Source organism: Saccopteryx leptura, chromosome 1, assembly GCF_036850995.1.
Source record: "Saccopteryx leptura isolate mSacLep1 chromosome 1, mSacLep1_pri_phased_curated, whole genome shotgun sequence".
Classification (NCBI taxonomy): domain Eukaryota; kingdom Metazoa; phylum Chordata; class Mammalia; order Chiroptera; family Emballonuridae; genus Saccopteryx; species Saccopteryx leptura.
The window spans coordinates 109030577-109318934 of record NC_089503.1 but is presented as its reverse complement, the minus strand read 5'-3'; the positions used below and the strand labels follow the sequence as shown (position 1 = coordinate 109318934).

Sequence of the window (288358 nt, the reverse complement as noted above, 5' to 3'; positions counted from 1 at the left end):
TTCCTAATCCAATGACTAGTATCCTTATAAAAAGAGTTGATTAGAACACAAACATAAAGGAAAGACCATGTGAAGACCCAGGGAGAAGACTGGCCAGGTACAAGCCAAGGAGAGACATCTGAGAAGACACCAATGCCCATGAAACCTAGCCTCCAGGACTGGAGAAACATGTTTCTTTCTTTCAGCCACCCAGTCCTTACGGCAGCCCTAAGCTAAATCAGGGAGAAGGACAGCTAAGTCACAGGGAAAAAAAAAATAAAACTCTCCAAGAACCATTTTAATTATTCTAAGACAAAAAGAGTGAATTGGAACTCAGAAAATGGTTTTCTTTCCATCATTATTTTTTTAGCTAAAATTGTTGACAAAACTGATTTTGCTACACAGATGCTGCCCACTGTCTAAATGTACACAAGATAGCAAAGGACTTGATCACAATTATCTTCGTGCTTTTCATTGTTTTGTCCATGGGATTAAATCATTCTGTGTAATAAACACAGCATGAATGTTTTGAGTACATTTTAAAATTAGAAGAAAATAGTAGAAACAAAATGTCCTGGGGCAGAGCACTGCAAAAAGTATCAAAGAAATATCTGAACAGGCCATTTCTGAGCAGGCCTTTACAGTACCATGCCCCAAATACTGTCCGAGTGATTGTAGCTGGCAGGGTCAGGAGAGCGCTGCTCTCATCTGAATCTACCCTGCATCTAGGGCCACGCAGTTTATTAATTCATGAGGTCAGGGGAATACTGCAAAGAACAACTTTCCCAGCAGCTGCCATGGCTCAAAATTTTTTCACTCACCGTGATTTGGGCTTAGCTTTTATCCGTGATCTTCTGAATTAGGAGTTTAAAAACTGGGGTGATGAGAGGCAGGATTGTAAAAGTTGGCAGCAGAATGACTCTTCTCTTTGAAGAACCAAAGCCTCAAAAATCTGTGTCTACTTTCTCATTATTCACATACCCCCCAAATCACCTCACTAACAAGGGAAAAAGAAGGGTAGAGGAAGAAGGTATCTCCCACACAGCTGGTTATATATTGATAAATAAATCCACTTTTTCTCACATGCCAGAATGTGACCACAGGGGATCTTCCTAGTAAAACATTAACCAACTCTGTCCTTAGTGAAACAAGGCAATGAATAACAAGGGAGGACTTCAGCTCTAATCTAAAGCCATAAAACGAAGTGCATGAGGCATGATAATTCACCAGAAAGGAGATTACCGACCCTTCCTGGACTGGCAGCTCTTTAAATTAAGATGACTCCGAAGAGAAAAGGTGAGGTTTTCACAGGTCAGGCAACAGGCTGTCTCATTAACATTCAAGTTGAATATTAGTCCACTGAGTTTCTAAGAAAAACAAAACAAATATAAATAAAGAATAGAATTCTCAGAGTAGTGCGGTGGATATTACAAAATCAGACAGGTTTATGTATTAGGCAGACTTCTCCAACACTTCAATTGTCCAAATATGGAAAATCAACATTTTGAGTCTTTGTCCCCACTTCTATAAATGGAAGAATATCCCCCTCCCAGAGAAATGCTGAAGGTAAAATAACATGTGAAAAGTTTAGTAGAATGCCTTGCACACAGAAGATACACTATGTATTACATTCTTATTTCTTCTCCTCTGCCTTGACCAAGAATCTATTTATACTATTGTCTGCTAGGAAGAATATGTAAGCCAGACACACTTTTAAGTTTGTCAAAGTGTTCTCCAAACCCTCATAGCAGACTAGTCTGACCTGCCAACGATTTTTTAATACACTTTCTCCTTTCTACTTCACTTTCGTCATTGTTTCTGTCGTTCTTGTTTGCTTTTGTAGTTTTCTGGAGTAGAATCTGGTCTGTTCTCATGGCTGGGTAAGAAAGTATGGAAGAAAAAAGAAATATTAATGGCAATATTTGAAAAATTGATGTTAATTTTATAAGAAATATGTCTAAGAGTCAAATGAACATCAAGATGAAATATAAACTAGATGAAAGTTATTTGTAGTTTTTCTATTTTCCTTCTATTTCAAATAGAAGCAGCTCTCCTGAAAAATTCTAAGGAGTTTTATGTGGAAGCTTCCATCCCCCGGTACTGGGCCTTATAGGCTGTAGATATGCAGAAATTATTTCAAATGAAACCTAAATGAAGATCAGCGGGCATAAAGTTAATTAAAAGCATAGATGTACTCCTGGATTTTAGGGGACCTGTATTTTGAACTAGACAAAGCATCCAGCATAAGTTCAAAGAACAAATAATGACATGTTGAAAAATACCATTTCCAAAATGAAAAAATGTCTCGGTAAAAAAAAATAAATATTAGCCAGAATGTAAATCCCACCTAGCTTTAGGAATTGTAGGAGGTAAATCTTACCACTGGATTAGGAATAAGGGAGGAGAGACTGTGCAAGTAGGAAGAATACAGTAAAGGAACTGGAAGGCAGGAAAGTCCGGATGAGAGCAGCCTGTTGCAGAAGGCAAAATGCATGGAGAGAAAGTGTCAAAACCTTAGTTAAGCAGGAACAGATCTTCACGATGACTTGGAACTGGAACCAGCAACAATGTAAGCAGGCGAATTTTGAAGCCCGCCGCAGCATGAGTCGCTATTCTAAATGAAGAAAATATTACTGAGAATGAGAAGGGAGCACATTAATCTCAGGAAGTGGCTATGGTTGTACCAGGGTTACTAATATGAAGATCAAAAAGAACCCCTGGCATGTCATATCTTCAGGCAACAGGGAGACAAAATTGTGACCCCATTAGAAAAGCAGGCTGGTACCCAAGGACGCCTTAGCCTTAGTTTTACATGAAGTTGACTTCTAGGGATACCCACATAGTTAGCAGGGCCTAGTACTAAATGAAAATGTGTAGTCCTGGCTAGAAGCAGTGAAGTCAATCTTTGCGTTCCACAGTGCGTGGCTGCAGCCCATAGTAGATTTGTATACCCAATGTCCTTGCTGGAGAGAGCTTTGTAACTGGATGGGGAACGGAAAAGTCTCTGTCTTACTCAGGCTGCTGTAACAAATTACCATAGACTAAGTGGCTTAAACAACAAACATTTATTTCTCGCAGTTCTGGAGGCTGGAAGGCTGGGTGTCCGCCTGGCCAAGTTCTTGATGAAGTTTACTAATTTACAAGGGCTACTTTCTTGCCACACCCTCAAATGGTACAAAAAGAGCTCAATAGTTCTCTGGTTTCTTCTATCTAGGTACTAATCCCATTGATAAGGGCTCTAACCTCATGTGCTAATTACTTCTCTAAGGCCCCACCTCCAAATACTACCTCATTAGAGTTTCAACACATGAATTTTAAGACACACAAGCATTCAGTCCATTGCAGGCACCCTGCCAAGTTGCCTGAAGAATGCATCATAGCATAACCAGACTACGGTGAAGAGGATCACAGCTTTGTCCCACCCTGAGCCACCGTAAGTCGTTGCCTAACCCTTATCCTCTTTGTGCTGATGCCCAAGTCCCTCCAGAAGTAGAGGACAGGGGCAGAATACAAACATCTCCCAGCAAAGCAACCCTGAGAGTGGCAGCCATGGTGAGGCGGGGATGGAGAGCCCAAGCAGAGTCCAGAGCACCCAACAGCAAACACCAGGAGGCAGATAACTGCTTCCAGAGAGGTGGGGAGATGCCTTCCCCCAGAAGAGAGGGCTCCCACCTGACTGAGCCAAGACTCTGAGGCCCCAAGGCTCATGTGCTGGTATTGCATTGGGCTTCACTTACAAAATACAAATTCAAAGACAAAATGATTACAAATGTCAAGACTGCAACCATAGAGCATTTAACCCCAAGCAAGGGATGCTCCCAAACAGGAGCCCTGTGCAATCGCATGGGTCCCACACCATGAAGCCTGCCCACCCACACTCTTATGGTTTTCCCTGATGCAGGAGCTAAATGCCTGACCATAATCCATTTGTTTCTAAGTTCTCTAAACCACAGTAATTGTTTCCATCTTTAGCCCTGCTTCCCTCATTCATTACCTCTTCTTACCATTTGCCTTGATTCTTTTCAATTGTTTAAGCAAAAATCTGAAATACCTATAAAATTTTAACAAGAATTTAAAAATCAGTCTATGTGCTTTCTTTGAAGTTATGTCAAAGAACATGAAACTTTTTTTTTCAAAACTATGTAGTTTTATCATTATTATAAAATCATATACTTACATAGTAAAACATATAACAAGAAATACAGAAAAATAGAAAAGAAAAAGATCTTTCAAACTTTTTATCCCTATAATCACTTCCAAGGATAGTATTAGTTCTTCCTGGTTTCACTGGTGGTTACTGCTGTAGCTTTTAATACAACACTCATACCTTTAATTTAATTTGTTAACAAAAATAAGGGCCCCAACTCCCTTAAACGTTCCTCCAGTCACATTGCACTGTGACCTGTGACCCTGTATTGTATGTCAACACATCCCCTTTCTCTTTTATTGTGATGTCCTTCTGGGCAATTTTTTCATATAGGGTGCTATGTATTCTGAGTTTCTAGATGTTAAAATGTCAATGTCGAATAATATTGTATAGACAGTTTGAATTATTTTTGAGAGTTTCAAGTTGACTGTCATCTTTGCTATAATTTTTAAGTCATTGCAGCATTGCTTCCAAATATCCTGAGTTGCCAGGAATACTGCTCTTTTCTATTGTAAATGAATTATTTTCATGTCCCAGAAAGTTTTAAGAATTATTCTCTTCTCTTAGAATTTTGAAATTGAAACAAGATATTTCTATACTTTCTTTTCTCTTTTTTACTAACTCCTGTTAGTATTGAGTTTATTTCTCCACAAGGTCTCCTGAGACCTGAACTTTCTACCATTTGGAGAAATTTTAACTTTTATAATTATTTCCTCTTCTTATAGAACTTATATTAAGACTGGTTTGAATTATTTTTATATTTTTCATCTCTAAATATTACTCTATATTCTGGGAGATACTGTCAACTTTATCTTCTATGTAGCTAATATGGCTTTCAGCCAGGATATCTCTATTTTTCATCCAGTGCACTAAATTTTGAACTTTGACACTCAACATTGTTTAATTCCCAAAAGTGTTTTCCATTCTATTTTCCCTTTTTTTCTTTTTGAAAGTAGTATCTTCTGAAATCTCTTTGAGGTGAACAATTCACATTTTTTTAAAAACTCTGTATTCAGTCTTACATCTGTTTCCGCTGAGATCGTTTGTTACATTTTCATCTTTGTACTTCTCTTCGTGCCATTTGTTTTCCTTCAAACCCTGGTTGGTGCTGTTGATATCTGCACATGTATAAATGAAGTTCTCACTAATTAAGCTAAATAATTGGCAGGACTGTCCTCTGCATTTATGTTAGTTCTTTCCACCCCCACCCCCAATAACTTCTTTAAGTCTTGGTCGCATGTTCTGTGGAAGAGGTAGGTATGTCCAACAGCAGGCTTGCTGGTGGGAAATAAGGGCAAATAACAAGCAACCAGATGAAGAATTTCCAACACTGTGTTAACAACAGTCAAAATTTAACAAGTTTTAACATACTGGCTTCGTAGATGTAAGAGTGTTAGAGACTCTGTGTGTGTGTGTGTGTGTAGGTAGGTAGTTATGTGTTTATGTTTGTCAGATGAGGAAGTTCCAAATTACCTGGAGCTTGGCCAGGGTTCTCTCTCAGGTCCTCACACTAGGACTTCATGCCAGAAAAACTGGGAGGTGCCATATCATTAGAAAAAGCATCATTGTCATGAATGGGAGCTTCCTTGAATGTGTAGAAGAAACAATTGTTTCCATTGCAGTTGCTAATAGATTTCCCTGATAATTGCCTTTAGGCAGGCTGATTTGTACACACCACTCTTTTTATTGGGTATCTCTATTCTTAGAGCTTTCCCAAGCTCTTGGAGAAGATTAAGATTAAGCTTCTCCTTGGTCCCTTTGGCTATGTTCTCTCATTTTTCATTTTTCTGTCACTCAGATCCCACCTGCTTTCTATCTTTATGGAATACCTCAAAATGAGGTGGTGTTTTCCAATGCAGTTTCTGATTGCATTCCTTTAAAGATATAATTTCTATCATTTCAATGAGATCTTTGGCAGGAAGGAAGATAGACGGACATCTCAAGTTATAAACATCTTCAATCTTTTGATTAATTTTAACATTGATTGACATAATACCTGACCTTAAATTTGTGCCCATTTGACATTTGTCTATTGTAATTGCTCCAAAATCCCTATAAAAATCTTCTCCATTTCAGTCAGGAAATAGAATTCAGTTATGTTTGTGATTGAAATATTAGATTTATCAACATGTTCAAAAAAACATTAAGTAAAGACAAAGTCAAAGAACAATTGAGGTCTTTCATTTTTGGAAACAAAGATAAAATGTGGCCAATAAAACACAGTGACATAAGTTAAACTGACATGAGGGAGAAAATATACTATATCTTTCCTAAGGGTAAAAAACATTTGAATTAAGTAGTTATTATAAGAGATAGAAGACACTTGATTGACTCTAGATCTAGAGAAAGCTAAACAGAGAAGGTGGATTAAGAATAAATTATGAAAATATGGTGATTAGAACTCTGTATATTATCTCATTATCTCATATAATGTGAGGGTACATTAAGATCTGATTACTGTTCAAAATGCCAGACACTGGGAGAAAGCAGCTACAATTAACTGTAGCCTTATTAATTAACAGCTTACATTTTCAAGGTGCCTCATTACTATAATTACAACAGAACAGGAAAAAATTTTTCTCACATCTTACAGTGAATCAGCATTAGAAAGAGAGATCTGAATTCTCAGTTCTGTATTTAGTTTGTTGAACATTTGATTTCATTTACTTTAACATATTTTATAAAAAGAAAAAAAACAACAAATTTCTACTTTAGCCGAGGAGACTCTAATAATTTTGAACATAGTTCATATAATACAATTTAGCATTATAGTTTCTAATGAGTGAACTAATACAATATATGTGAAATAACATAAATTAATAGCTAACAGGTTAAAAATCGGCAAGATTTTTAAGAATCTAGTCAAATGCTGTACTATTCACTGAGGTACTGTAAATCAATGAAATGACAAATATCAACCTAAAGTTGATACCTTCTATTACACCATCATGGAAATTGAGTCAGTCATGTATCTGTGGATTCAGAAAATTGGTATCTTTTTGGGGGGTGGTTGTTTTATTTTAATTTAGAGCCTGTCATAGGTTTTTGAAAAGAAACATTCCTTAACAATAAGTACGGAGTCTGGACAGCATGTGATTTCCAACGAGAAATCATGACGGGTAGAGAATAAACAAAACAGTACTTTTGAGTACCTTCTACTCAAGAGAGTTTGATCTCATTATTTTATTTAAATTGCTAAACTATACTTTCATCTTTCTTTGGTTACATTCCCAGAAAATACTGATGTATTTAAGCAAATAAATAATTTGTGTCTGCTGTTGCAGAGGAGTGAGGAAATAACAAAGTTAGTCATTTCTCCAGGTCAACTTGTGCTGTATAAAAATGGGATAAACAGATGATGCCCTGAACAAAGTTGGAAGCTGGGCAATAGAAGAAGAAAAAAGTCTTCTCTTTGATATATCTGAACATCATAAAAGAGGGAGAAAATGACTAAAAATTAGCTCACTATACTTTTTCAGTACTATGTTTCATGAAGAAGAAATGAATTCTTCAATAGTGAAAATGATGATCCTTCCCATACCTGAAACATAGAAGTCCCTATGAGATTCAAGACATGCAGAAAACCCATTCTAATTTAACACTAAAATGTTCTTTGCCTCATCCACATTCATACATTTTTAATATTGTATTGAAATCTGAGAAAGGACACTTAAATTAAATTTGCCAATTTTTGAAGGTGGCTATGCTTCTATTGGTCTATACTCCATCATGATAGAGTAATTTAATTTTTTGTATCTTTTGAGCTTGTTCAGTGATATGTATATAATTAAAATGGTTGTACTTGTTTTTTTGGTAGCTGCTTATTTCCTTTAACATGATAAAATAGAAATTATGTTTCTAAAAATGGAGGTCAAGTTATTTTAAAGGTCTGGTCAGCAATCAGAATTATTTTCTTTGTTCTACGTAACAATTACTATAATTTATTTTACATAAACTTGCAAGTGCTGAAAGGAGAGGGGAAAATTTGATAATAGCAGGTAGTTTAAGTAATCCCTATATATCCACCAGTAAGAATGGTCCTAGATGATGTATCAGAATTTAACCTTTTTTGTTTAACACATGAGGAAAGCTGAGGGCCAGAGAATTAAGCAATGCAGCGTAATGTCCTGCAGCTATTTTATTTAGTTGTAGAACTCAAGCCTCTGAATACTGGTTGTATAGGCTTTCCACAATACCATATTGCATCCCCTTGACTTAACAAGATTAAAATATATTAAACAAGGTGGAAAAAGAAATGAAAGTAACTAAGAGCTTCTAAGGAAGAGGTAGATTAGCATTGAAGAAGATTTTTTCCCCATTATATTTCTTATGAAATCATGTTGTAGGTTTTTAGGGTGGGTAGTTATGTTTCTATCTATAAAGGATCATAATCAGATTGCTAGATGTGTGTGTGTGAGGCATAAAATGGTTAAAGTCCTGAGGTCAGATTCCCTCATTTTTGTTCACAGAATGGCTCCTCATATTCTCCTTCTTGTGGTGTAACCCACTTTCCAAATAGATGTTACTGCCATAAATAGATCAATGAAGACATCGTAATAAATCATTACCAGGTTTTCAAGAAATAAATCCCAAAAAAGACCATAGACAAGACATAGTTATTAAAGAACTAGACAGAAGAGCAGCAAGTAAAAGGCAAGCCCTTCTCTGCAGACGTAAAAGTAGCATTGCCACTGGCAGAGCTAGTAGTTGAGAAGTGACAACGCCTCTTTAAGATAAAGTGAGATTCTGATGGAAACATGTGATATTATCAGAATCCAAGTCAGTCGTTCGGTTACAGTCAGAAATAGAGAGCTTACTAGGATGAGAAAAACAAATTAAGGACTAGAAGGAGAAAACTGAAGTTAGTAAAAAAATGAGAAGGGAGACACCAGTCACGAAGAGACAAGAAAATAGAGAGACAAAGGAAAATAATATACTTCCTTGGAGAAGTCACAAGAGTAAATAATTTAGAAGTGAAAATAAAAGATATATACAGAAACATTCCAGATCAGAACAAAATTTAAAAACCTAAAGTTTTACCTAGGCAGATTTAAAAAACAGAGTCAACAACAAGAAATATCCCAATAAAAAGTAAAATTTCAAGGACAACTGAGTAGTCTAAGAAATAACCTAGAAGGAAACAAAGTAATGTCAGCATCAGCCTTCTCCTCTACAAAAATAAATACCACAGTGAAATTATAGAGGGTTGGGACAGAAGTAGGTTTATAGTTGTTCCAATGGAAAATAATACAATAATTATAAGTAATAATACAAGATAAACTGTTCTGCATACTCACAGTTGTAAACCTATCATGCTCCACCCTATATATACAGAACCTTTCATTTCAAAACAAATATTGCACTGATCGACTTTATGATAGTTAAACTACCCTTTATATCAAAAGGCAACTGGAAGATATTCTAAAATCTAACTGGTTTTGAATATTTATCACCCTATTATTTTCCTGCAAAAATCATATTTTAGTATAAGCATGTCCCAAACAATATCCAGGACATACTTATACTTCAATAAAATTCATTGTTTATCTGAGATTCAAATTTGACATGGTATTCTGTGTTTAATCTAGCCACCCTGATTATGCATAATCTAATTGGACTTGGTAAAAAGGAACCAAATTGGTTACACTAAAAAAATATTTAATTAGCTATGTATTTAGACTATTATATAGAAACTACCATGTTGAAGGTACCATGGTGATACCAAGTAGTGACTTCCTCTTAAATAATTCTAAGACATCTAGATACCCTCTCTGGTTCTATCCTGTTTGGAAAGTGTGCATTTCAAGTTCTTTCAACATGTCCAGGGATTGAATGAAACCCATGGGAGCATCTTATTCTGTATTATAGTCAGCTATCTGGAGGCATGTTTGCAATTTGTTTTACCTAATGGGGTTTTTCAGGGTAGGTCATTGCCTTATTTCAAACAAAATTTCTGAAAGAACCTACTTCTTTATCTAACGCATAAGTCACCTTTATTCTCACAGTCCAAAGTAGAGCCTATAACCTCTTCTTTTCAAAATCAAATATTCCTGAAGTGTAAATGTCTAGCTTACAATTGAAATGCATCTGCATCACCTGGTTATAATTTGTTTTATTATTCTCAACTCCTTCCCCAAGAGACAGAAGTTTCTGGCCTCTTTCTCTTGTTTTCTGATAATCCACTCTCCCGAAGCTGAGCTTCCTTTGTTTCCAGCATGCACTGCAACGCATCCTCCCTGCTGTTAAAACAGGTGCCAAGCCACAGAAATAAATAAATAAAATGCCAACCAACAAGTACAACAAAGCTCACTATATGGTCTGTATCATAACAAAACAGCATCAACCATAATGAAAGCAGTGAGTGTACACTAAGCTAAGAAAGTAACCCAAAATATTCCAAGAATCCAATTTAATTAATGTAAAATTAGCTTTTACATTCACATCTTGTTGTACCATTGGGGAAATAAAGTTCTAATATGACTTGCTATTTGTATCATCTGTTCCAAGACTGTATTCAAATTATAACTGTGGTTTTTACATTTATAACTATAATATAACAAGATTTTATTTTTTTAATTTAACAAGATTTTAAAAACTCAAGAAAATCAAATACTTTTCATAATATTATACACTGTTAATTGATGAGATAATGATGACCCAGAAACTCTAAAATTTTGAAGTTTAATTCATTCAGTACATACTGATCACCTAGGACCGAGATCTTTGGAGATATCAAATACATGGCAATGCAACATGATCTTCCTTTGAATTACAATCTAATTATCAAAAGAATGTATTGTGATATGAATAAAAATGTCAAAACATTAAGTATTTTCAATGACAATGCAACATTTTCTTTATTTTTTAACTCCAGCTCTTAATATCTCCTATATATGTGCTTAAAAAAAGTGTGATATAAGAAAAATTAATTAAGAATGGAATTAAGAATTCAGCAATGCAGTTGCTCCCTGCCATGCTTTGCAAGAGGAGATGAGCTCTTGCTAACCCCGCATATGCTTTTCTCTCCGCCCCTTTTGCATAACCAGGTTTGCTCAAGCCATAATTACTGCAGTTTGCTCCAGTAGCGGTTCTGTCTGTGTCTATCATTTTCACATCTCTCACCTTTTCACAGCTGATGGGTTTGTTTTCAAATGCCTACATTCTCAATTTTATTCTGTTAGTTTCAATTAACTCCTGCAGGTGACAATATTGGATCTCATGACCTAGTTGTTTCTCCATCTCCTTAGTGACTACCAAATGGAAGAAATACACATAATCATAAAATAAAGATTAAAGAAGCTATTTCAGGGGAAGATAAATTAAGGAATAATCTACCAAACAGGGCAAGGAAAATGCATCAGCATGCAGACAATGCAACGATCCTTTATTAGAACTCCTTGCCTGACCAGACGGTGGCACAGTAGATAGAGTGTCAGACCAGGAAGCAGATGACCCAGGTTCAAATCCCCGAAGTCGCCAGCTTGAGAACGGGCTTACTAGTTTGAGCCCATAGTCGCTGGCTTGAGCCCATGGCCGCTGGCTTGAGCAAGTGGTCACTAGCTCTGCTGTAGCTTCCCCCAACCACACCCCCATTCAAGGCAAAGTGAGAAAGCAATCAATGAACAACTAAGGTGCCACAGTGAAGAACTGATGTTTCTCATCCCTCTCCCTTCCTGCCTGTCTCTCTCACTAAAAAGAAAAAAGAACCCTCTTAACCTTTTCAGTGACTCACTTGCCCTCCATGTACCCATGAGACCCCCAATATTTTTATGCTTAAGAAGCTGCTTTGAGTATCTTAAAATTGCATGATTCTTTTGCTTCTATCATATTGTCTTTCAGTCTGTGCTATGCACTCGGTAGTCTATAGAAAATTTTTAAATTGAAAAGCCTTCAAAAGAAAAAAGGCTATTGTGGACTGAGTAAATTAATTCTTTGATTCTGGAAAAGTTTTAATTTTGAGGACAAATGGAAATGTGAATATCATGTTGCATGATGTGATAGGGGACATTTGTCTATGCCCTTCAAAAATATATGTCTCACAAAGCAAAGAAGAAAGAAGTGTTTGATAGGTCATTTTTATTGCACTATCTTACTGTGTTTGACTTTCACATAGCTTAGTCCTGATGTAAATATTCATAACCAGAAACCCACCTGTCAAAGTTAATACCCCAAATCAATTAAACTATGAGTAAAACTAAAGCTGAACCTTACTGTGAAGCAGAAAAATGTAATAATTAAGTGCAATAAAACTTCTTATTTAGCTATAAAGTTGCAGAATGTTAAAATGCTCTAGTTGTTTAATTAATGTAAATAATCAAATATAACTTAGGCCCAAGCTCCCTCCTTTCACCGAACAGTATGATATTTATCTAAACTACAGTATGACTGTCTCAATTCCTCATTTCAAAATGCTGCCAAAGTTGGACTTAGATAGCCAGTTTTCATAGTGAAAAGATTTCTAACGTCCGTTGACCATATTTCAAAGCCAAAAAAATAAATTAAAAAGAAAATCTCCTTTAAGAAAATGACTTCTTTTCTAAATGTAATATCAATCAAATAATTACAGAATCATTTAATTTACAGATATATTGATGATTTGCCAACCTAAAGAGATCCACATTTTTGGTATGAGCAAACAGCAAACTAAACCAAATAATTTGTATATTTAAAAAATTATTTTTATGCCTGACCAGGCAGTGCGCAGTGGATAGATAGAGCATCAAACTGCGATGTGGAGGACCCAGGTTCAAGACCCCAAGGTTTCCAGCTTGAGCGAGGGCTCATCTGGTTTGAGCAAGGCTCACCAGCTTGAGCCCAATGTCCCTGGCTTGAGCAAGGGGTCACTCAGTCTGCTGTAGCCCTTGATCAAGGCATATATGAGAAAGCAATCAATGAACAACTAAGGAACTGCAACTAAGAATTGATGTTTTGTGCCTGACCAGGTAGTGGTGCAGTGGATAGAGCATCGGACTGGGATGTGGAAGGACCCAGGTTCGAGACCCCGAGGTCGCCAGCTTGAGCGAGGGCTCATCTGGCTTGAGCAAAGAGCTCACCAGCTTGGACCCAAGGTCGCTGGCTCCAGCAGGGGGTTACTCGGTCTGCTGAAGGCCCATGGTCAAGGCACATGTGAGAAAGCAATCAATGAACAACTAAGAAGTCACAACGCGCAACGAGAAACTGATGATTGATGCTTCTCATCTCTCTCCGTTCCTGTCTGTCTGTCCCTGTCTACCTCTGCCTCTGTAAAAAAAAAAAAAAAAAAGAATTGATGTTTCTTATCTCTCTCCCTTCCTGTCTGTCTGTCCCTATTTATCCCTTTCTCTGATTCTCTCTGTTTCTGCCACAAAAAAAAATAAAATAAAATAAAATTATTTTTATTAGAAAACTTTGAGGTTATAGACAGAGTTAAGTTCTGGTGTCCAAGCTGACATAAAACATTATGTTATGAGGATCTTTATACTATCAGTAAGTGCAAAATTTTTTACACTGGTCTCATATATATTGTCATAAAACCCAAGTGGTTTCAAAAGAAGCAAATTCAGAACTCTCCACCAATGAATTCTTTGTTTTGTAAATTTGGTCTTTCATTATTTGAAAAAGGCTGGGGCACTGCAAAGTTCACAAGAAGGAGCAAATGGTATTTGAAACCCTGGGCTTCTTTGAAAGTCTCCCCAGGAATGGGGCTGATAGGCGCCTGCCAGTACCAGCCAGAGATACCAACCTACTGTGATGTTAATAAGATAAAGGATGCTAGTACAAAAAGCCACAGTAATTACAGGGGGAGGTAAATACTTCTTTGTTTCATGAACTGTCTCTCCATGCAGCCTGTACTTTAAGGCAAGAGCTTTGTTCTACTAAATGCACGTGTTAATTAAACATGTCTATAGAATTTTGCCCTTCACTGATAGGTCAGAGAAGAGCCATGATAGGATGTCAATTGCAAAAGACATTAAAAGCTGCCTGACCTCTAAACCTCCTGATTCTTTTGTTCTGACTTTCAAGAAAGTTGTTTTGTCACCAATTTTTCAAATACCCATCACAAATGTCAACCTCAATTGGTCACCAGAAACAGCATGTAGATTAAAGGGGTAATAGACTAACTGGACCATTTTATGTATACCTGGAAGTAAAATAAGAAATATGGAACTAGAATACAACCATAGAGTTTCTATAAAATTTGTTGAGCTCTTCACCTGATTCTCTTCTGCAGGAAATTTATGTCAGAAGAGAGATGGAGACAACCCTGGCAATCAGCCAAGTGTAAAATTCTCTCTATTTAGTCTTTATAAACTGTCACAATAATTATGATTCCTTAGCTTCATTTGGTTTCCTGAATATAGGACTGAAAAGGAGAGAACTGAATTCTGATTTGCTGAATCCAAGTATGTCTGAAATTCTAAAATGAAGTTCTTGCGCAGAAGCTTGGCATGAGTATATTTCCCTCAGTGTATCTATGAAGTGAGAAGCATGGGGCTTGTCAGGAAGTAGGGAATTTTAGCCAAAGGAGCAAGCCTATGTTTAGATCCCTAGTTGGTTTAGCTAATTGGCGTGGAGTGAAGTAAATTAAAGGCCCTAATGCAGACAGTTCAAAGCCCGACCAGATGGGAGCACATAGGTTATGATCTGATGCTTCATAACAGGGGCTGTGCCTTAGACACACATTCTGGAAAGAAGTTAGATGAAATAAGCACGTGTCCCTGACTTTAAGAAGAATCACTCCTAGGGCACTGTTTCAGCCTCTGCCTATATGATTTACTTAACATCTGACTGCTTTACAGAGCTTTAAAAAATAAGATTTCTTTTTCCTTCAATGATAGAGAAAGGTTGAGCTACAGAGATGTAATCTGTTACAGATAATAAATGAAAAGAAGTGCTAAATATGCCACAGTCTTTGCCACAACTCTTCGGGGATGTGCTCTGTGATTTATAATTACTTCACAGAGTGAGGCCTGAGGTGAAAGACGATGAGGGGTATACCCATTTGGGGAGAAGAGGTCAAAGGGAACACCACTCTGAAGGCAAATTTCTTATTTCACTCTTATTGCAAGGAAAGCACAGTCAGGCTGTTGCAGATGTAGAGGAGATTTCTTAGAACAGAAAAAATACCACTCACAAAAATTAGGGGATATCTCAAAATGAACATGAAGTGATAAATTTTTTTTCACTAATTACCCCTAATTTTTGTGAGCAGTATATTAGCATCGGAATATTGGAATATTAGCATTGGAAAAGAAAGCAATGGTCACCTAATCCAATCCCTCCCCATAAGCAGAAAATGACCCTAAAACATCCAGGATTTTATAACACCTAGCACCTTCAGTGAGGTAGAGCTCTCTGCCACGGTCAGGCCCAAGCCAGTTTCAGACAGCTATGACTGTAAGCAAGGTCTGCTTTCTACAGAACCACCACCTGCCTCCCTGTGACAACTTCTCTCCATTGGTTGATTCCCAAGAACTTCATCCAAATTGCTGATGGAAACACCGAACAAGGCAAGGTCAGTGGCCTCTCTCCAAGTATGCAATGATCACTAAGTCATCACCCAAAGCTCACCTAATGCTAAGAAAGCAGCTCTCTAGGCTGGAGGCAATAACCCAATCCAGCTCAATAGTGGGACTTAATAATTCTGAGCAATTTCACGTCAGCTGTGAGTTATTATCACTTTCTGTTTTAAGTGCCAGCAGACCGACCATCTTTTCTAGAGTTTGGCTGGGGATGAAAGAAGAGTGCCAAAACTGATTCAACAAAGTTGAGGTTAACCCTAGGCCTACCATATAAAGTTATGGTTATGCCATGACTTGAACATTTGAGAGGAAAACTCATTTGACACTCAGCATTTCCACGTGGGATAAAATCCCTCAGGAGACCTTTGAGACTTTTAGTGATATCTTAGAACATCTTAAATAATAACAACAAATAAGTAAAAATTGTGCTGGAAAATCAATGTTTTAAGGTCCGTTTAAGATCTATTTCCACAGAATATACATAGCGACCACTTTTTTCTTCAAGCACTTTTCTTAACTTCAGCGTCTCTACTTTCGCTTTTCTCCAAACTTCTCTGATTTCACTGTTAGTCCCTTTCACTAGTTTGTCTTCTTTAACCATCCATTAGTATTGGGGGTTCCTCATTTCCTCTACATCCTTTCCTTCAGTAATGGCTTCAGCAAGTACCAAAAAGCCAATGACTCCGCATTCTTATACTTCCAGCCTTGACTACCCCCTGGCGCCCTGGACTCCTGAGACTGAAGTCTCCTGCTCTCTCACCTGTGCCATGATGATCACACCGGTGATCACGCTGGTCTGTTTCCGAGAGACCCTTCCCTCCCACCTTTCCCACTGACATAATTTACTCACCCTTCTAAGGGCAGCATAAGTGTCCATTCACATATATTAGCTAATTAGCTAATACTTGTCTCACTGCACTATATCTGCCATAGGGATGCTTTCCTCATTCCTATACCATAAGCTCCCTGAGGGCAAGAACTGCATTATAGCCATCATTATGTCTAGGACTTATCACAATAAATGAATTCTACCAGGGCAAATAAAATATCACTTGAATGAAGTGAATTATGAAATGAGTTTCTCATGAAGTGGTTGAGGTGTTGGTGTTTACCACCCAATCACTGACTATATTAAGCTAGTGCTCCTTCCATAGGAGTATTTGGTGTGCATGCCTACCAAGCATGCACTGTTTCCCCTGTCAACGGCCTGTGCTTAATGCTCCCAGGTCCCCTGAGGCATGGTAATCGATGAATGCACTGCACCAAAGCTAAAGGCCCAGCAAGTGTGCACAGGTAATGGCATTTACAGCTAGACGGTCTCCTCTTTCTTAGAATAACCCGAGTGCCCCATTCTCACAGCACAACAGAATATTTGTCCAAGTTCACATGACATTTTAGTGAAATATTTTACAAGCTATGAAGTGCAGCCACCTCTAAATAAACAAATTGTTGCATAGCATCTCAAACAAATGTAGCATAGCATCTCAAAGTAAAACTGAGAGAGAACTGTATCTTTCTAATGCAAAGTAACATCAAGACTCTCACGCCCTGCAGTTCTTCTTGTGTTTTCTAAATCCCCAAGATTAGATGCTCCAAGTGTTTGTGCTCCACACGTTAGTGACAAGTGTTGCAGTGAGCACCGTGACAACACACAGAGGACGCCAGGGCCTGAAGGGGCCACAAAGAAATGTGCAACGAGAGGTTACAGGGACAAGTGGTTAAGGGCAGACACTAAAATGATGAATGGAGCCGATTTTCTGGTAAAAAGAATGAAAAGAGAGATTTGTATTAAGAAGAATAGCATTACAATGAAGGAAAGCCATAGGATATCATGAAGAGCGTATCCCTCCTGGGTGTATCACATGTAATAACAGAAAATACACTGGGATAAAAGACCCAAGGGGTCAGGAACTAAACGAGTCTGCCTCAGCTATGTGCAGGGCACGGACTGGGTGCTCTTCCACTTTTTAAAATGAAACTATTTATTTTGAGATTAGCAGTTTTCTCCCTAATAAACTTTGTTATGGACTGAATGTTGAACCCTAACCACCAACGTGATGGCATGTGAAGGTGGGGGCTTTGGGAGGTGTGTATGTTTAGATGAGGTCATGAGGGTTGACCCCCAGGAAGGAGCTTCACCCTGAGAGAGGAAGAGGCCAGCACTCACTCTCTCCCCCACACAGGGACACAGAGAAAAGCTGACCATCTGCAAAGCAAGGAAAGGATTCTCACCAGGACCTTGACCGTGCTGGTACGCCAATCTTGGATCTCCCAGCCTATAGATCAGGGGTCAGGAACCTATGGCTTGCAAGACAGATGTGGCTCTTTTGATGACTGCATCTGGCTCGCAGACAAATCTTTAATAAAAAAAATAACATTAAAAATATAAAACATTCTCATATATTACAATCCATTCATTTCCTACCGCTCATGTTCATGGTTGCAGGTGGCTGGAGCCAATCACAGCTGTCCTCTGGGACACCAAATTTTTATTGGATAATGTGTAACATACCCAGGTCGTTGTGAAGTCAGGAAGTAAACTTCCCTCCTTTTAATCAAGTAGTCAGCTAGCTAATTGCAGAAACCCTTTTGACAAAGAAGATGGCTAAAAGGAAAAAAAATGAAGAGTATCGTACTTTTCAGCAGGAATGGACAGAGGAATTCGCCTTTGTGGAGAGAGCAGCTTCTGCAGTGTGTCTAATATGCAATGATAAAATTGCATCGACGAAACAGTCAAATATAAAGCAGCACTTCGACACACACCATACTACATTTGCATCAAAATATCCAGCGGGATACAGCAGTAAGAAAGCATGTCAAGAGCTACTGTGCAGAGTGCAAGCTAGTCAGCAGCAACTCCGTGTTCGGACCCAACAAGGTGACTGGAATTCGGCTAGCTTTGCTGGTCCTATAGCAATTGTGAGAAACGGAAAGCCATTCACAGTGGGGGTATGCCAAAACATTCATGCTTGATGTTGCCAATGAACTTTTTGATGACTTTTCGGATAAAGACAAGATAATCACACAAATAAAAGACACACCTCTGTCAGCAAGAACTGTTCACGATCGTACCATCATGATGGCAAATCAAATTGAGGCAACACAAGTGAAGGACATAAATGCAGCACCATTCTTTTCTCTCACTTTGGATGAGTCAACAGACGTAAGCCATTTATCCCAGTTCAGTGTGAATTCAAGGTATGCTGTCAGTGACACACTACGTGAGGAAAGTCCTGCTGTTTTGCCTATGAAAGAGACAACAAGAGGGGAGGATTTATTCAAGTCTTTCACTGAGTTCGCTAAAGAAAAAAATCTACCAATGGATAAACTTATTCTGGTGTGTACTGATGGTGCTCCGTGCATGGTGGGGGAAAACAGAGCATTCGTAGTGCTTCTTCATGAACATAAAAAGAGACCCATCCTAAGTTTTCACTGCATCCTACATCAGGAGGCGCTTTGTGCTCAGATGTGTGGCGAGCAGCTTGGTGAGGTGATGTCGCTGGTCATTCGGGTGGTCAACTTTATTGTTGCCCAAGCTTTAAATGATCGTCAGTTTAAAACACTGCTGGATGAAGTTGGGAATAATGATCCTGGTCTGCTTCTGCACAGCAATGTGCGTTGGTTGTCAAGAGGGAAGGTGCTCAGCCGTTTCGCAGCTTGTCTGAACAAAATCCGGACTTTTCTTGAAATGAAAAACGTCGAGCATCCTGAGTTAGCTAACACTGAGTGGCTCCTGAAGTTCTATTATCTCGTGGACATGACTAAACATCTGAACCAGCTCAATGTAAAAATACAAGGCGTTGGAAATACAGTCTTATCCCTTCAACAAGCAGTGTTTGCATTTGAAAACAAGCTGGAACTCTTCATCTCAGACCTTGAAACAGGTCGTTTACTACACTTTGAAAAACTGGGAGAGTTTAAAGATGCATGCACAGCAAGTGACCCTGCTCAACATCTTGATCTCCAGCAGCTAGCGGGCTTCACATCTAATCTCCTGCAGTCATTCAAGTGCACTTTGGAAAATTTTGTGAGTGCACTCGTCTTTTTAAGTTCATCACCCATCCACACGAGTGTGCAGTGGACAGCACTGACCTGAGTTACATCCCCGGTGTTTCCGTCAGAGATTTTGAGCTACAAAGCCGCTGACCTGAAGGCCTCAGACATGTGGGTGAATAAGTTCAAGTCACTGAATGAAGATTTGGAAAGACTTGCACAACAGCAAGCAGAATTGGCGAGCAAACACAAGTGGAGAGAAATGAAAAAACTTCAACCCGTGGTCCAGCTGACTGTCAAAACTTGGAACATGCTTCCCATCACATACCACACACTGCAGTGTGTGGGTATTACTGTACTGACAATGTTTGGCTCTATGTATGCATGTGAGCAGTCTTTCTCACATCTAAAGAACATTAAGACCAACCTACGATCACATTTAACAGATGGAAATTCAGCGCCTGCATGAAGCTTAACCTCACCACGTATCAACCAGACTACAAAGCCATCAGCAAAACCATGCAGCACCAGAAGTCGCATTAATGGTAAGAAGTACTTTATTCATCATTGGTTAGCAACAGCATAACAACGTTATTAAAAAGAATTCAGAGACTTATTGTACTTTCAAAGTGTTGGTCTTACATAAAATACACACATTTACTTGTATTTAGTGTTAAACATAATGAATGACTCTCACAGAATTACATTTTAAAATATGTGGCATTCATGGCTCTCTCAGCCAAAAAGGTTCCCAACCCCTACTGTAGATCATAAGAAATAAATGTCTGTTGTTTAGGCAGCCTAATCTGATATTTTGTTAAGCAATACAAGTTGACCAAAATAAACTTTATGTTTCCCCCATTTTAAATAACATTCTGCTATATGAAAGAAGCCAAATTAGTGTTTCTCAGCACCTCCCTCTTCCAAGTCAGAAGTTCTTGAAAATGATATCCAAATAACATCATTTCTTGTCTTTTCTTTAAATTATGCATATTTGGATAAGATGGAAAGTAAACCGTAACATGGCAGAGGATAAATCAGTTTATAAATGAGTATAAAATACATTCATTAAGAAAACAAGTCTAGCCCTGGCCGGTTGGCTCAGTGGTAGAGCGTCGACCTGGCATGCAGGAGTTCCGGGTTCGATTCCTGGCCAGGGCACACAGGAGAAGCGCCCATCTGCTTCTCCACCCCACCCCCTCTCCTTTCTCCCTGTCTCTCTCTTCCCCTCCCGCAGCCAAGGCTCCATTGGAGCAAAGTTGGCCCGGGTGCTGAGGATGGCTCTGTGGCCTCTACCTCAGGTGCTAGAATGGCTCTGGCTGCAACAGAGGGACGCCCAAGATGGGCAGAGCATCGCCCCCTGGTGGGCATGCCAGGTGGATCCCCGTCGGGCGCATGTGGGAGTCTGTCTGACTGCCTCCCCGTTTCCAACTTCAGAAAAATACAAAAAAATAATAATAAGAAGAAGAAAATAAGTCTATCATATAGGACCAGCAATATTAGACTGGGCAGTAAAAAGAATATGTACCTTTGCATAATTAAAGCAAATATTTTTTTCATCTTTCTGTCTCCCTTTGGCACTTAAGTCCACAGGAAATGTTCTTTAAAGTCTATGAACACTGATGTGGAGGACATGATGTTGAGAACAATTCAAAGGGGTTCTATTTTCTAACATATAAATAAATGTCTTGAGAATTAATACACAAAACAATAGGTAAAAATGAGCAATGTAATAAAAACAAACTTGAATATGCCATTATATAGCCTTGGGTTTCTGATAATTATGCCCTTTCTCCAAACCTCTTCAGGGCTCAGGTATAATTAAAACAGTCCTTACTGGCAACAACTAAGGTTTTCATCATAGACATGTGAAATTATAGCAACATATATGAGAATAAAATGTGAATATATATATATATATATATATATATTTTTTTTTTTTTTTTTTTTTTTGTATTTTTCTGAAGCTGGAAACAGGGAGAGACAGTCAGACTCCCGCATGCGCTGGACCAGGATCCACCCAGCACGCCCACTAGGGGCTACGCTCTGCCCACCAGGGGGCGATGCTCTGCCCCTCCAGGGCCTCGCTCTGCCGCGATCAGAGCCACTCTAGCGCCTGGGGCAGAGGCCAAGAAGCCATCCCCAGCGCCTGGGCCATCTTTGTTCCAATGGAGCCTTGGCTGCGGGAGGGGAAGAGAGAGACAGAGAGGAAGGGGGGGTGGAGAAGCAAATGGGCGCTTCTCCTATGTGCCCTGGCTGGGAATCGAACCCGGGTCCCCCCTCATGCCAGGCCGATGCTCTACCGCTGAGCCAACCGGCCAGGGCCTTGAATATATATTTTTTAATTTCACATGATGTTTCATAAGATAGCCTTTTAACTATTATAATTTAATTTTTGAATTAAATTTTACATGCAATACTATTTTGTATTTGTTTCAGGTATAGAAGACACCTTTTTAAAGATATATATATGTGTGTGTGTGTGTGTGTGTGTGTGTGTGTGTGTATATCTTAAGGTTATATAAATATTATACAAGTCCATAAAAATAGACCTTTCAGTTGTATGTTCCATATGACATTAGCAACTGTCTCAAATATTTTAGCAATGGATATTTTTTAACTTTATTTTTCCAGCTCTTAGTGATCAGATGGAATGCAATCCACACTGGGCCTCTCCTACTTGGACCACAGCCCCCTGGGCACCCTGCTCAGCCTCGGGCACGAGGTGACAAACCTGTTCCAGTATATTCTCTTCCACCCCATGCATACCTTTCCCACTTCTAAACTAGAGAGGTATTAATGCCAAGACCAAACTGAGCACTGTCACCTGCTTATAATCTATATGTATCACTGCTTTCTGCTATACAGACTGACCCTGGTCTCCCTTCAAGGTGACACCTTTCCTAATAGGCTTGTCACCGTTGAAGGCACACGAGTCTCTACTCCTCACATCTTTCCCATACATGTTGACACCATTTCATGGACAGCATGAATCCCTTATGGACTGGCAAAAAGCATCAAAGAATAATATTACCATGGCTGCAAGTACAGTGAGGAAATGTAGAAGCTAAATCTCCAGCCCATTGTCATTTCCTTTTATAACAACTTGCAATTGTCCAAATTAGTATAACTCCTGACTGCCTTGAAAGAAGCAGATATGAGTTTAGTGGGAGTTGTGGCTCATTGACTTTAGTGAGAGCATACGACTCGATTCCTCTGAGTTTTATACGGTGATGAGCTAAGTTAGGTTAGAGCAAACCTTGGAGCATAATTTGATTGGTTTTCCCTCCATCAGTGATGGATGCTTGATAATCACTTTCTGCCTATTATATCAATAAATCAACTGCAATTCAATTTTAATCTGTAAATAAAGTTAAATCAGGGCTATGAGGATATTACACGGCTGCATTAGCTACTTATAGGTGTCATTACTGTCTGTGGTTACTGGGCCAAATGCAGTCATTTGAGTTTTTAAGTTCTAGATTTAAAGAAGCTGAGACAAATTTGCTCAATGTCCTTACAAGAAACACCATACACCCAGAGAAATTTGTACCTGCCTGAAATTGCAAACATAAATTATATAATATCAGAAATAAGGATTTCTAGCTTCAAGCACCAAGTGATATTATCTTCAGAGTGTCAATAGGGATTGCAGGGAACACAATACAGAATAAAGTGCAATACTTCTCACAGAGAAGGGGGGGAAAGGGCCAACATTCCCATCTCAACCTGAGAAATTAAAGCGAGAAATGAATCCAGTCCATCAACCTGCCATGCCGCCCAGTGCTCACAGCTGGACCCCTCCCACAGGCAGCATCACAGCACTCAGCACATCATGGGTGCTCAAAACATATGAGAGAACACTACCAACCAGCCGGCACTCACGGCAAGGTACTGGGGCTCCAGATCTCTGACATTATGGGACGTGCCTCCATGAACGTAAAGCACGGGAAGCTGGGGGGAGGCAAGTGTCAGCCCAGGAGACTAAAGAGAGGCTGGCCAACCTCGGTGAGAACGGTGAGGGAGGAGCAGAAACAATGGAGACCACTGTCATTAGCTCTGTCAACAGATGGATTCCTCAGCCTTCTGCGACCAAAACCAACTAAAAAATACCAGAGCATAATTTTACAGCAGTTATCTTAGACTCGCCGCACTTGTGTGTCAAGTTATTGAGAAGTAAACATTCCAGAATGGTATTTTCCATTTAAGCTGGGTCATAGAAAGTCACGCACACACATTCTGAATAGGACTATATACATGTTTCTTTCTTTTTTTTTTTTAAATCACATGAATAAGGGAAACACAAAGAAATCACCCATAACACCTGTTTAAAAAGCTAGACTTAGCACATTTATGCTCCAAATTCAACTTGAACACCATTTCATAGAGGCTTCAAGATAATAACGAGAGCTTACACTAAAAATTGATTTAGACAGACATAGGACTTTTAAGATAAATGTAATTCTCCTACACCCTGTTTAACTTTTGTGTTGTCAAACCACTTCCCTTTGAATTAATTATTTAAACTAAATCAGCAAGCCTTAATTTTTGTTTGTTTTTGTCTTTGCTTCCATGGTTATATTATGGGGAAAAGTTGAGGAAAATCAAGTTCACCATCAGGATACCCAGCACCAATGTCAACACCCTGAAAGCCTAATTCTACTGTTACAGCAGCAAAGCAAACAAGACTGACTTGTGTGGAGTCCAGGAGAGCTAAGGGAAACCTAGAGCAGACCGAAGGGGATTCACACGCACAGGGTGTGCACCTGCCTTTCTGGATTACAGTTCACGTCGGTCCATGAGGAAACCCTTGGTGTTCCTACTGGAGACAAGTGCTTTTTAATTTCAGGGTAAAAAAAAATTGTGGGAAGAAATTTATAATCCAATTACACATATGGAGTATGAAGTATGTATGCATATAAAGATATATGGAGATACACATACATTTGTGTGTGTATGTGTGTGTGTGAGAGAGAGAGAGAGAAAGAGAGAGAGCACACAAGCATCTCAGATATAATGATTAAACAAATTATAGTTTGAGTGGCACACTCCACAGCACTTCAAATAGTATTAGAAATAGTTACATCCAGCTTACTCCACAGAAATCCCTGGAGCTGATGCCAGTAAGTTCACATTCGGACTCAGTTATAAGCATGACCCCCTTTCAAAATTTATTCACAATAGCTGAAACCCCAAAACAGCATTTTAAAAATCAAATTAAAAACAGGAGGATAAGAAGGGTTCTGAAGCTGTACCTCCCAAATTATCAAGGTCACTATTAGGTTATGATTTGGTACTGTTTTAGTATCAAGTATATTTAATTTCACAGACTGGGATACAGTGTGAAGACCCAAAGCTTTACTGAGCCAACAGTAGGGCACATCAAACTCCTAAGACTTCCATCCATCAGTGACAGAAGATAAAGCACAGACAGAGCCCCTCCCCTGGTGCACTCACTCCAACAACATCCCACAAATGCGCATCGTTGGATTTCTATGCGTCAGACTCTGCCCAGCACTATCAACACCTCCACCACTCGTCTGCATCTTAGTCAGCAGACCAGCCTGTCCCTTACAGCCTCACCTCGCCACAGTGATGCCAAGTCTCGGGGAAAAAAGCACCGTTCTTTAAAATAAGATGAAACCCTTTTTCACATACGGCAATTTTCAATTAGCTAGCATTTTAACTTTGCCAGAAAACTCCATAGTTTTAACTAATTTTGGAAAACCAGTATTTAACAAATTCATTCCTATTTTGCTTATCTGGCATTCCTTACGCTCATGAGCAACCACAGCTTATATTCAAAGTCTTCCATTCTCCTTCCTGGGAAAAATGCCATATAAAAAGAATCAATATACAATCTCCTTTTGGAGAAAAGAATATGATAATGCCCTCTGTTTCATGACACTAGCCACCAATCTTTGTCAAGTGTGGAACATTAACGAAAGTGGAAATGTCATATTCCATCTACATGAAGAACAAACTAAGAAAGGGTTCTAATTCCTCTTTACCATTAGACAAGGGGTCTCTACCCTGATGTAAGAAAGTTAATGAGTGAGAAATATTGAAATCTTTCCATTGGAGATATTTCTGTTAGAGACTTTGATGTTTTAGCACCACTAGAAATAATGATTGCCAGCTTAAAGCTTTGCTGCTATGTATCACACTCTTATTAATATTTCCTTAAAATAATAAGGGAAGTAATTTCTAAACTGAGCAATAGCACAAAAGCTTAAATTTATCAGAGTTGTGGGATTTAAGTGTTGGGAGGAGGGTAAAAGGCCTCTTGTCCACTCCGATAACCTTGACAAGTTGTGGTTTAGCTTGTCTGGGTTAGAAACATACTTCCCAGGAAAGTTGATTATATCACTGGACAACTTGAATCTTTAGAAGTCCTTTCCTTTAATCGAAATGTTAACAGTAGTTACTTACCCCTAGGGAGGTGAGGTGAGAGGGAACTTCTACTTCCATATTAATTGAATTTTCAGAATGACAATATATTAGTTTGTAATTCCAAATAAGTGATTTAAAATCTGACTTCCATTGCTTTCTACTTATTTATCCTTGTTTTTAACTAATAAGAGCTCCAAGAAGCATAGATAAAAACTTCTCCATTTGGTTGCATGAAGGTAGATCAGCTCTCCTCAGTCATTGCTTCTTTATAAAGTCTAGCCTGGGTTCTCCCACCAGACAGTTTTCTGGGTACCACTGGGAGACAGTTGTCTGAGGGTCTCCATTTCTGCACATTTTATGAGCACGGGCACTTACTGGCACTCCTCCAGACAATTTTTCAACAATGCTAGGAAAATGAAGAGCCTTAGAAAATGAAAACAATGTGTCACTTTGGAACACAAAGCAGGCATCTGCACTACCCAGTATGTAAAGGACTTAGTTCCATTAAATTTAGAGTTCTCCTCCAGCAGAGCAACCTACTGTAAGTGCAGCTGTCATACGGTCCTGCAGCAAACAGGACTTGGGGAAGGCACCAGAAAATCCAATATGCTGGAAACTAATGTAGCTTTTAGTAAGAAAGTCTAGGTATGGCCCAGGAGTCTCCTGCCTTCTGCCAGCATCCATGAAACTGTCAGGCTAAGAGATAAGGTTGAAAAGATGGTAAACTCTCATTCCTTTCTCACTTTCTGCAGGTATTGTACACAGTCGAGTTGAAAATACATTCTGGGTCTCTAGGAGATGATATTCCAAAAGTGTCAAACTTGTAAACTTTTGAATGAGATGTAATTGGAGAAGCTTCAAGCTGTATTTTAGCACTAAAAATAAACAAAGTATAAAGAAGGAGCAGAGTTGTATGGTCAGAAAGTCTACTCAGCAAAAAGTAAGACAGACGTGTCAATGTATCAAAGGAAGAGGGAGTGTCCTATGATTGTGAAAGGGGCAGCTTTAAAAAAATTATACAAGCCCTGGCCGGTTGGCTCAGCGATAGAGCGTTGGCCTGGCGTGCGGGGGACCCGGGTTCGATTCCCGGCCAGGGCACATTTGCTTCTCCACCCCCCCCCCCTTCCTCTCTGTCTCTCTCTTCCCCTCCCGCAGCCAAGGCTCCATTGGAGCAAAGATGGCCTGGGCGCTGGGGATGGCTCCTTGGCCTCTGCCCAGGCGCTAGAGTGGCTCTGGTAGCGGCAGAGCATCGCCCCCTGGTGGGCAGAGCATCGCCCCTGGAGGGCGTGCCGGGTGGATCCCGGTCGGGCGCATGTGGGAGTCTGTCTGTCTCTCCCCGTTTCCAGCTTCAGAAAAATACAAAAAAAAAAAAAAAATTATACAAGACAAACCCGAAGGGCTTTAGACATGTCAATGATATTTTTATCCCCATAACTCTAAAGCTCCTAAACGTCATGACTTTTTTTGCAGGGTTACAGGACGTTCATGAATCGTATTGGAAAAGCTCTTTCTGACCTGCCTTCCGGCTCCACAATCTGGTCACCACACAGGGAACCCTCTGATCTTTCCGATTTTCTCACCTAGCTCCCTCTAGAGGTCATTCTCTACGGTCAGTGTGGTGCGTTGAGGACAAGGCAACAGCTGACGCCAATGACTTAGAAGACTTCAATTTCAATCACGCATTACCACTGCTGAGTCATTTCCCTTCTTCAGCCAGCACTTGGGGAGCTCAAATTTTTAAACGAATATACAGACATAAATTAATCACATTAAAATAGTGCTAATTATTTCATTAACTCCAAGCCAATCCAATCTAAAGTGTCACTTGTTCAGTGCTCAACTGCTCAATTTTTTCTTTATTTAAACCATTGATTAAAACTATGCTATGAATTACATATGCAGAGAAATAAATAGGAAGTTTCTAACTTTTTAGAAATTCTGGTGTATTATGAAGGAGGGGTGTGTGTGTGTGTGTGTGTGTGTGTGTGTGTGTGTGTGTGTGTGTGTTTCTGGTCAACTTTCTTTTTTTTTTTTTTTCCTGCAGCATATACTGCAGTTCATGGCCATGTGACTAAAGCGAGGCCACAACACATTTTCATCCCACTGGTCCCATGGCAGACTAATGAATGAAAAAGCTCTTTGCTCTCTTTTTCTTCCCTTTGCCCTGAACATCTTGACTGGCAGGCTGGTAGATAATCCTGTTCGGAGTTAATGTGTAGTAACAGGATTGAGGAAACTGACTTTAGAGGCTTTCATCTGGGTCAGGACATATCGATGCCATATTTAAAGATGTTCTTTCTATTCACCTCTGTGAAGATAAGTGTCTGAACATTGAGCTTAAAAGCAAAATGGAGAGAGGCACTCGGAGATGGGTGATGAATTGTCAAGCTAGGGGAAGGAGCTTTTGCCAAAGAGGCATATTCGCTATGTAAAGAGGTGCCGTGTAAAAAAGAAATGGAAAAATAATTAACACGCTTTTCCTTCTCTGGGCTGCGTCGGCTAGAAACCAAATTCTCAGCGGGTATAGAGAAAGCTTAGCTATTTTAACTGATGAAGAAGAGCCCTCTTGAGCAAGAAGGGTGATAGAATTCATCTTCTTGTGCCCAGTAAAATGGGCCAAAGGTCTGGCTGGGCAATTCATTTGGCAATTCATCCGCCACCATCCCGTGAAAAAGCATTTATAATCATAAAATGTTACTTCAATTTTTTTTATCAACACTTAACCTAATAGTTTCTCCTATCTCAAGAAGTGAAGCATTCGAATCTCAAAAGAGACTCTAATGCATGTTTGTTGGTTTCCGTTCAAAGCCTAGCTCAGCGTCTTCTCATTAGAACCATCTCAACCAGTATATGTTCATATGATTTGCTAATGACATTTGAGAGTTTTTAATGATGCCTTAATGGTGACATTTAAGTATTTAAACAGGATAATTTAGAGGTGAGAGATCCTTCACTTAGAATCCTAAAAGCCACCCATTCTCTCATCTAGCATGTCCAAGGAGCCTGAGGAGACAGAAATAGGGTGGCGTGGGGATTGTGAAAGTGAAAGTGGAGGGCAATCAACATCAACACCCTCTAGCTTCCTTGAGGTCTGTATTCCCCATGATACCGGCAATAGATTGTCCTGTTCTTCTGGATCGAGATGAAATGTCGTTTGTTAATATATAATAAGTACATTAACAGTAATTGTTAAGATACTTCTCCATTCAGTCATCTGACCTACTGCACAGTCAGGGTATGTATGAACTTCTGGAGTTCTCTGAATAAATCTATATTATCATTTTGCAGTTCTCTCAATACCAATATTTACTCTTAACTTTAGTGACTTTTTTTGCATTTTAACAGTGCTAATAAGTATCAAAATGCAACATGGTAATGTTCTGTCAATGACATGAGATAACATACCATCGTCACCTTTTTCCACAGGATATAAATAGATTGTACCACAAGCTTCATGAAAGAAGGTGATATAAATGCTTATTCCCTCTTAAGAACCAAACACCTAGAATTGTACTTGACTCGTATAAGATACAATAAATATATACATGAATAAATAAATGGATGAATGAGTTAAACCTAGATGACTGTATATGTGAATTTTATACCCTGAATTAGTCAATTTTACTGAACAGACCCTTGCTATACCTAAATTGTCTTGGGAGTGTTTCTGTATAAGGCATTTCCTTCCTGGAATTTTTCAAAAATTTGAGATCTCTGATTCTGACGACTTCAAATATCTTTAATGATTTCTTTAAAGAGCAATAAAACATCAGGCTACTAAAAAGGAGATAACTGTACCATCCCTGATCGTGAATGGACTTAGCAAGCAGTTAGGGAGCCTTCATATCAATCTTCCACAGCTAGATTTATAACGCACCCACTTTATGAATCGCTTTGCCTCTGATCCTAAAGCCCCTAGGCACAATTTTGCAGGGAGTTCCTATGACACACATACATTAAACTGAGAAGCAGGAAATATGATTCTCCTAGAGGCTGGTATTCACCTACTTTGATTATTCTGCATAGTAAGTCAGGTTAGGCTGGCAGGTCATTATCTGATGGATGTTACCAACTATAGAAGAAAAACAGGACAAATGGGACCTACATTGAATTGTCCTTACATCCAAGCCATGAGAAATATTGATTAAACTAAAGGCAAAAGTTAAGGTGAGTGTCTTCAGCATTATTCTAACCTAAAAACTGAATATTCACTTGTGCCTTGTTAGGGTATTTAAGGAATCAATTTTTTTATGAAGAAAATAACACAGTAAAATGACTTTTCATTTTGCCCTTGAGACTGCAGATTGATTTGCTGAGATCCTTAGGTCTTCCTAAATAGGTAACAATTTTTAAAAGACATAGATATATTGTCCAAATGTGACCTTAAGTGAATTACCTGTCACAGTTCATCTCCTAATAGTACACAAATCAAATATCTTTACCGTGTTCGTACAATTTTTAAAACACTGCTTTGATATAGTATACTGCTTGATATGCATATTCAGCAAACCCATCACCACTCCCTCCAAAACACTTTACAGTTAAATGTAATTTTAAATGAAACCAAAGGGTCATAGAGGTTTATTGTTGGTAGATACTATGTAATTATTTCACCAGTCATCCCTTCCTCCACATCTGTCATTATATAAGTCTCTGATGGTTTCTGCTTTAATTTACCCATATATAGGGAGCTTACTCCATTACTAAGCAGTGGGACATGTGAAAAAGCACTTCTTATAAAAATAACTTCCACTTATACTGCACTTTATGTCGTTTACAAAGTGTTTACATAAACAATATCTAAAGATCTTCATTGCTCCTTTTAAAGCTAATAGACCTCCTTTGTGAAAATGTACCATAGCTGACTCAACGTGTCCTTGACTGATGGGTATTGGAGCTATTTTAGTCTTTTTCTATTACAAATAGTGTTGTAATAAGTAGTTCTGTGCATGTGAAAAATAAAGCATTTACATGTGTCATCCCATTCTATCCTTATGACACTAATGTCGAATAAAAATTTTAATCCCACTTCCCAGATAAAAAAAAATTGAAGCTCAAAAATATGTAAATATAAAACAATAGACTAGTCTAACTTTCAAATTTCAAGCTATGTAATAAAATAGTTTATAGATCTGATTAATATATACCTTTGGGATCTGCCTTCTTTTTCTCCAAAATGTACCCCTGGCTTGAGGCAAATGTTTTTTATTTTGATCTTTATGAGGCTCCAGGATTAGCACACTGTTCCACTTGCAGAGGTCAGGGAATATAATTGCTACCGCTGCGACAAGCACGGTGCCAAAGAGCTGTTTCCTCATAGACCAATATGTATTCGGCATAAAATTCATAAAGACATATGAATGACTCCGCATGTCTTTACAACCAAGGGTGCTACATGCAAGACAGTAAACTAAGGTAAAAAAGAAAATGTCCTTTTGGGAGGCTCTTCCTAATAACGTTTAAAGTGAAAGGTAATAAAGTATACCTCAAGTGCAATCACCATCTTAAAGTAAACTTCAAAAACTAGATTCCATGTTACCGTCTTTTCTGTCGTAAGTACTCTTGAATGTGTAAGTACCGTTCGGCCACTCAGCCAGGAGCTATGTATATGGAGTCCAGTCACAAGCTTACTGATTTTCCATCTTAGGATACAAAAGATCACTTCTTCAATTAGAGTACAATGACACTAATGAATGCACTCTGCTTGTTCCTCTTCTTACAGGACTTTTCTTATCTGGCAACTCCGGTGATGTGATGAGAAGGTGATTTGCAAGTCTGATTTGGAGGTTTTTGATCACAGAGACTAGGGAGTATAAAGTTTCTGCTTACTGTCCTAAAGACATTACAGAAAATTAGCTCTGGTAATGTATTGAAATTATTCAAATAGAAATAGACTCTTAACTTTGTGATCCTTCCTTCTTAATGTGCACAGGGACTGTCACATAAATAAAAACTTGTATGGTTATTCTCTGGAGACTTTTGGTTAGTCACTGGATCTCCTCAAGCTTTGCATTATTCAGCTATCTGGTCAGTGGGCAGAACTAGATAGAGAGGTATTTTCTGAGTTTCCAATATTCTTTTCTTCCTCTTGATGAATTTGAGTCAACAGTTCTAAACAAGTTTTAATAATCAAGTGCAAGATTTTCATGCAAAGCAATAATATGCTAATTTATTTTCTGTGTACATCCATGTGGTATCCATCATATTATCTTGATTTTAAAACACTGAACATCTTGGAAGTAAAATAAACATTCACATCATTAAAAGAGGTGTTATTTCTGGTCCACATATATTAGCAGATAAAAAATCCTGCTTCAGTGCTATATTAGGCAAGCTATAGCACTAAAGTATTATTCATGGGACTAGACAAAATGATAAAAGCAATCTACTGATAATATTATGGGTAAGTAAATGTGGAAACAGTCAGGAAAATATTTCTTTGCTTTATGGTGCAAAACAAGAATATATGCAGCTTATTGGTCCCTGAAAGACAGATGCATATAATGTAGACTGTTCTACCATAGAGCACATTCTATTAGGCCAGTGGTAAGGCTGAACCTCATCAGTTTTTGGAGGAGCCACCTAAACTCCCTTTCCATCTGGTTGATGGAGAGCACTGCCAGATGGAGGTTGGCCAGGTGCAGTGAAGGAGAATAAGATGTCAGAAAGGCAAAAGGTAATTTGTTTCCTCCTCTAGGGTAACCTGGATATATTCTTTTTTTCCCCAAAAAACTGTTAAGTTTCAAGGAAATATGTCTATGCCAACCTTTGAATTATTAACAGATTTAACACCCATGTGCCACCTAATATGAATGCATTTGGAGATTGGTAAAGATCAATTTTCTGTTCCTAATTTTTAATTGCATCTAATGACCAGAAATGACCTAGAAGGCCTTCAGCCTCAGGACGAAAAACATTAAGCAGATCTGGGGAATGAGATACTTCCACTTGCATGAATATTTTTTATTTCAGACTCTGTCCCTGAAGCTGCCAACATGACAATGCTCTTCAATAATAAAAAGGATGTGTTCCAGGCTTTTGCAGAGATGACACCTGCTTGACTGACAGCCTATTCCTGCACACCAGTTCCTCGGCTCCAGCTACACAGCAATCTGACAGCCACTTAGATGACATAAGCTCTTTAAACCATTAAAGAGTTAATATACATTAATTTTTTTTTATCTCTCCATAATACCTGAGGTGGCAAAATTGCTGTCCAAAATAAATAACACTAATTGCAGGTTAATTAGCTGATTATTGTGTCTTTCTATGCCACGTGCTCTTTACTTACACAGACAGAAGACTCTCCCACTGTATCTTGTTTTAAATCGCTTTCTGTACTTCCTTTGTTTGGTTCAAGAGCTAACTGCTCATGAGTTCCCAACACAGAAATCAAAACATGTGTCCTTCCTTCCTGTTATTGGTGATGTTTAAAAGATCTACTTTTATTATTGACATGCAAAGAAATTGATTGAAAGTGGATGAGCCATTTTTCACTCTCCAACCAACCTCCCAGATGGGTAGAGCTGGGAATTATTTCTAATTATTAAGTAAAAAACATGTTACTTTCGGTTGGCATGACAATGACGTAAGAACTCTCCTTAACTCTTTCTGAAGTAGCTGGAAAGTGAAAGCCTCTCAGCTCCAGACACAGAGTCCATCTTTTACACTCCCATTAACACTAACGGGGGCCATGTGGGCAAATCCATGGACAGAAGAATGGGCTTCATTCAGAATCCAATTAATAACCAGTATTTTACTGCTTTCCAAAGCAAAAATAAAAATGTAAAATAATGCCACTCACTCGGGTTGCATGTTTGGAGAGCAGTCTGGGCAGTAGGTCAAGACGTCATCTATTCATTCCCTCGGAAGTTTTCACAGGATCAGTGGTAACTCTACAGAAAGAGTCAGCGTTGACTGTAATATTGTCATCAATATTCCTTTATCTCCATTCATCTCCAAAAGTTCTGAAACTTCTTAAAAGAAAAGAACAAGGCCTGACCTGTGGTGGCACAGTGGATAAAGTGTCGACCTGGAAATGCTGAGGTCGCCGGTTCAAAACCCTGGGCTTGCCTGGTCAAGGCACATATGGGAGTTGATGCTTCCTGCTCCTCCCCCCTTCTCTCTCTCTGTTTTTCTCTCTCTCCCTCTCTCTCTCCTTTCTAAAATGAAGAAATAAAATTTAAAAAAATTAAAAAGTTAAAAAAAAAAAGATCTCTTAAAAAAAAAAAAGAAAAAAAGAAAAGAAAAAAACAATACATTTGCTGGTTTGTACCAAAAGAAAATATCTTCTATATCGATTGTATAGGATGGATCTTCAAACTAACTCTGAATGATTAAATGGAATGTGGTGGATCGGGAGCAAGGGGAAAAGTGGGAGGAACAAAAGATAAGGGAGGAGGAAGTAAAGTGAGGAGGAGGCTACCGGATATATTTCCAAAGAAGCCAACAGAATGTGGTCACTCCTGATAGTGATGCCTCTGTGTTTTTCTTTTTTTTTTTTCTTTTTTTTTTTTTTTTTTCTTTTTTTTGCATCTTTCTGAAGCTGGAAACGGGGAGAGACAGTCAGACAGACTCCCGCATGTGCCCGACCGGGATCCACCCGGCACGCCCACCAGGGGCGATGCTCTGCCCACCAGGGGGCGATTCTCTGCCCCTCCCCGGGCGTCGCTCTGCCGCGACCAAAGCCACTCCAGCGCCCGGGGCAGAGGCCAAGGAGCCATCCCCAGCGCCGGGGCCATCCTTGCTCCAATGGAGCCTTGGCTGCGGGAGGGGAAGAGAGAGACAGAGAGGAAGGGGGGGGGGGGTGGAGAAGCAAATGGGCGCCTCTCCCATGTGCCCCGGCCGGGAATAGAACCCGGGTCCCCCACACGCCAGGCCGACGCTCCACCGCTGAGCCCACTGGCCAGGGCCTGTGTTTTTCTAATATACAGGGGGTCCTCGATTTATGGCACAGTTCTGTTCCTACGACAGTGATGTAACCCAAATTTTGGTATAACTAGCAACACACCCTAGCCTAAGTCACTTACCTATCCCGACACAGTTGTAAAATCATAATCTAGAACATAAAAACACAACTAAACCACAGAAAAAGTAAAAGGACATAAATATACTGTACTGTGTAGTAACAGAAAATATGACCAAAAAAAAGAGTGTAAAAAATATTCCTTACCTTTATTGCTGTGGTTGGCTTGCATACTGGAAGGGGCATTGCAAGGTGCGAGAGAGTGACCTATTGACACGAGGAAGCTGCAGAGGCAGGAGGATTTGCAGAAGGTGCTGGAGATACTGGGTCAGGAGAATCAGGATTGTCTAAGGAGCATGCAGGAGACTCTGGAAATGATTCTATTTGTACTACAGGTGTATCATCTCGAGAAGCAGCTGATGTAGAGGGTACAGGATCTGTTGCAGGCCTATCTTCTTAAAGAATTTTTCCAGGCTAGTCTGGAACTTTTCCATGTACTCTATAAGTACAACACAAACAGCATAAACCAAAACACTCATGTCTCAATTTTTAAAAGTTTTTATGGGAGTGAGCATCGTAAACTCAAAACATCGTATGGCGAGACTGTCATAACCCAAAGACTGCCTATATCTACAAAGTTTCTCTCTCAATAAATCCAATGATCACAGACATTTTTATTTTCCTAAAAACATATTTGATTTCCTTTTTAATTCCTGAAAAAATAAATATATATATATATAGTAAGAAACAAGGGGGGAAAAACCAGACAACTAAGAAACAGAAGACTCTCTGAAACCTCTTTGATAGATAACTATAGAAAAAATTGGGATAGAAAATTAACATTAACAAGTATTTTGGAAACAGAACCTGGGAAACTTAATACATTTAGAAACTAACTAACATAATTTGCATCCATTCATCCTGAGTCACTGTATAAAAAAAAAGATAGAAATAAAACCAAAAGAATACGCTGTTAATCCTATTATATTAGTTTTTTATTGCTGGGGACAATTTACCATAAACCCAGTGGCTTAAAACACACCTTATCTCATAGATTCTGTATGTCAGATGTCTGGGCATGAATCAGCTGATTCCTCTACTCAGGGTCTCACAGGACTGCAGTCAAGGTGTTCGCCAGGCACATTCCCATCTAGAACTCAGGGTCTTTTCCCAGCTCACATGGTTATGACAGAATTCAGTTCCTTTTAGTTATAGAACTGAGGCCTTCAGCTTTTAGACATCATCTCCATTTTCCTGCCATGTGACCCTTTTCAATCTGTTTAGGCTACTATTTTAAAAAAAAACAAAACAAAAAACTATAAACTGGGTGGCTTAAAAACAACATAAATGTTATTTCTCACAGTTTTAGAGGCTGGGAAGTCGGGATAAGGTATCAGCAGATCTCAGGGCTGGTGAGAGCCTGCTTCCTGGTTCACAGATGGCCACCATCTTGTCCCTATGTCCTCACATGGTAGAAGGGGCAAGGGATCTCTCTAGGGTCTCTTTTATCAAAGCATAATGCCATCTAATCCCCTACCAAAGGCCCTACACCCTAATATGATCACCTTGGGAATTAGAATTTCAACATATGGATTTGGGGAGGACATAGATTATAGCAGACCCTTTCTATTGGCAGTTCCTTGTTTCTTCAAGGTCACCAAAAGAGTCTCTCTAGTGTATGCTAACAAGACAGAGCTATCTGTGTATGTGGATGGACAGGGAGGGGGAAGAGAGAGAGAGAACAGAACCTATTTATAAGAATAATATCCCATCATCTTTGCCATACTCTGTTGGTTAGAAGCAATTCACCAGTCCTGCCCACATTCAAGGGAAGGGGATTATATAATGCATGTCCACCAAGGTCTATCTGAGCTACCCTAATGTCTATCTGCCACACCTGTGAAAAGAATTTTTATAAGGTTGTTTATCAGAGGTCAGTCCTACATGTCCCATGAGTCTTTTCTTGGTCAGCAATCTCTTATTTAAAAGCCAAATCAGTCCCACAACAATACTTATTTCTGGTTCTGATCACTTCAGAAACAAGATGAGAAATATTCTAGTGTTCAATGAAATGTAGCTGTTCATCAATGTATAACATTACCAAACAATGGCGTGAACCTAGGTGATGACTATGTTTCCAAATCACGGTTGCTTGATGATATTCTGAGATGTCCTCAAAATGCCTCTCTAATGTTTCCTTTCTCTGATAGAAATGCTTTATTATCTGAAGGAAGAAGCTGTAAGCATGCAATAAAATGGCCTTATGAGAAAGTTAATGTCTCTATCCAGGGCCAGGATGATAAAGGCTAGACCCAGTGGTGTGCTTGGACAGTTATTAAGGAAGGTGCATGGTTCTGTTAAACTGCTGACACAGACTTCCTTAATATATGCTGCTCTCAAGAAAAACAGCAAAATCTCTCTTATCCATTGAAACTAACCATTGATAAATTGTTCAAAAATAAAACTGGCCCTGGTCAAATAACTCAGTTGATCAGAACATTGCCCCACTATGCCAAGATTGTGGTTTTGATCCCCAGTCAAGGCACATACAAGAATCAACCAACCAATGAATTATAAATAAGTGGAACAACAAATTGATATTTCTTTCTTTCTCTCCCTCTCTCTCCCACTTCCTTTCACTCTAATATCAATATATAAAATAAATTAATTAAAAAAATAAAATTGGTAAAAGCAAAGCTTTTTATAAAGATGAATGTTTTCCATATACATTTTCTTTAATCTAACAATGAAAAAAAATGTACATATTTGCTATTATTTTGATTAAGTCTAAGACCATTTTTAGCATGTATAATAATACTACTGATTGGATTTTCCTAATGACTCTTATCAATAAATTCATCCATAATGAATCATAAAATCTATGACTTCTAGTTTTCTTTAAAGTGGAATAAGAACATAAAAACACTAACAAAGTACAGATTTCAAAGTAAATCTAGATTTCACTATTTATTTGATATACATCTTTTTCACATCTCTTTGGATAGTAATTTTGATCAATTCTCATTTACTGAGTCTTTCAAAAGCATTTGACATGGTTTCAAAGAAATCATCTCCCCTCATTTTATATTCATATTTTTACTAGTACAATGTAATTGATTTTCAAAACCACCATAACCAGTTCAAATTACTTTAACAGGTTTAGGATCAAAGCCCAACTTATTCTTAATAAGGGTTTTATGTGAGCAGGTAGACTAGAGACTAGTGTACTAGCTATAGCACACAGAGTGCTGTGGGGAAAAGTAGCATGTTTTAAAAAGGAATGAAAAGCCCTGACCAGGTAGCTCAGTTACTTAGAGCATTGTCTTGATATACCAAGGTTGTAGGGTCTGATTGTCAGTCAGGGCACATAGAAGAAACAACCAAGGAATGCATAAATAGGAGAAACAACAAATTGATGTCTCTCTCTCTCTCTCTCTCTCTCTCTCTCTCTCTCTCTTTCTCTCTCCCTTCCTCTCTCCAGAATCAATAAATTAAAAAAAAATTTTAAAGTAATGTTCACACATAAGTGGGATATAAAACTGAGACTCATGGACATAGATAAAAGTGAAGTGATTACCAGGGGAGGGAGGTTGTGGGGGACGGGTGGGGGGAAGGGAGTAAAGACGGACAAATATATATACAATGACGAAAAATGATTTAACTTTGGGTGAGGGGTATACCACATAATCAACAGTTCAAATTTTATAGAAACATTTGCCTAAAGCCTATGTACTCTTATCAATCAATGTCACCCTGTTAAATTTAATTTTTTAAATAAAATTTAAAAAAAGAAGTAATGAAGAGTGTCAGTTAATACAGTAGAATAGCTAAGAGGTCATTTAAAATATCTTCTGCTATTGATTGTCAAAGACATAATTAATATGCACACATTCAACAAATATTGTTGAACCCCTACTATGTGTGAAGCTATAGAGGCACTAGTTACCCCCAAAGAGAAGGGGAAAAAATGTAATTGTTGCCTTTGAAGATTCCAATACCACTATTTTGTGAGATATTATTGCACTTACATAATGTTTATAGTAAAAAAAAAAAAAAAAAAAGTAGCCATTTTCTTTAACCCTAAAAAACCTTTTGATATTAGCCTGAATTTTGGCAGGTGCTGAAGAATGGTGAGAAGTTCACTGAAGTCCTAAGGTTATTGTGTGATGACTTATGACTCATCAGTCCTTAGTAAAAGGACCCTGTAAAATTCATTTTTTGACCCCAACAAATATAAGGCTGAATTGTAAAATAAGTTCCATTTAATCCAATCTATTTTATGTAGTTATGCTCAAGGATGCATGAAGGGGCCTGTGTCACATGAAAAAAATCACTCTAAAGAGTAGCAGAGATGAAAATTTCCCCTAAAAAAACCACAAGGGTATATTCAACTCTCCCTCTTTGCACCCAATATACAGTATGTCTATAAAGTCATGGTGCACTTTTAACCGGTCACAGGAAAGCAACAAAAGATGATAGAAATGTGAAATCTGCACCAAATAAAAGGAAAACTCTCCCAGTTTCATACTATTCAGTGCAGTTCAATGTGGGCTCACACACAGATTTTTTAGGGCTCCTTAGGTAGCTATCCCGTATAGCTTCTACAGACTCATCACTGACTGATAGCCTACCAGAACGGGGTTTCTCCACCAAACTGTCAGTTTCCTTCAACTGCTTATCCCACAGAGTAATGTTATTCCTATGTGGTGGCGCTTTGTTATAAATTCGCCAATATTCACGTTGCACTTTGGCTAAAACTTTCGAATTTAGCAAGCCACAGAACACACTGAACTTTCCTCTGTACCATCCACATCTCGACTGGCATGGCCGTGGGCTGCTCTGCTGTATACACGGTGTTGCATCATCATCTGCGCATGCGCACATGCTGCCACATCATCCTACAGAAACTGGGTTTTCCTTTTATTTGGTGCAGATTTCACATTTCTATCGTGTTTTGTTGCTTTCCTGTGACCGGTCAAAAGTGTACCATGACTTTACGGACACACTGTATAATCAGTCCTTAAATTACGTACCTCAAAACCATCCATTTCTGCCCCCAACTTTCCATGTTGCTGCTTTAATATATTCCTCCTATTCTCCTGAAAAATTCTCTATCATTTTGCCACACATCAATTTTCTTCCTCCAGCTTCCAAGGTTCACAAATCTGCTTATATAATTCTTATTTTTAGAGCCCACTATGATCACCACACTCCAAACAATAGTTCTGAAGCTCTATTGTGTTGTTTGTAAAACAACACAAATCATCCAGATTTACCATATTTCACCAGCATCATCTATGATTATTTCTACTTAGATAGCCTAAGTTCAGTGTCAGAAATTGATCGCCATTCCTTCTCCAAGTATACAAACATTATTAAGTTTGTATCATTGCAATTCTGTTCTGCATTTCTAAAGCACACCCTTTCCTTAGAATCCTGGCAAACTTTTAGCCATCTTCAATATCAACTCTTAAACCCTTATCGAAATATTCCATGAAGAGTTTGATCACAACTATATTTTGGGCAGCTTTTATTGCACAAATTTTGTTGTACAGTATAAGTATTTACTGAATGCTAGTTGCTAGGTTCATTTCTACTGAGACAACAGTAAACAAAACCACAGTATGTGGTGTATGGTTTTGGGTTTTTTTTTTACATATTGTTTCTATTATGTTATGAACTCCTTTAGTGCAGACACCATATTTTATTCATTTTCAAGTCACTCCCAACTATCTAATGCAATGTACACATACTAGGCACTGTATATAAGTTTACTGAATAAATGGCTAAACATCAATGCCATTAAATATAACAACAGTGTAGTTTTAGAAATTTTATTAGAAAGTTTCCCATACACTGTCCACAGGTTCTTAGGAAATAAATGGGGGCAACATTCTATGATGAATAGTCTTCTCACTATCTTAAACTTTTTGTTGTAACACAAATTGTTATGCTTATAGAATTAAAATATTATGTCATTACTAATTTTAAAAATCTAAATGGGTAAATATGTTTTCATACTGTTCCCACAATGTGCTGAAGAGTAGATGCTATAGTAACCAATCTACCACTTGGTATTACATACATGTGGTAAATAATCAGTACATGAGGTAGATTTTCAATGAATTGGCTACTTCTTTTTCAGCCAATGATCTCATGAGTCACATTTACCATTTCTAAATCTCCTGTTCTGTTTGGGGTAGAGGTAGACTACTGAAACGTTTTATTTTCAAATTTTAACTCAGGAGCACAATTACTTTCTTTACTTTTATGTCATATACCACTTCTACAATATTTACTATACTGATGGTATAATTGACATGTAGTCAGAACTCCTCTGTTCATTTTCCCTTTTAGTCAATTGAAGTGTACATCAAAGCTTTTGGAGATAATTAAAGAGCATAACTTTGTTTACTCAATTTCTTGAAAATCTCATTTACCTTTGATTGTCATCTGGCAAACCTTTAACAATAGGTGTTAATTTAATTGTGTGTCTTAATACCTTGCTGTGACTGTGGCCAGCAGTTTTAAGGCAGTCCTTTATCTTTCAAAAGAGTAGAAATGAGAAGTGGTCAAGATCCAATATACCTAAGTTAATCCATTATAAAAATGAATTTTCTGTTACTTCTGAATATTTTGGCAGAAAACTGCAGTGCAACACTGTGAGCACTATGTTTTATTGACTTGGAAACATACAGTTCCCAAGACCAACTCTGCTAAAAATGTGTAATTCTTCAGGATTCATTGCCTAAATAACAATTTGTTATGTGTTTGGATATTCAGTTAAATCCCTGGAGATGTTGGCACATGTCGATCATAAGAGCTTGCTATGACTATTAATTTTTCAGCACTATTTTCAAATAATTGAATCAGTGTCATATGAACACTTAAAGCTGCATTATAAGATCTACAGTTGGCCCTGGTCAGTTGAGTGTCGGCTCAGCATGTGGATGTCCCAGGATCAATTCCCAGTCAGGGCACACAGAAGAAGCGCCCATCAGCTTCTCCAGCCCACCCCACTTGCTTCTCTCTCTCTCTCTCTCTCTCTTTCTCTCTCTCTTCCCCTCCTGCAACCATGGCTCAATTGGAGCCCGTTGGTCCCGGGCACTGAGGATAGCTCCATGGCCTCTGCCTCAAGTGCTAAAAAGAGCTCGGTTGCAACCAAACAATGCCCAAGATAGGCAGAGCATCACCCCCTAGTGGGCTTGCCAGGTGGATCCCTGTCAGGGCACATGCAAGAGTTTGTCTCTGCATCCCCTCTTCTCACTGAATTAAAAAAAAAACAACCTAGGGGTTTTTTGTGGGCACTGTAAGTAATTTGGGAACCCAAAAATTATAGCATAACAATTATTTGGCAACAAGAGGCAGGGTGATGTTTCTAAAAACTAATTTTGCCTGACCAGGCAGTGGCGCAGTGGATAGAGCAATGGACTGGGACATGAAGGACCCAGCTTCGAGACCTCGAGGTCACCAGCTTGAGTGCGGGCTCATCTGGTTTGAGCAAGGCCCACCAGCTTCAGCCCAAGGTCACTGGCTCGAGCAAGGAGTCACTCGGTCTGCTGTAGCCCCCCCCCCCCATCAAGGCACATATGTGAAATTAATCAATGAACAACTAAGGAGCCACAACAAAGAATGGATGTTTCTCATCTCTCTCCCTATCTATCCCTATCTGTCCCTCTCCCTGACTCTCTGTCTCTGCTACTAAAATAAAATAAAATAAAAACTAATTTTATCCTGATATGAATAGTATAATTACTATCTGGATCGTAGAGATCCAGAATTGAAATATATAAAATTATCCTTATGGAAAATCAAGAACTAATGAGTTGATAATACCAATTAGAAAAAACAGTAGAGAAATAAGCCCTGGATTATCCCAGCAGGACAATGCACAGATGGTGAAGGAACACGGGAGAGACTATATAGAAAGAAAGGATGGAGAGAAGTTAACAGTTCCCACAAAGTCTGATTGTTTAGTTATATCCAACATCTATCCTGATCAGCCACTTGGTGGACATGCAAAGATCTGCAGTACAATTTTTTTAATGACTAAATGAAGAGCAGCACAAATCAAAGAAAAAGTTGCTATAGATCTTGAAGAAGAATACTGGCACAAGAAAACAAACTGCACAGAGAACTCCATTAAAGAGAAAACCAAGAAATCTACACCAAGACACATCATAATTAAAATACCAAAGCTAAGTAATAAAGAGAAAATATTAAAAGCTGCTAGAGAAAAAAAGACTATCACCTACAAAGGAGCCCCCATAAGGATGACTTCTGACTTCTCAACAGAAACACTTGAGGCCAGAAGGGAATGGCAAGAAATATTCAGAGTAATGCAGAACAAGAGCCTACAACCAAGACTACTTTTTCCAGCAAGGCTATCATTTAAAATTGAAGGAGAAATAAAAAGCTTTCCAGACCAAAAAAAACTGAAGGAATTCACTAAAACCAAACCAATGCTGCAAGAAATGCTAAGGGGCCTATTGTAAACAGATCAAAGGAGAAAAAGAATATAGCAAAAGAGGAATACAATTTTAAAGAATTAAATGGCAATAAACAACTACATATCAATAATAACCTTAAATGTAAATGGATTAAATGATTCAATCAAAAGACATAGGGTAGCTGTGTAGATAAGAAAACAGGACTCATACATATGCTGTCTACAAGAGACACACCTTAAAACGAAAGATGGACATAGACTGAAGATAAAAGGATGGAAAAAAATATTTCACGCGAATGGAAATGAAAAAAAAGCTGGGGTAGCAATACTTATATCAGACAAAATGGACTTTAAAACAAAGTCTATAGTAAGATATAAAGAAGGTCACTACATAATGATAAAAGGAGCAATCCAACAGGAAGATATATCCGTTATAAATATCTGCACACCTAATATAGGAGCACCTAAATATATAAAGCAGACTTTGGTGGATTTAAAGGGCAAAATCAACAGCAATACTATAATAGTAGGAAATTTCAATACCCCACTAACATCACTAGATAGATCCTCAAGAAAGAAAATTAACAAAGAAACAACAGACTTAAATGACACACTAGATCAACTCAATTTAATAGATATCTTTAGAACCTTTCACCTTAAAGCAGCAGAATATACATTCTTTTCGAGTGCTCATGGTACATTCTCTAGGATAGACCACATGTTAGGGCACAAAAGTGGTCTCAACAAGTTTAAGAAGATTGAAATCATATCGAGCACTTTCTCAGATCACAATGGCATTAAACTAGAAATCAACCACAACAGGAAAACTGAAAAATACTCAAACACTTGGAAACTAAATAGCATGTTATTAAATAACAAATGGGTTAACAATGAGATCAAAGAAGAAATAAAAAAAAATTTAGAAATGAACAATAATGAGCATATATCAACTCAAAATTTATGGGACACAGCAAAAGCAGTCCTGAGAGGGAAGTTCATAGTATTACAGGCATACCTAAGAAGCTAGACAAAGCTCAAATAAACAACTTGATCCTGCATCTAAAAGAACTATAAAAAGAACAGCAAGTAAAGCCCAGAGGTAGTAGAAGGAAGAAAATAATAAAGATCAGAGCAGAAAAAAATGACATAGAGGTTAAAGAAACAATACAGAGGATCAATGAAACAAGAGCTGGTTCTTTGAAAAAGTAAACAAGATCGATGAACCTTTAACTAGACTCACCAAGAAAAAGAGAGAGAGGACTCAAATAAATATAAAAAATTAGAAATGAGAGTGGAGAAATAACAACTGACACAACAGAAATACAAAATATTGTAAGAAAATACTATGAAGAACTGTATGCCAAAAAAATAGACAACCTAGATGAAATGGACAAATTCCTTGAAACATATAATCTTCCAAAAATTAATCTGGAAGAATCAGAAAACCTAAACAGACCAATTACAACAAATGAGATTGAAACAGCTATCAAAAACCTCCCCCCCCAAAAAAAGCCCTGGGTCTGATGGCTTCACAAGTGAATTCTCCCAAATATTCAAAGAAGAACTAACCCTATCCTTCTCAAGCTATCTCAAAAAATTCAAGAGGAAGGAAGACTTCCAAGCTCCTTTTATGAGGTGAGCATCATTCTGATTCCGAAACCAGGCAAAGACAACACAAAGAAAGAAAATTATAGGCCAATATCCATGATGAATTTAGATGCAAAAATCCTCAACAAAATATTAGCAAACCGGATCCAGCAATATATGAAAAAATCATACACCATGATCAAGTAGGATTTATTCTTGGGAGGCAAGGCTGGTACAATATTCATAAATCAATCAGTGTGATTCCTCACATAAACAAAAGGAAGGAGAAAAAACACATGATAATTTCAATAGAAGCAGAAAGTGCATTTGATAAAATCTAGCACCCATTCATGATCAAAACTCTCAGCAAAGTGGGAATAAAGGAAACATACCTCAACATGATAAAGGCCATCTATGACAAACCCATAGCCAGTATCATACTCAATAGGCAAAAATTAAAAGCAATCCCCTTAAAATCAGGAGCAAAGCAGGGGTGCTCCCTTTCACCACTCTTATTCAACATAGTTCTGGAAGTCCTAGCCACAGCAATAAGGCAAGAAAAAGAAATAAAAGGCATCCAAATTGGAAAAGAAGAAGTAAAACTATCATTATTTGCAGATGATATTGTATATAGTAAACCCTAAAGTCTCAGTCAAAAAACTACTGGACCTGATAAATGAATTCAGCAAGGTGACAGGATAAAGAATTAATACTCAAAAATCAGAGGCATTTTTATACACTAACAATGAATTGTCAGAAAGAGAAACTAAGGAAGCAATCACATTGCAACCAAAAAAATAAATTACCTAGGAATAAATTTAACCAGGAAGATTAAAGACTTGTACTCGGAAAATTATTAAACATTGATAAAAGAAATCAGGGAAGATACAAACAAGTGGAAGATATACCATGCTCATGGTTAGGAAGAATAAACATCATTAAAATGTCTATATTACCTAAAGCAATTTATAAATTCAATGCAATACTGATTAAAATACCAATGACATACTTCAAAGATATAGAACACATATTCCAAAACTTTATACAGAACCAAAAGAGAACATGAATAGCCTCAGCAATCTTGAAAAGGAAGAATAAAGTGGGACGTATCACACTTCCGGATATCAAGTTATACTACAAGGCCATTGTCCTCGAAACAGCCTGATATTGGCATAAGAACAGGTATCATATAGATCAATGGAACAGAACAGAGAACCCAGAAATAAACCCACACCTTTATGGACAATTGATATTTGACAAAGGAGGTAAGAGCATACAATGGAGTAAAGACAGCCTCTTCAACAAATGGTTTTGGGAAAATTAGACAGCTACCTGCAAAAAAAAATGTAACTAGACCACCAACTTACACCATTCACAAAAATAAACTCAAAGTGGATAAAAGACTTAAATGTAAGCTGTAAAACCATAAGCATCTTAGAAGAAAACATAGGCAGTAAGCTCTCTGACATCTCTCACAGCAACATATTTGCCGATTTATCTCCATGGGCAAGTGAAATAAAAGACAGGATAAACAAATAGGACTATATCAAACTAAAAAGCTTTTACACAGCTAAAGATAATAAGAACAGAATAAAAAGACAAACTACACAATGGAAGAACATATTTGACAAAATGTCTGATAAGGGGTTAATAACCAAAATTTATAAAGAACTTGTAAAACTCAATACCAGGAAGACAAACAATCCAATCCAAAAATGGGCAAAAGAAATCAATACACACTTTTCCGAAGAGGACATAAAGATGGCCAACAGGCATACGAAAAAATGCTCATCACTAATCATTAGAGAAATGCAAATTAAAACCACAATGAGATATCACCTCACACCAGTCAGAATGGGGCTCATCAACAAAACAACACAGAATTAGTGCTGGCGAGGATGTGGAGAAAAGGGAACCCTCCTGCACTGCTGGTGGGAATGCAGACTGGTGCAGCCATTGTGGAAAACAGTATGGAGATTCCTCAAAAATTTGAAAATTAAACTGCCTTTTGACCCAGCTATACCACTTTTAGGAATATTCCCCAAGAACACCATAGCACTGTTTGAAAAGAAGAAATGCACCCCCATGTTTATGGCAGCATTTTTCAGAATAGCAAAGATCTGGAAACAGCCCAAGTGTCCATCAGTGGATGAGTGGATTAAAAAGCTTTGGTGCATATATACTATGGAATATTACTCAGCCATAAGAAATTATGACATCGGACCATTTACAACAACATGGATGGACCTTGATAACATTATACTGAGCGAAATAAGTAAATCAGAAAAAACTAAGAACTATATGATTCCATATATAGGTGGGACATAAAAATGAGACTCAGAGACATGGACAAGAGTGTGGGGGTTATGGGGTGGGGGAGAGGAGAGGAAGGGGTTGGGGGAGGGGAGAGGCATAAAGAAAACCAGTTAGAAGGTGATGGAAGACAATTGGATTTTGAGTGATGGGAATACAGCATAATCAAATGTCAAAATAACTAGAGATGTTTTCTCTGAACATATGTACCCTGATTTATCAATGTCACCCCATTAAAATTAATTTTAAAAAAACTGCTTTAAAATATTTTTACATTATTTGCCCTGCCCTAGTTTAGAATTCTTATATATCAAACTAGTGACTGGTTTCCAGAAGGGATGAACTAAGAAATTATCTAAATTGTACCACATCTATGATTTCTCTTCAAAACCTTTTTTTTAATCAGAGATATCTATACCTGACCCCTCAATCTGAAGAAGCAAAAACCACTGAGGCTGAGAAGCTACTACACATAATGAAGATATTAAAGGAGAGAATAGAGCTAAATCAAATCTCATGAATTCTCATCATCCAAGTTTGCAGCCAGTCTAGGAGTGGAAACTTTGAATAGTAAAACTATAATATTTTATTGTGTTCAAATTTATTTTAAAACTTGATCTAGGTTACTAATATGTTTGTTGTGTAAAGTTTGGGGATAATGCACGAATAACATTTCCTATATAATACCACTATCTGAAGCATTGTTGACCACCTCGTATCCGTCAGTTGCATTGCTTATATAATGCTATGCTTCCAAAGTACTTAAAAATGTGTTCATATTGGTTATTAAGTACACCAGGCATTAGTTAGGCCTTCTTTGGTTGCAACTAACTGAAAGTTCATTTGAATGAATTGAAGTAAAGAATTACTGGAAGGTGGCCTGAGATAGCTTTCTAAACCAAAGGACAAGCCCAGGCAGCTGTCACTTCCTGGTACAATAACAACAGAACAGCCCCACCCCTGGTATGGTTCCCTGTGATCCTGGGAAGGAACATTAAAACTGATGTGAAATGGGAAGCCACCAGAATGAGCCCATTATATTCCTCTTGACATCTTTGTCCCACTATTCCCTGATGACATTTTCCTTTGTTACCGCAAATTTTGGAAGGGCAGAAACTAAAAATATATATAAATTTAGGAGAAAGAGAAAGAACACTTCCTCCTTTGACCTTTCCTACCGCACCACACATTGTACAAAGGTAAATATTAGAAGAAATTTGGTCAGATTTAACACAAAAACTGAGGAAATGGAAATCAGTTTAATGAGACAATTAAATATGCTATTTATGCTCCCCAAATATATTGTTTTTCCATAGTTTCAGTCCCCCTCAGTATTTTCTCTCTGTGTGTTTTAGTTAACGTCTTTTTTCAAACAATACATATACTTACAACTATATAACAAGATACATGTTACATACATTTGTGTTTGGCATCTTTTCACTGTTACCTGATTATTCTCCCTAACTTCTGCTGCATTTGGCAGCCTTGCACTATTCTCAGATGTTCAGATAAAACGTACCTTCTGTCTTTCTTATAATATATTTGATTAATCCCACAAGCTTCTGGTTAGTTGGGTCTAGGGACAAATTTTAATTTGCCAGTTTATGGTACTACAGAATAATCCCTTGAGGATAAATGTTAAGGCTTTTAGGTTTTGGTCCCTCCCTTTTTCTTCCCCCTGTTCCTGTTTAACATGGCACCAAGATGTGTCCATGGGGGTGGGAGGGGTTAGAGGGCGGGGCGGTAACTAGACCTTCACTGGTCCCTGTGGGAAAATGACTAGTCAGGTCTACATACAGGACTGGAGGCCACCAAGGTGGCAGGTCCCACATGGAGAGGAACACAAGTGACAACCGCCACTGTTAGTCTGTGGCTCTGGCTGCTTGCCCCGGGCATTTTAAGCCCTACCCCAGGTCTTGCTGGGCCTCAGGCTCCTCTATCTCTCTGTCCCCAGCCAGAACACCAACCTCTTGCCCTCCGAAGACTCAGACAGCTGTGGTGAGAATGCCATTGGCCTTCCCAACCCCCAACAGTCTCAGCTTCCTCTACACTTTTGCAAGTAGTTTAAGTACCCCAATACATGAATGAAACTCAGCTCTGTGAGTCCTTATGTCTGGGGTTTTCCCCTACAATCCTCAGGAGTAACAAATTCTGAGGCAGCAGGGAGAGGAGCCTCTGCAGCCTCTTTGCTGTCATTGGTTCTTTCTACACAACAGGAGAAACTCTGTGATACAAACACACTACTTGAAGAATATGTTTTGGATAAATAGATTCTTTTAAAATTATCCTCATTACAGTCATCATTTTTCTAGTCCCCGGTGCATGTCCGAAGTTCCAGCCACCTTAAATCATATCTCTCTGCTTATTACTGCTCCTGCTTGGGACACACCTGTCCCATTCCCCCACCTCAGCAATTCTTCCTTGTCCTCTGAGAAACCTGGGAAGGTGCCCTGCCATGTAACTTTCCTCATCTTATCTAGGCGGGAATAGCCACTCCCATCCAACACCCTGTGCTTTGCTCTCACCGTGCTGGGACAGCTGTTTCTATCAGTGCTGAGCAATAGAAAAAGAACAGAAGCCACGAATCCAAGATGCATGTGCAATTTTACATTTCTCTTAGCCACATTTTAAAACATTTTTAATAGGTGAACTTAATTTGAACAATAGTTAATTTAACACAATCTATCAAAAATATCATCACTTCAACATGGAATCAGTACGAAGATTATCAGTGAAGTCCGGGGGAGGCTTCAACTCTTAAATCCAGTGTGTATTTAGAATTAGAGTACATCTCAATTCAGACGAGCCACGTTTCAAATACTAAGGAGCACACGTGACTAGCGCTTCCATACTGGACGACTGGTCTACAGGTCGTCGAGTCTGTGTAAGCTTGCCTCGCACCCCTGGGCACTCGGGACATGTTTATAGAATGAAGTATTAAGAGAAGTTCCTTTTAGCAAACAGTATAAATCTCAGTGAGTATTAAAGTCTTCTGCGAGTTCTAGTTTCAGGAAAAAAAGCTGATTCACTGTTAATTAAGTCATTCAAGGAAAAAAAATGAGAGAAAAACAGCAAAGAATAAAATGTGTCTAACACAGCATCTTTGCCACTCAAGATTTTAAAAAGTTTTAAAAAGCATTCAAAGCACTGAGAGGGTGAGTCTGCTCAAAAGAGATAGGAGGGGTATTGTTTTTCTTCATCTATCTGTTCTGACTTGGAAGAGGAAGAAGATTTAGTGATGTGGCTGGCAAAAAAAAAAAAAAAGTGGCAAATTAGAAATCTTGCTGGAAGTAACAGAAGACAGTTCTCCAGAAAGGTGTTAGCACATGTGCGGGCGAAGAGCCTCATTACAGACCCGCTCCCGGAGGGAACAGCCCGGAGCTAGCACAGGAGCCTTTGAACACACGCCATTTTTCAGGAGATGCATCAGGGTTTCTCAGATTGAAAGTGGTTTGGAGCTACCTTCTGCCCACGTCACGTGAGCATATCTCTTTGAGTCTCCGGATTCGGGAGTGAAAGGGATTCTGACTCGGAAATAGATGTGTTTAGTTAAAACCAAGCATGAATGGAACAGAAGGCAGATGTGAGAGTAGGCAAAGAGGCTCATTTGTGTCTTGTTTTTATTTTATTGTTCTTGCTTTAAATTTTTAATGTCTATAACATTTTCCTTGAAGTATTTTAAAGTCCTCATTCTATCCAATCAAGTCATACCTTTGTATATGAAAAGCAAAAATTAGCAGCATAGAGTGGTTTTATCTGGATGATTCTGAGGCTTTTATTTGAAATTCTTGACATAAATAGGAAAAGAGCCAAGGACTGGTAAATACCCTACCACCTGCAGCTCTGATTCTTTATAGCAGTTTGAGGGACGCCTTAACACATTCAACCCATTTCAATTCTGAGTAGCATCACAGAGTTTTCCCTAGCAAATACCCTGTGAGTTTCTGTTAAAGTTTATGATTTGCTTTGTTCACCAAATCCTAACATTCGTTCATTTTAACAGAGGAGAAAAACAAGCCATTGTTCGGGTATTATATATTCATAGATAGTTTGATTTAAGCATCTTTATTTTCAAAATCCAGCAAGACCCTTATCTGTTTAAGTATCTAACTTTTAGTTATTGAGAAAAAATGGGAACTGAAATAGCATAGTAATTGAAATCTACAACCTAAAATATCACTCTAGCAAAATGTTTACTATCATTACTAAGAGAAAGAAAAAAACAACCCTGATTTAAATTCCACCATGGGCTTCTGATGGACTCCATTCCCCTTATTATCATTGTCTCCATTAGCACAGATGATTGAGAAGTATGTGTAGCTCACCACTAAATGATGAAATCGCATTCTTTTCCTCCCACCCAGCGCACACTGCTGCTCATCCTTGTAAATAGTAAATGGCTATTTACAAAAATGATTTACATGCTCATGCACAAAGCTCCATGCTCTATATTATGGTGACATTCTTTTTTAAATGGTTTTTAAAACTGGTGATATGGAAACTGGAAGGATAAGAATCCTTCTGAATTAGAAGGTTAATGGTTTAAGGAGATACTCACTCAAAAATATGTCACAGAGTTTTATCCCGGGAAGCAGAGTTGCATCTGGAATGCAAGGTAATAGGGATGCAGGGCCAAGGGGCAATGTTCATGTTCAAATAGAGTCCAAGGCAGAACAGGTCAGGGAAGGAAGCAATTAGAAAGGGCTCATCTTGCTCTTTTATTATGTGTAATTTTCCCTAAAAACTAGCCACTTGTAAGTGGTCCTGCCACTCTGCACTAGACATTAGACGTGAGCTGGGAATGAGAGTTTGTTTAGATGGTTAGGGAGAATCCCAAATGGGCAAGGTGAAAAGCAACCTTTGAGGAGGCGAGTGCCCCACCAGAGTATAGCAGATCACTGGTGGCTGATAGCGACTTGCTCCTGAGTGTGTCTTTTGGGTTTTTTTGTTTGCTTGTTTTTGTTTTTAGATGAGAGGAGGGAAGACAGAAAGACAGACTCACATATGCTCCCCAACCAGGATCCACCCAGCAGCCCCATCTGGGGCCAATGCTCAAGTACCAAGCTATTTTCAGCTCCTGAGGCCAACGCTTGGACCAAGCAAGCTATCCTCAGCATCCAGGGATGTGCTCTAACAAGCTATTGGCTGCAGGAGAGGGATAGGGTGAAGGGGGAGAGGGAAGGGTGAAGGGGGAGAGGGAAGGGTGAAGAAGCAGGTAGTTGCTTCTCCTGTATGCCCTGACTGGGAATTGAACCCAGGACATCCATACACCAGGCAGAGGCTCTATCATCTGAGCCACTGACCAGGGCCAAGTGTGTTCCAAAAAATAAGTAACAGATGGAGAGTTGGTCACTTAAGTTCAGGGATTTGGAGTAACAGATAGATGCAGGGTATTACTACAAAACACAGGGCTGAAGCAGAAGAAATGACCAAAGGAAAGTTTCTAAGACACCAACAAACAAAAGGTCTTATGTAGAAATAGTATAAGTAATTATTTTTCTGGCTTAAATGGTAGTTTGGGTTTAGCTATAATGAAAATTGCTCTAATTTCTTTCAATCATTTATCCACATTCTCTCTCTCTCTCTTTCTCTCTCTCTCTCTCTCTGATAAATATCTTATAAATATCTACTTGAGCTATACCATTGTCATTCCTGCCTTTTGCCTGAAAAGTTAGGTTGGGATGGTGAAACAAGGTGAGGCATTGGAGTTAAATGACCTAGAATCTCATCCCATCTTTGCTGCTCCCTGCTCTGCTGAGACTCAGGGCCTCCGTGTCATCCAGTGTAAAGTGGGGCTACTAATAATATCACAGGATTGCGGGTGGAATTAAATGAAGCCATGCTTATAAGCTCTCTGGCCTACAGGAGAGGACCCAGGAACTTTTTCTTCCCTCCCTTTATCCAGCTCATCTCTTTGGTGACTCGGTCCCTGTTCTGAGTGGGTATTTTCTACCATTTCAGCATCTTTCCACGACTTTCCCTCCCATATTTAAAACAATCCCCCAGATTGTACTCATCCCAGGCCATAAGGCTTTGCTCAGTTAAGTAGATCAGAACCAGAACCACAGACATCCCTAACCCAGCCAAACTGACCAGAACTCTGGACCGACCGCTCCACCTTTGAATCAAAGGTGGTGGCTCTTTCCTCTGACTCCTCCCAGCCCAACTGGGCCATTAAACACGAGAACCTGGGGAGAAGGCACTAAACACAGCCATCAGAGTCTGGGTACTGGCCAAGGCTTTTGATTCTCCCTCCCTCCATCTGCTGCTGGTTGCTGCCAGGAAACACCTAGGGGAAGTAGTTTCTGTAGGATTTAATCAGGAAAGTGCACCTTTCTTCTCGTAGAATATAATTTTTTTCTGGGGTGGGGGAGGGTACATAATTTAGTATTGTTAACCCTTTTAGGAAGATCTCTCTGCTGTAAGAGTTCTTGTCCAGAATTACATAGTTCTTGGTAGAATTTTCTACAAATTAGTTCATTGAGTTTTTTTTAAAATGCCTGTGTAGGTTTTAAGAGTCACAATTTCCCATTCAGATGTTGTGCTAGTTCTAACCTGTCAGGTTATAAATATCCAAGTGAGCTCTTCTCTATTTTTAAATGAAATTTTTTCAGTTGTCCTAAAAAAAAATATACTCAAGGTACAAAGCCAGCAAATCTAGTAAGTTCTTTCAGTTGCAGTTTTCAGATGTCATTTCTTTGTAGCTTACACATTCTTTGTGAATCTGAAATAATCATAAATCCACATAAATGCTTTAACTAATAGAAGAAAATTAGTTACATTCATTGACGTATTTATTTAGTACCATATGAAGCAACTTTTTAATAAATACTAATTGCCTTCAGAAGTGTGCTAAGGGCAATGGCAGAGGTATAGCTGAAAGTCACTAACACACAAATTCTAATGCTTTCACTCCATGACATCAGTCCTCAGACCTGCAGCATCAATCACCTGGGAACCTGTCAGAAATGCAAATTCTGAGGACCCAGCTCAGACCCACTGAATCAGAAAAGCTCTAGGGGTGGGCAGAGCAATCTTCTAACAAAGGCAACTGGGTGATTCTGATGCACACTAGAATTTCAGGACCACTGCTCTAAGACTTATTAAAAAGCATTTTGCTTTCATTCTTAATAGCTGTATATCTAGATGATAAACACACCGGCACATTCATCTGAATTGAACTACCTAACAGCTTACATGTTTCTAGGGCTGCCAGGCAGACTAACATAGCATGAAGCCCACTGCGCAAGGACAGCTCTTTCACGTATCTAAATCCTGCCCATTTTTCTGCGTACTTCCAAGGAGGTGTCCTTACCCCTAGTGGACTCTGTGGAGTCACCTGTCCCCTGCATTCTCTTAGCACTCCTGTATTAACCCCATCTTGGAAATCACTGCACTTTCTGGTAACTTGTCTGTGAGGGCACAGGCTGTAAAGTGTTCCTCAATGGATCTCCAGCATCTACTACAATGCTTAACAAGCTTTAAGTGATGAATGTGTATTTAATGAACAAATCAAGTCATATACTATATATAAGCAAGCAGAGGTACTCATGAGATTTATAATTCAGGTAGAGAATAAATTCTATAAACTGTTCTCAGAAACTCTAGGATATGAAAAAATAAAGACTCAATTTGAGAAAGAATTTTAATCTGTGATTACTTTATCAGTTAGCTGTATTGTTATATTTTTTATTTGTGTGAAATATGATATTTGGTCCTAAAGAATTCAGTTTTCATTGTGGATCTTAAATAATAATTTAAACCAGGACATAGTTTGCTTTTATCAACATCAAAAAGGTAATGAAAGCAGTAGGTATGTGATATGTTTAAAAAACAAAACCAAAAAAAACAGTGGGCTTGGGCTCAGATCCCAAAACGCAGCTATCTTTGGGAAAGTGAACTAGCCTCAACTATTCTATCTGCAAAATGGAATTTAGTAATATCTGCCCAATTCACAACAAGAGATTAGTGAAAAAACAAAGTAAATGGTGAACACAAAATTGCTTTACAAATTTGAAAGCACCATACAAGCATGAGACATCATTGTTACCATTTGGAAAATAGTCTAGCTGGACAAAATGAAGTTTAATTCATTTAATCAGTGAAAGTGGAGAGTCAAGATTCCATGAGGAAACAGACATAGTCCTTCTTCTGCAAGATTACCTCTAGTAAAATGTACCTTTGGACTATCTCTGAGGAAGATCCAGTACTTTCCATGACTAACATAACTGATCTGCCACAAAAAAAGACATGTTTCCAAACTTCTAGGCATTAGTGTTGCCTAAACTGTTCTAGTAGTCTTTGATTAGTAACCATAAACTTCTGATGAATTCTTAATGAAAATTCCAAACTAAACTAAATGTGTTTTTATTATACTCTAATTTGTTTTAAATCAAATAGTATAGTAAAATTACGAATCTGAAAGTTATATAGAAACTAGAAAATCATCTGGAATTAAGCCAGAGTTTAATTATATTTTAGGTCAAGAGTGACTGGAATCTCTTCTCTCTTTCACTATCTAAATTCTGACCTTATTTCAAGTTCAGCTTAGCCTCATTTTTGGCATAATGCTTCCCCCAACTCCGCCATCCCATAATGACATTTTCCTTTCACTAAGCACTTCAATATGTTGTGGCTGAGACTATTAATGTTCTCCAGATATCAACATTCATCCCTGTGTTTCCAAATTTTCCTCAAAGCTAAAGTCAACGGACTCTGAGAAGTGATAGGCAAGATCTTCTGCTTCTTTCATTTTTGATAACCTACTTGTAAGCCGCAGATGGAGTTTCCTCAAAATAGAGAAGTAGACTGGGTCCTGGAAACCTGCTCGGAGGAGACCTGTCCCAGAAAATGGCCCAACATGTGCTGGTCCATGTGAGTTGGAATACACATTACCATGCAAAGTTACTACATTCAGGGATTATTTATTTATTATCTCAACATAGCCCCACCTATCCTTTCTAACAGGAGTGTATAATAGGCACAGCACAGATTTGCAGTTAGTTATTCTGCAATGTACTCAATTTCAAAACTTTAACAGAAATGGATTGCTCAATGTTTGTCTTCAAGGATCTATAAGCTAAGAAAGGAGACAGATTTACAAATAAATGGGTTGATCATGCAGTGTTATATGTGACCTTGGATGTATGCCTATGCTAATAAAATGAGTACTTATGAGAGAACATTAAATTCTATATATAATGGAGAAGGGGGGAGACCCTAGAAAAGCATATCAAAGGAAGTAATACTAAGTAAATGTTCATTCAATTCAATGATAAAATATGTAGCTCACTTGCTTTATGCCCAAAACTGAGCTAATTGTTAAATGGAAGGAAGGAAGGAAGGAAGGAAGGAAGGAAGGAAGGAAGGAAGGAAGGAAGGAAGGAAGGAAAAGGTCGGGGGAGGGAGGGAGGGAGGGAAGAAACAAGCATGCATGCAAGCAAGCATTCCAAGAACAGGAAGCAATATACACAAAAACCAGGAGATCAGAAACAAGTGGGTTCATTCAAAGTCTATATACCATTTAATACTGACAGTGTAAAATACAATGTTAATAGCAAATGACTATGGAGAAGTGACCAGTTCAAAAAGTATTTTAGGAATCCCAATAAGGAATTTTGATTTTAAGCTGTTGATGATGGAAAGAAGCAAGACACAGGCCCTGGCTGGTTGGCTCAGTGGTAGATGTTCCAGGTTTATTCCCAGTCAGGGCACACAGGAGAAGCAACCATCTGCTTCTCCATCCCTCCTCATTCTCTCTCTCTCTCTCTTCTCCTCCTGCAGCCAAGACTCAAACGACTTGAGTAAGTTGGCATCTGGTGCTGAGGATGACTCCATGGCCTTCAGTGCTAAAGATGGCTACAGTTGCAACAGAGCAACAGCCCCAAATAGGCAGAGTATCACCCCCTAGTGGTGGATACTCTGTGGGCATGCAGGAGTCTGTCTCTATGACTCCCCTACCTCACTAAAAATCAAACAAAAACAAGAAGCAAGACACAAATCAAGTTTATGTCTTGAAAAGATCCTAGTCTTGTTGTTTTTGTTTAGGAGGTAATCATGAAACAGGAGACCCAACAGTGAGAGGTGAGGGAGTAAAGGTGGGATTGGTGTGGTGGTAAATATTTAGCATCTGGGTCTCCATAGGGAGGAAACTCTCATCTGCGGCCATTTTTTAGCTCTAAAATGTCACTGAGCAGTAAATAGGGAAGAGACACTCCCAGTCATACGAGTCAGCTTCTGTGCACACTGACATTGAGAGAGCACCATTGCATCATCTGCAAGTGATGGACACACATCAAGCGCGTAATAAATGACCATGTGCTGCATAAATGAAGAAACAAATGAAGAAAAGGAGAAAGGGAAAAATTTAGAATACAGAAATATTTATAAGTAGAATCAGAAGTATATGATAACAGATGACTGGATAAAGAAGATGTGGCACATATACACTATGGAATACTACTCAGCCATAAGAAATGATGACATCGGATCATTTACAGCAAAATGGTGGGATCTTGATAACATTATACGAAGTGAAATAAGTAAATCAGAAAAAAACAGGAACTGCATTATTTCATACGTAGGTAGGACATAAAAGTGAGACTAAGAGACATTGATAAGAGTGTGGTGGTTGTGGGGGGAGGGGGGAGAGGGAGAGGGAAAGAGGGAGGGGGAGGGGCACAAAGAAAACTAGATAGAAGGTGACAGAGGACAATCTGACTTTGGGTGATGGGTTTGCAACATAATTGAATGACAAGATAACCTGGACATGTTATCTTTGAATATATGTATCCTGATTTATTGGTGTCACCCCATTAAAAAATAAAATTATTAAAAAATAATAATAATAATAACGTTAAAAATAAAAAAATTAAAAAAAGAAGTATATGATAACTAACGGTCATACCACCCTGAACGCGCCCGATCTCTTCTGATCTCAGAAGCTAAGCAGGGCCGGGCCTGGTTAGTACTTGGATGGGAGAAGTATATGATAACTAGAACACAAAAACTACTAGGATAATAATAATAGGAAAGATATTTAACCTCACTAAGCCTCAGTCTCCTTATCTATAAAATGGGTAAAATAATATTTTCCTTCAACACAGTACATGAAACATTCCCACTGAGGGAACAGCATTTACAAAAAGTATTATAAATAAAATAGCTTAACTCTTTAAGATAACTATGAGTAATTTGGTGTTGTTAGAATGTCAGATATGAAGAATGACAGGGCATAGAAGAGGCTAAATGGAAGTGAGAGTCCAGATCTTTGAAGGATTTTAGGTCACGTGCTGGAACTTAGGGACTTGTTGGGAACCGAATAAATAAACGGTATTTTTGCGCAACAAGTATATATCGGGGTCCTGAATGGGAAAAGGTATGGAATTGAAATAAATGATAGACAGGGACTTAAAGATATACATATATACAGATGGGTTCAGGAGGATGCCACGGCAAACAATCTCTACTGTTCCTGAGTCGTAACATACCTGCTCCCAGAAACACATCCACTTTTATTCATAGAAAAAATGTTGTCCATCAGCAATTCAATTAAGTTTCCAAGGCAACTCAAAGACAGCCCCCACCGTACCATCCAAATCTACTTTACACTAATAAGAAACTAGCTTCCAGCCTCCTCCGGAGAAGATGGGTGAGACAAATGAGAATCGGGTGTAGCTCTTTGTTAACTAGGCAAATGAGGTGGGGTTTGGACTCAGCACCAGATTGCAAAACTACCGTTTATTTATTCGGTCCCCAACAGGGACTCTAGACTGTAGGTAATAGGGGACCCTTAATAAACAGCAAAGTGCTGGATAACAATCAAATGTGCATGCTTGGATCACTCTGGGTCCCATGTGAAGGGTAAGATATAGTAGAACACTCTGGTAAAAATAATACTGCAGTATTTCCATCAGTTAGACTAACAGACTTGTAGAGGGTTTTGAGAAGAGGGGAAAGGTCAGAAAAAAATCAGCAAATAGGATCAATGGGACTTGGTGATCTGTTAAATATAGAGAAGAACTAGAGGCCGTAAATAATGAAGGCCATTTTGCATGCTTTTCCTTTGGAGATTAAGAAGATGCAGACACCACCCAACAAGAATGGTAGTGAAAGAAGAAGAGGTTGGGTACAGATATCCAAAAGCTTATTTTGAATTGTTTTAATTTAATGTTCTCATAGGTATTTGAGTAACAACTCCAGAAAGTCTAGAATTCTGAGAAGAGGTTAAGGTTGACGTCCCTTTCATTAACAAGTGTAACCTGCAAACACTTCTATTTGGGTGACCTTCCTTCAACCATTCTATTAAAATATATAAATTGATATTCAAGAACTACTGGAAATATACTTTGGTCATCCTAAAATTCCAAGATGCTAAGAAGAAATAATAAACATCACAAATAAGCATATATTTTCTACCATGAAAAAAAAATGTTATCTAAATACTCAGAGCCAAGTTACAAAAATGAAATTGGATGAAAAGTCATAACATGTCTCGTCATTCTTATATTTTCCAATTGTAATCCTACCTTTAGAGAAGTCTAAGGGAGCCTTCCTGCATTTTCCTTCTTCAATAAGACTAGGAACAGTTATAGAGATAATAGTTTCCTAGGTAGCTGTTCAAAACCAGAAAGTGGGGCAGTAGAGATCCAAGAGGGATATTTTTTAAGTATGCTTATTATAGCCCACCAGGGATGTTATTGGAATGGCAGCAAAAAGTCTTTAGAAAGCAGAGAAACGTTCATTGCTTATTTTATAAATCTCCCCCAAAGTTCCTGAAGGCTAATTCTATTCTCACCCAGAGTTCAAAGTCTGATCACCGAACAGTGTGGTTTGAAATAGAAAAGCAGGATGGAACGATTTTTTTCCTTTGAAGTCCAGAGAAAGGAGGATCATTTCAGGGGCTTGAAGCACACACACCACTCTTTCTTTCTACCACCACTGCTATCAAAGAGTGAGGTTGAATGGAACTTAACCTTACAGGAAAATTATCTTGCTGCTTTCATATCTAGATTTGCTTCCTCTCAAATTTTTATTCTTTCCCACTATGTAAGGCCCATTTTCATTGCCCTAAAATGCATCTAAGTCATAAAAATAAGTGGAAAACATCTTTCCACATATCTGAAGAAGCTGAAATATATCATAGTTTGTCTTCAAAAAAGAGATAAATATGTGTATTTCAAACCCAAGAGATCTTGAAAGTTACAAGTTATAGGTAATGTCATAAAAGACCACAGTAATAGTATCACCCCGCCATTAGCCTTTTCCCCAGCACACAATGCATTGGGCTGTGTGTGTCTGATCCCTGTATTGTGCCAGATTTTTAACAGATCTTCCTGTTTCCCCCCTTGCACTCTGCAGATCATATTTTTTAAAGGCAGCCAGGAATGTTTTAATTGCACACCTTCATAATTAATGTTTTAAAATAGACTATCAAACAATTCAGGACTCTCTAGAAACTGTGCGACCATGGTAATGTTTCAAAAAAGTAACCTACGATGTATTTCATTATCAGTCCTGGTGGTTTCATGTAAGTTGTTTGATAGCTATCTGATTTCGTAGTTTCTGATTTTGTCGTTTCTATCTGATTTCGTAGTTTCTTAGATCCATGATATCACGAAGCCAAGTGCCTTGTACGTAATTGACACTGGGTCTGGTTTTTGAAAAGTATTGATATCACCACTCTAAACATGAGGATGCATTCTTAACTGGTCATTCTGCACCATCAAGTAGTCTTTGCCTGTTATTTCAAAGGAGGGAAAAAAAGGAACATAAGAAAAGTTACTTCTGGCATTGGCATTTACAGCTCCCAGACCAGAAAATCAAGACGGCATTAACTGAGTTGATAGCTGAACAAGGAGAAAGGTGAAGGTAGAACTGTGAGATCAAGTGGACATTAGCACAAAACTTTAAAGGGAGAAAGCAACTCCTGAGCATTACACAAGTGAGTTGTAAGTCTCTTGTGAGCCATGTCTCTGGAAACCCCACTGATCTCAGCATGATTGACATTTATGAGAATGACCTTAAGGTAGGTGTGAGGCTGGCAGTTTTTTGTTGCTTGCTGATTCCATGACTTAAAGGAAAGTAGTGCGAGGTGTCAGTTGCTGCACTGCTGATCTGCAGGCCAGCATGAACAGAGCAGTGAGCCTAAATTCCTACCTGTCTTTGACAGACGACTAAAGTAGTCAGCTTCCCTCGAAATGCTGGTGCTTTCGGGTATAACTGTAACTTACTCAGTTGCTGTCCTCCACATTCCTCCCCAGATCTGCCCCTTTTCTTATCATGACTAGTGCCAGAATGTTAGCATCAGATCTGCTTAATGTCACTCTCCTGTAAATGGACCACAGTAAACATATCGGGCAGTCTACAAGAAACACTGGAGATGAACAAGTTAGACTTACTATCTGTCAGCGAGAGCAGGGACCATCTGGACAGGCAGCTAATGATCACTGGAGCAGCATGCACTGCTAGGCTTAAATGTAATCTCTGGGCCTCAGTTAACAACTGCAGAGGAACTGAGCGTGGATTTGAGCAATGTAGCAAATGATCCCCTGAGGTCCTAAAAAAATGAGATGAGATTGTGTGTCACCTAGAAGTCACTAAAATATCCACACACCGTCACTCTCAACCAACTTCAGACTAGTTTGTAGGGCAGACACAGAAAAGGACTGAGGTAACTGCTGTGAAAATTTAAATATTCCTCTCCTTTCCCAATCTCCACCAAAGAGAGAGAGAGAGAGAATGAAAGAGAGAGAGAGAGTTTTCACCTCAGATCCATGGAATCTGCCCCTGACCACAGAGAATCTGTGACTCTTACAGGACACCTGTAAAGTTGGTTGGCATAAAGAACCTCTACTTATTTCTTAGGCTCAGCTTTTGGATCAACTCTAGGAAGAAGAGTACAGGAAGAATTAGAAGCTTTGATTCAAACAGAGGGGAAAGATTGAGATTCACTGTAAATATTCCTACAGGTTAAAATGTAAGTGGCCCCTAATCACAAGAACCTCATTTCTAAAAAGTATATTTTATATTTCTAAAAATTAATGCTACCATGGTCTATACTAGCAGGTGATTTTATTTATTATGTTGAAGTTGTGTTAGTTTTTTTAGATGAGGAACTTAAAAAGTAGAGAAAATGAGAATAAAGTCAGTAGCCACGGCCACCATCACAGCTGCCTGGCCCCTGCAGGTTTGCATTTGATTCGGACAGACGGTAATGAAACAACGGAGTTAAGAACGGGTGGGCCATTAGCTTTAATCCTAGCTTGCACCCAGCGGGTGAGAAATACACACAGTGGGAAAACACTTCCCTTTCCATTCAGGGCTCCCAAAGCCACTGACTTATCCGAGTTTCCTAGAATCAAAGGTTTCTAGCTCACCAGCCTTATTCACCTCTGTTCCCCATCTCCTTCTCTATGCACAAATTCTGCACTAACTGGCTTCTCCTTCAGCATTCCGCCATGTTGGCTGCTTCTCCTCTCCTCCACGTGGCCTTTCTCTGCTCTCTCCTCTCTAATGCTAATCTCAGAAACCGAGAGAGAGCAAGCTTCCAGTCTGCCCATTTTATAGTGTAGAAATCAAAACCTTTAATCCAATATACAAACAAGGAAGTCTCTGATACAAAGTCACTTAGGGTGGGAAAGGCTTAGTCTTAAAACTAAGCCTTAGGGTATAACAACCCTGCCTGCTTACAGCCTGTCCCCCACACCCAATGCAAACTATAAGCGAGCAAACCTATATATCATATTTACAAACTTAGTTGACCAACAATGTGGCAATATATATATATATATTTTTAAATAGAGTTCAGGTCCTAGCCAGGTAGCTTAGTTGGTTGGAGCATCTTCCTGAAATGCCAAAGTCGCAGGTTTGGTCCCCAGCCAGAGCACATACAAGAATCAACCAACGATGGCATGAATAGATGGGACAACTAGTAGATGTCTCTCTCCCTTCCTCTTTCTTTCTAAAAAGCAATCAAAAAGAAAAAGAAAAAAAAAGAAGAGATAATCTTGCTACGTGCAATAACGACCCTTTGTGGGTTTACTATTTTGGTGGGGGGGTTTTGTTTTGTTTTAAAATTTTTTAGTTATCAGAATATTTAAACAACAACAAAAGTGCAATTTTATATGCATGGTCAAAAACCCATGATTTCAAAATTAGGCAAGTATTCTTGGGCTTGAGATTAGAACGCAAACTCTTAGGTATAGATTTAACAGACAGCTGCCTCTGAGCCTTTCCAAGAACATTTATTCAAACCGAACAACTACATCTCACTTACAAACAACAAGGATGAAAAACACACTGCTTGCCTGCTGCCACTGCCCCATGGCACTTCCATGACAAACTTTATTAACCAAGTCCTCTATTCCAACGAGCTCACACAGAGCTTCACAATCCTTTTAACACAGTCACTTTTGACCATTGTCTTGGGGATGGGTTAAACCTACTTGATATCTTATATAGGATTTTTGTCAAAGGTTTTCTTAGTCGCAGGGAAAATATTTTAGGTGAGAGGAAAGAAGGAGAAAAGGAAGGGAGAGAAGGGGGAGGTTGGAGGAATTATTAATATTTAGCGTCTCTTATGTATAGAATATATACTTTGTATAAATTGAGAAAGATTTTTTGCTTGACCAAATTTTAATCAGGCTCCTAAACCTTCTCCTAAGTCCATCTACACTTCCCTATAAAATTCATTTTTAGCAAGAATCCCACTAAGTCAGTTTAACCAGAACTCCCCGCCCCAGTATCTGATCTGGTTCTTCATCCCCAACCTTACTCCTGGTGATGTCTGATGACCCTGGCATGTCATCAGTAAGAATCTTGTCAGATTGGCTTATCCTAAGTATCTCCCTCACCCCCGATGTTTTTTCTTAGTAATATTCCATCTAATGACTCCCACTCTGCTCTTTGGCTGAAAGTTCTCACTTGTCCATACTGTGTTCAGAATTATCTCACTCCCTTACTCCAAAATTCCATTGCAGTGGTCCCTATACTTATTGAGAGAATCTCCCCAGTTGAACAGAGACTCCCTTACCATGCTTTAAACATTACTGAACAATGTTTCCTTTAACAATGTTATGTTATATAACTGTCACAAACTTTTAATTCTCAATTGACCAACAGGTCAAAGGCCAAGAACCAAGAATAACTCAAAGTTGTGTTTTCCCATCCCCCTTCCCTATCAATGCATACACCCACGCCACCCTCCACAAAGGGATTATAGGATTACAGTCTAAATTGGCTTTATTATTATATAAGGAGTGGAAGACACATTTTAAAATTTAAGTTGTAAAAGCATGCCAGTCCTTTAGCTATTATCTCAGATATCAAAAATCTGGCACAAAAGAAAAATTGAAGGCTTTAGAGAAGGAGTATGTACCTCTTATTCAACAAAGATGAAACACCACCACTGTGGTGCCTGTGGGGGTTTGGCTATCCTCAGTCCGTGCACCCAGTGAAGAGCTAAAGGCTGTAAGGTAGTAAGAAAATAATCCAACCAATGTGTCTACCTTGCCAGTCTTCCACCTTTTTCTGAGAACTACCACTCACAGACCGTCAGGTTTGTATCGAGGCACCACTCTCTATTTCCGAACCCAGCTTCAATGATGAATATGCCGCTGCCTAAAACTGCTCCAAAATAGGAAAGCCCAGCTCTAGGACCAGACTAACAGCTGAGAATAGTTTCTTAGGATACAAAAGAAACTGAGCTTGCCTTCATTTCTTACATGAATCAGTATCCTTTTCTTTTAAATTTCCTACACTTGTGCCATTTAAAAGGCGTGATGTTTCACAGTGTTGGTGCCTTTAATAAAAAGTTAATGTAAAGCTAATTGTTTCTTACAGGTAAGAAATGGAACCTTACATAGGAAAGGCAGTTTAATTGTTAGCTCAGCATCTAAACCTAGATTTTCCCATTTCCAAAAACCATGCATTTTGACTTACACAATGGTGGCCACTAGATTCCTATGAACTTAGAGCTAAATGCTGTTAATTCAAAGATTTGAAGATTGGACTTCTCTCCTCCAATTATGCTTCTTCTATCTACTCCTGACTAAGTTCAACCAAGAGTTATCATTTTAATGTTCTTGCCCACTGAAACTTCAGGCATAGCCTTAGAATCATAACCCTCTTTTGGTTCCTCAAATGCTAACCATTTGTAGCACTTCATAATTTAATATGGATATCTACATACCTCATGCCTTGAAAGTGAGGAATGCTATCCATTTCTTACTGATCAAGAAGGAATTAAATATCTAGCCCAGATTACCGATAAGAAAAACTCAGACCTGAACCTAAATTTGTTATGACAATTCCAAACTTTCTTCTATTAAATTATGCTATAAGGTAAAATCTGATATATTCCAGAAGAGAGAAGGCAGTAAAGGGTAATGGGAGTTGAAAGGGCAAGATCAGAAATGTTACTAATGTGGTGGCATTTGAACTGTCTTAAAGGACAGAAAGAATTTTAACATGCGTGGAAAGGAATGTCAAGTGAAAATGAGAAGAAACAAAAAGGCTAACCAGAGAATAATGTATTTGAGAAGAGACCGACAATAACATTGGCTGGGAAATTAGTAAAAAATACAGTAGTTTGGGGCCAGATTATATAGGAACACCTAATGAGTGCCTAGAAAGTTCGATATTTTTGTTTGGGTAAAAGATTTTGAAAGGACAGTATAATGAACTCATTTGTGTTTGGGGACAATGCAAAGCATTTTCTGGAGAAAGCAGAAAGAATGACATTTCAGTGGTGTTAATTGGGTAAGAAATTAAAGCCTGGAATGAACCAGAGTCCTATGGAAATGGAGATACTGGAAAGGGTGAAAGATGGTGAAGAAGCAGGGATTATGAGTGAGTTTAAGGCTCTTAGTTTGAGCATCAGAATGAAAGGCAATGTAATTAGCCGAAGTAGGAAATTTAGGTAATTAGGGAAAAAATGAATCAATTTGGCTTTGAACTCATTGGATTAGGGGCTTTCGTCCCAATTGATTATTGGAAATAAGGACATGGAACCTGCCGGACCAAATAAGAAGAGATCAATTCTGGGGTTATCACTTAGGTTTATTGCTATGTACAGGCAACAAGGAGTAATATATTTGGCTCTAAAAAAATGGTACATAGAAGGGGAGCTTTGAGAAATCTTGTTGAAAACTTTATTTAAATGTGAAGGGCTGTTTGTTGTCTTAAAGAGCTTGTATTTTTCTTACAAGGAGCTATTGGACACAGTACTTGGTTGTGACAGTTGGAGGACAAGCAAACACTAAGTGGGAGGAAGGTGGGTTTGGGAGTATTCTGTAAGTGTGCATATAGTACAAGTGCCACACGGCTGGCCTCCTGCTCAGCCTGTGTGTTCTCCTCAGTTATAACAACAACACACAGTCATGTGGCACGTTTTCATCATCCTTGGAAAGAAGTTTATTTCCAAAATTAGGTTTCTCATCTGAAAGGTTTTTGAGTCCTACAAGATAAATTAGGAAGCTGAGTCTCAAAACAAAATCTGACGTAACCCACTTTGTTTTTGCTTTTTTCAAAAGGGTGGTTTTTCGGAGTGTGTCATATTTTCAAACTGTGAGGGTAAAAATAATTTCTGACTTTTAGAGTAGGAGCACAAATGGTAGGGCATTTTATTTCCCATGTTACCTAGCTCCAAACTATTTATGAATAAATTAAAGACAGGTCAAAGTTTTGTTTATGTCAAAATTACGCAGTAAAGGATGGCTCTGACACAGGTTGTGTTGATACTGCAAACTTTCCAATTGCTAGATTGCATTTTTTTTTTCATCTAGTTGAAGCAAATGCTAAGTGGAATGTGACAGGATGCTATGCCTTCTAAGATGAGCCTGTGCCCGTTGGAGAAGAGTCTACTCTTCCGGCTAAGACAGCACTTCACCAGCTGAGGCTGGCACCAACAAGGAAAAGCTGTGCCCTACCTGGAAATGAGGAGTATGTTTCTCTTTAGACTTCCAGAGAACAGAAAAAGACTGCAGCGACCTGCCCTCCAATTATATTATAAATGCACATTTTCAGCTGCACAAATCAGGACTCCTCTCAATCTTGGCAACAAGACGTGCTCCTAATTGCTGTTGACATCTCCTGGTGTCCCGGATTCTCTCCTCTCTCATTTCTCCTCTTCATATTCTTACATCCTCCCCCTATTTCAGAAGGTAACCCAGCCCCATCTCATCTGGGAAGGACTGCTCTGTTTCAGCCTCTCCAGGCAGCCAGCTCTCTCCTCTTGCTTTTTGAACTTTTCATTGTTCATCAGGTCCAAGACCACAGGTGTTTGTGCTTTAAGCTTGTAGCCTTTCCAAAGCATTTACATCTTGCCTCCCAGTAAGGTCTGAAATTGCTGGAGGGAAGTAATACCACCCTATCTTATTTGCATACAATATCAACAGCCCAGTGAGAATTAAGTGCTGAATTTCTTAATCTGTTTCCTGAGACTGCATCAATTTGTAAAGAAGGTTTTAAATTTGGCACCCCCGTGTAAAACAAGTCTCTTCCCTCTTGGGCCATAAATCATATAACCACTTTCCAAAACAAATATTTTCTAAAATCGGAAAGGAAAGAGGAACAAATCAACCCTCAATGGGTAGGAGGAGGGAGGACCACGTACAAAAACAAAGCATTTAATGGGATCTACATTTTAAACTTTGCAACCTGCAATATTTTAAAAAAGATATTCCAGCCCTGGCCGGTTGGCTCAGCGGTAGAGCGTCGGCCTAGCGTGCGGAGGACCCGGGTTCGATTCCCGGCCAGGGCACATAGGAGAAGCGCCCATTTGCTTCTCCACCCCTCCGCAGCACCTTCCTCTCTGTCTCTCTCTTCCCCTCCGGCAGCCAAGGCTCCATTGGAGCAAAGATGGCCCGGGCGCTGGGGATGGCTCTGTGGCCTCTGCCCCAGGCGCTAGAATGGCTCTGGTCGCAACATGGCGACGCCCAGGATGGGCAGAGCATCGCCCCCTGGTGGGCAGAGCGTAGCCCCATGGTGGGCGTGCCGGGTGGATCCCGGTCGGGCGCATGCAGGAGTCTGTCTGACTGACTGTCTCTCCCTGTTTCCAGCTTCAGAAAAATGCAAAATAAATAAATAAATAAATAAAAAATAATAAAAAAATTTAAAAAAAAGATATTCCTCTGAGCTTAATAAAAACTGAAACCAACCACAAGTAATGGGTACAATAAACCCCCAGGAACTGTAGGCTGATTCTTCAAAGAGCACTGAGCATGTGTGACAACAGGGGGTGGGGTTTGTGGGTCCCACCAACGAGTGGCCAATTTTCCAGGTTTACTATTGAAAGTCCTAGAAAATTCTAGGACTGTCTTTTTTAAAAGTCCTTTGCATCTTGTCCCTGGCCAAGTCTAAAAAATGTTTGATTATGAAATGGAGTTTAATTCTCCCTTGTACAACTCGAGCTTGCAAGCCACTTGAGTAAAGAGGGCAGGGAAGCTTCTTTTGGTCCTGTCCTCTCTTCCAATTAGTTTGTAACAGGAGACTTTTGTTTCTCTTGTTGTGTTTTGGCCCCTGGCCTGGCCGGAGGCCATGCAGGTGAACCAGTCCTGGGGAAAAACGGGACACTTTTTGTGCCTAATTGGAAGTGAGCCCACACACTCACTCCTTGTCCAAGCTCTGGTGGCATGGTGTAGCATAGGCCGCCTGTTACTTCCCTGTGGTGTTCCTTAAATTTCATAGAAAGTAAAAAGAAAATATAATATCACCGAAACAAACCACAAAGCAATGATAACCTTTAGAAGACCAGTCTAAAAATCAATAGCATTTCTAAGAACTCACTATTATCGCAAAAGGAAAAAAATAAATAAAATGATGAATAATCTAAAACAAATTTATATTTTACTAAAACATGTGTCCTAGTAACAAAGGAAGTGAAGCTGGTTATTACTTTTGCAAGTGCTCATTGTAAAATTCAAATTTGTTTGCATTCTTTGATAACCAAAAAAGGAAACTGTAATAGTATCTTATTGTCACTGTCAAAAATTATCACAAATACAGTGACTTAAAACAACACCTATGTGTTCTTATACAGTTCTGGAGATCAGAAGTCTAAAATTAAAAAAAAAAAAAAATCAAGGCATTGGCAGGGCGGCGTTCCTTCTGGAAGCTTTAGGGGAGAATTGGTCCCCAGACTCTTCCAGCTTCTAGAGGCCGCTGGCGATCGCTGGCCTATGGTCTCTTATTCTTCCTCAAAAGTGCATCACTCCAAACTCTGACTCCATCTTTACATCTTTTCCTCTCTGACTCTACAATACTCCTCTTATGAGAACCATGGTGATTCACCCAGGTGGTACAATATATTCTCCTGCTGTCAAGAGTCTTAAATTAGCCCTGGCCGGTTGGCTCAGCGGTAGAGCGGCGGCGTGCAGGGACCCAGGTTCGATTCCCAGCCAGGGCACATAGGAGAAGCGCCCATTTGCTTCTCCACCCCCGCCCCCTCCTTCCTCTCTGTCTCTCTCTTCCCCTCCCGCAGCCGAGGCTCCATTGGAGCAAAGATGGCCCCCGGCGCTGGGGATGGCTCCTTGGCCTCTGCCCCAGGCGCTAGAGTGGCTCTGGTCGTGGCAGAGCGACGCCCGGAGAGGCAGAGCATTGCCCCTGGTGGGCGTGCCGGGTGGATCCCGGCCAGGCGCATGCAGAGTCTGTCTGACTGTCTCTCCCCGTTTCCAGCTTCAGAAAAATACAAAAAAAAAAAAAAAAGAGTCTTAAATTACATCTGCAAAGTCTCTATGCAAAAGAACAATCACAGGCTGCAGGGATTAGGACACGGCTGTCTTTGAGGGTGACTTTTCAGGCTACCACTGCAGCCAAGGTCAATCTGTGCTCAAGCACATGTACAGAGAATCCACATGATTTACAAACCCACAGGTTTGGGTAAATGATCCAAATTTTGGATTAACATTCTAGATCTCTAAGAAAGACATTTAAATGGCACTTGAAATTACAAGGTAATGTGCAGCTGAACAGCAGATTTCTATACTCCTTTTCCTAAAAAACATTTCAAAAAACTGTGGGGGTTTTTTTCTTCTTCTCATTCATTAGTTAGGTACAGAGAAACACATTGTGAAATATAAGGAAAAATGGTCATCTAAGCTGATAAACTAATGGTTTGTATGTGGAAATAGTCTCTTCAGTGTGACCTAAACCAAAAATAAATAAATAAATAAATGAAAGAAAGAAAAAGAACAGAAAACTTTTTAAAAGGCTTTGATGAAATGTTTCAAACTACAAAGTGAAACCCATTTTATTTTACAGAGTTGAATTCTTATATCTTTATGTCCTGGGTATTTCTTTCTCTGAGCACACTGTTGTAGTGGAGATATAAACTCAGGAAACATTAAGCAAATTCCAGGAGATTAGCAAAGGTGATTTAGATATATTATGTTGATTTAGATATCAATGTGCTCTGAGAGATTACCTGCACTGATCACAGCAGCCTAGAACACTGGGTATTAATCAGCAAATGTTTGCAGCTCTTGGGGGAAAAGAGGTAGTAGATAGAAACTAAGAATTACAAAGAGAACAAAAGGAGCATTAGTCAGGTAGGTAGAAATAAGTAAACATCATAAATTAGGTTAATAGCAGTATTCTCCATCTTCTTTTCCTCCCACCTTAAAAAAAAACCCTTAAATTGAAGCTTAATACACTCTGTGTATACTCCCATATACTCATTTCATACCTCCTCTATTCATTATGAACTAAAATTAGTCTCTACAGTTTTTAAATAAAGTCAGAGAAATCCTGTTTAAATTTGGAAGTCAGCGGATAGATAATAAAAATAAAATGGGAATAGGCGAATACGGGAAGGCCAGGGTTGTAGGCTCTGCTCTTCTGTAAACAGCTTCAGTGACTTCAAACCTTTTGTGTCAATGTGCTTCAACAGCTTGATCTGTTAAAATATTTAATTAGTCAAAAATCATGTTACTGAGTAAATCAGAAATTGAATAGGCATTTTTCTCAAGTCATAGGAAATAATTTCTCCAATTAATGTCAATTATACCAACTATACCACTAAAAGAGTTGGATTAAGAAAATATACTTTATTGAGTCATAGAAAATAAAAAGCAATGCCAATATAAACATGTTATAAATATGTTATCTAATAATAGAGGCTGGCAAACTACAGCCACTGGGCCAAATAAGGCCCACCACCCATATTTGTAAATAAAATGTTATTGGAACACAGCCATGTCTAATTATTTATATATTGACTATAGCTAGTTTCAGGTTATAGTGACAGAGTTGAGTAGCTGTGACAGAAATCATACGGCCTTTAATGTCAGTCCATAAACAGAAAAAGTTTCCTGACCCTACCTATAACATAAAATGACACAGGACCGGTAATAAATTCTATAGCACTCATTAAAATCAAGTAAAATTTTATAAAACGCAGTCTAACTCATCAATTCTTTTTCACATGTTATAGAAGAGGTGATTTCTCAAATAATTTGCAATATTTTTCTTGGTGGTGGTGTTGTTTTCTTTTCTGGGAGAGTACCTAATTTGCTGTTTTATTGTCTTTCAGTTGAGTAAGGATAGGCAACATTATGCTGTAATAATAAACAATCCCCAAATCTTAATGACTTATAACAACAAAGGCTCATTTCTCATACTGACTGGGACAACTGGGGGCTCCATGTGCCCTCTCTCTCTAGGAACAGAGGCTCTTTCATACAGAGAAGTGCCCATCAGTGTGACAGAGGGGAAGAAAATACAGTAAGTGGCACACTGCCTTTAAAACTTCTTCCCAGGCCTGGCCTGTGGTGGTGCAATGGATAAAGCATTGATCTGGAATGCTGAGGTTGGCAGTTCAAAACCACAGGCTTGCCTCCTCAGGGCACAGATGAGAAGGAACAGCTATGGGTTAATGTTCCCTGCGTCTCCCCCTGCCTTTCTCTCTTTCTCACTCTCTAAAATCAATAAATCATAAAATCTTTTTTAAAAATTTTAAAAACGTCCACCCAGAAATAATACATCCCCACAAATCACATTTTAGTCTTCATGGCAAGTCACATGAGCATGTCTAATTTTAAGGGGAGTAACGGCAGTGTAATTCTACCACAGTCCCAGAAGGAGGAAAGCTAGACTCTCTGAGATAAGCTCTTTGACAGTCACTGTAACTGCCAAAAGCTCTCCGAGAGATGGAGCTAACCGCCTCTTGCCTGTGGAGACACTGCACGGAACACCACACTGTATGTAATTCCACCGTGGTTTACTGCAGTCTACAATCCCTGGCTCTACATTCATAGAGTATTGGTAAAAGTGCTATACTATTTTTGCAAATCCTATGACAAAGATTTCTTGGAGTGCGAGAAAATATTTCTTTAACTAAAATGTTACTTTTAGTTTTCTAAACTATTGGGCATTTCCGAATTCCATTTATTTATATTCAAAATAATTATTTGGTCCTTTCCAGTATCTAAAAATAGCAGTTGAAGTTTAGCAGTGAGTTCTCTTAATGTCCATAGAAATTCACTCATCACATTGAGTAAAATGTACTTTTTTAAAAAAGCATTTTCCACTACAGTATTAGGAAGAGTATTTAAATCATGGTCTACTTTAGTTTCTAAAATTACTTTCCTATATATTTTTAAAAAGTAAACAATCAAAATAGAACTCAAAAACAATATGCTACATTTTTCCACTTAAAAATTTATCAAAAGGGAATGAACTTCATTTTACTTAACATTATTGCATTTACACATTAGCTACTAAACATAATTTCTCTTTATTGAAACAATCAGATGTAATCACAAAATTTGTGCCAATACTTCCTCTCAGAAGTCACATCATTAAATTATATTGACCTACAAAACTCCCAATGCAACATATAAAAAAAGAAGATATCACAATTATAAGCCATTTTTAATTGCAAATAAAAGAGATTTTTTGTTTAAGTTAGACAGATGAGACTCGCAGAATCCACAGCAAATCCCTAACATTTAATGAATACTCTTAAACTCTTGGTACAATTAATGTTTAGCATGCAGGCATGGAACTAGTCTATACCATCAGTACACAGTATTTTTTTTTACAATGATGGCTTAAGAAAATAAAGGTATCTATAAAATATATACCACTTATTTGGTCAGATATAAACTGACTCTACTAAATGCAAGATTATTTTCAGTCTGGGTGTCTTCACTATTGATAAAATAGAGTGTGGATGGGTCTCTCTAGCTCGAGGGACCATATGCATAAGAAAGTGCTTGCAGTGAAGATGACATATGTCATACCAGGTGCCAAATACCATTCTAGATCTGGAAGTGACAATTTTCTCATATATACTGGCACTTGAAGCTCTCTTGCTTTGGATTTAAATCTTCTCCATAAGAGCTCAAGTGACATTATGTGTGTGTCTGAAAAGCTTGGTAGGAGGTTTTCTAGCAATTAACTATATTACATTTTATATTTTCCATCTGATATCCTTTAATTAATATGCCTCGTGAACTATTTTTGTTGTACCTTTCAAATGTCACACGTGAGCTTGACTCTTCTACTCGAGAGTCTTCGGGTTTCTAAGGAGCAAACAATCATACCCTTGTACTCACAAAACAGATAGGAATTTTGCTCCTATATGTGTGAAACTAAGTTTCTCTTGAAAATAGAAATAAATCTACTATAGTATGTACCTTACCATTCTAATCAAATCACAGAAATCAATATGCTGAATGGCCAATTGCCATATTTACTAATGCACCTTCAAAAATATTTGTCTTTGAAAAGCAACTATTTATAAAACAGTAATTTATATAAGATGAGATGACTCTGACATTTTGAGGATTTCTGCAAAGTTTTAGTTAACTGATTTTTATTTCAGAATTACATATGGAAACATTTTGGTTTGCGCTGATGTCTTTCTAATTCTATTCTATGTCATTTCTGCTTTCCAAAAGTTTTAAGATTCTTTTTTTATTATTATTATTTTTTTTTTTTTTTTACAGAGACGGAGAGAGAGTCAGAGAGAGGGATAGACAGGGACAGACAGACAGGAACGGAGAGATGAGAAGCATCAATCATTAGTTTTTCGTTGCACATTGCGACACCTTAGTTGTTCATTGAATGCCCTCTCATATGTGCCTTGACCGCGGGCCTTCAGCAGACTGAGTAACTCCTTGCTGGAGCCAGCGACCTTGGGTCCAAGCTGGTGAGCTTTCGCTCAAACCAGATGAGCCCACGCTCAAGCTGGCGACCTCGGGGTCTCGAACCTGGGTCCTCGGCATCCCAGTCCGATGCTCTATCCACTGTGCCACCGCCTGGTCAGGCAAGTTTTAGGACTCTTTTACCAATTTTTCAAGTAGTATTATCACCATTAGTGTGTGATCTCTAGCAATTAGTACCCAATTTAACAAATAACATGGTTGTTCCTGTCTGTGCCTCTTTCAAATTTACCTATCTTTTACTATTTTAAAGTTTTAGTATTTTAAGATTTAATCAAATTTATGCTCTTTTATTGCTTTTTCTCAATGGTATTTACTGTCTTGTCACTGTTACCACAAGTGGTAAGATACTTTTCATGCACTCTCTTTTCATTACTTTAAAGGATTTGCAGGTTTGGTGCTGAATATCTTCTCAAACCATTACCAAGTCAACATACTCCACTTGTTAGAAAAAAATTTTTGTATGTCAATTGATTATTTCATCCATTTCTTATTTCTATCACCTGTGTTTAAAATTACTTACTTTCTATTTTTTAAATTCTAGATATGTTTAATATTCCCGTGTCAATCCCTTAAATTAGCACATCAGTTTTAATTTGTATTTCTGGCAATAAATTTCTAAATTCCAATGTGATTATGTTTACCCAGAGTACATAGCACGCACTGTCTCCCCTAATCTGTTCCATTTGGAGATTTTCCACTGGTGTGAATTACATGCACACACTTCCCAAATTGCCCGTGGACTTACTATCAAAGTAAAACCCATCTAAATTACTTACCATCAAAGACAAGAAGCATATATGTGCTCTTATTACCTAGGCTAAAGATAGACCCACAGAACATTTCTAATAAACACTAGTTGACTGGTTAACACCTATATATCCTGATCAACTACCATCAGTAAAAGCTCACAAACTCCTCAAGCACTAATATTTGAATAATGAGCAAGAGACTAGAGGCTCCCGAGCAACAAATGATTGTTTTGGGGCTGCCTCCTTGCTAGGATAGGCAGCTGAAGCTCAGCCACTACTCCCTGCTCAGATCAGAACTAGGATGGAGGGGTGGGAAGGCAAGCACTGGGAGCTCAGACACCACCATGCCACCCCAAAGGAGAGTGAACTGGCAGCTCCATGTAGGAAGAATCTGCAGCAGATTGTCCTGAATTTAAATAAACTGGCTTCATGAAGAGTGAGAACAGCACGTGCTCACACATGGGCATGCCAGCACAACAGGCTGCAGAGCTTAAGGTGAGAACTAAGGTCTGATGATGAGCGGCCCCACTCCTACCTTTTTCCCTTAGTCACGGTGGGCAGACCACTTTGCTTTCACATACCTTGTCAGGTCACTGTGTATAATTCACATGATAACACAAGCCAACTGTGCAAGCCAACGCAAAGCCTCCAGGCAGGAAGACTGGCTCTGACTGGATCTTCATTTTTTTTCTCTGTTTTTTATTTATTGCTTTTTTGTCTTACCCATTATTTTTACTTATGATAATTAGAATACTCAAAGATTTTTCTATCTCTCTGGAGAATTATGGTGATTGTTGTTTCCTAATAGAGAGGACTCCTGCTGATATATACCAGCAAGAAACAAGAGACTGGGAATGTGGACTGTATGGCGTATCCCTTCCTGCAAAGGAAGTTGTACACTAGAAGCATGTTCATCTTTCCTCCTGTGATAAATTCAGTTTTTGGTGAGCACTGGCATTAGCCTGCAGGCCCTCCTGACTCCTAAGCAGTGGAATAACCCAGCTGGGCTCAGCTGACGGTAGCTCAGATGAAGATTGTAATTTATCGCATTTCCCCATGTATAAGACGCTCTCATGTATAACACGCACCTTAATTTTGGGGCGCAAAATTTGAAAAAAGAATGTATTACATAAAGTTATTGAACTCAAGTTTTATTTATCATAAAATTCATACAACTCTTCATCACTGTCAAAACTCCCATCCATTAGTGTGGCCTCATCTGTGTCTGATGACAAATCACTGTCTTCAGCAATAAACACAAAAACAAGCACAAAAAATATGGGAAATACAAGTAAAAAAATCTACAACCACTGTATAAGACACACCCAGTTTTTAGATGCAAAATTTTTCGGAAAAAGGTGCGTCTTATACATGGGGATACACAGTACTTGGAGTAGGCAATACCACTTACCATTTTTCCGGCTTCAAATGTTACATAGTTTATTAAAAGTGGAGGCCACCGGTCTTGTTCAATTAGAATATTGATCCAAAAAACCGATCCTCTCTTTTAATGTTGGCCCTTGCCCTGTTTGCTCCAATGGAACGAATGTGGCTCAGGTTGAAATTATTGGTGGACAATATGATAGAAGTAGAAAATTCCTGGTTATTTAGCTGCAAAAAATGGGGGAGCACCCTGCAGGACAGAAGTTGCCAGCTCTCCAGACTACCACAAGGGTCAAACATTTGATTTGAAACTATCTCAAACCAAATATAAATTTAGGTGAAGGCGGTGGTGGTCTGTGCAGCCTGGCTCCATCTCCTCTTCTCAAGTTCATGGGAGTGAAGAAGAGCCACAGAATGTCAACTGGGATCCTTCCCCAGCCTGAAGCAGCTCAGTTTTCAGGAAGAAGCAACATTCAACCTGCCCAGGTGTGAAGGCCAGTTAGGAAGATGGAAGCCATCCCATGAAACAGGAGCTGCCATGACTCATACATGAATGCTGTTTGGTTATATAAATGTCAGCTCACTGGGTTGCACAACTGAAATAAATATAATATTGTACATCATCTGTAATTGAAAAATAAATATATATATTTTTTAAATGAAGTATTACATGAGCTAGATTTTATGTTTACTGAATTGTTAAAATTATGAGATGAAGTTTTGCAGAAAACACTTCCTTTGTGCTATACGAAGAAATGAGCCGAAAGCAGAGGTGGGATCAAGTGCAGTTCAATTCCAAGTGCAATTATCAGAAATGGGTGGTTGTGATTCAAATCTCCTTAGGAGGAAGAGCCCATCCTATGGAAAGTTGGAATGGTGACCTTAAACATTAAACCTCTGATTGCTCTAAGAGGCTCACAATGCATGTATCGGAAAGACCCCATGGAAAAGCCTTTCATCCTCGAGGGGTGTGAAGAACAATCACTTCCGAGTTTCAAGTGGAAGGTCAATTAGAGGGAACACTGGGAGAGTGGCATAGCAGAAATTACCTACTGCAGGAGCAGAGCAAATTTACAGTTAAAGCAGCCAATGAATCACAACGACTTCACACCACTGGCTACTTCTTTTCTAACTAGGTAGTTTAACCTCTTTTAATTGTCCTGGTCAGGACTTCACTATTGACACTCCTACAGGGTACTGAAATGAAATGGAAACTGGCAAATTTGCCTTCCAGCCCCCTGGCACTAAGTGGCAAGAAAGTTCAACTTTGCAGGAGTTGTTACGCAACGAATGACAAACTAGGGACACAGGAGAAACCAGGCCTGTTTACACAAAGAGACAGGTATAGAAATGCTCATTGAAACACTGTCTATAATAATTCAAGGCTAGAAATTGTCTATCAGTTGGCTAAATATTATACATAATATGAGTATTAAATAGAACAGGATGCAAGAGTTAAAATACATAAATTTGAGTCACCTGTTTTAAAATCTTAATATTGAGCCAAGAAAGGAGTTATGGAATGGTACTTCTTAAAATGCCAGTGTAGTAAAATGTGGTTTTATTGATGGATACATGCACTTAAGAATGATAAAATCCTGCCCTGGGCTGTTGACACAGTAGATAGGCATCATCCTGGAGCATCGAGATTGCCAGTGGATCCCAGGGTCTCTGGCTGCATCCCAACAGCACAGGCGTGGTCCTGGGGTCACCATCTCTTCTCTGAGGTCAACTGTTTGAGAACCAGTCAGGGCACTTAGGAGAAGCAATCAATGTGTGCACAACTAAGTGGAACGATGAGTTGATGCTTCTTTCTCTCTTTTTCCCCCTTCCTCTCTTTCTCTCTCTCTCCCTTTCTCTTTTCCAAATCAATGGGAAAAAAATAAAATGTATTAAAAATGAATGATGAAATCCATGCATGAGGACAATAATAAATTTAAGATAGTGCTTATCCTGGAGGAAGCCAGGAGGTGAAAGGGAAGAGAGAAAAGGGGGTACAGAGGTGACTTTGTTTCTGCAGTGTTTTATTCCTTCAAAAATAACTAGAGCAGGTTTGGAAAAATGTCAAGATTTGACTGAACTTGCTGGTGAGCAGGTATATACAACTACTTTCTATTCTGTTCTGCATGTTTGAAATACAGTGTTAAAAACACCAGAAAACAGTCCTGTGTTGGGGGAGTGGGGAGATTGCAGTGAAAGAATTCAACATATTTTAAAAATGGAGCAAGAATCCAAGTAAAGTTACTGGTGATTGTCGAAAGACACCTTAGTGATAATATAAAATAATACTGAATGTTTTCTGCCACAGATGGATGAATAATGTGTTGTCCCCTTTATTTTTAGACACTTGAACTAACTAAACAAAACAGGTCATATGGTTTCTGTTTGTTTGCTTATTGGACTGACAGAGTCTTCGGGTTTAGTTTGTATATTTTGCTCTAATAAACAAATTCCATGACACTGCAGAAACAAGAGACTTCTCAATAACTTAATTTCATACTGAGTGTATTTGAAAAATTAAAAAAGCTTTCCTGAAAATGGTCAAACTGTTTTCACTGCATTCAGCACAGCTTATAAAATGCTCATGTGGCAAAGGCCAGAGGGACTGGGATGGAATGAAACAGGGTTTGCTTACTCCTTTACCAAGATACACTGTTGAGACTCGTTCACAGAAGAGGATATTTAGTCAGACTTTCTGGCAACAAAAAGCTACTCTGTTTTAGCATTTATTTACTAGTGGTCCTCAATACTGACTATACATGCAAATCATTGATGGAGCTTTTAAGATATTCTGATGCCAGGGCACTGCCCCTAACCAATTAAAGGAGTCTCTCTAGGGGTGGGGACTAGGCATCTGCAAATTTTAAAAGCTCCCTAGATGATTCTAATATGCAGTCAGGGATGAAAACCACTGATTTAGACATTGCTGTCCCAATTAATATTTAAACAGTCACAGCCCTTTGGCTTCACTAATCCAGCTGCATTACCACCGGCATATAAAAGATTATTTTTTAAATACCATATGAAAAGGGAGATCAATGGGCTCTTGAGGTACAAGTTACTCTGTAATCCTTCCAACTCTCTGTCCATCCTGGTAGTCCTCCTGTGTTTTAATTCATCGCCTGTGCTTTTGTAGGACTGAAAGTGTTAATTAATCCTCTTTCACAGACTCCAGTGCAAACCTTGATATCGAATAATCCACTGAGTTGTGTGTTTAAGATCTCTGCTTCATTAAGTCACCAGATATTCCTGGCAGCAGAGGAGTGGCAAGATGTCAGCCTGAGCTTTGCTGAGCCAAAAGAATTAGCTTTTACCGTATTTCCAAAGATGAATGTGCTCTTAGAGCATGTCCATTAGCCCCAATATTCTAATGAATGTATGGCATGACAGACACAATAATTGGCATAGTTCAGAGTGTAAGAGAATCAATTTGATGAATCAGAATAAGGTCAAGTGAACGAAGATATAGTTTGCACATATTTCTAACCATAGCAACAAGAAAGATTAAATAGTAAAAAACAAGATTAGGCAGACTTTGATAATCCATCACCATGGGGCTCCCTCATCTCATTAACACTAATCAATAGGAAGGTAACTTCACTAGAGAAGGTGGCACTCAAATTCCCTAGAAGTCACTGCGTATCCTAGCAATGTCTTTTTCTCTTTCCAAGCCTGGGTATCTCATCTATCTTAGCTAATCTCTGGAATTTCTGGCCTTGTTTCCTCATTATTACCCAATGAGATAGCACACTTAGGCTAGTCTAGGATTTTATTTCCCCATAGGTTTCCCATCAACATTTTTCTCTTAAGACATCAGCCCTGACCTTAAATGTATCAGGGCTCTCTCTGTCTGCTCTGGAAGCATTTATAGCACTCAGGTATATTTCTTCTGATTGAAATATGTTTTGCTTCTACTCCTCAGTGAAACAATAAAAGCAGATTGCAGAGCAAGCCTTTTATTCCCACTAAAAGGACCTGCTGTGAACTACAATAGAGAAATACAAAAGTAAATTGCTTCAAACTAACATGAGACCTGCTCACTCATGCTGGGTCACACTAAAAGAGACTTTCTTCTGTCCCGGCAATAACATAGGGGCGTCTCATTCTTAACCAAGCTTGACATGTGTCTGTGACAAGATGTTAGTAATGCTTGGCTTCATCTTCTCAGCAATCTCTTGTTTAGTTTAACTCAGTGACTTTGGATAGTGAAGGAGGAGTTGATCCTAAACCTGAGATAGACAAAGGAATCTAAATAGGAACCTGAAACCATTTCTACCTCTTCTGGGTTCTGACCTCACCATAATGAAGAAAAACAAATTCAACCAGAATGTGATATCTTTCCTCGATACAATCACTGATTTGTAGGTTAAAAAAATAGAATGGATTATAATAAGCCGTTTGGAATTTTTGAACAGTGTTTTTGATATTTGGTAACTATTGTATATCCTATTTTTAATAAATTCAAAACAGATTTGGCTTGAAAACATTGGAGACAGAAAACTGATGTATATGCTACTGACAGACAAGCATGATGGGCAAACTACTGGGTTATAATATGCAGGGAATATTATGACATAGACTCTATCTAACCTTAGGTATTCACATTTTTATTTTTCAATTCATGTTTTATATGACTACTATGTATATGTTCTCAACATTATAAGACACACAGAAGAATTATATGACCACATCAAGGAGCTTAACTTCTTGTTGGGAAGTTCAAACAAGTTATGAACCATCAGTGGGCAAAGTACACGAGGCTATGTCTGAGGGAATTATTAAGTGTGGACTCTAACACATTCTCTTCTATATTTCAGCAGTTTTCTACTTAATGGAGTTCAGTGACAATTTGACTTTGCCTTTATTTGGGGCCTGGTCCTCATACCCTTGGGGAAATTTTCTGTAAATTATTCTTCATTTTATGTCAGAGGAACTCAATCCAATATTCTCTGGTGGCCTCACAGATTTTTTACTTCATTCACAGCAAGAAATGTATTTTACATCATGATGCCATACATATAATTGTCATAAAACTGATAGATAATTTTGATGAAACTGTTATAAATTTTATAACGTATGATGGCTTCCAATACTTACTAGTTGATTCAATTCTATGGTATTTCCTTTTTTTAAAAAACTGCTGATTATGACCTACTGAATTGATTTTATGACCCATTAATGGTTATCCTGCTATTGTTTGAATAACACTTGAGTCTAGCTCTTCACTTTGAATAGATCATGGATTTAAAGAGCACAGTATCCTTAAATAAACTACAACTGGTTTTCCAACAGGGCTTTAAAAATATGAGTTGGCTTGATAAGCACCTGTTTGCACAGGTCACAGATATTTGCTTGAATCAGCTCTTAGACTACATACACCATATACGTTCAGCTTGAGGGCTCAGAAGTTTTTTTGCCCAACCTCATCACTTTCTGGACTCCATTTCTAACTTCCAATATTGAAACTAAAGTTTCATCAGACAAAATATATTTTGATATCTGGCTTCCAACACAGACCCAGTTGTTCTTACTTATGGTCGACTTAAAAAATAAAATGTGCCCTAGGTATGAACAGTCTCTGCTGGCTTCCTTGTTAGGTGCCACAGACTGAAAGGCAGACTTCTTCAATATACTTCTCTGAGGTAGGAAGATCTTTAAAACATTTGGCCTTAGGATACTAAAATTTTATGTATTTGATTGAAACTAAAATTAGAGAGATAGAACGAAAAGATAAAATAATTTGTTTTGATACCTAAGACTGAATACATACTCAAGTTAAATGTGTAAAATTCATTATAAAAAGGACATCAATTTACTTTCAATTCAAGGGCAGTAGGAATTCATTATTACAAAAATAGAAGTACATTATATTCTGTGTTCTTACAGGAAAGATACATCTTATCATTATTTACATAGGGGACACAATTAACCAATTGAATTAGTGATAGATCCAGATTTGTTATAATTTACTTATAGTCTTTCATCCTAGGTGGAAAATGTGAAGAAGGTTAGTATTCATTCACTACACTGAACACTCACGACATAGCAAACGCTATCCTAGGCTCTGAGGACGAACAAGTCAAGCATGGTCTTCAGGCATAAAGATATGTATTTTATTGAGTGAAGATGGCCAGAACACAACAGAATAAATAAAGGAGATGAGTGTTAAACAGTGTGAGTGTTTGTAGAGAATTCAAAGAGGAGACATGATGGTATTATGTGGCTACTCAATGGATTGGTTGGGAAGAGTCTCTCTACAAATGGAACAAGGTGACCAATAGCTGGGTAATGGTAGGGGGCACTATGTAATGATCAAAGGACAGCGCATTGCCCAGCAAGGAACAGGGCTGCTGGAGGGAAAGAAAACTGGTGATCCTGGGGTATGCTGGGAAAGAAGGGGAACAGTGTAAGATGAGATCAAAGAGGAGACAGGGACCAAATCATGTTTGGATTTTATTTTAAATGTTATGAATAGCCTTTGTGTGTATCAAGCAAATCTGACTCATGCTTTTAAAAGACTACTCTGATTGTGGATAGTTAACCTCAAAGAAAGAAGAGTAGCAGCAGAGTGACCAATGAGAAAGCTACTTTGGTAGCTTAGAGAGACAGCATTAGCTTAGACTAGGGTGACAGTGACAATAGCTTTATTACTTGGTGATAATGGATGATGTGGCTGGTCCCAGGGTGAAGGTAAGATGATGCTATACAAAACATGATGTGTGCAGCATGTCTTTGTTTAAATGCATCAAAAATAAAGCAGAAAATGCATTCAGAGATGGAGGAGATTTTTTCTCTTGCTCCTGGGTACATTTTCACAATGTGAACTATTGAAATTCAGGCATTGTCTCCACACTGAAAGCCTCAAAAACCACCATTGCTTGGGATCCTTGTTAAAATAGAACATCATATATGATATACCAGAATATAAATCTTTCATGAAAGAGACTTGATTCCATAAAGAACTCACTCATTACAATAGAATATAGATTAAAATGCTATAATGAATCTGGAAGAAGAGAAAAATAGTAAATAATAATAATAACCAAGAAAAGTTTTTAGAAAGCCAAAAAATATAAAGAGGGAGGAGATAGCAAGAAATCAAAAAATGTATTCAAATTCTCTGGTCAAACTTCTTGCAGCAAACCAGTATACAGCAAATCAATCTATGATTTCTACATTTTGGGATGCTACTGTATCTAAAAGGCCCCAGAGATAAACTGGCCTTCAAAAATATTTGAGGAACTGAATTGAATTGGACTGAATTTTACATAAAAGAAACCTTTGCCTTTATCCTCACTAAGAGCTTTGTTGGCTATTTCAATTTGAAGCATTAAAATAATAATCTAATTTCAAAAGTGCCTTGGAATATGTATCTGCCATCCACTTTACTCTGGATTTATGCTCTGGAAATTTCTGTTTGTGAACTTCTCTTGTCAGTCAATATGTTGAGACATACTTTCTTGTTATAAATTAAAACACATTCAGAATTTGCAATTGGAGGGTTTAAAGTAACCTTAGGTAACTTTAGAAACCGTTGTTTAAATTACTTTTAAGTTTCATGACTGAGTTAAATAAATCATTCCAATTCCCTCCTCTTCTAGACTCATAATTTTATAGTCTGAAACTGCTCTTCCTCAAAGCATATGCTTCAGATTGCCCTTACTGTGGATGACTGCCTTTTACCTTCATAGTAACAGGAATTAATTTTAATCAGAATTTTTCTTCTACAGGTTTCCATAACATCAACATTGTAGCAATGTAGTTTATTCCAAAAAAGGAACGTAGTTAAAGCTCCTCAGGCCATGATGCACATAATTCCTTTAAAATAGGCTTTTATAAAAGGCAAAATATTCTTTTTTCCAGAACTCTCACTTGATCAAATTTTATAAATACTTTCAGGTCTAACACTACTGATATAACCACACATTTCTTTACAACTTCAGCCCAATTCATTGCTCTTGGCTTGCTTCTAAAACTAATATCAAAACTGTTGAAGAAAGGCTTCCTGTAATGACCAGAGCAATGTCTGGTTCTTCTCAGTTCTGCTGTGATTATCTCAATTAATATCTCAGGAATTGGCCTTGGCCGGTTGGCTCAGTGGTAGAGTGTCAACCAAGGTATGGAAGTCCTGGGTTCAATTCCTGGTCAGAGTACACAGGAGAAGCATCCATCTGCTTCTCCACCCCTGCCCCTCTACCTTCTCTTTCTTTATCTTTCTTCCCCTCTCACAGCTATAGCTTAGTTGGATCAAGTTGGCCCCAATTGCTGAGGATGGCTCCATGGCCTCACCTCAGGTGCTAAAATAGTTTGGTTGCCAAGCAACAGAGCAGCAGCCCCAGATGGTCAGAGCATTGCCCAGTAGGGGGCTTGCAGGGTGGACCCAGTTGGGGTGCATGCAGGAGTCTGTCTCTCTGCCTCCCTGCCTCTCACTTAATATATTATATATTATATTTATTTTTATTTTTTTTTAAATCTCAGAAGTTAAATCTACTAGTAGCAGCTCTCTATACATATAATTACACTTAGGAAAAATTTTTCCCACCTTTTCTTTATGATTGGACCTTCAAAAGGTAAAATTAGTTAAGACAAGGATGATTTTATATGTTGAATTTAAATTAAAGGAGATTAGAGACCTAAGTTATCGAATTAAGTGCTTAATTGTTCATTTTCAACTGAGGATATGACAGAAGAAGGAAAGGAAGAAGGCTAACTCCTGTAAGTAAAACACAGTTTTTAATAGCCTGAAAGAATAGTTTCAAAAGTAAATCCAAAATTCATAATTATCTCTACATCTTGCCAAGAACAGAGAATTTCAAACAAAGATTTTGGAAAAGGGGTTTTCTAGCTGTCCCCTGGCCATTCTCTCCCATTTCATGGTAAACAGAACATTATCATCTTTGCATAGTTGACCAATGGCTGGCAAAATAAGTAAATAAATAAAACTGAATAAAGTAAAAATGATAAATACACTTTAAACATTTGGGCTGCTATTGTTTTCAAAGCTATAATGCATTATAGACATTTAGTCTTTTTTTTTTTTAAACTAAATAAGAGTCTTTGCTTCTGCTCTCTTGGGAAAGTTAATTCATTCATATCAGGAAGAAATAACAACTGACTCCTTCCTTCCCTATACATGGTGAAGGAAGAGAGACTGCTAAGGCCAGAGCAGACAGGCTTCTTGTCACAGGGCAGGGGCAAGTTTTCCATAAGCAGGCTCAGCTTGGAAGGACCCAGAATGTTCCACTTATTAAAGTGGAAGAGATTTGGGGTGTGATGAGGTGTTTCCAGGGCCCAGGAGGAAGAATAGAGATTGGGTGATAGAAATATCTTAGAGACTGGAGACTTACTCAAGACTTTTAAAGAATATGTGAATTGTATGATAATTAATTATATGAACTTGTTAATAGGGGCTATGTGTGGAGGAATCAAGGAAAACGAACCTTGTCACATTCAGGACAAGGTTCTGAGACATACAGTGGGACAACACACTCAGAACAGTAAAATGACTCATGAAATTGATTGCTGCAGTTGAACAGTGGGAGCCAGAGATGGCTAAGGAAACATCAGCTATTCCTCAGAATCTCCAGAGACTTGAAAGGAATTCTAGAACCCAAGGTTAATAAAGCCTGTTTTACCTGAGTCTCTATATTAGGAAGGGGGAGAGGAAGGGAGATCACACTAAAATTAGGATTATATTTGTCTCTAAGATCTTTCAACAATGTTAGTCCCTTTAATAAAATATGGCATTTTTGGCGCAACCATCTCACTAATCCCCCATATAGCATCTGTCCAGAAGTTGACTAACCTGGTCTTTTCTAATTAGTTCCACTTAATTAGGATTATTTAGACAGATATTATAATCGTGATTTTTAAATTGTTTCTCATACCTATTTCCACAAATTCACTAGTTCTATAAAAAATAATCTGTTACTTCCATGTGGGTTTTCTCACTTTTCAGTAAACGCTGCATTGAGTTTTACAAGTAAGTTAAATACAAAGTTGATCTTAACATTCAGCCTGTTATTGCAATAACAAGAGTTGAAATGACAAAAAATAAATTAAGAAATCCTACTGCAGGATGATTCTGGTTTTCTGAGCCTGGGTAGTAATCTGTACATACATATAAAGGAAACACACCATGTTTTTCATTTGTTTGTTCAATATTACATAGAACTATATACAAGGTTAGGGGAGCAATAACTTCATATAATTCAGTGTGCATGGATGTAGTTTTATGTTCTCCTATAATAGAGAAGTTGGCAAACTGCAGTCCTTTGGATCAAAAAAAAAAGTTTATTGAAATATAGCCAACTCATTCATTAATTTGCCATACAACCGCAGAGATGAGTAGTTACAACACAAACCACATGGCCCATAGAGGCTACAATATTTGCCACTTTGCCCTTTACAGGAAAAGTGTGCCCAAATCCGCTGTAGTGCTATTAATGTAATTAAACAAGGAGGCAGGCCATTACCCTGAGGAGGCTGTAATGCCCTTGTGGTCCCTGTAAGCAAACCAAAATCTACCCCTGTAAATGCTTCAAAAAGCTAAGGACAACCCACCACAAATACCAGCCAGGTTTTATGCTATCCTCAATCAAATTATTTCCTTTCCTTGATTCTTCACTTTTTCTATGGAAGATTTTTTTTTTTTGACAGAAACAGAGAGAGAGACAGAAAGAGGGTCAGATAAGGACAGACAGACAGAAAGGTAGAGAGATGAGAAGCATCAATTCTTCGTTGTGGCACCTTAGTTGTTCATTGACAGCTTTCTCATATGTGCCTTGACCCGGGTGGTAGGGGCTACAGCCACCTCTGACTGACCTCTTGTTGAAGCCAGTGACCTTGGGGTTTCGAACCTGGGTCCTCTGCGTCCTAGTCCGATACTCTATCCACTGCGCCACCAACTAGTCAGGTTCAATGGAAGATTTAACCCTGGCTCCTAGCCAGACTGATGGTGCCCAGTTCATATGGATAAATTCTTAAATAAACTCTTAGCATTTTTATGTGCCTCAGTTTATCTTTTCACAGTTACTAGCAGTTATTGTCACATTCCATGCAGCTGCTTGAAACCACTTAATAAAGTATCTTAATTATATCAAGTTTTATTAAGGTTAAGGCAATGTGGAATTTTTCCTTCTGCCCCTCCTGATACATCCTCCTCAATCTTCACACAACTCTGAGCCCTAGGAGCCAACCTGTGTGGCTGGATATAACAGCCGCAGGCTCCTTCGCCCCAGGCTTCCTGTTGGATCTCGGAGTCATCAATGGGAAATCAAAAGGTGGGAGGTGGCATGTGCTTTAATGTATTTCCTCCCCCAGGTGCCTTCACTTCTGGCAGCTGTTGAGTTGGCTATTCCTCTTTGTGCTTCTGTCTGGCAATCCTCCCTAAAGTTACAGCCATTTCTTCTGGGTTATGGTCACTACTCCCTCAGACTTCACATAAGATCTGGCAGCTCTCACTGCATGGGGGAGCTTTATCTTTCCTTGTCACATTCCACCCTTATATGTAAATATGACCTCTATTAAAGTCTAGTCTCATTGGTAACCACATTGGAGCAGGATTTTTCCTACAAGGACCCTGACTGCTTCGTAAAGTAAACCTCTAAAGCATGTACCCAAGTAGATGTAGGTTTCAATGCTATCATTTCAATTACTGTGTGACTTCCAACAACTGTTTTACTTCTCTAAGCCTTCTCTGAAAAATAAGAATAATACCAACTACAAAGTGGTGCTAACAGAATTCAACAGAATGTTGATAAAGTGCTTAATACAATGTGTGGCCCTCAGGAAGTCTTCAATAAATAGCAACTGGTATTGTTTTTTAGTTTTAAGCATCAATCATACTCTCATAGTAAGAAACAAATGCGTCAAGAATTAAGCAAAGAATGCATAGGAACTTTAGTATTATTTTAATAACTTTATGGCCAATTCTACCAACATTCTTTTTCTCCAAGTCCTTTGTTTCAACTTAGAATACTGTGTCGCTCGCATTAAAGAATTAATTCTCAAACTGGGGCAATTTTGCCTCTCCTCCTCTGGCAATTTTTATTACAATAAACTGGGGACAGGGGAGATGTGCTAGGGGTACCTAGTGGGTAAAGGTCAGGGAAGCTGCCAACCATAATATAATGCACAGGACAATTCTCTAAAACAAAGCAATTTCCAGTCTGACATGTCAGTAATGCCAAGGCTGAGAAACCAGGCGTTAGAAGATAATTTGGGGCTAACTTTTAAGGAGGCTCAGGAAAGTGGGGAGTCCAGCCACATTTATGTTCCACACACCCTCTGATTTAGAATAGATACTGATGTGTGGCTGAAGGGGATGAAGAAATGTGTTTTCCTAACATTTGAATACTCACAAGAAAATTTTTTCATAAATAGGCAAATCACTAAAAAATGCCAGTGAAAAAATTTAAGCAAATAAATGTCTTCTAAGTTACACCAGCCACTAAACACAAAAGTAAACAAGTGGGACCAACACGCATTTCAATAGTGTAAAAATGGAGGAGAGCAAGTAAGGACATTGTTTATCATCGCAAGCGTTAATCATAGCCCACGTGGCTTCAATGATTCATTTGATCTCCTTCAGCCTTCCCCGCCCACTCCCAGCAGCCTCTCCCCGTAAGTCCTAGAACACAATGGTGCATTTCTGCTGAGCTCCGTTCCTTCCCAAATGGCCCCACTATTTCACCACTACAAGTGAAGAGGCCTTTTATCAGTCAATCAAAACAGCAGTGCTTTTTATTGTTTGGGCTGTGTGTGTGTGTGTGTGTGTGTGTGTGTGTGTGTGTGTGTGTGGTTTGTTTTCTTTTGGTTTGGTTTGGTTTGGTTCGGTTGGGTTTGCAGGGAGAGTAGGGGATAGTCCTGTGTCTACTTTCTGTGTCACGTTTATCAGTGTTGAGTCCTAAAACAGCATCTGAGAGACTCCCGAGCCATTCAAGTTTTATTCAAAGTCGTCCGTCCTCACATGCCCACCCAGGCTCCTCACACACACACACTCCGCAGGACTCAGAACACACAGGAAGGAGCCCACTGAGGTCTCGACTGGGAAACAAATCAGCCGCAAACAGCAAGACTGAATGCAGAACTCAAAATCCTTTCTTCCTTCTGAAGATAAAGTCTTTGTTATTGCTTCAAGCTTGACTGCCTCCCTTCTTTCATCGGAAGGCATTTTCCCCGGGAAGTTCCTCTATCCTTCACGCAGCGAGTGGGCAGTGCCCAACAGGGCTACGGAAATGCCCACTCACGTCTACACCCAAGATGTTCAGCTCAAGCCAGACCCAAGCTCTAACAGCATTTATAGCCCTTGCATCAGACAGGTAATTAAAACCATTAGCTCCAACCCTTTCTGACTTGAAAAGATTGGGTATTAGACCAACTCTTTGCTCAGCAATCTCCTTATTAACTCCAGTACTTTTCAGAAAATCACTACCCAAATATTTAATTCTATAAAATTAATACTAAACTAGAAATCTCTCCAGTGATCCTACCCAATGGAAATTATAGAATATACTCAGAGAAACAACTATTAAGATGATTTTGCAGGTAAATGACTTTGTGGAAGTTGATACTTATTATGCAACTTTAGGGAAAAAATACAATAAAAACCTATTATGAGATACCTTCCTATATTACTAATCCAATTATACTGTGGGACAAAATTGTATTTCTGTGTTAAAATGAAATATACTTTATTTCTCCTTCTATAATCTAGAAAGTATATCGAGTTATTTTCCTTGGTGAAACTGACTAAATGGTGATGGATCACAGTTGACTACCTTAAAATTAATTTCTGATATATTGCATTATTTTTAAATATGTGAAATAAGAGCAAAAACCTATTTTTGTATTGAAAAACTCCTATTTTCTATTACTGTGTTAATGTGCAGAGCAAAAGCAGTTCATGTATTATAATTACATCTTTTTCTCTCTCGATTCAGCAGAGGATATGCTAAATTTTAGAAGCTCAAACAGAAAAACCTTTGAATGGGTTTAGAACTGCAAAGATAAAATGCAGAAGTGAATATACAAAGAAGTAATACTCAGGGTCGTTCTTGGGCTTTGTCTCCTGGGAGTCACTTCCGATGGCACCAGAAAGATTTGTATAAAACAGTGCATTCGGATAACAGCGGGGTGACTGCCTATGATGATGGAATCTTGGAGACAGGGCACTGCCAGAGTTCAAAGGATGTGGAAAAAGCACCCCACAATGGCTTACACTCTAAGAAAGAAGACTCTGCTATATATAAATGTGGGCTGAAGAGACAAGTGGCATCTTAGCAATTTCATGAAACTGGAAAACATTTAGTAAACTGAGCCCATGTTCTTCTCAGGGTCAGCTAATGTGACTTCCAAACCCTTCTGCTCAGTTAAACCTGCATGAATAAGTTATATTTTGTGTAAATGTACTTCACAGCATGATTAGAGTTCTTTCAAGGAGATACTTTATTGAATAGGTTTTTCAACTTCACATGTTCACATTCCTGAAAGACTAATGGATCCTTCATTAAAGAGATCACCGCTCTTCAGGTGTCATGCTTGAAGTCACACAATGAATTGGTCATTAAGGAAATTCAGCCACGCAGAAAGGACAGGAGAACAACTGGTCGACTCTTCTAATGACTCAAACAATGTTAGCAGGGCTGCTTTCACTTACAGGCTGGTTTATAGTTGCAGAACAAGCATTAATTTTTCAGACATAACAACTGGGTGAAAGAATCAACCACTGCAGGAGCAAGTGCCCAGCTTTTGGAAAAAACAGTTTGTATGCTGCTGTTTTTCATCCAAACATATCTATCCACACATTACTGCTGTCCTTATTTCTTTTGGCCATAAAATGTTATGCATTGTGGATATAAGTCAATGTAATCATACTTAGGTAATTAATTACTTTCACATCATATCACATGGATTCAAAGGAGCACACCTTTAAGATGACAATATTTTGAAATAAAAATGCATTTGCAGAGTTTTTTTTAACTGCTTCATGGGGTTGTGTTTACCTTAGGTTGATTCAGTTTCGATTTTCTTACTAGTAGTGAGAGACACTTGACTTGCCCATTGTGTCCAGTTAATCAAGCCTTACCCTGAAACTCTTTAAGAAATGAGTAAGACCTGTATTTCTTCACCTGATATTATATAAATATTTGAACTCAAGATTATTCTGTGCCTGGATGAAAGGTAGACAGGAATGAGAGGGGAAACCCAGTCTATGGCAGCAATTTCACAATCCCCTTCTCTGTCCTCTTGCCACTGTCGTAGGAGAAAAGATTCTGGTAGAGGCTATTCTTTCAAGGATAAGCTGACAATTTGCTAAGCCTGTGGAAAAACTCTCTGGTAAGTTCCCTATTAATTTTGAGATTTTTTTTTCACCTTGCAGTGCTTCAAGGCCAAATGAGCCTTCAAGGAGGTCATCGGAACATAAGAACGTAAGAAATGCCATAATAGGTCAAATTAATGAGCCAGTTAGTCTGAAATGCTTTCACTGAGAGTGGCACCAAGGTGCATTTTATGCGTGTTGTCAATTTCAAAATATCTGCAGCTGTAAGCAAGAGTGTTTCTTAGATCAGGTATCTATTTCAAATGTCCATTGTTCCCTTCATGAATGTGTATTGTCTTCACCACAAATTCATTTAAACCCAACTGATGATAGTTTAATCGTGTACTGCTTTTTGTATAATGAGCTCTATAAATCTTTTACTTTTAATTTGACCTAACTTACCTCCTTCATATTTTCAAGGGTTTCCTGATTGCAGTATACTGGGAGTTGGTAGACCAGTAAGTGTGATTCTGTACACTCTGTCTAATCGAGGTCTCCACACTGGGTTGATTAGATGTTTAAATCTTCCCAAACAGGTGGTTACCAACTGTCCATCTACAACTCCTAGAACTCTCGGCCAGCTTTTTATTGCCTAGGGTCAATATGTTCCTTCTTATGGTCTACTTAATATTTCCTGTGGGTTACCTTTCTTTTTTTCTATTCACCAGGAAGAACAAAAAACGGAGACACTCTCACAAAAAGTAAATGAATGAATGAGCATTTTTGTCTCAAGGTTTATCAACAGGAACCTGAGTGCCAAGGAAGCAGGGCGTGTAGCTGACCTGGCTCCTTGGGAGCTGGGCTTGTGGAGTTATATTCTTAATTAACAACAAAAAAATTAGCAATCCAGAACTCATTGAAAAGGCAAGAATAAAGAACAAAACTTCATATTTGTATTCTTTAACTGCTAGTTTTTTTGACAAAGCTACCTGTTCGATAAAATGTAACTGCCACCATGCCACGATGGGGAGCAGGGCTGACCCTGCCAGACAGGTATGCATGGGCTCTGTCTTTCTCGGGACCATCTCGGGTCACTACCGCAATAATGTCTTCTTTCCACTAAAACTTTGGTTTTTGCTAAACTCACACAACACATGCACTAATTTAGTGAGTAATTAAAAAGAAAAAGGCAAACCAAATACACCCAAATCCTACCTTCATTTCTCAATCTACCGAGTAATCCAATAAATTATTTACTTTGGGATTATTTGGGTTAAACAACATTCCCAGCATACTGTATGAGATGTCTTTGATTTCAAGCTTGTTTTAAATAAATAGTTCTATCAAAATAGAATAGCCTTAACTTTCAGCCCTGGGAATAAACAAATAGTCTCAATCAATGACGCTGAAGTCCACCATTTAACATTTTTCAAGAGGCTAAGAAAAGAAATATTTTCATGCCTACAACATTAAGTCAGAAATAGCCTTTGGCACATATTTAACTTGGTCTTTTCAAAGGTTGTGGGAAAATATGGGGAAAAAATATAAGCAAAATTAGCAAGGTTACCATGACAACAAGCAAGTACTCAGAGGCAGAGTATAAACTCCAGAAATCTCAGAGGGAAGGAGAGGAGGGTCCCTAGGACAGTTCATTAGGGAAGAGGCATCAAGCGTAAAAAGAATTATTGCTAAATGGACAGATACTGGAACAGACATTTATTGTAATGGATTTCCTGTGGTGTGAAATTTTATCAAAAGGGCACTATTACTGAGAAGAGACCATTTGCTTGAAATTATGTGGTTATTTTCTATATTGAACTCAATGTGGAAATATATGTCCTACATTTTTATTTCTGCGGGCTGTCATTTGTTTTTGTTTAATGGACACAAGAAGCTGCATGTTGAGGAGTAAGAAAAGAATATATGAAGGATTTTTTAAATGAGTTTGTCGAAGTGGCTGAGTCAGGACTCAGGAGTGGACAGCAAAACTCCCACTGCGCTTTTTATCACAGCAATTTTCTTTTCCTATTTAAACTTGAAGCCTTAAATACTTACATTCTCTCATTCAATCAACAAATATTTAGAGGCAATTCCCTACTACTGTAGGGAATACAGGATTGAACAGGAAAGAAAGCAGTGGTTACCTACTCAATGAAGGGAGCAAGAAATGAGAAATCAACAAGAAAACCAATATAGAAACAAGAAAATGTCTAGACAGGAGGACCAACAAGCACAAAGTCCTGAATTGGTAAAGAGTTTGGCATGCATCAAGAACAAGAGGAGACAAGTGTACCCAGGACACAGCCAGCCAAAGGGAGTGTACTTGGTGACGATATTTGAGGTAGGGTTGGGATCATTGCAGGAGTGCAGTGTGAATTTTCCATTCTTGTCCTCAACCATCTATTTTTCATACATCTGTCAGAATGATCTAAAAACATCATCTCTCACTGGGACTGTTGCAGCAGAAATAGATACTCTATTCACAATAAATATTGTAGATATAACTGATAAAGACATGATGGCTTGGATGTGGGATTCAAGGGAAAGGGATCAGTAACAACAAAATATCTGGCTCAAGACAGTGAGTGAATGGTGGTACCATTTACTGGCATGGCAAGACAGAACAGATCTGAGGGAAAACTGCCTATGGACAGTTAATTAGTGCCAATTAACTTTGGGACACAAATTAGATATCCAAATGTAACAATATGGTCAGGTAGACAGTTAACTACACAATCCATACCATAGCTCAGGGAAAAAGTCAGGGCTGGTGTATAAATTCAAATGCTATCAGCCTACAGATGATACAAAGCAATAGACTCAAATGCACCCATCTGGCATGTAAAGAAGAGACAGTTTGACAATTAGAATATCCAGTATCCTAATCTGTAGTGGCACAGTGGGTAAACCGTTGACCTGGAACAGAATATCCAGTATCATGCAAGAGTCAAAGCACCCAACTTCATTTAAAAGAACGACATAGATTATGGTTTTATGGAAAATCTATAGACACAGGTCTAATCACCTCAAATCCAATTCACAGAGTGTGAATTCCATGGGGGACATAGAAATGTTGGGGAATGAAGTGAGTTCATTCTTTCTTACCCTCCTCCCCTCCCGTAGTGGGCCTCTCTTACTCATCCTTCCTGGGTTTGAAGAGAAGTGGGGAGGAGATAGCAACCGAGATAAGGAGCACAGGAAAGGGCTTATAGAACCTGCACTGATATAAGCTGGATTGTGCCCTTTGGTTCAGTGGACTTTTTAAAAGCTTTGTGGGGCTTTTTCATGGGTTCATTAGTAATCTACAACACTCGTGGCCTCTCACCTGCATGCCCCTGACCAGAAGAATGTGCTCTATTCTAACAGTCCCTTAATCACTCCTCAGGTCATCTCCAGCTTCTCTGTTGAAGCCTTTGCAATCCTCTAAAGATGATTATATCAGGTCAAATCAACAGAGATCTCAGAGCAGCCTTTCCTCATTTAAGACCCTCAAAAAACTAAGAGAAAACACTCCAGGGTACCGTACTTTATCCAAACAGATGCTGGGAATACAATGAGACCTTCGGCAGCAGCAATTTTTCTTCAGTTTGGTTTTCTGAACCATCAATGTCTTCCCTTTAAGGTTTTCAGTTTGGGTGCATGTCTGGGTTCATGCGGACATCCATTATGCTCTCCATTGGGGTCTCTTTGAAGGTAGGTCTTCTCTCACACCTGAGATGAGTGGCAGCACAGGAAGAACGATTCATCTCCCATGGGCTGCTCTCTTCAAAGGAATCTCCAAATTCTGTTTTTTAATCTGATCTTTTCATACTCATAATGTGAGTGCAGCATCTAAGGGTCATATAACCACTTTTCGAAAACTGCTTTGGAAATTCTGCACATGGTTTCGCTGTGCTACTCTGGAAGGCAGCATATATTTTATTGTGGGACTCGGCTGAAATCACAAATTTAAGTTTCACGGGTTGATGTGAATAATCAAGAAGTAAAATAACATGAACTGAATCAAGGAAAAAAGGAGTAATTCCTGGCGTAGGAGACGAGATGGATTCAGGGGTGCTGGAGGAGGGGTGTGATTATGTATGTGTCTAGTTCTAACAGTAATGAATGTTTCCAGTGGAAATTTGTCAAAATTTAAATATGTCATTTTATCTCATTTCTATAATTATGAAGCAAACACTGATGCTTGTGTCTAAATAAATTTGTTGTCAATAATATATTACTGTCTATGTCAACAATACTAATAACAGGTTTCCAAATATTTAAAAAACAGGATAACCATTTACCATTTTATTTTTCATTATTATTTATTTAATTTATTAAGGTGACATTGGTTCACAAAACCATACAGGTTTAAAGTGTACAACCCAACAAAACATCTGCACATTGCATCGTGTGTCTGTCACTGAAAGCAACATATATATATATATATATATATATATATATATATATATATATATATATTACAGGGAAAATATGTATATATATATATAACACATAGACACAGAAAACAATATGGTGATAACCAGAGGGAAAGGGGGTAGAGGTAGGTGTAGGTGGGCAAAAAGGGGATAAATGGAGATGGAAAGAGACTTTGCCTTGGGCAATGGGTACAGGACACAGTGTGCAGATAATTTAATGTCCTTTTATTGATAAATATTTAAGGACTTTAAAAAGTCTGCCAAAATTATATCAGAAAAACAAAACTAATATGGACCATTTCCTTATCTGAAATTTTAAAATTAAAAAAAAACTCTGGAAAACTTCAACATTTTTCAAATTTGGGTGAGAAAGACTGAAGACGTGTCACTAATGGTCTCTGCTTCTCTAACTTATTGTGAATATTCACATGTTTGTAGAGAAAATAATCTGTTTGATCATAGGATTTACCAGAGAACTTGCTGAAAGTACTACATAATGTATAGCAGGTGCACAATACTACCTTTCTGAAATTGAGGGCTGGGTAAAATCTAAATTCTTAAGTGTTTTTGGCCTCAACTGTTTTGGGTGGGAGATTGTAAACTTTTAGTATAAAGTAAAATGCAATATTTTTGTGAATTTCAGACAACTTAAGCATTTAAGGAAATCCAATTTATGGAATCCAGTACATAGCAGAAACCCTGCCCTGAAGAAATAGTATGAAGATCTTTTCGTGATTTGGTCACATCTCTATCACCAATAGCATGCAAAGACTCTTAGGAGCAAATTAAAGCAAGATATAGTGCACTGTCTCCAAAGAAAGCCTGGTTTTTCAACTAGCTTCCTTAGTTCATCTAGCTTATAACATAAGTATGTTAATAACCACGGCACTTTTGGAAATCGTTTGACCAAGTCAGCCTTTGAATCCCTGGTGTTCAAGCAAAACTGCACAGTAAGTCTATTGTAGTAATTTGGAATATGTATTACAAATACAAAGGGAATCTACACCTAATTTATCTCTAAAAACTGTATCTTAAAATAATTGGTAAAAAGGATAAACTTTATGATGCATAATCCGACCCCCATGGAATTTTGGCTGATCATCAAAATACTTTTTGATACCACAAATCTGTTTTAATCTTTGAAAAGTTCTGCACTTGACCAAAAAGGTTTTCAAGAGCCGTGATGCAGAAACTTGTGTGGTCAACTATTGTATGTGGAGTCCTGCATCACTCAGTGGGCTATCACCTAAGGAAACAATGCATTCTACAGCCTGAGAGTCACGACCACACAAATGTCTGATATCTTGTGTGTGAAATCTGACTCACAATTGAAGAAAGTAAACACAGACATGAGCAAATACTTGATAATATTCTCAAGCCAAGATGTTCAAACAAAAGAATCTTTTAAAACCTTTTAAGGACAAATAACCTATTAAAGCAGCTGAAAAATGTACATTATAACTCAGTGCTGCTTTATTTACTCCTTTGGAAGACTGATGGTGGTGTCAACAGGATTTTTTTCAATAATTAAAATGTGGTAATTTTGCTTAGAAATTGATAACATTTCTAAATTTTGTTAGAACTCATGTCAAAGCATCAAGCTTAGTAGATGGCTATGATACAATTACTAATTATATTCCCCCAAAAACTCAGGATCACAGAGAGCTTTCCATGAGAATATTACCTTGATGCCTGTATCTCTACTGTGTCCAAGAATATTATTCAAAGGTGATTGATATTCATTTAGGTTTGTTTGTCAACTTTCCTCTCTGCATGAATTTCTAGAATTATCATTATAAAGAAAAAGGAGAAGATGGAAGAGATCATTATAGAGGAAAGTAAATGGCCCCTACAACCCTCTCACTCACATACCCTAATCAACCAAAGTAAACACCAATGGCTGCTTTATTCTGAGATGCTGGGATTTCATTTTCTGTTTATTTCCCTCATCTCATGCTTTGTTTTTCTTGGCTGTGTTGTTGTTTAGTCTACATTTAAGACTAAAAAACTGTATAGACTTCACACCTTCCTAAGAGGAAGGATTTCATCCTGTTTTTTGAGTTTCTGGTATTCAGAATCAATAAAAGAAAATTTCCAAAGACGCTTAGGATGTGATTTCTGAAATATCCTTACCAAATGTGTTTAAACAGAAACTAAGAGTTCGTCAAATGACAGGATGTGTAGTTGGCATTGAGTTTTAGTCTTTCAAACTCTAATTCACCTTTAAAAAAAAAAAGTATAAAATGAACATGAAGACCAACAGAAGCTATTGTTCAGAGATGTATTTTTTCTAGAAGATAAACTTTGCTCTTCTGGCTTTCTTTCCACTGTCTTAACAAAATAATGGTATGATTTAAGAACATAAAGCCTGAAACGCAACTGAAGAAGTTTCTGCTTTCATGAACCTGACGTTGGGTGGAGCTGCCCAGGTTTGCGTTGGATCGAGGATGGTGCCTCTGAGTTCAGAGCTGTAGTTTCATTTCCCCAAATCTGTACGTAGGAAATGCTGCTTCAATCAAGCTCACTCATGCTGGCTTCCAGTATACAGTTCTCTCATACAAATAATATATTTAAAATTTTAAAAAGGTAGAACCAATGGAAATGGAAATATCCTTTCAACAGTGATGCCCTTTTCTGGCTAACATGACTGAAAAGAAGGCTGGTGCCGACAGGAGGTCCTCCCTGTTTACCAGTTCCCAGGTGGGAACAGGAAGCAACCTGCCTCATATCCGTACTCCTTTTTCTCTGACTATAATGCCTTCCGATTCTATTTAGGAGTGTGTCTAATTCATTTTTCCAGCTTCGCAAGACTCGCTCTGAGTCATTTCCTATTTCCTCTCTTAATGTGAGCAGAGACACATCGCATAGAGACCTGCTGGTCTCAGTGATTATCTCCCGTGGAAGAGAATATGCAGGTCCAGCTCTGCCCAGCCAGAGGATGTCTGCCCTGCCAGGAACAAGCCTTAATAGAGCAGGAATAAACAAACAGAGGGAACTCACTAACAAAAAAGAACACGTCAAAGTCCCGCAAATGCAGCATTAATGAGACAGTCCTATTAGAAACTTTTAAAAAGACTTTTAATGACATTTTATAAAATTGAAGCTTAGTCTAGCACCCTTTGTCTCCTGCTTAAAAACCCTGTTGTTGAAATTAAAAGAAAATAGAGAAAAATTATTGGGTCTTTATTAAGAAAATAATTCAGGGTACATTTATTTCTTGACCTTACTACTCATTATACTTCCATTAAGGGCATTATTTTCCACTTGACATACTGGTCTCTTTACGGCCAAAATTTTGCCTAGAAGAAAGCATTTACCCACTCATCATCTTTTTAAATTCACACTAAATAAAAATTATTTTATTTTGGCTTATATTTTCCAACCCATTTTGGAAAATAGTCTTTTTACTGTGTACTCAGGCCAATGATACCTACCTACAACCCAGGGTTATGCTAATCCCTTCCCAAAATAACGCTGTCTTAATTACAGCAAAGATAGTTTTGTAGTTTCCAATTTTCTCTATTTTCTTTTTTTTTAATCTGTCAGCAAATTGATTAATAATGATGGGGAAAATATAAATACATTAAGCAGTTATTAGACACATTTAAGATGATGTGATCTTTGTTTTGTTGGCATGGATTTTTTAATGTGCACTCAGTTCAGAAGTGAAAAAAGTATACAGAGTGGGACAAAAGTAGGTTTACAGTTGTTTGTATGGAAAATAATACAAGAGTAAAAATATTTAATACACAAATAAACTGTTTCACTTATTTACAACTATAAACCTACTTTTGCCTTATTCAGTATGGATTTTCAGAAGAAATCAAAAGAGCAGACACGGGAGAGAGACCATCTCTCAGATTTAGTATTTTACAGTATTCTGTCACAGAAACAGAGGCAATAGATATTAACATTAAAAAATTTTTTTAAACCCTTGATCATCTTAAGCTTCACATATAACTAGAGCAATCCATTAATCCAGTGATTTTTCAACTGGTATGCCACAAGAATTTTCAAAACATGCAATACCTGACTACTTAGTCAGGGGCACTGACCTTTTTTCCCTTAGATTAACAAATAAAAAATGACAACAGCCAACAGAAGAGCCGTCTGGTGTGAATGAATCAAAATCATACCTATTTTTTTGGTCAGATCAGCAAAAAAATATATTTTTATTGTGCCACCAATTTTTAGTAAATAGTTTATGTGTGCCATGAGATGAAAAAGGTTGAAAATCGCTGCATTAACCTAATGTGCCCAGATATCTCACCGTCTTTCAAGGACTGACACATGCATTGCCTTGAAACAGAAGAGTTCAGCACTATATATACTTTCTGAAGAAACATGCAGGTGGGACAAAGAGGTAGCTTATAACAGTCAAATCTTCTCCCTAATACCCTCTTATCTATCCATCCAATTTTTAAGAAAACAGCTTTGCAGGCCCTGGTCGGTTGGCTCAGTGGTAGAGTGTCGGCCTGGCATGCAGAAGTCCCGGGTTCGATTCCCGGCCAGGGCACACAGGAGAGGCGCCCATCTGCTTCTTCATCCCACCCCTCTCCTTCCTCTCTGTCTCTCCCTTCCCCTCCCGCAGCGAGGCTCCATTGGAGCAAAGATGGCCCGGGCGCTGGAGATGGCTCCTTGGCCTCTGCCCCAGGCGCTGGAGTGACTCTGGTAGTGGCAAAGCGACGCCCCGGAGGGGCAGAGCATCGCCCCCTGGTGGGCAGAGCATCGCCGCCTGGTGGGCGTGATGGATGGATCTCGGTCCGGCGCATGCATGCGGGAGTCTGTCTGACTGTCTCTCCCCGTTTCCAGCTTCAGAAAAATACAAAAACAAAAAACAAAAAAAAAAAACCAACCAGCTTTGCAAGCAAATCTCAGGAAATGACTCCCAACTCTCCTTTCTCATTGTGTTTCTAATTATCACTCACAATGGTGAACTACCTTTAGGGCCATTCACAGAGATTCCAATTCTCCTTCCAGCCCACCGGGCTGAAGTTAGTCCTGTCATATGACTTGCTTTGGCCAATGAAAAGGTCAGCAAAAAAATAAAATAAAAAATAAAAACGTGTCACTTCTCAGGAGAAGTTTTAAGATCTGCATCTGCATTCTCTTTTCCCTGGGAAGTTCTTTTCCAGATGGAGCCTCCATTGGCTGTGACTCCTGAGCCACAACCCCGAACAGTGCCTCCCCTTTGTCAATCCACAGTGAGCATGTAGCCTGAGGCCAGAAAAAACAGGTAGGGTTAATCCCCTGAGATCTGAGGGTGTTTTATTTCAACCTAACTTAGTTTCCCCTAACATTCCACCACAAAGGAACATGAGCACCCTACAGGAGACAGCAAAGTTAGCCAACATAATAACAGGTTATTCAAAATAACATAAGTACTCCTACAAATCTATAAAAGGCCACTTGTGCTCTCATTTTAAATCCAAACCTTGTGTATTTTAAAAGATGTACTGCCTTTCATTAGAAACAATAGCTATTTTTTTTTAATTACAGTGAGGTTTTCAACAATGCAATGGTTTAAAATAGTTGTTAATAGTAAGAGTAATAACACATTTACATAATACTCTAAAAACAGTTTAAATTCATGTTTCGTGTTAATTTATTATGACTGAGGGAGGTCTGATTAGAAGTTTCTCAGTTTTATTGTGCATGTTGTATAGGGAATATGACAACGCTTATGTCAACACTGATCAAAATGCTCTTTGAAAAAATAATAGCAGAGTAAGTGAAAATATTACACTTAAATGTTTAAAAGGAAATTAAATACTATATCAAAGAGAAAAAATGGTTTTATTCTATAGATGCTCTAATGCACTATCCATAAGAATTTTTTTTTTTTTTCTGAAGCTGGAAATGGGGAGAGACAGACAGACTCCCGCATGTGCCCGACCGGGATCCACCCGGCATGCCCACCAGGGGGCGATGCTCTGCCCCTCCCGGGCATCACTCTGTTGCGACCAGAGCCACTCTAGCGCCTGGGGCAGAGGCCAAGGAGCCATCCCGAGCGCCCGGGCCATCTTTGCTCCAATGGAGCCTCGGCTGCAGGAGGGGAAGAAAGAGACAGAGAGGAAGGAGAGGGGGAGGGGTGGAGAAGCAGATGGGCGCTTCTCCTGTGTGCCCTGGCTGGGAATCGAACCCGGGACTTCCATACGCCAGGCCGACGCTCTACCAGTGAGCCAACCTGCCAGGGCCTCCATAAGAAAAATTTTAAAAAGCTATGTGTGACTACTTGTCAGAATCCCAGAACTGTCTCACAGAAGTCATTTGAAAGTTAAAGAGCGTTAGCTTAAGGTCTCAGTGTACACTCACAAGAGATGACAGCACTGCAAATCCTTGCTGAATGGGGTGGCTTCAGTGGACCTCTCAGAAAAGTATAATCCCAAAGAAGGTCGCCAAACACTATCCCTTATGAGCCACGAGATATGACAGTGTCTTGTAGTGACACTAAGCATTCTACAAAGCTGGACTAATGACACTTCTCAGATGGTTCCAGGCAATGTAATCAAGGGAGAAATGTGTGAACTCGAGGAAATACTAGGATGCAGAGTCATCCAATATCATTTGAAAATTCAATGGAGGAAAGAATCATTTATTCTTTTGGCAAATAATAGTCCTATATAAATGTGGGTGCATGCACATGCCCTACACAATAATAGATCATTATTTGACAAGTATTTAATGAGGGCTTATTGTATAAAAGCGTGTAGCATGGGCAACTCAAAGGTGTTTGGAAAACACCCTGCAGTCTCCCAAACTTTACAACCTATGACATGCCAAGAACTATAATTCTCAGAGGCATAGTCCATCTCAGCATGAGTACTTTGCACCAAACTTATGCTTTGCTTATTGCAAAGACTTAATACTTAGTTGAATGAATAATCAATGGCTTATAATGAATCCCCTAAGTTTATTTTTTAAATACAAACTGCAATTTCTGGAAGCTTGCCATTCTTTATTGGGATATTCACAAAGCACCTGCAATATAAGTTCTCTCTAACCCACAGCATGATGAATTTGTTACAGAAATATTCCAAAAACTTTATAATAATCATGATACTGTAGTTTTAAGCATTAAACAACACCTAATAACAGAAGAATAAATAGTTGAGTTTACTCAGTGGTCAAGAGGGAAAGTTAAGGGGATCATAGTTCTAAGCAGGAACATTGAAATAAAATATCCTCTGACGTTTTGAGTCAGTTCATTACTGTTAAATGTGAAAGAGTGATCACAAATATTTGGTAGTTTAGTCTTTAACCTGTATATTCTTTCTATATCTAACAACACAATAGGGGAAATAACACCAAGTCTCAACCATAGTACAGATAGTATGTGTTTGTATGTATGCATGTTTATTTATATTTTGTTCTGCCATTTACTCCTAACACAAGTCTCATGAAAAAACAAAGCACACTATCAGGATGTTTTAGGCTGCAAATAACTAACAAGCAAAACCTACTCAAACTTGCACTATGGTTTATTATCTCACACACTGAGGAGGCTTTATTGGTTAATTCACTCATTCTTCCACATTCTCAAAAACCTCATCTCTTCAAATTCTTTTTGAGCCACAGTCAGTATATCAGCTTTGTCTTCATGGTTTCAGAAGCCATCCCGGTTGTCTGCTGTTCCGGGAAGGCACAAAAACTTTCAACAGAAAAGGAAGACCAATGTTTCTTTCTGTGTGTCTTTTGTCAGCATAAAAATTTCTTCCAGAAAGCTTGTAGCTCCTTGCCCCTCCCTCCACATCTCATTAGCTGCACTGGGTTATATGTCCACTCCTAAACCTTTCACAGGCAAAGTGATTGGTTTAGAATATTATGAATTAACAGGGGTACAAGGTCTCTTCTCTGAGTAAATGGCCACCTAGGAAATAATGAACACAATTTCTTCAAAATTAGAAATTATCCAACAAAGCACAGAGAAGAGATGAGGGAAGTAAACCAAGAATGTCCTCTTCATATACATGCAATCTAGTGTTCATTCACAGAGTCCTTATTTGAAAATTTTCCTACTCACTGAAATTTACTTTGTACCCCCAAGTCAATACTCGTGTCACATTGTGGCTATTCACAGACATATGTGAAGTAGTAAAAAATCTGAGGCACCCAACATAAACACGTTCCTAGCTGATGTCAAAAAAGGTGATGTTCTGCCTCCTCATTTTAGCTCTTACAGGATAAACAAGTACACTTTTCCCAGGATACTTAGTGCCCACAGTTTTTGTATTTTGTAGTTTTTGTTGGTGACTTCACTATTTAAGATGACCCCAAGGATAGTGCTGAAATGCTAACTAGCTTCTAGTGCAACAAGGCTGTGATGTGCCTTATAAAGAAAATAGAACTGTTTGATAAGCTTCATGGAAGCATGAGTTATAGTGTCATTGGCTGTGAGTTCAATGTTACATATCTATATATAATATATATGAAGGCATCATTAAACAGAAATACATATAAAACAAGGTTGTATATTGATCTGTTGATGAAAATATTGTGAGCAGAAATGCACCAGACCCTAATCCTATATTTCTCCCAGGAACAACAGTTCAGTACTCACTAATCCAGTGATCACAGCAACTTTATAGAACAAACATAAGCACCACAGGAAATGAGACTGACTGTGTAATGAAACTAAGATGTAACTGGTCAAGCCACACAGCCATGAGTAGCAGCCTAGACCCTAAATCCAAATCCTATCAGCTTTATTAAGAACTCAGAACTGTATCCTGAGAAAATGGCAAGACACTGACTGGTTATAGTAGGGAAAATCATGACCAGATAGGCATTTCTGGAAGATCAGTCTAGATACAATCTGAAGAACAAACTAGAAAGATGAAGAATTGAATTTACAGAGACCAGGTAGGAGGTCTGTTGCAGTAATCCAGGGAGTGAATTGATAAGAGGTGGTGAGAGTACAATAGGAAGCCATGGACAAGGGTATAAACTGTCTTCCTCTAATCAACAAAAAAACAAAACCCTACAATGATGTAAAATTTGGTCATCGATAAAAATATAAAATGAATATAGTTTAAAAAGGAACAATGAAGTTTGTCAGGGAAAAGAGTATAGAATAGCATTTTAAAGAGGAGAGAATGATTCGACTTCAAAATATTATTGGGTATCAGCTAGGCCTAGCTCAATTTCAGATTCTTATTTAAAAATCTTGGCAAGAACCTAATTCACCACTTCCATCAATATTAAAACATTAACTTTGAATAAATGAAAGGTAGAATTCATAAATTTTCTCAGTTTCATCCAGTAGGGGATTGGCCAGTTGTTTGTGATTTTCCACATCTCTTAGTTGAAACAGAGTGATAAGTACAGAGCTGAACATTAGGACACATCACATAAATGTGTGGCTCTCCCTGGAGGACTTTCTGTCCCCCAAAGTAATGATTGAATTACAACTGAATTATAAATATGAGAGTCCCATTGACACAGTGAATCAATTTTCCAGAAAGGAAATCAACAAGAAAACAGCAGCCTTAAATGACATACTACATCAGAGAGTCAACTGATATTGTCAGAGCATTTCACAGCAAAGCAGCAGAATATACATTCTTTTCAAGTACAAATGGAACATTTTCTAGGATAGACCACATGTTGGAACACAAAACAAATCTCAACAAATTTACAAAGACTGAAATCATATCAAGAATCTTCTCTGGCCATAATAATATAAAACTAGAAATTTATCACATGAAAAAACTGAAAAATACACAAAGACATTGTTAGTAAATTACATGTTATTAACAATAAATAGTCAACAATGAGATCAAGGATGAAATCAAAAGATACCTTGAAAAGGATGAAAATTAAAATACAACAACCCAAAATCTATGGGACACAACAAAAGCAGTCCTAAGAGGTAAATTCATAGAATTACAGGCCTGCCTCAAGAAACAAGAAAAATATCTAGAAAAAAAACAATAAACAAAGTCTAAAGTAGAGGAAAGAAATATTAAAGATCAGAACAGATAAATAAATAAAACAGTGTCTAAAAAAATACAAAAGATCAATGAAACCAAGACTGGTTCTTTGAAAAGATAAACAAGATTTACAAACATTTAATCAGACTCATCTAGAAAAGAAAAGAGAGGACCCAAATAAATAAATTCAAAAATGAAAGAGAAGTAGCAACTGACACCAAAGAAATACAAAAGATTATAAGAAACTATTACAAACAACTATATGCCAACAAGTTGGACAAGTGGCACAAAATTTTCCAGCTTAGCATTTAAAGTAAACATGTATATATATCTCACACCCCAAACCATTTAGAACTAGTGTGCACATTTGAATGCAAGCAAGTAAAGTAAAAATTGTGATGGTTAAGTTTTACTATTATGTCTCATTTCAGTTGGAAAAATTTTGGAATTTGAAGTCTTGTCAAATATCCATGGAATTATACAAAAGAAGAGAAGGAGAGAAAGAGAAATATCTATGCTAAAGTATACTGAACTAGCCCTGACCGGTTGGCTCAGTGGTAGAGCGTCGGCCTGGCGTGCAGAAGTCCCGGGTTCGATTCCCGGCCAGGGCACACAGGAGAAGCGCCCATCTGCTTCTCCATCCCTCCCCCTCTCCTTCCTCTCTGCCTCTCTCTTCCCCTCCCGCAGCCGAAGCTCCATTGGAGCAAAGATGGCCAGGGCGCTGGGGATGGCTCCTTGGCCTCTGCCCCAGGCGCTAGAGTGGCTCTGGTCGCGGCAGAGCGACACCCTGGAGGGGCAGAGCATCGCCCCCTGGTGGGCAGATCGTCACACCCTTGTGGGCGTGCCGGGTGGATCCCGGTCAGGCGCATGCAGGAGTCTGTCTGACTGTCTCTCCGCATTTCTAGCTTCGGAAAAATACAAAAAAAAAAAAAAAAAGAATACTGAACTTTAGAATGTCAGAGCATAAAACCCTGTTTTCTATCAAGTATCAATGTTCAGTATATTGTCATTCCTAGTTCTTATGACAAGTAAGCAGTTTTAATTATAAGAATATTACAGTCCATTGTACTGAACAGTTAGTATCTAAATAAAACATTAATCCTAATGTATGGTCATAGGCAAACCTTTACATGCCGTGCATAGGAACCACGTGCTAGATATATTATATAATTGCTAAGCATACACTTGGAAAACCCACTGTACTATAATTCTTTAAAGTAAACAGTTCTCTGAAATTCTTAGCCTTTCAGCAGATTCATTAAAACCTTTCAGATAGCCTGACCTGTGGTGATGCAGTGGATAAAGCATTACCTGGAATGCTGAGGTCGCTGGTTCAAAACCCAGGGCTTGCCTGGTCAAGGCACATATGGGATTTGATGCTTCCAGCTCCTTCCCCTATTTTATCTCTCTCTCTCCTCTCTCTCTAATAAAAATGAATAAATAAAATCTAAAAAACAAAACCTTTCAGATAATACTATCAGAAAGATGATCAAAAAAATTAGACAATATCAGTCATCTTATAATATTTTCCAAGTGTAAATAGTAAAAAGATTTACAAGTATGTGTTCAACTTGAATCTCCCTGCTATTGACTATTATGTATGTGGTTTGTGTTGACTGTCCCATAACTAGAATATGATGGTCTTCATATTTTATTTATCAAAGTAAATGCTAGCTGGTGTGATAAGTAAATCCCAACTTCTTTGTGGCCTGACACAAGATTATTTTTCACAGCAGGTTGGTCCAGGGTGCTCCTGGGTGGGTGCCTTCCACAGGGTCACTCAGGGCCCATGCTTCTTCCAGGTACTTTAAACTCGGCTCTCCTCTAGGAGTCCTCGACGTTCCTCTGATGGATGGTTAAAGAGACCAAGGCCCACCTGTTTCTTAATCACACTGGTCTGGAAGTCACTTTTCTTCCTATTCCGTCTGTGAGTACCAGTCCCATAGCCCCGCCTACCAGGGGAAAGAAGCTGGGAAATGCACTCACTGGCGGCAGCCACTGCCCAGCACCACCTCCACACTGACTGGGGCCCACAGACTGTTCAGCGAGGTGGCTCTGCCAAGCATGGTATGTGCATTTCTTGCCAATATCCTTTGCCTTCAAAGATCTAAAATTAATTACGGGGAAGTCAAATCATCACACACTTCCACATGCAAGGAATCTTTTTTGTTATGGACTAGGAACATTGTTTATGTGTCTTCCATAATACTACGGTAGAATTCAATTGAGCCTGGATGCTTCTATCAAATAGTGTTAATAATAATCATTTCAAATTTGGATGAGAAAAATTTCAGCACATACAAAGAAAATTCACCCTTCCCCATTGCAGTCTTTACTTCTGAAAGCTTTAAGTTTATGATGAGACATACTTCCCCATTTTCTAAACAGAAAGCATAGAAAAATCTGGTCCTGCAGAAAGTCTTTAATCCATCAGGGCCTCGGGTGGCATCTTGTAGGCTGAGGGCCAGTCATGATAATGACTTTGTTGACTTACACTTTTTCTGATCTTGCTGAATTGCTGAGATCTATACTGACACACCCACACTCCATTGATTGAAATACCACTGGCTCCTTGAATGGGACTTTAAGCAGTTGTGAAATCTAAATCTTACTTTTTTTCCTCACTCCTAGAAAAATTATTCACAAGTCAAGGAAAATAAGTGCTTATAATTTGATATCAAATAAATGAGGCAGTAAATATGAGAAAATTTGTATGAACTGTAAATGTTAAAATTACCTTGAAATGATCCTAAAGCTATTTTAAGTAAAGAAAATAAAAAAGTAAAAAATGATCCCCTTTCAGACGAGGCAGTGAACTCAGTGGTACACAGCCATCAGGAAATAATATGCCATTGGGCTCCGAAGAAATGATGCTGAGCTTCAGCAATGGGGTCAGAAGAGAAGAAATAATGCAAAAACATTGATGAACAGACCACCATGATTAATAAAAAAATGTGCTTATTCCTGAAGGCCAATTGACACAGGAATAATTCCATTAAAAGCATGGTAACGATGCAGTGAAGTAAGGGGATGTTTTCCATGAGTACTTTCAATAGACAGATGGAATGTGACATCAGGAAAGAGTTCTAGGGCACCTCCAGGGAGACTGTTGGGCAGACAACATAAAGTGAAAGGCACATGAAACAAAGCATCTTTCATCCCCGCATGGAGGTTTACCTGCAGTTCAGGTGGAACTCGGATTTACCAGAAAACAGGGATCAACGTTGAGCTGTAATTTTTTCTCCTTCACATTGTCCTGAAATTATTTCTAGCCTTAACTAGAACATCTGGAAAAAGAAGTTTCTATAAAAATAATGCAATCTCTCCTCCCTGGTCTGCTCTTTTGGGCAGGGCCATCCCAAGAACAAATCTCATCTAGCTCCTGGCTAGTGCGTGCACAACACGCATTGAACAGAATTTTTTCAGCTTTCAAATGGCACGGATTGGATGTCAAGACAACCTCTCTCTAGCAGCACAGTTTGGCATGCATTTGCTTTTAATTTAAAATGAGTTAAAATTAATTTTGTCTTGAAATTTTCATACCACTTTCTGGGATGATTGCAGCTACCCTGGAGGGCGATGAAACTGGATTGGGAATCACAGCTTTAGTCTTTAGAGAGTAGGCAGCAATCTCCATAATTTCAAAATCATTTCATTAATGGGTATGTATGGTCTAAAGTTTCAGATCCGGGAGCTGACCATATGCTCCCTCTCCTCTGAAAGTAATAGTGGCAAATTGCCACCATCTGACACAGAAAGAATTGGACATGTACAGTAACAAGGAATTATACTATCTTTTCTCTTTTATTTCTCCCTCTAAGATTTACTGATTTTTAGAGAAAGGGAGAGAGAAACGGGTGAAGGGACTGGGGGAGCAGGAGGCGTTAACTCATAGTTCCTTCTCATACGTACCTTGACCGGACAAGCCCAGGGTCTTGAACCAACAACCTCAGTGCTCCAGGTTTCTCTTTGTTCGCTGCACCATCACAAGTCAAGCACAAGGAATTATAAATATGAATACAGGGGTACTTCATTGTGCATATTAATATAATATGACCCCTGTGTTCATTGCAAAGCTATCCCCCCCTAAAGTTATAAAGTGATGCATCCTATCTTGGAGTTACCAATAGGTCCGACAGAGCTGAGTGCAATCAGGAGGAAATAGCTGAGAAAGGAAAATGCATTGCAAAAGAGGCACTAGAGTCTACAGGAAAGAGTTGCTCCACAATGGAGCCGCATTACCTGTGATTTTTATTTTGTGGGTTGTTAGTAGAACATCAGGTTCCAGTGGTGGCATTATTCACTAGGGACCAGATTTACTCCCTAGGTTCAAATTAGCAGCAGTCTTACAGATTTCTAGAGAAAGTTATATATACAATGCTGTCAAAATCATAGCATATTGTTAAATCATGTGTTAAAATAAGATCCAGAAGTCACAGTAAAAAATTTTTAAACTGTAATTGTGCAATGGAAATATTATTTCTAAGAAACACACATTGTTTTCCAAAACAAAATATGCTCTCTATTTAACTTTTTTTTTTTTTATTAAGCCATTTTAAAAGCATTCGTGCATGGAATTTTTGGAACTCAAGCAACTTTCACACCTCATCTGGAAGCTCACGGTGTCCCTGGGCGTTCAGGAAGGCAAAATTATATATTTTTTTCTCTTTCATAAAGAAGGAGGCAGTGAGCAGATAGATTATGTGGATTATCCAAAGTCACAAGCAGAAAAGCAGCCGACCCAGGTATCAAACCTCTAACAACCAGTTCTGTCACAGAAAGGGGCTGTCAAGCATACATGTGGTCTAATACATATACTTTCAGCTTTCAACATGTCTAAAACATGCTTGGCTCAGGCAAACAGAGACCTAATTCATTCTTACACTTGCAAGGTAATAAGCCTAAAATTAATTAAAAGGCGTATCATGCCATGGCCTTGGGAAATAACATCCTCTCTCATTGCCGTTACAGAGAGAGACGAAATCATATCAAAGTAAGCTAGACAGTTAAAAGGGAATAGGAAATAAAAAGGAAGTGGCCAAGTGGTGGCAGCTGTCTGAAAGGGAACATCAGCAGGATCAAATAACAGAACTTTCTTAGCTGACTCTTGAAAGCACAAACTAAAAAAAAAAAAAATTATACACACACCGTTATGCTAAATCTAAATACACATACACACACACTCAGTTTAGTCTTAGAAGGGATAATAGAGAGCATCTCCCAGGCAGACCAGATTAGCACCATATCCAAACGTCTTTGAAGTCAGCAGAGACAGTCACTTGCATGGCCTAGTTTGTGACGAGCTGAGAGCTCGCCTCTCTTCATGCCTGGCATGGGGCCTGAAATCTCCTCCTGGAAAAGCCATTTCTGAGGATTCAGTCTCAAATGCAGATATGTGACAGGGAGGGATAATTTTAATCTAGATTTACCCAGTAATACAATAGTTTGTCAAGATACCTGGGAATGAATCCAGCCTTGTAAAAAAGGGCTAAAGGGAAAAAGGTAAGGAGAGGTCCAAAGAAATGCACAGCACCTAGAGAGGGTGCTCCCTGCCCCTGGGAATCTCAGCAAATCTTTCTCTTCCGTGGAAAGGTTGTCAATTTATGAAACCAGGAGAGCAGCCTGCGAGGTGGTATAATAAAGAATTCTAGAGATCTTAAAGGGCAACATGTTCAGTCATTGGTTAACCTTATGCAAATGGTTACCTGTCTAAAATCTTCCAGAGTTCCCCCTTCCCCAACCACACATCCTTGACAAGCCATTACGCACCTGGAGCCTCTCAGACTTCATTTTCTGTCTTTCTCCTCTGCACAATTCTCCTCCACACATAGATACCCTACGTTCTAGCAGTGCGAACTTTTACGAATATACCACATTTTCTTATCTCTGGAAAATTTCACACAAAGTGCTTTCTTCCTGGAATTCATGTGCCAAAACCAAAATAAAACAACAAAACATGCATTTGGCAGCTTATACCGATTGTTCAAGAATCAACTCAAAGCATTCCTCCAAAAAAGCTATCGTCCATGTAAGACAACGCTCCCCTTTTTGTATGCTGCAAGATGCCCCATATACAAACAAACCCCAGTTAGAACTGTTACACAGAGTACTTCAGAAAACTGGACAACCACTGCCGACTCTTCCACTACACCAGTTGATCTGCATAGCTCAAAATGCACAAACAAAACCCAAGTAGGGTTCTGAAAAAAAAAGCAAGGCAACATCCTACTATTCAGATAATCAAAGTAAATGAATTCAGTCTTAAAAACAGAATCCAAATGCTTTCAAATGACCTATGTACAAGTAAGATTATTTTTTTTGTTCTTAGTCTACAATATATTTTCCGAACTCTCAGTTTTGTGTTGTTAAAGTCATAAAGTGTAGGTAAAGGTAAGAGAGCTTTTTAATACTCCACTTACTGGCCCTAGTGACAACCGAAAGAAAAATGCAATGTATGGCGTAAGGTTGCAAAAAATATATGGTTTTCAACTCATTGTGCAAACATTTTCTTCCCTAGAAGACCGTATTTCTGCCGAAAAAAAAGGAGGGGAGTATTATTTTGACCTTTGAAATTAAAATATCTGCTTGAAACTAACTTGAAAATAAATAAAACGAGAGTCAAGAGCAAACAGCAATACAATTTGAAAATAATTAGCTGAAATAGCTGGACCATCAAAGTGACCCTTTCTTCAGGAACGAATCTGAGAAAATATAAAATACTGTAAATTCCTTAATTAGGCTTTTAGTTCTCAAGTTAAGCATATTGGGTTTTTTTTTACTTCAATTTATTATGCTTCTATAATATATCCTGTTTTTCTATACCTTATAAGTATCCTATGTACCAAGGAAAATACTGTAATTGGATATTGGTAAATAAATAATGATAATTCACTCATTATAATGGATTCCGATATAGAGAATGATGTAGAGAAGAAAAGTGGAGATACAATGGCCTGACTTTTATTTCTGACACTGAATTAAACTGCACAGTCATTTAACTTAATTTCTAGTTAGCCCGTTTTTCAAAGTATAGAACAGAGAGATCATGAACTGTAACCAACCACTGAAATAAAACTGTCAGGTGAAGGTGTAAGACTCATTACAGATACTCGGAACAGTTGAAATATACATGTAAAGTAACATATCTCTTATTGGACCTATTTTTTAAAGTATCAATAGACTCTTCTATGAATATAAAATATATTTTCCCTTTGACTGATATTAAATGGAACTGTCAATACGTATGAGAATTCAAAGCTTCCTAAAATTTTGTTATGAAAGCCACTGAAGAGAGTTAGCTGTATTAGATGACCTTCACCCATTGGAGACTCTGAATCTCTCTGCTTTCCAGTAGATTTCTGTATCTACAGACACCATCTGAGTTGGAATTAATAGCTGGAACATAGGCATGATTTGATCAAAAGTCCTTGGTGCCTAGTCCAGCATTTCAATTTAAGAACTGAAATCCAGTTCCTGCATTTTAAAAATCTCCATTTTCTACAGAAATTTTTTACAAAACATCTTGGCACCTGCAATGCTGAAAATAGAGCCGGCCCTATTTAAGAGAAAGTAACAGCAAGTCAGGGATTTGTGTGACGGCAGTAAAATGCAGTTAAGTGTGGTCATGCCAGGTTTTAGTCTAGAAATGGGGTTTTTTTTATAGCACATTACAAACTCCTGGAACAGGTGGTTATTAGAGGATCAGTTCCCTGACTGTGTGGTTCTAGCAGGCTCTGCCCTGCTGCACAGTTTATTCTCCTGCTGGGAGCTCTGTCCTCTGCTGGGCAGAGCACATCCATCAGCCCCTTTCAGCTGTTAAGGCCCTTTATTTATTCCAGTGCTCCCGTTATCTTGTTCGTTTGCCTCGGCCCGCCCTGGACCTCAGAGATCTACAGTTCTCTTTGGCCTCTTAACAGGTAAAATGGATCACCAGCTGAACCATCATCACATAGCCCTCCTTGCTAGAAAATTATTTCTCTCCTGCTTCAGATGTTCTTTCACTGGGCAAATCCCTTTGCTGCTGTTCTTGCTGTGCAGTTGCCTATATGCAAAGCGATCAAGCTCGGCAAAAATGCTGACTTGCCTTTTGAAGTTGTCTCTTGAGTACCGGCCCTTTGATCTTTTCCAGCAGAGAGCAGATATATATTCCGACATGAAAATACTTGCTTAAGAAAGTTGTATAATTATCATCAAGTCTCTATTATTTGTGTCCATAATAGCTTATTATTCAACTATTTGGAAAATTATCTCTATTTATCTTAGTACTAGAGTTCTCTCGGGTTGAAAGCACTTTCCTAAATACAATATTCTGTTTTAGAAAACAAAAATACTACTAAACTTCATGAACTGGGGAAAATAAAAGGTAGTAAAATTCTCAGAAAGAGGCAAGCGCAAACTCTTGAGATTGTTAATGATGCTGCTGTACCGACGTCCATATCTGTTCCACACTATTTGCATTAGTTAGTGATGATCTGGCTGGCCTGATGCCTTCTCAAAGAACCTAAACTAGGTGTTACCAGAACCGTCACTGGGTTTAGTGGCTGGAAGTTCTGAATTCCATTCTCCGATCTATGTTGATTAATTGAAGGGCTTTGGGAAAGTCCCCTAACTCCTCTGAGCCTGTTTCCCTCTCTGCAGGTTGGAACAGATCTCTGTGATCCATTCTAAGTCGAGCACATTCTGGGAGGAGCTTTAAACTAGCTCCTCCTTTCTTCATTGCCTGACTCTGTCCTCTCTTTTCTTTCCATACTCTATTTTCTGTTTCTCTCTACAATTGTTCTTTCCTTTCCCTTTTGCACCTTTTTTTATGTCTTCCTTTTAACCAGCATCTTCCTTCTGTCTTCCCACAGCCCATCCATCCTAAACCCCTCCCCATTGGTTCAGCTACAGAACAGCCATGAGTAGAAAATTCTTAGTTCTCAGATTTGATTTCCTGTCGGCTCCCTTCTCTGACCCAAGCGAAGATCAATTTGTTATTAAAATTATCCTAGCCTGCAGAGTGGTCCCTGAGGAATAAAAAAGAGCTCATGAGAAAATAAGGGTCCCAAGAATACCTTGACCATCCCCGATCTTGTCCCAATCCAGTATTATAAACAGAGAGAATAAGAAAAGAACAGTTAACCAATTCTTTTTTTAAAATTAACTTTAATGGGGTAACATTAATTAATCAGGGTACATAGGTTCAGAGGAAACATCTCCAGGTTATTTTGACATTTGATTATGTGGCATACCCATCACCCAAAGTCATATAGTCTTCCCTCACCTTCTAACTGGTTTTCTTTGTGCCCCTCCTCTCCCCCCACCCTCTCCCTCTCCCTCCCCACCCCTGGTAACCACCACACTCTTGTCCATGTCCCTGAGTCTCATTTGTATGTCCCACCTATGTATGGAATCATATAGTTCTTAGTTTTTCTGATTTATATATATACTATGGAATACTACTCAGCCATAAGAAATGATGACATCAGATCATTTACAACAACATGGATGGACCTTGATAAAATTATACTGAGTGAAATAAGTTAACCAATTCTTGTTGCAAACTTGAGAATGACATAGTTAATCTCCAGGAAAAAATGGCTCCTTCATTTAGGAAAAGAGTTTAAGAATCTTTTTGGATATAAAAGGTTAGCTCCTCTCACCCGAACATCAAAAAAGTTATTTTGTTCCTGCCTCTGAATGAGCGGGGTAACAGTCCCAGAAACTAAGGAAGAGGGGATGTGTAAGGATTTGTAAATACCAATCAATTTTAAGAACTATTTAGACCTCATGTCAAATGTATCTTATTGATTCACTCCTTCAGTGCCCTCATCTTCTCCTGTCATAGTCTAAAGCCAGTGCCCATGGTAGGCTTGTGATAGTGATACGTTAAGCAGAAAAAGAGGAGTGGTGTCCAATATAGAGTGAAACCGTAGGAAAGCGCAGTCTCAGGAGATCGACAGCGGCCTTTAGGGAGAGTCAGACCGCGCGTTCACCAAGGGAAAGGTGTGATCACTCCCAGCTCTGGAGCACGGACACCCTGACCACATCCAAACATATTGGAAAGCTTCAAGGGCCCTCTCAGTACACAGCATGGAAGCTGGGATAAATTTACTAGCTTTCTAGGTGAGAGTCACTGACCCACCCTGAACTCGTTTCCACAACCCTCCCAAGCGTCTTTCCCCAGTGCCCTGTTTTCTTCTCTTTCCACCCAATACTGTTCTCCTCAAGAGTGAACACATCCCCTAGGTAACACAGTGCAGTGTCTGGTGACCAAGAGAGTCTTGCTAGCCTTGTGTTTGTTTGTGGCCCCTGCCTCCTTTGTGGGTCTCTGGGCATCTCTGCTGCACCTGAGCACTGCTATTGGGGAGGGCTGGGAGAAGGTCGTGAGAGCGAGTCTTCTAGGCCAGCTACAAAGAGGACTGGGACCAGCTCTGGGGAAAAGGAGGATTTAGGTGCAGGGTACAGTTATTAATTCCCCCCTCCACACCCTCTGAAGATTGCAAATCATTCTTTATCTATCTTCTCTTTCTCTCTTCCTTGACTCTTTCTGGCTTTTTATTACTCTCATTTACACACACACACACACACACACACACACACACATAATTATACTAGAAAAATAATGTAAAATGAGAACATGAAATTTATCCTCTATGTTGCTTTTTCCATTTTTTTCAAAAGAGATAAAAAAAACTTTTGAGTTTTTTTTTATACTTATGAATACTTACCATACTTAATTAGAACACATAAAAATGAAGCAGAAATAAAGGTCAGCCAAGATGCTACTTGTCAGATAAAATCACTGTTTACATTTTGGAGCATAATCTTCGCAGTTTTTTTAAAAGTATAATGCTCATTTTTTCCTTATAAATATTGGACATACTAACTCAGAGCATTTCATCCATTCTTTTCAACTTAAAATATAACATGGATCTTTTCTGATATCAATAGATATCTGCTTTCTCATGGCTAAACAGTATTCCACTTTATAAATGTACATAAATCATTTAGCTATTCCAAGTTTATAAATATTTAGCAGTTCTTTTCCTAATTTTTTCATCAAAAATAACACTGCAATGTTCATTCCTGTGTGACTTATATGTTTGATGAACTATTTTATATTGAAAGATTACTAGAAGTAAAATTTTTTATCAAAAGGCATTTTAAAGAGTTTTGGTATATAATGCCACATAACTCTTCAGCACAATTAATTCAATCTTGTCCCAGACCAGAATGGTATAAAAATACACACACACACACACACACACACACACACACACACACACACACACATCTACCTTGGACATCATTAATTGCTTTAATTTCTGCTAATTTTGTTGTAGTGTAAACTTATTTGATTACTACTGCACATGAGAGTAAACATCCTTTCCATATGTTAATCAACCATTTTCCTGTCTTATGTGAATTTTTTTCTTACAAAGACTATTAGCCTTTTTAGTTCAATTATTTTACAAGTATTTTTTCCTTGTAACTATTTGTCTATATTGCTATTGCCATGAAGAATTTTTTATGTTTTAAATACTCCAATCTAGCAATAATTTTCTTTATCTCCCTGACTTTATTACCTGGAAATGCTTTACACAGATCAAGATTATAAAAATATTCACTTATATATTCTTTTGTTTTCATGTTTATATTAAAATATTTAATGCCTTTGGAACTCATTAGTGTTAAGATGCAATTCTTTTAAACCAAATGGTCAGCAGGTTGTCCCAACAATTTTTTCCTCCACAGTATTAAAATTCCATTTTTTATCACATACTGAAGTGTTATAGTTATGTGCACCTATTTTTGTAACTTTTAGTCTATTGTGTGATCTATATATTCTCATACCTATACCACACTATTTCAATTACTACAGCATTCCATTATATTTTAATACTCAAAAAGCATATCTTCTCTTGCTATTCTTTTTGAATGTCTTTCTCATATATTTCTTCATCCAAGTTAACTTTAGAATCATTTACACTTTGAAAAAAATTTCCAGTTCTGTCTTAAAAAAAAATCACTAAAGTGGAAGTCAGATTGAGTTGTCTAAAAGAGTAGAGAAAAATTTTGACATAGTAGAAAGAGCCAAAACCTACACTTGAGATTTGATTCCCAGCTAAAGCTGTAAATTTGGCAAGCATTTTAGCCCCTCTGAACCTCGGATCTTCATCTGCAAAATGGAGCTAATCAAACCTACTTATAGTAGACGTCTGTCACGCTCTTTGGCCATCCTTCGCTGGTACCCCATTCCTAAATTTGGAGACTTCCTCAACTAAAAATTGTGGTGGGAGGCACTGCCCCTCTACACAAAGCCAGTAATGCCAGGCACTCTCTCTGCCACCTCCTCTGAGGCAAGGTTCATTTAAGAGGCCTGGCTCCAGACAGACAGACATCCCAGGCTTGTATATCCCAGTCACTGGTAAAACAAAAAAAATGGGGTCCATGAGAAGGAATCTCTGTCTATGATGGTAACTTCAACAGTTTCTAGAATAGCAGCAACAGTAATGTCTCTGATAGAAATCCAGGGTAAAGAAGAACAGTGCTGTCCTCCCTAAACCTGGTTCTCCAGGTATCCCAGTCATTCCAGAAGGCTCTCAATATCCTTTCCTGTGTAAGCCTGCCAAAGTTGGTTCCTGTTGTTTGCAGGGAGAAATCCTGCCTTCCACTGCCCACCCTGCTCTGTTTGAGCGATGGAAGAGGAAACGGGCACTCCCAGCATTCTCAGTACATTCCCTTTCTTTCTGACCCCCTTACCTACACTATGATCGGTGTGCCAAAAGGATGACCCATAATGAACTGCATCAACAAGCACCCTTCCCCCTGGTCTCAGGTTGAGTTCAGCCCCTGTCAGATGTGATGGAGCAAGGAGAGTTGGGGATAAGTGCTTATTCCCCCAACTCTTTCTCTGAAGGCTCACTGTCCACTGACTGTATCCCTCCACTGAGTTAGAACTCCTGACAGCCAGTCCTCTCTCTCTGAGGTCCATCTGCCACTCACGCTGAAGGGTCATGAAGACATTCTAATAATAATTTTACTAGACTTGGAGAAATTCACAAGACCTTATTGTTTTTCTACACATATTTTATTTGTCCTATTATTCTTCCCAAATTCCCTATTTTTAGTGTATTTCTGATTCTTGTTCGGATCCCAATATACAAGCCAAAGCTTCTAGTACAATGCCTAGATTATAAGACAGCTCCAAAATTTTTCCATGAGTGAAAATATCAAATGGATTTCTTTATTCATGTTGCAATGATATGGCAATGCAATAGAGGCGAGAATGGGATGAGTTGATTTTAAGGAAATCTGTTGTTCTTGGGTGTTTTCAAACAAAGGTTAATGCCACTTAAGGCTCAGAATGGAAAATCTAGAAGTATGCCCCACACATAGAAATTTTCCCAGCTTATTATCTTCAATAGACACAAGTGCCAAAGTTTTTCAAACCTTTGCTCATGCCCATTTAGACCCATCATAGGTGTCTAAGTTCACAGACATGCCTACAAATGCCACCACCACCACCTTCCTCATGGCTGCCTATTCCCTGCTCCTCAGTTTTAATGGGTGTCCATCCTACTGATCAAGAACCTCCCCCTCCTTTGCTGACACTCATTGTGTCAAGTCTGATTTTAAATGAATCACAGCTCTTTTATCAAACTGCATGCAAATTTTTGCAGATTCTTTGGAGCAACTAAAACTTGCCTTCAACCAGTCTCTTCCACATCCACATAATAAATAATAGTAGATGCTACGTGGCTGTCCAGTGTTTTGTATCAATATATGAGTGTGAAGTGTAATTAGCCATCAAAGTAAAATTAATAATGAATGATAATTATTTCATTCTATGGGTTTTGGGGTAATGAAGTCCAATACTTTCCTCATTACTTGGAGAAACTGAGAGGTGATTCTATAGGTATCTACAGGAATTCTGAAAAGTACGTAAGGCGTCAGATACTAGCTGGAGCTCTGTATAATTGGACCTGTTCTGCACCCCTTGCATATAAGTTTTCCTGATGCAGAGCCCTGAATGCATAAAGAAAGGAGCATATAGAGGAAAGAGTGGCTTCAATCTGCTTTGCTGTCACTTGGATCTTTCGAGTTCTGAATGCTTTTGGCAGCTCTAACATAACAGAAGAGCTTTTCCTTCAGTGACTATATAATCCCCATTTTGGAATATTTTTTCACACGTTTTATGTGAATGTTGTCAATGGCTACTTCTCCTAAAATTAATTCTCACCCTCAATAATGATTTACAAAAGTTTACTGAAGTGCTGATCACAAATAGTGGAAATTGTAAAATAGATATTTTTGCCACAGAAGAAAAGTGCTTTCTTCTGTGAATTCAAATGTTCAAAAAGCAAATACAAATAGTTTCGTTAGATTTTGAAATAAACATTGAAAAAAAAGGTTAAATATCATTCTTTATCATTTATTGTACTCCATGCAATTACCAGTAATCTCCTTCTATTGCCCCAACAAAAGCAAAATGACATCACTCCATAAAGACAGAAACTTTGTGACACAAGGCAGATGCTGGTTGTTGGGAATACAGAGAAAACTGAAAACTTTTTTCTAGCAAGCAGGTTCTACGCCAGAAGTAACACTAGATTCTGGCTTCAGCTCTGCCACTAACTGACCTGGAAAAGTCACTTGACTTCTTTGGATCTCTGTCATCTGGAAAATGAGTACGTTAGCCTAAATTATCTCCAAGAGCCCTCTCAGTACCAATTTTTTATAACTTCCCATAAAATCCAGTGAATTTCACCAATGGGAAATCAGACGAGATCCAATCTAACCTCTCCCATTCTTTAGCAGTAGGAATTATTTTAGAACTCATTTTACTTGAATGGTTACTTCATCTTTTTTTAGATAATAATGATACCTCTCTTTAAACCTGTAATACCTAGACAGAAATCAAAGTTGGCATTAGGTAATGCATGTTTTGCTTTTGTGCCAGAGTATCTGTCATAGCACAGGGAGAAGACACTTCTGAATCGGTAGCAGTGACATGCAGTCTCCTGCAAGAATGTCTGGGAAAGGAAATGTCCACAGGGTCTTAAATCTTATTTTAATGATGAGATGTTAAACTCAGAGTCTTGCCATGTTTCTTCAGTGCTGCAAAGTTCATGTAGATCTGCACAGAAAGGCTGAGGCACAAGGCAGGAAGCGAATGCCCTGGCCGGAGTTCTGCCTCCCATTACTTGACTCTAGAATGCCCCAGGCTGTGGCGGAGAGACTGTGAACAAGGTAATGGGAGCCTTGCCTGCAGCCCAGGACTCCAGCATAACTAGCCACTTGCACAGATAGATCTTCAGGATTGCCAGAGGATGGACAGCGTGATGTGGAGCCATATTCTGTTTTATTCTAGTCCATTTACTTCTGATGAGCTCAGGAGCGAGAGGGTTGAATACGTGAAGGTCAGCCAGCACCACAGCAGGTTGAGAGAGAAAAGAGAGCTGAACTTCCAGCTCTCAGCACTAGTTAATGTGAATAATAAAACCAGGAAAGACTGGTAATAGTTGGCAGTGAGTGACCTCCTACTGCAAACTAACACATAGGTGTTTTCATTTCTTTCAATTTCAACTCCTACTATTGACAGAATGAATACCTTGAATGAATGAATCAATCTATTAATCTGCTTTTTTTTCTCAGAACTGGAACATGCATAGAAGAAGATTAATTCCTATCTCTCTCTCTCTCTTTCTCTCTCATCTGGGCATTGGTGGTTCAGTGGTAGAATTCTCTCTTTCTCTCTCTCTCTCTCTCCTTTCTCTCCCTGAAAACAGAAAACAGCACTTGCAGGAGTGGCAGTGGGAAGGCAAGGAAAAATCTACTCCAGAATAAATTGGTTGTGCTGAAACATTTGTAATTAAGTGTGATAACCAATTACAGAAATACCTGGGGTCGCCCAGTGACTTGCTCCCCCACATCAGAGGTCTCCTAATCAATTAAATAAACCAGACGCTGCTATAGAAAATAAGCAAGATCACAGAACTTGCTAATGAGTCTCAAAAATGGATTTCACTGCATGAAAATATTCATTGTCAAGAAAAAGACTGTTTGCAGACTCTTGCAGGTCATTTTCATTTGCATTTGATTCGAGAAAACTTCTTTGTTCTTCTCTGTCTTCTTGCTGCCTTTACAACACTACTGATTTTTTTTCCAGATGATTTAGTATTTTTGTATCAGTGTGTTGTGCCGCACCCTAAAAATAGACCAAAATGAATCCTTTTGTGCTGAAGTAGCTAGTATCCACTTTCATTATTACTTAATTTCACTGTGTTGGAATGGGTTTCCTTGATTTAAATCTGCAGATGTATGACGTGGAGAGAAATGGTGTGACAGAAGCTTCAGTTGTGGAATTCTGAAAGCAATACAAAATCCCCATCACAATCCTGTGTCATAGCTACTGAATGCATCTCAACTGCACCCTTTCCTCAGAGAGCTGAACTGTAGTGGGCAACTAAAAATATGGATAGACCTTCAAGAATATGTGATAGCATGTCACCAGCATGATGAACACCTGCCTTTTCACAGAAAAGAAACTTGAGAAGAGGCCTCTAGTTGGAAGAGGAGAGAATGTGGCACTTCTGATTTCTTAAAGGTAACATTACATAAGATATCTGCAGCTTTGGTCATTACCAGACCCTGTGTGAACCATTCATCAACAAGTTTATGGTCTCAATATTCTTTCCCAGATCATACCATAAGGGACTTGGATGTCTCTCCTCTCTCTTCTGATCTATCCTATTCTACTATCAAACTCTCCCTACCTTGACTTCCCTCTCCCTCTATTCCCTGTCCTCCCACTTCATTCTTTCCTCTGAGTTGATCTAGCTCTCTACGTATATTTGCAAAGCCTGCAGGACAGACCGTGTTATATCTACTCAAGTCTCGCTGAGGACCATAGGAGCAGATGACGTGCCCTGGTGTATGCACAGCATGGCCATCCCACAATGCTTTAACCATGCTCTTTCCAGTCACCTCTTTGACCAGAAGGAAATCACCACGCTCACAAATAAATGTTCTTCTGAGAGAGGTACTATGTTAGTGTTAAATTATTTATTCTCCAAAAATTCTTTTTAATTCTAGAACACAAGAAGTTTTTATTCCAAAGTATTATCACAATTCTTACTTGTCTTTTCCTAACTTGACAAAATAATCAAGCTGTTCCAAGTTAGTTAGGAAAATATCCTTCAGATCTATTATAAGAAAAATGATCTAATTTTCATTCTTGATATGTACTGAAGTTGGTGACTTTCTAAAAACCTTTTGCAAAATACTTGGGTTCAATCCTTGAAATAGCTTTCTATACTTTTCTTTCTTTGCTTCTGAATGATTTCCCTTCTACACACATAAACATACACACACACACACACACACACACAGACCTAAAAATATTAACAATTAAATATAAAAATTAGTACCTTTGCTGTAATATTCTTTCTTCAGCTTTTCTGATGGCTGCTTCCCTTGTGTCTTTCAGGAATCAGCTCAACAGCGTCCTCCTTGGAGACCGTGTCTGACCACCCTAGACAAAGCTAATTTCCTTTCACCCTGCTGGGTCACTCTCTACCATGTCGATCTATTTTATGTGCCTAATAGCACTTGATCAGGATTAAAATCTTCTGTTTATTTGTGTGTAAGCATATTTATCTATAAACACATCAATATGTCTGTATATATACATATATGTATGTGCATACAGACACTTATATGTGGGTAATACATATACACACACGTGTTTATGTGCATATTTGTGTGTATGTGTATTGGAAATTGCTTCAGAGACAGGAAACTCAAAGCCAGCCAGACCCTATGGCTTCAAATCAACTGTCACCAGAGCCTGCAGCCATGACAATTTGCTCTGCTTTCCTTGTCTATCTGGAGTGTGTTAGTCTCGTGTTGACTTATACCCTCCATCTTTAATTTCTTTAGATCTTTAACTTCTCAAGAGAATGGGAGCACCTATGCTCTCCGAGAACCCTTTGGACCTGATTCTGGGCACTGCTCCTCTGATGCTGAAGTCGCCTGCCACCCTCCACTGCGACCCCTACCGACCCTACGGTCTCTGCCAGTAGGTCCCAGCCTCTGTCCTCTACCCCCATTGCTAGCTCATGCAGCCTTTTTAAAAGCATTGTTAGGTTTATAGAAAGTGCAGAGAGTTCCCATGCACTCGCCCCATTCACCGCTCCAACTCCCTTACACAGTGTCCTCTATTATTAACATTTTGTATTAGTGTGGTGTATTTCTTACAATCCATGAACCTATATTGATATATCATTATCACTGAAAGTCCATCAGTTATGTTAGGGTTCACTCTTGGTGTTGTACATTCTATGGGTTTTGACAAATATGTAATGGCCTGCAACTATCATTACAATATCATGCAGAACAAGTTTCACTTTTCTGAAAATCCCCTGAACTTCACTAGTCGTTCCCTCTTCCTTCCCCTTAAAGCCTGCCAACAACTGAGGTTTTTCATATCCCAACAGTTTTGTCTTTTCCAGAATGTCATAGAGTCAGAACTCTACAACATATAGGCCTTTCAGATTGATCTATTTCACTTAGCGATATGCATTTAAGGTTCCTCCGTGTCTTTTCATGGTTTGATAACATTTCTTTTTATCACTGAATAATAGTTTATTGTTTGGAAGGGCCAAAGTTTGTTCACCCACTCACCTTTTAAAGATCATCATGGCTCCTTCCGAGTTTGGGCAATTGTAAATAGAGCTTTGCAAACATTTAAGTGAAGGTTTTTCTATGGACATACATTTTCAACTCATTTGAATTAAATACCAAAGAATGTGATTGCTGATGGTATAATACGAATATGCTTAGTTTTGTAAGGAACAGCCAGAGCGGCTGTACCATTTTGCATTCCCACCAGAACTGAGTAAATATTCCTATTGTAAAACATCCTTGTCAGCATTTGATATTGCCAGAGTTTGGGATTTTAGCCTTTCTAACAGACATGGAAAAGTATCTTGTTGTTTTTATGAAGAACTTATCGTACTGTATTTTTCCCTCTCTTGGGAAAAATAAAAAAAAGAAAATTCAGTGTTTTGCTAGGCATCCGAAGGTTTAATTAGAAGCTGGGTACTAAGAAGTTTTTCCCTTAAAGTTAATCAAAGTTGTTTTTGCTATAACGTCCAGATACTAATGCTAGTCACACCTTTGAGAACTATCAATTTCAGGCAAATCTCTTGTCCTCATGTTGGTACTTCTACTATTAAAATTTTAAAAAGAAAAAAAAAGTATATCTCCTCTCAATTTTTTCTTATTATAAAAAAATATTCATTTCACAGCATATACTTAAGACCCTTTGACACTTTCTAACTACATTCCAATTTACTATATCTCTCTGAAAATATGCATCCCAGAATTGTACCCACGACTTCACCTGGGGCCTGACCAATGTCTCCTTTCTACTATTCTGATGTCTACACCACCATTGGCCTAGGTGACGTCACTGTCAGTGATGATCCTTTCTGGGAATCGTCCACATTTCCACAAGCAGTTGCTCAGCAGGGGCTTTTCTCTATTTTTGTTGTTTTTAAGCTAGGTTTTTAACTTTATTCTTTTTTTTTTTTTAATAAATTTTTATTTTAATGGGGTGACATCAATAAATCAGGGTACATACATTCAAAGAAAACATTTCCAGGTTATCTTGTCATTTAGTTCTGTTGCATACCCATCACCCAAAGAGAGATCATCCTCCGCCACCCTCCATCCAGTTCTCTCTGTACCCCTCCCCCTCCCCTTCCCCCTCTCCATCCTTCCCTCCCCCCACCCCCCCATAGCCACCGCACTCCTGTCCATGCCTCTTAGTCTCGCTTTTATGTCCCACCAATGTATGGAATCCTGCAGTTCCTGTTTTTTTCTGATTCGCTTATTTCACCCCGCACAATGCTACCAAGACTCCACCGTTCCTCTATAAGTGATCCAATGTCACCATTTCTCCTAGCTGAATAATATACCATGGTGTATATGTGCCCCATCGTCTTCATCCAGTCCTCTATTTTTTTTACAGTGATTAAAAGTCTTTAAGCAAACTCTTGGCCAATACAGCAAGAATCCCTAAAAGAGTAGTGTCCTTAACATGTTCCCCAAGTCCAAGTTGGCCCCATCACCATGCCAAATCCCTGAAAAATGCAACCCCACCACAGTTCAGTCTGTTAGGAGCTGCCACAGGGAGCAGGAGTCCAGGAAAGTTCCCCACAGGAAAAGTCCGCATGGCACTGGAATTGTCACCATTCTATACTTTGCAGCTCATGTCCAAGTCCCAGTGACCGCTGCTTCTAGCTGGTAATGATTCAGGTAGACTGGAAAAAGCCATTTGCAGCATGCGTGGATATGAAGCTTCTGTTCTCCTCTGCCTGGAGAGTTGAGACCAGGTTGCTTTTTCCTGGAGCTCTGTGACTGTGGCCTGGTAAAGAGAACCTTGGGATACACTAAGCTGGGTGGCAAAGGTAAATTCATAATACAAGTTGGCCAAAGGAGGAAAGAGAGCTCTAAATTAGGAGTAGGTCCCAGCCTGAAATATGAGTGGGGCATTGAGGTAGGAGGGATAAAGGAAACACTATATATTAAGCAAAGCAGCAGAAAATAGGACTATCAACACCCACAACAGAGATCTTTGAGGGAAGAATAAAAAACCTGACTATTCAGGCAAAACATAGTTAAGTGGCCCTTGTGCGAATGAGATCAGTTTACCTGCTTCTTGGAAGAAATACCCTAGGCTCGTCCACAGTGTCGTAGATAGGGCCGACGGCCCTGGGCACCTTCAGCCTTCAGTGGCAAACCCCAGCTTTCTGGGCAAGGTTAGGTCATAGGTGGCTGGAGCAGGACTGGAAGAGACTGAACCCTCCCTTAGAGGAGCGAGGGGGAAGCCCACCTTCCAGTGTCCCTGTTTCCTCGCAGCAGAGGCGTGTAAGCCTGGCAGGCTTTAGCTCAATGACCTTCCTTTCCACTACTGAAGCAGGACCCAGATGGCATCCTATGAGACCCCTTTGGGGTATTGGAGACTTTAAGGGTGTATCCTAAAAGCTGGTAGTTCCCCTGATCTCTATTGGGCTTTTTCTGCCTCTAGGTATCTTAAAAGCCATTCTCAGAAGATCTCGCTGAGGGGTTTGAGGATCCCCATCGCCTATATAAATCTTTTCCATATATCTGGAGCTGTTTGGAAAAAAGACAGAACAGTGTTATTAGCTAGATCTAATAAAGAAGGTTTAACTTTATTCTTGTTAAATTTCATCCTGTTAAAGGAAGCTTGTCAAAAAATTTTCGGATTCTGCCCTGGCTGGGTAGCTCCAGTTGATTAGAGCATCAACCCATACCCAAGATTGTGGGTTTGATCCTCAGTCAGCACGCATGTAACAATCAACCAATGAATGCATAAGTGGAAAAATAAATCAATGTTTCTCTCTAAAATTCAAAAAATATTTTAAAAATTTAGATTCTGATTCTGTTGTCTAATGTATTTACTATCCATCTCAGCCTCAGATCATTTGTCAATCTGATAAGCATACCTTCTATGTACTCACACATCATTGATATCGGGATTTAACAAGATGTGGCTAAAAGCAGAGCTTAGTAGCTCAGGATTACAGCACCTTCAGGCGAACATCTTCCAGTTAATCAGCATCCCTTAGTAACTTGACACAATGCACCATACTCGACATTGCAGAGTTGCAAAGTGGTCCAGTTTACTCCTTCCCAATAGGGATATTTTCAAGGATTTTGAGCAGAAAAAAAATAATAATTTTTTTCTGGAGGAGACTTTCATAGAGTCCAATAAAAATTGAAGTACCAAAAGTGGTCATTTTTATTTAAGAAAAGAAATTATTGTTCATGAATGAGATCACTGTATCGATTTATATTCCATATTCCTATTAAAATAAAGCAACCCTACTAAGTGTTCTAATGAGACTAAAATTTACTTTTATTGAATTCAATAAGCAAAGGAAAATGAGTTTCCTCTGTATCAAATACTAGATCATGAGAAAACTAAAGTACAAATATAAGTTTCTTCTTTCTCTTCCAGTCAGTCAAAGCCAGACACATATACAACATAACATACAACCCTGGCATGTGTGACACATCATCATTATAATGTAACAGCAGTTAGAGAATACCTTCTAGGAAAAAATATATATTATCGCTATTCTCTTGTATGAGACATAGAAGGTTAAAATTTTGCTGAATAAAATTAAGATTTTCACAAGGTAAATTAAAGCCTAGTTCAATAGATCTATAACTTCTGTAAGGTTGCCTCAAATTCCAAATGATAAAAACTTTAAGCAGACATGTTGATCAAGTTATTCCCCCATGAAATGTGAGAATTTTTTGCTCCTAAAGATAACCAATACTTTATAACTTTCGGGAAAAGAAGCAATGTTATATTCATAACAAAGTAAAACTGTAAACTACTAACATTCTTAGAAGGTATTAAAGATGAGACTGAAATTTGACTAAAAATAGAAACCTAAATTAAATGAGTTAATTAAATAGAATTAAAGTACTCCCCTTCCTTGCATTATGTGTCTTTCTTGGAATCTCTTTTTTAAGGCCTTGCCGTAGGCTAGTTTGTCTGGAGCAAAGTTCACTCAGGACAAGCACAAAAGAACAAAAGATGGGGTCACCAAGCAGGAAGCTTCTGAATACATTCCCTATGTCCATAAAATCCAAAGGCTCTGGAATGTCTGTCAAGGCAAGTTGTAACTTGCACTTCCTGGGGAGCGCCTTCAGAAGACGAGAGAAACAACACAAGGGAAGGTGAGCCTTGTAGGCCAGCAGTGAAACAGTAACTCGGACTTGAAAGCTAGCAAGCAGAGCACGCCATTGAGTCGCCAAGGATTCAGACAAGCTTATTACCCGGGCCTTTCACGGTCTGGCCACCGCTGTCCGTAGCCACCCCTCTCTTCTCGGGGTGCCTTTGTGAAACCGGTGGGCTGAACTCCAGATGTGAGCCGGTCGGCACTTCAGCCAGAGCACCAGCGCCTTGTCCCACTGTTGTCCCTGCTCACAAAATACTTGAACAGAGTTTGAGGAAACCTCTTCTAATTTTTTTTTTCTTTTTAGGTAATTGACTCTTTTTCTTTAGTTTCACAAAGTTGTCATTCACCTCGGGCAGGCACTTTGAAATTTAGTCTGATGTTTTTTACTTTAATGAACTAATTTGATAAGCATCATTAAGACCAAAATATTAATATAATTGAATTGAATACGTCTATAGATAGCTATTATTGCTAAATAGTTTAATGCCATGAGGGGAAAAAAAAACTTGAGAAACATATATTAATCTCCTAGACTTTTACTGAACTTTTCTGAAATAAGTAATCATAATTTTTTAAAATACGTAATGTTTATCTTCAAACCTATTTTTTTCTCTTCATATAACTGATCAATAATCATTTACTTTTAATCAGGTACAGTATATTTTACATAATTCACAGTTAATTTGAATACTGTTATCTTAGTCCATCTTTCACCACTGAGTTCTAGTCAGGAGACATTTTTTGAGAGCCTTGAACAGAGCTAGGTACCTTTCCAGATCCTAGAAATACAAAGGGAATGGTTAAAATTCCTTGCTTTAAAGAACTCACTGTTTTGCAGGGGAAAACCTGGAGAGAGATAGTAACTATTCAATATGACTTATGAGAAAATATAAATAACATTAGAATACAAAACAAGGAATAACTAACTCCGGATAATGATCAGGACCAAGGCGTAGAGGGATTGATACAAACCCAGGCCACCTGGTTCACACACTGCCTGGGTGGTGGCCCATGCAAAAGCAATGCTAGGGACTCACCTTGAGTCTAGTTCAGCTGCCTGGACTCTTTTGTTAGAGAGACATGGTCATGATCATAAGAATAAACCACTTTGGTCAAATTACCTTAGACCACATGAGAATGACTGGTGAGTACCCCTACAATAGCTCAGTGGGCCAAGGTGCGGACAGTTTGTGACTCTAAGTTTTATAAATGATGACCCTATTACACCTCACATTTCTGCATGAAAGGTCTGAGAGTAAGTAAGGGATAACTGGGAAAAGGTAAAGTTGTAACGACTACATGAAGACAGAATTGTGTGAGAGTGGAGAGAGAGCAATAATTCAGATGCCTGGCAAGGGAGCAGCTTAGACCCTGAAGAGCTCAGAGGAAGGAGGGGAGCAACACAGCTGGATTCTTCCTTATTGAGGAAATGCCCAAGTGCAATTCTCCCAGACTGTTGCAAGCACCTTGAATGTAACCAACTTGTGGGGTCTTCCATCCCGGCTAGATGGCTCTGGCTATAATATCCCCTCACTGAGAAGTTCATCAGAAACAGCAGTATAACCCCAGCTTCTGAACTTCCCATGCAAAATATCTTCTAAAATCTCCCAATGTCTTCCCCTTTTTAGGTCTAAGTCATGCCATGGGGCCAAAAATTCACCTCGCTAGTGGTACAGACTAACAGAAAAGACTGAACTGACCCTCCTCAGTCATTACTTCTGAAATCAAGGACTAGCCTGTTATTCAGACTGACCTGAGACCCCTAAATCTTAGCAGCCAGCCAGAACCCCCTCCCCAAAGGCACTGTCAATCTGTTCTCTGGGACAACATAAGTCTCACTTGAAAGGGAGCAACAAGTGAGAATGGCCCTTTCTTTCCAAAGACACTACATGTTCCCCCAGAACTGTGCTACTTGTGAGGGAGCCAGACATCCACTTGCCTCCCTCTCCAAAACACCCTGACTTGCACCTTAGCAGTGGGCATAAAAGACCTGCAAATGTTGGAAAATACCACCAGTAGATTCCATAGCCAAAAAACGACTATGAAAATCTTTCTAAAATGAGGAGAACCTTGGTTAGTCAGGGGAGCTTTCCAAAGGCATAACTGAAATGTCATTTATGTGTACCCTGCGGGAGTACACACATAAATAACGGTGTACTTGAGTTAAGTGATGACACCACCTCCCCCCTGGAATGCTTTCAGGTCAGCATCTGCGTTCTGGGCAGGTTTGATACCGATGACAGAGTTTTTCTAGACCTCCACCTTGGGGTTCAAGGCAGAGTCTGTGCAATCACTAACCCGCGCTGTTGTATCTGGATTAATGCTTTGAGCCAAAAGGAAGTCAGTGCGGACACATGAGTAGAAAGCCACCTCGCTTTTTAAGGTAAACCCTGATGGTTTATGGGATATGTTCACTCAGAGTAGCCTTAATCTTGTGAGTTGAAGCCCCATTTCAACCTCTAATTGTGGGGAATTTTTTTCAATAATGGACTATTTTTAGAACCGTTTTAGGATTACAGAGAAATTGAACAGAAGAACAGAGAGTTCCCATATATCTAACTTTCCAACCCCCCCATACACACACACACACACACACACACACACACACACACACACACACACACCGTTTCCCCTATTGTTAATATCTTGTATTACTGTAGTACAGTCCTTACAATCCATGAACCTATGTCATCACCCAAAGTCCATAGTTTACAGTAGGGTTCACCCTTTGTATTATACATTGTATGGGTTTAGTCAAATATATGATGTCATATATCCACATTACAATATTATAAGGAGTAGTTTCACTGCCCTAAAAATCTCCTATCCTTCATCTATTTATCCCTCCTCTCATCACCCCCATCTCTGGAAACCACTGATCTTTTTCTTTTCTCTACAGTTGTTCCTTCCTCAGAATGTCAACTAGTTGGAATCATAGAGTACATAACCTTTTCAGACAGACTTACTTCACTTAGAAACACACATTTAAGTATTTTTAACTAGAGGTCTTTTCATGACTTACTAGATCATTTCTTTTTATCCCTGAATAATATTTTATTGCATGGATGTACCACAGTTTGTTTATCCATTCACTTATTAAAGGACATCTTGACTGCTTATAAGATCTGGCTATTATGAATAAGATCACAGAGGAGAGAATTTTTTAAATTTTTTTCCACTGATTTGAGAGAGAGTGAGATAAAGAGAATGGGAGAGAGAAGAGAAAGGGGAGAGAAAAGGAAGAGGGAAGGGAGCAAGATAAAAGCATTAACTCATCGTTTCACTTAGTTATTCCATTTAGTTCTGTGTTCTCATTGATTGCTTCTCTTATGGGCCCTGACCGGGGGTTCAACATGCAACCTCTGGCATGCTGGGTGGACACTTTATCTATGGAGCCACCAAGGCAGGGCCAGAAAAAAGAATTTTTAAAGAATCTATCTTTTCCTCTTTCATTTTAAGGGTCCTAATTTTCTAGAAAAGCCAACCTAATAGAAAAACCCTTTGGGGTTATACTTTTTCTCTTCTACTTTAAACCACATCGAGGGGAAAAAATAGCAACTTATAACAGTGACCTCACTTTCACAGAATACCATTTATTTTTATTTTGAATGGATATTTACAAATGTGAGTATCTTAAACTCAACTATTTCTAATTGAATTTTTTAATTATTTTTACTTATTTATTCATTTTAGAGGAGACAGAGAGAAAGAGAGAGAGAGAGAGAAGGGGGAGGAGCAGGAAGCATCAACTCCCATTGTGCCTTGACCAGGCAAGCCCAGGGTTTTGAACCAGCGACCTCAGCATTCCAGGTCGACGCTTGATCCACTGCACCATCACAGGTCAGGCTAATTGAATTATATTAGATTTCCTGAGCAATTCATATTTCCTTTCTTCTCAAGAAATTTATAATGATGTCCTAGAAACTGATAAAAAAATTCTGTGTCATATGCACATGTGTTCACATGTCATCTATACATATGCAAAGGTTCTACATATTTGCAAAGAAAAAGTATTTTTATCTTAAAGTCCAACTGTGTAAAAAATTAGTAAGTATACTTGAATTCTCACACTCAAATTACCACTTTTCTACATATGAATTACATTAGTGTCAAAGACTGGAATTCAAGCTAACAATACTACACAATTAGAATTTCATTTATAACCTACTAACAACCTCAAGTCCTTGTTTGTTCAAGGAAGTTCAAGCTGTGGCCTCATTATCCATTATTGATAGCTGTCAATAAGATAACATGACTTTATCTTGTAAGCCTTACATTGATTTTTTTAACCCAATGTCAGCTCCATTGATAATACAAGTTCTAAGTTAAACTGACAGATCATTTCCTGCCCAATAAACATGCAAACCAGGAAGAAGAAGTCTAATTCCTGAGCGCACACAGGAGGGTGCACTGTGTGTGCCTTTGCCTCCAGCCTAAGCACACTGGACTCACAGCAGCTTCTTGGTCATGGCTGGGTCCCTTCTCTGAACACCTGAGTAAGGTCAGCTCACTCGCTGCTGTGCAAACCCCAGCAAGTAGGCACCAGGATGCCCCTTTGCATTGGTGGCTGTTGCCCTTAGTCCCTACATAATGAGCAACTTAATGAAGCCTTATTTGTCAACAGGCTGCTCTGCATGTACATCCCCTTTGCCCAGATCTAAATGCTTCCACAAACTTTATTATGTCACATTGCTTTTCACTTAAAATAACGTCTGCATCATTTCATTACTATAACACACAGAAATTATTTTGATTGCAGGTCCATTCAGCGCCATCACTTTAATGTTATTCCAACAATTTTGTGCCTTTTTCTCCCTTCCTGATTTTTAGCCAGAAAAGCTGTCCTACTTCCAAAGCTGACATCAAGGACCTTCCTGCCTAGAATCTGAATGACCACCACTAAATCTCATGAGTGTATCTCCAAAGTGCTTTTATAATGGTTAATTTTTACTTCCATGGATAAAAATGTTATACAAATATCCAATTATAGGTCAGTATTTTTTTTTTGAAACCTGCCTTGGTTTTTACTTCATTTGTGTTAACTTTTTATATATGTCTTTATCTCCTCTCTCTCCTTTTTAGAGAACAGATCAAGAATATGACTAATGTGCTGGTCATTTTTCCTTCCCACCTCCCACTAAGCAGTCGGTGAGCCTACTTCAGGATGATACCTGCCACCAGGTGGGCACCTCTCTTCATCAGTCTCCATGCTTTCAGGCATAAACGGGGAGGTAACACGCTGTAAGGAAGGTCAGAGGTAAATGTTTTATTTTACTTTACAAAAGCTAATAGAATGAAAATATTAAAGGATCTTTAATAACAGATTAGCAAGTCAAAAAGCAGCTTTTCAGGGAAATTGATCTCCATAACTCCTTCTTTCAAGGTATTCTTTACTAGCTTAGTGTTGAGCAAATACCATAATCATTCCCCATCACTGATTCTTAAATTAAGATTTTTACCTATAATTTTCCTATATAAAAAGGAAGTGATTTTTTTTTAGCAGAAATGACAAAAAAAAAGCTGTGATATAAACAGAAGAATAGTCCACACACAGTCTGATAAAATGTCTCCCACATGGGAGACATCATCTTAACATCATAACTAAAAATTAGGATAACAGTCATGGTAAAAAAAAATTATTTACATATCAAAATGTAAATATCTAGTTTGATGTATGTGGCATAAAAATGAAGAACAAACCTATTGCAAAAGCCAATTACAGAAAATGTTATACTAAAGATAGAAGAAGTATGGAGAAGAAAGAGAAAGTGATTTTAAAAACAATTTGGTACCTTGGAAACTAATTCCTTACTTCAAAAAATCAGAAGGTGCCTTTCCATGCTGTGTTATAAAAACATGAGTAGGAAAACAAGTTTTTCATTTTAGTAATTGGAAATTTTGCCACACTTTATTAGAGGGGGCCATAGAGTTCCTCCTGGATTCAAATGCCAATTTTACAACATGAACTACTGAAGCTATTTACATAAAAGGTACAAAAACAACCAAAAAGAAAGAAAGACAAATAATGCTCCCACTTAAAAAATATCCACATTATTAAAACACTGAGTTAAGAACCCAAAAGTTTTTTAAATTAGCTTTTTAACTGACAATCGGTTTATAAAGTTGATTCTTATTGAAAGTTATTTTATTGTAGGTATTATGCATTATCAACAGCAACAAAAGAACCAAAGGTAAATGACTCTGAAACTGAGCATCAGTGACAGTGATAGGAAGGCAAACAGTCTCCCAACAGGCATTGAATGGTCACTTTCCTTTGACCTATATCCCAGAGGGTGGCACTCCTCAAAACCATGGGGGTGCAAGGTATACTCACAATGGTCTTTTTAGCCAGGTCTAAATTGCACCTTTGGTGAGCGGGCTAATAATCATTCCTGCTTTGGCCTTATTATAAAAGGGGGGTGGCAGTTGACAAGTGTTGGCAAATGAGTTCGTAAAATTTGTATTTTTTTAGTTTGTTCACTTTTAGTGTTAAAAAATGACGCCAGGCAGCACCAGGTATGTGATCTGTGAAACTGCAAATTACCTTCCTGCTTGGGAAGGGCCATTGTCTTGCTAATGTATGCTGGAGGAGAGGTTTTAGCGCCAGAATGTTTTTTTTTGTTTTTTTTTTTTTATTCATTTTAGAGAGTAGAGAGAGAGAGAGAGAGAAAGGCGGGAGGAGCAGGAAGCATCAACTCCCATATGTGCCTTGACCAGACAAGTGCAGGTTTCAAACCGGCGACCTCAGCATTCCAGGTCGATGCTTTATCCACTGCGCCACCACAGGTCAGGCGCGCCAGAATGTTTTGAAAAAGAAGAGAAAAGAAGAAAGAGGAAAAAAAAAAAAGAAGAAGAAGAAAGAGGGAAGCCATGTTTTGCAGGGAGAGCAGAGAGAATGCAGAGTGCTGAAGAAGAAGCCAGTTTGTGCAGAGAGGAGAAGGTGTGCAGATGGGGAACCAGAGCTGAGGGGCTTTTGTGAGTTCTGCTGAGACCGGTGAGGTCTTTGATTCTAGGAGAAACCGGAGAAGATTCTCCTGGTTGTGGAACCGGAGAATGTGTCAGTGGCTTTGTGAGCCCTGTGTTTGCTCTTCGGCTGATATAAGATTTGAATAAAGAATGGCCCACCATTTTTTGGCTCCACTGTTTCTTTACCATCTGCTTGAATCTAATGTGAACCTGCATGTGCATGGCCATGATGGTGGCGGCCCTTGGCCCTACATCAAGTATATGCATGGTGTGACTGTAAAAAAAAAAAATCACCAAAAAAGTTAAAATTTCAAGTCCAGACAATTATCCATATTCTCATCCTTTTAAACAAAGTTATCATATTTCCCCATGTATAAGACACACCCTTTTCAAAAGATTTGAGGTCTAAAAACTGGGTGCATCTTATACAGTGGTTGAAGATTTTTCTTACTTGAATTTCCCGCTTTTTCATGCTTGTTTTTGCGCTCATTGTTGAAGACAGTGATTCATCATCAGACACAGTTGAGGACAAGCTAATGGATGCAGTTTTGACAGTGATGAGGTGTTGTACAAATTTTGTGATGAATAAAACTTGAGTTCAATAACTATGTAATTTTTTTTTCAAATTTTGGGCCCCAAAATTAAGGTACCTCTTATACATAAGAGCGTCTTATACATGGGGAAATACGGTACTTAGGAAATAAGAGTTCCACCTTGGGCTCTCCAGTCCCACACATTAAAGTTCAACTACTTTAAATTTTTAGCCATTTTACATACTTCTCAATATTTTTGTAGAATATACAGTGATACAAACACACACATATTAAAGAACTGTCATTATATTACACATTTTTTTAATAAACACTATAGCAAAAGTATTTTTTTGTGTTAATGTGTATAACGCTAACCCATTCTTTTTCAGGGTTATACAGAATTCATTATATAGATATGGTGTAATTTATTTTAACATTTTTTTATTAATAGACAGTTATGGTTATGAAGGACACAAACATATGCTTTGAATCCATAACTACAGGTGAGTTTCCTCAGAATGATATTTCTAAGTTATAGGAACTGTGCATGTATATTTTAAACAGTTTTTGCCAAACTAATCTCCAAAGGTTTGACAAATTCAACACAGCAGAGTATGAAAAGGTCAAGTTCATGCCACAGCATAGCCCAGCATAGAACGGTACAGAATGCTTCCTATTTTCTTTATATTGTCCCAACTAATAGCAGAAAAAAGATATTCTGTTTTAATTTTTATTCTTTCAATTAGTACCTAAGTTGAACAATCTTTGGTTTATCAGTCCTTTCCAGCTCTTCGTCTCTGAATTAACTGTTCATATTCTTTACCCATTTTTCTATTAAGTGGTTAATATTTTTTCTCCCAGTATTGGAAAAACTCTTTAAGTACTAGGAATACTAGTTCCATATACCTGTTATATACGGCACAACTATTTTTACCTTAGATGTTTGTATTTTTACTCGAATTTTCTGTCCGTTACAAAATTTAGATCTTGGCATACTCAAATCGGCCCACGGTGCTTTCTTTATGGGTTCTGGTTTCTGTATTTTACTTAAGAATGACCTCCGAACTTAAAAACATTTTCTTCAAACACTTTTATAATTTTTGTATATAGACTTTCGATCCATCGGTAGTTTACTTTTTGTGTATGGTGTAAGGAGGCATCCAATTTTGTTTTTCTTTTGAATGCTCAATTGTCCAAACATTTCACAGATTTGAAAAACCATGCTTAACAAATTGTAACTTCTCATATGTGGGGATATGTGTATGTGGTGACAGTCCTGTTGGGTTCCATTGATCTGTTTGTCTATTTAACTTCCAGGCTCATATTCTTTTACTGAGGTAACTCTTTTGTCTCTTTAAATATTATTGTGTGTACATCACTATTATTAACTCCCTTGGAATTTTTTTCTATGGACTTTAATACCAACTTTGTGGATGCCAATTGGGATTGACTCATATTTTTTATATTCCTTTAGTAGAGAATGACATCTCCACATTATTAACTCTTCCCATCCAGGGGAAATCCTTCTGAACTTCATTTTATGTATGAAAAAAAGTTTAAAAATATTCTAATAGGTCCTGAAGGACAAGCATTGATGAGAATAAATTTTAAATCAACTCTAACAGAGTATGATATAATTATAAAGAAACTATGAAGCTAATTCCGCAAATCTTTTAAATCTGGACTCTGCTCTAAATGAGCAGAAGCATTTGGCATGTTAAAGACCATTTTTCTCTTCTAACACTGCTTTTGCTTTTGTCAACCCTTCCCCCCAGAGGTGAAGATATTGGACTAGATTTGGCATGTATAAAGATGGTGTCACAGAGATAATCAAGAGAATTGAGGACGTGTCAATTAAGATAGGCTCGGTTTAACTAAGGTTGCAACAATGAATGGTTTCCTCCTCTCTGCCAAGCAGATGGGATGACCTGGTGCGATAAGCTCAATAAATGAGCGATGGTGTGAAAAGACAGGGCATTTTGTCTCCCTTCCTTATGACCTCTTTAACTCTTGTTTCAGAAACTATCAACCAGGGAGACAATTAGTACCAGTTACATTCTAGTCTTGTGACATGAACAGCTATTCACTAGGAAAGAGACCAATTCATTTCATCCAGGTCGCTGAACAATCGCTGGATCATAAAGACTTTTAGTCACTGCCAAAGCGAACTACATTTGAACCACCGGACCCAGTTGTGTGAGTCCATCTATCATTGCCATGCCAACTGGTCACCCATATAGACATTGCATTAAATGCAATAGCCTCCAAAGTGATTTATAAGTTCTCCTCTAAATAAAAGTCTATGCCTTGGATATGAAAAATATTAGATATTTTTTATGCCTCCTGCCTTCTCATTCCAGCTTATTGAATGCATCATTATTTACTGTATGCAGTTATGGAGCTCAAATCACAAATAATCCTTATTTCTCTTCTATCTCAGTTTCCCCTGGACCTTACACTGCTTACTCTACATAAATAGCATACAAAAACAACAACAAAAGGATTCAGAGCAGAAAAGCCTACCACGACCATTTTGTAAAAGACAGAGGCTTATAATAGTCAAAGGTTCAAGTTGCAAGAGTTTTTATAACTGGCCTTTATTCTCTTCTTCAGACCTAGATAAAAGTTCACAGAGGTGACTAACTGTCCATCAGAGTGGGCAGTAAAAGATGGTAGTTGCATAAAATATTAGAAGCCTGTACAGTCTCAGACACTGTGTCATGCCAACAAGGGTAAGTATTTGGGATACTTGCCGTACATCTAAATAAGGTCACCAACTATGAGGTCTGAATGGGCTAACTTTTCTGAATCATTCCTGAGGACTAGCTACCACCCAACACAAAGGAACATAAACTAGTCTTTTAGGTAAAAGAAAAAAACAAAATCTTCTCTTATTTGTTTGTTTGATTGTTTGTTGGGTAGCCAGAGTTCACCTTCAATCTTGAATGGAGAGTATAAAGTGAAGGGTAAATATCTATCTTCATCATCAACCATTCAGATTAATATTTTTTAAATCTGAATTAACTTCGCTTTCTGGTAAAAGTAAAAGAGAGTGTTCCATTTAGTACAAGTTCTAAATGAAATTATAAATTGGTAGTTTTCTTATATCCATAGGGGATACTGTAATAGAAATAGCCAAAGGGTCCTGTGTCAGCTGTCAAGGTACGGTCGGGAGCGGCCAGGCAGATGCACAAGAGAATCAGAACCGGCGAAGTCCAAGTCCATGGTGGAAAGGGGACCCAGAAGCATTCCCAGTAAATTTAGAGGCCGTCAGGGAACTGATGGCATTTTTTTCCATTTCAGTCATCATCTTAAAACAAATCACCCACTTAAGAGTGTACATAGAAGCATGTTTATTATTTTCTTAGTTCATCTCAAAGGAGTCCTCTGAGATGACTGATACTGTGCGATTCATCTTCCAAGAGATAAAAAGAATTATTTGCCAGTGACAAGAAAGCCCATATTTGAGAAAGAATTATGAAAATCCAACTCAGCCATGCCATATTTTTTATCAAATTAAGTTCAAAGAAATAACTGAAAGTTACTTGGTACAGAACAAAGAGTTTTAAAAACTACACAAATAACAATGCACAAACCTCATGTTCAAACCTGAGGTTATCAAGATTTTAAACTACTGTTCCAGGTCACTGCAATGGAAGGAACGAGCAAGGTAACTGAAAGAAAGCCTTCGCTTGCATCAGGAACACACATGGGAGTGAAAAACAGTCTCTAGTAACCATTGTTCAGGGCAAGATGCAGCCTCTCCTAAAAAGAGCATAGAATGTATACTATAAATAAAATACAAAGCTGCAAATACAAAGCGATGAAAATAGGAAAATAATTTTACCTGCTTAATGGGAAGTCTATTCAGACATTTATTGTTTTTGCTCGTGCTCCACAAAATATATGACCTGATCCTGTGCTCCTCTCCCAGGAGAGAGAGCTGAACTGCCTCCCACTTTAGTTTTCATCCTCTGTAATGTAACAATACATGCATAGACTGGACATGCACTTAAATATGTTACATTATTGAAAAGAATGATCTGGAACTGCATACAGAAGAACAAAGAATGTATTATTAGGTGGAACTGTCATTGATCACTTCTTACTACACACTGTAATAGGCATCTTACATAGATGACCTCAATTTAAAATAAATAAATAAATAAATAAATAAATAAATAAATAAATAAATAAATAAATAAATAAATAAAAGCAGGTTTAAAAAATTACAACTAAATCAAGGTGATAAAAATAGCACTTAAGCAAGATTTCAGGTACCAAAGTGGGATGTAAAGGCAGGACAAGTCACAAAGGCATGTAGAACACAGGGTCTTTGCTGTTTTCAGTGAGGGGGAGGTTACTGACCACGCTCACTAGTCACCACAACCCTGCAATGGGGCCAGTGCACTGCGCTAGATGTTACGTTACCAGGACAGTGAACGAAGACAAGGAAGAGTTGCACTATCAGAACACATATGAAGAGTGGGTTGAAGGTTTTTTTTTCTCCCACAAACTGTAATGGTGTTGGCAACCAGCAGTTTAGTATTCAAAAGCACACTAACGCTTTATTTCACAATTACATTATAAGGTTTTTTTTTGACATGGGGTAGGGGATGATGTCTAATAAGACCATATGCCCAGTACAATCCTACATACACTCAAGAAAGGCTAGTTTATTGAGTGTTAATATGAGAGTCTGGAATACTTGACTAACTGATGCTCAAGATGCTTTGCATTGAAAAAGGTACCCAAAGGGGGCTTTTAGACACCCCAGTTATGGGGCATGGTTTATCCTTGACTAGAAAGGGGTCATACACTCTCCCCAGTGTTAAACACCACCTCCAACGATACAGTTATAGTGAACAAGAAGAGATGAGATACTTGCTGTTTTTCTAGCACTTAATCATCAAAGGGAGAGAAATCATTGCTTTAGGGCCAATTGATATTCCCCAATGGATGCCTAGACTTTTGGTCATAATTTTCCCATGTTATGTGGTAATCATTCAGCATTCTGTCTTCCTTGGCCCAAATGAGAACAGTGAATTCAAGCCAATCAGCTGAGAATCCACACTGTGTTACAGAAAAATACTACTGATGCGACATGGCTATGCTGCTGCTGGTCCTATTCACTAAGTCCCTCCTTGCTCAGCAACATTTGGTTACACTATAGACAGCTTAGGGAGAGGATCATGCCAAGAGCCACCAGGCGGGGTGTTTTTAGAGAGCTAACATTTACTGAACTCTTATAATGTGCCTGTGACTTTTCTAAGTTCGTTTTATAGACTGAGTCATGTCAAACCTATTAGATGGATACTGCAAACATGTCCAGTTTAAGATGAAGAAACTGAAGCAGAGAGAGATTAGGAATCTTGCTTAAAGTTGCCCTGCTATTAGGGAGAAGTGCTGGGATTTCGATCTAGGGTTCTCTGCTGTTTCAGTTCAGGTGTCGGTTCGATGCCAAAAATGGAAAAATATTTGATTTGGTTAGGTGAGCACAATATTCAGAAATTTCTTAATTGCCTTCAACAAGGGTAGGTAGCTATACACTAACATATGCCAAGAGCCAATGGCAAAAGAATCCTAATATTATATAAGAGAGTGAAAATAATATTAGTAAGTAGGATTTTTAAAATGAGAAATACCCTACCAGCAACCCTGTGTGACGGCTGAAAGTCAGTCCTTCATGTTCCTCATGTTTGTAAGGATATGTCCCTGGTATAATGAATATCGCCCCAAAAAATCACTTCCAAAAATTCTGAAACTGCTTCCCAGACTCATTCATAAAGACTGTGAAAATTTATTGTCCACTGCAGTCAGTGTCAACGACTACCGAAGGATGATAAATCCATCCTAATCACCTCGCCAGCTAGAAACAGGGGGTGGGATGCCAGGAGGAAACAGCACTCAGGCCAGATGCGTCAGGGAATATTAACACTTTTCTGGGCTTCACTTTCCCCCATCCTGTTCCTGGCTGATATACTGTTGGATATAAACTCAGAAGTCCAGCATTGTTTACTTCCACATTTCTCATCCAAAATGTTCATCTTTGCCTAGTTATTACCAATTCCACAGTGAACATAGGTGGGTCCATAAAACAGAAAGGCAGTAGGGGAAAAGGTTGACATTGCTGTAGGGTTTAATGTCATTTCTTTCCTAGGTGGGAAACTAGACTTATGACTATCGGGTGTATTTTTATTATTTTATTTGTAAGGAAATAAGAGGTTGTGAGAGAGGTTATCTGTGAATGATCAGTTCTGAAAGAGGCTTCATGTTTTCTCTTCTGTTTCACTCAAAATTAAGTAGAGTGACCACATAATTATTTATCATTCAAGCCAGAACACTTTTGTCAGTAAAATAAGGCACTAATAATAATAAACCAGTACAACAGGCATACATTGGAACTATTCCAGGCAAACTGAAATGGATGATTACTCTAAGCAATCTTCCTTATAGAATGTTTTTGTACTTGGAACTGAGGTTGGTAGAGCGTACCATCAGCCCTCTCTCCAAACAAGGTGGGCCACCTGGCCAGTAGTCCACCTGATTTCCACACTTGCCACAGCTTCTCTTTCACCCTTTCTGCAGTCTTCATCTCTTCCTCTCTCTTGTTATCACTAACCAGAAGCATGGTTGTCCATATAAGAATATATTAGCTGGACTTGTATATATTTCTTCTTTCCCTAGCTATCTTATGCAACATTGTTAATCATCTTTGAGTTCACTTTGCATATAATTAAGTGCCCTTTAATTGCAAAGTTTATACTGCAATTGTAGTATCAGCCAGTTTGTCATTTAATCCAAAAGAATGCCTGATCAATTCATCAGCTATGGATAGCTAGCACCATGGAAGGAAGTTTGAGTGCATCAAGCGTAGAAGATTTCTCTTCCATGGGAGGTTTCAAATGAAAGGTGCCAACTGTTCTAGAGACCTGGAATAAGTTGAGCTGCCTTCGAAATCTTTTCCTCGGTATCCAAAGTATGGAGACAAGTTTTAGCTCAAGAAACAAATAAGTACTCATCTTGCATAAAATTCTCACAGTATTTAACTGCCAGAGTAATCCAATAATGTAATACCCATGTATTACCAGGGTACAGTTACTTTACCTATAGCCATTTTAATTTTAACAGGATTGTGGAAATGAAAATGGCTTCAAGGCCTAAAGGAACGAATCTCCAAGTGAATAATTTCAGCTATTTAGCCCACACCAGGACTCCTTGTATCATTACTACCCAGAAAGGGACAGAGTGTCTGATTCAATATGACCCAACTCAAATGCCAAGACATCTAATGAACTGCGTCACTGGAAATTTACCATTCCACATAAATGAATTTTACAAATTATCAGAAGCCCATTCATATGCTAAACTTCATCATTAACTCATTCATCAGCTTCTTAAAGAAATCATTACCCGCTTTCTAAGGAAAAGTGACGACAGTTTAAGTTTTCTTGAACTTCAGAGTCACCTTTGCAAGAATCCGTCACTGCATTTCTGCTATAACAACCCGTGATGCCTGCTTGTTCCTGGTGGCTGCTCTCTTTTCACACAAGGGCAGCTGTCACTTCCACTGTCAGGAAACTTCCATCTAACATCGTGTCACCTCTCGTCCTTCTCATTTATATTGCTGAAAAAGTGCTAAGTGGTCAAAAACGAGATGTTGAATATAATTAAGGGTAGATTGTTAGGGAACAGTCACCTGGCTACTGAGACTTGGATTTGGAACTGAATTACCAAGAGTTCAACACAGACCTAAGTGGAATAAGACTACTGTCCCTTACTCAGTCTTCCTTCCGACCCTTTCTGTGAAAAAGATGACTTTCTTCTTCTCTCATTCGTTAGCCATTCCCTATCTTTTGATGACTTTACGTCTCTCTTATTAGTTTACTACATACAAAAGAATAATTGGGGGTTTCTTCTTCCTTTTTTTACATTACGTTTGAAGAACTTTACAGGAATAAAAAAAGAAACAAACAGGTGAAGACCTATCTCCAAACATCTGGTCTATTAAAAATAATAACAGCACACGCTGAATGGCGTCCGCCGGCGCTGGGCTCCGGGACAGAGGGATGAACACACAGTGCACTCGCTGCCAAGTGCTCCGTCTCACTCCCGTGTTCCAAATTTTAAAATTATCATGCTTGAGGCAAAGTCACGTTAAATTCCCCGATGCCCAAAGAGTAGGCATTCCTGAGTTACCTTTGTTTGAAAGTTATTCTGAAAATAGCATAACAGAAGGTCTAGATTCTAGAACACTGATCAAAATAAAATAATGATTGGCACTCCATGGCTGAATTACACAGACCACAGGACAGCCGTTCCATCAGCACCGTGCTGTCCCCATCACCTCTCCCAACAGGCACCACCAGGATGTCATCAGCAAAACAAAACAGCACAGAAGTAATGACCTGACTGATTCAAACAGAAATCAACTTCTTTTGTTTGGGCTACATTATTAGGGGAAGCCAGGCAGGAGTGTCTCCGCTACCTGGATTATGGAAGCAATTACCTCAGACCTCCACTTCATTACAAATGCTGTCAAAGAATATCCACTCTCCGAATTTACAAACAATAGTATCTCTAAGCAAATTACAGGATAACATTTAAATCCGGCTGCTGATCCCTCCAAGGTAAAATTCATAGCATTTTACTCTACAGTGAGCTATGCAGAGAAAGGAAATGGCTGAGAGAAATGTGAAAATCCCAAGCACAAATTTGCTATAGAATTAATATCACAATTTGTCACTGATAATGAAAGCATATAAAACAGGTCCTGACAGCATGTTATTTCTGTTGCAGATCACTCTTTATAAGAGCTCAATGAGGTTTTCCTTTGCGACTGTGGAAATGGTTCTTTTCCCCTAAATGTACAAAGCAAACTAATATTAATATTGTGGTTAGTAGCCATCTGCTTCATGAGAATCCTGTGCAATCATTAGTCTAAACTGATGGCATCATGGCAAGCTGCCACGTCCCAAGAGGCCAGCCCATAAAACCCATCAACATCTTTGCATCGGTCTCAACTCCAAGAGGGCGAACCACAAACCAGGAAATCTGCTCTCTGGGAAGGTCCAGATCATTAAGCTTTGGTTTTAGATATTGAACCCCAAAATATCTCCCTACCTCCATCTATATTCAGAGGCAGGCTTCAGAAGGACAACCAAATGGAGCCACCAGGCAGCAAGGAATAAACATGAGGCGTTTGGGTCCAATGCCAGGTCCAGCAGAGCAACTTAGCGACCTGTGTTCCTCTCAACAGCAGTGGTTTCCACTACAAAGGCAAGGAAGGAGCAAGCTGTGAGAAGTCCAGCTTAACACAAAATCTCTCTGAAGCCACTGTAACTTTTTAGTAAAACATGGCAGAAGCAAGCAACATGCAGAGTGATTCAAAGGAGGTGTAAACTAAGTAATATTTCTCATGCGGTTTTCACCATAAAAACTTGCACCAGAAAAAATATGAATTTAAATGTTTCATCCGATAGGCAATGTACTCTCTTGCCATTTTTAATAGCCTGTTCTAATGATTTCCATTTAGAAATGCAAAAGGATGCTGTATTTTTAATGTTTAATCAATCTGCAAGAACTCTGTCTATTTGTAATCAGGGGCCATATGAATGCTAGTGGAATAAGAGATGGGCCCACAAATGATTCAGTAAGACACACCGTAACTACTTTTTTTCTGGGACCATAATCACAGAACCATTTTCTTTTCAGGGAGCCGCGATGCTGCAAGCAGAAGGTGGACAGAGGGAGCAAGAGAGAGAAGGAATGAAGAAGTCAAACTAGAATGTCACAGTTAAATGTAGTCTTGCAATAGTTACACAGAAACTTAAGTCCCCCAATTGTTTGCCTCATTTTATGGGGAGTCCTCAGTTCAGGAGCAAGGGAGTGGTGTGTGACAGGGACGAGAGTCTGACTGCACATACACCTGGAAGAAGCCACACTTTAAGAGTGTATTCGTTTTTGATGCAAAATGCTGCTTCAAGTTTTGATGAAAGGTAGATGAAGACTGAATACTTTTATAAACAAATGCATGAATAAAAATAACAAATGATGCGACTGTCTTTAAGCACACAATATAACGTTCAAGTACTTACCCAAAACCCTCATGGACAAACTGTCACAGATAAAATATACAAAAAATAAAAATAAAAAATACAAGGGCATATAACATCATACTATTTCTTGGTCTGATTTTATGTGTCTCTTCAATTATTTAAGATGAGAAACCCTTTGAAGAAGGACCATCAACTTATTTCTGAACTTATCAAATGTTCCCCTTTTCCGGGGGCAGCTGAAAGGGGATGAGGGTTTGGAGGGGGGGCAGGCTTCATGCTTCCTTCTCCTTTCACTTTAAACAAAGATATTAAAGATTAAATATAAACATATTAAATATAAATATTGAAATGAATAAAAAGTGAAATAAATATTTTGAAATATTGGGCTGAGCTGTGGAGATGAGACAGGAGACAGGAAGATTCCAACCTCTCAGTACTGGGGATGGTGGGAACATTAATACACCAACTGGGTATTATCATATCAGTGGGCTGCTCGCATTTCAACCCCCATAGTCAAGGACAACCATTCCAATTTGTTATTCGGCAGAATAGAGCTGCCTTATTCTTCACAAAAATGATGATAATGATACTTTACAAAATAAAGAGAAGACCAGCAGAAACCTCACTCCCCTCTTCTGTGGGATATATTTCTTTGAATCCACATAAAGCACAGGTTTCCTGACTCACCAATTGTAACTTGGGTCATCTCTATATCTAAGAATAGAAAGTATCCCCACAACCATCTCAAACAAATCAGAGACCGTGAATCTCATTGAGTATATTGAGTTCAAGTCATACTTAGGATTTGTGTTCATCTCTGACCATTTGCTGGCTGTGTGATGTCAGGTAAGTTATTTAATCTCTTTGAGGTTCGTGTTCCTCATCTGTAATAGGAGATGACTATCGACCTTACAAAGTTGTGGAGAATCAAACATGGCAATTATAAAGCATTGACTGTAATTCTCAGCACCTAACAGGCATTTAATAAATGGTGTGATTGTTGATGTTCAAAAATGGGAAGTTTCTAACTTTCTGAGAACTTTATGGTCTTGTTTTTAAGTTAAGAGACAACTAGATAATTATAAGCTTTTAAAAAACAACAGCTCAGAAATGAGAACCCTTTATCCCACCCCCAGATTCTGGTTCTAAAAGTTGAAGAGAAACTCTTGTTTCTAAATGCATTCTATTACAGTCAATCTGCAGATTCTTGTTCAGGATGTGACCTTTCTGAGTTTGCCTGTGCTGCCTGCTAACACGAAAGTTAACAATACACACATCCTGCTCTGAAGAGAACTGTAGGAAACCCACAAAGTAGTACAGAGCACAAAGCATTTTATAATCTGGGAAGGGCTGTGTAACATAGGCTACTACCAGTGGACAGCGCTACTGTCGGTGGATGTGCGTTGCTCTGATGTAGGTAAGCGCCCGGGGTTCAAAGCTCTGCTCTGCTACCGGCCATCAGTGTGACAGGTACAGTAAACAAAACTCTAAACTCCATCTACTCAGGGGCCTAATGCAGTGACTGCCTCACAGGATTGTGGAGGGCATCAAAAGAATATAAACAAAAGCTTTTAACACAGTGCCCAGTACATAATAGGTATCCAATAAATGTTAACTACTAAAATTGCTCTTAAAGGTCATTATGCATTATAGAGCTTTTTCAGTGAAAAAACTGAGTTCTCTTTCAACTTTGCTATTAGACATTTCTTATTGCGTTGCTGTAGATTCTGAAAAAATTTTTAAATATCTTTTAAATGTATTTATCAACATTCTTAAAATACTATGGCATGTGATACTTTTCAAAAAGGCTTGTATCCATGATTCTTAACTGGGCTTAGTGAAATCTACATGGTAATGTCCATGGAGATATATAATTATTCTTACAAAGACTTTACTGGTCATAGAAATAGTAATAATCATTTTCCTCAAATTCCCGAATTTTACAAAGTACAAGTTCCCATAACAATTTAATACTGATAAAAATGCACTTAAAATATTCAATGTCTCAAGAAAAATCGGTTTTCCCAATAATTGTTCTTCAAGAACATATTTCCAAATTAGAAATTGGAAGCAAGTTTTAATAGAAAGGCCTTGCCTCTGTCCCCCTAGTGGCCACAAACAAAATAGCAACATAAAGAAAAGACCACACTAAACTACTGGAGTAGAAAAGTATTATAACTCCTTCATTTTACAGATAAATAAACTAAGGCCAAGTGACAAGGGTTGGTCAAGTCAACACAATTTTTCAGTAAACCACAGGTGTATGAAAATAATTTTTGATATTTCAAACATTATGATATCTGGAAAATTACTCCCCAAAATTATTTACCTGAGGTACTTTTAACAATTAATTTCCTTATCAATTAACATTGAGCAGCTTTTTTTTTTTTTCAGTTTTCTTTTTTTGTCTTCTAAGAGAAATAATAATATAGTTTCCCAGGGGTAAAAAGACGACAGCTGTGACCAAGAATTCTGCTTGTATCTTCTATGAAGGATTCCTTTCTGAGGAATCAGGCTGTCCCTGCGGGTCCAGCAATGCACAAGGAAAAGACCAATAAGAGTCACACGTCTTCACAGATGGCCAAGAGCCCACAATGAATAAGAAATCGAGGCCAGAAAATAAGTTAAATGCAGATGTCTCAACTTTGCGATTCCTACAGACAGGAAAGGAGTGGAAGTCATCATGGGTTGGACACACACAGCAGAGTATAAAACTAAATTTTCTGATTTGAGAAGTAAATTACTTGGTTTTCCAGTAAACTTTCTGCTGGCCCAAAAATTTAACAAAAGCACTTAAGGTTTTGTTCGGACACAAATGTGTAGAGAGCTAAAACCCTTATCAAGGTATCTTGAGGCAAATAATAAAGGAAATAGTAATGTAACACCCAAAGCACATTTATCTTAAAATCAGAAATTTTGGACTCTGGCAGGCTTTGGTTTCACATCACTGCATACAGATCCTGCAGTCAAGGCCATAAATCTGTAAGCCCCTATGTAGTGATTAAGAGCACAGGAACTCCAAAGTATGTATTTGAATCTTGGCTCTGACTGACGCTAACGTGTGACCTTTACAAAATCACTTTACCTCCCATTCCTCAGTCTCTCATCTGTAGTAATAATAATAATAATAATAATAATAATAATAATAATAATAATAATACCTAGCCCATTGGCAATCAGATGGATTAAATGAAATAATACATGTAAAGAACAAGTAAATGGCACATTGTATGTACACAATTGGTAAGTATTGGTTATTGCTCTTTTCAAAATATTGTATCTACCCATTTTCTGTGAGCCTCAGAGAAAACAAAGATATATTGTAAATGAAAGCTTTATATTGTAAATTGTAGCTTCAGACTCAGAAGTGAGAGATGTGAACAGTCCAGTCGTGACCTCTAATGAGATGTGTGACTTTGGACAAAGCATTTAACATATGTGATCCTTTTTTCCTCATCTACAAAAATAAGGTTGGATCAAAATTCAAGAATCTCAAGTTTGACAAAGATGTGAAAGATCATTCAATCCCAAATCTGATGCTCAAATTCATTTAAAACAAGTGTTTGTCCAGTCTGTGATTGAATACCCTCAGGGATGGGGCTCTTCTCTATCCTGGAGCTGATGGTACCTTTTATCTTGAACAGCACTAATAGCTTAGAAATTCTTCCATATGTTGAGCTGAAATCTACCATCTGCATGTCATCAGATCTAAAGAGCAAAGGGTAATAAGTTACACCATTAGCTTATGAGTCAGTAAAAAAGAAGAGACGCTGCCAATTATAACATGACATGGTGCTTTCTTATCATGTCAAATGTAAGAGGCATCAAAATTTCAGAGATGTTAAAATATAAAAATATGGGTATCTCCGAATCAAAGAAATGCAATATTGTCAAGTGGCTTCACCAGCTGATACTAATTGAAGCTTCTATCACATTAAAAGCCAGTCTAATTTTCATCTGTAGACAGTTCCTCAAGTATTTGAAGAGTGTTCATGGCCAACTTTAACCTTCTCTTTTCCAGTCTTAACTGCCTTTAGGTCATAAGCATGATCTTACATCAGTGAACCATCCCCGATTTCTGTCTACTGAATCCATTCTAGTTTATCTGGATCTCTATTTATTTATACGTGTAAGCACCAAGCACTTTTTTAAGCATCAGAAGATAAAATGACCACCAAAACAGATGAATGCTCTACCTTCAATAATTCAACAGGTATACACTCTGGTAGATGAAAAAAGAACACGTTAACAATGCAGTCCAGCTAAAGTCCTGTAGGCATTTTACCAAGTGCAGTGGAAATGTGAGAGAAGGAGCAGAAAAGAAAAGGGTATTTAAGTGTGGTCCCTAAAGAGAAACAGCGGGCTCTAGGTGGGGGCTGGTCTATTCTAAGGACAAAACTTATACCTACCTATACAAAAAATAATTTTCTTTCTGTCTCCTCTTCCTCTTTATCTTCTTCCTGGAAAAATTTGTGACATTTTTATACTCTCTCAATCTATAAAATCCCAAAATACTCTTGAACATATTCTGTTCTATTGTCTCCCCACCCCAGCACTGTTACAGTCAGGTCCCTATAGTTAGGAGAGGGGTTAGTGAAAGGACAGACATGTTTTTTCCTCTGCATGCAAGTGTAGGTCTATTTCTGTTTATTACGGTTGAAATATAGACCAGTTCTTTAAAAGAAAATACTGATATATGGCATATTCTCCCAATGGGCTGTCTCTTCTAAACAAGGACATGCTTCTTCATTGACACAGTACAACCTACCAAGCTTGAGTTTGTACATACCTGGTCAGGCAAATTTAGATTCCACCACAAGGCAGTAAATAAAATTTTAAAAGAATTCAGAAAAAAAAAAATGAAGTCCACTCTGCCTACCCTGAAATGTTCAGAGTACTAAAATGTCCTGTGTAGGTCAATAGCATTTCAGTGCTATGCATTTATCTCATTTTGAAATCTCCTAGCTATTGTAATCTACCGACAGTGATGAGTCAAGTATAACGATCAGGGAAGAAATGGCTTAATGCAACCTGGGATCCAACCCATTTTTAAATACAGTATTGGAAGGTCTCCCAGGATTAGAAAACCTGGATAAGCACATGAAGTTTGTGTGAATTTGTTTTAGCTTGTATTGAGATGTCTGTGGCTCTCACAAAAGGGGAATTCCATCGAGGTTTCCTGTCTCCTCTGTTTCAGTTCAATAATATCCAGAGTGGTTAAACCTCTTTTTCTCCTTAAATACTGGTGTATGTGTGTGTGTGTGGCGGGGGAGGGGGGGGGGTATGTATGTAAACTTGTCGACATACACACAGAGGACAGGGGTGGGGAATAGACATGTATTCCTCAATGAAATCTGTCTGCTTGTGCATGCCCATGATAATTAAGTAATCAGCACTGTAATATCTATACGTTTTCTCTGGCAGCCTCACATTTAGGGTAGATTTTAGATGGAAGATTTGGACTGGCTGTATTAGAATCATCCATGCCAAGATTCTTAATTAGGCACATGGTTTTAAAAGTGAACTTTATTCTTCTAATCAAGAATAATTGTTGATGATCATGAAAATGTTTTTTATCAGATAATCATTGCATACAGATGTGTATTATTGAAAAGAAAGTCAGAGAACTTGCAATTATTTATTTATATGCATCCCCATTATAAGGATAAGATAGCCTCTTAATCATCTGAAGAGAGATTTAGTGGAAGTTGAAAAATCCCTCATCAAAATTAATACCCCTAGTAATGGTCTATGAAGAAGTTTTTTGTTTTTAATTGAAACTTTGCAAGCTGTAAAAGGAGAAAAGTACAAGTAATTCTTACTGAAGCTTATAGAATAATGAAATAGCCTAAAAACTGGTGAAATTCTTCAGCTCTGCCACATTACTAAGCAAAACAAGGGGATGTGGAGAATGTCTTTTCAGGTCACAAGCACACTCTCTAGCTGCCCCCCACTCGTTTCCGTCCTAGGGGAGCCCACGTGTAGGTGACCGTGCTGCCTCCTCTGGCTCCTGCCGTGCCCCAGTCTCATCCCCGCCATCCAGTGTAGGGGAGCACTGACCAGCAGAGCTACTTTCCAAGAAACTGGCAGTGTAGCAGAAAGAGAAACTCCCTCTTTCCCACAGGTAAACTTTGGAACTGTGGGTGGTGCTGCGCTGCCCTGTGGACTGAAGGACAGAGGAAGCAGGTGTGACAGGAGACAAATAAAAGCTGAAGCCCAGGAGAAGTGGCACTACAGAGACTGCAGGTGGCTTCTGGGTGTCTGCTTCCAGGCCTTTTTTCCAGAGGCCACTGCAGAATTCCTTTGAGGTTCATGAGACCTTACATGGTAGTACTTAGGACCCCCTATTTGTTTAATTTTCTCTGATTAGCTTCTGTGATTTGCCAGCATGTTGTGATGTGCCAACGATGAGCTGGGACAGTACTTATGTGACATCAGGTAATAATGTTCAGGTCTGTATCTCTAAAATGAGAATAAAATAATTCTGAATATTTACAACAATTATATAAATAAAAATGAATAATTATTGTGGTAAATGTTACTAGAAATCCTCAAAAATCATGCAAAACACTTTTTGGGGGTATATAAAAGTGCTATCCTTAAGAAAAGAAAAAAATGTTTAAATAAGACAATATTATTTTTAAAAACTGCTACCCTTTATGTAATTTAATGTTGCCACTTGGACTGCTCAGAAGCACATTGTTTATCCACTCTTAATTTAAAAAAAGTAATTGTTTTGATCACCTTTGATAGATAGCTTAATGGGATTTGAAGAATAGGATATTGCAAACAATTAGAGATTTCCTTTGTTAGTTATCAACTGGTTCGACAGAACATCAACTTCACTATTATCCTACGTTTACCATAAAAATCAGTCAATTCTGCATCTCTTTCTGTAAAGGTAGTCTTAAAATGTGACATTTTCTTGGCATACTTATAATCAATCATACAATTATATCTACACACACACCTGCTCACAGTTTACCGATATTTCTGCCTTTTCTGCTTACCAGGCTTAGTGTATTGCCCATATTACTTAATCTATGCTGTCTCTTTATCAATGTGTTTCCTCTGTCCTAATGGGGGGAAATCACACCACTTGTTGAAAGAATTAAATAAAACAGTCTATGAAAGTACGCTGTGAGTAGAAAAGGACCATAGAAACATAAGGAGCTAGTATTTCCAATTAAATGCGTAAGAAACTCATAATCTGAGGCATGGACTATGAATGAAAACCAGCTTTCTTCTGCCTATTCTGTCTCCACAGGAGTTTAAAGAGCTGCAAGAAAAAAAGAAAAAAAAAATGATCAGCCTCTTTTCCTAAATTGGTGGCAATCCTTCATTAAGGGAAGGTCTTTTCAAGAAGGAAACTCAAAGTCCTCCCATCTTCCATGTGTGGAACATCTGTGCGCAGCCATTCCATGCACACGTCTTTGAAGCGCTGGCTGCCTGGAGGAAAGACTTTGATTTGGGCTTTATTTAAATGCCTGAACTTCTACTGGAGAAACAAAAGATTTTCTAGTAAAAGCTCAGTTGGGAAGGAGACCAACTTCCAACCAATTTAACCACTCCGAGGCCAGAGGAGCCTGATTTTGTTTCAGAGCACCATGCGATGGAAATCTCCAGTGAATGTATGGCACACGCCAACAGCTGGTTTGGGACGCTGCTGACCCCGGGTGCAATCACTGTGGTAATTAGGTTTAATTTTCCTAATCCAACAGTGCCTGGCTCCATCATGTCTACATCTCCAATGCAGAAAACCATTACTCTCATTTAATAACACTTTGACATGCTTAAGATGTTTGCAGCTGAGTTCCCTAATATTAGAAATGACTTTTTTTGTGTGCGACTGTACATACAGCTATTCAAACTATGTGTTCCAAAGAGTTTAATTTGGAGGATATCATACTTCAGGAACTTTCCTGAAAGATCTTGAACCAGTTCAGCAGACCTTGAATATCATTACACACCCCTCTCCTAAAAGTCTCTTTTATCCTTGTATTAACTCACTCAGAAAGAATCAGCCATAAGTCATGGCAAGCCTGAAGGGTTTGGTTTTCACGTGTTTCTGCAAACCTAGGGAAGCATGGCTTCATGCTACAACATCCTGGGGTTACTCACTCTGAGAGAGTAAAAAAGATCACAGGACTGTGTACAAACCTGTCTTCCTGCAGGAGAGAGATGGAAAGACACGTCTGAATCTCTGTCTGCTTGCATCTGGATAATGCCCGTTTATGTTGTGAAGAAAGGCCATCCGTACGGTTATCTCAGGAGGCCGGGTTTGTTTTATATGTGTGCATGTTCTGCGTGCTATAACACGAAGCCGGCCGACTGAGAACGGAGGAGGTACTGTGTCCCTGGGAATTGTAATTGCTCGGTCGGTCGGTAAAAAAAAAAAGAACAGACCCTTGCTGCTATTAGCACAGGGTACATTTTGAGAGTATAAAGGAGGGAACAGATAGAGTCACATAAGTTCGGAGTATGTCTTAACAAGCCCCCCAAAAAATAAGAAGGAAGAGGAAAAGGAAAGCCTGGACTGAGGGAGTGTTACAGGGAGTGAATTGCTCAGGACTTCAAACACAGGGAGTCATTCTGTCAAGGGGAGGGGGCGGGTGGGGGCAGGCACTGGGCCTCTCTAACAAAGTCCTCCTCTCTTTGCTCCCTCCCACTTCATTCACTTGCAAATCAGCGTGTGCCCGCAAGAGCCAGCTCTCCGGAGCCCGTAACCTTCCCATCCCAAGAGCTGCAGTTTGAGCCGCGGCAGCAGGAACCGCAGAGCCGGGGAGCGCAGCGGCGGCGGCGGCAGGAGCAGCCAGGGCGGGTCGCAGGGTCTCCCCGGGCGCAGAAAGGCGAGCAGAGGTGGGTTCGGTCTCTTTTAGCAGTGCTGGTGGTTGTGCACGCTTTTTCTTTCTTTCTTTTTTTTTTTTTTTTTTTTTTTTTTATTCTATAGCTTTGATGGAAGCCAATCAGAAAGAGAGCCCTCTCCGCCGGGTGGGTGCCGCGCGCGGGAGCTGGGAGGGATGCTCAGCCTGCCAGCCCGGGTCCGGCTGCGCGAGCAGCGCTGCTGCCGCTACCCAGGACGGGCGCCGCGTCCCCGGGAGCCCGGGCACCGCTCCTCCGCTTCCCGGTAAGACCGATCCGCCCGGGGCTGAGCGGGGCACGTGGAACGGCTGCTGGGAAGGACCCGCTGCCTCGCTCTCCGCGGGCAGAGGCTTCCCCCCGAGCGCCGACATTTGCAAAGTTGGCTGGTCAATTACCAAGGGTGCTGGCGCGTGGAGGACCCGCGGAGCTGATTGGGGCTTGATTTATTTCCACCTGCCCACATCACAGGGGTCTAGGCTCTCTGCAGGGGCTGCTTTGACTCCGTTACGTTTCTTGGCTTGGGAGTAGAGCAGGAAAATCGGGTAGCTTGAAAACTCCTGAATGCTCCCAAGAAGGAAAACTTAAGCTAAAGAGATGATTGGGCTCAGAGAAGGAGCTAAAGAGAACTGTTAGCTTGCTCGTTCGGGGCAGCGCCTGCCGGCTCGCAGAGAACAGAAATGCTTAGGTTGCAAGGAAAGTCCAACGTTAGACTCCGAAAATGGAGCACGCTGTCCAGGGAAAAGTCATGTGGAAAACGCAGCTCGCTTGTGCTCTCATGGCCGGCCAGGCACGAATCTGGGGTCTAACGCCTCCCCGGACTGGTTGACCAGTAGACGAGGGCGCCTGGCGTCTAGGGGTCCGATGCCGGGCAAGTGGAGCCCTCGGTGTGTTGGTTAATCCAGGAATTTAATATAAAGGGACGTTGCAATGTTGTGTACTGCGGCAGTCGCAGAGCTGGGATTACTTCGGTAGTTATTCTCCTGCCAAGAGTTACCGGAGACGTTACGATGGGAGATGCTGGAGAGGTCAGCGCGGTGCTGAGAACTGTAGTCACTGCTGCAATAAAATCCATATTTTATGGGGAGTTCTGTGCGGGTATCTGTTAGTGTAAGGGGCTGTTCACCTGAGTTAACTACTGAGAACATTTAAGAACCAAGAAGTTTAATCATCTGGAATAGCCACATTTCTCTCTCTTTCTCTCTTTCTCCCTCTCTCCCTCTCTCTCTCTCTTTGTAAAGCCATTTTAATTACGATATTCACATCAAAGAAGTGTATCAGGCCCATGGCTCGTCCAATCTTCACTTTCACTTACTGAAGCACATGCTGTGGGAAAGAAGAGGTTTTCCCTGCGAGGATGTTGCAGGAGGCTGGTGTGTACCTCCAGGCATGGCTGCGCTGGAGGGAAGCACATGCAAGTACGCGCTGTCTGAGGGCTTCTAGTCCGGGAGGTGCACACCCCTCCCTGTGCGGGAAGGGGGACGCAGGGCTAGATCCAGTTAATGCACAACTCTTCCGAGAAAGAAGAACAAATAGGCTTCTATGAATGGTGTGCAAGGAGTGCTTATTTCCGCCCTTTTCCGCTGCTGCCTTTACCTGAAAAGGAAAACCTTTAAAATTTTACTTCAGGAGAAAAAAAAAAAAAAATCCCTTTCAGTTTAGCTTGAGCACGATCATCCTTTGTGTAATAGCACTTGCACGGCTCTGTATTTGCTATTTTAGAGAGCCGGAAGACAAGTTGTGTGAAGGAAGGGGACATAACCAAGCAGATGTCTTCATTATGTTATAAGGAGGAGGGAGGGCAAAGATTGTGGCAGAGGCCAGCTTTTCAGTGCAGAGCCCCAAAACTTACAAGACAGACCACACTCTCCCGGAAAACGCACCGCACAGGATTGTAGCTCACCCACTTTTGCTGTTTGGTGTGTGCTGATTAAATAGGTATGGGGGGGGGGGTAAAAGGCAGATCTTTTTCTACCTATTCTGATGGTCCATGGCATACTTTTGAAGCAGAGGAAGTAACCAATATCATGAGAAAAACGAAAGGCAGCAAATTTTTGAAGGAAAATGGCAATAGTTTTAGTTCTCCTGCACTTGTCTACAATTATCTTTTGCTGCCATTTTTAGTATGTGACAGACTGGTGCCTCTATAGGGACTTTGAGTCCTTTTACTATCTGGCTTTTACATCAATTTATTGCAATTACATTTCTTAATGCTAACTCTGCAAAGGTAATATATAGAAACAGAATCATTTTCTACCAAGTTGCCTACTATTAGAAAACATATACCTTACCTCCTCCACCCACCACTTCCATCAGCTTTGCAAGGAAAAACTTATTCTGAAGCACTCTTTATGGAAAATCTATCTTGCAAAATACTGTTCTGAGACACTTGAAACAGCTAAAATTTCTAGAAAGCACAACTACAGTTCTGGGGCCTCAATGACACTTTCTCATTGCAAAACACATCAGTCAATTGCAACAAGTTCTGAATATCTAATTAGAGCTAATTGAGTGACTGTCCCACGTAGGGATAAAAATAAGAGATAAAATATGGCAAATATTCTGAATAAAACCATGTATCATCCTAAGGAAGTGAAACCGAAATGTGTGGCCCCCCCTCCTGGCCCTTACTTGCTTTGCAGTCATGGATGCCAACTACTAAGGCAACTTATTCTTGAGTGACAAACTTTTTTTAGTTGGAAGGGACCTCTAGTGGGTCACTCCAGGCATTTCTTCCTGGAGTTCGGTTGCATCATGGATTTTGTTCTCTCAGATAATAAGCACATAATAGCTTGTTCTTCATAGACAAGTTAGTATTCTCCAAACCCTATCTTGACCTTCAAGCCAGATCAACATCATTATCATTGGTATCACTGTGTAGTCCCTCTAATTTAAGGGATTCAAGAGTGTTTGCAGTTTTCTAGGTATCCAGACTTTTGGTAACTTTTCTATGATTCCGAATCAAAGCAGTAGACAATTAATAAGGAATTCACCACCATCAACATAAGATTTTCCTGATTTCTGACCTTGCCAAGACTGTTCTCCCTTTATTCAAATTTACCCAATAATAATGACATTATAGCTATAACTCAAAAAGTTCCACATGACTAACACCTACTAAAGAAATATTTTCAGGGGAAAAAAATTCATTCAACTTTCAGAGATCCATGAACATTCACAAGTTACATGGAACTCTAGAGGCTTCCAATTTAAAGAAGTCCCCATTCAAATAAGCGTACATTAAGAGTCCAAAAGATGTTTTGATGTCTACATCCCCTTATTCCAGGAGGTGTTTTGTATTTCTCTCTTTGATGTATCACAACACATTTTAGGTAACCTACTTCCTAAAAAACTCTAACTTCCAGTGAGATAAGTTGTACGGGAGGGAAACTGCTTCTTCTGCTGACAGTCGGCAGGTTTCAACTTCCAATTTAAAAATCTGTTCTAAAGTTTGAAATGTGTTCCCAATGTGATAACATCCGCAGAAGCCAGTTGCCTTATGCTGCTTGCTTAGTCACGGCAGCCCATTCTTTGGGGTCGGTCAGAATTAGGGTCTCGCTTATAAAAATAGCAAGCAGCACCTCAGTCTGAATTGTGTTTGTTAATAGTGTTTCCGCCTAGCTAGTGACTACTGAGCTTACCTTATTTGCTTCACAAAAAGGTGAAAATGTAGATACTCAAATCTTCTCCTGTTTAAATTTTTTTCTGAATAATAATTCTACAAAGACTCAAGTCATACAAACAGGGAAATTGCTGGAAAAAAAAGAAAATTAATACACATGCAAAGGACCTGGTTGTCACACTTCTCCAACAGAATCAGAGAAAAAAATATAGAAATATAGGGCTTAGGTTGTTTTTTTTCTCTCTCTCTTAATTCTTTTCTTTTTTTGCTCCCTCTCTGTTGGAAATTTTATTCCATTTTGAAGACAGATGAGATATTAAGGCACTTTTCTGGATCTGAGCAGTTATATTTTTGTTTGAGCTTTTCTCTTATGAAGATTAACTGGCCTACATTTTTTAAAGTTCTTATTCCTACCAATGTTCCCTTTTTCAGAGCAGTCATCTGAGAAACCTCAGGTTCTTCCTAATTAACTATAAAGCCAAATGTGTCTAGTCTTTCTTTGTAATCTCATCATCCACAAATAAGAAGGTTAGAGAGAAAACTGCAAGTAATCCTTCAAAAGATGGTGTACCTTCATTTACTACAAAGGTAAAATGGTAACTTTAAGCCAAAACGGTTGGGTCAGAGGAGACCAGATACAGCCAGTTTTCCAACTGTTCAAGACCGAAGTATCCAGAAGTTTTAACTCTTCCAACAAAGAAAACTTACTGAAGAATGAATGCTCTGAGCACACATGCATAAATGTAGAGTAGACACATACGCAGAGGGTACTCTGTCCCCCATCCCCACAGATTAGAAATTACTTTACCCTGATTCACCTGTTTAATTCTTTACACTAACAGTCTTGGGTGCTCATTTCCTCTACTAATCAGATCAACTTGCTGAGATTTATAAGAGGAAGAGTTTAACTGAAGCCAGAATGTTATTGTTAAATTTGATATGCCGTATAAATGGCCAACATTGGCCCCAAGCTTTTCCTACAATACACAGTGCTCTCTTACAAAGAGAACAAGTTATGAGAATGAGGAATATAAAGCTAGCCACCAGAGTATGCTTCATCTTCATATTTTATCACTGGGAAGAGCACTGTGATTTTCTCTTTCTATAATTTCCCAAATTGATAGATCACCCAAAAGATATTCAGGAGACCTAATAAGTTCTAGGAATAGAAAACAGCAAGAAAAAATTAAATTGAGGCATCCAAGTGAGCAAAATGAAAAGAGATAAGGAGGTGAGTTTTTACATAGATGGAAACATTAAAACTAGAATCAAAACTGCCATTCTTACACAGGTTGCGTTTTCTCCTTTATAAAACTATTATTAAATACTTTATAAACATAATTAGATCATTAAAGAGTTTATAAACATTACCCTTCTCTACCACAGAATGAAAATTTGAAAATTATTCTTTCGGAAAATGGCCACCTGAAGGAAATGACCCTGCATGGATCATAAAATAATCAGAGGAGTATGATTTGTAAAAAGTAGTCTGAACTTTCATGAGAATCAAAGAAAGAGATTTTCTTAGTGCTTTGAAGAATAGGAACTCTTTGCCTTCTATTACCATTATTGTCTTGCAAGCTAAATGGATATACTGTGTGTCCTTTTGACATCTGTAACCCAAGGTAGACAATAGCGATACAGCCCAAATATGTCACCCATTTAAATCCCATGTGCGGAACATCATGATGAAAGACTGAACTAGCAAGACAGCCCACCCCATCTGATAATAAAGAATAGCAACCAATAGGATAACAGTTTTTATGTATCCAAATAATAACGATTATAATTACAAATTACATACTAATAAATTAACATTTACTAAGCTTTTCTACATGTCATACACTGTCTAGCACTTTACATGCATTCTTTATAGTAATCCGTACTTCATAAGTCAAAGGAAAATGATATCCTTGTATTCTTTTTATTTAGTTCTTTTTTGGTTTGAATTCCAGGGAATTTCTGTTTGATCCCAGCCCTTAATGACTGTGCTCTTACTGACACTTGTGATATCTTAGAAGCAAGAGTGTGACTGAGAAAGCCAGGGCAGTAGAGGGCATGAAGATGAGCTGCTTATTTTGACCAGAGCTGTGCAGACTTGAAAACTGAGGAAATGTTTGTAGGTTATTCATTTTTGAGAAACCATTTGAAAATATGCTTTACAGTTTACAATGGTAGTACAAAGGATTGTGTGGGCCATTTGAGCATAATAATGGTACTTTCATGAGAAAATAAATTATCTTCTCCTGCCTTCAAGGAGAGCCTTATGTTGGAGGGGGTACTTCATGAAGGTGGCTAGATATGACAGCTATTCATTTCACTGCCAAGGGGCATCCCCAACCCCCAGCCCCGTCTGAGGGCATCTGTGCTTTCTCAGTGCATTGGCATAGTCACTGTTTAGGTCATAGCATTTGGGACTGTGGGTAGAGTTGAATGGACTTGCGTTTATGTTCTCCTTATCTGATGGGTAAAAATTTTTTCTCCTTTTATAACCAAAATTTAGTTATAGCATTACTATAATAGTTCAGTATTTGTTCTGAATTATTTCTTTACCAAGTAAAATGTCACCCAAAAAACTAAAGGGTAGAAGGAAAGAGGGAGGGTGGAAGGGAGGAAGACATTCTTTTAATACAATAATATTATATATGGTTGACATTTGATGAGCTGTTTTCATTCAACTCTGTTCTTTCTTTTGCCACCATTCAAAACATCATGAAGTTAATTCAGCCTTCAAGGACAGTTAGAAAATTAGAAGTGTCACCAGAGAAATGTGAGACACAGAGAAGAGTTCAGAGATGACATTACCCAATACCCATTCTTTATCTGTGATAGCTGGTGACCAGAGAGATGAAGTGACTAGTCCATGGGTAAACTAAACACAGCTTGTTCTTTTATCTCTCTCTTTCTTCTGTAACTTAACTTCTAGTTATGGGGTGTTATTGCTTTTTATCATCTCTGCTTAATTTGGACATTAAAAATTAAAGAGGAGATTTAAATCTACAATATTGATATTTATAAGTAGGCTGTGAAGGAGCCCACATGGAAACATCTGGAGAAAAAAAGATTTGGGCCTCTTTAGGAATTCCATGCGTTCATACCATCTTGTAAAGCTCCCATTGCAAAGAAGAACTAAAATTGTCCTTTGAAATTTTGACCAATAGTTAGGGGACACATGGTAAAATTTAGGTTTTGGAGGGTTTTTTGTAATGACCTAATAGCAGTTTTGAGTGAGCTTTATCTAAATCAGAGCTGCCCCAGGCTAGCCAAACTCATGAGTCCACCTTCAAAAAAAAAAAAAAACATAAAAGTTCATTGGTGAGTGGTCAGACATGAAGAAGGATGACAACCAAGTCAGTGTTTCATAAATCTCAATTTATTCAATTTAAAGGACTCAAACAGTGTCCTTCTCACTTCTTTGGGGTTACAATATCAAGTCTTTCATCAAAGGGTATAAATAGATCATGTTGTTTTCTTTCCCTTAGCAAAATTGAAATTGGCAAGCAAACCAATGTTAACCTGTACCCTTTAAAAAAAACTATTAATGTTCCATGAAACCTACACGTCTGAGGACCACTGGGTTAGATAATGAATAACTTCATGATGAAAAATCCTGGACTTGGTTCTCTTCCTTTGTATTTGAATGAATGAAAAGGGGAAGTATAAGGATGTTGAAAACATCCAAACAGGCAAACTAAAGTCATTCAGTCAAAACGTTTATTTGAATTCCTTAACTAAACCTTATAGATACTAATACTGATGTTTGCAATAATATTAATACAGTTTTTGCCTATATTGGCAGGCACTGTAAAAGTGTGCTTTGCCAAGTTATGGCCAGAATGTGTCATAAACAGTGAACTTGCCCACTAGGTTGCATAGTGTATTATTCAGCAAAAATCAAAATGTTTTAAATTTACCTATATCTAATTTGATGAGTTAAAGAAAATTCAAGCTAAACTTAACCAAATACATTTTAAGAAGGGTTTTTCCCTAAAATTGAACTTTATATTACTGTGGACAAACTTTCTAAAATGTTGGTTTGTATTTTAAGGTATGCATTTTTATTTCAAAAAGCAGTTGCCTTCTAGCATATTGTATACAATTCAGTCATGAGAATGAGCTTATCATATTTTTAGCTACAAAGCTTAAACCTCCTTTGCAGGATTAAAAAAAGAGTTTCATTAATCTACTATTATTCACTTAATAAACTGTTTGAAACTGCCCAATTTTGCATTCAAGTAAAATATTCTAAGCTCTTCTTAGCAACAGGTTTTAATTTAACACAGATCAAAACGATGTGGTCAGACCAAGTAATCACCAATGCAAAATGATAAAAATCCATGCAGCCTGTTCCATCACTGTCAAATCCTAAATTGAACCAAGTCAAGCTACTGTATCTCCCAGCAATTACTCTCAAATTTACCAGCTTGTTTAAAAGTATATAGTTGGGATTTTGTCCATGTTTCATAAGGAATTAATTCTATGGGGAAGGCTTTATACTAAAATCAGTACTACAATTTCACTCCTTTTCTGACTATATATGATGTTTGGGGCAGATCTTAATTAAGACAGCAGAATGAAGGGGCCACTTAATGAGTAGTGTTGAGAGGAGGTAGTCCCAAACCCCCAGATCCAGAAAGTACCAGCTCTGCAATAATTTTTGCAACCAATGTACGTTTACCTGCAGGCAAACTGCCTTTGAAATAAGTGCACACATGCCAAATATGGATCCCATACTTACATTTTTTCCCTCAGGATACTTCCTTTTCTTTCTTAAGTTTGTTTTTAATTCTCAGATGTCACATGCCATGATATCTTTCCAAATAGTACCATGGTTTGCTTTAAATAAAAAATACCCCCCACTTTGAATTTAAATATATACTGTCTGTTCTAAAACAAACAAAAAAATGAAATTAAAGAGATGACCACATAGAGCAGGGGTCCCCAAACTACGGCCCACGGGCCACATGCGGCCCCCACCGCACTTCCGGAAGGGGCACCTCTTTCATTGGTGGTCAGTGAGAGGAGCATAGTTCCCATTGAAATACTGGTCAGTTTGTTGATTTAAATTTACTTGTTCTTTATTTTAAATGTTATATTTGTTCCCGTTTTGTTTTTTTACTTTAAAATAAGATATGTGCAGTGTGCATAGGGATTTGTTCATAGTTTTTTTTTATAGTCCGGCCCTCCAATGGTCTGAGGGACAGTGAACTGGCCCCCTGTGTAAAAAGTTTGGGGACCCCTGACATAGAGGAAAGGACCCTGCAAAATATCTAGGGATCATATGAAAAAACACTTTCTCAAAGAGAATGCTAAATAGGACAGTTATGGATTTAAAATATGAAGTTGAAAGCTACAAAAGAATAAAATGCTCTCAAACGGCTAAGCTTGCTGTGCTATAATGAAAGCTTTTATGTAGTGGACAGGGAGAGGAGAGGTTATTAACAGCCTATGCTGGGTCAGTTAGGCACTGAAGGACAAGAAGTTTGCTTTGCACCCTAGGCGTTCTGAACATCAACAGAGCACATGTTTGCTTTCCAATTTGTCACTACATTAAAATACATTTTTAAGTGACTTATTTTTTTCTTTTTTCTCCATACAATAATCTCATCATGGCTGGTTAGAGAAACCAATCGCAGAAAATGAGAGCCCACTTGCCCTGCTTTGTAATTAAGAAATATGCACTCATATCCATCATTTTTTTTGAAGAAAGACGCTAAACCAGGAGTAAAATTTGGGCTTCGTGTTAAACTTCACAATCCAAAAAAGCAACCACAAGGTTCCAACTGCTCAGAAGATTTTGTGATAGACAAATACATTCCAATTTAGGTTTTATCTTATTTTTTAAAAAGTTCCTAAAAATGATGTGAAGATTTCTGAAAAAATTTTTTATTTTAGTTCCTGCACAGCAAACGCCCACCTGATAGAAGATGGCTTATGAAGTAGGTAAATCCAGGTTGGGGAGAAAATAGCTGTACAACACCACCTCTCCATCTCAAGTTCCCAGTTCTATGGTAAAGGCATCACTAGCAAATATAAACACATACTGAGGGCGCAATAAATGTTTCCTGGGTGAAATTCTCACGGAAACTGCATATGATTCTCTTAAATATATATTTTTCCAATTTCTTTCTTTTTCAAGTTCACTCCTTTCAGTGAAAAAAATATATAACTTTTCTATCCCATGCTAATAACTTTTAATAATTCTGACTCCTTTAAAAGGAGCCAATTTCAAAGGAAAGCTTATCAGTGGTGTCCTAAGAGCTATGGGGACTAAGCATTTAAATAGAGCTGCCCAGCTTTCAGAACAGGGCCACCAGACCCCTTCTTCCTGCGGGCAGACTTTTTATTAAACTTGGTATTAAACAATGTCGCCTGGAGCCCGATTAACAATTTATGCCTTCCTAAAGCAGATTAGCACAAGTCTGTCATTTTGGTTTTTTAATTCTTAATTTGTATTTAAAAACAGAATGTGCCTCTGAATTTACACTTTCATTGTATTTTATTTTTCACTATTCCAATATTGTCCTTTCTGAGAGTTTTTTTTTTCTTTTATGGTTGCAGTATCAAAGTATGTTACTATATATTTTTTTCAATGAAAAATAAAGCAGTTGCTCTTTTTTGCTAAGTGAGTTTTTTAACCTCATTCAAATAATTCTGTATGTTCTTCTTAAGACATTTTGAACGTTACTTAAGCAAAAAAAAATTGGGAAAATTAGTATAATAATATTAAAAACTAATACATAGAGAACACTTACCTTTTAGGTACTAGTCGAAGTGTTTTACATGAATTTAATGTTTACAAAAATGCTCTGAAGAAAATGCTCTCAATTTCCCACTTTTAAAGACAAAACTGGGGAACAGCACTGGTAAACAAATTGCCCAAGGTCACACAGCTAGTACCTGTCATAGCTAAAATTACATATTGGCAGCCTTAATTGCCCACGCTCTTAACTATTATATGGTTTTTTACTTTTATGCTAATATATCTCTATATATTCAGACACATGATGGACAGATATATAGATTCAAATTGCATGCCAAATCAAAACATGTCAACGATGTAGGAAGATATATTGTATATGCAATACATACAATGTACACATTTCTCAGGACTCAAAATATAATTAGAAAGAAAACACATCTTTCCTTTTCATCTCTCAATGAATTTATCAGTATTTGCACATAACAAGTTAGATCAATAATGATAGCCCAAAGCAGCCTCTCACAAAAGCCTTTCAACTTTAGGTCTGGCTCTTTGCTTTCATTTGAATCAGCCTCGCAGTTACTCACTGTTGATCCCAAGGGGGACCTTGCAAGGGAGATTCTGAAAATTCGAATTCATCATTCATAAACTTATTAATTTTATAACATTTATTGAGGGCCTCCTGTGCCCAGGGCTGAACAGACAATAGATGACAGGACAAATATATACTTATAATTTGGGGAAAATAGTTAAATCTTTTCCCCTTATATTCTATAGAAGATAAATCGCGAATGGACTACAGAATGATGAGTACAAAATTAAACCATAACTTTACCAGTTAACAATTAGGTCAATATATGTTTACAATCTCTGGAATAGTAATGAACTTTCTAAGCACAAGCCAGAACTTGAAAACAAAGTGAAGGAAGACAGCAGCATTGAATGCATGCTCTATTAATAATTGTCCAATAGTGCTAGCTTTGTACATAATAAATAGGACATTCAGAGTTCATTATATTTGCTCTTATCTCCATACTTATATCATATAGGAACACAAAAATTAGCCTTTAGTTTCAGGTTATGTTATGATTTGTAGGGTCTCTATTCATTTTCACGTTTGGCTTTTCACCTTCTGCCCCAGCTTAAAAAGAACCACCATATCCCTCTTCACTACCAACAGTTTATTAAGAGGTTTATTTTTGATGATATGCCCCCAAATTTTTCCATAGTGTTCCTTTCCCGAATTATCATTCCCATTTCCCCAGTGAGTCTACCATAATCATACAGCTTTACATACACTGAGCAGTAGAAATACATCCCAGCAAGGAATGTTTTTTTTACAAGAAGACTAGCTGAAATTTAGGGTTTAGGCAAGAGGAGATCAACTCAATAACAAATACTTCTGTGCAAGGCATTGTTTTGGGTGCCATAGATACCATCACGCTTTGAGGTCAGGGTGGTTACAATATGTATTGAATATTAAATATGACTGTCAGGAACTGCCATTTTAGAAATTTATTCAATAAATAAATAGGTATTCTGTCAGGATTAAGTCTTTTAGTCGTGAAATAGATTCGGATCTACTGTTGCTAAATCTAGAGTCTAATGTATTGACACTGAAACTTGGCACTTCTATTCAGCTGTCATGGTTGCTTACTCTCATCTTCACTTGGACAAATCTTGTTGGATCTTCAGGAAAGAGGTTAAGAGTCTGTTTCTCCAGGAAGTTTTCCTGATGTGCACTAAGTTATCCTGCTCCTGTCTTAGAGTTCTCAAGGCATGATCCTATAATAGACCTTACTTAGCCTCAATGCAATTGTAAATACATGTTTCCAAAAGTCTCTACATTATTATCTAGGTCTCAACTATCACACTGGAAGCATCAGAGCGAGGCCTCTGGGACTTACTTTTACTCCTAAGACGTAGCATTGTTTTGACAAATGGCGAGAACACATTAGATGTTCATTGAAAGAACAAGTGGAGAGTGCTCATTTTTAAATTCTGGACTATATTTATATGCTCTTACATTATTTATGTAGGGTGTTAATTTTCTTTTCTTGTTATCTAATTTCCTTTGAACACACTGTTAAAGGACACTGTAATACACTTAAGAAAGTTAATGCCAACCTCCTAGACTGTCCAGACCAAAGGGGTACAACCTATAAAAGGGTGATATCCCTAGAATAACCTTGGTGACTTTGGCCAAATATCTGAAATAGTGTTAGAGATCTTATAAGTGATGAGTCTCCTAACATAATACTCGAATTTTCTTATCTAATAGTTGACATTTCTTTGGTCACTCCACCACACAGCATAGAATTGTTTACAGTTTTTATTAAGGTTGAAAACTGATGCTGTATATTTTCTCTTTTCGGTGTAGACTAGTACGATAAACCTTGGTTATCTTTTGGTTTATTATCCACCCATAGTAGTACATCAAACTGAATCTACAAAACAATTTACGGAACACTGTTAGGTACATGTTTTATGAACAAAATCATTTTTCCCTTAAATCCTACCCTGGAAGTGTTTCTTGGGGTGTTATAGGAAATCTAATACCAGATTTTATATACCTTCCTATAACCTTCAACATGGTTGTAGAAAATAGATTGGATTAAATTCAACTGATTATGCAGCCATGCTTCATTCCTTAAGTGGCAGTCAATACATATACTAGGATCTTCATGAATACTGTTTGGCAATGAAACACGCGCTTCAGCCCAGCTGAGCATGCCAAGTGCTTTGTAAGGTTGTGCAATGAAGTGGAGAGGTTTATGTGACGTCTTCTAGACTTCCCCGACTTCTGTGATATCCATCAGCCTGAAGTCAAAAGTACATAGGATTTTAAACTTACTGATCAATAGAAGTTGGTTTATTTTATATAAGCAGACTTCCTGGACTAAAATAGGTACCCTAATACATTCTGGGAATTTTCTCTATTACATCTCACCAGTATTCGAAATGTAACTTCCAAAGATAAGGAGTAGAAACTATGAGTTCAGAAATATTAGAAAAGTGATTTCCAGCATTGTTTTTCTGCCTCTGCACCATTCCTTTAGCACTCTGGATCAGAAACATCTCACATTGACACAAGTGATCTAAGTGGATAAGGGCAGTCCTCCCCCACATTCCACCTCCCCAATTTAGAATGATAAGTAGAGACTTAAAGGATTTTCAGGAGTGATTAAGCTGGTAGGGTAAAGGAGAAGCCCATAAGTAAGCCTATTAACAGAGGAAAGGCGATCAGAAAAGTGAGCTACAGTAATTCATGGTGAGCACCCTAAAGATTTGATTACTTCTTACTCTTTCTAAGTGTTTTCAGCCTGTGTATTAGGATGCCTTGGGTTATGGGTAAGAGAAAAATCCCATTTCTGACTGGATTAAGGAATAAATAAAATTATATTTAACAGAAATGAGAGCCCAGAATAAAACAGGCTCCAAGTGACCCAAAGATGCGTGACGTGGTCAACAACGTGGGCAGGATCTTTGTTTCTCTATCATGCTCCCTTCAGCATCGGAGCTATTCAAACGGTGTTCCTCCTCAGACTTTAGGATGGTTGCAGTGGCCGGTGGGGTGACATATTTCCTTATTCTCGTCTAGCAGAAGAGAGAGAATAAGCTCCCTCACAATCAAGGATGAAGGGCAGTCCCCTTCAGTCCCACTGAGCCAGCTCAGGTCATAAGAACATTCTTAAGACATCATTAATTGCTGAGAAATTCCATGTGATTATTTGCTTTTCAGACTAAAGATTCATTCTTGGAGTCAGCGTCCCTTGATGTGTGTGTGTGTGTGTGTGTGTGTGTATGTGTGTGTGTGTGTGTACACGCATGTGCGCATTTTAGGGAAGGAAGATACTGAAACAAAACTGAGATTCTATTAGGAAGAAAGAAGGTGAGACAGGGATTCTGGGTAGGCAGTAATCTCTTAGAGTCAGTATTGCTCAAAGTGAAAAATCTAGGTATTGTTTAAGTGACATACAGATGGGATTCAGTTTAATAAACTATAGTTTTAGAGGTAATTAATATCTAGACCGAAGCTCTCCTATTCCATCAAGTGAGGGTTCCTTGCAAAATGGCAACTAGAGCAACACTGACCCGTTTGAGTGACCACTGTTCCTATCTTTAATTTTACTCTGTGCGTGAAGTGGCTTTCTGGTGTATTTGTTTTGGAAATAAACTGACTAGAAATACATCAGTGTCCAAAAAGAAATTTTTTTTTTTTCATCCAGGGATCTGAGACTTAACTAGCTGGAAGGAAAGTATAATCTTATTTTGTTCTCATAGTCTCATTTAGAAAATAACCTTAAAAATTGTCAAAGGACACTGTGCCATGTGAGCACTTTCTTTCGCTCTTGGGGCCATAGCTGGGTCTTTAAATTTTCTAGCCTTTTCTGAAGCGTTTCCTTAAGCACCATTTTTGCCCTTAGCACTGTCCTAACCACTGGAGCTTTAAGAAAGCTTTAAGAAATGTTGTTTAAAAATAGCATCACAAACAATTTTCTTTTCTCTTTATTGCTAAAAATACACCTTGATTTTTTTCTTTAAGAACATTTTTTTTTCTTTTGGGTTTTATTTAAAAGGCAGATAAGCTGAAATGCAGATGTTTATCTAAGTCCAAGTCAAACAGTATGAAAAATAATTACAAAACTTAAAAATGAAAGTCCAGTAGAGTGCTGTGACTGTGATTTGGATGATCTTAGACAAAGTGGAGGTCTGGGGTTGCTTTTTTAACAAATGCATTTCTGTGGATGGGATGTATGCCACACCAGATGTTCCCAAAAGATCCTATAATGCATTTAAAATCTTACATTTCTGTCTTAATCTTATTTTTAGTCCCTTAGAGCTGACCTTTGCCACAGTGTGGATTCACCTTTCTGAGAATGTTTATGACAAAATGTCTTTTTTTTCTTTTTTTTTTTTTTTTTTTTTTGCCTAACAATTCAGGGGCTGAATTAAGGAGCCATTGTCATAAAAGCTTCCTATTTAGCTAGATGAGTTCTATGTGAAACTTTGAAGAAAAGGGTCTTTTATCATTGAGTTCTTACACTGTCCTACTTCTGCATGACAAGGGGAGTCCCAGGTAGACTGCGCAGGGACAATGATTTCCCAGGCGAACTGATGACCTCATTGGGTATTTAGTAAAGTTTCCTCCCATAAAATGAAGAAAATGGTAGTTTCAACTTCATAAAGGTGTTCTGAGAAGTAACTGAGATAATGTGGAAAAGAAATCCAGCTGAGTGTTGAGTGTTACACTCACCGGGTAAAACAGACACTGGAGACGTTTGGAGAGTTTCAGACAAAGTTTTATGGCCAAGAGAAAAAGAGAACAAAACAAAGCAAAATTAACCTGCGCAGGGGTGGACCCTCAAGTGGTAGTCACAAGAGCCACACCGAGCGCCTACAATCTAGGGGTTTTTATAGCGTAGCAAGCAAGCAGTTCATACAGAAGCGAATTTGGCATTTAGCAATTGGCTCCTCCAAATCAAATTTTAGTCATGTGCCTTAGTAACCAGTCATACAGTTGAAAGCCCCCAGCTGGAAATGTCCCTATCTATCCCTTAGGATGTGGTCACATTAACTATCTTAGGAGTTTTTACGACTTCCTTATCTCAAGGACTTATCAGCTCCTAGTCATCCTGGGAGTCTAGCGACTTCCCTATCTCTAGGACTCATCTGTCTTATTCATCCTGGGAGTCTGGTCTCATCTATTCCGGGAATGTGCTGTACTTACTGGACCAGTTCTTTTTAAGTTATTTTACCAAGCCTATTAATGTATTTTATAGTTTTTATTCGAATGTCACATTTCCTCCTCTTCTTTGTCCTAGTTAAATCCTTAACTATAACGAAGATTCTTCGGCGTTGGTATGGCTGAGATAAAACTATTATTTTAACTGTTTCTATTCTTTCTGCCTTGCATTTTTCTTCTCTGTACTAACTTCTTACAACTTGCACAAACCTTCTGCAACTTACACAAATCTTCTGCAACTTACATAAACCTTCAACTTTTATGCACTTTCTTATCCAGAAATAACTGGCCTTCATAACAACTTGCTTTTCCTTTTCTTTTCAAAAGTACCTCTATACCTTATACCTTCTATTATCAAAACCATACAATTCCTTTCTAGTCAAAATTCTTGATTTTTTTTAAAAACCTTAACCTTCAGCAAAGACTAAGTTAGTACTAAGTAATTCTCTTTTAAAGATTGCTTTTTGGAGGTGTCCTTTTCATAAGTAGCCTATTGGACACATGACTAATATTCATAGGTTATTCTATAGTGGTAGCTATGAGCATATATATAATTTTCATTTACCTTATAGCTTCTCTCTCAGCCAAGGGACTTACACCCCCTTTCTGTATACTCATAGCAGTACATGCATCAAACCTTAAGATGACTTACTTGGCTTTCCTTTACCTTAGTTTCCCTCCCTCCCTAAAGTCTCCATGCGTGGACCAGTTAACTTCTGGTTTGTGGCTGAAGCAGGGCATGCTGTCCTTCTCAGGGTCAGCTTACAAGGGTTGGCAGGGTCAGTCTTCGCTGTCCACAAAGGTGTCTCTGCTGGGACTGCAAGCTTCAGCCGGCTGCGGTGGACCCAGGCGGGTATGCCTTCTACCTTGGCAGTAGTGGGGGTGCTCAGGATCATGGTGTGTGGACCCGTCTACGTGGGAGTCAGTCCTTGGGTGATGTACTGCTAGAAGTGCCTCTTGGACAGTCTTATTTGGGATACCATTGTCCTGGCTCCGGTGGAGTTGGCAGTGGAAGTCCTTTGAGTTGGTCCTTCTGCTGGTCTCTAAGCGCCCGTACTTCTGCACGTATTAGTTGTAATGCCTGTAAGGACTTTAGAAAACTTTGATTAGAACCCTTAATTTCTTCCCTTGTTATTTGTGGAACCAAAGGAGTTGGTTGCCCATACATTAACTCATAAGGAGTCTATTTTCCTGTATAAGGTGTATTTCGAACCCTATATAACGCAAAAGGGAGTAGCTCTACCCAATTTTCGCCAGTCTCCTCTCTTAACTTAATTATAGTCTCTTTAAGGGTCCTATTCATTCTCTCGACTTGCCCTGAACTTTGAGGCCGATAAATGCAGTGTAATTTCCAATTGATCCCTAATCTTTTTGCTAATTCCTGTGATATCTTGGACACAAAAGCAGGTCTATTATCTGACCCTACAGCAATGGGAATGCCATATCGTGGAATGATTTCTCTTAAAAGTATTTTACAAACTGTTGAAGCAGTTTCTCCTTTTGTAGGAAAAGCCTCAGTCCATCTAGTAAAGGTGTCTATTAGAACAAGCAAATATTTGTAGCCTAATTTCCCTGGAGTCATTTCGGTAAAGTCTACTTCCCATAGTTCCCCAGGAGCTTTTCCTCGGTGCCTGATGAGAGGAGGTAATTTCTTATTGACAGCATTTACTTTGGCGCAGGCCTGACACCTAGACACAACAGAGTGTATAATATCTCTGATTTCCGCTCCCTCATAATATTTTCTTACTAGATGTTCTAGTTTTTGTTGTCCTAAGTGGGAGCTGCTATGTATTTCTTGAATTATTTGTCTTAACACTCCTTGTGGTAGGTATATTCTGCTGTCTGGTAATTCTATCTATCCCTGTTTACTTTTCTTACCCCTTAGTTGCTTACCTTTCTCTTCTTCTTTTGGCTCATACCTCGGTTCTATTTGTAAAGTAGGGGGTGGGATGAGTAGCAGTTGGTTAATGTGTTCCTCCTCTTCTGCTGCATTCCGTGCCGCTCGATCAGCAAAGTGGTTTCCTTTTACTATAGGGGAATCCCCCTTTTGATGTCCTTTGCAATGTATTATTGCCACCTTTTTAGGCAACCAAATGGCTTCTAATAGAGCTAAAATTTCATCCTTATTTTTAATTTCTTTTCCTGCAGTTGTCAACAACCCACGCTCCCGGTAGATGGCGCCATGTACATGGGCCGTGGCAAAGGCATATCTACTGTCTGTATATATGTTGGCACTTTTCCCTTCAGCAATTCTAAGGGCCTGTGTGAGTCCGATAAGCTCAGCCCGTTGTGCAGATGTGCCTTTAGGCAGTGCCTTTTTCCATAACACAGTATCTTGTGTGGTCACCGCAGTTCCAGCATACCTTTGCCCATCCCGAACATAGCTACTTCCATCTGTGAACAGAGTTAAATCTGCCTTCTCATAGGCCTGATCCCATAGATCTGGTCTGGCTCCTGTAATGGTATCTAATATTTGTCTACAGTCATGGATCACCGATGAGTCTGGCAACGGGAGCAATGTAGCAGGATTCAAGGCCGTTGTTTTCAAAAAATTGTATTGCAGGGGGGTTCAGCAACTGTGCCTGATACTGTGTTAGTCGGGCATTCGAGATCCACCTATCCGGTGGAGCCCGCAGCACTTGTTCTAAATAGTGCTCTCCAATGACCTGAATGTCTTGACCCAGAGTCAGTTTACTGGCCTCCTTAAGAAGGATGGAGGTAGCAGCCAGTGCTCTCAAACAATTGGGCCATCCTGATGACACAGGATCTAGTCTTCTGGACAGATAGGCTATTGGTCTTTTCCAAGGTCCTAGTTCTTGACAGAGGACCCCTAGAGCAATGCCCTTCTTCTCAGTCACAAATAGTTGAAAAGACTTAGACAAGTCTGGCAGGGTTAATGCCGGGGCTGCAACTAGGGCCTCCTTAAGTTTTTGAAAAGACTCTCGTGCCTCCTCTGTCCATACAAATTGTTCCTCTTTTCCCCGTGTTAACTCATGCAAAGGTTTGGCCAGCTCTGCAAATCCCAGTATCCAAAGTCTGCAATATCCCACGGCACCTAAAAATTCTCGTACTTGTCTTTTACTTACAGGCTCAGGAATCTGTAATATAGTCTGAATTCTTTGGCTAGACAAACTACGTTGTCCTCCCCTCAAGTCATACCCCAAGTAACTCACGGTTTGGGTGACAATTTGGGCCTTCTTAGCAGATACTCGATAGCCCATCCGTTGCAATTCTTGGAGTAGTTCTAACGTAGCTTCTTGGCAACTCTCTTGGTTTGGGGCTGCGATAAGGAGATCGTCCACATACTGCAGCAGCACAATTGAAGAGTGGCCGGCTCGAAACTCCTGTAAGTCTTTGCACAAAGCCTCATTAAATATGGTTGGGGAATTCTTAAAACCCTGAGGGAGCCTGGTCCAAGTGTATTGGCCTGAAAGTCCATTCTCAGGATCATTCCACTCAAAGGCAAACATTTCCTGACTTTGCTTTGCTAATGGAATGCAAAAGAAGGCATCTTTCAAATCCAATACTGAATAGAAAACATGAGTCGGTGGCAATTAACTTAATAGGGTATAGGGGTTTGGCACAGTAGGATGTATGGTCTCTACCCGAGCATTCACTTCACGCAGGTCCTGCACTGGGCGATAGTCCTGAGTTCCAGGTTTTTGTACTGGCAATAGAGGAGTGTTCCAGGCAGATTGGCATTCCCGGAGAATCCCAGCTTCTAATAAGCGCCTCAAGTGCTGTGCTATACCCTGTTTAGCCCGAGCAGGCACAGGATACTGTCTGATGCGTCATCGCTCCGCAACAGCACTACTACAGGCGGCTGATGTGTTGCCAATCCCGGAGGATTGTTTTCTGCCCAAACTCCAGGAACCTGCTGCTTTACTTCCTCGGGGATGCCCGTAAACCCGCTCTTACCTTCCGGGAGGGAGGCAATCAGGTATTCTTCTGATATTGGCACAGTCACTAATACCTTGCCTTCTGCATTCTTCTCCTGGTTGAAGGTTATTGTTGCTTGAAATTTTTGCAACAAATCTCATCCCAACAGCGGGTAAGGGCAGTCTGGAATAATCAGGAATGAATGAGTAATAGTCCCTCGGGCCAGGTCTGTAATCCATGCAGTGGCTCGAGGATATGAGACAGCTTTGCCAGTGACCCCTATTACCTTTGTGGATTCCTTTTGTAATGTCCCAAGTGGTCTCTTTAGGACAGAATAAGTGGCCCCCGTGTCAACTAGGAAGGTAGTTGGTTTCCCTTCAATTGACAGTGTGACCATAGGCTCCTGGGGGCCAACAGAAATGGAGCCTTGGCCCCGTCAATCTAATTGGAGCAAAACTTGTGAGCCTTGTTCCTGATTTACGGCCTGTAGCTTAGGGCAATCCTTCTTCTAATGACCTTTCTCTTTGCAATAAGCACACTGGTCTTTATCTAGTTGCTTCTGCGGGAAAGTTCCCTTCTTTCCCTTAAAGGGCTGCTGTTTCCCTTTTGGTCCTTTTGATTGCTGTGCCAAGAGTAGTTTTACAGCTGTTCTCCCTAACTCAGGGTCATCACGATTGACAAAGACTCTCTGTGCTATTTCTAATAATTCACTCCTATTCTTTCCCTCAAATCCTTCTATTTTCTGGAGCTTCTTTCTAATGTCTGGGGCTGCCTGAGTGACGAAGGTTATGTTTATTAGCTTGCGATTTTCCTCTGCCTCAGGGTCAATAGGGGTATAAACCCGGTAGGCCTCCATTAGCCGCTCTAAATATGCAGCAGGGGACTCATCCTTCCCCTGAGTTACCTCACCTACCTTACTAAAGTTGGTTGGTTTCTTAGCAGCTGCCCTTATTCCCCTTAATAGAGCCTGGTGATATTGGGTAAGCGATTCCCTATCCCTGACATTGTTTGGATCCCAACTGGGGGGGCTCCTGGGGAGCGTCCTCTCTAGTTCCCTTTCAGTGCCCCCCCTCTTCCCTAAATACTTTTTCAGCTTCTTGGCTGATGCGGGTTCTTTCTTCCGTTGTGAACAAAGTGTGCAAAAGCTGCTGGCAATCATCCCAAGTTGGTTGATGGGTCCTGAAAACAGTCTCAAGCAAAGAAATTAACCCCTGAGGTTTCTCTGAAAATGACGGGGTCTGATGTTTCCAATTATAAATGTCACTAGTAGAAAAAGGAATATAAATCATTTGGGACAGTGCATGTGGTCCTTCATCTAGTGGGGGCAACACCTCCCTAAGAGGTAACATTGGGGCACCTTCAGCAAAGGAAGGTTGAGCATAAGGGGTCCCCCCCCCCCCCGGTGTGGGGAGGACTCTGAACATTCTCGGGCACAGTTGAATCTGGCTCCCTGGGCTTCTGATAAGGAGGAGGATAATTTACAGGGTCTACTATATCCTCAGTAACATCAGAAAGGACCGGATACGATTTGGGAGGCTTTTTTTTTCAGGTGCAGGTGGAGCGGAGGGAGGGCGAGGCTTAATGTCCGCAGCGCTCACACAAATAGCTCTCTTAACCTTTTGATTTGCTTTTATGCACCTCTTAATGTACCCAGGTTTGTCTGTAGCTACATCTATCCAAACATCTATATACACATATTGATCTGGGTGAGGCATCTGATATATAATGGCCCTTACTGCAAAAACTATGGGCAGATCAAAGGTTCCCTCAGATGGCCATCCAACCTTAAGAGATGGCCACTCCACTTGGCTTAAGGTCCGGAGAGTTTCTCGATCGGGTGGAGGTCCCCCATAACCCTGAGCTCTCTTCTGAAAATCAGAGAAGTTACTTAAAATGCAATCAAGGGGGGATTTAAGAGTAGATTCTTGCTGTCCCATCTCGCGGTACTTGTTCTTCTCAGCCAGGTATGCTTCTAGTCCTACAAAGACAACACACAGGATTCCCCACCCTATAAGCAGGGTGATCCAGATAGACGAGCGTTGATCACACTGTACTGGCAAACAAATTAATACCAAACACAACAGTGCAGCAAATCCCAGGAGGGCAATACACAAAATTTCCCACACAATCATTCAGGCTAAACAAACAACCAGACAGCAGCGCGGCGCGGCGCGAGTGAGCTCACTACTTTGAAACGATCGATCGATTTCAGACAGAAACAGAAACCTCGGCCGGCAGCGTCCTGCCTTTTGGCCCGAGTGTCTGGGCGGGTCACTGACAGCGTCCTGTCTGCCACCACAGACTGTAAGTGCTCCGGAGCCAGATTACAAAAACAAGAAATTCTACAACAAAATACTCACCAGCTCAAACAGCTGTTCCGCCTGTCCCCAGTCAAGATTCCCGTAATGGGCAATCCCGGGCGAGCCCCCATAAAATGTTACACTCACCGGGTAAAACAGACACTGGAGACGTTTGGAGAGTTTCAGACAAAGTTTTATGGCCAAGAGAAAAAGAGAACAAAACAAAGCAAAATTAACCTGCGCAGGGGTGGACCCTCAAGTGGTAGTCACAAGAGCCACACCGAGCGCCTACAATCTAGGGGTTTTTATAGCGTAGCAAGCAAGCAGTTCATACAGAAGCGAATTTGGCATTTAGCAATTGGCTCCTCCAAATCAAATTTTAGTCATGTGCCTTAGTAACCAGTCATACAGTTGAAAGCCCCCAGCTGGAAATGTCCCTATCTATCCCTTAGGATGTGGTCACATTAACTATCTTAGGAGTTTTTACGACTTCCTTATCTCAAGGACTTATCAGCTCCTAGTCATCCTGGGAGTCTAGCGACTTCCCTATCTCTAGGACTCATCTGTCTTATTCATCCTGGGAGTCTGGTCTCATCTATTCCGGGAATGTGCTGTACTTACTGGACCAGTTCTTTTTAAGTTATTTTACCAAGCCTATTAATGTATTTTATAGTTTTTATTCGAATGTCACATTGAGCACACAGGAAGCGCCCCAAAATGTCACGTGTACGTGTGGCTGCTACTGTTGTGACCATTAGTTCTTACAAATTTTAAATCAACTTGAGGGTGTTGGGTATTTTAACATGCTGTTAGCTTTTCTTTTTTTTTTTAATTTCACTAATTGGAATGAAGCACCGCGTTTTTTATGTCACAAATGTAATGTGGCACTGGGGGGCACCATGCCCATAATTCTACTTGCTAAAACGTGTTTTGGCTGACACAATGAACGTGGCGAATGCAGCTCAAATTCAGAATTTCCTCAGAGCCTCTTCAGCGCTGTTCCCCAGAAAATCTGCAACCCGAGCTGCTCTCCTCCTTTGGGCTTGCAAAGGTGTGAATTGATTGCAGCCAAAAGGAAGTAAAAATGGGAGACGCAAATTCTGTTCACACACCGCTGCGGTGGCCTGTGGGTATCAGTCTAACCTGGCTGCCAGCCTGCCCTGTTCCTGGGGTAGTGGCGGCTGTAACCAAGCGATCACACCTGTGGTCCAGAAACACACGGCGCTCACGTGAGAATGTGCACATGCTCACACACACACCAGACGCCACTACCAGAAGCACCTGTAACTGACCTGGGACGAGATGGTGACCCGAGAGCCTCCTGAACTCACCCCCAACACACCAACTCCACAGCTACATATGAACAGCCTCCTCTGAATAAAACCCTTTAACACTGGCCTAGCAACGCCTACAAGGGGCCACATCAAGGCGGATAGGAGAGGCTGGGCTCTCTCTTGTCATAGACCCCACGTCCTGTGCAGTGACCCAAAGTTGGCGAGGTGGGACCTCCACACCCAGAGATTCTTCCTGGGGGGCAAACAGTTGGAAAGTTTGAACCCCAGGTCGGGCAACAACAACTTTTAAGACCTGCCTCTGTCAGATGAGCCCTCGAAACCTCTAGCTTGAAACCAACAGGGCTCTCCCGGGAGGCCCATGGCCACAGGCTCGGAGAGGGGCCCTCAGGGCTCACTCTGACTCACCATCCGACCACGCATGGTCCCAGCCTGCAGCAGTCCGCCAGCGCCCCAATTTCGGGGTGGGGGCGGCTTTGCTGGTGTCGGAGCTTCTGCCACAAGCGCAGGCGAACGATGTGACACGTCTGGGGCTGCTGCTGTGCGCTCTGCGACAGAGGCTGGTGGCAGCGTCTCAGCACGGAGGGAGCGTGGCCCTCAGCGCCCCGTGTTCCAGGCTACCGCCCCGGGGGACCCTTGTCCGCCTGGCTCTGGTGGCCCGGCGCTGGTCCTGGGTCCCACAAGGCCAGGAGATGGGTTTCGGCAGGCTGCCGCCACCCCAGTCTTTCTGGGAAAGAGGCCTTGTTTGCTTGGCCTTGAACTTCACCCTGAGGGGTGGGTTTCGGGTTAGGCAGAGACCTGAGGGCCTAGGACAGGCTCTCAGGGCGCACACGCTTGCTCTGCGGCTTTGCGCGGTCCGTCCTCTCGCTGCAGCTCACGGGAGCGTCCAGGTGGAGCTTATATGCTCGCGGCAGCCCTGCTCTTTGAAACTGCCATCCAGGGACACCTGTGGGTCGCCTGGCACTGGTGGCCAGTGGGGCCTATGCTTATCGTCCCACTGGGTTGTATATATTTGCATGGGCCTTTTTCATATAAAGTTTATTTTTATGTTTATAAACACGATCTACTACAAAAATTTGCCAAATAAGTTACTTTGTATCATACTGATAATAGTTAAAATTTTTATTTCTTAGAAACTTATAGAAACATGTTCATTTCAAATTTCAATTCCTATTCATAATTTTTGCAGAGTCTATGGGATCTATATAAGACATCTAAGCATAAAAAAAATTACAATTAGGTTAAATACATCTGAGGGAAGTTGAATGAAAATAAGTTCAGTAAGAAAAGAAGTGGCATAAAAATATTGACCATTAAAATGATCTTGTTCACATATATGTAAATGAGACATTTTGGCTTCTGAATGGCTATTGTATTAAGATTTCATTGGAAATTTTTTAAGTGATTTGATACTTTGTTTTAATGTTAATATTGGCCCTGGCCGGTTGGCTCAGTGGACAGTGTCAGCCTGGCATGCGTGTATATCCTGGGTTAGATCCCAGTCAGGGCACACAGCAAAACTGACCATCTGCTTTTCTCCCCCACCCTCTCCCCCTTCTCTCCCTCTGGCTCAGCTGGTTCAAATGTTGGCCTGGGCACTAAAGATAGCTCAGTTGATTCCAGCATCAGTTTCAGACAGGACTTGCCGGGTGAATCCCAGTCAAGCCACATGCAGGAGTCTGTCTCACTATCTCCCCTCCTCTCACTTAAAAAAAAGTTAATATTTATATTTACAATTGGCCAGAAATTACATTATTTTCAACAACTTCAATTTTGAGAAAAATATTTTAGCACTAACTTAATGTTAAAGAAATACATACATTTTTCTGCATTATTTTAATTGATGTGCAAGCAAAGAGTTTGAAGCCCACTGCGGCAGACCAGGAAAGACTAACATGCATGTGCTCTACTATTCACACTGGTACAAATTTAGTTGACATGCCTTTGCTCTGAGGCCCTGGTTCATCCCTAAATTCATCAGTTGAGGCACCTCTGTAGCCAGCATTAGATTTCCCCAAAAACCCAGTCCAGGTAGCTCTGAACCAAGCCCACACTAATTCCTTTGGACAATGTTGGGAAAACAGCTGTGTTAGGCTTAGTCACTTGCACTTTGCCTGATTGGTGCATCAGCACAGGGCAGCGCCATGTGTGTATAGTCTCTGTAAGGCTATGGGTGCTTGTGCTCAGGGAGGATTGTGGACTGCCTGCCCGCCACTATGAGGGATCGTTTTTGCTGTTTGTTTACCTGAGAAGCGGTCTCCCCTGCCTATTTGTTCACCCACCATTGCGAGCCTCCATTAAACAGGAATGGACCACCACTTTCCGGCTCCGTGGTGTCTCTACCATCTGCTCGAATCCAATGTGGACCCGCCTGGCCTCGGCCACCAGCATTACAGACCATCATTCCCCTAACATGAGTGGAGAAAACAGCAAACCTCCAGGTCCCTCCTGGCAGGCTTCCAAGTTTAAAGTCTCCTGAAAACATTATGTTGATAAAAAAATAAGATACATAAACACACATGGAGTCAGATGAATCTAATTCTCTATTACCCTAACTCTCTGATAATATTATTTTGCTGATGGTACACTCAATTTACATTACTAAACACAATACCTAACATCCTAGTTTTCAACTTAAGAACTCAGGTTTAAGTGATTTAACACTTTTTTCCTGAAACAAACCAGCAGCTACCTATAGTAGCAGTATTTCAAGCCTCCTTGACATCACCTGTCGCTCACTCCAGCCACTGCCGGGACCACTGGTTCAGACCCACTTCTTACAGGTGCAACCTGACCATCGGTCCTGTGTCATGCACATCTTGTCTTCTCTGGGGCTCCTCTGTTGATGCCACAGAGTGAGACACCCAAGAACCTGTTCCATGCTAAACCCTATCCAACCCGGAAGTGTAGGCTGCTTATCCCAGGAGGAGACCGTTTGACAAATGGGGGGTAGAAGCTCATGGGTAAATGTTTCTCCCTCTCTTTCCCTGGAGGCATAGCCCTGAAATGCATTTCACAGGGCTTTTGGGTGATCCCATTAAGTGGTGGCCACCTTGGTAACATTTTCTTGATTTGCTGCCCCGAAATACTGCTCTCTGGGAAAACACTTCCCAATAAATGATTTGCATACAAAAAATTGAGGGAAATGAGCTACAATTCTAGAAATCAAGGCCACTAGCAGGTTGAACTGCTTTTCTGGCCCAATTCTGCACCCCTTTGTTATTCCCTGCTCAGAATTCCTCCAATAGTCATGCACTCATTCATCTTCACTCTTTCATTTATTCATTCTTATTTATTTTCAACAAGTATTGATGGCTTGCCTACTGTGTGCTAATTTCAGCAGATACAATAATGAACATAATTCCTCCTCCCTTCACTGAGAATTTTATGTCTTCAAGCAAATTCTCAAAAAGCGGCAGTAGGGGACACTTCGGTACATTTTCCTCAAATCTGAAAACACAGGTACAAGCTGCTTTGCAGGCTGGATAATGGATGATGGGAAAGAAAGGGTATTAGAACCCACATAATGAAAGTACATAATAGGCCTGACCTGTGGTGATGCAGTGGATAAAGCATCTATCTAGAATACTGAGGTCTCCAGTTCAAAACCCCGGGCTTGCCTGGTCAAGGCACATATGGGAGTTGATGCTTCCTGCTCCTCTGCTCTTCCCCCTCCCCTCTCTACAATGAACAAATAAAAAAAGAAAGTACATAATAAAGGCTGCAATCTGCCCATTGGAAAGTCTCCCAAACAGTACACATCACAGACATTCGGAAGTGGGGCCATGCACATTGTACTGCAAGGACAAGAGTTAACATCAAAGCTACATTTCCAGACCACAGACCAGCAACCGGTGTCCCATCCTGTGTGGAGCTCAGCCGGAAGACAGAGGTGCTGCTGCTCAGCTCTTGGGTGAAGGGCTCTGGAGAGGAGGTGGTGGCTTCGTGGCTAAAGGGAACCGCAGACTAGGAAGTGAAAAGCCCAGCCCGCGCAGTTAGCTGCTGCTTAAACAGGTTTGCACGGAACGTGACTATACATCTGTATAACTGCCACTAAAAGTCCTCTTCTAAGGCCTCTGCGGAATTAGTTTCCTCTTTTCCAGTTGTCCTGTCAGTTGGCAGATGCCTCTGGGCAAGGGGGCTCTTCCTAAAAAGCTCTTAAATAATGTTGGTTAAAAATTACTTTTAAAGCTCTCTGCTAAATAGCACTTGCCCTCTGCCCTGCTCTCCCCGGCACAGTGCTTTCCCCAGCCCTATCTGACTTGCCAATTACTTCCTTCAGAAACCTCCCTTGTTCTGACACCTGTGCTGACACAACATCTTGTCCTGGCAGGCAACTGCCAATTCTCATTGGAAAATGATTGCTAAACATTTCAGCACCAGCTCACAAGAGGAGCTCCCTCCCCTGCCCACTGGCAACCTAGAAATTGCCATTGTTCCTAATCATTGTGAGTCCAAGCCCTCCTCTTTGTAACTCTCTCCCTGTCCCAGGCCCCCCATACCTTCCTGCATTCTGGAACAGCTTGGGTGGGACGGCCTGTCCTCAGAGGACCATGGCTTACCTGACGGTGTCTTCGAGAATAGAAAGGTACACGGAAGGACTTACCAAAAAGAAAAGAAACCTGGGCAGCAGGCTGGGAAGAAACCAAATTGCACTGGGCAGTGCCAATGACTTCAGAAAGGGGCCACCAGGACATGTCAAACAACTAAACCATTCTTGTTGTTAACTTTATTTAGGATTAAACTCTTCAGGCCATTTTCATGCATCCTAGATTGACCAAAATATCTTCCATATATTTTTTAAAGGCGTTAATTAAGTTTAGCTCTGACACCCAAGAGGAATGGGCCCTGACCTGGGCCCTGACCTCCAACCAGGGATTTCAGATGAGGCTAATGGTTGTTGCACGATCAGATCTGTGTCACATATTGAATGTAGGTCAAAGGATGACTGCACCCTGCAGAAAACAGAAATAACCTTTCTACGACACCGTTTCATATTAGCATAGGCCCATCTGCTCAGGATCAGAAAGAAACTGTCTTGTATCTAAAAGAAATCACATTGGGAGGAAATCACATTTTGAAGCCAAGGTAAACAAGAGAATTCATTTCTGTAAGCTTTTATTTACTGATGCAGATAAATCTTGACCTGAAACGAATGAAAAATCTGAACATGTCCTGCTAAAGTTTTGAACACTGATGCCTGAACTGCCAACTTTGAATCGTTTTATACTATAACCTTCAACTTCCTACTTTCCAAATGTCTAGCTTCAAAAAGTCTGAAACTTTGAAGTAAAAAGCATTACAATTCATGTTAACTCATTCATGAAATCCAATAGAAATGGATCAAGTCACACATATGAATGATTAAATGTAATTGTTTCTTATCAAGTTGCTACAATTAAAATTATAGTCTTACTACTGAGGAGATATCATACCCAATTTGGGATAAATTGGCAAAAATGAGAACTAGAAACTCTTTTATATTATAACTCTCTCTGAATATATTCTTGAATGATATATATCATTAACTCTAATGTATTTTAACTATAATTAAAGGAAAAGTACTTTAGTAAGCACCAATCAACCAGTTAGTGATGCTTTATATGATAGTTTACTTTTTAAATGAAAATATTTAATGAATTTTAAAATCCCGTTCAGTAGCACATAGAATTAGGTATTACTTTTATTGAGCTATAATAAACTGCTGTGAGTGTGAATAGCTTTCAACCCATGCTTCAATATACTGTAGTTTCTATACTGGATCCCTGAAATAATTTAAAACATTTATTTTCTATTAGTAAAAAACACGACTTTAAGAATGCAGCGAAAGTGATGTTTGGGAGAACCATCAATATTTAGGTGATAGAAAATGTAAAACTAAATAGCTTAGGGCCAATTCCATTCTACCATGTAAAATAATGCTGATGGGAGCAAATCAATTCTTTGAAGATGTAGCCAATAGGATATACTGTAACTCTACTAAAGTTAGGCCAATTGCAAATCCTATGTGTAGAGTGTAGCATTACTCATTGCTCCTGTATGTGCCCTGACCAGGGATCAAACTGGCAACCTCTGCACTTTGGGATGATGCTCTAAACAACCAAGTTATCAGGCCAGGGCCAAAACAGTGATTTCCATGTTTCCATATCTAAAGAGCACTGCCACAGAGCAGCAGATTTGAAGTGATTAAGTTTAGGAGCCATTGCCTGTTTTGGTATTACTGCCTTATTTGGCTTCGCCCCAGTCAGGAGCCCCTAAATAAATCACTCGGTCACAGTCACTTTCCCTCAGTGACCTCCCTCTGTAAGTTAGTGTGAGGATTAAATGAGATATAGAGCCATCACACAGTTCTTGGCTCTCAGTAGGTCCTAAATAAATCTCAGCCATTTTAATTAGTATTATCATTTTGTTATTAATAATTTTTCCTTATCAATTATTGTATGCAAGTAAAAGTATGACTCCTGAACCCTCCCACTCTCTCTCTTACACATATACGTGCATGCGCACACACACGTACACATAGAAAACCAGCCAGCTCTTTTCATAAAATCCAACCAGGATCATCTAATTTGACAGTAGACAAAGAAGCACCACATGGCAACCAGGAAACAGATGACCTAAGACCTGTTTCCCTGACAATGACCGTACAGTAAAACATGGTTACCAAGCAGGAGTTTGACTTTTAAAAAATGTTTTCAATATCTGTGCCCTCTCACACCAAAAAAGTAAAGGGGGTCTCACATGTTTACTGCTTCTATCAAATAGTCCACTATATTATTTAAATCATTCATTTATGCAAACATTTTATGCATTTTTAGAAGTTACATCTGACTTTTTTTTAAAACCTTGGGGTTTCTCAAAAAAAATAAATGAGTCAGTTCCTGAACTTAAAAGTTAATTTGCAATCAAATGTTAATTTTGCTGATTAAGTTGCACCAAACCAGAACAGTAATTCTCTTGGGGAAAAAAATTACATTGTTGCTCTAATACAGAAGTTGGCAATCCATGGCTCAGGCCAAACCCAGCCATTGCCTGTTTTGTTATTACTGCAAGCAAAGAATGGTTTTTTCATTATTAAATGGTTGAGAATAAGTCAGAAAAAGAATAATATTTTATGACAGTTATATAAAATTCAAATTTCAGTGCCCATAAATAAAATGTTATTGTAAGAAATCATTTGTATATTATCTACGGCTGCTTTCACACTACAAAGCAGAGTTGAATAGTTAGTTGCAGCAGAGACCACGTCTGGCCCACAAAGCCTAAAATCTTTACTCTTTGGCTCTTTAGAAAAAAAAGTCTGCCAAATCCTGCTCTAATACAGTAAGTCCTGCTACAAAAACAAAAATTGTATAAGCACATCCAACATAGTAACAGGCTTGACACTAAAAATTTATTTAGAAGTCAGCTGTCCATGAATAGCAAATAATAAGTGACAGTTTGATTCCTAGGCTAACCCACAAAAGCTCATTAACTTTTTTTTTTTTCAAGGACAGAGAGAAAGAGTCAAAGAGAGGGATAGGGACAGATAGACAGGAACAAAGAGAGATGAGAAGCATCAATTCTTTGTTTTGACACCTTATTGTTCATTGATTGCTTTCTCATATGTGCCTTGACCACGGGCCTTCAGCAAACTGAGTAACCCCTTGCTCGAGCCAGCGACCTTGGGTCCAAGCTGGTGAGCTTTTTGCTCAAGCCAGATGAGCCCACGCTCAAGCTGGCAACCTCGGGGTCTCGAACCTGGGTCCTCCGCATCCCAGTCTGATGCTCTATCCACTGTGCCACCACCTAGTCAAGCAAAAAGCTAATTAACTTTTAATTTATATTTAACCATAGCACAAGAGCCTGAGCTATGACGTTTGGAAATAGGTGGCCATAATTGCAGAGAAGAAGAGGAAAAGATCTCTATAACCTTTTCCTGATAAAAGGTGTGGCTAAATGCATACAGCCCGTCTGCTGGGCACTCTCATGCTCTTTGAGTCCAGACAGTTCTTTATTGGGTATTTTTATATTCCTCACACTAATTAGTCAAGGGCATTTGTAACTGCATACTATTTACTTCTCTTATTTTTCTTTTTTCCTTCTTTTCCAAGTGAGAGGAGGGGAGATAGAGAGAAAGACTCCTGCATGTGCCCTGACCAGGATCCACCCATCAACCCCCTCTGGGGCCAATGCTCTGCCCATCCAGGGTCATGCTAGCAACCAAGCTATTTTTAGTGCCTGAGGCTGAGGCTCCAAAGAGCCATCTTCAGCACCTAGGGCCAATGCACTTGAACCAATTGAGCCACGGCTGCAGAAGGGGAAAAGAGAGAGAGTGAGAGAAGGTGGAGAGGGAGGAATGGAGAAGCAGATGGTCGCTTCTCCTGTGTGCCCTGACCAGGATTGAACCCAGGACACCCACATGTGGGGCCAACACTCTACCACTGTGCCAACCAGCAAGGGCTATCTACTTCTTAAATGAGGTTAGAACCATGTATTCTATATTATGTGTGATAAATGGTCAATATGGCCTTAATTTTCCCATATAGTCCCTGTCTCTTATTATTAGGTAATTTTCATAAAAAATTTTTAAAAATATTCTTTATTTTTTAAATAGTTATTTTAACTTTAAAACCTAGACCAACTTTCAACTTTTTAATTGCAAACCACAGTAAGAAATACATTTTACATTGCAACCTAATAGACACTTTCATATATATTTATAACTTAAAGAAAAATTTTATCAAAAACAAAACAAAATAATCCTTCTACATGCAAAGCTGTTCTTCTAATCTATTCTATTCCATTTAATTATTTTTGAATTCTTGTCAGACTTACTAGTTTCATGACCAACTAATTGTCAGAATTCACAGTTTGAACATCTGGATCTATAGTATTTCAAAATAAATAGCTGAATACTCACACGTGAACTGAGTGGATCAGTTCTTTCCAGACTATTAATTGAACACCTCATAAGAGCCAGGCCCAGAAACCATACCAGAACCTGGGATGTTATGATCAACAACACACTCTCCTTAACCTCAAAGGGCTGAATGTTTGGGTGGGAAGGTGACAGGTAAAGAGTACGTGATGCAGAGAGGTTGAACGTGGCTCAGCTTAACCGGGGTATACACAGGCTATAGTATCAAGTTCCCAGCAGCAAGTAAAACATATCTGACTCCCAGACCCAGACTTGCTTCTATTTAGCTAATATCTTAATTAACTTTGGATTTAGGACATGGCTTCCTGTTCTGCTATTTAGATAGATCTAATCTCTCTCCAAATTTTTAAACTACTTTTTGAGAGTATAAAAAACTTTAAGATGTATTTAGCTTAAATACAGTTATAAATTGAATGTTAAGCATAGGGAATACTGAAATTAGTCATTTAGAAGTTTGTTTGCTTAACTAGAAGAAGGAATTTGTGTTTTCCATTGTCATTTAAGTTCACTTTAATTCATTTTTATAACCAAATTATTAAATAATATTATTATTATAATGCATTTGAAATTGCAGTGCATTTATAATCATGGAAATACTAAATGAAATATACTTGCAATATATTTTTGTAACCCTAACCATTTTAAGCTTAATTATAATATACTATCCAATGGTGCAATTAGACATTTTATAAGCAAGCAGGGATATTCACACACACATAAAAGTATACAATACTCAATTGTTGTATTTAAAATTGTAGCTGTAAAAAAACTGTACCTGAAAGAGGTTTATCTCACATGTCTGAAAGATTTATAGTTAATTAAAGTAAAACATGGATAGGAATTCCAAATGCACTGCAATTTCATCCATTTAACAAAGAACTTATTTTACTGGTATAAATTGTACATATGACAAAGCATAGGGTTTTCTGCTTTTACAAAATTACACCCACTCCCATTTATCTAAATAGAAAATTCCTACATATGTGTCCCGCTCCTACCCACCTTTCTCCAGGCCAGGGGTGGGGTGGGGTGGGCACTGGACCCACTGCAGTGAGCCCTACATTCAGTGTGGCGCCCCGTCATTCTGAACACGGGTGCAGTCTGAAGCAGAATCCTTCTGCTTTCCTCTTTCCATTGACAGAACCGGAGTCCAAACCATTTCTTTTTGCCCAAACGACCACAGACACTGCCCACTTGTCTCCCTACGTTCTCTCTCCTGCTTCCATGAAATCCAGGCTCTTCACACAGTTATCTGTAAGATTTAAATCCGGAGGCATCAGTGGTTCACTCTGCACTTCCTGTCCTTGTTTCCACCACCCCTTTCCTGGTCCACTGCGCTGCAGTCCCATTTAACTTCTTTTTATTTCCCAGATGTGATGGTTAATATTATGTGTCAACTTGGCTAGGCTGTGGAGCACATATGGACAAATGTTACTCTAGATACTCCCATGGATGCGGTTTTGAGATGAGATTAACTTTCAAATTGGTGGACTTGGACTATAGCAGATTATTCCATAATGTGGGCGGGCCTCATCCAATCAGTTAAAGGCCTGCAGAGAACAAAGACTAACACTTCCTTCTCCTCCTCCAGCCTCAAGCAAGAAGGAACTCAGCCAGAACATGGGTTTTGACCTAGAACTACAACCCTTTCCTGAATCTCCAGCCTACAAGTTTATCCAATCACATATGGGACTCTACAATGATATAAATCCAGATAGATAGATAGATAGATAGATAGATAGATAGATAGATAATAGATAGATAGATAGATAGATAGATAGATAGATAGATAGATAGATAGATGATAGATAGATAGATAAGTTAGATGGGCAGACATCCTGTTGGCTCTGTCCCTCTGGAGAATGCTGACTAATACACCAAACATCAAACCTTTCCTCACTAGAACACCTTCATCACCTGTATCACTAGAACATCCTTTCTCACTAGATCACTTCGCTCTTGCTGCTCTCTGTCTCTGAAGCCCTATTCCCAGGATCAACCTGTAACTGCCTCCTTCATACCATTCGTGTCTCAGCTCAGAGTAGGTCAGCCAGGTACTCCAACACATGACCTCATTTCATTTCCTTCATCATCCTGAAATAATCTTGACTCACTTGTTTGCCTGTATCTTTTTTGTTCTCCCTGATTGATCTCAAATTCCATGAGTAGAAACATCTGCTGGTCTTGATCCCTGTTAGGGTCATAGCACCTAGAACAATACGTGGGTACACAGTAAGCATTCAGTAAATATTTATTGAGTAGGTGAATGAACAACTTAATAAAGAAAGTATTTTTGTTAAATTTCAAATTATTTCTGAAGCCCTGTTTACCAAGACACAGAACCTGTTTAGTCAGGTGGTCATTCGCCACCTAGAATCCATATAACAAAATAGGGAGCCAGGTAGACCTCATATGAAAAAGTCACAGTTTCTGTTACTTTCCACACACAACTGGAGGATGTAGGTCTTAAATGTGAACACTGGATACATGCTAACAACGCCCTAAACTCACCTCTCCGTTATCCCATAGTTTAGTACAGTAAGTCTGATTAAATCAGAGCAAGAATGTTATTTCTATATTGTAAACTTCCACAATTAAAAGCAATTCTTTATATTTCCTATGGCAAATCATCCCAATAAGAGTGCACCAAATAGTCTTGTCAGGGTGTGTACCTAGTAGTAAAGGTTCTACCTACTAACTAGTTTCTTTTTTCTTTTCTCTCTCTTTTTTTTTTTTTTTTTTTTTGAATGAGACAATATTATCCGTATGGCCAAAATCAAAGCAAAAATTGATCATTTTAATGTGAGAACTTGAGAAGCGAGACCAACTCCAACATATATGTTAAGTCTATTTCAAAATGTTTGGAATATTTTAACCTCATAAACACATTCCATCATAGTCCTTGGATCTCATATGATCTCACAATAATGATGTAGTTGATTAAAGTGCGGGTGACCAAATTCTCTATTCCTTCATTTATTCTCTCCTCTGTTCATTTATTTCATTACAAAGCATTGCTCAGCACTAGGTCCAGAGCTAGATAATAAGTATGCACTGGTGAATAAGACAGACATAGCCCCTGTCCTTAGAAGGTTACAATGTGATAGAGGAAGGAAAAGAAGGTAAGCAAATTAATAATTTGGTAACTAGATGTGTCACTTAAAAACTCTGATATGCGCTACCAAAGAGGCAGACCTGGATGGAATGATAGAGAGTAAGTGAGGGACCTACACTCTGACAGGACAATCATCAAAGGCTTCGTGGAAGCAGTGATCATTTATTCCCCAGCCTGAAGGGTGAAAAGGAGGAAGCCTAGAAAAAAACTGGGGATGGGAGATGGAAGTGGGAGGACGTACCCGGAAGAGGGCAACATGGGCAAGGACTGAGGGAGGGACATGCCTAATCCAGTTTGAGAACTGAAGAGATCTGTTTTCCCCTGGTAGCATCCTTAAAATCGTCTGGATGTTTTCTTTCTTTTCTGGATTTTCCTTAGCCTTTGGCTAAGATCTTATGCCAGGGGTCCCCAAACTATGGCCCCCTGAGGCCATTTATCCGGTCCCTGCCGCACTTCCGGAAGGGGCACCTGTTTCATTGGTGGTCAGTGAGAGGAGCATAGTTCCCATTGAAATACTGGTCAGTTTGTTGATTTAAATTTACTTGTTCTTTATTTTAAATATTGTATTTGTTCCCATTTTGTTTTTTACTTTAAAATAAGATATGTGCAGTGCGCATAGGGATTTGTTCATAGTTTTTTTTATAGTCCAGCCCTCCAACAGTCTGAGGGACAGTGAACTGGCCCCCTGTGTAAAAAGTTTGGGGACCCCTGTCTTATGCTGTCTCGCCTGAATTCTCACCCTGTCCTGGACACGGGTATGCAAGAGGGAAACATTTAAATAGAAACCATGTAGTTTGTCATGCAAATTGAATCCCTTGAACAGAATTTGATTTAATAGATGTCCTGGTTGCTCATTATGCAAGCACAGCCTGGCTGCAAACTGACGAAGTCCTTTGTCAACTGCAGCAACTCTGTCTGTCCCCAGTCACTCTCCGCTCACTAGTCGAGCACTCCAGCCCACTGCCAGAATGCTTTAGAAAGTAAATACTTCTGATTGGATGGATTGAATCAATAGTTCTCTTCTTACATACCAATAGTGTTGACTGTGTAAGCCAGAGTCAGAAACCTTTTATTGGTCTTGCACTCAGCCCACATATATTTGGGTCATCTGAAATCAACTTTAATTCTATTCTGAAAGAATTAATGCAGAGCATCTCCAATTTATAGAATCTTGGAATTAAGTGGGAACAATTCTCCAGATTCTTAGAAAGTTAATTTCATTAATGAAGACTTTACCTCTTTTGAATATGTTTTCATTGACCTTTATTAAACATCTTATGAATCACAACTGGAAGATGGCTGTCATCAAAAATCTATGACCCGTGGAAGGAATTAAAAGGAATCAGAAAACCCTACGTGGTGTAGTGATAGAACCCAATGTTTGTGCCATTTTGCAGTTAGCCTCTTTTATTCCTCATTTGTTCACCTGTAAAGTAGAATAAATGCCATCTCTCTTATGAAAAGTTTGAGTGAACAGCCTTCATTAAGAATGTTGTTTGTCAGGAACTGCATTATTCCATACGTAGGTGGGACATAAAAGTGAGACTAAGAGACATTGATAAGAGTGTGGTGGTTACGGGGGGAGGGGGGAGAGGGAGAGGGAAAGGGGGAGGGGGAGGGGCACAAAGAAAACTAGATAGAAGGTGACAGAGGACAATCTGACTTTGGGTGATGGGTATGCAACATAATTGAATGACAAGATAACCTGGACATGTTATCTTTGAATATATGTATCCTGATTTATTGATGTTGCCCCATTAAAAAAATAAAATTATTAAAAAAAAAAAGAATGTTGTTTGTTTGACATGTAGGGGAGGGCTGTTAAGGGAAGGCCGAGTGATGTGGTAGGAAAAGCTGGGTTGCAGAATATGAGGCAACAAATGATGAAACTTCCAACTTGACCATTAGTAGTTATGAGTCCTTGAGATAGCTAGTTCCTCAAGTTCTTTAGACTTCAGTCTTTTCAGGTATAAAAATAAAGATTGAAAGTGCTAGATTGTTATGTGGATCATATGAAAAACCATAGGCAAAACCATTGGGGATGCTAGCTCTCAAATAGTAAGCTTTCAGTATGTTAGTTTGCCTTTCTTTTACCATAAAATGCCTTACATTTTCTATAAAACTATGAAATACCTTTTCCATTGTTTTTTGTTTGTTTGTTTGTTTTATTATTTTTTTTTGTTTGTGTTTTTTTTAGTGGGGGGGGCAGGCAGAAAGGAAGGGAGAGAGATGACAAGCATCAACTCATAGTTGTGGTGCCTTAGTTGGTCATTGATTGCTTTATCATATGTGCCTTGACCAGGCAGCTGAGCCAGTGACCCCCTTGCTCAAGCCAGTGACCTTGGGCTCAAGCCAGTGACCCAGGGCTTCAAGCCAGCAACCTTTGGGCTCAAGCCAGTGACCATGGGGTCATGTCTATGATCCCATGCTCAAGCCAGCAACCTTGAGGTTTCAAACCTGGGTCCTCAGCATCCCAGGCCAATGCTCTATCCATTGCACTACTGCCTGGTCAGCCCCCATTGTATTTTTAAGAATAGGTAAGATTTATCCCTGGCTGGTTGGCTCAGTGGTAGAGCGTCGGCCTGGCGTGCAGAAGTCCCGGGTTCGATTCCCGGCCAGGGCACACAGGAGAAGCGCCCATCTGCTTCTCCACCCCTCCCCCTCTCCTTCCTCTCTGTCTCTCTCTTCCCCTCCCGCAGCCAAGGCTCCATTGGAGCAAAGATGGCCCGGGCGCTGGGGATGGCTCCTTGGCCTCTGCCCCAGGTGCTAGAGAGGCTCTGGTCGCGGCAGAGCGACGCCCCAGAGGGGCAGAGCATCGCCCCCTGGTGGGCAGAGCGTAACCCCCTGGTGGGCGTGCCGGGTGGATCCCGGTTGGCGCATGCGGGAGTCTGTCTGACTGTCTCTCCCCGTTTCTAGCTTCAGAAAAAAAAAAAAAATACAAAAATAAATAAAAAATTAAAAAAAGAATAGGTAAGATTTCCCAAACCAGATTTTCTATAAAATTCTTAACAAGAGAAATAAATCTTTAAATGCCCCAAGTAACCTTTTTTGCATAGGAATATTTACTACTTCTAGGAATGTTTTAATATTTGAAATATATAGCTTTTAATATACAATATACAATGATCAACTCTGACATCAAGTGAATATTCTTTAAAACCAATTTTTCCTTCCCTAAGGATATAATCCTGCCTTCTTGGTAAAGTGATTCATATAGATATAAAAGTTAGCCTTGCACATAAATCAGAGAGAGAAAATTAGATATAAATATGCCATGCCCTTTTTTTTCTATTTGTTATACATATCAAACTTTATGCGTTTTTATTTTGCCTGAGCTAATGCTACAAAAAGTTTCATAATTAAAAAGAATTCCAAAAGAGTACACTGAATTAGGCTTAACATGAAAGTGTTTCCTTTCGATGACTCAGATATCAGTACAATAAGAATCATCTCTTGGGTGCAAGTTCAGTGCTAATCCTTTAGTATACTTCATCTCACTTAATCCTCTCAATGTTTTAAAAATGTAATTATAAAAATATTTAGATTCATTGTACAGATGAGAAAATTGAGATTCAAAGAAGTTAAGAAATTTAATTTAAGGTGGAACAAGTAATTAATGATAGTTTTATAACATAAATCAAAGTCCATCTAGGTCCACATAGGCTCTCTTCATTAACTCCACATGGCAAAAATAAAATTAAGCCCATCTAATACATATTTAGGTCATCTTCTGTATTTAGTATTTTATGCTTTATCCTGATTAATCCATGATCGTTAGAAATTTGAGAGACTTTTTCAAAGTCTTTGTTTTTTGAGATAAAGTCCTTTTCCCTTCTGCAACACCTTCATCTCTCTCTTTCTCCCTCTTTCTCTTTCTCTCTCTTTCTCTCTCTCTCTCTCTCTCTCTCTCTCTCTCTCTCACACACACACACACACACACACACACACACACACACACCCCTAGGTTTTTAGCAACCTCTTCACTTTCTCAATCTATACAGTGTCTTTCAGTACCTGAAAAAAATATCTCCCATGTTCCTTCCCAGTTGACTCGAGTAGTGGAAATTTGTTTAAAAGCCCTTTGAAAATGAAACAGATTTCAGGACACCGGTTCATAGTGGGGGGTAAAGATTGCTCTTAAGGCTACCTTGATGTATTTTCACCCCCTTTTCTTTAACTGCTTTGCTCACAGTGCTCTGAGTATTTATTTCCCCTTGAAGAATTTGTTGTTGCAGAAATTAATTATATTGCTACTAATAAAATTAGGATTTCAGAAAAACGGGAGCTTTGTAACATTATCCCTGCTCCTGGGAATTATTCTTGTGCTCTCTAATGTGGAATTTAAGAGTTGTATAAATCCAGTACTTTGTTTAAATAGTGTAATGAGATTCTTATTTTATTCATTTTTTGTAACTATTTGTAAAATGTGCAGTTCTCGGTGATTTAATTCTTAAAAAACTAATTTGTGTGCTATAGCATCATTTGTCTTTCGTTAACTTCCATTAAAATTACCCTTTGGTTGTGGTGGTATATGTTGAACTGGGTTTCCTGTGGGCATCTCTGGATGAAATGCATATTTAATTGTGTTCAATATAATGATTACTAATGAGTGAATGAGTAAAAAAAAAAAATGAAGAGGGTGGATATTTTCATGAGTCTTTCATTTAGAAGGCACAAATTTTAAATACCATAAAGGAGATGAAAATGTGTTTTCCCAAGTAATTATTATTAAAACTCCACTTTATTGTTGAGAAACAGAGCAGTGCTGCACAGAGAAGGGTCTACCGATGCTGACAGTGATTGCAGTGTGAGCGGCAGGGATGAGCAATAATGAAAGAGCAGTGACCAAAATGTACTCACTGTGCCTATGGGCCCGACATCAGGACATCAGCTCGTTTAATCCTCACAAGGACCTGTAGACATGTGTGATTATTATCCCCATTTCACAAATGAGAGAACTTAAATTTTTATGAGGTTAAATAACTCATCTAAAGTCACATGAATACCTAGAGGTAGAGTGAAATACTAAGTTTGCAAAGACAAGCTTTTAACTTACTACTGTTTATAGTTTTTATGAATATAACAAGTAATCACACAACATTTATATTTCAGTCTAGTTCTCGGTATTGTTTAGCTCATAATTCTAAGGCAGGGGTTCTCAGCTGGGGGTAGTTCTGCTCCCAGGGAACACTTGGCATAGTCTGGAGGCATTTTTGGCTGTTACACCTGGGAGGTACTACAGGATCTAATGGGTAGAAGCCAGAGACTTTGCTATACATCCTGCAATTCGCCCGACAGCCTCCACTGATAAAGAATTGCCTGTCCCAAAAGTCCATAGTGCTGAGATTGTGACACCCTGTTTTAAGGAGCTGTTCAGTGAATGATTTTCTGGTAAGCATGTCTTTATATGGTTTGATTTCTGTTCTAACTGCTCTGTTTTGATGCATAAATGACTACGGGCCTTGTGTATATAGAAGAGACTGGATGAAATAAACACAGAAGGCTTACATCATCCCTTAGAGTTGTGGAGGATATGAGTACTGTATCCTTTGGGTTTGGTATTATTATTGCTATAGATTCAACATGAGAGCTCAGTCTAGACCAGTGGTTGGCAAACCGTGGCTCGCGAGCCACATGCGGCTCTTTGGCCCCTTGAGTGAGGCTCTTTGGCCAGCTTAGGAGTACCTTAATTAAGTTAATAACAATGTACCTACCTATATAGTTTAAGTTTAAAAAATTTGGCTCTCAGATAAAATTTCAATTGTTATACTGTTGATATTTTGCTCTGTTGACTAATGAGTTTGCCGACCACTGCTCTAGACTATACCAACTATGTTACACCTGAACGTCTGTATGGTTGGTATGATTTTCTCCATATTGTGCATAAGGAACCTATAGTACAGATGTTAATAATAGTCAACATAAGAAACTTACAAACCTGCAAGAATTTTTTATGACTTTATTTGAGCCAAACTGTCAACCATTGCCAGGAAGCAAAGTCTCAGTGAATTGAGAAAATGCTCTAGAAAATGGAGGTTTAACCACTTATTTTACTCATCAGAATCAATAGGGTAAGACGTAAGAGGGTTACATGACAATGACTGGTGATAGATTAGGGAGGTGGGAGAAAGCAAAACGGGGAAATCTCTGGGTTTGGATAAAAAGTAAAAATGTCTACACTGAAACTTCCTTTACAGAGGCCAGAATAAGATAGTTAGTAGTTACTGCTAATGAACATGACAACAACAATGAGGGGGTTTGTGGTTCCTGCTCTGGTGGGGTGCCTTTCCTGCGAGGGGCAAGAAGAGAAATTGACCCTACATTTCAAAGGCATGTTATTGGGTATGTTATTGTAGATGCAAAAGACAACAGACAGGCTCCTTTAAGGTAAACATTGACCTTTGTTAGAGAAAAATACCTCCCTAGGACATGACTACCCATCTTGAACTGCTTTTAGTTAAACAGTTTTAATTTCAGACCATCCTGTGTGGTGACCTTAGGTCTCTGAGTCTGCAAGGCCACCATGCAGGCCTCCCCTGAGCTTGTCAGGTCAGCATGTGGCCCCTTTTTTGTCCACACTGTGGTACATGTTAAATGTTCATGGCATCTGGTATGATTGGTATGATTTTCTCATCTTGTGCAAAGGAACCTGGAGGACAGAATTAATCACTTTCCTAGATTTGCATAGCTCATTAGTAGATGGAGCAAGAATCACACCCCAAATACTGACTCTGTTCACCACACCCCAGAAATAACTAGCAGGAGAAATGTCGAGTCCTGAGTTCTGCCCTAATCTTTCACTGTACTAAAGTGAGGTTTTTCTTCCAATAAAGTCTTAATATTTTCCAACTTTAACATGATTGAGTAGCCCATTGGATATGAGAGTTTGAGAAAATAAAATGTGCTCGTTTCACCCAAGAAAAGTAATAAGTCTCTCTCATAAACAGGGTATAAAATATAGTATTTATTTAGGATAATGATGAGTGATTGTCTCTTCTAATCAGGCACAGAGAGGTTGTGTGCCTTAACTGTGCTCACACAGCAAGTTAGGGGAAGTCTGTGATCAGGGCCCATCCTCCAACTCTAGTCTCTCTTAGCTCCTTCCCACAGTGTCCCCACCCCTCTGAGTGGTCCTCCCTGCAGCATGGCTGACCGTAAGAAAGCTGTTGGGTTTTCTTCCTCTTGATCTGTTGAAATGCTTTCACAAACTGGGGACACAAACTCATTATCTTCTTTATTTTCGGAAATTGTTTAGGACTGCAAATATGTTGTAGAAAATTAGTCCTTTGAAGAAGAAAGATGAGAAAGAACATGAAAATTCCACAATCCTCATTTTATTGTGTAGTCAAATCACTCTGTAAAACTAATTAAGGAGTTTGCAGTATTTGATGCGCCTCAGAATCAAATATGAGGAAATGTGATCTCATGACTTTCATAAGAAAATGGTGAGGCTGTTCAAACCACAGAATCCCAAAGCCTGGAAATTACTCCTCCCTGGAAACTGCGCTGCTTCCTCCCGAGCCTGGCGTGCTACCTGCAGACACATCACCCTTAATCGGGGCTCCTCCAACTTCAAAACGGAGGCTCTCTCTATTTAGGTCACATGCAAACTCAGAGAGAAGAGTGGAGGCTTCTTCCCCCCTTTCCCACTTCACCCCCTTTCTTAAATTGAGCAAGAGGTGAGAGAAGAGGAACAGGAACAGGGCACCTTCCACTCATCAGCTCCCATTTCCCGAACCTCTCTCACGCGCTACACTCCCTGGGGAATGTGGAAGAGAACCGATTGTAGTTTGGGAAAAAAATATCGGAACTTCTATATTAATTTTGTCACATATAGACTGCTCACAAAAATCAGGGGGTATTTCAGAATTAATATGAAGCAATAGAATATCCCCTGATTTTTGTGAGCAGTGTACTTATAATTCATATTTTTGGTTCAATACCATATACTGTATGTTCGTACAGAAGTACATGGATATGATTAATAAATAAACATACGTATTAGGGTGTGACATGCTTTATAATTTTTGAAGGTCATTGTTCTGTAGGTTCTGAGACAGAAGCATTTTCTGCCTCGTTTCCAAGTTCCGGAACATACACGGCTCCCGTCCCCGCAGGGCACCAGAGCCCAGCACCCGAGTCGGATCTTCGCCTCCTTCAAACCCTCCCAGCCAAGGGTCCCTCCACTACTGACATCTCTGTGACCTTCAACCCCAACTTTATTTTAGTATAGATCCCACCCATGAGCTGTCATTGTGCTCCTTAGACAGTCCCTGACTATCAACTGCCGGGCCTCCTGGAGCCCCCCGCCTCCCAAGGTAAGGGGTTCTAGCTGAGCCGCCCACATCTGGCAAGCAAGGCTTGGGAACCCCAGAACAGCTCTTGTGCAGGCTGTCACAGCGTAGTGGCTGAAAACAATACAGCTTTTTATGTTACAATTTCCTAGGTCAAAAGTCTCACTGGGCTAGAATCATTGCGTGGGCAGGGCTGTGCTCCTTTGGAAGACTGTGGGGTGAGATCCATCTCCTTTCTTCCTACAACTTCGACGGGCCGCCTGCATTCCTTGGCTCATGACCCCACTGCATCTTGAGAGCCAGCAGCGCAGCATCCTCAAATCTCTTTCAGTCTGACTTGGGCTCACCATCCCATCTCCTTCTCTGATGCCCCCCCCCAACACACACACCTCCCTCTTGTGAGGATACTGTGCCTACATGTAAACCCATGCAAATAATCTCCATATCTCAAGATCCTTAACTTAATCTCTGCCACTTAATGTAACATATTCACAGGTCCTGGGGATTGGAACGTGGACATCTTTAGGGGACCATTATTCTGCTAACCACAGACCCCTTATGCCAGCCTTCGGAGTTCAATCATCTGGAGAAGCTGCATTCACCCTGATTCCAAACCTGGAGGAATGGAAAACAGTATGACCCCAGGATTAAATTCACCTACATCCCCATCCCAGGTTGTCAGATAGCAAAGTTGTATGGTCTTAGGCATGTTATTTAATCTCTTCACGTTTCCTTACCTATAACATGGAGAAAATCATACCTTATGTAGGGTATAAAAACACAAAAGTGGCCCTGGCCGATTGGCTCAGTGGTAGAGCGTCGGCCTGGTGTGCAGGAGTCCTGGGTTCGATTCCCGGCCAGGGCACACAGGAGAAGTGCCCATCTGCTTCTCCACCCCTCCCCCTCTCCTTCCTCTCTGTCTCTCTCTTCCCCTCCCGCAGCTGAGGCTCCATTGGAGCAAAGTTGGCCTAGGCGCTGAGGATGGCTCTGTGACCTCTGCCTCAGGCACTAGAATGGCTCTGGTTGCAACCGAGTGACACCCCAGATGGGCAGAGCATCGCCCCCTGGTGGGCATGCTGGGTGGATCCCGGTTGGGCGCATGCAGGAGGCTGTCTGACTGCCTCCCCGTTTCCAGCTTCAGAAAAAAAAAAACCACAAAAGTAGGCCCTGGCCGGTTGGCTCAGTGATAGAGCGTCTGCCAAGTGTGTGGAAGTCCCAGGTTAGATTCCCAGCCAGGGCACACAAGAGAAGAGCCCATTTGCTTCTCCACCCCTCCCCCCTCTCCTTTCTCTCTTTCTCTCTCTTCCCTTCCCACAGCCAAGCTTCATGGGGGAAAAGTTGGCCCGGGCGCTGAGGATGGCTTCATGGCCTCCGCTGCAGGCACTAGAATTGCTCTGGTTGCAGCGGAACAACACCCTAGATGGGCAGAGCATCCCCCCTGGTGGGCATTCTGGGTGGATCCTGGTCCGGCGCATACAGGAGTCTGCCACCCCCTCCCCCACCCCTACCTTCCATCCCCACTTCTCACTTCCGAAAAATACCAAAAAAATACAAAAGTAGCTAGTATCATGACAGACCTTTAGTAGGTATTCAATTAAAGGTTAGTTCTTTTTCCATTCTGATGCTATAGCTCCAATCTCATGAACTAGTAATTAACTGTATGGCATTAACCATGTCACCTCTCTTAACCTACACAACAACCCATGAGCTCCACTGCATCTCCAAAGATTGAGTCTCAGGATGGTGAAGGGACTTAATACAGTGATAAAGGAAGAAGGGGCAAAGCACGCGTTTTGATTCCAAGTTCTGTGTTTTTCTGTTCTATATAGCAGACCACTTGTTCTCCACTTCTGGTCACCATACTGGTTAGGAATGAAATGTTTGGCCGAAGTAGATTGGTGTATAGGAAATGAGGCATATTGCTCATTATAATTGTAAAGTCTGCAAAAAACCAAAACAGATGAGTAAACGGAGGCTCAGGAAAATATTTTCTCTGTGGAGCCCTTCTGCATTCGTAACAAGGTGTTACAGCAGCTCGGCTCTTCTGACTGGGCAGCTGGTGCCAATCTGGAAGCTTCTGTAAGTCTCTAGTTCCCTCGATATTATTGGCTAAACCAATAAGTGTGGTTAATTTATAAATATTTTATGTAAAAAGAATTGTAGCTCTGAAAATATTTGTGAGAATTAAAGAAGGTCCAGGGTCCACCTAAGGATTTCTTAGGGAAAGAATTAACTAAGAGAAAGAGAAATCCAGTTGCCTACAACCATAGCAACTGAATAAACATTTCATTAACTATTAGGGAAAGCAAAAAGAAGTATCTGTTTGCTTTTGTTGTTCTGAACTGGGATTATGAAGGTGCAGTGTAATTATGGCCTGATGCTTTCTGCCCTTGGTGACAGTGAGGTACTTTGCTATCCATTCTCCTGGCTGGTGATTAACAGACTCTTGACGTGTAGGCTGGTATGACAATTAGGATTCAGCAGTGTTATCTGTTTCATAATTAAATTCTGTTTTCCATATCCTTTGAACGCTGTATTTGAGTTTAATTGCCAATGCTATCTCTACTACCACTGTCCCTTGTCTCCACTACAAAGTCAGGATAACAATGGTCGCACTCATTGCAGAAAGCCCCAGTTGAAAAAATGTGCTTTCTCTTTGCACAGAAAGCCCTGAAGTCCCAATGTAGAAGTAGTATGTAGTTAAGAAGTCTAGGACCTGTGTATTCCTCCAAGCACTCATTCAGGGTAATGTCTGGGTATACTTGCAAATTAAAAGATCAGCTCACTATACATGGGGAGAAAAGTCCTTTCTATCCCTTTGATAACTGCTCCAGAAAGACAGAGAAAACACACCAAGGGGTGACAGATGTTGCACAAACACACAGTGCACAGGCTTCTCTGTGTAGCCATCACAGACAGAGAATAATCTCAAAAACCCGGGCTTATTTCCACTCGCTGCCAGAGAAATAGTTTCTGTTAAACAGCATTAAAATACACTCCCAACTTATTTTTAAGAGAGACTGCAGAAGCATTAGGCTTCCTCAACAGGCATATTGTCTTGTTTCATCTTTAAGAAATCAACAGGTGTCTAAGACCTTGAGATGATGTACGTATGAAAAACAAGCAGAAAAGAAAGAAATGCTCCATGAAAAATGGAAATGATAAAAGAAATGTTCACAACTCACTTGCAGCACCTGATCCGATCCTCACACAGCACAACACACCTATTCAGTTTAGTCACCATCAAGATATCAAGATAACACGAAAGGGAAATTTGAGAAGCAGACAAAGCTAGTTTAAAAATATAGTACACCGTCCAGGTAAAAATGTGATGTGAATTACTAAACAATAGTAGGAAATTTTATAAAATGTAAATGAAAAGACTGACATGAATCTTTGTGCAATATGCTTAAAGCCATGTTAAGACAATCAAACTTTAAAATTTAATATCTACACACGTAAAGACAATGCTGGGAGCATGATGTGCTCTTTTTAATTTACTTCCACTCACGCGATTATATTTTAATTATAGTTTTCATTTGTTGAAAGTATATTCTAATGCAACATTTTCCTTTTCTTCTGGGTAACAGTCTCCAAGACCTCATTTTCATCTTTAGAGAATTCAGCCTGTAGTGATTTAAGGGCCAAACGGTCAAACTCTTTTTCACAGGTCACTCATGATGCAATTAGAATGAAAACATGCACATGAACTTGGTATTTTAGGCAAATCATGTGTGTCTATATAGAGGTGTAGAAATAAGGAGAAGAGTGGCCTGGAGCCTCCAGAATTGTGTCTTCTTTCGGCTTTGAGAATTTCTTTCCTTTTCTATCTCCTTAACGGATGGCTGTTCCTTTGGGCCCGAATTCCTATGAATCATATTTAAAATGATTTCAGTTTCTTTTAAAATTGCATGTATGCTTCCTTTGTAGCTGAGCTACTGACATAGAGGGATATTACAATGTCCAGTTGCAGAATTCTTCCTTAAGGGGGAAAATATTCATGTAGAAAGCAGTGGAAGTAAGCCTACCAAAATTTTATTTCCTTTTAAATCACCCTGATTTGTTTCGCCTGTTCTCCGAGGATTCTTCTGTATCTCCTCATCCTTGACCTCTATGTCAAAGGACATTTTCACACTTCACAACTTAGACTTTACTATTTAGCTTCTACTTCTGGCCTCACGCTACTTTGTTTCCAACTCTTTAATTAGAAATGGTTAATTTGACTTCTTGTCTTAAGGCAAGGAGAAAATGAGTCTTAAACAGTATTAAGCTCCCATAAATATTTCACTGTATGCTAATTCCTGTGCTTCCAGCTGAGCTGTTTGAATTTCTCAAAAAAAAAAAAAGTGTTTCTGTTCCCCTCAATGAAATACATAACTGGAAAACAGTAAAATAATTATCATTTTTACTACCCAGCACTTTTTTTCCAAACTTAAAGTCTGGACATTTAATTTTCCCTTCCACAATGTACAGAACCCAAGCCCAGTGTGTGGGCACCCTGTCCCAGGGCAGAAACGCCTGAGAAGACTGGGCTCTGGAGAAATCTTGGAGCTCCCTCACATGGACACATGTTTAACGCACCCCTAAGCTCTAGAAAACGTTTTTGGCTGTACCTTCTGTCCAGGAGAGAAACACTTCATTGTCCCAACCGAGAAGCAGGAGTTTCTGCTTTAAGTTTAAAATATTCCAAAAGTAAATGAAAGTTTAAACTAGTGCTCCAAGTAAATGAATATGAGAGGCCAGTAAAGAAATAATGTCTCAGGTTTTTTGACTACTGGTTTTGCCTGTATGTCAGTATGAATTAATAATTACAATATATTCTACTCATTTAGATAAAATGCTCGTTGTTGAAGAAATTATAAAAGGAACACTTATATAGCAACTATATTATGTGCCACATATACCATGTGTCAGGTACTGTTCGACAGCTTTACATATATTAGTTCATTTAATCCTCACGGCATCCCTACAATAAGTAGGTACTTGAATAATCCCCATGTACAGATGAGGACACTGAGGCACCAAGAAGTTGAATAACCTTTCAAAGGTCACAGACCTAGAACATGGAAGAGCCACTCCGCAAGCCTAGGCAATACAAAGTCCACTGTGCCATACTCTTAACATGCAATGTACAACTGAATATACCCATACACACACATGCACACATAAACACACACACACACATATATACATACATACAAATACACGCTTACATTGTAATTACCAAACTTTGCTTATTCTATTTTTTTACTGCAGCTGATTGTTACTCCTTACAGTTTCTGGTCATCTCACTTCCTACTTGACTTCAGTCATTCTCTGGCCTTGCTCTGCTAAGACTATGGGAAGGTTGCTTCCTCCATAACCAGGGCATTTGCTCATGCATCTACTAGAAACTTCCACCAGTCTTTTCCTGACTGGCCTGTCATGATTCCAGGTTCTTCACAGAGAGGCCCTCCTTGACCTTAATCAAATAGCCACCACTCACTCTCTGTAACTTGGAATCCATCCACCTGTCCATTCTGTCTGCAAAGGCCTGCTCGGTGATCCAAAAATATATTACTTACCTATCTGTGCACTTCATGGTCTGTCTCCACCACGCTGTAAACCCCACAGGACAGGACTCTGTTCGTGGCATATTAGAACAACAAAAATAATTCTCTACCAATGATTAAATTATTAAATTTTTCGTTTTGATGGCTTTTAAATGAATGGAAAATTATAGTGATAGTCAATATGTCAAAGTTTCTTTTCTACAGTGCCATTCTATTTAAAGTGTGTCTTAATAAATATTTTGACAAAATATATTTTAAAGTCTGGAAATGTATAGACCTCTAGTTTAATAGCTATACTTAAGTGTATATTTTTATTCTTCATTAATATGTTAGTCTTTTCTGATGTATCAAAAACTTGAGACACATTAAATTTTTTTTAATTTTTTCCTTCATTTGAGAGCAAGAAAGAGAGAAGTTTCAACTCACTGTTCCACTTAGCTGTTCCATTTAGTAGTGCACTCACTGGTTGCTTCTTGTATGTGCCCTAACGGAGGATCGAATTTACAACCTTGGTGCCCCAGGGTTGACACTCGATCCACTGAGCAAGCCAGCCAGAGCCCACTAAATTTTTAAAACATGCAAATATTGTGCTAAAATAATACTAAAAAGGAAATATGTAGATTTGAACATTTCTATATGTTGGGATAAAATTCAAACAAACTCTCTTATTTTTTAATAGATTGTGCTATGACATTAAAAGTCTTATCACACACATCGAGTGTATGTGTGTCCGCTAATTAAGTCATACCTTCAAATATAGCAAAACTATCACAAATTAAAAATAGGAAAGTATCCACAGAGTAATGACACCAAAAAAAAGTTACTGAGAGCTATGATGCTATTCTCCTAATGTCTGCCAGTCAGAACCCTATAAATCTAGACGGGAAGGAAAGGCGGACAGGGAACTGCATTCCAGTGCTCCACCCGGTGCCCTGGCAACCTCGGGGTGTCACTGTTAGTCACGGAACATCAGCATTCCTTCCTTTCTACTTCTCCGCTTCACTTCATCTGTTACACCCCTCCCGCGCTCCTGCCCACGTATTCAGTCAGTACAGAGATAAGCGTCCTTCTTTTCTAGGCTCCAGGCCTTCTTTCTTGGGCTTCTACTATTATAACGATGATTAACCTGAACTGCATGTATATACATATATCTATATATATATATATAGATATCCTTATATAGATATATACACACATACATATTTACACACGCATATACATAATGCATATACAGACACACATAGGTATATATAGATCTGCATACATCCATATATACTCTATGTATCTTTATAACGGTATATACAGTTATAGTCATATATACTTTTTATGGTTTGAAAGCTACATAGGATTTATTTTCTTGCTCTTTTAGAAAGTTAGAAAAATTCCACTTTTTCAGCGAATATATTATATCAGAGCCAATTCCAACAAAAGACAATTTTTGCGATTTGAGCGGCTTCTCGGTTCCCGTCTATTTGATGGAAATGTTGTCCAGTGATCTCATTTCAAAGCCCCCAGTTCTATTGCCGTCCATCAGCATGGTACATTTAGAATTTTCTCTATTTGATTTCTACTACTGTCCCATATTCTTCTGGCTCCAGTTTGCCATAATGACAGAGAAAACTAACTACTCATACAATTTCTCTGTAAGCAGCTACTGGATTAAGTGGAGAAAAATAAATTTTATGCATGACTGATTGTCTAAACCCTTGATTTTAGAGAAACAAGCTTCAAAATGAGTAATTTATTTATTGCAATAAAACCAAATAATTTTTTGTTTTCAAGAAACAAATGAAAAACAATCTCATTTCCAAACATATTTTCTTTTTTTAAAATCCAAACTGAAAGGCCAAGAACTGAATATACTATAACACATGCAAGAAGCCATACTTTAGTCATATTTGAGGATATTAATTAAGATTAATTATATAACTTAAATTTATTATAAAATGCCTGTCTTACAGTCTTTGTATTTCTTTGATCAGAAGAAGGGAACCATGGACATTCTGGGACATTAGTTCACCTTATTTGTATTAATTTATGACTATTGTTTGTACTAATAGTATTGATATTTGCAGTGTTGCTTAAGTGCAAAGCATTTATTCTTTTTTTGCCATTCATGTTTTGCACTATAGAAAACTTTTGTCAGGTTTTTGAATAAGAAGTATATATTTAAAAATATGTAACTATTATGAAGTATCAATTTTATTAATGGCTTAAGTATAAATAGCAACTTTATACTTTGGCAAGCAATTTTTGTTTTCTATATTCAATTGGCTAAATGTAAGTAATTTTCTTTAATGATAGGAAAATGGGAAAATTTAAAGATATCACTAAATAATCATAGCGCTCATATTAATTATACTCATTGTACTTTAGAGTTGACTAATAACCACCTCAACTAAGATGTCTTTCAATAAAAGAAATCATTCAACTTCATTTCAGTTTAGGTGGTAATGACACATTGAAGTATCATAACATACTCCCCTAATTAAGAAACTATGTGAACACAATGTGACTAAGGGTGACATGAAGCAAAGAAAAAAGCAAATTTCCATTTGATCTATTTAGTGTTCAGGAATACACAACCCTTCTCAGGCTCAGCCATGTGGCAGCATTCACTGTCACATACTTTGCTCTATCGAAAAACATGATTAAATCCTCTCCGACTTTATTGGCTAGCCTTGTTGCTTTTAATATCTAAGGACAGTATGGGGGGTGAAGAGGAAGGCTCTGCTTAGATGGGATCCCCTCCCCTCTCCCCCTGTCTCCTAGTGTCCTCTAACTGAACTTGAATGTGCTAGCTAGGAACCTCTTTGATCAATAGAATATGAAAATCTGGCCCCCCTTGCTGGGATTTCATGTCAGTATTTGTGCTCAACATGTGAATGGAGAAGAGGGTCCCCGAGCGCCATGTCTCCCCTAACTGGCTTTCATCACAGTTAGTGCCTTATTCAGTGTGATTTCTGGTGCTGGGGAGTACTGTGGAATCGTGCTGATAAGACGGTAAAGAGCAAAATTTATCTCATTTTGGAAGGAAATCCACATGGAGTTGTATGTTAAAGACTATGTATCTGTTTAGTCATCTTATACTTTAAAACTGCAGGAAAATAGCTGTTCAGCAAGATAGCATGTTTAAGAATGAATGAACCCACTCTGTTTATTTAAATCTTGTCTGTTCCAGAGAGGACTTAAGGCAGCTGAACAAGGTAAGGTAAGCATAAGAAATAGAGGCAGACAAATAGTTAGTTCTCGGAGACAGGTCTTGTAGAAAAGAATGAACCAGGCACAGGGTTTAGGGTCTGTATTAACAGAAGGCAAAAAGAGCCCTCAGTAGACTCTTAAGGATGTTACTGACCTGAACAAATCTGTGTTCCCAAAAGGCTGGAGGTATCAGCAGGGGGTGACACCCACCTGATTTCTTACATTCGATCAGCACCCCAGAATACATGGCATAAACTTTGGACCATGCTATCTCACTAGCTATTCATTTATTGTCCCGAGAGATCATACATCACACCGTTCACCTCAGGGTCAAGGGCAGGCTGGAGGCAGAAAGATTCCAGTCTCTTTCTTCCACGAGGATGTTTATTCCTCCCAAATGGTAATAAATTGAGCCTCTCTCCATATTTAATCTGTAATCCTGAACTCAGCATTTTTGATATGTTAAGCTCCTGGTCAACCTTAGCCATATAATTAAAAATCAACTTTCCATTCCTGACACAAAGGTAAAAAAATAAATATGCGGGTTTTTTCCCTGATGTTTCTGTGTGTGTGAAATATTTCACACACCCACAACTCTTCGTTTCCATGCAGTGTTCTTCCTCTTACAAAGCAGGGTAAGCAGCAAGGTTAAGTAGACTTTTAAGTAACAAGATATGAAATTCATTGCTGACCTCATGTTGTTCACTGCGCAAATGTGAGTGGCTTATGCAACTTCTCAGAAACCCGAGTCTTAGTTTCAATAGCCACTGGATGATAACATCCACCCAACAGGGTCATTGCAATAGTTAAAAAATCCCAAAGATTTTTAATCACCTCTCCCAGTGCATGTTACAGAGAAGATGTCCGTGGGCATTACATTCTTTCTTTCCGTTGGGATCTTCCCTCAGTGAAAACTTGGAGGAGGAAAAGTAGATGCTGAAATTAAGACCATCTAACTCTTTAATCAGATATTCTTGTATTAGATTTTTTTAGTAGTAAGCGACAAATGGATTTTTTTTATGAAGGCTTCATTGCATAGGCATGATTGATTAATTCATCAGCTATTGGTGATTTTTAAAAATTATCTTTAATTTTACATTTAAGGATCTTTCAGTCGGGTATACCACTGTCAGATGTTGGTAGATGACTTTAAAGTAGTCAAGTTGCATTGTGTATTTTAAATGTTCTAAAAACACAATCAAAGGGGATATTGTATTGCTGCTGTAGACTCCTCTGAGAACTGAAAGGCGGCCATTGCAATGCACTAGTTCAGAGAAAGGCCATGTGCAGGAAAGGCTTCGCTGCTCTGTCCCCACAGCTCCACCCCAGAGCGGTCCCGCTTTTCCCCAACCTCAGAGCACGTGCTTTTGGTGCTCTTGGTTCCACATCCCCCTTGAAAGTAGACAGGAAGAAGCTTTCCTACATTCTTCCTCTCGTCCCTTTTGTTTTCACTGTTGTAGATCAAAACAGTTGCAGTAATTGTTTACTTACTGGCAATAAGTAAGAAGGTAGTGAAAAATTACATATCTCAAAGAAAATAAAAACTGGAAGTTTTGAAGTGATAACAGATATAGAAGATTTAAATCATTGAAAACGTCAAGTCTTCCGAAAGGCTGCATTAAAAGTTTTCATCTCTTCATTTTTCGTCTTTAGTTGAAGAGGATTAACTCAAGCATAAATAATTCAAACAAACAAAATGATTTCTTATTTTATTTTACTTTTTAAAATTACTATCCATTTCAAATACTGTTTCCTAGTATTTTTATTGCTTAGATGCAATATCTTTGTTGCAGTGAAGGTAATATAAGCTGTAGAACTGAACTGGCAAACTAATGTCTTTCAGAATATTGTTTCCTTGTAAAAGAAATTTTTTTTTTTTTTTTTTTTTTTTAATTTTCTGAAGTGAGAAGCGGGAAGGCAGAAAGACAGGCTCCCACATGCACCTGATCAGGATCCATCCAGCATGCCCACTAGGGGGTGATGATCTGCCCATCTGGGGCATTGCTCTGTTGCATCCATAGCCATTCTAGCACCTGAGGTGGAGGCCATGAAGCCATCCTCAGCAGCTGGGCCAACTTTGCTCCAAAGGAGCCTTGGCTGCAGGAGGGGAAGAGAGAGACAGAGAGAAAGGAGAGGGGGAGGGGTGGAGAAGCAGATGGGTGCTTCTCCTGTGTGCCCTGGCAGGGAATCGAACCCAGGACTTCCGCACGCCAGGCCGACGCTCTACCACTGAGCCAATTGGCCAGGGCCGAAAAATTCTAATTGAGAAAATAGTGACACGACATTTTGAAACAGAGCCTACTTAAAAGTTTATATTGGTTAATGTTTCTATGGGGATAAAGTGGACTCAGTATTGATATCTAAAGCATCTTTATATCCATGAGCATGACAGAATCCCTGAGAACAGTGCTGTGCACTAGAAATGTAAAAGCCACAAGAAGGAGGGCACGGGGGGGGGGGGGGGGGGTAATGGGGACATGTGGAAAAGTGACTTGGGTTGCTGAACACACAACACAGTGGGCACATGATGTTTTGTAGAATCGGGCACCTGAAATTCATATAATTTTGTTAATCAGTGTCACGCCAATAAATTCAATAAAAAGGAAAAAATAAAAAAGTAATGAGCTACAAAAAATAATAATGAAACATTAATATCCCAATTAAATAATGAATAAAGGTCATTCATAGGGGACCTACAATGGTCAATGAGTATATTTTTAAATGTTCAACCTTGTTAATTATCAAAGAAATTCAAATTCAATAAAAGAAAGTAATGCTGCTTAATCAAATTGGAAAAGATTAATAAAATGACAATACTTAATATTGAGGATGCAGAGAATTAGGATTCTCCTACAATGCTGATGAAAATCTGATTGTCATAATTTTTTTTGGATAGCAATTTGGAAATTTAACCTTTATAAAACCATTAAAATGTATATACTTTATTTAAATAACTCCACTTCCATGATTTAGCCAAAAGAAACTATCATGAACATTTGAAAATGTATATTTACAAAGATGTTTAGCAAACCATTATTTATACTTAAAAAAACTAGAAGCAACTAGTAGTCCAATAATAATGTATTAAATAATCAACCCAAGAAAATATTTTGTGGCCATAAAAAATAGAACACATGAGGCCCTGGCCAGTTGGCTCAGTGGTAGAGCGTCGGCCTGGCGTGCGGAAGTCATGGGTTTGATTCCCGGCCAGGGCACACAGGAGAAGCACCCATCTGCTTCTCCACCCCTCCCCCTCTCCTTCCTCTCTGTCTCTCTCTTCCCCTCCTGCAGTCAAGGCTCCATTGGAGCAAAGATGGCCCAGGCGCTGGAGATGGCTCCATGGCCTCTGCCTCAGGCGCTAGACTGGCTCTGGTCACAACAGAGCGACCCCCCCCCATGGGCAGAGCATCGCCCCCTGGTGGGCGTGCCGGGTGGATCCCGGTCGGGCGCATGTGGGAGTCTGTCTGACTGCCTCCCTGTTTCCAGCTTCAGAAAAATACAAAAAAAAAAAAAAGTAGAACACATGAAATTTTGCACGATACAGTTTTGCAGAAAGCAACTTTAAAAGCAATGTCTAGGGCAATACTTTTGTTTCCTTTTAAGCATTTTTATTATTCAATTAACATCCATAAATAGTAGTGTAAAAAGAAACAGGTCTAGCTGATTCACCATAAAGTGAATATCTTGTAAACCCCACACAGGTCCAGAAATAAAACCATTCAAGCTTCCCAGCAGTGTCTTCCTGCGACCTCCCAAGCTTACTTCCTTTCCTCTCTCCAAGTACCACACTCCTAACAAATAATGACAATAACAATAATAACTATGAGCCACATATGTAATTTTAAATCTTCTCATAGCCACATTTTAGAAAGTAAACAGAAACAAGATTAGTTTTAATATTTTATTTAACTTAATATATCCAGAATATTATCATTTTAACATGTGATCAATATTTTTTAAATTACTAATGACATATAACTCATTTCTTTGTTCTTTTTGCACCAAGTCTTCAAAATCTGGTATGTCTTTTCCCAAAATCTCAGTTTAGACTAGCAACCTGTCAAGTTGCAAATAGACACGGGCACTAGTAGCTACTCCACTGGACAATACGGCTCTAGAAACTTTGCCTCTTCTCTGTGTTATGTATTATCAGGTGTTCTGGGGTTTTTTTTCAAATCTCATCCTTAATTGCATTGTAGGATAACCAGAAATTAGCAGTTAGTCTGAATATTGGGTCATACATTTATTTCTCCATGTCTATTGTGGGGTGGGAATGACACACTTAAGTAGCCAAATGCCCAAACACAATTTTTACCGTGAGCTAGAAGAAAGAGGCCAGTTCCTACTTTAGAAAATAATGGGGTGTATTTCCATTTAGGTCATCTATTTCAACATATCATGGATGTATGGTTCTAGAAATCATAACTGTTCCTCTGTAGGGCATCACAATGACTGATGCATATTGAAATCTGCTAAAAGTGGAAATTTTTTTTAAAAAATAGTATGAGAATCATAGAACTTCATAGCTTGAAAAGTCCCTAGAGGACATCATCGCCAGCCCTTTCATTTTACAGTTGAATAAACTGAGGCCTAGAGAAGTGAGCAAACTTGCCAAAGGCCACAGAGCTTATTAAGAACACAGAGAAGTGGAAACTACATTCCTGACTCCAAGTTTAGACTTATTTTATTTTATGAATAATGAGCATTGATTTAGTTATTGGTCACACACTTTAGATGATTACCAAATCCATATGACTAGTCCATACTATTTCAGGGGAAGATTATTTTTCCATTATATTGAGAATTTTTAAAAAATAAAATTTAGCTCATCAGAAATCACTGATAGAAAGCTGTGAAATGGTATAAAAGAGCATTCCCAGAAGAATATGAAACAAATATTCACAAATGAATGTTTAATGAACTCATCTTTAAAAGCAAGGTGAATTTAGGGTCTCTCCTGATTATAACAAAACGTGTACCTTGCAAATGCTGCTTCTCTTATCCACAGGGGCAGTTTAAAGAGGGTGCATGTGAGGCAAAGTGAAAACTCTGACAAGGCAAAGGCTCAGTATTCATTTTAAAACTCACGTGCACAAAAGTTATACATTAGAAGAGCCACAGAGGGCCCCATAGCTCTTTGGCGTTGGGATGAAACATGCGTTCCTATTTCAGTGGCCTCCACTTTATCAAGGGATGGTCTGCCCTGCTCTCTCTAGTCCAGGAAAAAGGCACATAATTTTAACACAGACAATTCTTCAAATAGTCTTTTAGATAAATGAAAAGAATTTCACTGTCCTTCCCTTTTTATTCACATCAATTCATTACTTGTGAATTTCTCTGCAAAAGGGGAAATGAATTGGACCAGCAGGTCTCAAAGTATGGACGGATGAACACTCAACCTCCCAAGACAACCTGGGGTAAAAAAGGGGTTCATGGACTTAGAAGTCTGTGAAATTCTGCTCTCTGGATCTCTGTCATGAGCTCCACCCCACACACTTTAGCGTAATAAAGCCTGTATGAACTTGTGGTGAAGAAAAAACTCTTCCCCTTTGTTCAACCCAAATTTGCGCAAGTTATTTGATCACATAGACTTTTTTTTCTTCTGTAGCACTATGAACATTCCATGGAACATGGACATGTCCTATAGGACACACTTTAGGAAATGTTAATGTGTATATTTCTTTCCTCAATTTCGGGGGAAGACATAGAAGCAACTGCAGTGTGCCCGACCAGAAGCATTTGTTCATGGCGGGAAGCAAAGGAATATTTCCACCAATATCACTGCTTGCGGCAACCTGACCTTCACTTAGAGACAAAGTGTGGTAGGACACAGCCAGATCATTTAAGTTATTCTTGGAGCAAAAAAATAGAATGCTGAATAAATGACACCATCACCTAATAATCCCAAGAGCAGCAGCTCCATCAACAACTCCTGCCTCCTCCCCTCCCTTATGAAGACCTTGCTCTTCTCAGACAGCCCACCAACCACCAAGAAGAAGCACAGCAATTTTTATTCATTAATATGAACTGGTTTCTCCTATAATTAGAAAACATAATGCGAAGACTCATTCTGATCATTTTCCACAGTCATGTTGCGCCATAGAGTGAAAAGAGAGGGTGTGACTGTCATGTCACTCCAAGTTGTGTTTAACAGAGTCAGTTTTTTGTTTCATAAAGTGGTTTTCTTCCTCTTTGATTGCTACATTCTTTCGTGCTGTCTTGAATCTCTCTCACCCTATTTATCTTGGGCAAATTCTATAATGTTTGGCTGCCTTGCTATTTTTATAGTCGCATCTAATCCTGTCCAATTAAAAGTGCCAGTGTCACATGGGACCTACACCTCTCTCACTTCCTTGGTCGCAGTCAGGCTGCAGCACCAGGAGGTTGGGTTGGAGATAGGCTACTTCCCTCCTCCCCCTCCCCACCAATCTTCTAGTCTAGATTCTCATCCTCAGGGGCAGAGAAGAGAAAGATTGACAAAGCAAGCGTCTCTTGTCTTACTGGTCATGGTTTTCCTTGGCCATCAACACTATTTGATGCATTCAAATAAAGCTTTCAGTTGTGAACCAAGTGTGAGTTTTTCAGGCATGCAACAAGCATCTGCCAGTTAGAGTTTACTGGTGAGAGATCCACTTCAGCTAAACCTCTTCCAACCTCTCTGTTTAAATCTCCTCATTTAGTCTCTTACTATTTGGACCCCTCACCCAGAAATCATTCCTCTTGGATAGATTACAGACATAGGATCTATGGCTAGGCTCGCTTCAGAAGGGTGCCATTGACCCATAAGAAAATCACACTTTTAAGGGGTTTATAATTTGTTGGGATAGCAGTTGCTATAACAGACAAACCTAAAATTTTCTACCGGGTTTAATCCAGTAGACATTTATTCCTTTTGTAAGTAAAGTCCAAAGAGGGTGTCGCTGGCCAGATGATGGTGGCCTTCTGATATCCCAGCTCCTCCTGCCTCGGAGCTCTGCCTTGCTCCATAGCCCTGGAATTCTCAGCATTTGGCCTCTGTGAAGAGAGAGCAGGAGACTACATGGAGGTTTTAATGGGCTTAAGCCTGCAAATAGCACGTGATGCTTCCCTCACGTCCATTGACAGATCTCAGTCACATGCTCACATCCGCTGCAAGGCAGGCTAGCAATTACGGCCTAGCTATGCGACTGGGAGGAAGAAGGACATGTGTTTTGGTGAATATGCTGCAGTCTCTGCCATAGAGGAATTCTATTCTTCTATTCACTTTTACCACCTTACTTGGCAGGTCTAGGCATCGAGAGGGTCCCTGGGCCCCTCTTAGCCCTATTATAAAGCACCAACCTATTTCTGCCTTGATAATTAGGATAAATCCCAAAACATGAGGACATCTTTTTCCCTGTTGAGCCAGTAGAGGAGCCCGATAACTGGGTGACAGTCTCATCATCCAATTAAATGGACCCACTGTTATGTCCTCCAGTGGAGGCCGTTTTCATTTGTGTCATGAGATTTTTAAACCAGCAAAACTCGAATCTTTGGTACTAGGAAATAAAATATTTACAAGTGAAATTTAGACGTAATATTGAGAGCTGCCAACCTACTCGAGAAATTGTGTTTATGGAGAAACTGCACCATATGTTATTCACTGGACCATAGCATCCTGTAGGACTGTTAACGTGATCTCAATGCTGTCCCCCAACTGTTGTTATAATCGAGCTTTTAATAGGCCAGTCCACTGTTCTCTGAGTTCAGCTGCTTCAAGGTAATAGAGTACATAATAAAAATCAGAAAATCCTATCGTCATTCAACAAGAGCTTTGCTTTTTTTTGCTGTAAAAGAAGTTTCTTATTCAGAGCACTGTTGCGTGGCTTGCTATGATGGCAAATATTGCAATGGAAAATCCTGCAGTTCTTTTCATGTGTGGATGCTTCTTCTCCTGGGTCTGACTTGGTAACTGGCCCCACGGAGCCTGCTGAGGTCTGCAGCTAGATACAGGTCTAGAGGCAGTGATGGTTGGCAACGTGAGGACCTGAGAATTAGCACCCCCGTCCCAATCTGAGGTTACTAAGCACTCTTCAGCAAGACTGTGTCACTCTCAACAGACAGAGGGGTTGCTTTTCCCAGCCAGGGAGGCAGAGGGAGAAATTGAGATTTGGGGCTATTTGGGTCATCTAAATTTCGGTGTCTCAGAAGGTTTTAGTAAAAATAGCTCTTCCAGTTTCTACTTGAAGCCCTGTCCTCCTTCAGACTCAGACCTGAATCCTTAAGCAAATGAGACTAAACTGCAGCCTGGTACTGTGCTCAGAATTGTCCTCCCCGTGTAATGGCTGAGGCTCTGTTACGGGTTCAAGCTTGTCTGCTTGACAGTTCCCTCCCTGAGAATAACTCCTCTCCTGGGGGGCGGCATGGTGTCTCACACTCACAGATTCTGGGCAGGCTAGCCCCCAGGGTCTGCCAGGCACATCCAGACCTGCTGGAACCCCAGAGGTAAACATAACTCATGCTTAAACCTGGGCCCCTGCTACATATACCTAAAACAAACCAGTATCTTAGCCGCTCTCTGTTCAACATAACCAAAGGCATTGCATGAAAATATGCAAAAAAAAAATGTTTGCTTCAGATTTAACTTCCAAGGTTGGCCACAAGCCTATAAAAATCACTTTAAAAGGAAAAGTTCATGATGTGAACTGGATACAGTTTTAAAGTTCATTTCTTTTTATGACAGTTTCAGACTGATTTTGTGCAGACTTGTTTTACGTTCAAATCAAACCCTAAGTGCTGGCTTACCTGCCCGAGACGTTAACGGCGTCGCAGTGATTTCATGTTGGTGACATGTTCATTTATTTTTTTAATTTTAGTATCGCGGAGATTTTGCTTATTTTTCCTAACTGAACTAAACCAGATTTTTCTATAATAAGGTGAAGATTCTTCTTAACTCAGTGGAAACCGTGCTGCCAAGATGAAGTGGGCAGCAAGGGCGTGGCTTCAATTCCCATCCTCTGCACGATTGATAAAGATTTATAAGAGGCACGAAGGTCAACCTCACCAGGTAGACAGGAAAGGCGTGGGAGTAAGGATTTTGCGATGAGATGACTGGAGGGCCCACTCTCCTTGGTAAGAGGAGCTGCCAGCTTCCAGTCCTAAAGGGAGATTCACTATTAAGGGAACATGGTAGGACCACCCAAAGTTGTAAGATGTGCTCCCTGCTGTTGAGAGATACAGATGGAGACTAGTGCCTGCTCACATGGGGGGGGGGGGCGGGGGGGGGTGATGGAGGGGCTGACGACCGTCTAGGTGACAGAGCCGGGGGATTCTGCCTCACTGGGATGGGCCGGAGTTTGTCAGGATGTGGATGTGCGGACCAAATGGGAAAGAAACGGCAGGGTCATCTTGGGCTCTACACAACAGGGCTGCGTGGAGGGGCAGGGCGTCCTCAGAGGGAAGAGTCTGCGTCCAGGGGCAGTGGAAGGAGTCCCCCTAGGCCAACCTGAGTTGATGCACCTAGTCTGGAGCAAGGGAACTGCAGAAGGGGACCCAGACGTAGGGGACTTTTGTGGAGCCCACAAAGTGCCCAGAAGAGGAAAGTCCCTCTTTGTGATACGCTCAAACCACACGGAAACATCAGCTTGAACAATTTGACAGACCAAGAAGGATTAAAAAGAGCTGTCCCATTACCCCACTCTTTACTAAAAACTTCACAGGACAGGGGCCAGGGGCGGGGCACAGGGAGCAGAGGAACCCCTCCTGTTCCAGCAGGAAGCCAGCTCCAGCCGAGGAGGGAGATTAACATGGAGTCAGGCCGGGTGTGAGCATTGCGTGTGTATGACGCAGCCTAACCACTGAACTGAGACAACAGCCCGTCTGTGAACTGAGGAGAGCCAAACATGCCACGGGCCCAGGAGCCAAATATTACTTCCTCGGAGTGAAATGTCACCAGACAGTGGGAGGTGAACTTACTTTAGATTTTGATCCTTTCCCGAGTTATAATTATAAATGGACCATCACGGCATTTGTCCTTATTCTTCCTCTCATCCCTCTCTCTCTCTTCTTCCTCTCGCCCATCTACCCTCCGGCTCTTTGTCCAGGATGAAACATTAACAAGCACCATCCTACCTCTGTGATCTCCTCAGCCTGTGTGTCCTCGCTCACAGAATTAGAAGGGCTGATAGTGAGCAGGGGAATCTATGGGGTTTTATTTTTAACTTGAGTAGTTATTTAATGTATCAGAGTGACAGAAGGTTAAGAACTGATACAATGATTTTATCACTTATATCATGGATTGTTCATATATTTAACAATGATTTATTATCATCATGGATTTTTACTTACAAGAAATGTTTTTAAGCCTAAACAAAGCACCCCATTATCTGCATAGCCAGACACACAAAGCATGTTTTTAATCTTCCTCCTCAATCTGCAAAGTTACCCACCGGTTTCCCAAGACTTATAGGGTGAGAGTCAAACTCTACTGAGGATATGCCATAATTTCTAGAGCAACCCTCCTGGATCTAAGGTTATCTTAATATTTTTTAATGGACTACAAAATAGGGATGTATAGGAGCAATATAGATTGTCATATGCTTTACCATTTAACATCTTATTTTATTTTATTTTTCTAAAGAATGCAAATTTGTTCTTTCTGTTCCCTGCTCATTGCACCCCATTTCCCAGCCAAGTCAGCTAAAAATGTAAATAAAAATGGGGAGTATAATCCACAGGGGAGTAAGGATAATCCATAATCCACCTGCTATGTTTCATTTTGGAAAGAGATGGGGTAGCAGGGAGAGAGCCTCACCCACCACCTGTGCAACGGCACTAAAATACAGAGTGTACGGAAGCCTAAGCTGTCTGGTCTTTGTCCGGGAAGCCCCAGGCTGGCCATGTCTCTGTCCGACATGGTGCCAGAGGCCACAGTGTGAGGGTAGCACTGGGCATCTGATTTACTAGAAGATCTGAGGGGCAGAAATGACTTTGGCAATAAAACCATTCAGACCTAAGTATTGAATAGAATGCAAGCTACATAGAAATGTTTAAAATAAAATTGAAGACTTCAATAAATCTTGTACGTTGCGTCCTGCCTCTATACCTCCCAGGGATCTTTATTGAGGACATCTCTGCAGAAAAGTTTGAAGATCAGGTAGCTACCATAGCTGAAAAGCCAGTATGGAAAAGCAAAGCATCTCAAAAGTCACCAATTCATCAGAATTTCACCAAAATAAAAAAAAATTATATAGATATAAAAGAATTATCTTAATAAATAAGCTACTATTTACTTCTTCTGCACACCCAGTCATTCATTCTTCACATTAATATAACCTGAGACCTGAATATGATCATCCTCAATTTAAGGTGAAAATGCTAAAATTTTAAAAGGAATGTCCAAAGTCACACTAGAAAGTAAAATTTTCAACCCATATCTGGCTGATTCCAACGCCCATTCTCATTCTCATTTTCTTAGGCAGAATGGTCCAGCTACTTCTATCTAGTGGCACACTGGTTTCCTATCTCCACACTGACTGGAGATGATTACCTTGGACCAAAAAACATCCAGGGATGCTGAAGCAGGTGGCTTGATGTCTCAGGGGGCAAATGTAGTAACAACCCCTCATCAAACAGATAAAGTGCCAGCATCATTTCTTTTTAGTTATAAGCAGTGGGAACTGTCATGCATGCAGACAGCAATCTGTTGAGCTATGAAAAGTGGTGATGCATTCTATTTTTAAAAAAACTTTTCATGAAAACAAGTATTTTTTAGTTGGCGGGGGAGCACTTCTAGATATGGAAAGTTTCAAAGCACTCAGGGAATTTATGACCCAAGTTTCATGATGACCCCTATCTTGTTCTTAGGGGTTTTTCAGATTTAGAGAGTGTGGCTTACTCTAATTATATTAGCAAAATTAAAGATCATCCTAAAACTGGTCTGCGCCCTAAACAGATATAAGCAGAAAAGACAGCTATAACCAGAGAAGGATCTGTGAGGGGTTATTTGCTAAAATCTTATTCTAGAGATTTTTTCCATATGGTTCAGTGTAATTTAGTTTTTTTTAAAACTAAAAGTCTATCATATATAAACACAGGTGCCTAACCAACATAAGGAAATTGTTTTAAATGTTTATATTAATTATGTATGTTATAGTTGTCTCCTTTTAAGCAATTACATGATTCATTGTGGTCTAGGAGGCTTTCTTCCTAATGATGTTAAAACAAGAAAAAAAAGATTTATTGGCATGAATATGATACTATCCAATGGTTCAAATTAAAAGCATATATTGAAACAGGCTTTCAAAGCAAATAGTTGAAATAACTTTTTTGTGAACTAAAGCTGGTTAATGGCTTGAGAGAAAAAGAAAAAGAAAAAACACCTCTCTGTCCTTTTTCGACTCCCATCCAACTACGCTGGTCCAAGGTATTTCCTGCTAATCATACATATTTTATTTTCATCCAACTTACTTGGCACCTTAATTTTAAAAAAGAATCTCATACTAAAGTACTTACTCAAAAGGATGAATGTTCCCTGCTTGTGCAATTTCTATCTCATGACAGCCTTCTTTTTATATAGCTCTTTTCATCTCTTTACTTTAAGGGCTTGTTTTAGACTATAATTATTCTTGAGACTCCGGGTTAACACAGCCATTAAATCTTGTATAGGTGGATGATAAATTGGAGGCTAACAAGTCATACTGATCTTTTTCTCAGAGTTCTTCTTGTTTGAATGCAATCACCATAAAGCAATCTATATTCCAGAAAGCAAAACACACACACACAATTATATTGCCCCAAAATCTAGGTAGTATGAAAGCCTGTGAATTGTTTCTAGAAAATAATTAGTTTCGGCCTGACCTATAGTGGCACAGTGGATAAAGCGTCAACCTGGAACTCTAAGGTCACCAGTTCAAAACCCTGGGCTTGCCTGTTCAGTACACATATGGGAGCTGATGCTTCCTGCTCCTCCCTCTTTCTCCCTCTCTTCTCTCTAAAATGAATAAATAAAAATTTTAAAATAATAATAATTTTTTTGAAAATAAATAAATAATAATAAAATAATTCATTTCTACTAGCCTCAGTGATCTGGGAAAATTTTCTAAATAAGGTATGACATAGTAACAAATTTCACATTTATAACTATGAATTTAATTTATAATTATGGTTTTAATTATTTCAAAAAGATCTTAGTCTTCCCTTCCATCTCTCCAATGGAAAAGCATTAAATTGATGTTCCCTTAAAAGAAAGGTAACACAGAATGCAAACTTTGTTTTCTATAAGTAAAAATATTGTGGTAAGATTCTTTTCATTTCCATTTTCAAAAATGACAATTCAGAACTTTATCAAAAATCCCAGAGCAAGCAAAATAAAGATTGTACAAAATTCCCTCTTTTCCCTTATAGCTGACTCTGTATTTTATAGATATTTCAGTCCATACCCATCAAAAAATAATCTGGGAAAAAAATCTGTATTTGGGGCCATTAGTGCTGATCCTTTGCATCTTAATTAATGGCTGCCCCTGACCTGGAGCTCCAAGTATTGCACTTCTGGCATTATTTGTAGTTGGCGGAGAGTCAATTAATTGAAATTTTTTGCTGTTGCTAAAGAAAATGTGAAATGGGGTATTTATAACCATGAAACCTGATTTTTATTTACAGTCATCTCAAAGAAATTCTACATCAGTGACAAAGCCGCAGCATCTTTTAAAGTCAGGATGTCAGAAACACCTGACTCTCAAAGGTGCTTTAAGGTGTGTGTGTGTGTGTGTGTGTGTGTGTGTGTGTGTGTACATCCATATATATTTTTTCTTCATATGGAGAAAAGTGCTAATTTTACAAAAATGTTCTACTGTATGGTGGAAAAAATAAAGCTACATTAAAATCCATTAGTCAATTGCTAATCAAATAATTCTTAATTCTCTAAATGGAACTGTAGCTGGGTTTGACAGTAGTTTATAGGACTAAATTATATTTGGCTTAGCTTTAACATCCAGAGAAATTCACTTCATAATTTGTAGGTGTGCAAATGTCCTGGCACTTTGGGTCTTGTTTTATTAAGAAAAGTACATTAGCAAATTCTGTTTCCCTCGCCGGCTGACACGACAGAATGAGTCAGCAGCAAGCCTAGGTACCAACATGCCTTTTTCTGGGTATCAAGTTTTATTCTTTAGATAAAAAATCACATGTAGAAGAAAACACTTCTTCTGGCTTTTTTTTAAAGTAGGCAGCCTTTTATGATATTTGACTTAATTTTTTCTTTTTACTAATATATATTAACTGGCCCAAAGACTACAGATTGCTATAGGTATGCTAGTTGCACTGCGTAAGATCGGCTCTTGCTGAGCAATGATATTCAAAGCAATACTGGCAAATATCTATTACTTGTTTACATGATAACGCTGTGTTTTATGTAGTTTTCATACTTAACTTTTATAACAAACCAGTAGAGGCTTCGTTCAACTGTCTCAACTGGCCTGGCCAGGCCCATCAGTGAAATTTCAAATGGGATACTCAGGGGAGCCCTATTCCCAAGTCATTGTCATTTTCCAGACTTGCACAGATTGAAGCTTCATAGAGGATTTGAAAAATCTGGCAGTTGCAGCAATACAGGAACAAACTATAATGGGAATGAGGAAGAGAATAATTTTCTTAATAATGGTAGTGATCATTGATAAGATATGTGTAATTTTCTGTTTCCAATAGATTTCAAAATTATTTTTGGAAACGTTCTCTTCTGATATTTTCATAAACCTACTGAGATATTAGGGCAAATCTCAGAAAGATTCATGTCATTTTGTTTTCTAGTAGATGATCAATCGCTTTCCAATATCAACCTGAACTACTAACACAGGCAATTACAGTAGATATTAATACATAGATGGGGGAATGGGGACTCTAAAAAGATAAATAAAGTCAGAAAGTTGGTAGTATGTTGAAATTAGAACTAAAAACTCAGTATCATCAAAACATTTCTTTTTGTACACATGATGTTCTTTCTATTAAAAAATATTTTTCTGTACCTTTAAAAAATCAAAAGGCCATACACTGACCTATTTAAAAAGTAGCATCTGAACATTCTGATTCCCTACCATGGAGTAAATGAACAGATGAAAAGGACTTGATTTGATGACTATTGAACATGAAGTAACAATGCACAATAACAACAAGTTCCAGTGGGAATTAGCTTCCCACTGGCCTTCCCTGTGTCTGGGTGGCCCATTGTTTATAATTACATGTGTACACTGTGACAGTGCAGTCATTAAATTGGGAACTGGACTTCTTTGACAACTGCAGTAAAACTTGACAAAAGATGAATGTGATTTTTCTTTGTTTCCCTTCTTCTTCTTTGACTCATTTAAACATGTATTAATTAACTTGTTCTGGCAAGTGTTTAGTAAACATTGAACAAGGGCATTTCTTTAGTGGTATAATTAAAATTCCCTTTTAAAATGTTTTGCATGATATTTTATGCGCAATTTGACTCAAGTAAACAGAGGTTCTAATTAAAGTTTTTAAATGAAGGCAATCAAAACTGATAAAACATCCAGCAACCCATTCAAGCACGTTGTCTTGCTGTCTAGCGGGAGTTTAATTTGATGGTCAGTTAACATTAGTCTGAATTAGTTTAGATGTCCCCACCTTCACAAGCCCCCTTCTACTTTAGTTTGTCTCAGGGAATATAAACCTTTAAGTGTTGTAGTACCCCTTCAATTTGTAATATAACATTTATTCGATTAAATGTCTTCAAGTTATTTCACCAGGATATTATGAAGAGCATTTAATTTAGGTTACAAATCTTCTGCAAATGAAGTGTTACATAAAACACATGGAATGAATGAAGCTATCCAACACGTGGAGCTTTGATTATTTCTTTCCCATCATAACTTGGTGTAAAGGATGACACCTCTGTAAATAGTTCTCTCCTTTTGGGTGGGAAAAGCCATTGTAGCTTTTCAGTGTTAAGAAACAAAAATCCAAAACACATTAAATATCTGGATCCTTCTTTAATATAATTCCGTGTGGGTGCACGCGCACGCGTGTGTGTGTGTGTGTGTGTAGTAGGAAAGGTGAACAGAGATGGAAAAGAATTCATTTTGTCTCTAAATGCATTGATTGACCCGAAGTGAAAAATATTTTAAGGGAAGCTTCAAACTCCCCATCTTTAAATTATTCATATTTTTTCCTTTTAGTGACTGTAAACAACTCCAAAAAGCAAAGCTTTGAATACAAGACTTGTTGGTTATTAATAAGTGATTTAGTGGCTTTCAGGATCACTGACATCTCTAATGTTCTTTTTGAATTAATGGGGATTAAAGCAGATTCCTCCCAGTCACTTTCCCAGACGTCCACTTTCTGCACCTGAGCCGGCCAGAAGTGGGAGCAGAAAGTTCCCTCTGGCTCCCAGCCATAGAGCTGAATTCTGCTACCCTGCGGCAGCAACCCCTTCTGCTTTTGCACAAGTAAAAGCAAAATAAAACGTAACCCCGACTCTGGGAGCGTCTGCCTAACACTGGGGTTTACTTAAAGCCCACTGGGAAAAAGAAAAAAGAAAAAAAAAGCCCACTGGGCTCTCAAAATAAGCTACTTTTCCAACATGGTGGTTTTTATTGTACTAATAAAGGTGATATTTTGGTCTCCTTTGTTTTATTTCTTAATTTCTGTGAAGTTTGCGAGATAAAGAGGAGGGCTATTTATCAGGTGCCTCCACGGAGACCCACAATTTAAAGGAAATCGAAGCCCATTGTATCAAGTCACCTGCCAATTTCTCAAGACTAATAAGTATTTATGCTGGGGTACCAATGGGCTAACAGGCTCTGTGCTTCTTCTACCCATGGTGCTGTTCTGTCCCCAGTCCACCAGTCCCAGTTTCTCATTTGAGAAACAGCAGCTCAGAGACGTGGAGTAGCCTGCCTGAGGTCACATGGGAAGCGAGAGAGAGAAAGACAGACAGACCTCAAACCCAGCTCGTGTGAATGCCACTATGACAACATCATCAGTCTTTTTGCTCGTATTCATTCTACACTTCCATGCCTTCTCGAACCAAACATTCAGAAGAACTGGACCTTCTCTTAATGATGCAGGCCATCATTATAAATATTCATGTGCTGGGTCTCCTCCAGGGCTGTGCAGTATTGATATGTCCACTCGCACCACCATCAGTCACATCATCACTGATTCACGTGTTTAATCAGTCTTACATTCAGTGGCGCATGCATTCATCCACACTCTCACTCATCTTACAAACGTTTATGTCACGCCACTCTCTGCCGGCAGGGTTTTGGCATAGGAGCACCTCACGTGGCCAGTCCCCAAGGCCAGCCCCAACGGGGACCACTCCGTCCTCAGTCCTGCTGCCCAACACCTTTCAGCCACCCCTCCCACTACTGTTGACAGTCCAGCCTCCAGTGCTCCTTACCTCATCCTTCTAATTTGCTGAGGATTTAGAAACCTGATGATAGACTTGTTCAAATTTTTGTCTGAAACGAGAGTAAATAAAACCTAGATGCTGTTTCCATGAGCAAAATAATAATGAGGTAGTGAATGTCTTCGTTAAAAAGGAGCCTGTGGATTAGCTGGATTTTATCCAAGTTCTGCCAAACGCTGGCTGTGCAACCTCGGGCCAAGCCTCCAGTCCCCCCTCGCCTGTGCTCCTCATCTCTAAAGTGGAGCATGGCAGTGATGGTCTGCATCTCAAAGGTTGTTGTTTAAGATCTACGTGTTCCCAGAGAATTTATTCCACTACCTGGCACGTGGCAAACGCATGTTTGCTGTTCTGACTTTGCTGTTGTGCCTTTTACTTCTCGGAGACCGGTACTGTTGTTATATTTTTAGGGCATCGTGAGAACTCTATTCTAAGGTCACAGCTATACCGAGCCCTTATTGCAGGCAGCAGCCTGGCCGGTGACTCCTCAGAGTGCATCTGGAGTGAGAGCTCTGGAGTCCGATGTCAGGGCTAGGGTCAGGCTTCTTTACACACCCAGCACATGACCTTGGACAACTTACTCTAGCTCTTTAAGCTTTAGTTTCTCAGCAGCAGAAATTTTAAGAATCTTACCCACCTCACAGGATTGTTGTGAGAATTAAGTGAAAACACATTTGTGATGTGCTTAGCACACCATAAGCTCAGGGGTGGAACATGGCAGATTTAGCTAGTATTATTACCTATGACTTCGTGTCATTGATAAGAGGCTAAGCCATATCGGCAAAAGTAAATACACCTTTACTCCTCATAACACTTTATACAAGTATGAGCCTTTGAAAATCATCTCTGATGGGCCCAGTTCCCTCATGACTTAATGGTAAACCCAGCCACGTGGTTCATTTTGCAATGTAATAAAGTCAAATCTACTTGAACTCCTCACACCCAGGAAGGTACTTTGTCTCCTGCTGCCCCATAGCCCCCGGCAGGTCCTCTCAGGTTGCTCTCCATTGATCTAGTGAAGAAAGAACAAACTCACAGGCACCATTCCCACTAATGCGCAACTGGGTTTTAACACCTCGCAGGCTTATTTAAGCTTCTCTGTCTTAAGTGGCTATGTGGCCAAAGGAAATAACGGAGCTGCCAGAGAGCCTAACTCACAAGCAGGGAGTAATATGAAACCAAGGCTTTCATACATTTCAGCAATTAGACAGATAGTTTGCTGCAGAAATGTTTAAAATTCATGCCATGAATAACTAACTAATTAAAGGTATAACATGTTTTCTCTTCTCTTTTGGTCCCATGAGTAAGTCTTTTGGGAAAAGACAACATCCACAAGCCCAAAGGCACTCAAGATGCAGGCAGAATAGATAAAGGAATGAAGCAAGCGGGTTTAGGAAAACCACAGTGAAAGTGAGACGGCAAATAAGTGGCAATTAAACCCAAGGCAGGGCATCAATCAGATCCTGGGGAAGGGCCCGCCCTGCATCCAGAGTCAGCGCCCTCCCCTCTGGAAATGAAAGTGTCACCAGATCTTCTGCGGTTGCAAGTGAATCCAGAAATGGGCCACCTGTACTGATCTTTCAGACTAGCGACTGCTTTCAATTTCTTAATTGTAAGAGGCAAAACAAAAAACACACAAGAGGCAAACTGGCCTTAACACGGTCAATGAGTGTCTTCTCCTAAGATGTTCTTTAACAGTTTAGATAGTTGTGTCCATCTTAACAGCTAACACCTCACATAACTTTATTCATTTTATCCTCACAGCCCACCTACGAGGTGAGAACTATGGTGTCACTATCATCCCATTTTAGAGATAAAGCAATTGAGACATACATTGGTCCCCTACTTGCCCAGCCAAGGTTGGCCAGGATTGAGCATCTAACCCAGACACATGGAGTACCAGAGTCTGTTCTTAAATATATTCTGACATCTCTCATGGTAAAATAGAGTGGACTTTTCCCCTCATGTGACAAAAGATTTTGTCTTTACCCTCTGATTCAAGTTTCTGGGGTTTTTGTCCCAAGTGAATATTTCAAATTAAATATTCCTTGAGACTCAATTATATATAAAACACCATTTTCTGTGCTATAACACATTTGACTTTATCTTCATTAATGCAATGTGTGGAATATGATTTTAGAATGAGGGTAATACTGTTGAATAGCTTCATTTGGAAATATATCAGTTTGCAAACAGATTCACAAATTATTCACAAATACAAACATTTACACACACAAAAAAAATCAGGCATCACTTGATGGCTGTTGCCATAATGATTCATTGGCACCAGAGAAATGCTACATGATGAGAGACGCCAAAGCTGTTTGACACATTTCAGTGGAGTTCATTACACACACGAAACGGAACCAATTTTACTCAACAGTGACTTTGACATTTACAGAAAAATGAAATGGAAGTTTAGAAATGAAGACTTCATGTGAAATCTCTACCAAAAATGTTTAATTGGTTCTATCCATATGTCACCACTTCTAGAAGATCAGCCATGTTCTATAGACTTATTTTTATTTACACCAGGTGGCAAGCTCTTCAAAACAAAGTTTCTTAGATGATCAGAAAATTGATCTTGAACTAACTTAATTGGCTGTAAAACTCTTCTTTCAGAATATGGAATATATATATTTTTAAAGATTTACTTGTAGGTAGACACAACCCTTTGTCTTTACTCGATTTAATTAATTCTTATATCACAGTTCTGTTTCTTTAATTTGCTAGGTTTTAATGGAGTCAAGAACATCCTTGCCCCATTGTACCCAAAGACAGGGTGAGACTAGAGAGATTTCAGGCTGTGTTGGAATACAATGGGGTCAGAAGAAATGCTAAATAGTTGTAAATAATGACCTGTTTTCTACTTCCTTTATGAGATATTATAAGAAAATATATCGAGACTTACTACGGGATTTATGATACACATGCTAAAAGCATTGCTTAATGGGTTATGCCAATGGGTTAGGATGACTTATATGTAGACAATATTTTCAGAAATGTTTTTCTGTGAGCAGCATCATGCAAACTACTACGTTATAGTATTTATATAGAGCACTATTTATTTGAAGAAATAATTTCATAATAGATTTTAAAACATTCTCTATGGTAAAAGGTTAAAGTATATTAATAATGTTGCTTTATTGAGTGTTTACTGTCCTTTCAGTGCCAAAGTTAAGGCTCTGTATACCAAAGAATGAATGTGTTTGCTCAAATTTGTAAGCCCAGATAGCATTATAGTAATATCGCATTGATTAGAATTAATCAAGAACATCACAACAAATGCACGCTAGTCTGAATTCTACAGCTTTAAAGTATTTATAGCTTTTAAATCTGTCTAATGTTTACTTATTTCTCTGTAAATAGTATAATAGAATAAGCATCTCAAAACTCAATAATACAGTGAATCATTCAGACTGTTATCAAACATAAGTCATTAGAGAAGCAATTCAATCAATAGAGAAGTTTTCTAATTAGCATATTAATTATTTGCAAATAAAAGGTGATTTCAAAGTACTTTAGGGAACTTGAAGACATTGTAGTTTGTCTTCTCATTCTATTTATCTCTATGAAATATTTTTGCATTATTAATTTCCAAAAATCTGGGGGAAAAGGTTTTGCTAATCAAAGGAAAACTCTAGCCCAGTTTCTGCATTAATTATCACATACTCTTAAATTGGTAGAACCTGAATTAATGAGGCCCAGACTCCTCCTAAATGGAATGCATTAAATAAAAGTTGGACTTGACTAGACACTTACCCCTGTGAAGATTGAAGCATATATGCATATTGACTGTCAGGCAAATTTTCAAAGTGTGTCATGTTAATGCTGTGTGTGCTTTGCCTGCTACCCATAAATATCCTGATTACCTTCTATACATCACTAAAAAAAAGGCTTTTGCAAAGATTTAAACTATTTTTCTGTATTAACCACCTTTGCATATCAAATTTTATAAAATACCATCAATAGCCTATAAGAAATAGAAACTTTAAAAAAAAAAAAAAGATCCCAGCTAAAAAAAAAATAAAAAGTAGGGATGTGGTCTGTAAGTAATCTTTTAGCTCATTGCTAAACTGTCATTAGGTAATCTGAGTTTTATTTTTTATCGAGTTTCTGATCTTTCTAACTGATTTGTTCTTAACACCATGAGGGGATGCAGGCAGAAAGGTACAATATATAAATATATTTTGTTTTACATTTTTTCCCCTTCCACTATCTAATCTTTTGGTCCTTCCCTTATTGACTCACCCTGCCTGCCATTGCAAAATTAGGTGTCTGTGCATGCCCTTAGGTCTTTGTCCCTTGGGTTTCGTTCTTGACATCTTTAAAATAAGCTAGCCCATCTGATCACTACTTGCTGTGTGGTTCTCCTGTATTTTGATGCTTATACTTCTCAAAGTGGTCTCCCCTTGTCTGAACTATGGCTATCCGGCACCTTAAGCATCCTGGTGTGTTTGTTTGTTTGATCGATCGATCTAAGGTCGTGCTTGCAGTATGCATTTTTGTTTTTCATTCCATTCATTTAGATTAAGTAAAATCTAAAATATGTATATCATTCATTTCAACTACAGCACATTCTTATCCTATATAACATTAGAACAATGTCAGCCTGTTAATCACTAAAAGAAGTGCTTGTCCAAGGGCAAAATTACAGAGTTGAAGCTAGCTCTGAATAAAGATGGTTTTTAAAACCTTAACATGGCAAGACGGGAGAAGAAAATCACACAGATTCTGTAAATGAGTCCACCCGCCGGTGAACTTTTCTTTTGCCCTTCAGTATTCTTCCTCATTCAGGCAGTGGGCAAAAGCTTCTGCTTCCTCTGGTTTGCACTATTCCTGTGAAATCCTCCACTGAAATCCACACAAGGAAAACAATTAGCAAATAGACTAATTCTGATTTTTAAAGTGCTTCCATTTCTTAGTTTTAAAAGAATTTGACTTGCTTGGAAATACTTCTTGAACAATAAAAAAAAAACTACGTAAGCCTATAGGGAAACTATGCTATCTTTTGCAGACTTTTGTATTATGCTATGGATGGATTCTATATATGCAATGCAAATATAGTAACAATAATAGTAATAATAACAGCTAATACTAATACTTTACTAAGTGCTTTGCCTACAATGACTTATTTAATCCTTACAAAACCCTATGAGGTAGTAACTGTAATTATCCCCACTTACAGAAGAATAGACTAAGGTACAGTGAGATTAAGCAATTCTCCCAAGTTCAAAGAAACTAATAGGCAGAATGTGGATTTAAACCCAGGCAATCTGTCTCCAGCATCGATAATCTTAAACACTGAACAATCTTGCCTATTAAGAAGTATTAAATAAGAATTGCAAAGTTACATATTCAACAGTTTAAAGTTTGGTGGGCATTTTTTAACTATAGAATTTCACAGAGAAATATATCCCTCTAAAAAGTTAACACCAAATATGAGTGGACCGTGCTAATTTTAGTAATATTGTATATGGAGTTTCAAAGATGGACACACCCAGCCACATGATACAAAAAGAGATGAGGTAGTCTAACCAGGTGGTGGCACAGTGGATAGAGCATCGGACTGGGATGTCGAGGACCCAGGTTCGAGACCCCAAGGTCGCCAGCTTGAGCATGGGCTCATCTGGTTTGAGCAAAGCTCACCAGCTTGGGCCCAAGGTCACTGGCTCAAGCAAGGGGTTACTCGGTCTGCTGAAGGCCTGTGGTCAAGGCACATATGAGAAAGCAATCAATGAACAACTAAGGTGCTGCACGAAGAATTGATGCTTCTCATCTCTCTCCCTTCCTGTCTGTCTGTCCCTATCTATCCCTCTCTCTGACTCTGTCATAAAAAATAAAAAATAAAAAAAAAGATGAGGTACAGCAAAACTAGAGGTTCTAGCATACTCAGAAACACTATTTAAATCTGCACCACTTTAAAAGCTCATTACCAACTAAGCAAAAAAAGAAAGAGAGAAATGCTTGACATTTTGGTATCTGTGATATTAAAAAGAACTAATATTTAATATTCAAGTGGTAACAGCTTGTAGAGTTTGCACACAACTCCCACAGGGATAGATTTTTCTTTAAAATGGCCTTTAGGAGTCTGCCTCTTAAACAGCTGATACCTCCGTTCTCTGCTTCTCTCTTTCCTGCCTGCACCGTGGGGCACTCGGGGTGCAGCAGCAGACGGGTAATTCTTCACTGCAGGATTTGTCTATGCAAATAATGGAGAATGTAGGAAATTAAGAAAAATGTAATTTCCACCAACTCAACCTCAGTGTAATCTCCACTGCTAAAAATGAATAGATGTCTTTGGAGGGCTTTTCTCCATATGCTCTCTCAGTCCCACTTATATACCATCCGTGAGAGGAGAGAAGATGTGTCGTTACCTAATTGAGCATCAGTCATTCCACACCTGTACCAAGGCCACATAATGACAAGTATACTGCTGCCTGGCGTTTTTCCAGCATGACTAATTGTCACAGTACTAATTTACTCACCTGTGGAATCTTCAACTTCCCCAGCCTGCTGTCAAGAAGATGCATAATAATGGAATAAAGGTTTTAAAATGCTGAATACTATGAAATATTTCACTTATATTCCAACAGAAAGCTTTTCACTAAGTCATGTGTTAGGTGGCTATGATTACTCATGGCTGAGAAAAAAAAAACAACTGGTCACATCTACCTTTACCTGGTAGAATAATAGGAGGCAAGTGAACGAATCTTTTCTGACAGAGAGGAAAAAAATTAGTGACCAGCCTAAATGTGTTTCTTTATCTGCATCTGTTTAAAGTGAATGTACCAGTTTCCTTACTCTTGGGCTCTACATTACAAAGCACGTTATTTTTTTTGTCAGTATTATTTAAGAAAATATTTTTTCTATATCAAATAGTAAACTGAAGGAGTAATTTGTTAGTTTTTTTTAAGTGTAAAAATGTTTAAGATGGACAAATAGGCAGGTATTACTTTAATTACATAAAATAGTAAACCAATTTGTGACATCTTTGCCAAACAGTCTGGCCAAAGGATTTTTTAAATGCTAGGTTGTATGCTTGAAAAATAATATTTGTCATGGAAAATTATTACCCACAAGTATAATAGCTGACTTTCTGAAATCCTGCACTGTGATGGTAAGATATGTTTGATGCACTTATGAAAATTACATAAAAATTGTTTGACCAATTGTAATATATATGCTTGGCTGCTTAGGATACAAGTAAAATTTAGATATAAAAGCCTGAGATTTCCTAAAGGTATTTGAATAGAATTGTTTGTTTAATTCTCATAGTCAATTAAATTCAAATTCTATACCTAGTTCATTAGCCCACCCTGCAGTGTTAATTAGGTGATAGGAGGAAAGTAAGTTTCCTGGGTAAGTTTGGGAAAGACTGAATTAAATATAGGCTTGTCATCATCATCACAAAATTTCACTTCAGAAATGTCAGTATGCTAATGCGCTTTCCGAAGAGAAGGTGTATGGTCTCATCAACCTTATCTGACCCAGACTGTTCCATCAGCTCATCTCCAAAGCCACGCGTCTCCGGAAGAGTCTCCGCCTTGGCTTATGTCTACACCTCACAGGCACTGAATACGTTCTAGCGCAATTTCAACATTATCCACTCTCAATTGAATTGAAACCGTCTGTAATATTCTTTGCCTTAGACTTGTTCACGGAAACCGAAACACAAACTCATTTCTTCTCACCGAATCTCAGCCCACATACCCAGAGGTAAAAGAGTAGTGAATTGATCCGCTCTGGCATGCTGACCCACAGCAGTGCTTGTTTAAAATAGGATTATTAAGTGATAGAAAAGGAGAAAAGAAAACAGTTGCTTCTTACTCGGCCCCTTCGTTCCATTTTGCATATACCTAAAAGACCGGTTTCCTCGTTTCAAAATTGATAGCCCAACTTATTTCTGTTATTTTGCTATTCAAATGCCTGGCCTCTTTGTCCCGAGCTTATTTGCTCTAACACTGAATTTTAAGCATCGCTAAAAATGTTTAATATGTTATTCTTCTTTGCAGATCTGCTCTGAGAGCCAAGCAGAGAACACTGAGGAAGAAGGAGGGGATGAGGCGGTGTTCAGGGCAGTGAGAAGGAAAACAAAAAGGCAATTCAAGGAGAGGAGTCCCCACTGCGCAGCGCCTGGACCGGGTCATCAGAATGAGAACTTACCGGTACTTCTTGCTACTCTTTTGGGTTGGTCAGCCCTACCCAGCTTTCTCAACTCTGTTATCTAAGAGGACTAGTGGTTTCCCGGCAAAGAAAAGGGCCCTGGAGCTGTCTGGAAACAACAAAAATGAGCTGAACCGTTCAAAAAGGAGCTGGATGTGGAATCAGTTCTTTCTCCTGGAGGAGTATACGGGATCCGATTATCAGTATGTGGGCAAGGTAGGACTCCGCCGGGCGCTTTGCCATTCTGGTTTGAAAAGCCCTGAAGAAGTTACTTCTAATACATAGATGAGGAGGATGTGAAAGCACTCCCCAGTACAGTAAGAATTGTTGCTTATCTGGTAAGGCCTTATTTTTCCACTTGAGTAGTTTCAGAAAGAAGACTGTAGCAAGAGGCTGAGAAGTGTTAGCATGGCGACAAAGAAAGAGAAACGGAACGCCCACAACCATCCGCACGGGATTATCATAAATCCTTTCATTTTTACTTTAGCTTGAAAAGTATGGTCCAGCTTATTCTATGAAGTAGGATGTATTAAAAATAGGAATAGAGCGATTAAGCTGTAAGGAGAGCAAGTTTCCTTTTACTCATTATGACAGCAAACATTCTGAGCTTTAGTCCCTGGGCCAGGTTCAAATTAACTGTTTCTTCACCCTGATGCCTACAGTGCCAGCCATTCTTTCTGCCCGAATGGAGCCCTGGCTCCTCCAAACCCACCGCAGCCTCAGACTGGTCGTTGGTGCTGCTGCCGCCTTTCTGTCTTGTCTCAGATAATGAGCAAGAGCCAGGCATTTCTAAAAAACTGGTGATTTAACTGGGGCAAGGTTCACAAATGTGACAAATGGTTATGGAGAGTTGCTATTTCCAAATATCATCTGACCATTTTATTGACGGCAGAGAGTAGGACGAGGAGCCATCGCTGAAGATGGCCCTTACCGATGACTGGAGCGGAGTCAGGGAAACAGCTCGGTGCTGCTGTCATCCTGAATTTCCCTGACATTTCATCAGGGGCTACATTCGCGATGCAGACTATCTGCATGCTGTGAAGATGTACAAGGAAAGCAGGGAGCCGGGGCTGAACTCCGTCGGTTCTGTGTTCCTTAACATGGTTTGATAAGAAAAATCACTGCCACCCCTGTACATAAACAGCCTAGGCTTGCACATAACGGAGATGATAAAATGTCTCCCTTTACAATTACAGCTAGGATGTTAAACATCAACAGTTGGGTATGCAAACTGCATGCAATTTGCAGATTCCAAGGGCTGCCTGGTCACACTTCAATCTGTTATCAGATATCCCTGAATAACTGTGTGCAAATAAGTCTCTTAAAGTATTTAGCACTATAAACAAAGGAGAGCCATCTAGGGCTGGGGTTGAGGTAACCAGGCACTGTTCCAATGAAGTGAATTATTAATGTGGAATAAAGTAGAAAAGGAAATATTTCGTGAAGGGGTGAACATCGCCACAGAGGCCCAGGGGCCTCCCTTGTCTTTGCTGTGAAAGGCACACGCGGTGTGACTGCTGAGGAATGACAGTGTGCACATTTGTGCCTCTCTCCACGTCCTTCGCGAGCTTGGAATAGTGCTGCATTAGCAGGGTGCTGGTTGTAAAATAACTACAATAATCTTATAATCTTCAAAGTACTTTCTAGAACACACATAACATTACTGTCATAGGAGTTTTTTCAAGGGCTTTGTCTAAATAATTGTTCCCCCTCCTTTTCTTTTTCTTCCAAAATTGTGACACCATTTTACATTAAAAATACCACATATTTTTAAGGAAAGGCGGGATAATTCAGGACACTTGAAGCAGCAGGGACTAAACGGCATAGGAAGCAGCTTGCTGGTTAGAATTGGGAGAGGGAAAACTGGTGTGGGCAGAGGCGTGCGCTGTGCACACCAGCAGACCTGAGGCCACATCTCTGTGCTGCCCTGTGCCCGCTGTGTGGCCCAGGGCCGGCTCGCAGCCTTTCTGGGCTTTTCGCCTTTACACCTAGAAAATGCATGCCTCATGGAGTTGCCATGTAACTTAAATGACATAAGAACTAGGGGCTGGCACACAGTAGGTGCATAAAGAAGTTGTTATTATTGGTGAAAATCCGCCATATGTAGTAAGTTTATCAGGGGTGCATTAAAGTAGAATGTTAATTTGTGTATCATTGCCAAAGTAAAGTGAGGTAACGAATAGTTCTCTCCGTGGGCAGAAGATGTAGAGGAGAGAGGCACAATCCTTCCAGAGTCACAGCTTCAGTCTGATGAGTTGGATTTGGATACCATATTGGTGACAAGATTAATTTCCCTACCGCACCTTCCTCTGCCCCATCTCCGCTCCCTGAAGTTATAACAAAAGACAGCACTAGCTAGAGAAAACAGTCAAGGGCGATAACTGAAGTTGTCACAGCTGCCAGCATTGCTACTCCAGATGTGTGAAGAGGTGTTCTTGGCCCTGGCTGATTGGCTCCAAGGTTAGAGCATTGGCCCAGCATACGGACATCTCAGGTTCAATCCCCGGTCAGGGCACACAGGAAAAGGGACCATCTGCTTCTCTTCCCCTCCCCCTCCCGCTTCTGTCTTTCTTCCCCTCTCACAGCCAGTGGCTCAATTGATTCAAGTGTTAGCCCCAGGCACTGAGAATAGCTCGGTTGGTCTGAGCATCAGCCCCAGAGGTTGCCGGGTAGATCTCAGTCAGGGCACAGGCAGGAATCTATCTCCCCTCTTCTCACTTGAAAAAAAAAAAGTTGTTCTTACACTATTGATGAGACATTTCCCCAAATCTGTCTCTGGAGTTATGTTCTATCAACAGACCAAAGGATTAGACTATAATCTGGTTTTTTTTTTACCACAATTAAACATAGGCCAAAAAAATAAATAAAATTTTAAAAAGAAAAAAAGACAATTTGGGTTTCTCATGTGGCAACAAGTTGGTCCACTTTTAATAGATTTATAATAAAACAGATATTTGAGGATATTACCTAGATCTACAGGGTCAAGAAAGTTTTGAAAACAAAACGTTTTTCAAGATCAGGCTTTAGCAGAGGTTCCAAAACTTCCTCGGTTCACAATGTCCTTAATATCTCAATTCTTTTCCACAGTGTCCTTAGTCAGAAGAAATAGGTTAGTCCAAACAATTTAATAAGTATTTGTATTCTAAGAAACAAATAACTCTTTGCAAAAATACCCATCAGTTAAAGAAAAGAAGTAGTATTTTAATTTCATTCTTAAATAGCCACGGTTACTTACTGCTGGGAGGTTTGTACCTACTGGCACTGCACAACGTCTCAGACCCCTTTTCCACACTGATTTTTGCACTGTCTTTGGGTTCTGCACAAGGGCTGGGGGCACCCGGTTTCATAAATATGTAACGTCATCAAAAGGAATGTAGCACCACCTACTGTTGAAACTGTGAACTACCCAGAGTTAGTAATTCAGAAGGTGTCTGACAAGAGCTCAAGGGTTGCATTATTTCTCTGGAGATTTTAAAATATTGCCTGGTGTCACAGTGACTTCCTTGCTGCCCCTGAGGGTACCTCGGTGAGCACTCTAGGAACCACTAGACTATAGTTTGATTGCCATGTAAAGGTATACAAAGGCTAACAGAACCTTAGCCCTGGTATGTACGTTACTAGAGCCTATTCTGGAAGCCTGAAACCAGAAAGACTAATCGCACCCATAGCGGATAGAAGAAGTACTAACTGAGGCATAGCAATGCAATTGAGCAAATAGCCAAGTAGAAGGAAAAGGTTTTTACATCATAAGCATCTGTTTACATTCGTATTTGTGTTCATTGGTTCAGACTGTTCTGGGGTAAGTCCATACAGATGGCAGGGATGACTGTGGAACAAAGAGAATGGGAGAACTGGGGTGGGGGGGGGAGCAAAAGGCCATCAAGCGTCCCAAGAGAAAAAAGATGGGGTCACATGAGCATCGAAGAAGAGGTAGAAGACAGAGTCTGGAGGCTGGGTGACAAAGTGCATCAATGAGATCATACTTAAAACGTGTCACACAAGCGAAGGCAGTGAGACCTTGCTTCTCATCCTGTCTTCATGCTCCTCAGCATGGCACTGTGACCCAGGCTGCTGAGATTTTCACAGAAACATGGCTCTGCAGGGTGAGGGAGGACGCACTTACTGCAAATAGTTGAAATATTGACAACCCAAACTCTGATGTACAAGAAAATTGAACATCTTGACTCAATTAAAATGATAGTGGTAGGTAGGGGAAATAGGGTTGGAAAAGTGGTCCTGTATTAGGTAAGATTTTGTGAGCTTAAGATATAGATATAGGTACAGCTACAGATAAGGAGCCATCTTTTAAAATACAGAGAGATTTGGGGGCAACTTTTAGCTGACTTCTCAAAAGCAGCATCGTTGACACCTGGGAGCTGATTAGCTATGCAGAGTCTCGGGCCCCACCTGAGAAGCTGCGTTTCAACAAGATCCCCAGGTGAACTGTGTGCACATTAAAATTTGAGAAGTGCTGCTTTCAGAAATACCTTGCACGAGTCTTCCTTCCCCCAGAGATTCTGATTTAGTTGGTTTTTAATTAAATATTTATGACTCCAATGTGTGGCAAAATTTGAGAAGCGCTGCCCTAGGAGAATATTATTGACAATAATTATAACAAAATGTGGCAAGTTTAGTGGTAAAGTATTATGGAAATATAAAGGAGAGGACCAGCTGAGCGTGGGATTCGGCTGAGCTTCCTGAAGGAGGAGAGGATGTTGGGAGAACCGCTTCATGGTGCTGGCTCACACTGCAGAGGGAGGCTTACAGGGGCTTCCCAACTAACCGAATGCAGGAGCCAGAGAAGAGAGAGAAGAAGGTTTAGAAAATTCAAGACGATCAAGATAGTGAGAGCGTGACTAAGGCCAGCACAGAGAACAGAAAGAGGTGCCTATTTTCCTGTCTAAAGTTAAAGAGAAGAGTATATGATCTTATACAAAATCTACTCAGTTTGTCTTTGGCTTATGGAAAGATAAGAGGAAAGCATTATGATTTCACATTTTCGGAAAACACCATGCCCTCCTGCTGGCTTTACATAATGTATTAATTTCTTCATGCTGATTGGTAGATAGTGTAAGATTAAATTCAGTAAGAAAGAAGAGCATAGGTAGATATTGATTAGATTTTCAAGGCACAGGCATTTATTAAGACAAATATCAATATATTTCAAAACCTCAGAACCATGCACCATTTTAGGCAAAAGATTCACACACTGTCATTAAACAGACCCCAAGTAAAGCTTAATTTCCTGGTCTTTCCAGTTAATCCTTCACAATGTTCTTTATCCTTCCCTTCCACACAATATATACATCAGACTAATCATAAGAAGCATTCGAAATGCTTCTATTTTTAGTAGCATGCCAGGAAATCTGTTTTTATGGAATTTGATAAAGTATACATTTTCATGAATATTTTTCTGATGCTAGCTTTTTGGAAGCTCATGATGGTTTTCTCTGGTGGAGCTCCCCCAAAAATTGATGCACTCTGCTTTTTTTTTTAACATTATGAAGCTTGGGTTCTATTGGAAACTCTAACGTACAGGTCTTCCTAACAGTGTTTTTTTTCTTGAGTCTTTAAAATTAATGTATAGCCAAATCAACGAAGCCACTATTCTTAGGATAATTAGACTGTAATGTTTTAATGGCCCATAAATATATAAATTGTCAGCCAAATATACCTTTAAAATTAAGGATGAACAGTTATTTGTTCCTATAATTACACGGTCCAAAATCAGTAAACATAAAGTCATGTTTTATACAATCGGAAAGACCATTTAAAAGATGCTGTCATTAAAATATTGCTTTATTATATTACTTTCTTTTTTTCTGAAAAGAGCATAAACTTAAGAGTGGAGACCTCCCGGTGCTAAGCTGATGGCTGATTCAGAGACTCATTTAACCCCTGTCACTTCAAACAGCAGCATCAGATGAAATAATAGTCATAGCTAACATGTACCGAGCATTGCTTTTGTCAGACATTCTGCTACGTGCTTCAGGTGTATTATCACACTGGCTCCTCAGAGCATCTTTATGCCCAAGTATTAGTTATATCCCTGCTTTGCTGATGAGTAAACAAAGGCTCTGAGCAGTCAGGTATTTTAACCCAAAGTCTCATACTGTCAGAACTTGGAGGTTGGTCTCTATCTGACCTTCTAACTGTTCACATCTTACCCCCCTCACCTATACCCACTGCTTCGCCAAGCTAGTGCGAGGCACTAATGAAAAACCAGACACGGAACATGCTTTGGCGTTCAACGATCGAATTCAACTCAATATCACAAATACCTGCCGCTGTGTGAAACCTAAGAGTAAAGAAAAGAAGAATTAAAAAGAAAAAAAGACTACTTTTAAAGATCCACACAAATATGTTGGCATGAATACTTTCTTTGTGCTTCCTTTTATTTTTTCTTGATTTTAATTTCCATAACAGATTGATGGTATTCAAAACAGTTACATGTGAGTATTTTAAAATTAGATATGCACTTGGTGGTCTTTTGGGTCATCATGATGAAAAGTGTCTTTATTTCTTGTGATAACCTTCTCTAAACTTTTGTTCTGGTTCAGTGACCTACAATAATCTTTTCTCCCTGAGTCAAGACAGTGCCTTGGGCACATTTTTCTCCTTCATCATTTAAATTTAATGCTCAGCCATTTAACATTTTTATATTTCAACCGTTAGTATATTTTAAAGAACGTGCATTCACTTGCTTTTTAAAATGTTTCAAGAAGTAACTTCCCAACTGCCAATATTAGCAGTAGTCCTCTTTAGTTTCCCCTATCAGCCAACTAATTTCACTTCCTTAATGAGAAAAGCTTCAATTTGCTATTTGATGCTAAGAAAATGTCTCATTTAACAGTAATTCTCCGAGTCTTAAACTTCCCTCTCTGCGCAGTTGCTCATGTGGAGAGCAAAACACTTAGAATGTCTGACCTTGGTCATAAACCCAACGCAACTTTCAGCTGCCTGGGTCACATAGAGTAAAGTATACAAAGCCAACAAGGACCCAGTCCAGAATCCTCCAACTTCCAAGTCATTATGCCTGTGAAATCCTTTATCCTTCTGCTTATAATTCAATTTGTTCAACAAAATGGAGGGATGAAGGTGAATAAAATAGAGTTAAGGGTTGAGATTGTTTTTGTTCCCACTGAGCTATTTTACTTCCATGCTCTACAAATCAAATAGAGCTAGAGGTCGCTGGAAGGTTATGGAGACTCTATGTGCTCATTATAACAAATCCCCCAGAATCTAGCCCACAGACATTGTTAAGTATTTCTTTACTGATTGTCTTAACTTGTTTGTACTATTATTAGACCATGTAATGCTCAATGCACCTGAATTCTTTATTTTTTCCCATATTATGGGTCCACTGTAGCAGATGAAAGTATAAATATGCAGAATACCAACATCTAGTTTATATCTTTTAAAATAAAAAATCCCTAATTATCATTTTGGCTGAATTTTATTTCAAAAATCAGATTTAAAAATCCCTAATATATTGGTAATCAACAGTCAATAGGTTCGTAAACCACAATCTCTTTCATTTCCATTGATATGAACGGCAGCCTTAGAACATTATTTTAAATACAACAAGACAAGTAAAGATTCCAATATCTCTCCAGTCAAAATTAAATACATCTTCGTAACACACTACCTTCTTTTACCAAAAAGAAACAGGTTTTTGATATAGGTCCTGCCTTTAATAACCTTCATCAAATTTAGAAATTATGTTTAGGTTTTAATGTGTCATTGGAAACTCAAGAAGGCATCTCTTTTTCTGTAGATGTAGGCTGCTGACAGTGAACTCACCCGTCCTCTAAACTTTCATGTAGTCAGATATTAAGACGACAATGTCATATAATCCTAATGAGCACGCTAAGTGTGTCAATGTTCATTCCAAACCCCTCTTTCCATCAGGAAGTGAGGAAGGGGCTGACAGAAGTACAGTGTTCCCCAGATGCTAATAAGAGTTTTTTCTCTTATTGCCATAATTGATAAATAAGTAAAAGTAACAAGTATTCTCAAAGGCCAATGTGTGGCACCAAATTTGAAATTATGTGACCTAGAACAAGAAAGGCAGCATCCCAAAATATTTCACTGGAAAAATATTTATAGCTTCTCCCAGTTTTCCATTCACAGAGAATGAATGTACTTAAGGAAAGAGAGGCATTTGAAAAGATTAAAATGTATACATGTGTGAAATATATGAATAAATATTTGAGGTGAATTGATGTATTTCAGAAGACCTGAGGGCAGTAATAAAGGCATAACAAAAAGCTTGAAATATCACTCTGGATGTGGGATTTAATGCTGACTAGAGGGAACTGAGATTGGAGTTAAGAAGGCAATTGAAGAAGTTATCTCGGCTATGGCATTTTCGAATAGATTTGGAGAGAAAATGCTTTTCATTCATTCAACAATTACTCAGCAGAGAGTGTAAAGTTAATAGCATAGGCAGCCTGCCTGTGTTTGAGCCCCAGCTACACTGTGACTAGCTGGGTATGTTGAGCAAGTTATTTAACCTCTCTCTGCCCTCCATTTCTTCAACTGTGAAATAAGGGGAGTAATAAAGTTATTGAGGTGAGGATTAAATAAGCTAATACATAGAAACGGCTTAGAGCAGGGTCTGGCATGTGATATTCACTAGTGAGGCACCAAGGGAAGACCAGTACAAGACAGGAAGGCACCCTGCCATCAAAGAACAGAAAAGGTGAAGAGAAGGAAGAACCAACAGTTCACAGAACCTCCCACTAATGTTCTGTCTCCTTCAGGGAAGTCAAGCGTTATGGGCCAGATGATGGTGTCAAAGCAGCTAAGGTACCTGCAAATATGATTAATCAACTGCAATTCAGAAGTTTTCTTTATTATCCCAGCCAAACAAAAAATGAAATGCACACCGCAGTCACATTATTTGATGATCTTGGTAACTTTTGTAAGTCCTCCTATTGAGGCTACTTATCATTTATTTCATTTTTAAACATCAGTTTATACCACAATTGGGAATTTACATTATTTAAATTTCTATAAAATATTAAGAGTCTGGTTAGGTTTGTTTATTTGTTTGTTTTTCAATAAAAAGTTTAATAGCCTGACCAGGTAGTGGCACAGTGAATAGAGAACTGGTCTGGGATGCTGAGGACCCAGGTTTGAAACCCAGAGGTCACCAGCTTGAGCGCAGGCTCATCCAGCTTGAGAGTGGGCTCACCACCTTTAGCACAGAGTCACTGGCTTGAGTGTGGGGTCATAGACATTACCACATGGTCGCTGGCTTGAAGCCCAAGGTTGCTGGCTCAAGCCCAAGGTCACTAACTTGAGCAAGGGGTCATTCGCTCAGCTGGAGCTCCCCCACCCCTGGTCAAGGCACATATGAGAAAGCAAGCAATGAACAACTAAGGTGCCACAATTATGAGTTGATGCTTCACATCTCTTCCTTGTCTGTCTGTCCATATCTGTCAGTTTCTCCAACTCTCTCTTTTTCTCTCTCGGTTAAAAAAAATGTTTTGTTTTTGTTTCGGTTTGGGGGAGGTTGTATTTTTCTGAAGTTGGAAATGGGAAGGCAGTCAGACAGACTCCCGCATGTGCCCGACCAGGATCCACCTGGCATGCCCACCAGGAGGCGATGCTCTGCCCATCTGGGGCATTGCTCTGTTGCAACCAGAGCCATTCTAGCACCTGAGGCAAAGGCCAAGGAGCCATCCTCAGCACCTGAGCCAACCTTGCTCCAGTGGAGCCTTGGCTGCGGGAGGGGAAGAGAGAGACAGAGAGGAAGGAGAGGGAGAGGGGTGGAGAAGCACATGGGCGTGTCTCCTGTGTGCCCTGGCTGGGAATTCAACCCAAGACTCCTGCATGCTAGGCCGATGCTCTACCACTGAGCCAACCAGCCAGGGCCAAAAAAATGTTTAATGCATCCAGCAATTCAAAAAATGACTACAATACTTCAAGTATATTAATGCTTTAAGTTGAAATTTCATAATTAAGTTGAAATAATTTTATAATCTCCTTATAGAATTGAACCAAGGTTTTATTATGGGAAAACTACTCTTGGTTTAATTGTTTAATTATCCCAAATGTTTCACCTTTTAGAGAAAAATAATGAAGTTTTTATTTCAGGGTGAATTTTGACCTTCAATAATTGAGTAGTGATTTATATTGGATCCCAGGGCTGTTCTTTTGATTAGTACTTTAGATATTAAGTTGGTATCTTTGAATACTTATATCTTTGTAAACTTTGCAAGACCCTCGACTACACGTCTTGCTAACCTTTGTATCTTTCAAGGTGCTTAGCACAGAGAGGGTTTGTACATTGGAAACAGCCAAATAATACTTAATAAAGCTGCAATGACCACAAAAGATAAAAATCTGCTGTAATATCTAAATACTGCCTTCAACTTTATTGATGTGAATGGTTTGATATGAATATCATTGATGGTGCTTTGTGTCATTGAATTGACAACTGAAAATCTAGTCTTTAAAGTTCAAGGATATATTAGGTAGTGAACACATAAGCCAAATTTATTATGAAAGTCTTTCTATGGAAACTACCTCTGAAATTTTCACATCAGAGTGACACAAATATTTATGATACCATAGAAGAAAACTCAGGCTTCCTTAGGACAGACCAGAGGAACTAAGACAACACAGTTGCGTATGCATTAACTAACAAGAAGGATAAAAAGGAAATATATAGCAAGTAATATCATAAAAGTGGGTTCCTTTAAGACACTTACAAATGAAAATTAGATATTATTTAGGGTCTCAGTAGAAGGAAGTTTGAAACAAAATGAAAAAAAGCAAGAATTAATCAATAGAAAACAAATTTCTCTTTCTTAACATTCTTAAGAAGGTAAATACTACAGACAATTCAAGTGCTCGGTAAAAGAGAAATCACTTAAGACCTGAGAACGTTGATTGCAACGATTCACAAAAAAATCAACTATAGACAGAAACGTGATAATATAGGAGAGAAAGAGTCTATATAATGACTAATTCTTCTTACTTTTTACCAACTATATATTCTTCTAATGAATATATTTTTAGTTCTCACAGAAAAAATAGTCATCTTTCAAGAATGATCTCATCTCAATTGTTTCTACTATTTATAAGTATAATTAAGAAGAGAAACATGAAAGAGATGGTGCAAAGAAAATTCTGTTTGAAAATGCAGTTATGCAAAACTTTGTGTCATTGGCTGCTTTTATTTTTTCTTGTCATACACAGGAAGCCTAAGAATCTGGCTCATTTCCTTACTGAATCTGTAGCCGAGGGCTTCCTTTTTTTCCCAGTGAGGGTAAACGCCCTCTTGGATGAGAGTTTCCCCTTTAGAAATCAAATGAAGCAATTTTTTTTTGCATCTTCTCTAAGTTTGAGATGATTTCCAAATAAAAGTTGGGGGTTTTTTTAATTGAAAAACAGAAATCAAGCCCTGGCCAGCTGGCTCAGTGGTAGAGCGTTGGCGTGGCATGTGGATGTCCCGGGTTCAATTCCTGGTCAGGGCACACAGGAGAAACACCCATCTGCTTCTCCACCCTTCCCCCTCTCTTTTCTCTCTCTCTCTCTCTCTCTCTCTCTCTCTCTCTCTCTTTCTCTCTCTCTCTGTCTCTGTCTCTTACCTACCACAGACAAGGCTCTATGGGAGCAAAGTTGGCCAGTGCAATGAGGATGGCTCCATGGCCTCCGCCTCAGGTGCTACAATGGGTCCGATTGCAGCGGAGCAATGCTCCAGATGGGCAGAGCATCACCCCCTAGTGGGCATGCCGGGTGTATCCTGATTGGCCACATGCAGGAGTCTGTCTCTCTGCCTCCCCGTTTCTCACTTCAGAAAAATAAAAAACAGAAATCAAGTAAGGCAGAGTAGATGATAAGAAATTCCTCTCTTATCCTGTTTGTATCTTGATTATTCTATCCATTCTCTCAATTGAGTGTATTCTGTAAGAAGAATAAAACAAAGGAGCTGTTTACCCTGTGTTAAAGCTATGATCTTGGTAATTACCAATCCACCTGCCTCTCAAAGGGAAATATAGTTTTTAAATTAAATTAAGAGAATTAGCTGACCTGGGCAAACTTGAGTGGCAGTACTTTATCCAGTTTTATCCCCCTATCAACGGTCACTTACTCAAGTGAATCCTGGTGTGAAGCAGACCGTCAAGCAACCTCTGAGGAAGGGGAGGGTGCAGGAGGGGTCAGGACAGCGCAGAACACACAACACAAGGGGAACCATCCCCTGATGGGTCAAGAGGCTGCACGGATTGTTTCAGGAGAGTTCCAGAGCAGAAAAGTTGGCATGAACTAAGGAGTGATGATAATATTGCCTCACGTTTTGTCAGGCACTACCGTTTAGGAAGTGCTCTCACACATACAAGTGTTCCTCCAGTGATTCTCATAAGCACTCCTCCACTTGAGGAAACCAAGTCCCAGAGGGGTTAAGAGACCACAGAGCCATTGCCAGCAGGGTGCCAAAGCGGGGGCTGGCATCCAGCTTTCTGTGTGCTTAAATCTAATACTCTGCCCTTATAGCACATTACTAAGATATTAAGGTAGCCAACAGTGTGATGGCAAGTGAAATAGCTCAAAGGCTCAGGAGCTGCAGTGTTCAAGTTCATGGCACTAGCCTCACTCTGAGAACGTTTACTGGTGTAGCCACGGGGATAGTGCGCATCTCACTTTACTGATTGTTTCACAGTTTCCTTAAGGAAAAAAAAATTCAAATTATTTAAGAATTTATAAACTGGTTCCCAGGCAAGAAAAACTAATAAATGATCTCATAATCTTCTCTCCTAGAATGATTCACCATTATTTCCTTGAGTGTATGAGTAGTTTACAGAATTCAATTTAATCATCGTTTACTGAGCACATATGGGAGGCTTGAGAGTTATGAATTTGAATAAGAAATAGTCTCTCCCTCAAGTAAACTACTTGTTTTATAAAGATGTGGCTTCAGTTTTTTTAAATCCTAAATGAGAGTCAACATAAGATTATTAGAGCCAATATAATTTTTACCTTTGAAGAAAAACACATTTTGGTAAAAGTTCATTAGCTAGAGAGAAACATAATGTTTTAAATGTTCTACTGTTTGAATCATCATGTCTCAAAGGTCTGCATTTATCTGTTAATATTTTCTTCCGAAGTGTGGTGTCAGAGAGGGAGAGAGGAAGAGAAAGAGGGAGGGGCCAGGAGAGTGTGTGTGTGTCCTTAGATCTATTGATTGCTGAAGAGATTACACTACAAGGCAAAAAGCAGGATTATAACTGGTGAGTTACAATACCTTACTAAATCAATTTTTGACTGGGTATCTGGCTCTCCATGTGATTTACCACTGGCCTTTTGAAAATGAAAACGTTAGACTAAGCAGGAGCTGAGACTAATGTCTCAGTCTGCGGAAGACCTTGGACATACAGAGCCAAGCACGAGGCAGTAAACAATGCCTTTTTGGGGAAAGAACTTCATGCAGTGAATAAAGCAAAAGGCATTTGTTTAATTGGTAAGTCCCAAATGGACAATAACATCTATTACAGTTTGTATCATTTGTGCCAATAGAATTTACAAATAATGTACCCTGGGGCCTAATATAATAAACACAATGAATCCAGAAACTCCTGTAATCATTGTAGGAAGTGTTGCTTGGCAGTATGCACTCATGTGAGTGAACAAAGACTCTGGAGTCAGACAGATCTTGGTCCATCCTGGCTCTGCCCTTAATTTGAAGTAAGTTACTTAACCTCCCTGGCCTCAGGTCCTCAGAAGAAAATAGAGAAAGTAATGCTTATATCCCGGAGTTGTTATGAGGCTTAGTTGATGTAACACACTAAGCACTTATGCAGTACCAGACACACTGTAGGTGTCACGAAGGGTTAGTTTTTTTCTCTCTCTCTTCACAGGGATTCTTGAAGGAACACATAGTTTTAGTTCACCTTGATTCCAAGAGAAGGAACTACTGTCTTAGTTCTCTATTTCTGCTCTAATAAGTTATGCATACTTAGTGGCTTAAAACAGTACAAACTTATACTCTTGCAGTTTAGAAGTCAAAAGTCTAAACTGGATTTAACTAGGCTAAAACCAAGGTATTTCCAAGGTGTCCTTCTGGAGGCTCTAGGGAGAATTCCTTGCCTTTTCCAGCCTCCATAGGCCGCCTGCATTTCTTGGTTCATGATTCCTTCCTCCACCTCCAAAGCCAGTAGAGTCTCATCTTCAAATCAATCTCTCTGCTTCATTGCACATTTCCTTCTCTGACTCCCTACCTCTTTCCCTTATAAGGAGCCTGGTGATTTTACTGGGTTCATCTGGATAATCCAGGGTAATCTTCTGACCTCAAAACCCTTATCTTAATCATATCTGTAAAGTCATTGTTGGGATGTAAGGTAACGTAGCCCTGGTTCTGGGAAATAGTACATGAACGTCTTTGGGAGAACCATTATTCTGCCTAGCACAACTACTATAGCACTAAAGTTTTGTTCATTTAATAGCCACTTTGGTACTTTGGGCACTAAATTCAAGCTATTGAGTGCAAAAGATAAATGTCAAGGACATTAATAAATTTCTCCTGTGCTTAGATTTAAATTGTTTTTCACTTTTAGCATTCTTCCACATAACAGAAAGTCTTTTTCAGTGGTTATTAAATCTAACAAAAGATAAAAGATTGAATTGAGTGGGGTCATGTGTTATCTCTGCAAATGCAGAGCCCTTTATGGTATTATTTGAATGATTTTGTGTGTGTGTGATAGAGACAGAGAGAGTCAGAGAGGACAGATAGGGACAGACAGACAAGAAGGGAGAGAGATGAGAAGCATCAATTCTTTGTTGTGGCACCTTATTGTTCATTGATTGCTTTCCCATATGTGCCTTGACCAGGGGACTACAGCAGACTGAGTGACCCCTTGCTCAAGCCAGTGACCTTGGGCTCAAGCTGGTGATGAGCTCACGCTCAAGCTGGCAACCTTGGGGTCTCAACCTTGGGGTCTCAAACCTGGGTCCTCCGTGTCCTAGTCTGACACTCTATCCACTGAGCCACTGCCTGGTCAGGCTTATTTGAATGAATTTTAAAAGTTACAAGGTACATAATGAGAAAAAAGATGTGAGGAGAGAAAGATGAAAGATAAATAGACAGATGATAGATAGATGATAGATAGATGATGATAGATAGATAGATAGATAGATAGATAGATAGATAGATAGATAGATAGATGCTCTCAGTGGAGGCAATTTTGTTCCCCCCAGAGGACACTTGGCAAAGTATGGAAACATTTTTGGTTGTCACAAGTTGAAAGATGCTTCAGGCTTCTAGTGGGTAGGGGTCAAGGAAGCTGATATATAAGACAGGTACCACTACAAAGAGTTATCCAGCTCAAAATGTCAATGGTGTAGAGGTTGAAAAATCCTGAATTATATCTCTGTAAGTTGGCACTTAAAAATTGTTTGGGGCCTGACCTGTGGTGGCTAAAGCGTCGACCTGGAATGCTGAGGTCACCGGTTCGAAACCCTGGGCTTGCCCGGACAAGGCACATATGGGAGTTGATGCTTCCTGCTCCTCCCCCACTTCTCTCTCTCTCTGTCTCTCTCTCCTCTCTCTTTCTCTTTCGCCCTCTCTCTCTCTCCTCTCTAAAAAATGAATAAGTAAAAAAAAAATTAAAAATTGTTTGGTACATACAGGAGGAATACAAGATGGGGGAAAGTACAGTGTGTAAAGGAGGGATAAACGGTGATGGAAGGAGACCGGACTTGGGTGCTGGATGCACGAGACAGTATATAGATGATGTGCTATAGAATTGTACAGCTGAATGAAACCTGTATGACTTGACTAATCACTGTCGCTCCAATAAATTAAATTGGAAAATATATATATTGTTTGATACAGAGTAAGCCTTTAATGAATATTCATAGAACTGAATGTAAACACCCAGAGAAAATATCTGCGTTGTGGTTAACAAATTAGACTGAGGTGTCAGACACCTGAGCTCAAATTCTGCTTCTGTTGGTTGTAGGAGTCTGAGAAGTTACTTAACTTCTATCTTGCCCCCATTTCCTCATTGGCTAAGAGAGGAAAGGAAGAGATTCATGATGAGTAAAAAATTAAATAATCTATGTAATAAGTTCAGCATATTTTCTAGCCCATAGAATGAGCTGAATAAATGTCTGCTATTATTATTTTTCCCAAATCCCAGCCAGACCAATTGCCAAATGATGAATAATATAAAGAATGCTTTAAAGATAAAATACTTCCACTATTTAAAATCCACCCAATTATTTATGTTGTATAGAAGAAAATAATTTTCTCAGGTCATTAGAGGAGGCAACACAGTATAAACAACAACAAAAAACAACATAGGATATAGAGATAGCTCAATCCTAGGTTTTGTCAGAGAAAAAGAGATTTCCCATATTCTTTTAGGTCCATTTAATATACCAACAGATGGACCTGGCCAGGTAGAATAAAACTCACTAATCTCTATTATGCATGTCATCACCAGAAAGTATTGGTGACAAGCTCAGGGCTGCAAGTCATGCTTCTACCCCAGCTATCTTCTCAGATTTATTGTGGGAACCAACTCCCCCTCCCACCCAAACTCACATAGTGGGGCATCCCTGAGCCCAAGGGAGGAATTTCACATTGCTGGCTATTGAATCCTACACACACACAGCACTGTGTGTATCAAAGTCATTTTACTGCCCTGAGACAGTGTATCTGAAGTCCTTGGAGGGGTGTGGGGAGCAGGGGCAAGTCTGTGGGTAAAGGTGAAAGCAGAGTAGTTCTTCCCTTTTCCCTTTGGGGCAATCATGCAGTGAAGGAGAAGCCCATTTTAGCCACCAGGAGCCTTTCAAAGCTTCTCCAGGGCAAAAAATAGGTGGATGGTCCTAGAGATGGTACCTACCAAGGAAAAGCCAACTCTGTAGCCACAAGCATATGTGCCAAGGGCAATGAAGGAGTCATCAGGGCCTATGTGATAGCGATGGGGAAGGCAGGATGGAGTTGGTCACCTTGAGCCATAAGGAGCTGAGATCATGATTCCACCTGCCAAAACTGCAGATACCAGTGAGGAAGGTCATGGATGAAAGATACTGTCTAGAGACCAGCAGGCCGGAGGGCAGTACAAGGACTATCCTTGGTTCCAAAAGCCCCCAAATTTCTCTCTGGTTCAGGACATGTGGCTCTCTCTTCTTCATACATTCAGATGTCATTTTGGACTGGATCAGGGGCAAGGGGAGAAAGCTGAAACCAGAAAGACTAGGATTTATTTAAGAGTTATCTAAAGAGATTGTGTTATTGAATCAGGAAGGCTTTATTGGATTGCACTAAATTATTGACTCAATATTCAACCTAATACAGAGTTCCTGATATTCAATGGGATTAGAGCTTGACAGATAAGCTATTTAATAAAGGAAGGGAGCTACTATCTTTTCAGGGACCACTTCTATAGTTTGTTACTAAGGAAGTTTTCTGAACATGTAGGGCACTCCCAAAAATAAGGGAGCTGCACCTTCCCTTGCACATCTGGGTGCAGTGTGAGGAAATATGGAATCGTGCAACTCAAAGGAAAAAGTGTTTCCATTTTAGCTGACACCACTGCTTTTGTCACCCCAGGCAACCACTCAAGCCTTCCTCTGCTTCCGCTGAGCCCGGAAACTATGCCGTGCACTCATACTGGCTGCTAAGTCATTTTCTCCCATTAGTAAATCCAAACTTCTCCAAGAAGTCTTCCTAAACCATCAAAGACCAAACACGTTTCCTGATTCCACCTTGTCCAACTTACAAGTTCCTTCTGTGCTGTTCTCCATCTTTTCATTTACCTTTTTATCCCTAATACTTAATAAAACTACTCAGGTGTCTAATTTCTGCTTCTATTCTGCACCTTTTACAAGCCTGTGTTGCAAGTTTGTAGACAGGTATTGTGTTTTTTATTTCCCGCCTTATGGAGCTCCTCAAGACAAGAAGTGTTTTAAAATGGTATTGGCTGACAGTTAAATTATGTTTATTTTGGAACAATGTTTCCATAAAATGGAGCATATTTCATTCATTATCCATTACTTTCAGCAACAGGATGATACTTGAAATATGGTTCAGTAAAATTTTGTTGCTACTTCACCCTTGGTAGGTGACTTCTGTCCCAGTACTGAGTGTAATTACAGTGGTCAGTGTACTCAGTGGACTTATAACTTTTTTGCTTTTTTCATCAAATACAAGTGAACTTATTATTGAATTGAGGTTGAATTGATTAGTAAAGAAATTTTTTTTAGATCTGAGACATTAAATTGTATTCCTCTCTCAGACTACTCAGATTAGATCATGTGCCTAATGTTTGGTAAATAAACTGCTAAATTATCTGGCAACTTCAGATACATATATTCTTGATACATAGAGTTATCCTAAAATAGAGTGAGAAAGGGGATTGATTGCCTTCTATGAGCCAGAAACTTCATTGATTATTGATATTTTATCCACTTTTATCTTTATAACATTCATTCATTTATTCTTTGCAATCATCAGTTATTAAGGGTCTATAATGTGTGTTAGATGCTAATAATACAGAAGTGAGCCAGAAGACTCGGTGCCTTCCTTCATGAAACTTGCAATCTAGCTCTTTAATGATTAAAACATAAAAACAGCTGTGAAACAAGTCATCAAAAAACAGAATTCACCAATGGCTACACAGGGAATAAATTGAGAGTGCACAGCTAGAGAATCTAACTTAGACTAGCAGTTTAGGGAAGTCTTTCTTGAAGAGACAAAGATTATGCAGACCTGCTATGTGAGTTGGATTAACCAGGTGAAGATGTTCAGAATGACTTTATGCCAAGGAGACCATATGCAGGAAGGCCTAGATGTGAAAGAGACTAAGAAACTGCAGGAAAGGCCCTGGTTGGGTAGCTCAGTTGGTTAGAGTGTTGTCTTGATATGCCAAGGTTGTGAGTTCAATCCCCAGTCAGGGCACATACAAAAATCAACCATTGAATGCATAAATAATTGGAGCAACAAATCAGTGTGTGTGTGTCTCTCTCTCTCTCTCCCTTCCCTCCATTTTACTCTCTCTTTCTAACATCAATAATAAATAAAGAAAAGAAAAAGAAACTGCAATAGGAGAGTACCCTGCCAAAGAATGTGAAAGAAAGAATGGTAGCTGATGAGACTAGAGAGAGAGGCAGCACCTGCAGTGCAATTTAGATGCCATGATAAGGAGTGGGAATGAGGCTTTATCCAGAATAAAGAGAAAATACTGAAGGGTTTCATTAGAAGAGAGTGTCATATTTAGAGTGTTGTTAGTGTTGTAGTCACTTAAGTTGGTCTAGCCACAGAGAGGGAAGGAAATTGAAAGGATGCAAGACTGCATGTGTGTTTGGAGGCCATCAGTGCAATAGATGAATGACAAGTGGTGGTGGCTTGGACCAAGGTAGCACCATTGGAAATGGAGACAAGTGAGTCAAGATATAGGTAAGAGGTAGAATTGACAGGAGTTGGTGGCCTAATAAATGTGGGATTGGAGGCAGAAGGGAGGGTCTGTGATGACTCTGATGGCCCTTAGGGAGATGAGACATATAAGAGGAAGAACAGTTTTTAGAGAGAAGGGAAGAAGGTCAATTGGGAAGTTCTGAGAGTAAGATATTTAAGAAACTTGCCTAGGAATCAACCGTATCCTTGACTTTGGACCTCAGGAAAATGGTCTGCCCGAAGTTGTGTATAGATTTGGGCATCACTGGCACAAAAATGATAGTTAAATACAGGAAAATAGGTAGATGATCTCATTTGAGGAAAGTATGTGAAATGAGGCAGGACAAGATCCCCAGTCAGGGCACATACAAAAATCAACCACTGAATGCATAAATAAGTGGAGCAACAAATCAGTCTCTCTCTCTCTCTCTCTCTCTCTGTCTCTCTCCCTTCTTTCTATTTTACTTTCTCTTTCTAACATCAATAATAAATAAAGAAAAGACAAAGAAACTGCAATAAGGAGAGTACCCTAGACCAAAGAATGTGAAAGAAAGAATGGTGGTCTAAGACATAGACCTAAACTTTGAAGGGACAACTAAATTAGGAATAGCTAGCAAAGTTAACTATTCTGAGTTCTGCATTATAGATGGCAGAATGAAAACTAAAATAATTTATCTAAATAACAAGAAAGTCAGACCTAACTCTTTTCACCCTCAAAATCTACCTTCGTGTTCACAATGCACTTATTGAAGTACGTTTCTCTGAGCTATGCCTTCTGTTAAGCATTTTACATACATTATTTTACTAATTTTCAAACAATGTACATGCAAACTAAGTACTACTGTTATTCCTATCATGTAGATGAGGAAACTGAGACTTGGAGAAATGGACTAAGTTCCCCAAGGTTATACAACTTAGTACCTAGCATGAAATTACACTCATTTCTTCCCCTTGTCCAAGTCTGTCTTATCATTATGATTGTACTAGCTAAGGCAGTGGTTCTCAAACTTGAGGACTCATCAGAATTACCTAGAGAGTTTCTTAAAACACAAACTACTTGGCCCACTGAGTTTCTGGTTCTGGAGATAGGTGGGGCCTGAGAACTTGCATTTTTACCTAATCCCACCAACTTGCCACCATTATATGCTGTCACTAGTCATCTGATTTGTAAAAATAATCATCAGATATCAGTTAACTCATGCTAAATCATTAACACTTAAATATAGCATATTAAAAAATGCAATAGAAAATTGCATTAAAAGATACTTTTATTTACATAACCCTATAATCTCTATAACAGAATTTACTTCTAATCCCTGCCATATACTGCAAGCTAGGTTGAAATTCTTCCAGACATAAATTCTACCCAACCAGCCTTTACAACATCAGTATACTTATTAGCATTATGTAGAGAAACGTATGTATACCTACAAATATTCATATATCTACCTCAGTTGAGCCTTAATTTGTCCTAACTCAATCGTAGATTTTCCTAATTTAAAACGATTTTCAAGCTATTTAACACAAAGGTATTTTCTCTCTGCTGTGATACCAGTTTCTCCACCTTAATCCCAGTCAAACATCTTTTCATTACAGCTGTTCTCTGCTTGTCCTATGCCATTTCAGATTGGAAACCACTGCGTTTCTTAAAGACCCACATTGTACCTGCATTACACTCTATGAACATATAGCCACAATCCAATTATTTTATTTCAGGAAAAAACAAAACATATAATTCCTACCCTAAACTTCCTTCAGGTTGTTGTAGGCACTTCCTTATGTGTGCCATGTAGGTAAGCTTTTGTTTAGATTTTATTTTCAGTCTAAACATATACTGAGAAGACTCAGTTTGGTTGGTTCCTGACTCGTAGTGACCCAGTGACAAGTAATAAGAGGAATGGGGCAGCAATCGCAAGGGACGTACACCACTAAAGTCTGTACACGTAGTGTCATACCTCTGAACTGGAGTTAAAATCAAGTCGAAAGTTGGCACAAGTTGTTGGTAAAAAGGTGCTAGTGCTGCTTTGGTGACGCTCTCCTTGGGGCCACGTCCACAACCCAAATCTCTGTGTTTATTTGCCAGGCACTATACTTCAAAAATAATAATAATATTGAATCAACAGAACAACAAACAACCAAGAATTCCTTCTGGAAAAAATTCCATAGGTATTGCAAAGTCCTGCCAGCATCAGATGAGATGTGACTTTCTGCGGGAAGCAGATAATTTTTACTTGATGGTGAATCGTTAAAAGTGAACCAGATGATTAAACTTAATGGAACAGCCACATTAAACTGAAATTAGTAAAAACATGCCTCCGGCAGCCTACAACCTTTTATTTGTTGTTGTTTAACTCCTGCCTTTTACAGTGGCCATGATGGATGACATCACAAAAGAAAAAGTCTCATTAAAATCCAAGTGCTCAATAAACCCCAAACGTCTGCCTGTCACCACCACCCCTCTCCCTGGCACTGATGTCTCGTGTTCCCTCTTTTCTCCAAGAAGAGAGGAAAGAATTGGTCCCAGGGCAGCTCAACAGAGGGGAAAAAAGTGGGGAAAGAATTAGACAAAAGCTTCCAGAGGTTTCCGCGCTGTGCACTCCATCAGCCACAGACTCTGCACTTGGAGGGGGTGAAGTTAAGTTGCTTTATTATCACACAATGCCTGAGTGAAGAGATGCTTTTTTCCCACTAGTTTTCAAATACTGATAAATCAGGATCGGGATCGGGAGAGCCATCCCTGTTCACCCTCTTAGTTGGTGTCTCACTGCCCTTCCACACCGTCTCCAGTGTTTGTTCTATAAGTCATTGAAACGGTCTCCCCTGACAGCGAAAAATAAGTTTCTGATTACTTTTACCTGAATAAATCTTGTGGCCAGATGTGGTATTCACCTACTAAGTGTGCAACAATTACATACTGGGAGTGATGAAAGAACGGGCCAAGGGGAGTCTATAATCGAGTGGAATGCAGAATATAATAAATCACAGGAAAAATGGCAATTGCCTCCTGGTGGAAGAATACTGGCTTTTGATAACAGATTTCACCTTAGAGACTCCATGTATTTGCAAGATTGGGTTTTCAAAGTCCTCACAACAAACTTCTCAAAGTCAAAAGAAGAGCAAACACATGCTTATTATAAACTCAAAGTTAATGAAAGTAATGATGTCTTGGGTGTGTAAGGAGCTCTGTAATATATAAAACACGTGTGCTTTTATCACAAGTTTATGTAGAGATTAATGTAATATTTATATATAGGCTCTCATTAGATCCTCAAGACAGCCTTGTCCTCTAGCTCTTATTATTTTCATTTTACTGATAAGGAAACTGGCAGAGGGAGGTTGGTTGGCTCTGCTGCGACCCTACATTTGGTGGGGAAAAGAATGAGCAAGACCTGTACTTAGGGCTCCGGGTGCAGGGCACCCACACTGTGCCAGGATGCTAACCATAGCTGCCCTGCAGCCAGGACCCAGTGGGCAGTGATGTTGGTTTCGTTACTCATGAGTTAATGAAATAGCTTTTTAAGAGCTCTCTTTAGTCATTAGAATTTGACGGTGGAGAGTTAAACTTCCCCCAGTGGCTCTTTCTGTGTAATCACAGTTTCAATGTTTTCTTAGCATATCACATTACACAAATCAGGGAGTACTCTTGTTTTACATTTCTTATTGCGTTCATCTCACTTCTAAGCAATTTCCTCCCCATTCGCATTTATCTTCCATTATTTCTGTCAAATTGCTTTCAAGGCTACTAATTGCATGAATAATACTCTCTTCCTCAAATCCTGCCATTAACCAGCATTAGCTGTGTGGCATTGGACACAGTTTCCCATCTCTAAAACCCGGGAGGTCACACCCAGCAATCTATAAGACCTCTTCTTGCACTCAAATTTGAATCTGATGCTTGCACATGAGCTGTGTAATTTTGGAAACACTACATAAAATGGAATTTCAGTTATCTTGACTCTGAGACAACAGATTCAGTTAGCTCCTGTTTCCCAAACTGTGTTTTCTAGAAACTGTTTTGGGGAATATTAATATGGATCACACTCTGAAAGGGTTCTTTACATAAGAGAGTTCAGGAAAGCTCAGTTAAGTAAAGTCAAGCACAATTTTGAACTGTAGACATTCACAGCTTTCATATGCTAATTGGCACTGGTTGACTCTGAGAAAGAGGCAGAATATGAAGTATCTCCCAAATGTATTAAACCACAGAACCCTTTTGAATCAGCGTTTCGTATAAATGATGTTCGATGTGATATACTTTTAGAAAGGCAGGGTTACATTATTTTAAAAATCCCTTTTTAAATCCCTTGAAATTCTACTTTCAAATGTTTATATAGATACTATTAATACTATACAGTATTAATTTCATGGAGTTGGTTTACCCATTGCTATTGTTGCCACAAATGTTGTAACGGGGCCCATACTCTGTTCAGACAGAGTTGAAATAAGGTAGAGATTAGCAGCCTTCACACTGAAACTAACTTGTCTGTATGCAGCTGATACTTATAACTGGTATCTGAAAATAGTTCTCCTCAATTAAAAGTACTTTTTGAATATTTGTAAATAGGGTTAGATTGGAAGACCTATGAGATACTGTCTAAACTTTTGCTGAAATGGGAAAAAGGGACCATGGGAAATAAGAGGAAGTCAACACTTTGGAAATGATCTTTGGGGTAGGTAACATGGGCTGCTCTCCAAGTTACAATCATCCTCTTCCACTTCAAAAGGATCTTCACATTCATTTAAGTCAGTCCTCTACCCAGACCCACTACACTGACTTTTCATCTTATTACAGCCCCTGCTTAACTACCTTCTGGGCAGGACTCCACTACTTCATAAGACAGACCATTCAATATTCAATTTTAGGCTGGCTCTACTTTTCAGAGGTCCTTTCCCATGTTAAACTAAGATCTAAGTGTTAACTGTTCTTACTCCAATGACCTTGTAAATTATCTAGTCAGGTGGTTGTCAAGCCAATGTCCACAGCAGCACTTAAGATGTTCTTCAAATGCTTCGAGTTGAATTTCATCCATCCATTCACAAATAAATACATTAATTTCATATTTACATAGAAAACTGATTATAATCTCCATCATGTTAGATTCAAACAGATTTATTGGCTTCCCTATATTTAGTAGAGAGGCAGAGTGTACCCAGGTCTCTCTAATTCAAAAACCCAAATCCTTTCTTCAGTAATAGATTGTTTCCCTGATGTGTCTGTGAACATAAAAGTGGGTGGTAGAGTATATTAGTAGAACCCAAAAGCTGCAGTGAAAAGTTTCATTCCAGCCAGTCTAACATGTCCTTGGGCACCTTGTGATTGCTCTGGCTTTCAGTTTTCCATTTTTTCAAATAAAGATTACTCAATGTCCTCCAAGCTCAGTTCCAGCGCTGGAAATTTCTATGATGGTAAAAAATCATGTTCATTAATGGTATTGACTATCAAAGGTTTAAGTAATAGTAAAAGAAAAAAAAACTGTATCCCTTAGGAAGGATTGAATGAAAGCATGTATTGTAAAGACAAACAGTTTAGGATCACACTTTTGACTTTTACTTTCTTTAATTTTTTTTCCTATACTAGTTACATTCAGACCAAGATAGAGGAGATGGATCACTTAAATATATCCTTTCAGGAGATGGAGCAGGAGATCTCTTCATTATCAATGAAAACACAGGGGATATACAGGCCACCAGGAGGCTGGACAGAGAAGACAAACCTGTTTACATTCTTCGAGCTCAAGCTGTAAACAGAAGGACGGGGAGACCTGTGGAGCCTGAGTCTGAATTCATCATCAAGATCCATGACATCAACGACAATGAACCAATATTCACCAAGGAGGTTTACACAGCCACTGTTCCTGAAATGTCTGATGTCGGTGAGTGAGATGTGATTTCAACCATGCAGTGCGTCTCCTCTAGTACATCAATTAAACACAGAATCCCATGAGTGACATGTACTGAGTTGAATAAATATATATGCTAAATTCTAAAAGTATCGTATTTCAAACCATCTATTTGTAAGTACCCCTGTGTTTCCTAATATTACTCTAGTCTCATTTTATTATTATTTTTTAAGAAAACTGCCTTTTCTCTAAGGACGAGGGCATGAAAAGTGTCAGAATGAGAGAAGGGAGAAGACAGACCATTTCATCTACTTCTTCCACTCTAAATTCCTGCTCTAGTTCTTGGGCTGAAAAACAGCTTTCCTCTCTTGGCACATATTGGCATTAGGCGCCACGTAATAATCTCCCCAATGGAAAACAAAAGCCGGGATTTACAAACTAAAGAGGAATGACTGTTGCTTTAAGTAACTGTGTATTTGGAGAAGAGACTCAGGAAATTTTACTTTAATCCATAAAATATATTCAAAGGATGTCTAGGAGAAACACCCTTTACTAATTGGTAGAAATAAAGACTTCTACGACATTAATATGGTAAATCAATATTTTGTGCAAATTTCTACTAATTTTAAAGTTAATATGTGTGCATTTAATTTGGTTAGACTGGGAGAAGTTAAATAGAATTTCAACTAAGAAAAAGAATCCTACTGACATTATTCAGCCACATTAATATACTTCATGGGAGACAAGGACAAATATCCAACTACTTGTGTAAGGGTTATTATAATTTTCACTCAATGTCAAATTCAAAAGGGCTAAATTACATAATAAAATGTTTTTATAATTCTGAGTCATATATCAGACCTGTTTCAGTTCACAGTTCTAAGACTTTGAAAATATCTAATCCATGGAAATGATTGTAAAACATCTAAATTTTTCTTACAAAGCTGCTCCTCTCATTACTTGAAGCCACTTTTTTTTAAAAAAAAAAATCATATGTCATCACCAAGAAAAGAGGAGGATTAGAATTCTTTAAAGAGGAAGATTTGTTAGAAATAATATTTTTTCAGTAGGTGGGAAAAGACAGGAAGAATTAAGAAAGGATTGCCTTATAGCCCCACCCAGGCAACCATAACCAGTGCACGTGGTCACTGCCAACTAGCAGAGGTGCCACTGACTTTTAAAGCCATTATAGAATTAAATATGTAATACAAATATTTGGGGGTAGCTGACACAGAAACATGTTTTGAGAAAGAGAAGGCTTTTTCTAATTTGCACACAGGCATGGTTATCTTCATATTCATCATTACCATACATTAACATGTCTTTATTCTGATATATAAAGACATCTTAAAGAAATTACATAAAGAAACAACAACAGGTATAAATGAACTTTGATATCAAACAGACCTGCACTTGAAGTTATTTCTACTAATAAGCAGCAGTGTGGCATTGGGTAAATGACTGGATTTCTCTGATCCTCCAGTTCCAGATCTAGAAAAAATAAATAATAAATGTCAACTTCTAAGGGACATAATGAAGACAAAAGAAGTCAAGTACAGAGTCCCCCACCCCAGCACAATATTGGCAAGTAACAGGTGTTCAAAACATCTAGACGGTCATATTCTAAAAGCTACTAAATTTTGTATGAAGGTCAAATAAGAACGTGTTTGTTGACTTCTCCCATTAGCTCTCACTCTGAAATCATACGATGTTTTCATTCTCCCCAACTCCCTCCCTAAGTTGAAAGAATGCATACTCTATCTCATGCACCAACATGCTACATCCAGAGCATCCAACCTTAACACAGTATAATACATTTGTTTAATAACTGGTATTGGTTAGGGATTACAAAAGCAATGTAAAAATTTTAGTATTCCCAGCCCTGGCCAGTTGGCTCAGTGGTAGAGCGTCGGCCTGGCAAGTGGAAGTTCCAGGTTCAATTCCCGGTCATGGCACACAGGAGAAGCACCCATCTGCTTCTCCACCCTTCCCCCTCTCCTTTCTCTCTGTCTCTCTCTTCCCCCTCCCACAGCCAAGGCTCCATTGGAGCAAAGTTGGCCCGGGCGCTGAGGATGGCTCCATGGCCTCTGCCTCAGGCACTAGAATGGCTCCTATTGCAGCAGAGCTACGCCCCAGATGGGCAGAGCATCACTCACTGGTGGACAAGCTGGGTGGATCCCCGTCCAGCGCATGTGGGAGTCTGTCTGACTGCCTACTCACTTCTAACTTTGGAAAAATACCAAAAAATAATAATAATAATTTTTTTTTTTTAGTATTCTCTAAATGCAACTTTCCTGCCTGGTTCATAGACAGAAGAAATTTGGCAGTATGCTTACTATTATTTAATGTGAATACCAAAAGTCAGCCATAAAATTATCTTAATCAGAAGGTCTTAGCCTTTTTGGAAGTACAGACCCCTTTGAGAATCAGATACAATCTATAGAACCTTTAAAATATATGCATGCAAGCTTATACATAAAAATTTGCTGAAATTTTATGGGAGTTTTAATGGAAGGGAGTTAAGGATACTTTGAAGGATATTAGGCAAATGTGGTCCCTAAAATAAGACTTCTGATCTAAAACATCATAGTTTGTTTTGTACATTTAATTACAATCATTTTTTGGTATGATAAGTTCCAGATGTGCATCTGCTGTTGTATCAATTAATTCTTTACTTAACCGAAAACTACCCCTTTTAAGGGTCAAGGCCTTTCAATCTCTTAGAGTTATCAGGTAGATTTATCACTTAGGATGCTTTTATTTGCAAGTAACAAAAACCCCAATTCAAACCAGTTTAAACACTGAAGTACTTACTGGTCCATTACTTAAGTCCAGAAATAAACTGGGCATTAGACATGGTTTGATTGGGATTCTAGCAATTTCTTTTTAATCCTTTGATTTATCCAGCCTTCTTCTGAGGCTGCCATCTCTATGGTCACTAAATAGCTGCTGCATTTGCAGGCTCCTCTTCAGCACATTACAGTCCAGGAGAAAGAGCCTTATGACACTGAACTTCCAGCAAACTGATGAGCGGCCCCCTGATTGGACAACCCCTAACTAGTAATCCCTGTGGACAAAGTAACACGAGATTCAGATTGACATGGGCCTGGATTACTTCAAATAAGCACCCTAGCAAGAATCTCATCAAATGTCACCCTTGGAGATGGGTTGAGATCAGTTCCACCCAAAGTCGTAATTATTCCCATGCTTCCCTTTAACCTGCAGTATTTATAAAGTGTTCCCATTCCTTCAGAGTGAGGGAGTCAAAGCTTTTTAACTTAACACACTGATGAAGCCCCCCCCCCCACACTCCTTGCCATGATAGTTTCATACAAAAGTAAGGTCATGCTTTCTCCTTCTGTGTGTGTATCTAGGGTCTGTAATGGGCCTGTAATATTCAATTTATGTTCTGTCATTACAGGCACATTTGTTGTCCAAGTCACTGCAACCGATGCTGATGATCCAACGTATGGGAACAGTGCTAAAGTTGTCTATAGCATCCTACAGGGGCAGCCCTACTTTTCAGTTGAATCAGAAACAGGTTAGAATTCCTTTCTGGCCTTCTTTTTACAATCTGTAATTTTAATTGACATGCTCAGCTAAGTTAGCATACTTTAATAAAACAATCTGTGCAACCGAATATTTTTAGATTTGTCTGCCAAAAAAAAACAGTGATATATTTATAAACATAACAGCCAGATCATTTTAATCAAGAAATCTGACAATAGATCTTTCATCCACTATTTTTAAGTATGGTATATTCAGGGGGGGAAAAAAATTGCACATTACTTTTTATTTTCTTCCAGTTTGGGATGAAGCTAAAAGACCAATTATTTCATGTTGACCATTTACATAAAATTCCAATTTTTCTTCTTCTAGTTATCTGGCAGGTTTGCATTTTCCTACCATGCTCTGTAGCTAGATGTAGCTATAAAACTTATTTGGGCCAATATACTGTGGCAATGATGTGAGTTACTTCCAAGCAGAATGTTTAGACCTGGTGGGCAGCCCAGCCTGTTCCCTTCCAGTTGCCACAACTGTCCTGGATGGGAACCAAAGCTGCGATGCATCTCTGGCCCAGAAATTGGAGTGTTATGAGGAGTACGGTTTCCTGCGGGCCTGCTCAGAGCAGGAGCAAACAATGAACTTTAGTTGCATTAAGACACTGAGACTTTGCATTGTTCATCCCCACTTCATTGCCTACCCTATCCAGACTGAGACAGCCCTAATAAAAGTGGATGGCCTTCATGGAATCCTAGTTTCAACATCTTATTTTTCTGCACTTTCTCCACAAAACAGCACACTATCTTATAATAAATTATTTCAGTAAATATCATTTGGACGGCCTGTAAATTCTACACTTATTTTTATTATAATGAGTTGATTTTCTTTTAAACATTTTTCAAGCATCCATTATCCTTAGGAGAAATCAAAACCTTCCCAGATGACTACATCCAGTTGGAAATTGATGTGTTAAGAGGGCCATTAAACTTGGAAAGAAGCCCAAGGAGAAAGAAAATGTTGAGTTTAAAAACAATGAGGATAAAAAAAATTAGAATTATTCAAATTAAAGAATAAAAGGCTAAGGTATTTAAATAGAGGAATACCGTTATTTGGAGAACAGAAAGAAACTACATTTTTACTGAAGCTAGGACCTTAGAAATAAAATTTCCCTGTTGTCTGAACAATTCCTGTTTAAAAATAAAAAGGGTATTTTCAGCTTCAACACTAGAATGTGCTACCAGAAAGGTTATAATGCTTTCTCTGTTGATTTTTGAAAAAAGAAAAAATGTTAATTTAAGCATAAAACCTACCTAGAGACTAGACAAGCTTTCAGAAGTTCTTCCAACTAATTATTTTATAACTACCTAACAACAGAGGTGAATTTTACCTAACTTAAGAGTGTTGGTCACTTCTGGGACCAGTTGAACTAATGTTCACATCAACTTTAGGAAAACTTAAATTCTCTTAGAGCATACAAGATGATAATTATGAAAGAACAGATGCTGTTCTTTTTAAAAAACCATAGTTTTGTGGTTTAGAAAATCCTCACAACATTCATTATAGAGGATATATGTGCTGAGTAATTAGCCAATTCAGTAAAGTGCAACTCAAGAATCAGTTCATGTATATGACTTTCTTAATAATGTCCTCATACTACACCTAAACATATCAAGCAGCTTCAGCAGTATACTATTGTGCCACATGCCAAATTACACTTTGCTGTGACATCTTATAACACTTATTTTTTATACTACTTATAGTCTCTACTGTTGCAGGATTTGACTTACTCTTATTCTTATTCTCCTTGTACGCTAGGTGTTTTTTTTTATTATTAATGTATCTATCTCCTCTATGTGGTTTTAATTTCCTTCCATATAAAGTCTACCTATAATCATTTTTATGGCACCCATGACATCTGCATAGTGTTATACATATTGTAGATGACAACCTGTGTGTGTTTGCATAAATAAATGATTCCATAAAATATTTTTAATATATTCCTTTCCACTTCTGAATTTCATATCCATAGGTATCATTAAGACAGCTTTGCTCAACATGGATCGAGAAAACAGGGAGCAGTACCAAGTGGTGATTCAAGCCAAGGACATGGGCGGCCAGATGGGGGGATTATCTGGGACCACCACAGTGAACATCACGCTGACAGATGTCAACGACAACCCTCCCCGGTTTCCCCAGAGTAGGAACATTTGACTGATGCCTTTCTTCTAAAGCTCTAAATTGAACAACAATATTTATTTTCAGTTATCATTATTAATTGTCAAAATTAATGAACTTAGTAAGAATGGGCACTTTTATTAACAATGACTTGACAATGCTTAGACTCAGTAGATGTGAACATTTCTGTTCCTGCATTGGTAATTAGCTGAGCGATTTCTGATATGGCTGTCATTGTAAAAGCAACATTATTGTTTTATTTTTCCTTATTAAAAAGACAACCACAAATATAAATTTCCTTGCAGAGAACATATGTATACAAGCATGCTGCAATTTGTTAGGAAAAAATTTGACTTTATATTTTGTGAATTTAATCAGCCATGTAATCTCTTTTAAATCCTCATGAAGCTTCATAAGAGGAGAATTTATCATTTTACTGTTTCTAAAAATACATCTGTGGAAATAACTATGTACTTAATCCATTTGTACTCATAAATAGTTTTCTACATTGTGGTTAATTGAGATCCTGAAAGTCATCTCTAAAATCATTAACTCTCGTGATTACATAAGAAGGAAGAAAAAGAAAAAACAACATTCATAAGCTCCTACTTTGTACCAAGCAGTACACTAGACCCTTTCCCAAAGAGCATTTCAAGTGGGTACTGGTTTTAATGTAATTTTTCTTCCAGAATCAAAATTTCTTTCTGACCATGGTCTACTAAGAAAATTACCTGAATCCTGTCTTCCCAGAGAAAATTGCTACCCATTATTAAACAGAAAACCCACTCACTCAATCACAGCATTTTTTTAAAGCCAGTTCCACTAATATGGGCTTCATTCATAATAGAGGTAGACAATGATCAACAGGAAATAGCTCTATTTTCTTTACTTTTTTTAACTACACTGCTCACAAAAACTAGGGGATCGGGGAACATGCAGATACTCCAGTACTTTTAGCCTTTTGTATAGTGCACTTTCACCAATGAAATAAAAGTTGATTTTGTACCTCATTTGCATAATCGTATAACTTTCTTTGGCTTGTTTGCTTTTCTGATGTTCTTGTTTAATTAAAAAAAATCAAATGCTTCTTTATCACTTCATATTCATTTTGAAATATTCTCTAATTTTTGTGAGTAGTATAATTAATCACAATTAGCTAAATGCAAAAAACAGAATGGCTCACTAATTTCTGATTTTATGGGTAGGAGAAAGGTTTTAGGAATCCTAAAATATCCCCCAGAGGCACGAAGTAAAAATATCAGGATTATCAGTATTTAACTCCAAACCTCCTTTTCTATTAGATGGAAAGACCCTAGGGAAGGCTAAGAAAAGGTTTGACAGGCACCTTGATGCCAAAGTCCTTTCCCTCACTCTACTCTCTCTTTGGATAGCCTGTGATCATTAGTGGATAACGTACTGGAGGCAAGGGAGGGGAGAATGGAGAAAGGGGCGGGCTATCCAAACGGAAGTTGAATGTACCAGAGGAAAACTTGGCCTATTAGCATCTTGCTAATGATAAGCCCAATACTTGGTGGACTAATCATACGGAAGGACAATATTCTAGCGGTGTCATAGTCTAATTTTTTTCCAAAATAATTTGCTTGAATAATTAGCAAAATATATTGGATGAGAGAAGAATAAGGTTGTTTTATTTTTTTAGGCTCTTGGTACCCACTGGCCTAGCAGATCTAAATAGAAACTCACATGTACTCTCCTTAAACCAGTTTTGCAACTTGAGGACATTAGCCAAGTGTCTGTCTCTGAAGTATAGGTTTTTAATTAGGAACATAAATTTGAGAAAGGGATGGAAAATTTTATGCAGAGAAAAAAATAATATAATAAAACTTAAAAAAATAGTCAAAAGAAAAATATTAAGAGCTTTATCTCTGAATGCATTTATCTACATTCGTAACTGTGACTAGACCAGCTCTGTATTTGAGTGAATGTCGGCTAGGGTACATTCTCTAAATTGCTGTAATTTATTTTCACCTTCAGTTATTATTAGCAATGACAGAAAGAACTCTTTTTAAAAATGCCTAGTAATTGGCTTAAAGACACAGTGCAGGTTAAATTCTTTTCTATTCTTTCTGCTAGATTCCATTAACAGGAAGCTTTGAAACCTATACCCCTACCCCCTCCTCTAACAGTTCAGTCTTTCTCACAATCACACCATAAACTTGGAAGCCTATCTACAGGACAAAAAAAAAGTGTTCTCCATTTGCAAATAGACAAGTATGAAGCAAACGAAATATTCTTAACAATCATGAAAGTAAAGACATAAGGAGAATAGGGCACCGTTAATTATTTTAAGGAAAGCACCAATCTGCCTGCATCCCTGGTGATGTCTGAAAGAACTGCTAGAAAATGGGTTTTGTTTCTGTTATAATACAATATACTTAGACTGCGTTTGACTTATATCTTTCTGGTGATTTATAGGTACATACCAGTTTAACACCCCTGAATCTTCTCCACCGGGCACGCCAATTGGCAGGATCAGAGCCAGCGACGCCGACGTGGGAGAAAACGCAGCAATTGAGTACAGCATCACCGAGGGAGAAGGGCTGGACATGTTTGATGTCATCACTGACCAGGAAACCCAGGAAGGGATTATAACTGTCAAAGAGGTAATGCCATGGGTTAAACACCATACAAACGAAAGCATTTACTTTTCTTTGGTCCCCAAGTAACTGGGGACAATTACATCTCACATGAACATTCCTCTAGATTCTCATTTCACTAATTAGTTTTTTAAAACACCAAGTCTAATTACATTGAGATCTCTTTGGTTAGCTTTTAGGGGTCTCCAGTAATTTTATGCCTTCATTAATTCCATACTGCCAATAAATTTTTATTAAGGACCTCCTAAGCTAATGAATAATAGAAACAAATGATATACATAAAAGTATATAAAATAAATAATATAAATGAACCAATAAATTAAAAACCAGTGCCAGGTACTGTTCTAGATACTGGAAGTTTAATGGTCCATTCAACAGGAGGTCTTTGCTCCAAAGGAACGTCGAAGGTAGGGATAATATAGGCAAGAAGCAAATAAACAGGTATAACTACAAATTCTGATGCATGCTTTGAAGAAAAAGAATCATACGAGCAATGATTTCAATGACCTTAATTAGAACTAGAGGAGATATTCAGACCACAAAAATAAGTAACACAACTTTCCTACAAGCTTTTAGCTGCTTTTTGAAACATAATAATATTTTCTTTATATATTCTGAATTCCTATTTGTCCTCTATGAATTTATTCATCAGTTCTCCCCCAAAATTGTCTAGAACCACAGAGCACTATACAAAAGTGTGACAAAAATTAAAAACCAATAAAGTGTTTTTGTCTCAAAGCTAAAAATAATATTAAGTTTGGTTACTTTTTTTTAACTGAATTTGCTTTTATCAATATTTTCTCTCTCCTTTAGCACACTGATACATTTACTGGTACATATAGTATAGGAAAATGGGAATAACAAGAAAATGATTTCCTCTGAAGCTTTGGATTACAGGTCTTAATAACTGGAAACACAATAAAACATGTTTAAATGACACTCAGACCAATGTTTTACACCATAATGTAATTAGGAAGCCCATTAGTGTGCATTAACCTTTTTAATTTTTCTGGTGCCTTATCAGATTCAAACTGAAATTTTGCCTAGCCGACTAAACCTTATTCACTAACGTCTTGATTAATTGTGTTTCTAGTGAGCCTTGTCATATTATTATCTAAAACTGAAAGTCAGCAAAAAGCATTTGGGTCCACTATGTCTCCAGAAGCAGAGATTCTTTTCCTAAAGACCTCTGACAACAATGATCATTACTTCCTTTGGCAAGTAATTAGCCCAATGCCCTCATCATGATAACACTTGGAATATTTTATCACCTCATGCAAAAAAAAAAAAAAAAAAGTTAATCTCTTTTATCTGAATGCGGAATAGGGAATTGTGATACAAGCCTGTGGTTCTCAATTGTGGCTACACATCAGAATCACTAAGGAAAGTGTTTAAAAGTATAGGTTCCCATCCCCCCTTCACCAATATTTTAGTTTAATGATCCAGGGTGGGGCCCAGATATTGGTAAATTTTAAACACTTAGTTGGTGTTTAATTAAAGCCAGATGTGATAACATCTAACACAAAATAATCTACCACATATTTGCCAACTTGCCCCTGGTATAGCTCCCTTTAGTCACATAGAAGGATTTATTTTAAAGGGTATCTAGCACACTCCCGCTTCCAAGTTCTCTTCCCTGACCATTACACCCTGTACCCCGGCACCTACTTTCAAAACAACAGCAGGCATGGCTTCAGCCCATACTCTCATCAGGACCATGTGTCACCTGAACTCCCAGGCCTTTGCCCAACATCACACTGTGTAGTGATGTCTCTAAGCAATATGAACTTTTTTTTCATTTATCACTGATTTGCACTAAAAACAATTCATGTCTTGGCTTCCTGGGTCTTGGCTGCTTTAACTATGTCGCTTCCCCCCCCCCCCACACCCACCCAAGCTCTTGGACTTTGAAAAGAAGAAAGTGTACACCCTCAAAGTGGAAGCCTCCAATCCCCATGTTGAACCCCGCTTTCTCTACCTGGGTCCATTCAAAGATTCAGCCACGGTGAGAATCATGGTGGAAGATGTCGATGAGCCCCCCGTCTTCAGCAAACTGGCCTACATCTTACAAATAAGAGAAGATGCCCAGATAAACACAACAATAGGCTCAGTCACAGCCCAAGACCCAGATGCTGCCAGAAATCCTGTCAAGTAAGTACACTTCTATGACACGTCCTTTTCCTGGGTTTCAGTCCATTTACATTCTAATACCTGTCTGCAAATTGGAAAAGATGAATCCTTTTTATCCAATTTGACAGTAGTGTCTTCCTGAAAACCTACTCTAAAGAGCACCTTTTATCTCCTTGCTCAGTGTAAGTATTACTTTGGCAGCAGCATAAACTTTAAAGACAAAATTTGCCGAGGGAAAAACATAAAATGAGCTCTACGGAGCTCTCACATAGAAGTGGTACAAGGTAACACCACTGAATGGCCTGGGATTTTTTTTTAAGGTCTTCGATTGTTAAAGAGTGGTATAGAGAAAGGACTGTGAGAGTCTGTTTTTCAAATGCGGAATACCTATTGTGAAACACTTCTATGCTCCATTTGGATGCGTAATTTTTTTTTGTTCTGCAGACGTGGATAAAAATGTGAACGGTTTCATGATCTATGTCTGTGAAATCCTGGGGAAATTAATAGAGCTGAATCCAATTTATACTATGTAAGCAAGCTCTATTTTCCTGGCACTTTCCTTACACCTTAGTTGTAAATCACGTTGCAAGAGAAGTCTCACTGTTCTTTGAGACCCTGAAGCCTCAGTATTCTAGAATCCCATCATGAAAGTGCGGTAGTATACTAACCTCCAGCCTTCACTGACTCAATGAGAAAAGAGCTAAACCAGGGTGCCATTGTGTAAATGATTCCCCAGAAAGAAAGCAAGTAGGCTAAGAAGCTAGAGAAACTTGTGCCAGTGGGTCCACAAGTATATTCTAATCAGGACACCTGCCATGTGCCAGGCATGTTTGAGGCATCGGGGGAACAATAGAGAATACCGAGCCTTCATTTCATGAAGCTTACATTCCAATTGGGGCAGATAGAAATAAGCAACTGATAAATATTGTAATATGTCAGGTAAAAATAAATGTGAGCAGTGAAATAACACAGTATGGAAGCAAAAGTTATACGGAGAACTATCTTAGATAATGTGGTCAGGCTTGGTCTTGGGAGGAAATAATTTGAGTCAATATTTTAATGAAATGAAAGGATGAACCATGCTGATATCTGGGAGAAGAACATTCCAAGAAGAGGAAAAACCAGGGGTAAAGTCTGATTGCTTGGCATGCAAGAGGAGTAACCAGGAGGCCTGTGAAGGTAGAAGAGTGGAGCAAGGCTGGCAGTGGTGAGGTCTGAGGCCATGGGGAGGTTTGATGGGTGGTGACAGTGGCAGATCCTACTGGGTAGGCCCTGGTAAGGATTGGATTTTACTCTGATTGAGATAAGAAGCCACTGGAGAGTTTTAAGTAGAAGCATTACCTAATCCAAAACTACTTTTTTTTTAAGTGAAAGGAGGGGAGAGACAGACTCCTGCATACGCCCCAACTGGGATCCACCTAGCAACCCCTGTTTGGGGCTAATGCTCAAACCAACTGAGCTATCCTCAGTGTCTGAGGCCAACGCTTGGACCAACCAAGCCACTGGCTGAGAGAGAGAAAGAGAGAGAGAAGGGAGAGAGAAAGAGGGAAAGAAGCAGATGGTAACTTCTCATGTGTGCCCTGACTAGAGATCAAACCTGGGACATCCACATACCAGGCCAATGCTCTATCTATTGAGCCAACTAGCCAGGGCCCAAAACTACTTTTTAAAAGGATCACACTGGCTGTGCAAGAAGACTATTTTTGCAGATAAGAGTTTGAGGCTCTAAATCAGTCATTTTCTAGCTTTTTAGCCATTGAGCTCTTTGTTCAAACAAAACCTATAGCAGTCTCATATCTAAACCACAAAAATGCCTATCTTACTTTCAGAGAATAACTTTAAATCCTTGGTAATATAGACTCTGTTGTTTTGTCATTCTGCTGAAATATCTGGACTCCTTGAATTAGACCAGGGGTCGGGAACCTATGGCTCGCGAGCAACATGTGGCTCTTTTGATGGCTGCATCTGGCTCACAGACAAATCTTTAATAAAAAAAATAAATAACGTTAAAAATATAAAACATTCTCATGTATTACAATTTATTTATTTCCTACTGCTCATGTTCATGGTTGTGGGTGGCTGGAGCCAATCACAGCTGTCCTCCAGGACAACAGCAAATTTTTATTGGATAATGTGTAATGTACATAGGTTGTTGTATGGCTCTCATGGAATTACACTTTAAAATATGTGGCGTTCATGGCTCTCTCAGCCAAAAAGGTTCCTGACCCCTGAATTAGACTATGGTCAACCCAAAGTAGCCATATGAGAGCTCCATGTATTAAGTTCCTCTGTATGGACTTCACTTGTATAACACAAATAATTTTAAGTACTTTCACAACTATTCTCTCACTTGGAGCTTGTTCTAACTGTGTGAGGAAAAAAATCTTAGCAAGTCAATGTCAAGACCAATTTAAAGTTGTTAAAGTGTTAAAGTTGAAGTTTACAAAAACAATCAGCTGGTTACCTCTTTGATAGGTCAACATGTTTTTAGTTTAAACAGCGAATGTCTTCTGGAAACTTAGGCTACATTTTTATGTCTACTTTTCTTTTTATACCAAATATCATTTGCAAACACTATATCATATTATGTTTTGTGAAAATAAGGAGTTTGTCAAACTGGGTTGGCTGACAGCTAATTTTGAAGTTTTTCTGCCATCCTCCCTAGTAGATATGGATTTGATGTATAAATATAGATTTAAGGATGGAAATGCACACAAATATATTGCTGTATGTGTACATATTCCAGTGATTCCTTTTAAAAGATAAAATTAACTCTTATATTAGGAAAATACACCCACATATAGTTTTTGGTTATTCAAGGCATACATACATATTGAGCAACTAGGTGCTAGACAATTAATGCTAAAGAAGTCTTTCAATTAATTAATTTGTGAATTATTTATTGCTAGAGAAGGTACATAATCGATGCTAAATAAGTCTTCCCCTGAACACTGAAATATCATTATGAAGCCACAGCTCTTTAATTCTTCAATAACAAAAAATAATTTCATCCAATAAGTATCACAAATGACCTTTGAAAGAGTCTTGTAAGATGTCATTATGAATGCATATTGTGAAAAAATTATGTGCAAACACACTTTCATCTTAACCCACAAATTTTCCTAACTTGAAGTTTCATTAGAAGACAAATTATTGAATCACAGAAAACAATCACAATCATAGAATGACCTGCTACAATCACAATGGGTTTGATTACTTGTTCCTTCGGTTATGATTACAATTAATGTGACTGTACAGCAAAGAGCCTGGATATAAGCTGGAAATACTTCAGAAAGAGAAACAATAAATAAATAAGGCTTTGTGTACAAGCATCTTTCCTAAACAATAAAGACATTTTAGGTTTCCTACTAATTTTTAAATTTCCCAATTAAAGGAAAATGTGTATACATATGGTAATTAGCTTTAAAGAAAATAGTTTTTTTCTTTAAAATCAAAAGCTGACTTCACTAAAAGTTCCTCATCCCATACTCTTTATTTCAAGATTTGATAGGAAGAAATGTTTACCTGAAACCTATGTACTCTAACTGACCAATGCCAACCCATTAAATTTAATTTCTAAGTAAAAATAAAATAAACCCAAAGCGAGAAGAAAAGAGACTAACAACAAGAAAACACACTGCTATATATAAATATAACTGTAACAGCTTATAAGGCAATAAGCAACATGTCGTAAGCTTGATGTGTTTAGGAGAAAAAAATACATTTGTAGATAATTATTAAATGTCTTACAAAGTCTATGAATATTAATATTTCCTTTTTGGTAATTAATTATGTGCTGTAAATATTTATCATTCTCAGCTTAGAAATGAAGAAAGGTGATCAAGCAAGTTGAATGCTGTTGCCTAAATTTTTAATATGTGGATTCATGACAGAAATGGAAAAAACAGTAGCTGTTCCATCTGTTTTAATCCTTTTGATACTAAAATATTAGGTTTATATAAATTGAAACAAAAATTCTAACCCAATTTGAGATAGAGCCATTACAGCTTACAGTATTGGTTATCTATTTTATTTTGACACCTGCTAAATGACAAAAGTAGAATTCATTAAGATAAAACATACTATTGGCCCTGGCCGGTTGGCTCAGCGGTAGAGCGTCGGCCTAGCCTGCGGAGGACCCGGGTTCGATTCCTGGCCAGGGCACACAGGAGAAGCGCCCATTTGCTTCTCCACCCCTCCGCCACGCTTTCCTCTCTGTCTCTCTCTTCCCCTCCCGCAGCCAAGGCTCCATTGGAGCAAAGATGGCCCAGGCGCTGGGATGGCTCTGTGGCCTCTGCCTCAGGCGCTACAGTGGCTCTGGTCACAACATGGCGACGCCCAGGATGGGCAGAGCATCGCCCCCTGGTGAGCAGAGCGTCGCCCCTGGTGGGCGTGCCGGGTGGATCCCGGTCAGGCGCATGCGGGAGTCTGTCTGACTGTCTCTCCCTGTTTCCAGCTTCAGAAAAATGAAAAAAAAAAAAAAAAAAAAAAAGATAAAACATACTATTTATTATAATTCGATAGTTACATTTTTAAAACAAAATAATTAACTGAAAGAGAATATTGGACTTTGTACGGTCTTGCAAATCAGTAACCAGGGTTTCTTTTTCTTACAGCATTCATAATAATTTCACATGTGTATGACTAATTAGACTACTTAAAATTGTATTTCTACTGAGCCAACACTTTTTGATTTTTGTTTTTTAAGTGAGGAGAGATAGTAAGACAGACTGCCACATGTGTCCCAACTGAGATCCACCTAGCAACCCCCATCTAGGGCTGATGCTCGGACCAACCGAGCTATCCTCAGTGCCTGAGGCTGACGCTTGGACCAGTCGAGCCACTGGCCGTAGGAGGGGAAGAAGGAGGAAAGGAAGCAGGTGGCCACTCCTCCTGTGTTCTCTGACCAGTAATTGAACCCAGGATGTCCATACACCGTGCCAATGCTCTATCCACTGAGTCAATTGGCTAGGGCCTGAGCCAATATTTCAAAATTACCTCCCATTATAAATTTTGAGAACTCAGCTAAAACGGGCAATTTTTTGTTCCTAATGGCCTTATCACATCAACTTTCTTCTGAGTTTTCTCTATAACATGCCCTCCCATAAAACAGAATGCATGGATATTTCCCCCTTACACAGCTATTCCAAAAACAAAGCAATCAGTTTATAAAGATGATAAGAATTCTCAAAATCTATTGGCGTTTGTCAATTTCGGTGTTGAAGAATCTGTCTTTCTTTGGTTTCTAAGACATTGATCTTGGTTTTCTTTGAATTCTCCAAACTCTCCTTAAATATTTATCAAACTCTACTCTGCTCACGGCTCTGTTCTAGTCCTTGTGCATGTCTGTTGCCTCATTCCTGTTCTTAGTGTTTTTCTTCCTTCCCTGGACACTCTCTTCCTAGACAGCTGAATAGGAAATCTAGGTTGTCAGTCCAGATCTTCATCTTGAGCATCAGACTAGATAACTCTTCCTGGACTTTCCTCAGGCTTTAAGCCTCAACATATCAAAACTGGAACTGATGATCTTCCCCCAATCCTGTTCCTCACAAACTCCTATGAGTTTGTGTCAGCACTGTCCAACCAGTCTCCTCCATTCAATCAGAGATCTTCGTTAAATGTGATTTAGGTTGTGACACTCTCCCGTTTAAATCCACTGGTAGAGTCACAGCACCCTTAGAATATATCCCAGCTCCTACAAGGCCAGCCCCCCTCGTCCAGTCCAGACTGTGGGTCTCTCCCCAAGCTCACGCCCTGCCCCATCTCCTGCCTCACTAACCTCAGCCACACTAGCCACCCTTTGCTTCTTTCAACATAATTTTTAAATTAAATGATTATGAGACTAATAGCCAACAAACCTACTTATTTATACAAACATACACATATACATTAGAGTTCTGAGGTTCTAAAAACTCGAGTTAAATTATAACAATTACTATGCAAACTTGGTCCAAATTACATACTTTAAAAAAGAAACCCCAGGGATGATACTCAAAATCATGCAGCTTGTCTTGTGGGTTTACTATGAAGACCTCAGTTATCAAATAATTTCTCAGAACAGTTTGCTTAATGTCAATTATAGATGTTCAAATATATGCTACACAGAAAAAATTTCATGTGACATATTCTGGGAATAGTTTTAGGATATAAGAATAGCAAATACAAAGAAAACCTTTTAAAATTCTTCTCTGCATTTTCAGATATTCTGTTGATCGACACACAGATATGGACAGAATGTTCAACATTAATTCTGGAAACGGTTCCATTTTTACATCGAAGCTTCTTGACAGGGAGACATTGCTGTGGCACAACATTACAGTGATTGCAACAGAGATCAGTAAGTCCAACCCCACACCACTGCTGCCCCTGATGGACAGAGTGAGTGTCCCAGCAAGGGCTGGTGAGCATGCCTAAAACTCATCACCCTGTATTGATGACCCCGCTCAATACGTATTAAGGGGAAGAGTCCTGTAATGATTTGCAATAATGTTTCTTCTACACATGTGTTGGTTCATTCAGAAATGCAGAGGCAACTGTGGAAGTTCAGCAGTTTAGAACCAATAAAATGGGACTGAATTAGAACATGTTGGATTTGACTTCAAAAAGTTTATATACATCAGAATATTACTGAGGCAGCTGAGGGAAAATGGGTTCGTGGACAGATATATTTGTGTGGGGGGTCAAATATATTCTAAAAGGTAGGCATTGTTTAGAATCTTCTAGATATCTTCTAGCTTTCTATAGAATTTCCATTTCTAAATTGTCACAGAATTAAGCAATATTTTAACTTTCTCTTTTACTTTTATTTAACTTTTCCATGGTACAACAAAATGAGCAACACAATAAAATATTTAGAATGAATTTTATGGCAGAGACATGAAATTTAAGGCAAAGAAAAATAGTGCCAAAGAGATGCTTCAAATAAAATGATTATACACAGTGAAAATTGTGCAATGTAAACACAATGTGTAGAACTAAGTGCATGAAAGAAAAGTGATCTTTAAAATATCATTTAAATGTTTAAAAATAGGCTTCTGAATTATGGCACATTTTCTATGCTTTTTTTACTTTTAAAAGTACAAAAATTTTATCTTAAAAATTTTAGCACAGTTGGGCACCTAGTATGAAATGTTCCGTATTGAATGGTATAATACAGTAGTATTCTTTGTTAATATAACTCATGATAGTTGAGTGGCTGAAGGATATTGAGTAGAATAATAAATAACCAATATGGGTAAAACAAAGCATTGGGTTTTTGGATTGTGATAAGGACTCCTCATTATAAATTTGTTACATAGGAATTTGCTTTTCAGAATTTATCTGGAGAGACTAATGTGGATACCAATGATAGAGCACACTCAAAGCTTTGAAATTATAAAATCATTTCTCACCAAAAAGTACCATTTTCTATGCCATCAGGTTTTATTTTTAAGATCTATATTTTAATTAAATTTATTGGAGTGACGCTGGTTAACACAATTACACAGGTTTCAGGTGCCTAATTCTATTGTACAACACATCCCTGTACACTGTATCACACAGTATTGTGTGTTCATCTCCCACCCCAAGTCAAGGCTTCGTCCATCACCATTTGTCGCCTCTATACCCTCCTCCACCTCCAGGGATTTTTTTTTTTTTTTTTTTTTTTTTTGGTATTTTTTCTGAAGCTGGAAATGGGGAGAGACAGTCAGACTCCCGCATGCGCCCGACCGGGATCCACCCGGCACACCCACCAGGGGGCGATGCTCTGCCCACCAGGGGGCGACGCTCTGCTGCGACCAGAGCCACTCCAGCGCCTGGGGCAGAGGCCAAGGAGCCATCCCAGCACCTGGGCCATCTTTGCTCCAATGGAGCCTTGGCTGCGGGAGGGGAAGAGAGAGACAGGGAGGAAGGGGGGGGTGGAGAAGCAAATGGGCGCTTCTCCTATGTGCCCTGGCCGGGAATCGAACCCGGGTCCCCCGCACGCCAGGCCAACGCTTTACCGCTGAGCCAACCGGCCAGGGCCCAGGGATTTTTTTTTACTGAAGTAGTCATTTTATATGTATACTCAGGCTTTGTGTCTAAAGTTTGCTGTTTCTAAAATTTAAAGTTTCTGTGATATATTTGAAATCACTATTGCTAAAATAAAACTTCACCTGCAGCACTTCTAACTTTCGAATAGTGTGAGAAAAATTTTAGATACAAAGGAGCTCAAGAATCTTAATTGTCCAAATTTCTTAACTACCTTTGTTGTATCAGAAACCAAGAGAATACATCCACGTCACTTCCACCCTGGGGCCTTTCTACTTGCTATTTCCTCTATCTGGAGAGCCAGAAATAGTCACGTGGTTTGATCCTTTTCTTCATTCCTGTCTGTGCAAATGGTTATCTCATCACAGAAGCCATCCCTGGTCATTTCATTCAAAGTAGCACATCCGTCTCTCCGATTTGTTTTCTCTGTTTAATTTCTCCTTAGCATTTACCATCTGACACATTACATATTTCTGGGTTTATGGTTTGCTAACTGCAGAAGAATAGAGATTTGTTGTGTTCCCCATGTGTTTCAGCACTCCAAATAGTGGCTGGCACCAGTTACATATTAGATGCTCACTAAATACTTACCAACTGAGTGGACAGACATATGAGTGAAGTGAAGGGAGAAAGCTGGGGTCAGAGACGCTAACACTGATCCTTAGACCAGGAATCCCTCTGTCTGCCATGTTCCCCAGGAGACAGCCATAGAAGACAACCACAGTGCTTTGTTTATCTCAGATCTTTGAACATTGGTTCTGCTCTGTCATCATACTAGATGAACAGTGCAGGTGTGGGAGTTAGACATACCCACATTTGAATCTAGGCTGCACTCCTGACTATCTCTGGAAAAATTACCTAACTGCTGTGTGCCTCAGTTTCCTCACCTATAAAATGGAGGCAATAATCTCAGAAGTCAGTGCGGTTTAAATAAGGCAATGTGGCCAAGTGCTTAACCCAATGTATAGCTCTTATTCAGCACTCAAACTAAAAAACTGAGACCAATAACAATCATTCATCCCCACCACCCCCAGCATCCCTTCTTCCTTTGTCCACGTTTTCCGCACCTGCCTGCTTCCTCAGCTTCCTTTAAAATCTGCTCTAGATCACCTTTGCAAGATAGCTTTTCTTCATACTCGGATGTGCAGTACATGCGTGTCTCCTAGGTATTTCCATTAGGTGTACCCAATAGGCCAGAAGTACCAAACAAGCTAATTCTACTTTTTTTGTGTGGATACAATGATACACCATGCCCTCCAGAACTCCCAGCAGCCTCGAGGAATCTGTATGGATGAGAAAGGACTGAATGACTACTCGAAAGGGGATTGGTGACCAACATATAAATGTCTCATCCTCTCGTTTTGACATTTTGCAGATAATCCAAAGCAGAGCAGCCGCGTACCTCTATACATTAAAGTTCTGGATGTCAATGACAACGCCCCAGAATTTGCTGAATTCTATGAAACCTTTGTCTGTGAAAAAGCAAAAACAGATCAGGTAAGTTGCATAAGAAAGTAAATTAATTTAGATCCTCTAATAATTCAGATGATAAACAGAACTAAGGGCTAGTTTTGAATTATCTATGAAGTGAATGCTAACAGAATTAATCCTATAAATAAGAATGAGGATGAATATTTAATTTGCATAGAGAATGGTTTTAAAGAACTGGACGTTCATCAGTCTCAAAGTCTGATGCTGATTCCAAAATCAGGCTTAAGTTTTCATTAAAATAGATTAGTCACAGCTTTATTGGAAAAATCTTTATTGATAAGCAGATAGTTTTAATTACCATATGTACAGGAAAGTAATAACTAGAACATATTTTACAAATGCCTATAATGCGTAGTTCCACTTACTTCCAATGGCCCATCTGTACCAGTAATATAAATTCATGATTGTTTTTTACACATGTCCCCATCTGAAATAGGTCTTCTCTGCCAGAGATGCAAAAATTATGTCACAGTTTGTTAAAATAGAAGTGTGCTTTTAAAATACATGCTGAAGTGGGAAGCTGAAGTTATGTTTTATATATAAATTCTCTTTTTAGCTTTTTTGCAAGTTGATGGCTTTTGTACATGCCCAGGTCGCATTTCTAAACAGTCTGGCCAGTGATTGCCTCCAGTTTTTTCAGCTGCCATGTTGTCATAGATTATTGTGATATTTTCTAGTTTTGCATCATTCTAGGGCTGTGTTTCTCAACCCTGGTTATTTTTGTCCCTCGGGGGACATCTGACCATGTCTGGGGCATTTTTGATTGTCACAAGGATGAGGGTGCTACTGGAACCTGGGGGGGGGGGCAGGCTTGCTGCTAAACACCTTGTAGGACAGCCTCACAGCGTCCCATCAGTTTTTTATTTCCGACCCATCAGCTCTTTGCACAGAGTGGATTCATTGTAAATTTTTTAGAGGCTATCATTTTTCAAATTAAAATTAGAAATATTTAGTCAAGCAATTTACGGCAACCCTCTCAGACAGCTTTATGGTTTGGGTTTTAGTTGATTCAGACTCTCCGAGCCGTTGACAAGGATGACCCCTACAGCGGGCACCAATTCTCATTCTCTTTGGCCCCAGAAGCAGCCAGTGGCTCAAACTTTACCATTCAAGACAACAAAGGTAAACGAGCCCAAGTGGCCCTCTCTGTCTGTCTATTTATATCTGTATCTATGTCCACCTATTTCCCTCACAATTGATCCAATTCATGATGCAGTACCCACATACATTCATCACTCTGCTTTCTGGTTCCAGACAACACTGCGGGAATCTTAACTCGGAAAAATGGCTATAATAGACACGAGATGAGCACCTATCTCCTGCCTGTGGTCATTTCAGACAACGACTACCCAGTCCAAAGCAGCACTGGGACAGTGACTGTCCGGGTCTGTGCATGTGACCACCACGGGAACATGCAGTCCTGCCATGCGGAGGCCCTCGTCCACCCCACGGGACTGAGCACGGGGGCTCTGATTGCCATCCTTCTGTGCATCGTGACCCTACTAGGTAAACTGCTTCTCCCTGCCTCCTACCTCCCCAGGCTGAGGGGCACTCACTGTTACTGTGACACTCTAGATTTATCCGCCTCCCCCAGTAAGGCATACAGCCCGATCTAGGTGAGTAGAGTTATATGCTGAGAATCTGTGTTGTTCGACCATGAACTAGTTTTTGCTTGAATGTGACTTTGGAGAGGGAGATGTGAAACTTGCCCAAGAATCTCTGGCTTACCAGACTGGGAATGGATCTCAGGGGGATGTGAGGGCAACATACATACGCCCTTGTCATTTCATTTGTTGGTTAACATTTGACCTGAAAAACACTGTAAATTATAAAGAGTGAAAGTCATCTGAATGGAGTATTGATGGAGGCCCTTTCTGTGATGGTAAAGTTTAAAAACCAATGGGAAATGAGAAAGAGGAATGCAAATATAGGAAAATAGAAAGCAATTAAATTTCCTCTAACCCAGCAAACTTGAACCCATTTAATTAACTACCTTCTTAGCATTGCTCTCCAATTGCCATACATAATGTCTATTATTTCTCAGGCGCTCGATAATAAAGAACTTCTGTGGCCAAGGAAATAAATCTGAGACTGAAAACATATAAATGTAACAAAAACAAAAATCAAGGTCTAACAATGATTCAAATGAAATTTTTTACCCCTGACCAGCACATTAAACACACAAGTTGAGCTCAAAATGCTCAACAGACCCCTGACTGTTATGAACCAAGAAATCAAACGTCAGCTAACACAGCCCTCCTGTAAACCAAAGTAAGATTTGTATAGCTTACCTACACAGGGGGAAAAGAAAAGTAAGAAAATTTGGATTACACAGGGGGCTGGGAGGTAGCTCTTTATAAAAAATGACAGTAAGTGACTTTGAGAAGTGTAAAGGAAGGCGCACAGTTCCCGAGAAGGGAATGACATGTCAAGGGACCCTGCTGGGAGCCCCACACTCCAGACCCACTGGGCTAATTATAGCAGAAGGCTGGAAACTCAGCTAGCAACTGTGATTCTCTTTGTCATCCCATCTTTGGGGAGAGTATTTTAAGATAAGAGGATAAATAAAAACCGACAGGATACAAAGACAAAGCAGTGTTTCTAATGGTGAGTCTGTAAAGATTGTTTTGGAAGAAAAAGATATGAACAGTTTTAATATCCTTTTTAAAACTTATTTTTAGAAGGGTGGAATGGGTAGGGCTGTCCTCAGGTAAAACCCCACGGGACTCCTTTGTGGTCTGTGAAGGAGAGCGGCTCTCTTCCCCGAGCAGTGGTCCTTCCCTTCCCTGGGCTGCTGCCCATCTCCCCCTCCCCCTTCTCCCTTCTAACCAGCTCTCTGGCCCCTCCCTTCCCATCCCTTGCCTCCACTGCATTTGCTGTCTCCTCATTCACCTCAGGGCCTCCCGCATTTTGTCTAATCTCTTCAGAATTCTATACCTAATAAAAAAAGGAGATGAATGGCATTTAAGCTTTAACTAGGCTCACCTCATGAGCCAGACCCTGGGCAAGAGGTTTTCTCACTTCATCCTCCGCACCATTGGTATATACACTGCTCAAAAAAATTCGGGACTATTTCAAAAAGAATATGAGGCAATAAAAAAAAAAAGCATTTGATTTTTTTTTATTAAACAAGGACATCAGAAAAGCAAACAAGTCAAAGAAAGTTGTTCAATTATGCAAATAAGATGCAAAACCAACATTTATTTTATTGGTGAAAATGCACTATACAAAAGGCTGAAAGTACTGGAGTATCTGCATGTTCCCTGACCTTCTAGTTTTTGTGAGCAGTGTATTTACCTGCATCTTGAAAATGAAAACTGAGGCTCCAAGGTGTGCAGTCACATAGCCAAGTTACACGGCAAACAGGTGCTAGAACTAAGTTCCAAACTCAGGTTTTCTTCCTCCCCTCCCCCAAACCGTGGTGCATCCACAATGCACTCGACTCTCTTCGTGAGCTGATGGAATGCAGGGTGACTTCTAGGCTGACAGAGAGCCAGACAGACGATCAGACAGTCAAGGAAAGTGCAAGCAGACCCGGGAGGTTGTGAGAGAAGAAAAACCACATTTGTGTAGGAGGAAATCTACAGTCAAGAAAGTGGAACAGGTGGCGTCTGCTGTTTTATTTACAAAATAAAACAACAGTAAAACAAACGCTGCATCTCATGTCTCTCTGGTGCTTTAGTGTATGCAAAACACTCACATGCTGTATATTATTAGCTCATTCCTGACAACAACATTGGGCATCATGTTATGGCTTCTCTTTTCAGAGAAGGAAACAGACTTAGAAAGGTCAAGTCTGATCTCAAATGCTCTGCTACTTTCTAGTTTTATGATGGGATTTGAGCACAAATTTGTCCAAGGGTCTCCTCCTCCAAAATAAGTTTACTGCTGTCCTCTGGCTCCGAGAGAGTAGGGAAGGGGGAGGCTCTCGACTGGGGAGGGCACCTCCTTGGCGAATTACTTTCCCAGAACCTTTCTGTTCCATGTGCTTCCTTCCATTTCACATTTTCAGTTTATAAAGTCAGCTTTGGAAAGCTCTCCCTCTTAGTTATACTACCAAGAAATTCTGTTCAGACGTACATCAGGCTAGTGAGAAAAGACATAGGCAGTGATAGCTGTAGGGGAATTAGGCAGTGAATAAATGCCTTTGAATGACTGAATGTGCCCCCATTCACCTAGACAACTGCACTTTTTGGCTTCCACAGGACTAAAATAAAAGATATAGGTAACTTCAGCTGGGGAAGAATTAGGAAGTAAAAAATGCCTGCCTAGAATGACGGAACAAACCCGTGTACAGCAGAGTTTAATTCTTTGGGAGTGAGTTAGCTTGATTCTATTCTCTAATTGCAAAGGCTGCCTTGACTTCCAACCTTCTGCTCTGCAAGTCCATGCCGCTGGTCATACTGCAGAGCAGTATAGAAAGGTATATTGTCAGCACCCCTCAGCCAAAAGCCCTGCAGTTTTTCACCCACCTGGACCCTGGGGTAGCGTAAAGGCATACAGCAGCATCCACAACCCCACATATGGCGACCCTTCCCTACTGCTCTCCTCTCCTGGCTCCCTCTGGTCCAGCACAGGGTCTCCTGGCTGTTCCTCAAACACTCCAGACACTTGCCCTCTCCAAGGACTTCAGCTCTGTCCTCTAAACCAGAGAACTACTTGGATGTCTCCTGATGTCTTTGCTCAAACATCACTTCTTCAATGATGCATCTAGCCTCCAAAAAACTTATACAGCCCCTTCAAACATGCACAGAAACACTCCCAGCCTCCTTACTCTGCTCTACTTATTACCTTCTAATAGATTTCCTTATTATGCATTTCTTTATTTGCTGTCTCCATCTACCACCACCACCTGCCCACCTTTTTAGGGTGGAGGTCTTGACCAAGAAAGAACTATACCTGGCACAGAGTAGGCACTACATAAATATTTTATTGAATGAATAAATAAATAAATAATACCCTGAATGGATGTGACAAATGAGGCATCAGAACACTCACTGGCAGCAAAAGAGAATGCATAAAATCACGCAACCACACATTTGAAAAAAGCAGAATTGTCTATCCTTGAGAAATGGACTATAATCCAAATGGTGTCAAAGCATGTTGGAATGTAGGCTTTTTAGTCTGGCTGACCTGGATTTCAAATGCTTGTACACATGATATCTCTAAACCTCAATTTCTTCCATGTGAAATGGAGTTATAATGATAGCACCTCTTTTGCAGGGCTATTATGATAATTAAACGAGATCAGTATGTAAAGCACTTAGCCCAGTGCTTGACACACAAAACTCTCTCAATAAGATAACCACTTATTAATACTATTAACATCTGAAATGTTAATATATGGACACAGGGGTGTGCATGTATCCATTATTATATAGGTAGATACACATATCCACCAAAAGTCATTATTCTGTAATTCTTACTGCGATAATTCAATTTTCATGGCTCATTAAAAAATGGAGCCATGTTATGGATCAGAGAGTAAAGAGATGTCACTGGTACTTCCTGTAATAAACTCCCCTGGACAAACCCAGTCTAACGATGCATGCTCTGCCCTGGATAGCTGTTTTCTCTCTAAGCTGTTGCTAGGTTTTATTTTCCCACCCATATGTCCATTTGTAGATGTGTCTCTCTACAGGTAGCCAGCTGAAGTCTAGCCAGCCAGCTGTGAAGAAATATCAGGAGCTATTTAAACACAATTCTTGCTTTGCCTATAATTTGAGTTCAGAGGAAAAATCAAAAGAACAAAAATCCAGGCAATGAACTTACAGAATGTGAACTTTGAAAGATTTTTTTTAAGTTCTCACTTAAATGTGTGTATTTTGTTTAGCTCAAACAGAAATAATCTGGCACGTGTATTATTATCTGACCCCTTTGAATACGCTGATCTTGACATCTAAAATGGCTTTCTGAATTTTATTGGGGGTCTCTCCAGGTATTATTTGCAATATTTCCTGCTATGTGGGAAAGGAATGCAAATAGTCACATCTCTTTTCTGGGTTTTAAACTCATTTTATACTTTTCTCAGGAAAATAAAGACAAAGCCATAGTGCAGAAGTTATTTTACATGTGGAGTTATGCAAACACTTCAGCACATTGGGAAGGTGCCAGCCTTGTGCTTTTAAGTGGTTTCAAGCGATTTAGGTGTTCAGCATAATTTGCACTCTTATTACAGTACTCTCAGTCTGGCTGGGCTTTTATATATATAAACTAGCATTTTATCTTTTCCCTTATCTTTGTTATTTCAAAGCAAAAGCAACTACTGACAAAATATGACAATGTTTTATCCTCTACTTAAATTGTAACCTTCTTTCAAATATTTACTCTATTTCTTTCTGGGCCCTGGTTTTATCATGCATGAAGGCAAGTGCATTCTTAAGGGACCGAGAGTTGAGTCTGCATTTTGCAGAGAACTCTTAGAACTTGTGATCGGTCGCAGCCCAGCGTTTCTTCGCGGCGTTAATTAACTGGGCAACGCGTTCACTTGTCCTTCCCTTTCTGTTTTGTCTCCGCTCCCAGTGACAGTGGTGCTGTTTGCAGCTCTGAGGCGGCAGCGCAAAAAAGAACCTTTGATCATTTCCAAAGAGGACATCAGAGACAATATTGTCAGTTACAACGACGAAGGCGGCGGAGAGGAGGACACCCAGGCCTTTGACATCGGCACCCTGAGGAACCCCGAAGCCATCGAGGACAGCAAACTACGCAGGGACATTGTGCCCGAGACGCTTTTCCTGCCCCGACGGACTCCGGCAGCCCGAGACAACACCGACGTCCGCGACTTCATTAACCAGAGGTTGAAGGAGAACGACGCGGACCCCGCGGCGCCGCCCTACGACTCGCTGGCCACCTACGCCTACGAGGGCGCGGGCTCGGTGGCCGACTCGCTGAGCTCGCTGGACTCGGCCACCACGGACGGAGACCAGGACTACGACTACCTTAGTGACTGGGGCCCTCGCTTCAAAAAGCTCGCAGATATGTACGGAGGGGTGGACAGTGACAAGGACTCCTAATACGTTGCCTTTTCCCTTTCCCAACGCGACACTGAGCCACGTGAAGTGGCGCCTTCTTTCTATTTATCCACTGCTCCGTGAGGGGTCCTCTGTTCCGCCCGTTCCACAAGTCCATGGCTGCAGTCGTGTGGATCCAACGTCAGAGACTTGTTTTCTAGTACACTTTTATGAGCTTCCAAGAGGCAAATGTTTATTTTTTAGTGCATCCAGTTAACCACGTCAGCCCCACAGGCGCGGGCTGGAGGCGAGGACGGAGAGCAGGAGCCTTTTCCCCGGTTCTCTTGGAGCACGTTGGACACGTGCTCGACTCGGTGTCACGGGCCAGGCCTTTGGTACTACACTCCACTGACTCGGGTCAGCTGACTGCTCTGACTCTACCTGTCACATGCTAATGGGATGAGGGATTGTTCTTGAATGAGAAAATATAGTTTTAGTAGAAGAAATGAGGGAGGGACAACCCAGAAATTGGTCTTGGGGTATCAGCTCGCAAGGAGACAATGAACTACATATGGGTGTGTATTTCTGTCACAAAGAATTTAAAATGACATTTACCCATCCTGTTTGTTCTTCAAGAACTTTTTCTGGCACCAGTGGCCAACGAAGCATGAAAGCTACCGATGTTTTAAGATTCTCGTTCCTCTTTAGGAATAGAAGCAAATTAAATAGCAACATTCAAAAACAACAACCAAAAAATAATAATAATAAGACCTCATTCCTTACCACTAACTCATAATTTGTTATAGATTAGACATGCAAAAGTTTGCCCTTGCACCATATAAAAGGAAAGGGGAAATAGCTAATAATGTTAACAAAGGAAATGTTTAGCTTATTTTAAAATCTGGGCCACCAAATGTACCGCAGATCACTTGAAAATATTTCAACCGTCAGTAGGTTAATTACAAATAAGTCTAATTGCTAAAAAGTTCTTGAAGGAGCTTTTCTGAGATAAATTTTAACTCCTTGTCTGTAGTTGTCGTCAGTATTATTCTAATATATACTTGAAAGTAGCAGTGTGAAGTACAATAATTCATGTTCTTCAGATACTCTTACAAAATTAAGTTGCATTAGTAAAGGTAGATTAAATAAAACTTAAATCCCACTCTTGGAGTTTAATGGGGTGGTAAGAGACAGCCACATTTGAACCTGTTACCCTGTCCTTCACATCCAGAAACACTTATATATATTTATATAACATGATAGCTATAGATGAACGTTGAAATCATGGTGAAAACCTACATATGACGTGCTTGGAAGACGCTTACAGAGGGAAAAGTTGGATTCCCTACAACAAGAGTGTTTAAGATTGTAATTAAAATGATAGTTGACTTTCAAAAGCATTAACATTTTTTCATTGTGTTAAATTCGTTTCCATGGCAACCCTGCTATCTTTGTCTTTGAAGTAATGATAAAGTAATGGTCTCAAACTATGACAGAAAAGTAATGTGTAATCCATCCAATCTATTATTTCTCTAATTATGCAATTAGCATCATAATTATTATCCAGAAGACCCTTCTGAACTGAATTGAACTGTTCTTTTTGGCAGGTTCAAATCATTTATTTCATAGGCTGTTCTAATAATTTTTATCATTAGAATCTTCATGTGCAGTCATCGGAAATTTCCAAAGTACTGTAATGAGAACATTCTTATCCTGAAAACTTTAAAAAAAAAAGGCTCTGTAATATATATGTGTACTTAAGAATATGCTGACTTCAATTATTAGTTTTAGAGATTTATTTTCAATTAATGTTAATTTTCTACCGATAATCTTAGTGTCATATCCATTGGGGATAATGTCATATCAGCACATATTTTCTATTTGAAAACACACTGTCATCTAGTTAAGTTTTAAATAGGCGTATTACACAGGAAGTAAAGATGGCACCTTTAAAATAAGAGAAATGTAGTGTTTTGGATTACCCATTTAGAGTCAAAGTTTTTCACAGCCATATTATTCCTTGTGTTTCCTGAGTTTCCTATTTTATAAAGTACTTTCCCTGTATTCTAACAAGTATTTCATGCTTGGGTTATTTTCTGCTTTTATGATTTTCTTTTGCTAGTTCTTTGTACACACACACACACACACACATACATGAGGAATGCAAACAAAATACAAAATACTACAGAAGGGCTTCACTGCCTCACTGTAATGAATCAATACATATGACAGTCACAGGTAAGTACTGGAAAAAAGATAGCTTAGTAAAGTTAATTAATAAGAACTAGATATTTATAGTAATAGAACAGCACCTTAATCACACAATTTACTGTAAAATTAAAGAGTTCTCTATCCTTACGTTTCATGTCATGTAACAAACTAAATCAAGAAAGTTCTATAAAAAGAAAGCTATCATCAGAAGTCTTCCTTTTGAACCTTTGGCATTAATTGGAATGTCTAGGGGTTGACACTAGCAACTTTTAATATTTGAGGGTAAGGTTTACTCTCGCCTCATAAGTGAAAGTAAGTAGTTCCTTAGTGGAATATTTGCAATGTAACTGGCAGGATAATTTATCCCATCCTGAAGATGATACAATGTACCAAGAATAGGTTAGTATGACTAAATATTGAAATAACTTTAA

General features: G+C 39.1%; 1 protein-coding gene across 2 annotated transcripts; it reads left to right on the top strand.

Moving 5' to 3' along the window:
* Positions 1-155255: 155255 nt before the first annotated feature.
* Positions 155256-288074, top strand: CDH6 (cadherin 6). 2 transcript variants are annotated; one of them, XM_066374007.1, is made up of 12 exons: positions 155256-155420; positions 233440-233806; positions 258577-258871; positions 262260-262379; positions 264372-264539; positions 266954-267141; positions 269033-269286; positions 275466-275602; positions 278651-278772; positions 279771-279888; positions 280021-280272; positions 285289-288074. In XM_066374007.1, the coding sequence occupies exons 2-12, from the start codon at positions 233579-233581 to the stop codon at positions 285777-285779; spliced, it is 2373 nt and encodes a 790-aa protein (XP_066230104.1). In that variant the 5' UTR covers positions 155256-155420; positions 233440-233578; the 3' UTR covers positions 285780-288074. The 2 variants fall into 2 exon arrangements, with proteins under 2 accessions (XP_066230104.1, XP_066230114.1); XM_066374017.1 differs by having other exon boundaries at positions 280021-280382; positions 285289-285364.
* Positions 288075-288358: the final 284 nt, after the last annotated feature.

Bases quoted from the DNA above. Each gene is read 5' to 3' on its own strand.
- CDH6 (XM_066374007.1), top strand. From the start codon at position 233,579: ATGAGAACTTACCGGTACTTCTTGCTACTCTTTTGGGTTGGTCAGCCC. The intron at 275,603-278,650 runs GTAAGTCCAACC...GACATTTTGCAG, and splicing joins AGTGATTGCAACAGAGATCA to ATAATCCAAAGCAGAGCAGC. The intron at 280,273-285,288 runs GTAAACTGCTTC...CTCCGCTCCCAG, and splicing joins GTGCATCGTGACCCTACTAG to TGACAGTGGTGCTGTTTGCA.